This window comes from Styela clava, chromosome 1 (assembly GCF_964204865.1).
Source record: "Styela clava chromosome 1, kaStyClav1.hap1.2, whole genome shotgun sequence".
Lineage (NCBI taxonomy): Eukaryota > Metazoa > Chordata > Ascidiacea > Stolidobranchia > Styelidae > Styela > Styela clava.
Window position 1 is genome coordinate 10,620,693 of NC_135250.1, and position 243,793 is coordinate 10,864,485.

General features: G+C 35.0%; 19 protein-coding genes, 1 long non-coding RNA gene and 1 pseudogene across 33 annotated transcripts; 7 read left to right on the plus strand and 14 right to left on the minus strand.

Annotated features, from left to right (window-relative positions):
- Positions 1 to 7,843: 7,843 nt before the first annotated feature.
- LOC144431411 (uncharacterized) lies at positions 7,844 to 12,066 on the minus strand. The gene is made up of 5 exons (XM_078119533.1): positions 10,395 to 12,066; positions 9,372 to 9,569; positions 8,900 to 9,094; positions 8,551 to 8,703; positions 7,844 to 8,453 (listed from the first exon to the last, which is right to left on the minus strand). Exons 1-5 carry the CDS (start codon positions 11,878 to 11,880, stop codon positions 8,272 to 8,274), a joined length of 2,214 nt encoding a protein of 737 aa, XP_077975659.1. The 5' UTR covers positions 11,881 to 12,066; the 3' UTR covers positions 7,844 to 8,271.
- Positions 12,067 to 24,953: 12,887 nt separating this feature from the next.
- On the plus strand, positions 24,954 to 35,934 carry LOC120344179 (uncharacterized). The gene is made up of 15 exons (XM_039413291.2): positions 24,954 to 25,110; positions 26,061 to 26,183; positions 27,581 to 27,691; positions 28,000 to 28,116; positions 28,197 to 28,367; positions 28,874 to 29,044; positions 29,472 to 29,645; positions 29,750 to 29,920; positions 32,420 to 32,581; positions 33,429 to 33,602; positions 33,788 to 33,958; positions 34,541 to 34,747; positions 34,831 to 34,938; positions 35,427 to 35,534; positions 35,648 to 35,934. Exons 1-15 carry the CDS (start codon positions 25,029 to 25,031, stop codon positions 35,770 to 35,772), a joined length of 2,175 nt encoding a protein of 724 aa, XP_039269225.2. The 5' UTR covers positions 24,954 to 25,028; the 3' UTR covers positions 35,773 to 35,934.
- Positions 35,935 to 40,869: 4,935 nt separating this feature from the next.
- Positions 40,870 to 44,805, minus strand: LOC120348425 (uncharacterized). The gene has a single exon (XM_039418540.2). The coding sequence runs from the start codon at positions 43,729 to 43,731 to the stop codon at positions 42,277 to 42,279; it is 1,455 nt and encodes a 484-aa protein (XP_039274474.2). The 5' UTR covers positions 43,732 to 44,805; the 3' UTR covers positions 40,870 to 42,276.
- Positions 44,806 to 80,900: 36,095 nt separating this feature from the next.
- Positions 80,901 to 86,297, minus strand: LOC120342058 (putative 4-coumarate--CoA ligase 2). The gene is made up of 12 exons (XM_078114964.1): positions 86,043 to 86,297; positions 85,641 to 85,851; positions 84,985 to 85,091; positions 84,316 to 84,391; positions 84,110 to 84,245; positions 83,610 to 83,775; positions 83,127 to 83,295; positions 82,500 to 82,597; positions 82,195 to 82,266; positions 81,698 to 81,850; positions 81,251 to 81,413; positions 80,901 to 81,178 (listed from the first exon to the last, which is right to left on the minus strand). Exons 1-12 carry the CDS (start codon positions 86,142 to 86,144, stop codon positions 81,063 to 81,065), a joined length of 1,569 nt encoding a protein of 522 aa, XP_077971090.1. The 5' UTR covers positions 86,145 to 86,297; the 3' UTR covers positions 80,901 to 81,062.
- Positions 86,298 to 89,641: 3,344 nt separating this feature from the next.
- On the plus strand, positions 89,642 to 94,620 carry LOC120341982 (uncharacterized). Of its 2 annotated transcripts, XM_039410616.2 has the most exons (11): positions 89,642 to 89,887; positions 90,646 to 90,752; positions 91,082 to 91,157; positions 91,228 to 91,360; positions 91,558 to 91,723; positions 91,921 to 92,089; positions 92,268 to 92,365; positions 92,673 to 92,744; positions 92,986 to 93,138; positions 93,400 to 93,562; positions 93,636 to 94,620. In XM_039410616.2, exons 2-11 carry the CDS (start codon positions 90,651 to 90,653, stop codon positions 93,761 to 93,763), a joined length of 1,260 nt encoding a protein of 419 aa, XP_039266550.2. In that variant the 5' UTR covers positions 89,642 to 89,887; positions 90,646 to 90,650; the 3' UTR covers positions 93,764 to 94,620. The 2 variants fall into 2 exon arrangements, with proteins under 2 accessions (XP_039266550.2, XP_077970292.1); XM_078114166.1 differs by having other exon boundaries at positions 89,644 to 89,887; positions 90,646 to 91,157; positions 91,485 to 91,723.
- Positions 94,621 to 95,092: 472 nt separating this feature from the next.
- Positions 95,093 to 101,494, plus strand: LOC120342076 (putative 4-coumarate--CoA ligase 1). Of its 3 annotated transcripts, none has more exons than XM_039410760.2 (12): positions 95,093 to 95,317; positions 95,724 to 95,934; positions 98,120 to 98,226; positions 98,467 to 98,542; positions 98,606 to 98,741; positions 98,854 to 99,025; positions 99,126 to 99,294; positions 99,674 to 99,771; positions 100,016 to 100,087; positions 100,228 to 100,380; positions 100,645 to 100,807; positions 100,880 to 101,494. In XM_039410760.2, exons 1-12 carry the CDS (start codon positions 95,216 to 95,218, stop codon positions 100,993 to 100,995), a joined length of 1,575 nt encoding a protein of 524 aa, XP_039266694.2. In that variant the 5' UTR covers positions 95,093 to 95,215; the 3' UTR covers positions 100,996 to 101,494. The 3 variants fall into 3 exon arrangements, with proteins under 3 accessions (XP_039266694.2, XP_039266686.2, XP_077970638.1); XM_039410752.2 differs by having other exon boundaries at positions 98,609 to 98,741; XM_078114512.1 differs by having other exon boundaries at positions 98,467 to 98,741.
- Positions 101,495 to 102,864: 1,370 nt separating this feature from the next.
- LOC120341999 (uncharacterized) lies at positions 102,865 to 106,509 on the minus strand. 2 transcript variants are annotated; one of them, XM_078119620.1, is made up of 9 exons: positions 106,429 to 106,509; positions 106,224 to 106,359; positions 105,846 to 106,011; positions 105,495 to 105,663; positions 105,266 to 105,363; positions 104,578 to 104,649; positions 103,612 to 103,764; positions 103,132 to 103,294; positions 102,865 to 103,057 (listed from the first exon to the last, which is right to left on the minus strand). In XM_078119620.1, the coding sequence occupies exons 2-9, from the start codon at positions 106,280 to 106,282 to the stop codon at positions 102,942 to 102,944; spliced, it is 996 nt and encodes a 331-aa protein (XP_077975746.1). In that variant the 5' UTR covers positions 106,283 to 106,359; positions 106,429 to 106,509; the 3' UTR covers positions 102,865 to 102,941. The 2 variants fall into 2 exon arrangements, with proteins under 2 accessions (XP_077975746.1, XP_077975771.1); XM_078119645.1 differs by lacking the exon at positions 104,578 to 104,649.
- Positions 106,510 to 109,446: 2,937 nt separating this feature from the next.
- Positions 109,447 to 112,153, minus strand: LOC144431606 (luciferin 4-monooxygenase-like). Of its 2 annotated transcripts, XM_078119647.1 has the most exons (5): positions 111,701 to 111,738; positions 111,381 to 111,452; positions 110,885 to 111,037; positions 109,900 to 110,062; positions 109,447 to 109,828 (listed from the first exon to the last, which is right to left on the minus strand). In XM_078119647.1, the coding sequence occupies exons 3-5, from the start codon at positions 111,032 to 111,034 to the stop codon at positions 109,710 to 109,712; spliced, it is 432 nt and encodes a 143-aa protein (XP_077975773.1). In that variant the 5' UTR covers positions 111,035 to 111,037; positions 111,381 to 111,452; positions 111,701 to 111,738; the 3' UTR covers positions 109,447 to 109,709. The 2 variants fall into 2 exon arrangements, with proteins under 2 accessions (XP_077975773.1, XP_077975776.1); XM_078119650.1 differs by lacking the exons at positions 109,447 to 109,828; positions 109,900 to 110,062 and adding an exon at positions 111,883 to 112,153 and having other exon boundaries at positions 110,907 to 111,037; positions 111,701 to 111,798.
- Positions 112,154 to 113,254: 1,101 nt separating this feature from the next.
- On the minus strand, positions 113,255 to 115,070 carry LOC144425654 (uncharacterized). The gene is made up of 2 exons (XM_078115096.1): positions 114,948 to 115,070; positions 113,255 to 113,644 (listed from the first exon to the last, which is right to left on the minus strand). The coding sequence occupies exons 1-2, from the start codon at positions 115,047 to 115,049 to the stop codon at positions 113,255 to 113,257; spliced, it is 492 nt and encodes a 163-aa protein (XP_077971222.1). The 5' UTR covers positions 115,050 to 115,070.
- A 2,091-nt stretch (positions 115,071 to 117,161) lies between these two features.
- Positions 117,162 to 122,554, minus strand: LOC120341961 (uncharacterized). The gene is made up of 10 exons (XM_078115116.1): positions 122,453 to 122,554; positions 120,592 to 120,802; positions 120,360 to 120,466; positions 119,867 to 119,942; positions 119,662 to 119,797; positions 119,203 to 119,368; positions 118,280 to 118,448; positions 117,875 to 117,972; positions 117,517 to 117,588; positions 117,162 to 117,344 (listed from the first exon to the last, which is right to left on the minus strand). Exons 1-10 carry the CDS (start codon positions 122,552 to 122,554, stop codon positions 117,162 to 117,164), a joined length of 1,320 nt encoding a protein of 439 aa, XP_077971242.1.
- Positions 122,555 to 125,230: 2,676 nt separating this feature from the next.
- On the plus strand, positions 125,231 to 130,942 carry LOC120342017 (uncharacterized). Of its 3 annotated transcripts, none has more exons than XM_078119670.1 (12): positions 125,231 to 125,488; positions 126,505 to 126,715; positions 126,951 to 127,057; positions 127,409 to 127,484; positions 127,559 to 127,691; positions 127,975 to 128,140; positions 128,329 to 128,497; positions 128,809 to 128,906; positions 129,156 to 129,227; positions 129,530 to 129,682; positions 130,137 to 130,302; positions 130,376 to 130,942. In XM_078119670.1, the coding sequence occupies exons 1-12, from the start codon at positions 125,387 to 125,389 to the stop codon at positions 130,489 to 130,491; spliced, it is 1,569 nt and encodes a 522-aa protein (XP_077975796.1). In that variant the 5' UTR covers positions 125,231 to 125,386; the 3' UTR covers positions 130,492 to 130,942. The 3 variants fall into 3 exon arrangements, with proteins under 3 accessions (XP_077975796.1, XP_077975820.1, XP_077975781.1); XM_078119694.1 differs by having other exon boundaries at positions 127,562 to 127,691; XM_078119655.1 differs by having other exon boundaries at positions 125,232 to 125,488; positions 127,556 to 127,691; positions 130,376 to 130,941.
- Positions 130,943 to 131,074: 132 nt separating this feature from the next.
- LOC144431931 (uncharacterized) lies at positions 131,075 to 133,475 on the minus strand. The gene is made up of 2 exons (XR_013480282.1): positions 131,970 to 133,475; positions 131,075 to 131,861 (listed from the first exon to the last, which is right to left on the minus strand). It is a non-coding gene; the product is annotated as an uncharacterized LOC144431931 (long non-coding RNA).
- A 3,839-nt stretch (positions 133,476 to 137,314) lies between these two features.
- On the plus strand, positions 137,315 to 157,427 carry LOC120339886 (lysine-specific demethylase 4C-like). The gene is made up of 21 exons (XM_039408121.2): positions 137,315 to 137,545; positions 140,659 to 140,772; positions 141,415 to 141,591; positions 142,546 to 142,739; positions 143,180 to 143,333; positions 143,966 to 144,163; positions 144,701 to 144,846; positions 145,773 to 145,874; positions 146,621 to 146,906; positions 147,434 to 147,881; positions 148,427 to 148,552; positions 149,110 to 149,367; positions 149,670 to 149,896; positions 151,166 to 151,325; positions 151,935 to 152,065; positions 152,304 to 152,471; positions 153,095 to 153,292; positions 154,032 to 154,208; positions 154,529 to 154,645; positions 155,061 to 155,153; positions 155,564 to 157,427. Exons 1-21 carry the CDS (start codon positions 137,417 to 137,419, stop codon positions 155,780 to 155,782), a joined length of 3,822 nt encoding a protein of 1,273 aa, XP_039264055.2. The 5' UTR covers positions 137,315 to 137,416; the 3' UTR covers positions 155,783 to 157,427.
- An 858-nt stretch (positions 157,428 to 158,285) lies between these two features.
- On the minus strand, positions 158,286 to 178,552 carry LOC120348477 (uncharacterized). Its single transcript, XM_039418601.2, has 14 exons — positions 177,608 to 178,552; positions 177,108 to 177,197; positions 164,843 to 164,908; positions 164,363 to 164,467; positions 163,929 to 164,045; positions 163,254 to 163,391; positions 163,063 to 163,167; positions 162,403 to 162,675; positions 161,806 to 161,990; positions 160,912 to 161,397; positions 160,488 to 160,719; positions 159,511 to 160,032; positions 159,090 to 159,247; positions 158,286 to 158,718 (listed from the first exon to the last, which is right to left on the minus strand). Exons 1-14 carry the CDS (start codon positions 177,654 to 177,656, stop codon positions 158,539 to 158,541), a joined length of 2,706 nt encoding a protein of 901 aa, XP_039274535.2. The 5' UTR covers positions 177,657 to 178,552; the 3' UTR covers positions 158,286 to 158,538.
- A 1,775-nt stretch (positions 178,553 to 180,327) lies between these two features.
- On the minus strand, positions 180,328 to 187,997 carry LOC120344406 (uncharacterized). Of its 3 annotated transcripts, none has more exons than XM_039413624.2 (6): positions 187,539 to 187,997; positions 183,423 to 183,589; positions 183,068 to 183,109; positions 182,430 to 182,490; positions 182,211 to 182,344; positions 180,328 to 180,775 (listed from the first exon to the last, which is right to left on the minus strand). In XM_039413624.2, exons 2-6 carry the CDS (start codon positions 183,585 to 183,587, stop codon positions 180,578 to 180,580), a joined length of 600 nt encoding a protein of 199 aa, XP_039269558.2. In that variant the 5' UTR covers positions 183,588 to 183,589; positions 187,539 to 187,997; the 3' UTR covers positions 180,328 to 180,577. The 3 variants fall into 3 exon arrangements, with proteins under 3 accessions (XP_039269558.2, XP_039269567.2, XP_039269574.2); XM_039413633.2 differs by lacking the exon at positions 187,539 to 187,997 and adding an exon at positions 184,359 to 184,898; XM_039413640.2 differs by lacking the exon at positions 187,539 to 187,997 and adding an exon at positions 184,177 to 184,309.
- Positions 187,998 to 193,790: 5,793 nt separating this feature from the next.
- Positions 193,791 to 196,426, minus strand: LOC120325416 (creatine kinase B-type-like; annotated as a pseudogene).
- Positions 196,427 to 201,241: 4,815 nt separating this feature from the next.
- Positions 201,242 to 210,450, minus strand: LOC120345607 (uncharacterized). Of its 3 annotated transcripts, none has more exons than XM_039415139.2 (5): positions 209,775 to 210,450; positions 209,058 to 209,196; positions 208,265 to 208,376; positions 202,974 to 203,094; positions 201,242 to 201,849 (listed from the first exon to the last, which is right to left on the minus strand). In XM_039415139.2, exons 3-5 carry the CDS (start codon positions 208,324 to 208,326, stop codon positions 201,625 to 201,627), a joined length of 408 nt encoding a protein of 135 aa, XP_039271073.2. In that variant the 5' UTR covers positions 208,327 to 208,376; positions 209,058 to 209,196; positions 209,775 to 210,450; the 3' UTR covers positions 201,242 to 201,624. The 3 variants fall into 3 exon arrangements, 2 of the variants coding, with proteins under 2 accessions (XP_039271073.2, XP_077970345.1); XM_078114219.1 differs by lacking the exon at positions 209,775 to 210,450 and adding an exon at positions 209,276 to 209,592; XR_013477226.1 differs by lacking the exon at positions 202,974 to 203,094 and having other exon boundaries at positions 209,775 to 210,448.
- A 1,971-nt stretch (positions 210,451 to 212,421) lies between these two features.
- LOC120337868 (protein O-mannosyl-transferase TMTC3-like) lies at positions 212,422 to 218,726 on the plus strand. Of its 3 annotated transcripts, none has more exons than XM_039405771.2 (3): positions 212,422 to 212,743; positions 213,599 to 213,807; positions 214,656 to 218,726. In XM_039405771.2, exons 1-3 carry the CDS (start codon positions 212,725 to 212,727, stop codon positions 217,422 to 217,424), a joined length of 2,997 nt encoding a protein of 998 aa, XP_039261705.2. In that variant the 5' UTR covers positions 212,422 to 212,724; the 3' UTR covers positions 217,425 to 218,726. The 3 variants fall into 3 exon arrangements, with proteins under 3 accessions (XP_039261705.2, XP_077976091.1, XP_039261713.2); XM_078119965.1 differs by lacking the exon at positions 212,422 to 212,743 and adding an exon at positions 212,804 to 213,009; XM_039405779.2 differs by lacking the exon at positions 212,422 to 212,743 and adding an exon at positions 213,177 to 213,335.
- On the plus strand, positions 218,721 to 222,858 carry LOC120337893 (delta-aminolevulinic acid dehydratase-like). The gene is made up of 6 exons (XM_039405799.2): positions 218,721 to 218,855; positions 219,713 to 219,865; positions 220,461 to 220,619; positions 220,903 to 221,076; positions 221,799 to 221,975; positions 222,473 to 222,858. The coding sequence occupies exons 1-6, from the start codon at positions 218,738 to 218,740 to the stop codon at positions 222,727 to 222,729; spliced, it is 1,038 nt and encodes a 345-aa protein (XP_039261733.2). The 5' UTR covers positions 218,721 to 218,737; the 3' UTR covers positions 222,730 to 222,858.
- A 453-nt stretch (positions 222,859 to 223,311) lies between these two features.
- Positions 223,312 to 232,229, minus strand: LOC120337883 (chromatin assembly factor 1 subunit B-like). Its single transcript, XM_039405787.2, has 11 exons — positions 231,996 to 232,229; positions 231,621 to 231,747; positions 231,061 to 231,175; positions 230,072 to 230,272; positions 229,296 to 229,475; positions 228,674 to 228,755; positions 227,189 to 227,327; positions 226,192 to 226,330; positions 224,876 to 225,290; positions 224,442 to 224,497; positions 223,312 to 224,076 (listed from the first exon to the last, which is right to left on the minus strand). The coding sequence occupies exons 1-11, from the start codon at positions 232,119 to 232,121 to the stop codon at positions 223,788 to 223,790; spliced, it is 1,869 nt and encodes a 622-aa protein (XP_039261721.2). The 5' UTR covers positions 232,122 to 232,229; the 3' UTR covers positions 223,312 to 223,787.
- A 3,506-nt stretch (positions 232,230 to 235,735) lies between these two features.
- On the minus strand, positions 235,736 to 239,488 carry LOC120344798 (parkin coregulated gene protein-like). The gene is made up of 6 exons (XM_039414110.2): positions 239,427 to 239,488; positions 238,742 to 238,832; positions 238,059 to 238,193; positions 237,514 to 237,685; positions 236,846 to 236,995; positions 235,736 to 236,404 (listed from the first exon to the last, which is right to left on the minus strand). The coding sequence occupies exons 2-6, from the start codon at positions 238,802 to 238,804 to the stop codon at positions 236,244 to 236,246; spliced, it is 681 nt and encodes a 226-aa protein (XP_039270044.1). The 5' UTR covers positions 238,805 to 238,832; positions 239,427 to 239,488; the 3' UTR covers positions 235,736 to 236,243.
- Between the last annotated feature and the right edge of the window lie 4,305 nt (positions 239,489 to 243,793).

Below are 243,793 nucleotides of genomic sequence, written 5' to 3' on the forward strand. Positions count from 1 at the left end.
GATAGTACAACTCAATTTTGAAATGCAAGTGTCATTGATAGAAAATTATTTGCTACGTTGTGATAATTGTTTGATTTTCTGAAGAATTCACTAATCCTATCAGTGACTCTACTTGACTAAATACCAGTAATTATCAATATGAAGCTTAATCGAGCAAACTGACTTTTTTAGAAGTGTACATTGAATTGGTAGCCCGCAGCTTAATCTGTAACCAGAAAGTAGGCCTCGGCCTCGAAAAGGTTGGTGACCCCTGGACTAAATCAACTGATGGGTCTAAATCAGCATAGTGTAAACCAGTGGTTCTCAAACTTTTTTAGTCCCAGAGCCGCATTTCAAACCTCAAAGTTATGAAGAGCCGCACACAAACAACGCAAGGTAAAATAGCAACAAACCTTAAGCGCGTATTTAAAATACCAAGTCATCGTAACAACAACACACGTAACAACTGGGGATGGGCAAAATATTCGAATAATAAAATATTCGAATGGCATTTTACCATTTGAATATCCGGTACCGCGTGACCTGCGGCGCTCTGCTTGGACACCTAACTCGCGCGTCTCTAACTCAACCGTGAATTGTGTGAGATTTCCCAACGGCGCTCGCTATCAGAAAAAAACGTCAAATTTGAAAAGTCGTTGTCTTTGCGTTATGGTGTCATATGCCTATGGTTGCACTTAACGTATCGTTTCAATTCCATATTTTGCAAAAAAATGTACCGACGTTCCGTAAATTTAGAAACGTCGAACCAGATTAGGTATTTAAAATAAATTTCCCAGATTTTAAACTCCGCATGATTGGTGACATGTCTTTAGCCATTTCTTGCATTACCGAACATAAAGTTAATTAAAATTAAATGTTAAAATGACTTTCCGGCGTTTCATTGTGAAAAAGGCGATTTTAGGTCGTTAGAAAACTCTAGTTATATAAATAGCATGGATTTAAAAATGACAAAAAGTTTTTTCAAAAGCTGGTATGAGTTACTTGTGTGAGGAACACTCATGAAGTTGTAACCAGATAAGAAATGTCATGCCCTACTCCCTTTAAAGCACTTTGTATTAGCTATTTAGTGATCCCTTCCATCCTTGGCCAAGTAATGTTTCGAATATGTAAACATTTTACTCGACCATGAATGGCCGTTGAGCCAAGAGTAGAACGTAAAATCAATCGTGAATTTCGTTGTAATAATGCACACTGACTCGTTTACGAATTGTTGCGTCTATTATCATCGAAAATGATTACAATTGTTAAATTTTGAAGCATTTGGGCAGTAATAATTAAGGAATGACACAATCGAAATCATTAAGGAAGTCGCTATTTTAAATCAACATTCAGGGTTCACGCAATCGTAAATTTGCTAGGTTTATCTATCTAATACTAAAATAACACGAACACCATGGAAAAGCATGAGAAACTCAAGTATCATTTCAATAAATATCTGCATCTCGGTTATCGTTCACTTTAAACAGGCACGGTTAATTTACAAGCGGTGAATTGGAAGACCAAATCCAAGGCAGAGGATTAAACTTAGAATAAAATTGATTTGGTTTTGAAATTATCCTTTAATGTATTCAACAGCTGTCTCTGATGTGAACGCAAGGGTATACTAGAAATATGAAAACTTCGATATTCGGCGACCGCTTATTTCTGCGAAAAACGAGGACGGGCGGGAATATAGAATACCAACTTTAGGATATCGCCACCGAAACGATCGCGGTGACAAAGGCAATCAGCGATTATGATGAAATTAACCATCAACCAGTAAAAACAAAACGCTTTATTGCCGAATTTTCAATGTTTCTATCAATTTCCAAATAGAGTATCGACCTCCAACGTTCTGGATTTTTGTTATGTATAAAAAAAAATTATTCATTATTCGAATATTCGGTAAAAATATTCAAATTATTTGCTTCGAAAAAAGATTCGATTTTGCCCACCCTAGACTAACAGCCATTTAACTTGGCTTTGATTCCTAATAAGTTTGTCAAAGCGGGTCGTAATCGTGAAGGATGCAAGGTGCAATAGCTGCTTGAGATGATTGCCAGATATTTCGGGACTATTTTCGATTACTGGAACAGAATTAAAATGCTCTAGAAATTAAAATAATCATTGAGTTATTTGATTTATACATAATATTCGAAAATGCGACAAAAACCCAAAATCCACGAAAGCAAGCCAATGATTACAGCCATTTCTAAAATCTTTCCAAGTGAAAAGTGTCCGAGCGGCCGCGAAAACGATTACTGTTGCGTCACTATTGCATCTTGTAGATTAGTCAACGCTACACAAATAAACACGGGGGAATCCATTCGACTAATAACTAATAGACTTTCGCATTTTAATTTCAAGTCAATGATTAGTTTATATTGAAAAATTTCCTTAGAAAGTAATTAATTTTTAAAGCATTAACAAGAGCCGCAGGAAAGGTTGTTGAGAGCCGCATGCGGCTCTCAAACCCTAGTTTGAGAATCACTGGTGTAAACTATGCAAGTCCACCATTGTGCCAAGCGTTTCAAATGTGACAAATCATAAGGGTTTGTACTTTGTAAAATTGTTGATTTTTTGTGTCTTGACTAAGCTTTTTTGGATCACTGAGATTTGGCAACACAGCTGGTACATCCCGTTTTTAAAGCGCAGCATTTCTCTCTATAACAGCGTTTCCCAACCTTTTTTGGCGCAGACTATTTTCACACCGACGAAAACCTTTGCGGACTCAAGGTTCGTTTATTGAAACCGTACTCTCTGCGGAGAAGTAATAAAACCAAACACAAAAGAATTTTAACGGATTTCAAATTAGAAAATTCGCCGCAATTATGCGTTCGTTAAGATCCGACTTCTTTAGTGTATAAATGTACTTCTTTAAAATGTCACGGCGATCTACGAACATAATAATGTGATGATATTTTGCCCGATTATACTTAGTTTTGATACATATTTTCTGCGATGTTGCGATATTGTTATCGCCGTTAGAAAAATCCTACATATAACTGCTATAAATTTCCAAAAAGTACAACTTGATTTAGTGCTTATTAAAAATATATTTAAAGTATATTAGTAAATCGAAAATACATATTCATCGCTTTGCTTTATTATTAATTTAATTGTGATCATTTTAATCTGCGGTTGTGTTGAAGAAATAAAATCAATACCACTCAGAAAATATCATGACAATCCGTGGACACAAAAATGCGTGGTAAAGTGCCCGATTATATATTTTTTTTAATTGGTATTTTTGTGAATTTGACAAATCTGAGCTGTTTGTACAACACTTACGGCGCTCCAGTACTGTACCTACCAATGTGGAGGCAGTAAGGCAAATAATCCTAATGGAAATGCCCTGTTACGTATAGCCTACTACGGTATAGCACCCGAAATTTTGCGATTTGCAATGTCTAAAAAAGCGTTTTTAAACGGTCGCGGACCATCATAAAACAAAACTTATGGTGTTCTCCGTTTCATTTTCAGTATTTTGTATTGCCGCTTTTCAATTTAGAAAATTTGGGTTGCCATCAGAAAAAAAAAATATTCCTCGTTGTTCGAACTCGATACTCACTTAGGTATCTATCTATCCACACACCATCTCGTGTTTTCGTCGGAAATCGCAAGTGAGTTGTGAATCCAATTGTTTGATTAAGAGACGCGAGATTGACCTGTCGCGTCACCTGTTACCAAACTTTCGAATAGTAAATTGCTATTCTAATAGTTGAATATTCGAATATACCCAGCCCTACTCAGTAACCAGTAATTATTGGCTCGATTAATGTTATGTGAATAAACTTGCTTTTTATGTTTTATGTAAATTCTAACGCAAATCGTAACTTGGCTGATAGTTAAGTTTCGCACGTTTGCGACCCGCAGTGAATTTATGTCTCGTTGCGGACTCGTTCAAACGCTCCGCGGACTCATTTGAGACCGCGGACTCGGGTTGGGAAACACTGCTCTATAGTGTCGATAGGCAGTAATCGTTACTGATAATCCTATAACCAGAATCTCCTTTTATCTTATACCCTTCAACGTAATCATTCAATAATTCCAGCCCTTTTCCAATGTCATATTTAGTGCTTCGCTTCCGGCTTTAATTTCATCAATTACACCACATAATTTCATCAATCTAAACCACAACTTCATTTCCATGCGTTATCAATAAACTGATAGAATTAAAATCGCTTGATTTAGATCCTGGCCTACTCGCCAATTTGCCAGCAGTATGAATTCATGATTAAATATGCTCGCCAAGAATGAAAAAACAAAAGATTTCGTCAGAAAATCAACGGAGTTAAATAAAAAAATAACGGAATCTAGTATAGTTATTCACCAGTTCATTAATTTGACCTCTACTACTATTTCGTACGTCGAAAAAACTTTTTGGCTTTTCCAATGCTTGCATTATTAGAACCTACATTTTGCGTTTGGCTGTTCTAGGTTTTATTATCATTGATGTCATCTACACTCGCAAACTTGATCAGTTTACGTTAGCTTCATCCGGACTGTCTGCTGTTCTAGTGACAGATTTTGCGGAAACATAATCATTGTCTCGATCAGACGAATGAAAACATTGTTAAAATCAAGAATGAATTATCAATAAAACCGTATGTAATTTACCTTGTCAACGTCAGCCTCTGTGTGTTGTTGACACTCCGGGTGAAAAACTATCTAGTCATTCTAGTGGATTTCCCTTCTTGGAATATGGTTCTATAACCTAATTTAACTGAATGGGTTGTTTAATAAAATACATATATAACTTGATACTAGAACAAGAGAGCTACGCCGAAATATATGGACACGTCTGTTCGCAGTGCAGTACGGTGTACCGTACCGTCAGATCACAGTCTACAAATATATTCACACCAAGCGGAGCAGTACAGTAGGACACAAAATTGCGTACGATGTCCGCAGAACGTTTAATGACGACATAGCAAACAAAAACAAATCTCACAGAGCTAACAGAAATATTTAAAATGAATAAAAGTAATAGCCTTCTGGGGAAAAAATTTATCTTCAACCACTGAGAATTTCGAAGCAATTGGTCCAGTATTCGAAGAGAAAAGCGTTTTTTTAATATTTCCACTAGGTGTGTTATTCTGTGTCAAATAACAACAAGAACAAGAACAACATAATATTGAAACGATCGTTATGCCCACTACGTGTCCAAAAAGCAACCTCCAGACTACAAGAATCGTTGTACTAGACTAGCTGTGGGCAATAACTGGTGCTGTCACCTACCTAACTAAGAATACGGAGTGATATTGTGTGATTCAATGTGTGGGTAACGCCGGAAACGCTTAAAAAGCGCGATCCCAAATACAGAAATAGACCATTCAACCTTTGACTTTATTGCAAAAATGGACAACCGTGGTCGGCTTACCATAGGTCGCGTTTTAGTCGGGACAGTCCCGGTTTTGACAAGCTGTCCCGGCGTCCCGCCCGGTAGACTTAAATGTCCCTGTCATGCAGCATTTTGGCAATAACTGGTGCTGTCACCTAACTAAGAATACGGAGTGATATCGTGTGATTCAATGTGCGGGTAACGCCAGAAACACTTAAAGAGCCCGATCCCAAATACAGAAATAGACCATTTAACCTTCGATTTTATTGCAGTAATGCATATCCCTGGGAGGCAGTGTTCTCTCTAGGAAAATATTACACTGCGCAATTGTTTGTTTTACTGCGCATGACTGTTTTAAGGCTGAGCAGAGTCCTAAATGATTTACAAACTATGTGAAATATTACAATAATATATTATTAGAATGCAAACAAAGTATACATAAAACTCAGATTCCAAAGAAATCAAGGTACTTAGACGTAACAGACACGCGTATGACATCACAATGAACAATTTCGTAACAGACACGTGTGTGACATCACAATGAACAGAGCCAAGCAAATTACACGTGGAATACGTAACGGGCATTCAAGCTAGGCGTTAGAAAATACGAGTCGGGGCCTTCGCTATGAAAACATGATATCGTACTGCGCAAATGGTCTGCTGGCACTGCGCAATGGCGCACCTTAGAGGAAACCTTGGCGGTAGGCTTACCATACGTTCCGGTTCAGACGAGATAGTCCCGGCGTCCCGCCCGGTAGACTTAAATGTCCCGGTCATGTAGCATTTTGGCAATAACTGGTGCTGTCACCAAATTAAAAATACGGAGTGATATTGTGATTCAATGTGCGGGTAACGCCAGAAACACTAAAAGCCCGATCACAAATACAGAAATAGACCATTCAACCTTTGTTGCAGTAATGAACATCAGTGGGTCAGTTTATTTATATTTGGGACTCTTGTGTTATAAAGCATGGGAATAATACATGCAATTTATTATTAGTATCAAATTTGAATAAGAACTCAGTTCATTCAACCAAATATGAATCCACTGCGCTTATAAAATTAAATGAATTATTGCAAGACTGGCACCGCCACTGAAAATAGACAAAGAGAAAGATAATTAAAATGAGGGATCTTTTCTTACACTAGCCTCTCGGTAGGTATTTGTGTTTCGGGCGCTTGTTCTTCAGCTGCAATAGAATGAGATTTCATTTTTAAGTTTACGTTTCAAGTCGGATCGAAATATTATTCCCAAGAAAGGGTGCTGGTGTTGTGAATTTATGTGCTAACAGACTACTGGGTTCAGTTCGAAATACACACGTACGTGCGGAATAACGCATGTGTTTTTTCCTACTGAGCATGTTTTCCTTCCTAAGCACGTTTTGCTTCTAAACCAGATCATTTTGAAAGTTATCGGGTCGTTTACATTTTGTTTAGGAAAAACAGGTTAAAAGGGAGCCAGGGCATTATTGGCACTGGTACTGTACCGCTATTGTACACCCAGCCTATCTAATCTGTGCTCAACAGAGAGGCACGGCTAAGTATACTGTACTGCAGTACTGGCATCTATAGTAATACCAGACAGCACAACTCGTATATTTCTCTTCAAGCAAATGGTTAACAAATGCTGAGTCCACTTTTAAGGAGAGGACATTCTTCGCATTGAGCTTAGAATATTATCATATACTGTACTGCAGTACTGGCATCTATAGTAATATCAAACAGCACAACTCGTATTTCTCTTTTCAGCAAATGGTTGACAACTGCTAAGTCCACTTTTAAAGAGAGGACATTCTTCGCATTGACATTAGAATAAAATCATTATCATATACAGTAGCCTTCATTCTGAGTCGAAGCTACGACTCTTCCTGTTGAATCGACATATAGCATTCTGCTCTGACCCAGCCTATGCTCTAGTATTTTGACAAAAATGGTTACTATAGTACATTAGATGATAAGATGTTTTTTTAACAATGAAGTTACAATATATAGTTAGTAGCCTGCACATATATGCCGGTTTGTTGACTATAAAATAACAAATTAACAATTGCAGGATGATATTGCAATATGCCGACAAAATGCTACTCGGAATTCTACAGTGTGAAAATATTTAGAAATGAGTTGAAGATACTTAGAAGCAAACTCTTAAATTAAGTATCGTGACGTTCAGGTCGAACGACTTAAGATAGTTTTCAGATATATTTGTTCCATCATGCAGGAAAATCCTTTGATTCAATGCTTTTTATATAAAAAAAACATCAAGACAAGTGACACTGCCCGTTGAACAACAGGAGTTCGCGTTGGAAGTTGCTCCAAAACAATACAAACGTAGGCGTGAAAAATATATTAATACAAACACAAAGACCAAACTTCAACATTCATAAAACATTATAAAGATACATCTCTCCGGTTGGCGAAAATCATTCCTGGCTGTAATCCTACTTAATTTAAAATAAAACCATATCACAGTGCGACCAGTTGTGAACCTTCTCATAGTGTTTAAAAGCGTGTAATACTAACTCTATAGCTTGATATCAAATAGCTGCCTGACAACGCAAATAAATAAGTGTTTGACGTTAATAACGCAAAATAACAAAAATAGTAAAATGCGAAACATTTCCTTTGGTATTCATGGCAACCATAAAATCTGGATGGGTGCAACATTGCTAGAATAGCACTAGCAATTTGTTTCTTCTGCATTCATTACGCGCCCATAAATATGGAGCTGTGACTGTTGGGTCAGATTTTCTTTCAGTCGGTGTAGTTTACGTGGCTGATAGTTGGTGGGTGCGAAGAATAAAGACTTTGTTAGAAAGCTGTGGGCACGGTTATTTAAAAAAAACTTTATTGAAATTGAATGAGTGCCATTTGTTTATTGGGCCGTGGGGTAATAAGTAGAGTGTCTGATATATTTGTTGGCTATCCGCTTATTCTTGGTCTCTAATCTTTCACACGATTGGCTTGACGAACTGATATACTAGTCGTTGAGAGACTTCAGTTTTTTTAATGATGCCCTTCTTGTAGTATTGTCGTATTGACCTGCTTAGTTTATCATAATTCATAGCTGGGCGATTTTTTCGAATTCCCCACAGTCTTGCAACTTCTACAGAATCCTCTATTTTAAATATTCCTATAAATGAGAAATATATATTATGAAATATAACATCTATGAATGTTTTTGATGTACGCTACAATGCCACATATTTTACATTCATATATCAACGTACCATTCTGTTTGTCCATCCAACGAATATACTGTCCATACAGATGCGGCTGAAGCAACAGTTCTTTGAGGAATTGCCATAAATGGATACCGGCTGTGTGATTTGGTGTCATTGTTGTCACAGAATTTTCATCCAGTTCAACTCGACCTTCATTAACTAAAACAGATTCCATACTTAGACACGATGCTTTGGAATGGTTGAATTCAAACTAGAAAACTATAGAATTAGTATACAAATAAAATAAAAAAAATGAGGGACGTTTGATTCGGGTTCTTGGGGATTTAATAATGGGGGTTAGCTGAGGAGTCCAAATCGTCTTAGTCATTTTTCACAAGATATAAAAATTTCTCACCGTATCCGGCATAGTTCGCGAAAACGCTTGGTTCCTTTTTAGTTGAAGATTTTTCCTCACGGGCATATTCGAATGGGTGCTGAGTCGAGTTTTTCGAATTTGTACGGTTTTCACCTTCCTCAGATTTACAGATGTCTTTTGTGGTTTCAAAATTGATGAAAAATGACTCGTTGTCTCTTGTGGTGGTCTCTACGACTATAACAAAAATAGTTCATTGTTATACCGAGTCAAGATGAACAAAACATATTGCGCAGTTGTAATTGTAACATATAATAGTTATAGCCTTTTGTCGCAATTATGTTAACTATTCGATTGTTAGTTGTTTGATATATATATAGCTTATTCTGAATAACTGATAAATTGATCAAGTCTTCGAGTGGCAAATATTTGATATGATTATCTATGTATCAGTCTCAATATTTTTTGGCGCAATGATGAATTATGGAATATACGCTTGACCAAAAATCCAAACCTGTTTTCCAAATTTCCAGATGAGCATGTAGGAAATCCCCACATTTTGGTGCGATTGATCGCATTTGCTCTTCACTCATCTTACAAAGTTGACTTCCTTTGATTCGAAACAATGAAGAATCCAAAAACGGAAGACTGTATTGACTGATCGTCCAAACAACCCACTTTTCCACCTGGTCTTCTGACCAAAGTTGGGGATCTGTTAAAACAACACTCGCAATGTTTTTGCTATATTGTGGATTAACTTTACGAGTGGATTGGGTGTGAAATGAATGTTTGCAATATATGTGCTTACATACAACCACTTCCAAGCCCATTACTATTTTATGATTAACGATATTGTTTGTATTGGCATGCTGAGTGGCACACATCGTGGGAAACGGCAAGCTTTATCCGAACGGAAAATACAATTGAAACTCTTGAATTTTAATACTCATTCTAATTGAAACATTCAGATAGTGTTTTATTTTAGATATGTTCAAATTATAAATATTTTTTTTGTTTGATGACGAATTCATTTCATTGTATGCTGATCTTGAATATAAGGTGAATAAAATATAAAACAATACTAAGCGAGCTGATCTGGATACTTCGTAAATCAGAATAACTACAGAAATAAATTTGACAAAAAACATGCCAGTGCGGATTTGTAAAAAAGCAAATTTCACGTACACTTATTTCGCGTACACCACTGTATCAATAAGAGACACGCGTTTATCATCATTTGCGATTAAAAATAGCTAAATGTAAAAACAGCTGCGTGTCAATGTTTTCAAGTTTTGGAATGATGCGATGTTCAAACCCTTTACAAGCCTTTACAATTTTTGCAAAAAAAGAACAGAATGTGACGGATGTCGTCCACATCGCAATCCATATTATAAGATGTACACTACCAGAAGGAGGTGGAAAATCTTGCACATGTTATCTATTCGCCAGAAAAGTTTGTATTATAATTACATGATTCATTCAATGCTGTCTCTCAGTGTCTGAGGTTAGGCGACAAAAAACAAATTCTATTACGTACCTGGACTCAATTCCAGTGATTTGCAGGCAACTTCAACATCTTTGACAACTTCGTTCAATATAATGCCTTTCATTTCTTCCATACATGGACCGACCAAATTTTCAATTTCAAGGCAAGATATTGGCTCATCGGAAAAATAATCCCCATTTTGTTTTTCCGCTACTGTCAATGAGTTAAAGACACTTAAGTTTTCTCCAGCAGATGAGTATGAACTACTCTGTAGATTATGGGGAATGTCGGAGTGTCTGTTATCACCTTGATTAGCTGATGAATAAATAAGCATACCGTTATGTGCGGAACTTGAAATGGCCGAAGACACAATATTTGAGACTTCGGATACGCCTGACGTGAAATAAATATCTGATCCAATCGAAGATCGAGTTGTTGATTCATGTTCTGATGAGATATGGTAATTTTCTGCTACAGGATAAAAGCCATGTAGACTGTCAATTTGATAAGGATTCTCAATTTTCACTCCCGCATTGAAACTAGAATCCGATTTACAGTGATTTGGTTGTAAGCTGTCAATACTGTTTGCATCTAAGTTAGTCGGTAACCTCTGACATAATTGCACTCTGGAGTTAAATATCTGTTTGTCATGAAATATAGAGTCAGAAATTTTCCGATTTTCGGTTCTGAATAGTGAAGAATGCTTTTCATTCAAGGGAATACTACCGTACGCGGTAGTCTGGTCACAGTGTCTGTTTTCTGGGCGTTCAACTTTCACAGGAGCGAGTGGTTCTTGGCTGTATTCGGGTGAGTATTCCTCAAAATAAGAATATGAATCAGTGCAATCCATACCAGATGTCTCGATCCCATTGCAGTTTGAAACCCATTTCCCTGCTCTATTTGTGTGCTTTGTTCTACTGACGGTTAGATCAGTAAAAACAGGGGAATCGTGATCACTCTCATCGTGACTATATGTCTCGGTATCAATACATAACGATGCTAAGGAATCATTGGAACTGTTTCTGTTGTGGAAAAAATTGCTTCGTTCGTCATCATCGCTTATGCTCATCGGGATAACTTCTCCAAGTGTCCTAGAAATGCATGTTTGATCGCGAGTAAAACAGTTTATATCAGGAAGGGATTTTTGTTGAGATAATAATATATCTCTACTTTTGCGTGGAATGCTTGGTAACCCGTTGTTTATAAGTTCATTCGAATTTCTGCGACTATTACCTTGCCCGGGGTTTGCTGTTTCAAAAACATTTTCAGGTATATCTTCCTGTTCTCCGATATTTGTAATATGGTTTACGGAATACGGTGATTTCATACCATATCTACACAAGTTCGTTGGAGAAGAAAGATCGGTTGGATATGCATCGGTCAGCATCGCAACCATAGAAGGCACAAACGTATTAACTTCTGCCGGAGGTGACCGTGCCATATCGCTGCAGGAGATGTGGTCGAATGCCGGAATGGATTTCCCCTCCGTGCATATCGCCATACTTGCTAAACTATTTGGAGAATCAAATAAAATCATTCGTAAAAGCTTCGTAATAATCTCTAAAGAATATATATATAAAACAGAAATAAAGTTTTAATACGATTGAAAGTACTATGTCTTTAAATAAATAAAACGTTTCTCTTGATCTAAGTTTACGATCCTTCCGATACACTTTCATTCTTTATCTTCACACCTGCACAGTTACGGTATTTAACTGGTTTGAATTTTTGAAATTACACTTTTAGCATTAGTATCGGATATCATAAGTCATTTTTTCGCATTTTCAGTTATTCCTAGCGATTAATGGGAAACGAATCGTCGTAGAGATATCAATGGACCCTTTTGCGTTGTTGAGAAGCACAAAACCAACAGAAACATATAATACCTGACAAGTGTGATTCATGATTTAAATTCAAAACGACTTTAAAAATGGCGACAAAGTACAAACCAGCTTCCGACGCAGTCTCCGAAGGTTCCAATTGTTATTTTAGACGAATTTCCCACAACACAGAAGTATTTGGGGAACATTAGACACAACACGAGATAGAAATGAATTGTCACAAAACGCGCTTTCTCTCTACTGATGATAATAGAACAATAAGGTCAAATGTCGTAATACAACGCACATTCTTTCACAACTTCCCAAATTTTGAATTCTGTTTTGAATAAAATCCAAATAGCTTCTTTAAATAAAAGTCGTTTGTCTCTTACTTACCCCTATTGTATTTAAATCAAACGTAAATTTGTTTCTGTCGAGTCATAACTTTATGAAGATTAAAAAAAAGAATGCATGTTCATTGTACAAATAGTAACCGAAACAAAACGTGTGTATTAACCTTAAAATTCTAAACGAAAGTAGTTGAAATATACATTAAAATATAAATCATTTTGTCTATCAACAGATATATTGTTCGATTTTGGGTGCCAAACTCAAACAAAAAGATAAATGATTTCAACTTTATAGACGCTCGATATGATGCAGTGAGCTTACAACTGATTTAGATTGTGGTTTGCAAAATAGGAATAGTCCTAGCAAAGGTTTTGCTAAGAAGATGCGGCAACCAGTTACATTTTTATGAGGTTCGATCATTGATACTAACAAAATTTTCAAGAAATGTATTGCAGTGTAGTCGGATGCAGAAATTTTATCTTGTTAGGGGATTATTATTTCAGAAGTAACAACATAAATATTTCTATATTAAAACTCACATTCATAATAAAAACGTTTTCACAATTATTACAAACAAGTTGAATTGATTTTAAATTTTACGGCGTTTGTTAAAATATTTTTTACAAATATTTCAAGTTTAAAAGATAATCCACGTGTACCTCAAATTATGAAATATTTTTATTATTACTGTATATCTTCGCATTGATATGCATATTCTGCAATTTTAGGAAAACTACCTTTATGGCTGTCTGGCGCCACTACATTTAATCTTATTTCATGTATTCCAATCTGATTGATTGTTGTACACTTCTTGTCCAAGGAAGTCTGACTTTGGCTTGATTGTTTAAAATTTTTCAAAAACGAAAAACTAATTACTTCACTCCAAAACTGAATTGCTTAACTTGAAAAGATTTCAGTTTGTGCTTTTTCGAAGCGTTGAACTCCATCAGTCAATAGTTCACAACAAGTCCAGACTTGGTAAAATGTAAGCAAGTTTAAACAAATGATCGAATTAAATGACATACATCATTGTCTACCACATGATAAGCGATAACGAATATGCATTCATAAAGGTTTTAATCCATTACTGCCTTTTGTGGAGTTTTTATTATTTCTAATGTTAGTTTAACAAACTGTTGCATGGTACGTTTTATTCGTTAGTGTGATTTTAGAAAACCAAATACAAACATGGATCGAACAAATCACAAAAACCTGAATCTTTTCTCCGCGAAACTTGCAGACATCAGAGAAAAATCTTCCGATGCTATCTTCTCCTGTTTTGGATACACATTACCTGTGAACTTCTAGTTTGAACTTTTTTACCCGTATTTTAGCGATAAAAATTACACAAAGGCAGCAATATTTGGCAAGGGAAGAATCTAGACGTTTAGGACAAACATCTCGAATTGTACAATGACGCACAAAAAGTGATAGATCGGCGTCTCTTTACACATTGAATTGTATGGTTTATCCAGATTTCCAAACATCTATCCCCAAAGTTAAGCAATTTACTGTAAGTTACTGAACTTGATAAAACGGCGGTAGCCTGAGCAAATTGTGGCTTCTATTATTATATGTCCCTAAATTAAACATGACAAACTTGTAATGTTTTCGGTTTAGGACGTGCCGATAACGTTTTTTTGCTTTGTGCGACAGGTAAGGTCATTAACCCAAAATTCGATCTCACGTTTATTGCGACACAACGTCAAAGTTTGAAAATATATTTTGCAATATAGCCTATCGAGCATAGGTAATTGAATAATCTGACGTTCAAAGACGCGGCATATCTGTGGCTAAGGCTAAAGAGAAGTAATATGTAGTGCGTCATTATGTCAAATCAAAAGGGCACGTCGATAATATATTTGCCTACCTTTTGTACCATTAATCGATGCGTAACTAAACTGGCTACTTTAAGCCCTGGGCAAACAATCTGTGATTACATTGAATTAAATGGATATGTGACATAGTCCATAAAATGGCCACACATTCATCACTTATGCCAATATTTCACCCATTTAAATAGTAAAAATAGTTGTAATAAGAACGGATCTATAGTAATTCTGATTGAAATAAAGCAATCATATCTTGATACAGTTTGCTTCAATGTATCGTATTTTTCATTACTATTGTATTTTTGCGTGACTTCGCCGTGGAATAAGTTATTTGATGACGACACCAAATTTTGAAACATTTTCTAAAAAATGGATTGCTTTATATGATATCAAAAAGCAAAAAGACACCAATTAGACACTCAGGAAGAGTGATACCTATTGTCTAAATTTTATATTCACAAATACAAATTAATCCCGATGTGATTTGTACAAATACTAATAAATTCTCATCAAAATATATTAATTTTTGGTGTTTGTTTTCTTGGCAATATTCATCCCACTATTGTACATTCTATGTGAATATTTGGATTATGGTTTTTTGAGTTATAGTTTCATTCGTTCCGTGCTATATTTGATAATTGGACCCAAAATCTCGTGCACGGTCGAGGGAACAGGGTGAGATAGAAACGTTGCATGAAATTTTCTTGGGTGTAAACTAATTGAAGTATAAATATCCGTAAAGTCTCCTGTAATATTGACAAGCGAATATAATTGAGGCCAATGTAATTTATATCATACCTTTATTGAATGTAGTGACCAAAATTCTGTATATACCGTAAGACACATTCCTAGAATTTTATTGCACAATGAAGAAAGCTAGAGGTAGCTGCTCCAACTCCGAAATAAAAGTCTTACCGAATAGCAACTTTCCATTTCCCTCGCTGAATCACCTTGAGTATGTCACGTGATATGTCCAATAAAGGCTCAACAGTTTAATTATAAACAATTCGACACAAATTGACCTACTGTCTATAAACTGATGACAAGCGGCATCTGTCAAGCCAGGGAATTAAAAACTATCGTCATATCGACAAAAAGACAAAGCTGGAGTGCGCTTCCAAACGACAAGTATCATCGCTTCTAAGCATCCTCATAATAAAGAGGAGAGATATGATAGAACTGTTGCGCCATTGCTATAAACTCCTACCCGCTAACCTCAAGGGTACTTGCGTGGTTGTTGCTGCACGGAGTTATATTTTTCGAGCATACCGTTCTCTTCAACAATAACTTGACTACATACACACAAGTATCATAACAGTGTAGCATAACCTCAACTCTATTTATTGATTGCAGAAACGATTTTAGACGTTCAAGGATCAACACAAGCCTACTCTGAAACAAAAATGCGCCAACTTTACTCAATATTTTTCGAACCATTCATGTTGGTATTGGCGCGGACTTGTGATGAAACAAATCAGATGTTATTTATTAATATGCCACACTTGGCGATGAATATGAATAATACATCATATTTAATATGTTCTAATTACTCTTTTCCTCTATTAATTAACCGCATTTTTAGACAGTATTGCACTTTGTCGGAGTAATTGAACATTAAACCAAACGAAGACTAGGTGCGACAGTGACAGAAATTGTACTTTAATTCAAAAAAAAAAAAAAATTTCATAATTTTAAAATTTCAACTTGTTGGTTTAATTTTTATTCGAGAAACTGTTGCGCTGCTGTTCTGGGGATACTTTCTCCTACGTTGGCAACTAATTTTCTGTGGTGTGTAAGTGACATAACGAGTGCCTGAATTTTATCCAAGGGTCGAGATAGAGAATATTTAGAAGTACCTTATCATCATTGATGAAAATCGATTGAGGGCTTCCGGCCGTTTCTACAAATCTGCATTTTTGATACTCCGTTTCTACAAAACCCAACTGATGGAAGTGACTGTCCTGTCATCGGTGTTGTATTTGCCAAGAGCCAAACATGAAGGCTTCTATAAAAATTCATCAACTTCCACACGACGAACAGGGCGAAATTTCATAACAGCTATACTCACCATCACAAAATGAGGTCTTTATAGAAAAATAATTTTCAATGCTAATTTCAGAACATCCATGCTGAATAATTACAAGAAACGGTACAACTTAAACTCAAATATTGAATGCAAGTTCGCACAATTACCATTGTAAGTCTTCAAACTTTGGTCACTAGTTTGAAAGTAATCCCAAATAAACTGTGCACGCATAAATATCAAGTGTTGTTCGTTCGATAGATTGGTTTATTAAGGGGAACAAAACACTTCATGTGTGAAAAACAACCATTTTACTTATTTCCTGTCACGTTTTATTCTACGTATAAAATAAATGTAATTCACCGGAATTTTACTTGACTCACTCGAGGACGCGTTTTTTTTTAAATATATAACCAATGTAAACCCGTCAGTTTTCAATATAAATAATATAATAAATTATATTTGGTAAAGTGTTTTATCAGCTTTACAATAGTATAACTGTGGATGACATTTTTAATAAATCAAATCAGTATTGAAAAGATTTTTGGGCACAAAGTGTACATATGGATAGTTTTGTTCAATTGACGTTGTTAGGAATTTCAAATTTTTAGTACTGCCAGACAAAAGAATTCTCTACAAAGCTATTATTTTAAATTAAAGTTTCTTTGAATCTTATGGGACGTGATATTTCAAAAATTTTGTAGTGTTTTTTAAGTGAACGGCAACATTTTTTATTCGACCCTTGACATCTGTGACGTATAATTAAATGCACTACTCTCTTCTTATTTGTTGTGGATGTGCTGAAAATGTTTTTTCTTATCAAGAAGTATGATTAAGACTTGGAAATTTAATGCGATATGATTAAATTTTCAAGATAACTCTTACTGTTTTGTTTCGCTGAACACCATCCAATCACCTTTTAAAAAGGACCCCACCCAAGGAAAAGTAAGAAAAGGAAAGTAATATAAAATAATTCGCACGCCTGCAGACAGGTGTGTGGCCTTCTATACACTCTTAACCCCATTCGTGTTGTTTTATTGATAATTTCATAAAATAAACATTTAAATGGTCGTATTTGTTTTGGAATTATATTAAAATTAATAGACCTTTTTGAGTTTCTTTTTTAAACCAAATAATGATGATTCAACCCCAATTGTGCAAACAATATAAAGTCTGCTAGTTAATAAAATGTTGCGCAACCTAACCATAATGATTCAATAATTATCAGGCCGAATTCGAATTATATATATGTATGCATTTTCATATATTTTATAAACGTAGTTCCTTGTATGAATATAATTTTTTTTTATAAACTATATTTTCTTAATAGTAAGTGAACAAAATCGCATCTTCAACTGAGTTTTAGTACAATATAAATTTTCTGTTTCTGAATATTTGAAAGACAGAATCGAATGTAAACATTTATAATCGACGAAACACAATATGCGAAGTACAATAATATTAAAAGAAGTCCAATAAGTTTATACAGAGTTCATTGTCCGTTACCTATAGCTAAAAAGTAGAATATTTGTTAAATATATGGACATTTCCAGTTTCAAATTGCACTTTTGAGATCACTCTATTACTAAAAGGATAGCAAGTCTAGCGGGCAACGCCAACTAGGAAAAAGTTTGGTCCCAGCAAACCTATTTGATTTTGGCGAGTCGATTTCACCAAATTACCGACAGTGTCGTTCATTTGAACAATGTTAATATCAGTTCCGACAAAAATTGTAACAATTGGATAAAAGACCTCAATGGAAACCAAACCAAAAATAGCATTTTTTGTCAGATAGTAATGGACACAGACAGTATTCGAATAAAAGGCAGAAGTACCACGGTAGCTAATCCTTTCTAATAAGCTATTTCCATGACCATGCTGACGTTGGTTTGTCGAAAGTTGAGGTTTTTCGCGGAATGTCGTGCGTAACGTGGTATTACCACTTGAAAGATACTTAATTTCCATGATTCCGAATGCGTCATTTCATTCCCGCTCAATAGAGAGCGTAAGTGGGGTTATATGTCTCTGATTCACGCAATTGACGCCCCGTGTGGGTCGTGTTTGTTTTATCTTAATCTGTGACAAAATACGATAAATTAACAAATAATTTCATGTAATAGTATACGATTGACCATTTTCATATTAAAGTTTTTGTTTATATCGTATGGTGTCGACTATAATGTTGGAGTTAGCATTGTATGTGGAACCATAATACAAACTGCAAACGACCCGGTTCGTTTTCAAAATGTGCCAACACTTTAACTGCCAATAAAATTTCTGATAATTTTTACTTTAAAGAAGACCATTGTTATAATAACCCTAGACGGACGGCTACCTATATGTATGAAACTTTTCTAGAAGAGGATCAAAAATAGCATCAAAACAAATTGGAGCGTTTATTGTAAACGAGTTTATTTAATGCCATACAGTACTGAAAACACAAGTTACACTAGTCAATTGCTCATAGAAGGCATGAAAGGGATTATTTATTGGAATAAATATTCTCACGGCGAGGACAACAATGTACTCAAAAAAGTTGGGTTTATACATTACGTAGTTATTGAACGCAGGATTTGTTTGTGGCTCATATGAGATATATCGCAATTTTTCAAATCGGGAAAATTATGAGGTTCAAGGGATTCAAATTCAAGGGATACAATAAAACGACTCGAACTTCGACGTTGTCTGAAACTGTAGTTTACGTGGGCAATTGCTTTGGCTTGCGGGCCACATCGTTTTATTTGCATAATCAATTTGGTGTAAAAGACTTATTGCGTCTGGCGAGATTGTATGCCATCATAAGCCTTGCTTCAGTTGCTCCACTTCGAATAGATAATTATTTCTTAATATTGAATCTATTGCTAGAGGCTTTTGCGGGCCTCACGAAATTTGTCACGGGCTACATAATTGAATAAACAAGATACTTCAGTATGGATATTGACCCGATCAGTCTTATTCTATAAATTGATTTTTTCTGGTGTTTCATACATTGAAATCCCAAACAAATCTCAGAAACGATGTTTTCGAACAGGTCGGAATTGTTCTCGGGCAGTTGAATAGCCTACTCAGATATTCCGCTCTGAGAGTAGGCATTAGTCTCCAACCGGCGAGTATAGCGGACGCCAATACTTTACGACGCTTTACAATACTTTACTTTCGAGGATTTATCTGCAAGTTACGCACCGTTTCAAATGGAACCAGTCAATATTGTTATGTCCAATTGATCCCTATTAAAAATGTTTCCCATCATGTTTACACACTGGTACCGATATGAATATGTCGGAAGCATCTCGGAACAAACTGTGTCAAACTTTCCATTGAATTTTCTCCACTTGAATACTTTTTTTTTCTTCAAAGTGAATATGCCATTCGTTTATATAAGGTCTTTTGTTACCCCGTGATCTAATTTATTGAGGTAAATTGTTAATTTAAAGACCTTCATTTGCTGTCCTATGCGAGCCAGACCACAGCGCCGAGTAATTTTGTTTCGCTATCTTGTTTTCAACGTTTGTATGCAAAGCTAATAGAATGAATGAAACTCCGGGGGAACACACAGTACCATTGGCGAATCTACTCTTAACGTTTTCTCGAAAATGAAATGTTTCAAAGTAATTTTCTCCTTGTTGCCATGGAAAAGATAAAATTTCAAGCCATCAATTGACAAAACTTATCTTATTCAAATATTGTTGTCTGAATGTGTTTGGCCAAACATATATAAAATTTTGTCTGTTGATTTAATCTTCAATAATACACAATGGCTGACAGAAGAGTTACCAATCTGGAAGAATTTGTCCGATTTATATTGGCCAAGTAAGATCCATACCCGGTTAAACAAGGTGTTAGACAGAGCTATCAAAACATACATCATATTACAGTAGCGACAAGCCGCCGTGAGGTCTAACCGACATCATAAGATGTTTACCCGATGTTTTAGAACTTTTCTATTCGCTGCTTGAACTGATATTTGAGATAGAATTCATCGATTTGTCATAAAATATGTTTGGCACCAGCAAATATAACTAAGGATCAAAAGTTATTATCAAATAAATGAAAGAACAAATGAAAGCAACAACAATGAGAACGGTTATTTCCATAAAATTAGTTAAATAGGTCGATGGATTGGCACTTACATCTCTAATCCTTTAAATATAAATATGGATGCTGAATTATACTGATATTATTCTATTTAAATTTAGAATCTATACCAAAATATCAAGTTGTTTCCCTATATCCCGCCTAAATATTTTTTTCAAATTGAAGTAAGCGGAACTTCAGATAAATTAAATCAAATTTTGTGTTTGATGCTAGGCCACTGTTTTTACGAATTTACTTTGCTGTATTTTGCGCTATTGAAATACACAAAAATTGGGGAGCAGACCTCGTATTTTATTGATCAAGGCCTAAAAATAACAGAACGGCAGTACTTTAAAAAGGCGTAGACTTAAGAAATGTGTTGTTATGGGTTTTATTCTTCGGGGGAAACAACAAAACCTTCAAACAACGATATTTCAATGTTTTTGTTTCCGCTAAAAATGCGTTTTCATGGGACCGTCCTGCTAGAAAATAAGAAATGATATCGCGTTTAATAAGTGCTAGGATAATACAAAACTTATCTTTAAGATGAAATAAATTATTAGGTATCAAAAAGTGAACAACAGCAGGTTGCCACTTCAATAGATATTGTATGAAGTGTTTGATACCCGAGATTCATGAACTCACCACGTTACCTATGATACAGCCACCTCAGACTTTGTGTCATTTGTGAAGCCAGAAAATTAATTCTGGAACTGCCTTTGACGGAGCTGTTGAGTAAAACGGCTGTTATAGATTTTGTCTTGTCTACAAAGAGAACATAAACTGTTTATTTATTGGAACAAAGTGTAAACATGGATCGTTTTGATATTATGTTGTTGTTTTTTTTGTTATTGCTTTTCTCATTAACTACTGGACCAGCTGTTTTGAAATTTTTAGTGGTTTTAAAGATTGTATTTTCCGTTCGGAGGCTATTACTTCAATTAATTTAAAACCACTTTTAAATTTTGAGTGATGACCTCTTTAAAATTCATAAAAATTATTTGTAGCGGTTCTGCGACCTATCTCGTGCTAGGCGAAAGTTTTTTGACCTTCCGTACAGTATACTAGGTAAAGTACTGAATAAGGGAAAGTGGTAGACTACTGCTTCTCTTTGTCTTCCGTGTCCATATATTTGAGCATCGCTCTCTTCTTTTTGGTCGTTGATCATTTAGCTTATTTGCCAGTTTCGTATGCTCAGCTTTGGCTTTCGTGTTCATATAATTAAGTATAGCTCTCTCGTTTTTTGTTGATATTTCAGCTTATTTGCGAGTATAAAAAACATGTTTTGAATAGCATTTTTTATATAAACAATATTTATTAAAACACATTGATAAAAACAACAAGAGAGCTATGCTCAAATATATGGACACTTAGAATAAAACGAAATATATTATCATATTATCCCTACGCCTGCACGAAGCTGAACTGTGAAACAGCTACATGACTATGGTAACTGACTTACTAATATTTGGGTACAAATAACGGTACAGGGACTGTCATAGCTCTTCCATGTCCTGTGGTAATGATCTATTCTTCTCCATCCAATTTCAACGTGAATTGAAATACCAAGTGATCCGAGTCACTTCTCCATTACGGTATGCGGTACGGTAACTTACCAGTGCCTGATATTCGTTCGCGGAGCGGTTCTTCCTTGTCCTATAAGAACTCAATTCATTTCCTTCTATCAAATAAAAAAATAAGGTAGGCTACAAAATTTATGGTGTTTACATCAGAACTGTAACGAAAAGATGAGAGCGTAATTCACAGAGGTACGACACCGTACGGTACCTTACCAGTACCTGTTGCTGTACTGCAGGCCTGATATTCGATCGTGGAACGGTTGGTCTCTGGCATATCAAAACTCAATTCAACTTATCAAAATTAACCAATACGGTAGGCTAGACCTGCTAGAAAACCTACATTTGACATTACTGCCTAGGTAAGATCGCGAAAGGAATAAGTCAATTCCACTGTGGTACGGTAACTGAGCAGTACCATACCTGCAGGCTTGATCACGCAACCGCTTGAAATAAGTTTCAAAACACTGTTCCCATGAGTAAATTTTGAATGAAATATCAGATCTCATAGGATTCATAGAAAATTTAGAAATAAATAAAAGTAATAGCCTTCTGGAAAAAAAATCAAACTTTAACCACTGAAAATTTCAAAGCAATTGGTCCAGTATTCGAAGAGAAAAGCGATTTGATAATGATGGTGACGAAGAAGAACAATAACAATAACCTAATATTGAAACGATCGTTATGTCGACTAAAGTGTCCAATAAACGGATATCCAATATACTTGTATGCAAAAGTACTTTGAATGCATATCATAAAATTTGTATGAATGGAGCAGTCGTTGTTGTGAAAGAATCGCTTTTCTCTTTAACTACTTGACTAATGCGTTGAAATTTTCATAGTTAAAGATTGTATTATTCGCTAGTAGGCTATTACTCTTATTTATTTAAAAAATTTCTGTGGGCTCTATGCGATTCGTTTTTTGTGTGCGATGACGTCATCAAAATTAGATAATTGCGCACCTTGTGGCGGTACTGGTCAGTCGAAGCCGTGAAGACTGAAGTACGGCTCCTCTACTGCAGCAGATTGCATACACGTACTATTTCATGTTCATATATTTCAGATTTTTTTATTTAGTATTGGACTAATCGTTTTCAAATTGTAGTTGTAAAAAATGATGTGCCTCCCAGAACTCTTTTTGGCGCGATATATGGCAACAATTGGCGGGACCAAAAACTTGGATCCATGTTGCAGTCATTATCGAGTTGGTCAAGAAGCAGTCCATCAAGCGAGTAGTTGCCTCATGCATAATTACAGTACAAGATTAGAGCCTCACGATTGATGTCGTATTTGAGCTAATTTCAACGACACATGTTTCTCACTGAACTCGATATTGCTATGACTTAATCATAGGTATTAACTTTGGACACAGGGATTTTTTCGCCCTGGAGTAATACACGATTTTATATCCATGCTTTATATAATGTATATAATAATTACATGAATGAAATTATATTTTTATAAAGTTTTCATAACACGGAAAGCTGAATCATGGTTTCACTTTCGATCATTCCGTAAAATTCATTTTCTTGTTTTGTACTTTTTAATATATGTGCGTCAGATTACCTAAATTCGATTGGATTTCATTATCAAAAATCATTCCAATACTCGTATATTAAAAGTAACAATCTGATGTTTATTTAACAGGTACTTTTATCTGAAACAAAATCAGAAACTTTTTATTTATACGTAATGATGATAAAACTTGCCGACGAAGCGTGATTTGGTATTAAAAAAGTAAATCGAATTAAAATATCTGATCCAAAAAGATTCACAACATAATAATTCCAAGAATTTTAATTAGATTATTATTATTTGAAAACAAAGGAATGAGTCAGTTTTTTAGTAAGAATGAAAGAATTCAATGCAAGCTTTACAAATAATATATCTTCTATAATCATGGACAATTGCTATTGCTTGTCTGATTATTAGCCTATTTGAATATATATATTATTGTTTGTTTTCCGTATATAAAATAGTACTCATAGCATTACTCGACAAAAATAATTTTAAGCCATATTGAGAGTGAATCGAAACAAATATTCATCTTTGTCACTTCACGAAAATTCAATAAACCGCCCGGGGGTGAAAAATACACAGCACTCTTATCTCGCTTGAACTGTTTTTTATTAACTTTTGAACTATAGAGTATTTTATAGTTCAAAACAACGTAGCGTAGATGAGTACTAATCCGTAAAAGATAGAGCTGATTGGCCAGAGAGAAAGCAAACTAAAATGTATTTATTAATATGCTTTTAAAAATATGCAGCAATTGATAGTTGACAAAAAGCATATGCATTTCATACAACACTAGAAGCCTAGTGTCAAAAATGTACTTTATCCCTGTTTAAAATTGGCAGAAAACTATTTAACAGTATATTTTAGAACCTCCGGAAAAATCCAAAAAGAAACTGTCCTGTGAAGCGAATTTACTACCGATTACCATTATTATTATATAATCAAATTGAAGCATGCTGTATTTTACTTGTAAACAGAGAGCTATAAGACCGCTTAACACGAGTCATTACTGCATAGACGGTGATTCAAAAAAGCCTTAGGCAAGATGATTGAACTTGCCTATTATTATCTAAATTAAACTATTTTCTGGGTGGGTGAAGGACAAATCAGCGCACATAGCCAGATTTTAAAAGCCTGTAATTCCCCCCCCCCCCCCCCCCTCACCTAAGGGCTTGTTCCGGTTGTATCGATATCTTATTGCAATCTGTGAATTTGTGGTAGTTCCTGTCTTTTCATGAAATAATTGAAAAAAAATTCTAATCACGATCTTTGTGGTTTACATTTTTGCACTAATGTATAGTCACGCGGGGTTTTCGATAGTTATATTTTAATTGAATACTCGAATAATATAAATACATCGCAAGAGTGAGCCATGCCAGAATAAGACAGTATTGCACCTAATCTCTACATTGAAGAGACGTGTGAATTAATTATATTTTAACCAATCAACTTGATTTGATATACAGGGCGGCTTTCTCATCGATGCTATAATGAAGTCAATTATCTTAGTTTTCTGCATTTTCATCGGCTTTTCTGCCCAGTATGTCTCCGCTCAGTGGGTCTTTGGAGCAAGTAAGTAAATTATATTGTTTAGATTTTCGAAGTGAGATCATTAATTTCCATCCTGAACCGTACTTTCAAAAAAACATGTTGAAGTCTCAAGACTTAAATTTGAAGTTGCTGATGCAACAGAATATTTATTTAATATATATATGTGGAAGCTATTGTATAATTAGTATATATTGCTCAAATATGGCTCAGGGTTCGTCGAACTGGACAACAGTAGAAGTTATAGTCCAGCTAAATTTGCAAGTACATGCAATTGAGGGATCCATGTTAGGATTGAATTTGGAATCTACAAAAACTAAAATTTCAATTTAAAAATTAATCATTGAGCCCGAAGCAAAAGAGTCGAAAAAAGTTAATAGTAAACATCAAATTATATTCAAACAAATACAAAAATCTATCCACGTGAGAGTTGTTGTTTCTAAATGTTTCCACTAAAACCTGCTCGGCGCCCACTCATTTAGCCCCAAGCAAAGTGCACACAATACGTTTATAAAAATTTTTTTAAGGATCTTTAGATATCATCAAAATTATATCGTTGAAATAACCAAAGTCATAGACTTGTTAATGAAAAATTAGATAATTGGAAATAATGTAAGAAACGTTTTGAATTGATCGTTCATTTCAGAACAACTTATTGTTGCTCACCCCAGACTCGCTTCTGGTGGCAGATTTTTCGTACATAAGAAGTGTAATATATATTATCATAATCTTTATGACAACGAAAAATAGACAGTCGTAAATATTACTCAATAGTGGTATTTAGTCATACTTTGATTTTACTCTCAAAGAAAGTACGATCTGAAGGTATATCAAACGTGGACGTACACCATATTCATACATTTGGATGATGAAATACAATATATATTACTTGCATTGTTATTGAATTTGTAGGCCTATATAAAGACATCGTAAACGTGTGATAACTCATTTCTATGTCAATTATTTTATTTTAGGAACCTGCCTTTTAAATTGCAATGATAGAGGAAGAGCCTTCGGGTCTATTCTCAGTACCTGCAGTTGTCACGAGTCATGCGAAGCAGAAGGAAGGTGCTGCAATGACTACTGGACCTACTGCTGTAAGCTTCTTTAAAATATCACGCGTTTGCCTACCAATGTCATCAATGATATTATTACTAAATCAGGATAAGTGGGTAGGGCTGGGAATGGTTAACCGATTTTAGATGGTTAACGGTTACGATTTATTTTAACCGTTAACTGACATCTCAGGTACAAATCATCTTTATAATGTACAATTCTTTCAAACATGATTACGTCATCGCAAATTTATATCATGTGGCGTTTAATTCAAAAGAATATCGCTGACTATATTGGTGAGTACCTAATAAATGTGAAAAATAATTGAAGTACCAAGATTGCTGATTATGAAAATTTAACAATAATTAATAAGTTTTCGGTCGAAATATATTGTTCACGACTTTATTTCAAAATCGTATATTCAATGTCAACCAACAAGTGCGTAGTTGATGCGTTTTTCTTCATATATCCTAAGTACAATTCGCACATCAAACACTGAAAATTTGTCACATAAATGACATTTAATAACGGAATCGGGTTTTACTAAAATACTTCCATATGCCCTACCCACGCTACATATATCTTGCAGCAGAGCGATCCCGGAACTATCTCGATTCGTGAATAATTTCGAGCGATACCGGGATAAGTCTCGCGAAATTGCTTTGTAACCATTGTGACGTAACAAGCTAAAATTATAAATTATTATGTGAAACGTCACGCTGTAGTTCACCGGTTAATTTTACCCGGTTACGGTTAAAGTGTTTTTCCTAAAATTCCCATCCCTAGTATTGAGCTATGCAAAGAGCATGTTCTTGTTATAGCCCGTTATTGAAAGTCATGTGGGACATTCAAGTTGCTTAAGCATGAGTTTATAGGAGTTGTCCCGCATCGAAGCAACAGAACGTGTATTGTATAGGCTTATAGGTATTAAACATGTAGGATAGATGTAATCTGTATGCGTCAATGAATTTTCTGTATCAACAACGATTTTTTATATAGAATTCGTTTCATCAAAATCAAGTTGGGATCGATTTTTTAACATTTATTTAATAACAGATCATGTAATCAGGTCTATCGGACTCATGTTTTATAATAAGCTCTTTACTTGATTCCTGATAACATCTTTGCAATATCGGCTGTTTCACGATATATATTACAAAATTCGTGTCTGAAAATATCTCAAGGTTGAAATTAAATTTATTGGTTTTGAAAGAATTTGACTTTTTACTTCCGTTCTCGAGTGGGTGTCCTGTTGTAATTGTTATAAATGTTAACCCAACTTAAATGTACGTCTGTATACCGCTTGTGTCCGCAGTCTTGACCAAAACTTCAATAAAAGCATAATGCCCTTTTTTTCAAATTAATCACAATATGAGTCTAATTTTCAATTTTTGTATTATAGCTCATTTGGTAATAGATGAAAATTAATTTATTACAGCGAAATCGTGTTACACTAGATGTGGCGATGGATATCACCCATTGCAGCAGTGTCAGTGTTACGACAATTGTACAGCTGATCACTGTTGCGAAGACTATAAACAAATTTGCGGTAAGCGTTGTTGTTTGGTGATTAAATGACATAATTTTATAATCTCACCTATGGTACCTTTCTAGTCGGTAGAATAACAAAAAGTGCCTATTTCAGCAAGTTGAGCAATGCGGTTTGTAGTTAAAGCCACACCGCAAACTAAAGTCTCTAATTTATGATTGTTATGTCAAACGTCGGAAAAATTATGTTCTTTCTCGACTTTAAACAATAATACTGTAACGGACTGCAACAGTACAGTACTGGGCTCTCTGTCATCTCATCCTTAATCTAGGTTCCAATTGTTTATAAATATGACATTTCTAATTTAGTCCAAAACATAATACCTACCTTCACGACCAAAGCTACAACCATGAAGCCAACGGAAGCACCTTCTACTGTATCGACCACTCCACGGCCAAAAGAAAAGGGTTACAGTTATCTAACGGGTAGGATATACATCATTCGATTTCATATATTATAAAAAGATATAATGTCTGAGGCTTACATTTTGTTTTCTTTTTTCTAGATCGTATGATTGAATGTGAAAAGGGTGTGCCATTCACACCATGCCCTATCAACCCGTGTGAACGGTCTTGTGCCAAGCATCCAGACTCTCTCTGTCTGATTACAGAATGTGGATCATGTGAAGCAAAACACTTTGATTTATACGGAAATGAAGTAAACTGCTATGATCCAGGTAATATATGAAATGGGGAATTTGGTGGTCGAAAGAGGCAGTTATAAAGTCAGATGAGTTCTTTTCGAAACAATCTTTTGAGATATTGATTTAAATTAATTGTGCCAAATTGTGAGAGAAACGAAATTGTGAGCATTCACTATATTCACAAAAGATCACGAAATAGACCACTTGATTTTTTCTTAAAGGTGGTGTGTCAGAAAATGTGTGTTTTTGTTTTAACCTCTTCATGAAAATCGAGAGTACAATTAGTATATTCAACCTTGACTCGAATGAACCAATTTATAAATACAGTACATTTTGAATAAATTAAACATATAAATAACACAATGTTCCCAAAAAGCCAATCAAGATAATTTGAGCTTCGTGAGAGGTTTTTCCTTCTTCGTTCTTATTATGATGGTTCTGGACAAAAAGAAAATTATTCACTATTATGCAAGCAGCTGCTTTTTTGGTAAGGTCCTTCTCCGAGCATACCCAATAAATATTGATTCATTTTTTTGCAGAATATCATTGTCCAAATGGGCAACCAATATTTGATTGCGGAGACTTAGATTTGTGCTCGGGTACCACTTGCCCCGGATTTCCTCGTGCTGTCTGTGTTCCTAATAAGTGTGGTGGATGCTATTATGACTTTGTGGACGGAAAAGGAAACCCAGTAAATTGTGAAATAGAATGTAAGTGTAAAGCTAAGAGTGTTCAAGTATTGTTACTGATGATTTAAACTACAATTTACCACTAACTAAAAGCGTGATAACATTTGTACTAATGATGGTCATACCCAACCTTCTATTCAATATTTTTTTGTTGAAAGTTATGGTTTCTGCATAACAAAGTATATCTCGTATACATGAATTATTATCCAGTATATCCATACCTTCAAATATTTTTAGATCAAGGTGATAGGATTACTTATTAACTTCAGCACGAATAGAATACCAAATTTTACAAAAAAAAAATTTGTAATCGGTTTTTCCCCAAAACTTATATCAAATGTTATCAAATGTATTTTGTTTTTTATATTTTTACTTTAATAATTAATTAAGCGCTTCATTTCGGGCTAAAATTGTCTTGTATACAAAAGATTAATTGTACAAATAACAGTACCGCAACGAAAATGTAAAAACGGATTGGAAGAAATGGAATGCGACCCACTGCCATGTAGCGGAAAAGTCTGCGCTGCCGATATCACCGCTACCTGTCGCAACGTTGTGTGTGGAGAATGCAAAGCTGAATTTTATGACATGTTCGAACGTATTGTTGACTGCAACGCAACAGGTGAGATAGTACTGTTTTGTCAAATGTTTTGCAATAGATTAAGTACAAAATAGAATTATGAATTTAACGCCCTTTTCAACGATTTTTCAATCTGTTTCCTGTAGCATCGTCTATTTGTCCTGACACGTGTTACCGAAATCCATGCAGAGGAGCCGTTTGTCAGGCACATCCGAAAGCAAAGTGTTCACCACGTAAAACATTAAGATGTGGAGCCTGTGAACCATCTTTTTATCTTGACGGAAAGCGACTGAAGGACATTGATTGTGTCATACCAGGTGAGGCCGAAATTCATACAGAGCAGTCCAATAGTATGAAAACATAATATAGCTCCTTCGAGTAGAACATTGCTGCTACACAGGGACGCGTCTTGGGGGGCACGTCTATGGTAATCAGAGGCGTAGCTTAGGGGGGGCAGTGGGGTACATATGCCCCCGGGCGCCAAGGTACAGGGGCGCCAAAATGGGGCTGGCAAAAATTTCACAACAAAGGTAAAAAACGGTCACAAGCAAGATCGTACCGGCGGCAGACATCTAATCTTAGTACATGGCAAACTGCACACTTGGTCAGACCACTTACGACTGCCGACGTCATCACGCACATATCACGGTCAGATTTCCATCGTAATTACATGGCCAAAAAAATCTGGCCGGAAAACAAAGCAAAATTTGATTTGGTAACGTTAGGTAACAAAATGCACCGGGTTAATTACGTGGTTCTGTATCGTTAAGTTCTTGCCTGCGCACTCGGATGTAAGTTGATATTAGTTCTGTGCTGGAGACAAATAGAAACGGAATTTGGTTGAATGATGTTAATACATGTTTTGAGTAATACGTGGTTTTGTATTTTGTTGTCAAAGTACCGTACTTTGCGGCAGAGTTACATAAAATATATTATACTGTGCTAAAAGACCTCAATGCCGTTTTCGACAATTCGTCGAGATTGCACAGATTTTGCAAATCTCTACCACACGGACATCAATGGCCACGAACTTTTCACCGAAATTGGAGATTGCAGAATGCTGCTCAGTAACAGAACTGTAGATCAACCAGAAACTCCTTTGGCTCTTCTTGGTTTTATTGTGTCTTTTGGAGACGACGTTTTATTCAATCTGCGAATTTCTCTACGAATTTTGTTAACAATATCAGTATCAATTGCAAGCTGTGAACGGTCTTTCAGCAGATTGAAACTTATTTTGTCGTATTCGCGTGCATCAGTGGGACAGGATCGTCTCCGTGATCTTGCACTTCTAAGTGTTGAAAGAGAAACATTGGAAAAAAACAGATTTTGATGACGTGTGTTTACGACAGTGAAATTAAAAAAATGAATTTATTTTAGACTATGTAGATCATCTTTGACAGTAACTGAGTGGGACATATGCTCTATTTTGTATAGCTTTGCTTCTCCTCTAAATAAAATGTTCCATTAAAATTTGAATTTACATATACATATATTTTTGAATAAATAATAAAATATATAAATACATATAAATTTGAATTCACATATCGTCACGCTAATAACCGAATAGCGTAAGTCATTTTGGGCGGTTTTGAATTTTTCATAAAATAGGTATTTATGTAATGCTGCGCACCTGTCTGTTAACTCAGATTTTATTTTAAGAATTCCGAAACCCATAAAAATAGAAATTTTGTATGATAAGCAAATTTGTTCAATTGTTCCGTCATAATGAATTATCATTGTTAACGCAGGACTATTGTGACGTCACAAAGGCAAAATAACCTAGGCGAAGGATTTTCGAGTTTTTGCATCTCAGATTCTAGCTTAGCGCTAATAATTTTCAATTTATACTACTGTATAGGAAGGCGTGCACTTGTGATATTTACTGTCTGAGTCCAATTCACCTTGGTTGACTTTTATATAAGAGTACATTACTGTTTTATCTTTATATTTAACTTTAGTCTTATTTCGGTGATGTGCAGAGCGTGTTATATTGATGAAATATATATTTTTAAACATAAAAAATAATGTAATTGAAACAGATTAGCTATTTTGGGGATTTTGGATTGTTTGGTTTTCAGGACTGGTACATATAGACAAGTTGCAAAATTGCGTATGTCCTCTAGCCATAGACACATTTTTGCCTAAATCACAGTGTGCCTTTATGACGTCACATGACTGCGTCATACAAATTAACTTAAATCCGGCTACGATCAAAAAGTTGAACTATGGCAAATTAAAGACTCTCAATGGCATAGCATAGCAATATCATTAGGAAGTTTTTCTCAAAACAGCTAAAAATGACTTAGGCAATTCGGTTATTAGCGTGACAAAATATAATTTTTTTTACATATACAATTAAATGCAATAGAAAACATGATTAAACGTGGGGGCCGGGGCGCCAATTTTATATTTTGCCCCGGGCGCAAAATATGCTGGCTACGCCTCTGATGGTAATAGAGGCAGACCCCGCAATAAGGGTGAATTTGGTAATTACATAATAATAATACAAACATTTCACTCTTACTTGGCCTTTAATTTATTTATTGTCATGTATAACAAGCTACAAGTTTTTCATTTCCTAAATAATTTTGGAAGTTAGGTATAAAGGGCATCGCCAGCAGCAGAAAAATTTGACTCGCCCATGCTGACACAAATTGACTTGTACTGCCTTGAGTGCTTGGCCGAGTTCAAATGTGTTTTTTATTAACGATTTAAAAGTTGCTAGCATATTTTAATAGGAAACTACAATTAAATAATCATATCGTATCTGTTTTGTATAAAAGTTTTATACCTAAATAATTTTCTTCCATTTGTAGATCAATGTATAGACAAAACGCCGTGTGACAGGGATCCATGTCTTATGCACACTTGTCCGGGAAAAGACATGATCTGTATAGCAAATTATTGTGACGGGTGTAATCCCTTGTTCTTCGATAAGGAGGGAGAGCGAATCCACCAGGAAGATTGCTACGATATTTGTAAATATGGTTTTTGTCGAAATATAGTTGACCTTCAACAAGTGTTTATATTTAGTGCAAATATTATATAAACAAGCGGGCTATGCTCAAATATATGGTCACGTAGAGTCACGTCATTTTGATGACGTTATAGCAACAACAAAAAAGGAATGGCCTTCTGGAGAAAATTTTTATCTTTAACCATGAAAATTTCAAAGCAATTGGTCCAGTATTCGAAGAGAAAAGCGATTTCTTCAAAACGTGTTGACGGAGAAAAATAATAACAATACCAACAAAATTTTGAAACGATTGTTATGTCCACTACGTGTCCAATAATATATTATGAAAACTTAGAAATGCTTGTTCGTGGGACGATAAAGCATAGTATAAACAGAATGTGTCATTTTGTTTGTCACGATTTAACAACAACAATAATCTCTACCAAGCATTGAATATTAATAATATGCGAATACGAAGGACTGTGGCGTCAGAAAGCAAAGTAGTAAAATGGCGTGTTTTTATGGAGCCGGAGTCATATTTTCAAACACTCCGGAATCACGAGTCAGAATTTCATACTGCTCTAGGTGATAATTGTACAAAAACTCGAAAAGGGAAAGTTATTCGCACGCTCCTACTAGCCTTCTGAGAAGCGTTTCATACGCTGAGGTTTTTGTTACTAAAATTTGATTTTCTCGGAAGTTTAAAGCTGGGGTCGAATTTTGTATTAACTGATGGTAGAGCTAAAATTTTTCTACTTGGAGTCAATATTTTTGAATCCGGAGTCGGTGGTAAATTTCCACCGACTCTCCAGCCTTGCAAATAACATTGTGATGAATAATATATTTGCACTTTTTCTAATATTCTCCAGCTTCTCTGAATTTGAGGAAATGTCCCGATGGCAAAGCACCACAGGTATGCCCCATTGATCTTTGTGTCGGTCAGAAATGTGGTGACCGGTATTCAGCTGTGTGCCGACCTGATGAATGCAATAACTGCGAGTTGATGTTTTTTGACGAAGAGGATAATTTACTTGATTGCAAAGGTAATGTTTCGGCAATAAACGAGAGAGTAAATAGATGCGACACCGAGATAAGTCGAAACCGCAAATGTCAGACAAGAGCAGCATAGATAACAAGACAAGTGAAATTATAAACAGAAACGAGACAGACAGACGTGTTTCCCTTTATCTCCTACAATCTACGAATAACAATTATTAATTTTGTTTAGAGGAAAAAATTACATGCAAGGATGGGCGTGAGCCTCTGAATTGTGACTTCACCGTATGCGAATCGGTTGAGTGCCCAGGCCATGACTTTGCTGAATGTATTCCAGATCAATGCGATGAGTGCAAAGTACGGTTTTATGGTGAAAATATGGAAGAACTTGAGTGCGTTGAAGGTAAATATCCTCAAGCTCAAGTATAATCATCACTCTATAAATAGTTAATAATGCTGGTGTTCCAAACTAAAATCTTTTCTGCATACCAATATTAGTTGTGACTAATATATACATTTAGTTGAACCAATTCTGGAATATATGGACACGGGAGTCCAATGACTGTGGTAGCACAGCAGTAACATACTCTACCTTCTCACAAAACGGGTATCGGAGCATTCAAATCACGCCCCATCACCAGCCAGTAATTCACCTAGGTACCGGTAAGGCGTGAGATGAACACAGGGTTTTTCGAAAATGGCGGACTAGACTGGCATAATACCACGAAGGTCAAATGTCAAAACAGTGTTACCATGAATTGAAATGAAACAGCCACATTCAGGTGAAATATCGAGAACTTATTAGGCCTTATAAATATTTTGTGAAACGATTAATAGCCTTTTGAAGATTTCTTCCATCTTCAAGTAAGGAAAATTTGGCGACGCGATCCATAGGACCATTTCGTGTCCAATACGAAAAAGGGAAGCATATTGTTGATAAGTTGATAACTATAAATTATTAAAAATCAATCTATAATCATTATAGAAGTGACTACTACTGCTGAAACAAAGCCCACACCAAGTCCTTGTCCTAACGGACAACCACGTAAGGAATGCAGCAGTCAATTATGCAAAACTACGAGTTGCGAATCAGACCCAGAAGCTATTTGCAAGATGAATCCATGTAACGATTGTGAACTCTTGTTTTTCGACTCCAGAGGAAGACGCATAAGTTGCGATCCTAAATTGGCGGGTAAGATGGTTATTTTTTATGTTAATATTAGATTCGGGCATTTTGAATGTTAAAATATTTAAACAAGCTTGTGCAATTTACAGGTACGTGTGAAGGAGAATGTGGCAACGTTCATAATAAAACTAGACCTTGCCATTGTGATTATGGATGCAAAGAAAGAGGAGATTGCTGCGCTGATTTCAAGCAAATGTGTAAGATTGCTGGATAGATTTTATTCTATTTCTGATTTTTGAAATTTGTAATTTAATTCTTATTTCATTTAAAAAATACTACGTGATATTTTGTTCGTATAAACGGAATTTGACAACAAACTTTAAAGTAGTTTGCAATATAGGCGGCCTGGCGAGTTACAAAGTCACAACAACGAGATATTCCAGACACAATTTAAATGCTTTAATATGTCAGTATCACACTGTATCGCATAGTACAGTATAATGGCATCAGTAATCTGCCATTAGCCATAATATAGCATAAAAATCAATCCAAAGATGGCAACTCAAAGAAATATGTATTCATAAAAATAGTTCAAATTATCTTGCACATCCCGAAGACGGAAGCATCCAAAACAACAAAGCAATTTAGATCATTGATTATACTAGACATAATCCACCAAGCCATTCGGATTTATTCGTTCGCCATATATCAAGCCTATTTGCAATCAATCAATTTATGTTATCAGGTGAGACATGTGAAGGCAGATGTGGCGTATACAAATCGTTTGCTACATGCCAATGCACCGCTGATTGCAGGAAAAACGGGGATTGCTGCCACGATTTCGGTGATAAGTGTGAGTAATCATGAAGCCCAATATGAACTCGGTGTTTTTTGTTTGCACACGTGCTCTAAATACTCTGTGGTAATTTTACAAGCAATTAATACATGTTTATTTGAATTACTTAGGTTTGACAAGATCATGCAAAGGGATATGTAATTCGCAATGGAACTTGCTGGAACTGTGCCAATGCCATCCACGATGCGTTCGAAACAGAAATTGCTGTATGGATTACGCCAAGGAATGTGCGTAATTTGCCAAAATCCATCGGAATATATTCTGTTGTATATATGTTTGATTTCTGTTGCCAAGTTAATCACTTTCATTTGTTGAATTGAAAATAAAGTACATTGCTTTTAATGATCACTTCATCAAATTCACTTTGTGTACGATGGTAAATAAATGGATAAGAATGCATTGTTGTGATGATAAGCGCATTTGGCTCAAGGAAACATACCCATCGGTCTCTGTAAAAATATAAACTAAATAGTCACCCTATATGTTTCTTCCCAATGCTTGGAGAAGCAAGCATTATTGTGTGCTGTCCAAACGTCACACTTATATATCTAACGTGCCCGAGTAGCCAGAATTGTGTTCATTAGGACTTCCATTGAAAGAAGATATGCTATGGAACTGAAGCGTTTGTGTTTTAAACAAAAACATGACGTTTGGCGAGAGATTTATTGTACGCCATTTGAGGTCGTATTGGAGTAAGAAGTAAACTAGAATTTTGTTAAAGGAATCAAGCTCATTCTTTTAGTCTTCCAATGCTAATCGATGCTAATTTTTGTTCATTTAAAACTTGATGTTCTGAATTGATTTTATAACAGTTGGAGAAAAATATGTTGGGAAATAAATTAGGATTGCGCCATCAGATATTCTGTATCGAAATATTTAACCTATCATTCGCTTTATTAGGAAAGTTGCAACATTACCTACAAGTAATGATATAGTTTCGGAATATTATGGAAAGTGTGAGTTAATTTTAAATAGATACAATATTTCAAATATTTGTTTTTGTGACAAAAAATGAAAAACTGACGCTTAAGCGCTAAAAAATGAATCCTGGTTGTTCTTCCAAATTAAAATGAGTTTGTTGAATACTTTTAACAGATATGTCGAATGTTATTCCCGACCATTTCATGACAACCTTTATTCGTTGATTGGACAAGTACCAAATGCTTCTGGATATATGAATTATTATACCAACCGATCTACAAATTTATAGGAGTTTTTTTTTATGTTTTTGATGAGTTAATTTCAATAACGACTGGTATGACGCTGATTTGAGTAAATCGTGATCGACCATGCTCTGCGGGGGATCATTGATTAAATTTGCTCCACTGACATTTGACAAAAAAACACAAAATAAACATTTTGCATGCCGTGCCCATAGCTTCTTTTAATCTTAGCGTCATCTCTGCATAATCTGTACAGGTGTTTTAGGTGATTAGTATATAAGTATGTAATATAATAATTCGCCTAAAATAAATACATGGCAACAATGGATTATTTAGTATGTGATAATTTTATCATTTATGTATTGGAAGGTTACATCATTCTCTGAGTTGCAATCGATGGCGCAGTTGGATTTATGAGCAATTTTCTCTCTTCAGAGAATAAACGTTCTGAAACATAAATCGTTTTTACTAAACTGTTGCCTGTTGCTTTGCTGCAACTATTGCTCGAATGTTATTCAAGTTTCCGTTGTTGAAACAAAATCACGTATCTCCTCTAATTTAAAAAGAAGCATCATATATATCTTTATTTTCCTTTTTTTCAACTGGGCTTCCCGTTCTTTTAAATTGCGCAAACGACCGTTTATCAAGTTTCATTGTTTTTTTTGTCATCGAATGACGTGTTGTCAAAATAGTTATGGGTTGTTCTCTTTATCACAGTTAAATATTTGTGATGCTGAGACTGAGAATAAATTAAATCAAAACAACAATACTAAATATCACAAAATCAAATGTACCATTGTCTCAGATAGCTAATACAACACAGACAATATAATGAGATTCAGATTTGTGTCCAATAATTTCAACCGTTCCCCGTCCTTCGGAAACTTAGTAGCCTGAGAATATAATTTCCACATTTTAAATATTCAATAGTGTGATATTGATAACCTTCAATTTTGAACAAAGACAATCGCAATCTACTATGTCCTACGACAATCTAATATGTTCATTTTTAATTAGTGATCAACAAGTAGAAATCCCAAATTTACTTTCGTAGAAAATGAAAAAACATAAAATATCGGATATTCGACGTGAATGCAACATTTTTTTGTAGCACTAGGCACCTGTGATATTTTTTGTTAAAAAATGCCGGCTTCTATATTGCTATATATATTTACATTATACACCTTGGTAATTAAATAAACCTATTTGTGTGAAGCTTTCATGCGATGCACACCAGATGTAGAATAAAAAATTCTTGTCAATTTTTATCAGAATCATTTTCGATTGCCTATTAGTATAAAACTTGGCCAAAGAATGATATCTATCTCGTAATGTATCGCCTAACAAAGATTAATAAATTTTACTCAAGTTTTGAAAGTGGGCCAGAAGAAATAGAAATATCTGGCCAATCAAAATGGATAATTTAGTAGAAATTTACATGTAACAAAAACGACTTTACGCCAGTGGTTCTCAAACTTCTTGATATTGAGACGCCCTCGGAAAAATATGATCAAGTTGGTAAATTATGCCTGAAGAGAACTGCCGCGGTGTCAATATTGAATACTTCGAATCAACGCGTATAAGAAGTGCAGAACGTCGCTCAACAACGCTCGATATGCCCATGTTCAGGGAAGGATTAGAAATGAATGACATGCATAACACATGCGTGTGTGTGATGTCATAATTGGAACAGCAATAAATGACCCGTGACGTCAGTGAGGTTACGTATAGATAAGGTTGATCGTTACAAGAATTAATATATTGTCATCTCCCCTCCAGTGTGATTCAAACGAGAATTTTGACTCTACGCACCGCAGGTACAGTTCCACAAAAAAAGAAAAGTTATGCGACGCCCTAGCAAAATTGAAACGACGCACTTGGGCGTCGCGACGCCCACTTTGAGAACCCCGGCTTTACGCAATATAATTTCCGTTTTTTAATTAGAACTAGACAGTTTATAAATACGTTCATAGTAGTTCTTCATTTTTGTTTTAAGCTTTTCGTGGGCACGAAGTATCATCTAACATTCGTAGCAAATTACACATGGAATACAATGGAACAATGTTCCAATACAACTGTTGTTTTTCATTGCAATATAATAAGGGCAAGGGAAGTGCAAAGCAATAAATAGGATGATCAAATAACAGTTACGGCAATTTATTGTTTGCATATCACTATGAATTCCTCCAATCCGAGTAATAACTGTATTCACGTAATGAACCCTTTATTTAGTGCCGTATTGGACTAGAAATAATCTCGGTTTGTACACTCATTGTGAATCAGGTTTCTCACTTACAAATACTTTTATTTAGCTCGAAAAACTTTTTCGTACAATATTAACTGAATCATTAACTGTCAAAGTGACATAAATGAAGAGAATGGTGTTAAAATTGTAAACAAAATTTTTAGGGTAACCAGGTTCTTTAAACATGTGCGATACAACATTCTGGTGTTTATGACAAATACCAGCAAGCAACAACTATGAAATAACATTTTTACTTCATTACCTATTAATGTAATATTTTTAAACTCATGTGTATAACGCTAGATGGAAGTCGTAGTCAACACCATTCAAACGTCACTGCACTTTTTTACACACAGAGATCCACTGACACTAGTACACTCTGGCCGAACCCTAATATTTTAACGCACACTTGAATCGAATTGGTCTAACTTCAAAACAAATTTTGCGCTCATTTATATAATATTGTGATTACTAAATGCCGAATTCAATCACTTGATAAAATATTGATGACTCGATGATACTTCGAAAAGACGAATCATCGCAGATACTCAGAAGTTAGGATGATTCGTTTATTTTGCTAATGCGGGGCGGTGTGTTCATTTTATATTTTGTAACACATTCACTATTTTTGAAATTATCGATTAAAAATTTTCGACGATGATTTCGTGTAGAGACGTGTTGATGCATAAATCCGTATATAGAAGACTAATTTGTGCGCTAATAGGCGCGTAGCTGTCAATACGTCAAGCCTCACTACATGAAATGACTTCATGAAATGAGATTAAATTATTTACCGCACACTTGGCTTCATCTCTCGCTCTGTTTGCTTTTTAAATCTCGCTACAAACACATCCGCTTTCGCTTTGTCTTTTGTCCGATTTTGTTTATTCTTTAAGCTTTGTTTTGATCCATTGCATACAAGAAAGCTATAAAAAATAACCAGTCGTATGCACATTTCAGGATGATTCAATTTGTACTTATTTTCTTTGTATAGTTTAAACGTGATTTCAGTGCGTTGAAGAGTTGAGCATATTTTTGAACATCATTTGAATGTGACAATTTCAAGTCAAAATTTAAAACAAAATGAATGACCACATTTATTTATAAAAACTGATTAATTTACCAATTTTTTAATATTAATTTTTCGTGCAAGAAATCGTTTTCTCTTTTCTATATGTTCTCGAATCTATGCACTGTCATTTTAGTTGATGGAGTGACCCCGAATCAACGAATAATGGCACAGCGGGACACTAGCGCAGCGCAGCAACCTCGGCGCTGGTGAAACCGCGAACGCCTGAAAGCTTAAGTACTATTTCTCAGCCACCCACGGTTTATCCGTCAAAATATCTCTAAGCGATTTTTTATTTAAACACAATTTCCTTTTTGATCGTTGCCCGCTACTCATTCACAATAAATATAATACTAAAATCGGAGTTGACGTCGAAAATATTTTGAGACATATTGTCAGAAGAAATGGCGCCAGGAAAAATACCAGATGATCCCTTTTTCAATTATATCATACCAAGCGGTGTCACTTTAACATGAGATACTATAAATAATATTTTGACTAGAGAAGTAACATTGTTCTTGAATAAGTCCTTTATCACACATAGAATTCCAAGTTGCTTCGGTTGTCACAACATTTAAACTACACAAATTCCGCATTTAATGTTACTACTCGAATATACCCATATGCGAATGTCTTAAACTTGAGTGTCAAATATGAATCCATTGAGGCATTTTGTAAAAAATAAAGCACGAGTTTGAAATCAAGTATTTTTTTATATTTTTCTCTTTTTGCTTTTGAAAATATTCTTAATACAGATTTGTTTAAGATTACGGTGATTTGGAACAATTACATTTCGTGTAAGCTTCAAATTGTATGGGAGCCTACTTCTAGTCCAATCCTAACTACTGAATTATTTTTCGTTTATTTTCAAATTATTTAAGAGGCCAAAATATTGACTCTGATCATTTGACTAATCTGGAAAGATTATGACTCAAGTAATTAAAAATTTGTCGAAAAAATGTTTGACTTATACATCTGTATTTGAACAATGTTTAGTTCAACAAACGTTTCCACAAAAAATCCCCATAAACAAATTCCGCCTATATTGTGAAACATTATATAAATCTAAATAATTAAAAAAAATGGCCGTGTTGCCAAGAGGGTTATAGGCTTCAGTTTAGTCGGCCCTGAGTTTCTTTATAAAATGTTTGTTCTATATCAAGTTTTTGCGTCATCGACTCTCATGTCTGAATATATTTGATGGACATCTCTCATCTCGGATGTACAAACTCTAACGACCAAAGTTTTAATAAAAAAGTCCATTGCACACGAAAATATGAAAAATAGAGACGTTTGGCGAGCACAACATCAAATTAAGAATAAATCAAATGCACTATTTGTGTCCGCTAAAAGAGTATGAATATAAAACACAATGCAATAAATGGTTTCACAGACACCTATTTCTTTATTGAATTTAGTAAAAATAACCAATTATTAAGTAATAAGTTCATTTGATGCCACAGTCGAAATTTGACAAAACAATTTTTAGATTTCAGCTTATTTTTAGACAGGTTTATAAACTTTGATCGGTTTTTGTTTTCATTTCTGAGTTTTAGTTATGTTTAAACACAAATAAGTTAATAAATACAAATTGATCAGATTAAATTTAAAGGTAGATTGAACATTCTTGAACAATAAATGAATTTGAAGGAATCGACTCATTTTCAAAAGCCAGCTTGTATAAACGAGCAAACACATTTTATGCGTACTTTTTATCGCATTTTCATGTATTAAAATCGAGTATGAAAATCGCGAACCCCGGTTTCTCTTATTCTCGCAAACCTGAACTATTATCTATCGAAAAAGAAATACATTTTACCCAAGTTATTGAAGGTTTTATATTTTGTAAATAAAACAAAACAAAATTTAGAATTAAATGGTAAACAAATATAAGAAAGATTGCAACAAAATAAAAATAAAATTGGCAGCACCAACGTTACAATATGCATCGGCCGGCAGCGGTAAAGTATTGAATATATATAACATTATCCTCCGAATATGGTACTAAGCTATTCAAAATTTGTTACTGTTACATACGGCAGGCTAAAATAGCCCGAGACGCGTTCAATGATCACGGTTGTACACAGAAACAAATTAAACAGACGATTTTACAACACGATTTACAGTTCTTTTATTGGGATCTGGAGACATTTTCACTCGGACGTTTGCTGGAATTGCGCCTATGATACCATCCGCCATTCGCCATGAGAAACATCATTCCCTGGTAAGGTCGGATTTCCGACCTGTTTTGAAGATTAATCTTCACTGTTCGAATGATTTGAGTCTCTCATTGTGAAGTCTCTTTTCCTTCTGTCTACGGTTACAAAACCATATTCGCACCACTTCTTTCTCTAGGGAAAGTTCTCTGGCGATCATGATTATTTCAGGTGTAGTTGGTTTCTGCTTCATGTTGAAGTGTTTCTCTAGAGCTGCTTTGACAACCGCTTCAATACTGGTACGCTTCTTTCGTTTTCTTGTTCCGCCCGATTCCGACTCTATTTGGTCCGGATCACAGTTAGCAGACGTACGATCGTGGTCAGTATCCTGAAGCCATTTTGTCAGCAAAGGTTTCAGTTTGCACATATTTTTGAAACTAAGCTGAAGTGCCTCGAAACGGCATATCGTAGTCTGACTGAATACGTAACCGTACATTGAACCAAGTGCGAGTCCTACATCCGATTGTGTAAAACCGAGTTTTACTCTGCGATGTTTGAACACTTTTGAAAATGATTTCATCTCTTCCATTGATATGTTGCTGATCGAGTCGTCGTTGTGGCTCATTTGAAAAAGCTTTTCGTCAGGTGATCCGTCTGGATTGCCTAGGTGTGTGATCGAACCAATTTCTGATGGGCTTTGGGCTGCTTGATAGTATTCCTGCTCGGTTTTCACCAACGGTGACTGATAGTTGTTAGTGGTTGAACTTGAATGAAACAATGAGGGAGAATAATGAGACAACGGCGAAACAGTGTGACCCGGCTGTAAATTTTGGTAAGTGCTATACGGAGTAGAATAGCTAGGATAAGCTGATGTTGGAATGGAGATCGGGGGTAATGTACTCGGTGTATGGAACGCTGAAACTGGTTGTTGGCGTGGATGATACTCGGTTACTGTACATTCAGAAGGATATGAGGTACGTGTGTGCATATTTGCGTACGGTACTGCGGCAGCAATCGTTGTATTGATATCCCTTGCTTCATATTGATTCTGTGGTGACGAGGAATTGAGGTATGATGAATATGCCGTTGTCGCCGGTTTATCCTCAGCTGGTGGGTTTTGTATAGGATTGTAGTATCCTCTTTGGTATTGTGTTGGGAAAACTGGATAAGGACTGTATCGAGAATCGACATAATTACCACGAGTATACGGGTCGAAAATATAGTTCGATGTTGAGTGAACTAACGGCGATATTGCAGGGTTGTGTGCTGAAAACGGGTTGCCAGTTTTAGTGTAATCGTAATCGGGCGTGTTTCCAACAGAAAGCCGCTCTTCTTGCTCTTTCTCTTGATTTGAAAACTTCATTACAGCATTGTCTTTCTGATGTTCTGGTGAATGACATTCGCTACCATCATCTTCACTGGATAATTTCTGATTTCGCGAAACGTCGTTGAGATCGGTAGAAGAATACATATATTGACTCGGTTGACACTCACTGCTCATGTTTGCATGATATTGTGGCATTCTATATGTCGATTCGAATCCTTGGAGTTGGGCCAACATTTGAAAACTGTTTGCTGGTGACGAATTATTTTATAAATAGTATACCTGTTATAAACAGATTTCGAATCATAAACATGATTGTATAGCAATTACTTTTAGCTTATAAGCACCAATACCCACACAAATATTTCGCTGACATTTTTTCCACAAGGATAAGCTATGTATAGTTTTTAACGCGCCCGATCGCTGTAGTGTTTGTACCGCTAACTAAAAGTTTACTCAACTCAAACAAGCATAAATATATTTCGAGCATCCCCAAATTTAGGCAATCCAACTTGAACAATTTTATTAAAAAAATGTTTATGTGACATTTTGGATAACAATTTTTCATGGTTTTTACTCTCATTTACCAGAGTCAGTTATAAAAAAATAACTATAGAAATGCATTTCTAAACATTCAAAATTTTAAATGTAAAAAAATTAAAATTTTACTTATTATGAATTTTTTACATATGCATTTTGCATTCCAAGTTCATGCCCTATTTCACGACTACGCGACTTACTATTGTTCTAATATTTTTACAGCATGGTCTTAAGCGCTCTGTTTCAATTGTTTATGAAATTTAATGTTAAGATACCAAACCAAAGATAAATTGCCGTGTTAATTAAGTTTCATTGGTTGCGGTACAAATTTGGAGACAAACTGAAACTGAGTAATTAGAAATTTGCAAAAACCAAAAAGAATTTCCTCGATCTAGTCATCCATTGCGTGAGGATGAAAATAATAAGAACAATATACATTTTATTATAAAAACTATTATCTCCTGTTCATCATTAGCTACCAATCACAATGCCGCTATTTCTCAACTGACAAACATGATGAAGAGACAGCGCATGACTTGTTATCCCGATGCCCTTTCACTTTTTCCCCCAAATTGGATTCTCATCGCATCATTAATCTCCATTGTTCGTCTCAGCGAGAGATATCTTTTCATTCGCTCATCAAGAGCGGGGCTTTTCGCTTCCCTGCTTTCTGAAACCCATGAGGTTGTTGTTTCAATTCGTGCCGTAGCCCATCTAACGCACAAATGCATCGTGGATTCCACGCGGGATGCGGGTCGATTTTAACACCTGTGTTCATGCATACTACACGTGATGCTTACACTTTTTGCGTTATTACCTCTTTGTGGGAGAATACATTCGCCGCTACTCTTTTGTCTTTTACTGTGTAATTCCTTGCATTACAACTAACCTTGTTCTCATTAAGAAAAAGGTTGTTTATTGTTGATTTTTTTCTCTCTAATTAATAACTAATTATGCAAGAGTGGTTATGTGTTACAGGAAATAAACAAAACCATAATGAAAGAAAATAACTAACCAAAACGCATCTTGTAACGATACAAAATAAAGCCATAAAAGAATACAAATTAATTATGTCTTGTTCCATATTAATTTACCACGCTGTCGATAGTAATACAGACATCGAAAGTCATAAACATTATGAGTCTTTCGTGGTGAGATTGATGAAAGGATTCATATATATATATATACTTACATGAATTACAGTGTTAAATTTTAAGTTTCAAGTAAATATTTGATTAATTCAAGACAGAAATTCATTCAGTTTGTTGGTATGCAGTAACCGTTTGACACACACCTTTCATCATTGGAACTATTTTTATATTTAATGCTTTAAATGTGTCTCAAATACGTGCAAAATCTTTTTATCGAGTTTTTTGTGAATAGTTTTCATTAGTGGTATTAGAGATGCATAGTAGGTTACTTGACTAACCTATAAATAAAAGTTCATTCTTCAAGTTTCAATACAATTTCTTCTAAAGCGTAATAATTAATAGACTATACTCAGTGGCCGAATGAATAATGTGTATCTTTCATGACTGTCACTGAAACGCGATGATGAATATTTTGTTGTCTAAAATGGACATCACGCAGAGCGTAGATGTGATATCATCATCGGTTCCGTCACCAGTGAAAGCCGGTCATTTGCTATGGTGTTCAAAAATTAGATACAATGAATCGGTTATCAAAAACTTAAAATCGTGCGCCCGAAAATTCTATTCCAATACCTACAGTTTTAATGTCCCTTTTAACAAAATTTTTATGTAAAGCTAAAATAAAGCATGGTTTATTATTATCATACACACATTAGAAATGACATTGGATGGTGAGTAAATGAATATTTTCGTGGATGTGGTTTCGGATAGTAGCCGTGATTACACAGGTCCATTGGCCCGAAGAATCAGTTTGTCCTAGAATGCTATTTTATGGAAACTATTTCGCAATAAATGCAGTATAAACGTTATGACAGTGCATATGAATCAGTCACGCTTTCTAAAAAGCTCACATTGAAAAAGCATTTGAATGTAATTTTTCCACGAAACCGTTTTTTCTCTTCCATCGGTCTGCAAGACGAAATTGCTATTACACCAAAACAGCAATAACGCGGTTTGCGTGAGCAGATCCTACAAGCCGACCTGAACAGAACGACGTTTTCGAGCGCCTGCTGTGGGGTCCAAAAATTCAAAATCAAAAATTGTTTGAATGAATCAACAGTGAAGGCCTTCGACAGATTTAAATGCGCTCTTACATCATGTGACTGCTGAAAAGCAACGACTGGTATGGAAATGTGGTGGTGACTTTGTAGAGACATATTTAAATTATATACGTAGCGTAACTTTTTATTAACAAGAATATTAGTCGGTGACTGAAATAATTTTAGGCCCCCGGAGAAGCTTGGAAGTCTTTGACAGCCTGTAACTGGCTGTTGCTGCACCCAGTTAGCCAATATTTGTCAATGCAATCATGACGAAAACATGTATATCACAGGCAATTTACACGGACTCGGGCAAAATGATGAATTTGCTTCCTTTGTTTCAGATAATGGGTGTTAAATAAGGGTTAGTTGTAACAATTTTGATTTATAAACTCTCAGATGGCAAAGAAGCGAATCCGCTGACGACAGATACGCGGTTCTCCGTTATTTGACTACTCAGATGGTCATCACTCACGTGATTGTAGTCACTTACGTGATGCTTGATTGATTCACATGTTTTGCCTGAACGGAGTTGTCACACATATATACTTTGTGCTATATATATAATCTTGAGATAGTGAACGTGGTTTAGTTGTTAAAATTACTGCAATTTATCATCGAGAGCCTAAGCAAATATAAAAGTTGTCAAACAAGCATTATCTTTCTGGTTGATTTAAGACGTCGTCAACCAAAAGATAACAATAACTTGTAGTGGCTAATAATACTCTTTTTGAAGTGGTCTAACGGAAAAAAATGACCTAATTGGAAGTATTTGAAGCGAAACGATGTTAGCTCATGTTTCTGTTTTATCTGAAGTTGTCGCGTGGCAATGACGGATGATTTGCTGCCAAGTCAATCGGATTATTTTTACATTATTTAGACCAAATATGCGATAAAATGTATTTGACAATACGTAGTCTGGACATCAAATCAAATGTGGTAAGCTACTTCATTTTATTCTTCGCAATGGCTGAATCAACTGCATATAATAATTTTTTACAATGTGATCTTGAAGTTCAAAAACTTCGGCGCGCCGAGTACTGATAAAATTATTTCACTTGAGTAGGCTGTAAGCATTTGCTTTCGATATAACTAATATTCTGACTCCTTCTCAATTATCCCATAGAACAGCTCCAACTTTACGATGTAAAACCAAAAACATGCAGTTTGGGCTTGGTTCCTTGAGTATTACCTTTTTGGGTCAAAACATATTTGTGAACGTATACCTTCGGCAGCGTTCAATTTTCGACCTTACACTATAGGGCTGGCAATCGAGTCGAATAATAAGTATTCTAATCGGTTCAGACAAAAATTTCGAATCCCCGCTAGCCTTGTTTTTTTTGTCCGCCAAAGGTCGAGGTGAATCCCTTATTTTTTTTGCCATTCGGAAATATTACTCTTATCTAACGAGTTATTGATGCAGTATATTTCTTAATTTTGTATGTGTGAAAACTCAGCGAACTGATGGAGCGATGTTATTCAGTAATTTATGTGTCTGGAGGAACCATTACAGTGAAAAATCACATATAATTACATATCTTTCAAGTACTCGAGATTTGATTCGGAAACAAATTCGATTCGTTCTGAAATCATCAGGTATTTGAAATGCCCAACCCTGGTTTGATGCCATCAACATTTTATAATATCATGCCAACCTTCAAAAATTATTTATATATATATATATATTTATTTATCTAACAAAATAAACAGAAGCAAGTAGGCCAAACAAAAACAGAATGAAATAACAATCAGCGTGCTACTTCAACGTGGCAAGATTGCGTCAAGTTTCGCTGGATTGAAAAATGCGGATAATGTACATTTTGCGAAGTCTCCAATAAATTTCCATAATACTTAGAGTTATAGATAACTGAATGTTTTGAGTATTCCAGATGAAATATGGTGCCGAAGTGTGAAGGTGTTTTTCATGTCTTGAGGCAGTAATATTCCAGGTAAAGGCTGTTAAATCAATCTAAATTTTATAAATATATTGAACTGTTAGTTTGTAATAGCACTGACAGAATGGATAAATATAAAACTGAATTGCAATGGGATTGAATAGGGGCCGAAATTTATCAGTCTTGTATTCAATATTTTACGATACGATTAACACATTTACCCCGGAGAGTGGTAAGCCGATAAGGGTTAATCACATGGCAAACTACAGCTTCTCGTAGGTTATCATAGTCAATGTCGGATATGGGATCAGTTAGCCCTCTATTTGTTTCAGATGCGTGATGGGGGAAGGTAGTAGAGGAAGCCGCCACGCCACTGAGTAAGTAAAATTGCTCAATTATTTGTTTCAATCAAAAATAAATATAATATACCCTACCCAAAGTTTAAAACCCAAACATGATTAAATCCACCGACAGTGCGCTTTGATTACCTCTCCTCACCACCATGAAACCGACCGATACTAAGGAGATGCTAACAGGACAAAAGTAACCTAACGGTATACTAACTATTGCAGAAATCGGAAAAGTATACCCTCGTGACATTGGTGTATTCTGCTGACTTTGATAGGTTGATTCCATGATTGTCGAGAATCTATAAGAATTATAAAAACAGTATTTAAATAAAAATTGAGATCATAATGACACCAGAGAAAAATTGAATACGTGAAACCGTGTCTTACTTTTTCTAGTGCTTTTAACCACGTCGTTTTTGAAATCGTGTAAGAGATTGGAAATATCTTCTGGTGAGACTCCAGGAAAGGTCATGGATATAACTCTAATAGCTTAACGTTTTAAATCAATATTTTCAGCAGGGACTTGAGTTTTATTGTCATTGAATTCGGTTTTCGGTTGGTAATATTTCTCTTTGGAGTCACCAGGCGAAAAATGCTCCTCATAAGATTTTGCATAGTTTTCTTCTGGCGAAATAGTACATGTTTTAATCATTGGCGACAATGATGGAATTCTAATTGTATTGGTAACATTTTCATCACTAATATATATTGTATATATAACGTCCACATATATATGCTTACTCGATTATCATTTCACATAAACTGGTAGATACCCTCGGCAACACTTCAATTTTATAGTAACGTTTTCGACGCCATTTTTATAACTTAAGATAAGACAAAATATGTATGAAATTACCATTGTATAGATTTACCTACTTTACTAACCTGGTTATAACGCATGAACAGCTGATAACATTGTTTTAAATGCATAATTATTGGAAATTCGTCAACTATAAAGTTGTTTGCATTAGTGCACTCACTTCACAAAGTTATCTTCTGTAAAAACTTGCAATTCATAATTTATTTCCTGTGAAAAGCAATCAATCCAAATCTATTGTGTTTACGATTTTAAAACCAACTCTTTAATTTTGAAAGTCTCAAGATAGTTTATTTTTGTTAAATCTTTGTTCTTTGTATGGTATGTAGTCACGTAGCAGCTCTTAATGTTTGGAGAAACACGTCATATACAAATAAATATAAACAACATTAAATATAAATGAACAATACACCAGAACAGCATGGTTTCAAGGATTGGCACACTCATTATTTCTTACAACAACTCTTTTTTAATATAATCTCAGTTCGGTTATTAGGCGCCAAATCTTTGGCTTGAAGTTGAGATCAAAAGCATTATTTCTTGGATTTAGTGGAAGCAATAATTTAAAAAAAATTGTTACTCAGTTAAATAATACGTCTTCATATCAAACAAACCAAAAGTAAGAAATGTCCATTGCATTTAAATTTCGATATATATAATGTGATATGAACAAGTTGAATAAGATACTCGGAGATTCCTGATGATTCAGCACCACATCAGTACAATTTTATTTGCCCCAATGCAAGATCAATAGAAATCCTTTATATAACATATTTCGTTCTTTCAATAACTTCAACTTTCGATAGCAAGTTTGCAATTCCATAGAAATATCGGAACAACATCCTAGCTAGAATGAAGAGTAACAAACAATGATACACGGAGAATAGTGAAAATGGGCAATGGTGAATTTAAAACGTTAGCAAATCCTTCAGATAAAATGACTTCGAAAATACACGTAAAGAGAGATCACGTCATTCAGATGTATGTCAAAGACAAATAAACCTCTTACATCTGTCATTTATATATATTGAAGAATAAAATCCTCATATACTTAGATAACCAGGAAATACTCAACCACGAATATCATTAGATACTACTGACGAAAACAATGGGTTTAGCTGGAATGGTTACAGAAGAGAGTTCTTTGATGCATTTGAATTTGTTATTCATTGTGATTTCTTACTGTGAAATGTATTTGTTAGTCAAACCTGGAGTAGTGATACTCAAACTTTTTGAGCGCGACCCAAATATGAAGACGCAGTTCTTACAATTCGAAGCGGCTCCTGCTACGAACGAAACGCGGCGTTTCTCAGTTTTATGGCGCTATTACCGGTATATCACAAAGTCATGTACCAGATTTTAGTTTATCATGCGAAATTATATCTACTTAAACCTGAAACCTAACCCCAAATCCATCAAAAGAAAATGTTCTAACTTACCCAAAGCGTGTCACCATCAGGGGCAGTCCAGCCTGCATGCCTTGATTTGTGGCAGCACAAGTTTACCCGCCATTGGTTTTCAATTTGCTGCCGTGGTACCCGCCTCACGCCATTTCTTTGTGGCAACACATTTTTACCCGCCATTGGTTTTCAATTTGCTACCAAATTTTCATGATATAAACAAGTCACAGACAATCAGTTATAGTACACGATACAGTACTATATGAAACAATGATTTATTAGTAAACGTTGAAATTTTTTTTTCAATTACCAAGGATAACAGTTTGCAGGCCCACAAGCCAATGCACAATCGGTACATTCAGTGACGTAGGCATTTGAAACTAATTCGTTGCTTACCAGGATATCTGCTTCATAAGCCCTAACAGGGAACCAACGTATGAGAAACATATGACTGCTGTAGCGCGTCATCGACTCTGTCTAGTAAAGTTGACCTGTGGGACAATCATCCGTGATCATGAATTCCGACAAATAAAACTCTCGGAACACTGGTCATAATGTCTTAATTCATTTTTAAATGAAGCCAAATGTAATGCGTATGCTACAATAATTCAATTGTGATAGAATTGAAAAAAAATCGTTTGGACAGATTTGAATTATCTCGTCAATTTCCATTTTTTGACCATCCGCGATAAGAATTTGTGAAAATCATGACACTGCATAATGCTATGGAATGGAATTTTTACTGACTCATCCATTGCTTGTTCTGATCCCGGAACACCATAAAAGTAACTAATACCAAAAACATCCGAAGAACAATATTGAAACTATGAAAAGGGCATCACAACAATGAGATAGAGATTCTTTGAAAACAAAACAATATATATATATAATGCATCAACAGTAGGCCGTGATCTATTTCCAAAATCAACGCAATGGAGGAAGGAAGCGCCACTCAGCAACTACAACTTAAATTCAACAATGTCAGCTGCTCCTTCGATGCATCATTTACGGGCAATCACACAGAATACCAAAACGATTTATTAAGCTCAGATATATTCGCAGCACTTGCCTTGACTTATATGGCGGTGTGTCAAATTTTTGTTTTAATATCTGAAAAGCTGTACAAATTTGAAGAAGTCATACGGACTAAAAAGGACTATTTCAAGCCGAAGAATCTGCATACTCTAATGAGCATTTTCGTCGTTATATTAGGATGTATTGGTGTCATTAAAATAATAATTGGTTTTGTGACATATTCCATTGTAGACCCCGTACTTTATGCCTCTAATGGACTTTTAATTGGATTGTCTTTTGTTGTAGTAAATTTCATACTATGGTTGCGTCAAGTCTCATTTCATACTAATCCAAAACTGAAGCACATGTCAAATACCTGTTAACGATATATAAGTTATTTCCAATTTTTTTTTTATCCCATTGTGTGCTCTCTTCCTAGCAATAGCCGCAGGAAAAGCGACCATAGGCGGAGGTATCACGGAACCAGAATGTATCCCTACCTGGATTATAGCGATACTAGCTTTATATGTAATTGAAACTCAAATAGTTGTAATGCTTTTGTTTGCCATCCCTATTCTACGACATAAATGCAGAAAGAAAAACGACTTTAATCGTAATAATGAGTCAGGTCTGATGCAGACGCTAAAACGAGCTTCGATCATGACCCCTGTCTCAGTTTTGACCAATGTTATTGCATCCGTTGTATTACACACAACGGGATCATCGGCTTTGTATGTTTGGAATATGGCCCTTGATTTATTATGCGTTATCATCTGTTTTAAAAACTGGAAGAAAAGAATTGCACCGTTTTGGAAAAGATGTGAAATGAAAAATACAATTATAAATGAACCTATTGAAACTTCGTCTCCCCGTGAACGAAGTAGTAACACTACAGAACTTTGATAATTGTTTGTATTGAAAAATATATGTGTTGCAGCAATCATCTTTAGAATGAGGAACTTTTTTCATATTTTTTACATCTGTAATTGATTGTACATTTTATCCTATGTTTTAGGTTTATGTTCTATGTTTATATTGATTTAAGAACTAATTTAGGATGTAAATGTTTTTTTCGTTATGACCTGAAAATTTAATTTCTACTGCAACTGTGGAAAAACTGAAAATATTTTAAGCAAATAAAAAACTAAAATTAATTTTCACCAACAACAAATAAATTAATAAAATGTAAATGATCCAGCTCGAAATTAAACAAGCACCATTCAAAAAAAGATTGCTTTTGTAAAAAAAAAATTCTAAATTTTGGTGACCGCATTATATACATGAATTATTATATGTTTCAAATGCGGTCCAATGTGATTTGAAATTTAAATCATTGATTTGCATATACTGTGATCTCTCAAAAAATTGTATATAATTCTTTCAATATTTTGCATTTTTGTATAATATATTCATTTGTATATGTTATCTGAAAATAAAAAATTACATAAAAGAATTATTGACTATATGCTACTCTTAGAAAAGCTTATGAACATTTCACGGAAGCGTTTAAACTGTAGTATATATATACGAATGATGTAGAAAGTATGAATTAAAAATGGATGTACAATGCTTACAATAAATAATATAACTGTCAGTACAATATTTTAGCCAGAACAAATCGGGATAAAAAAATTATGTCAAACTTTATGTCAAAACTGATGTATTATGATGGTCTTGTGTTGTACACGATTCACCAATAGTCAAGGCAGGCTAAAACATAGAGTCCATAAGAGCCTTGATATTCAGTCTGAACTATCATTCAGTTTCAATCCGTTTTCAAATTTTTACCAGGGTTGAGCAAGGTGTTTGGACAAGGGGCCAAAATGTTGCCATCTAGACAGGCAGGAAATGTAAATGTGACGTAAAAAGTTACATTTTATAAACAGAAGGCGTGAGAGAATAGCAGAGATGTGTAAGCTATGAACAAAAAAGGACGTTAGAGTTATAATTGTATTCTCATCTAACTGCTTATAAAGAATAATTCTATTCAATCGAGTACACAATACATCGACCTATAGCGGGGTTTGAATGAAGATTGGCGAAGTCCGTCCGGTAATGCAAAAGTAAGCACACGCGGGATTCAATGAATGTTGTGCAGATGTTTATTTAATTCTATGAAAACGAAGTAATTTTGTCTCGGGTGAACGAAATTATTTGCCAAGCGCTCATGAGACACGAAGGGGACATATATATAATTTGCTAAATTGCTGTTCGTCTTGTTGTGTCTTGAAGCTTTGAAAAATCACTCTCTTATTATTGTTTTCATAATATAAAGAATAAAGTCGTTGTGACATCAAAGTTATTCACATATTATTCACAGAGCAATATAAGTAAGATCTAGGAATATATAATAAAGTTTTCCCATAACCAGTGTTCAAGTCGATTTCAAATTTTCAGTGCTGAAGATGGAGATTTTGCTATTTTTATTTTGTTTCATGGCAACACTTCCTTTTCCATCAAGTGTGATCCCCTCCGTCATGATTTTCCAGTTACCAGTACCCACCTGCACGTGCCAAGTATAGAAATGAGTTTTTGGGAGAACGCCATTGAAAACAGATTCATTTCATCACAAGTTAGACTTCTTCATGTAGTTATTTGAACTCCGTTTCCATATGGTTCAGCATTGCTTTTTTGTTTTCTTCATGTCGTCTACAGCCCTTAAGCCACCGGTTCTCAGTCAGTGGGCCATGGCCCACAGAAACTTTTCCAGCTGGGCCACAAACATATTAAAATTTTCTAGAGGTATTGAAAAATGAGTTAAACTTTGATCGTAGTGACAATGAATGATGATGCTGTTTTTGCTACAGAGTGGTAATTCTCATAAAACTATTAAAGTGGAACTGTATATCTTTACGAAACTAATATTTGTTTTTCTTGTAGTTCTTTCTCTTACATGAATAAGTTATTGGGCCAGAGATATTTTTGTGCAATAAAAGTGGGCCACGAGAGAAAAAAGGTTGAGAACCACTGCCCTCAGCACTTTGACGTCCTCTATGTGTCTTTCAAAATATAAACCACACAATATTTTATCCATCGAAAAGCGTCGAAAATAATCATAAGGAGAAAAATGACTCTTGCGTACATTTATTAGTTTTCTTCGTATTTTTTTACTACAATGTTTTTGTCTCAAAATTTATCTGGCATATATTATCGGCTTTTATATTTCATCATAAACCAAAAAAATAATATCCATTTCATTTTGTGTACATTTATTTCACATCACAATTGTCTCCGGATTCAAATCAAATTCTGACCAGTTCTCAAAACTAATCTTGTATAACGTTTCATGTACATCGGTACCGGTAACTGCTAACACCGAGAAAAACGTGACGAAGATGATCGCGCTTGATGGAATAAAAAGTGTTCCCACAAAATAAAACATCATAATCTTGAGTAAAATATTTGGTACCACATGACTCAGACTTGAATTGATAAAGCAATAGCCTTCCGGCGATAACATCTATCTTCGAGTATTGAAAATTTAAAATTGGTTAGTCCACCGGTTGCGGAAAAACCTTCGATGATTTATGAATAACACATGACAATTAATATCTCCCACCCCAGACAAGATTAGCTTCGTTTGCACCGAATTAATTGAAAACCTGCAAGCTCACACTTTATAGCCCACGTGTACATACTTTTGCTATACTGGAAAGACTATGTATTCAATCAAACCCGCTAATGGTCGATATTTTGCGTATACGCAATATTGTGTTGGCAAATGTTCAGATATACATGTATATATATTGTAAATTGCATATTCGAATGAATTTATTCTTTATATCAGTTAGATGAGAATACGATTGAATCCTTAAAATATGTGTGCTGAATATTCATGAGTAACTAACGAGCCTTCTAAGAAAGAGATGTATCAGCATTGGCACTATCTGTCATTTTATCCATATCTGTTTCGGCTAAAAATACACCGATATTTTATTTTGGCAAAAAATGATCTAGAATGTTCTAAAAGATAAATACGTATACAGATGTTTCATGACAACTGAAATGTTTTTGGCCGAGGAGGGTTAATATTCGCAAAATGCATTGCCTCGTTATCGCTGAGCCAATGCCCGATCCACACTCACAACCCTTTGCATGGGATTTAGTTGCAAAGGATTTACCATGTAATTAATTTGAGTATTTTAATAAACTTCTAGTGGCGAGTTCAGTGACACAAATTTTATGTATATGATTATTTCCTATGTTCAGGAATATCTGTTCTTCAGGTTGAAATAATGTTCACTGTAAATATAGTTCGCTTATAACTATTTTATTCCCTCCGTCTCGTACACTCAAGATGATAATTATATATTATCGGTATCGAAAATATCGTTTTTTTATATAACGACGTATGGGTATCAGATCGGTATCGGAGAAAAAGTTGATATCGGTACATCACTAATCTGAATGACCCACTACTTGCGCATGTGGTTCGGACGCGTGACAGGAAATGACGTGGTCAATATACTCTATTGTCGTTCTCGCCTAGAAACTGATTTCAAACGAGAAAATTCATTGTGAATTGACCTTTTTCTCGGGGATTTTAGATCATTTGATGTATATGTTCACTCAGTGCGTCAATGGTATTGAATTCCACTCTACCGATCCATTTTCAGTACATATTTGCTACAACTTTCGTATTTTATACAGTATAAACACTTCTGAAAATCGCTTAGAAGTTTTTTTAAATGTTGCATTTAGTCACTAATTTTTGTTATCTGATTTTAACAAATTACTAAAGATTGAGAATTGTTATTGCTGATAAAAAGAAATTATTACCTATCATATACAATAATGCAAAAGTTTGATATAATAAAATACGATTTCTTGAGATATCACTGTAAGCAAAGCCATGAATGAATTTCAAACCGCATTGCACCGGATTGGAACAAAGAATATCTAATTTACGATCAGTATATAAATCAGCCACCGAAATTCAAATGAACAAACTGCTTTGCAAAATGTACTTTTTTTTGAATGCTGCTCATTCAGTTCTGAACTGGCCCATTAAAATTTCTATAATCTATCTAATAAATTTCTTAAAATATCTTTATTGTATCTTAGAAAAGTTCCAGCATAAATTAAATCCTCAGTCCATGACAAAAAGAACATGTGTATGATAAATTAGTATTTACATCGATATAAATTACAAGTGTGAAAAAATATTGAAAGTTTCTATTATTTTATTACTATACGACATCTGATAATTTTTCAATACACGCAATCATGAAAGTTCTGAAGTGTTATTACTTTGTTCTATACAAGATGAAGGTGTAGTGCTAGCTTGTTCCAGTTCGCAACATTTGCATCTTTCCCAAAACGGTGCGATTCTTTTCTTCCAGTTTTTAAAACAAATGATAAGACAGAATAGATCGAGGGCCATGTTCCAAACATACACACCCCCGAATCCAGTCGTGTATAATACAACAAATGCTATTATATTGGTTGCAACTGAGATAGGGGCCACAATCGAAGCTCGTATTAGCGTATCCATTATAACTGACATACTATTTTGATTAGCGTCGTTATTCTTTCTACATTTATATTTGAGAAGAGGAATCGCAAACAAAATCAGTACAATGAATTGAGTTTCACCGACATATATAGCTGATACTAACACAATCCACGGAGGGATACATTCTGGCGTTGTGATGCCTTTGCTTATTGCTTCATACCCAGCAACTATTCCTAACACCAGACCCCCAACTATGATAATAACAATTTGAAAAGAATTCATATAGTATAAGCAGGCAGACGAAAGGTGCTTCAATAGTGGATGAGTATGGAATGAGACTTGACGTAACCATAGTATGATATTACCGACAACAAAAGACAATCCAATAACAAGCCCAGTAGCGGTATAAAGCAAGGGATTTATTGTATAATATGACACAAATGTTAATATCATTTTGATGACACCAATACATGCCAATGTGACGATAAAATAGCTCATAAGAGTATGCAGATTCTTCGGCTTGAAATAGTCCATTTTTGTCCGTATATTTTCTTGAAATTTGTACAACTTTTCAGATATAAGGATATAAATTTGACACGCTGCCATATACGTCAGAACAATCGCTGCAAAAACGTCTGAACATATTTCATATATTTCACGTCCAGCAGGACCATCCGTTATTGAATCGAAAGCGCAGCTGACATTGTTAAATTTAAGTTGTAGTTGTTGAGTAGCGTTTACTTCCTCCATTGCGTTGATTTTTGAAATAGATCACAGTCTACTGATGGTGCATTATATATATTATTTTGTTTTCGACAAAATCATATCTCATTGTGAGAAGCCAGTTTCACTTTACATTGTTAATAGGAGTCCATTCGACAGATACAATGGCATCAATTTTTGATGACATAAATGTCAATGAAATGGGAAAACACTACCATTGTAGTATTATGCAGTGTCAGAGTGCATATGGCAGCCTGCATTGTTAGTATATAATAAAACATAAAATACTTTCTAAAATATTATCTTCAATTTATATATTACAAATATTGTTACATACATACCAAGTATAAAATACGATGGCATGATGTTTATACAAACAAGATTGACCGACCAGTAGTTTTTTCATCCATGTTCTAAAATACTCGTAGTAATTTCTTCTTTCACTCGTCAACTCAGGCCATCTCCATGACGACTTTAAAATCAAATTTTTGCTATTGATTAACGTTGAAATCCCGTATTCGTGACAAAAAGCAAACGGCATTCCTTAATCATTTCGATTTCGGACAGAGCCAATCTGTTCCTGGTTTTCTCCGCAAAAAGAAATCCAAACTTAAAGACTAAAACCTTGTCGCGGTGAGTTAGCTTAAAGTTGTCTGTCTGTCTGTCTGCCTCCCGAGCATAGGTATCGTAACTTCGCAGAGAGATTGCTCGGCTGGTGAGTAGGCGAAAATAAAGGTCATGGACTCATGGTTGATTGGTGTGTAGCGTTATTCATATTCGTTTAAGTCATAACTAATTTTGTTAAAAGATGCGCTAATTTTATGATAATCATAAGTATAGAACTGGCACTGACTAGGTATGACCGGTTAGCTGCTAGCTAGTAGTCCCGTTGTAGCGAGAATCATTTGGTATGTAAAATCGTATCCGGACTGATATGAGACATTCTAATAAAGACGTAGAGGACGCAATTGGCGCAACATTCTGGCGACATACTGACATGCTGCTCAGATGCGTTGTGTTTGCTGTTTGGTGATGTTTTCTAGTCGTAGGGTTTGTGTTTAGATTCAAGAGGTGTCATTACTTATCGATCTCGATCAGTAAGTATGTTGATAGGTATTTGTCTGTTTGTCTGTTAGACACTTTCGAATGTTACGCGATATCTCACGAAAGCGAGGTTGAATCTGCTCCAAATTTCGCATATACATTCAGCTTATTGACTTTTGATGAAATATGTGGAACAATTAGCGAGTTATTAATTAAATAGTTTTGGGACGCGCGGTGTCGCTATTGAGTCAGAGCGATTGAACACGCAGAAGATCGATAAATCGGCGGTCTCCGATCGCTATCTAATTAGGACCTTGTGCGTTTTGTGTCACCATTCTGCGGACCGGTAGTTACTATTCCGGAAACCGGCAATGTGCCGCGGACCGGTGGTTGTCCAATCGATGTCAAGTTTTCAGTGCTTAAAGATGTAAGATGTCGGAAGAAGGCAATTACCAAATCACATTGACTGAGTCCTGGGGTACCAATCATGTCCCTCAAGATTTTGATTTCATTTTCATTCATGGGAACACTACTTTTTGCATCAAGTATGATCTTCTCACGTTTTTTCTACGTGTAACCAGTTACAGGACCAATGTACACGGGGCAAGTCTAAGAAATGAGTTTTTTTTCTTCAGGAGAACGGCCTTGGAAACAGGTTTATTTCATTCTAACTTAGGCTCCTCCATGTATTATTTGACCCCCGTTTTCACATAGTCGAGCATTGCTCAATTGTTTTCTTCTTCTGTAGCGAATGTAACTATCAATTTTATTGTTATTTTAACCCCATTGTACTATTAGCATGTTGATTACATGAAAATAGCTCATTTTTGCAATTTCCCTGATGATGATATATCGTAGCAAAACATTTGTGCACTGCTTTTCTGTACCGAGCTGTCAATGACTCTTTTCGACTTCCGTTTGAGAGTTGAAAATAAATGTTTTCATACTTTTGTGGCATTGCTAATTTGGATTTCAACTGTAAAACTAGTACTAGGTTTAATCCCACATATACATGTATATCAGGGTGATCCAAGGTTGCGGGGTTGGAGGGCCGTAATAAACTTTTGAGGAAGTCTCGCGGGCCGCAGTCGCAGAAAACCTAAAAACGACCAAAACGAGTTTACTCACTTGAAATATAATAAAGAATGGGAGATTACCGTATTTATTCAGTTTTCAAGGAAACTATATAAAGCCTTTAGAATAGATCTTTCAAAATTGCTTCCCGAGTAATATCGTGGTATTTTCCGTATCTATTTCCGTATTTGGTTTTGTAATGTCGCTTAAAATTATATTCTTTCGTGACAGGTATTACTTGACGTGGTTGAACGTTGTTGTGGGTCAGGAAATACGTTTTCTCTCAGTTTACCTCGATCACCCTTTTTCCACACTCATTGTATGATGACTTGTTATATTTAAGAAATCACTTGTATATTTCTTGTAGCGTGGGCAGGCCTAGTGCTAACGTCAAAGAACATCCAAGTCCGTCTAAGTTGGGACTCCGGAACCTGACATAAAAAAAAATGAATCTTAGTGTATGGAATAATAAAAAATTGCTGTCACGTAGTTAAAAGACAAATACTCCTTCATATTCAAACAATTCAAAGACAGGAAATGCCGCCGCATTTGAAGTTCGATAAAGACATGTATGTGATATGGACAAGCTAAGTATGACAGCCGGGGATTCCTGCTTATTCATCAACTCCTCAGTACAAAAATGTCTTGTCCAAACACAATGTTAATGAAAATAGTTTACATAATTTGTTTCGGTATTTCAATAACTTTCATTTTCAATAGCAAGTCTGCAATTTGATTGAAATATAAGGGCAACATTCTAGTCAGAACAAAGCATCTTTTATATAAAATGAAATGGAAAATATGAAAAGAGATTACGTCATTCAGCTGTATGTATATTCACAAATAAGCCTCTTTCATCCGATATTCATAACGGAGCATATAATACCCCAATATTCAGAAACCAGGAAATAAGAGCAATTCTATAGTTCCTCAAATAAAAGAACTTAGCTAAAACGGTCACAGACCAAAGGTTTCTGATGCTTTCAGTTTAGTCATTCTTTATGCTCTCTAACAAAAAATGTATTTGATGGTTGATGCATTGATTTCATTGAAATTTTGCACGATTGGTCCATGATTTTATATTGAAATTATACAGTAACTACAGAAATCTTTTTATAATAGTTCGAATATGATCGAAAAGGCTGAAAAACAAACAAATAATAGCGGAATTTTGAAAACTGACGTATGCAAACTACGGCCGCGGGTCAAATGCGGCGGCTCGTTGGATGATTCTATCTGGCCCGCCTGATGCAGTCATAAATTTCTGTTTTCATCCGATTCTGCATGCGCTACAATGCTACATAGTTGTTATTATCGAAATCTGTATGGTGCAATAGACTGGTTAGTTTAAGATCGTATACTCTGTGTAAGTTGGATTTTAGGTTGCCACAAACTTCCCATTGCGGGGACGAACAGGAAGTACAACCAAGTCCGTCTGGGTTTGGATTTCGGCACCTAGCTAAAAAAAGAAATGGATCGCGCGCTAAGTCAGCTCTGTGTTTTGTCATTGCTGTCGCATGGCCCACGTTTCGAAATACTTTTACTGAAATAAAGGCACGAACGTCTTTCAAAATAAGGAGTTGCTTGACGTGCGAAGTTGAGATGAAAAGTGCGACACATCTCATCGGCTGGGTCCTGTCTGCATAAGACAATGCATTCTCCTCGTACCGATCACAGTACGTAATTCCCGTATAGGCACCGTCTCGACGTTTATAGATACAACACTGAAATACCGTGATACTAACAAACATCATTCCCGACATCGGGACTACGAAACGGGTTTAAATCTCGGGCCACATGCGGCCCGAGTGCCAGGTTTGGACCACCCTGATCTAGAATGTTATAAAAGATAGGTTAGTTTATATATGTTGATAACTGAGATATTTTTGGCCGTGGATGGATCATATTCGCACTGCCTGCTGGTTAACGCGTAGCCAACGTCCGACCCACCATCGCAGGTAAAAAAGGGTATTATTATGTTACAATGACCTTTCATTACAATTTTGAACTTCTTACTCTTCATAAATTCAAGTTATTACCAAATATCTCTACTTCTAACCCCAGTTTTATGAATTAAGCAGATTTTGCCCTGCTTTTCGACATGTTTAGCTATTCCAAACTTTCTCAGGTAATTATTTGGTTTTTGCGAGACTAACTACTTATACTTCTTTTATGCTTTTGTGTCGGTGGATCGGTATGCATATAATGCAAGGATGCTGTAGCAAGAGTAAAGATAACAATCCTAAGTGAGTCAAGAGTCTTGCTGCAGACTAACACAAATATATTTCTGTGACGTTTCGTCTGACCAAGGTCAGACTTTTTCAGACATAGCCTACATAGTTCAACTATAACAAGGAAAGCAGTTACATGCATATTCTACAATCAGTGTAATCACACCGGTATGTCTGAAGAAGTCTGACCTTGGTCAAACGAAACGTTATAGAAACATATTTGTGTTAGTGTGCAGCAAGACTCTTGAATCACGTAGGATTATCTCAGCTAACTTGGGTATTTTCGCAACCCAAATTTCATCACAGAGGGTATTATCTACTAAACTGCGAGTTCATTCTCCTTCTTTACTTCCCACTTCGGATGCGTGAGTGTTCGATGAATTTATTATGGTGTATGGTATTAATGCAATTTCAATGGAATGCAATTTAATAAATGCAATGAAAAGTTATAGTCAATCAACATTAAACATTTGAGTTTGGTGGCGTCATGGCTCAATTGGTGATTAAAATAAAGAAATGTTCTTATTCTAAAACCCAGTGTATAGTGCAAGAATAATTTAGAGCATGGATAAATAAGAAAAAGAACTAGCTGGTCCTCAATCTCGTTTTTTATAAACATAGTGCCATCGAATATTAGATTTGATAATAATATTTGCATATATATATATATGTATATTTTTGAATTGAAGCTGATATACAAAAAAGTATTTTATATTGTTTCTTCTATATCCTGACATCTTTATTTTATTTTGAAGTAGCCATGAAAACCTTGGCACTGCGTAATACCTTATAAGGGAAAAGTTTTCCATTTTTTGGTTCGTTACTGACTCGTCCACTGCCTGGTCTAATCCCGGAACAACATAAAAAATAGCTGAATTGAGAGAACCATTTATGTCATCAAAGATCGAGGGCATTGCGTCAGTTGAATGAAGTTCAAATACAACCAAAAAAACAGTATTGAAACTAAGTAGAGTAAAAACAATAACTAAAAACAACATCTCACAATGAAATGTAGATTCTTTAAAAATAAAATAATATACATATCGTGCGCCAACAGTAGACCATGTTCTTTATCGAAAGGATACGCAATGGAGGAAGTAAACGCCACTCAACAACTACAACTTGAATCCAACAATGTCAACTGCTCCTTTAATGCATCCACGAGTAATCAAGCGGGGCACGGAATAGATGAATTGTGTTCAGATATTTTCGCAGCAATTGCTCTGACTTATATGACGGCTTGTCAAATTTATGTTCTCATATCTGAAAAGTTTTACAAATTCAAAGAAAGAATACTGACAAAAAAGGACTATTTCTTGCCGGAGAATCTGCTTACTCTACTGAGCTACTTTATCGTTATATTGGGATGTATTGGTGTCATCAAAATAATAGTTACATTTGTGTCATATTCTACAATAAATCCTATAATTTATGCTGCTAACGGATTTTTTATTGGATTATCTTTTGTTGTCGTCAATATCATACTATGGTTACGCCAAGTCTCATTCCATAATATTCCATTTCTGAAGCACCGTTCGTCAGCCTGCTTATACTATATGAGTTCTTTTCAAATAGTTGTTATCATATTTGTTGGTCTGGTGTTAGGAATAGTTGCAGGATATGAATCTATAAGCAAAACCATCACGACGCCAGAATGTATCCCATCTTGGATTAATGTAGCATTAGCTATATATGTAGGTGAAACTCAATTCTTTGTACTGATTTTGTTTGCGATTCCTGTACTCGGATATAAATGTAGAAGGAAAACCGACTTCGATAATAACAATATGGCAGTTCTAATGGAATTGCTGATACGAGCTTCGATTGCGGCCCTTATCTCAGTTGTAACCAATATCATAGCATTTGTTGTATTATACACGACTGCATTCGGGGGGGTGTATGTTTGGAATATGGTCCTTGATCTATTTTGTCTCATCATTTGTTTTAAAAACTGGAAGAAAAGAATCGCACCGTTTTGGAATAGTTGCAAATAATGTGAAATGAATCAAATTAACGATAAATTTTCATCTTCGATAGACCAAAGTAATAATACTTCACTTTGATGATTGCGTGCATTTTAAATGACTAAATTTCGCAAAAATCCTTTTTCTTAAATCAGAAACTTTTAATATTTTTACAGCTGTAATCTATTGTACGCTTTTTCTATATATTTTGTTTATGTTCTATGTTTATATTGATGTAGGAACTGATTTATCATGCACATGAACCAAAAATTAGATCCGTACTACAACTTTTTTAGCAAAAAAAACTAAATCTATTTTAAGATAATTGAAAACTGAAGATTATTTGGATTTTGGAGTCACATATATGCCAACAACAAACTTTTTATATTTTATATCTCATACAATTTTAAAAACAGTTTTCATTTTCCAAGTTTGGGTGACAGCTTTGTATTTTAAACGTGAATAAGATATCAAATGTTCCAATCCGGTCCAATTTGGTTTGAAATTTATTCATGCTGGATTAGCTTACAGTGATAAAAATCGTATATTACTATTTCAAACTTTTGTGCATTATTGTATATTTGTATTGTAGTTGATAATTGTTTCTATCGAAAAAATTTTTTTTGAATGTTTTAGTGATTTGCTAAAATCAGATCAAAGAATTAGTGACTCTACTGCATTACAAAAATCTCAAGGCGATTTTCAAAAGTGTTTATACTGTAGCAAATACGGAAGTCGTAGCAAATAGAGATTGAAGATGAATAGATAGAGTAGACTTTAATACCATTGAAACACTGAGTGAAAACTAACAGTATATAGTCCAAAATCCCCGAGATAAAGGTCAATTCACAATCTATTTCCTCGTATGAAATCACGTTTCCAGGCAAGAACGACAATAGAATTTCCTGTCACGCGGCCCGAACTACATGTCCAAGGAGTTGGTCATTCATAATAGTGATGTAATGCTAATATGATACCGATACGCCCATATGTAAAAAAAAACTGACATTTTCGATGCCGATAATATATAATTAACACCTTGAGTGTACGAGATGGATAGGACGAAATCAGTGGCGGCGCGTGGTCATTTTGACAACCGGGGCAAGCTACTGCGGGACCAAGTCACCCCCATCTACGGGGACAGGATGAGCGCTGTAAGTTCTCCCATCATTTTATGAGTATAAAAACCATTCCATCGGTAACAACCAATCGGCAAAAACGACAATTTTTAACGATAAGAAAGTGTCTTTAAAACCGGTCAAAGTCAAGGGATTAATACATAAACCTCTTTCAAAAGGAAAGGCAAAATTTACCCAGATAAATACAATGACATATTAACAGAAACTTCGGGAAAGCAGACAAAACCTAAAATAAGGTTTAAAACGTTACTATGAAGAAAGGAAATGTAATGCAAAGGTAACGACATGCGTCGCTCACTCATAGATATATATGCTGCTAGACTTCTACTGCTTGAACATATACGCAACACGCCGCGGTTTCTTGGAAGCAAAATGCTCAATAACGCGCTGATTAAAGTCATGCATCCCAGAAATAACGTCTCTGTGAATGGATAAAACAGCCAAGGAATTTAATCTATCTTGCTTCATTGTGTTTCTGAGATACGTTTTAATACGCTTCAGCGCGCTGAATGTTCGCTCTGCGTCGGCGGAAGAAATAGCCGTCGTCAAAATGATGTCCAGAAATTTTGCAGACGCCGCAAAGGTAGTTACTAGAGTGTTATCTATGAGGAACCCATAGAGCGCGCAAGTTGATGTGATGTTCAAAAAAGTTTGATTGGTGTATATACATCGCAATTCATTTTCCGATTTACCCACGTTTATCATGGGGTAAAATTTGGAGACAGTAGCCAACAAATGGATGGGAAATTGACGTGCAAATTTTGAAAAATTTTTGGGGTTTATCAAAGAGAACGCGGCAAGGTGTTCAGTGCGCAGACGATCGCCTATTTGATTCACCAGAATGTCACAGCATTCCTTTGCAGACAAAATCAAACGATGCGTTGTTTGCCCGCGGCGTAAAGAAGCCCTCCATGTGTCGTCGTATTTTATTGTTTCCCGGATACGAGATACAGCATCGCAGAAGTCTGAAATACACGACTGCACAGACGCTCCATCCATTAACCTTGACTGCAATGCGCCGTATAATACATCCACGTGATAGAATATTGTGGAGAAAAAAGCGGGAAAAAATGAAAACTCACCATCTTCTAGCAGACGCTTTAGACCTGCCGCCTCCCTCACAGAGCGTTCGTTCCAAACCGGAAAGCTCTGAATGCCATTGAAACACTCAATGAGCTCAGACCTAATTTCGGACACGCCCTGCACCACGCGTGATTGGAAGTTCCAACGTGTTGGTGCACAAGCTGGGAGACGGCGGCTACATATCTGGCGAAGGAGGTCAGAGCGCTTCGGCGAAACGGAAAAAAATGAAGAAAACCCCGAAACATTTGCAAAATATATACGGACGAGAGGGGTATCAAGACACATATTTTTAATAACGTGGTTAAATTGGTGTGCATAACAATGTAAAAAATGCGCATGGGAAAAATCTTCTTTTATATAAACTTGAACACCATGTTTCGACCCACTCATGACTGCCGCGCCGTCATAAGTTTGAGCTATCAATTTTGACTTCGCGTTGTAAAGCTGTAGCACTTCTTTCAGTACAGCCGATATCCCGCAAGCCGTGCGATCAACGATTGGTACAAAGCTGTGAAATCTCTCGGTAGGTTTACCATCTTTCACAAACCGAAAAATCACAGCCAGTTGGGAAACGCACGTGATGTCAGTTGTCTCGTCAGACTGAATCGAAAGGAACTGGCAATTCTCAATTTCCAGAGCCAAATGTTGTAAATAAATTTTATACATTGAGTCGAGCAAATCATTTTGGATATCCTTAGATGTCCCTTTCGAAACAGTTGCGGCATCAAGATGATCTCTCAATACTGTATCTAGGGATGCGGTGTATTCCACCATATCCAAAAATACCCCTCAATTAGAAGAGCCAGCCCGTTCATCGTGCCCACGGAGGGACAGCTCGTGACAACCAATGAACTTCAAAACATCTATCAATCGACCGAGAACATGGCGGTTTTTCTCGACGTTTTGGTTGTGCCGACGAATAGAAACCGCGCGTCCTTCATCCAACTGTGCTGCAATATTAACAATTCCGAATGTTCGGTATTTTACTGCATTGTCCAGATGCTCCATAGAAGATTGATGATCCCTGGCACGCTCGGAAAGATGTTTAAGATCTCTTAAACCAAATTTACACCAACGTGAGTCACGGGCGGTAGCAAAAAGTAGGCAATAAAAACAAAAAAGTGCATTTTTGTTCTCGCTGTAACACAACCATTCGTGTTTTTTATACCAAATTTCTGCGTAGAATGTACGCCGACGCTTTCCTCTGTCATGGGATTATTCCAGTGAACAATTTTTTGGTTGATAAGGCCCAAGACGTTGTACCTCTAATTTTTGTTCATCCTTATTCATTATGAGGTCTAAGGCTAAGAAATGCGAAGCCGGAAAGAAGTGAGGAGCTCAAAAGGAATGTGGAAAATCGAAAGCAAATGAACTAAAGGTCTAACTGATTCAAATAGCGAAACAAGCGACAAAAACGAAGGCGAGGAAACTATCAACTCTTCAAGCAACCAACGAACGAGAAGGAATGCGTGAATATGTCAACATGTTGTTGTAAGAAACGTCGGCATTGTGTCGTCATAATTTCGGGGCTAGCCCCGATCGGCCCCGATGATTTAGTAAAAGAAACAGAAAACAAACGAGACAAACGCGGCGAGTGGAAGATAAAAGAGAGAATACGATATACAATGAGCAACCGGGGCAAAATCGGCGTCGCCCCGTCGACGTTCGGCGAAGGCTTTTCGAGCGAAAAATGAACCATGTCGGGAGAATATGGCTAGTGTAGACAGTCTGTGCAACCGATATTGAGGTATTTTTCGAATATTTTTTATTATACCGAAAAAACAACCGGGGCATTGCCCCGGTTGGCCCTATTGACGCGCCGCCACTGGACGAAATAGTTTTATGCAAACTATATTTACGGTCAACCAAAAAAACGGATTTCCCAGAACTAAAGAAATTAATATTCAGATGCATAAAATCTGCGTCACTAGTCTCACTGCCCAATGGTTTATTAAAATAGCCTACTCGGGTTAATTGCATGCTAATTCTTTGTTACTTTGTACGTATGCAAAGGTGGGCCTCAACACTTTCATCAAACAGATTATATAAATTTTTGCACAAAGAATCGCGGTGTTCGATTGAAAAGCTCATAGCTTGATGACTACTATAGGCGGTGAAATACATAATTGTTCACTTATCCTGTTAATAAACCAATACACAGAGTTCGTACGCAGGATTTTTTGACAAGAAGGGTAAAATCTGCTTAATCTATGAAATTGAGGTTATGAGTAGGTATATTTGGTAACGGGGCCTGTTGTGTGACATCAATATTATTCACAAATCATTCATCATGATTCATCAAAGATTTTTCCGCAACCGGTAGTCCAATTAAACTTCAAATTTTCAGTATTGTTTTTCCTTCGCGTTACCAGTTACCGGTGCCGTTGTTTAAGTGACGTTATGCAAGATTAGTTTTGAGTACCTAATCAAAATGACATTTGAATCGGGAGAAAGGTGAAATAATAAATGTACAGATAATAAAAAAAATTTCTACATCCCAGTATCTCAAATTTCTCCTTACGGAGCCCCAGGCATTATTAAAATTTGTTAACGACTTCAATTGAACCGCAATTTGAATATTTTTTTCAATACAAAGCAGCAAATGCATCCAAGTCACTAAATGAAGTAATTTTACTTTATTCGGGAACCTTTATCGGTGAGTAACAATGTTTTTTTTTTTTTCAAAACTTATCTTGGGGCTCCTTATATAATAGCCAACATTTTCACGAGCGCCATCACACCAAAAGTTTGAGAATTCCTTTTCTACTGACTGATAGTTTTGTTTTAGTCTGATGGATATATTTTTGTGTGGCTTATTATGTAATATACAAGCCGATGTGTTATTCAAGATTATGAGGATTCGCCATATGCACATCGGTACCGGTAACTGGTAAGACGGGGGATAAAACGTGACGGAGGGATCACACTTGAAATGGAATAAATAGTTTTTCCATTAATTAAATAAAATAAAAATCAGCAAAATTTGTATTGAAAATTTAAAATTGATTAGTTTGCCGGTCGCAGGAAAAACCTCATCATACTTATATTGGCTTGATAGTTGAATGATTTGTGTGAGTTTTGATGCCACAAAAACCGTATTCTTTATATTATAAGAATAATAACGAAACAGCGAATTTTTACAGCATCAAGAGTCAAGACAACAAGTTCAACATAAAAAAAAAATTAGCAAAAGGATACATATGTCCACTTTATGTTTAATAGGCGGTTGACAATTAATGCTGTTGATCCCAGACAAAATTACCTTGTTTTCACCGACTTAAATGAACATCTGCACAGCATACATCGTAGCCCGCGTAGTCTTACATTTGCATTACTACATTTGCATTAACGACCATTTTATCCATATCGGCACAATGTATAACTGTTACGTGCAAACTTCATCTATTCACATTTTGAAAAAAACACGTGAGCTACTTGGTCCCAAAAATTGGTGTGTCAGATAAGCTGCAAAAATTCATTGACAGTAACCAATAATTCTAACCGGTTCGCTGATCTCATAAAATTCCGTGAGACGGCTCTATAGAACCGGTGCGAACCGGGTAAATCCCACCACTGCCTGGTACGCATACTGGTGTCCGCCATCTTGGTTCACATACTACAGGATTACCAAAAAATTTTGCATCTGAATCGCAAATATTCATTTTTCATGTATTGGGATATACGTATTCAAGCTGAAATAATGTTCACTGTAAATATATATTTCGCTGAAAACTATTTTTTCCAGCTTGTCCCGTACACCAAGTTGTTAATTACAAATTACCGGTTTCAGAAATATCGGCGTTTTCGCGCATCGGAGAAAAAAGTGATATCGGTACATAACTAATCTGAATGAACAACTCTTTGGGCATGTATTTCGGCCCGCGTAACACGAAATCACGTGATGAATATATATTCTATTGTCGTTCTCGCCTGGGAAACTGATTTCATACAAGGAAATTGATTGTGAATTGACCTTTTTCTCGGGGATTTCAAATCATTTGATGTCAGTTTTCACTCATTGTTTCAATGGCATTGAATTCCACTCTACCCATTCATTTTCAATTCATACTTGCTACAACTTTCGTATTTATTACAGTATAAACCCTTCTGCAAATAGCTTATAAGATTTATCGAAAGCAACATAGTCTCTATTGAAATATATTATCAATCATGCAAAATTTGAAAAACGAAAATAAAAACAACTGCTTGAAAAATCATTGTACGCAGAGCCATGAATTGAATTTTAAACCATATTTGACCGGATGGAAAACATGGAATATCCAATTCAAGTTCAGAACGGTCACCAAAATTTGAAAAAATAAAAGTTTGTCTTACACTGGTCTGAAGTCTATTTAATCTGAAGTTTTTTATTTGCTTAAAGTATCTTGATTTTTTCGTAGAATATTCGTAGTACAAATCAAATTTCCAGATCATGACGAAAAACTATGTGAGCATAGTATAGAGCATAAATATAAGACATAAAAAAAGGTTTATCGATATAAGAGTGCAATTATCAAAGTTCTGAAGTGTTACTGCTCTGTTCTCGGGGAGACAAAGTTTCGAGTGGTTTATCTATATTAGTATTTTTCATTTTACAACTTTTGCATCTTTTCCAAAACGGTGCGATTCTTTTCTTCCAGTTTTTAAAACAAATGATAACGCATAACAAATCAAGTGCCATATTCCAAACGTACAAAGCCGGTGATCTCGTTGTATATAACACAACGGATGCTATAATATTGGTCAGAATTGAGATGGACGCCATAACCGAAGCTCGTTTTAGCGTCTTCATCAGATCTGACGTATCATTATGATTAAAGTCGTTTTTCTTTCTGCATTTATGTCGCAGAATAGGGATGGCAAATAAAAGCATTACACAGATTTGAGTTTCACTTACATATATAGCTAGTATCACTACAACCCAAGACGGGATGCATTCTGGCGTCGTGATACCTATATCTAGGGCCGGAATTCCTGCAGCTATTGCTAATAACAGAGGGCAAATTAGGATAGAAAAAAACTGAAAATGACTTATACAGCGTAAGGAGATATGTGACAGATGCTTCAATTTTGGATTAGTATGAAATGAGACTTGACGCAACCACAGTATGATATTGACGAAAAGAAAAGAGAATCCAACAAAAAATCCATTAAGGGCATAAAGGATGGGATTTATAACGGAATATGACACAAATCCAAGTATCATTTTAATGACACCAATACATCCTAATATAACGATAAAAATGCTCATTAGAGTATGCAGATTCTTCGGCTTGAAAATATCAACTTTTGTACGTATAACTTCTTCAAATTTGTACAGCTTTTCAGATATAAGAACATAAATTTGACACGCCGCCATATATGTCAGAGCAATCGCTGCAAATATATCTGAGCATAATACATCGTTTCCGTATCCCATGAGATCGCCCGTGAATGATGCATTGAAGGAGCAGTTGACATTGATGAATTTAAGTTGCAGTTGCTGCGTGGCGTTAACTTCGTCCATTGCGTTGCCTTCGGATATGGAACACACTCCAATGTTTGTGCACTTTATATATTATTTTGTTTTCGAAAATAATATAACTCATTGTGCGATGTCATTCACTTTACATAGTTTCAATACTTTTTTTATGTGGAATCCAGTCGACTGATGCGATGTCATCGATCTTTGATGACATAAATGTTTTTTTTTTCAATTCATCTATTTGTATGGTGTTACGGGATAAGAACAGCCACTGGATGAGTCAGAAACAATTCAATAAAATGGGAAAACACTTCCATTGTATAGTATTATGCAATGTCATAGTTTTTTCGACTTTATAATAATCTTTATATTAGCTTCAAAGCATGAATGAATATACATAATGCAAATACAGGTTGACCAAAAAAAATAGATACAGATACTCATAAATTTGTCAATTACATATGCAAAAATCGATTTATATCTTCCCTACAAATTGTAGCTAATTTGACAAAATTGTTTTAATGTTTTCATATAGAGGTAAATCCAATAAGTTATCATGAAATATCTTTGTTTTCTCTCAATTTTCCTCAAAGTCGCGTTCCTAAAGTTTTGAAATTTTGATTGTCAAAAATTCTACATACGACTACAGAGTATGTAATTGACAATGTACTTTGATATTAGCAAACCATATTCAAGCTCCCTTCCTTTTTAGAGTTCACAATTTCGACTTTGGCCTGCAAAAGAGTTCAGAATCCATAATTTTACTCCACCCCCTTTGGATTCTTTTTTGATAGTGTTTATAATCAGATTCCGCTATTCTTTGTTTGTTTTCAGTTGGTATTTTCAGCTTTATTGTATTTGAGTAATATTAAAAATGATTTTTAAAAGTTACTGTATGATTTCAATATCGACAATTTTTGCAAAATTAGAATTTCAATGAAATCTGTCCGACCCAATTTTAGGAACTTAACTTCGATATATATGAGTCAATTGTTATTTTAAGCATTACTCCGGGATCAACCATAAAATACATTTTATTGTGAGAAATCACAAAGAATGACAAAACCGAAAGCATCGGAAATCTTTGGTCTGTGACCGTTTAAAGCTAGGTTCTTTTATCTGAAGTATATATAGAACTGCTCTTATTTCCTGAGTGCTGAATATTGGGGGATTATATGCTCCATTATGAATGTCGGTTGAAAGAGGCTTATTTGTGTTTATACATACAGCTGAATGACGTGATCTCTCTTTATATTTTCCATTTTATTTTATATGAAAGATTTGCTAACTTTTTAAACTCGTCATTGCCAACTGCACAAACATCCGTACATTTAAGTTTGGAATTATTCTTTTGTCCACTTTATTCTAGCGTTAAAACGTTAAACTGGTATTTCTATCGAATTGCTGACTTGCTTTTGAAAATGAAAGTTACTGAAATACCGAAAGCTATTATATAAAATTCTATTTGCATTGCGTTGAGCTAAGAAATTTTTGTACTGAAATGTTGATGAATAAGCGAAAATCCCCGAGTATCATATTTAACTTGGCCATCCTATGCATGTCTTTATTGAACTTTGAATATGGGATCATTTCCTGTCTTAGAATTGTTTGAATATGAAAGCGTATTAGTTAAATACGTGACAGATTTTTTCACCTACTCCTTACACTAAAATTGGGTCCGGAATTTGTAAGTAGAGACTAAAAAAAGTGCTTTAATTGAATTGAAATCCAATCCTTCTTTATTCATCTTCAACACGTATTCCACCTTTTCAATACCAAATTCACTAAGCTAAAAATATGTGATTAACCTAAAACCGAACTTAAACTCCTTTTTTGAGGTTCTGAACCACAATGGCCAGAACAGCGCTGCATCAAGTGATTGAAATACTTTGCTTCTACTATAGTGATACTAATAAGGCGATATTTATCATAAAGGGTTTAGGTCAAGACGGTGCCTATATTAGAATGACGTCCTGTGATCAGTACAAGGAGGATGGATTGTCTTGTGCAGAAAGCACCATGGCGATGAGATGAGCTCGCCTCAAGTAACTCCTCATTTCAAGAGACGTTTTGTGCCTTTATTTTAGAAAAAATACTCTTCTATTTTCGAGAGTTGGCCATGTAACAGCAGTGCTGACTCAGCGCCGCGTGAACATTATTTTTTAATCTGGGTGCGGAGTCCCAACTTAGACGGACTTGGTTGTTCTTTGACGATAGCACTACGCCTGCCCACGCTACAAGAAATATACAAGTAATTTCTGAAATATAACAAGTCATCATACAATGAGTGTGGAAAAAAGAATGATCGAGGTAAACTGAGGGGAAGAGTATTTCCTTACCCACAACAACTTTCAACCACAGTCTGGTGTGTTTTCAAGTAATATCTGTCACGAAAGAATATATTTTCAAGCGACATTACAAAACCAAACACGAGAAAAAATACGGAAAATACCACGATATTACTCGGGAAACAATTTTAAAGTATCTAAACTCAGTTTACTTGGGGACCGCTGGGGCAGAGTCTGAATCAGTCCGGGTCGCATCAGGTTATCCACAATAAAAGCTTAGCAACTCGTTTAAATTGTATTCATTGTGCACTGCAACTTTCTCTCTGCAGATAAAACATGTCGGGATGCTCCTATGCTCAACAAAGAAATATTGCATTTTCCCCTTTTTTTTTTAAATTGACTGTGCTCATCACCACCCTTTCTTTTTACTGAAACTTCACTTTCAACGACACGTTTAGGGATGTGCGAAATTATAAAATTCCATATTGTAATAACTGTTGCGCTGATGTTTCAATCAAGCATTCAGCAGTGATGTTTCGCCACATGGGAAACATGGTTACAATGTATAATGATAAAACTAAGCGTTAGTGATTGTGACGTCAAAAATCATGAAAAAATGTTTTTAAATTATTTCAGGCGGTCCCGCGATCGAATATCAGGCCTACAGGTATGGTACTAGTAGGTTACCGCACCGCATATTCCTTTCAGGGGATAGATGATAAAATATTTTGTTTTGCCATACGTGACTATATCTTATATTATGGAGTTTCCCTTTTTCAACCACGGAACACTTACACTTTTTATATCACCTCGTGAAACACCAAAAAATGAAAGGGTTAAATTGATAAATAAAAACGGTGTAATGTAGCGGTTCCCAATGGTTTCGCCGTGGCGAGTTGCAAATGCGCGACAAACTTTCAGCATTTCGAAGTAAAACCAGGTAGAGAACGGTTGACTATTTGCCTTTATTCTTTAGAATTACTTGTTTGTCTTTAACAAAACCAAAAGAAGTACTGTAAATTTGATAATGAAATTAACAGTCAAAAAGCTAAACCGACGGTTAACGAAAATGCCACTACCCTAACTTAGTTAGTCCACTTTACGCCGACGGTGACGCGATTTCAAACGATCAGTTGGGCAACAACTTCATGATTCTCAGATCGCCATGGCGACCAATTTAGATGTATTTTTGATTCCATTTCCACCCAACACTCGGAAGATACTCGCGGAACATTAGTGTTCAGCGGAACACAGTTTGGGAAGCGCTGTTATATTGAAAGCAATAATCATGTTAACTGAGCTAAGACTTGCGGGCCGCACTAACATCAAACTTTAATACCAAGGCGGGTGCCACAAACTATCATCCTGCGGGCCGCAATTGGTAAACTCATAAACCGCAATAAAACTCATTTCTTGGACTTGCGTCATGCACATAGGTCCTGTAATTGGTAACACGTAGGAAACACGCGAGGGGATCACACTTGATGGAATAAGAAGTGTTCCCACGAATGAAAAAAAAACATCAAAATCTTGAGTGACATATTTGGTACCCCAGAACTCAGTCAATGTGATTTGGTAATTGCCTTCTTGCGACATCTTACATCTTAAGCACTGAAAACTTGACATCGATTAAATCACCAGTTGCAGAAAACTTCATCATACCTATATTGGCTTCATGATTTGTGAATAATATTGATGTCACAAAAACTTTGTTCTTTATATTATGAAAATAATAACAGAAGAGAGATTTTTCACAGCTTCAAGACAACAACAAACCCAACATAAAGAACAACAATTTGACAAAAGAATACGTATGTCCTGTTAGTGTCTAATAGGCGCTTGGCAATTAATTTCGTTTACCCCAGACAAAATTACTTCGTTTCCACCGAATCAAATAAACATCTGTACAGCATCCATCCCGTCCGTCCCGTACAATCAAGTTGTTAATTACATATTCACGTAATCGGAAATATCAATTTTTGAAAATATCGTTACTGTTATCGGCGTTTTCTCGTTGGGATCAGTATCAGCGAAAGAATGATGTTAATACATCACTAATTTTAATGACCCAATTTTAATGTCGTGTAGTTCGGGCTGCGTGGCAGGAAATCACGTGATTAATACATTCTATTGCTGTTCTCGCCCGGGAACGTGTTTTCATACGAGGACATAGATTGTGAATAAACTACTTTCTTTGAGATTTTAGATCATTTGATGTTAGTTTTCACTCAGTGCTTCAATGGTATTGAATTCCCCTTTACTGATCCATTTTCAGTACATATTTGCTACAACTTTTCGTATTTTCTACAGTATAAACACTTCTGAAAATCGCTCAGAAGATTTTCTTAAATGCAGCATTCACTAATTTTTTTATTTGATTTTAACAAATTTTAAGAACAAGAAATAAGAACAAACAAGGTTAAGAATTCTGTTCTATTTACATTTTAATAATCTATTTGTTACTTTACAGAAGCTTATTTCAGGTATTAAAAGTGTGTTATTTTTTGGCTTATGTTCCTCAGAAGTCTTTATTTTTATTAGAAAAGTTGCAGCATAAATTATATCTTAAGTTCATGACGAAAAAAACATGTGCATGATAAATTAGTATTTACATCAATATAAACAGAACACACAATACGGAAAAAACGTACAGTGAATCACAGGTGTAAAAAATAATAAAAAGTTTCTCATATAAAAACATGATTCCTACAACATCTAATCATTTTCAATGCACGCAATCATATAAGTTCTGAAGTGGTATTACTTTGTCCCATAGAAGATGAATATTTATCGCTATAGTTTATTTCATTTCGCAACATTTGCATTTTTTCCAAAACGGTGCGATTCTCTTCTTACAGTTTTTAAAACAAATGATAAGACAGAATAAATCAAGGGCCATGTTCCAAACATACAAAACCCCGAATCCAGTCTTGTATAATACAACCAATGCTATTATATTGTTCGCAACTGAGATAGAGGCCACAATCGAAGCTCGTATTAGCGTTTTCTGTATAACTGGCATAAGTTCCCCATAAGCATCGTTTTTATTCGTACATTTAAATCTGAGAACGGGAATCGCAAACAAAATCAGTTCAACGATGCGGGATTCACCTACATATATAGCTAATACTACTAAAATCCAAAAAGGGATACATTCTGACGTTGTGATGCCTTTGCTTATTGCTTCATATCCAGCAACTATTCCTAACACCAGACCCCCAACTATGATAATAACAATTTGAAAATAACACATATAGTATAACCCGACAGATGAAAGTTGCTTCAATTGTGGATTAGTATGTAATGAGACTTGACGCAACCATAGTATGATATCGACCACAACAAAAGAAAGTCCAATAAAAAATCCATTAGCGGCATAAATTAGGGGGTTTATTGTATAATATGACACAAATGTAACTAGCATTTTGATGACACCAATACATCCTAATATAACAATAAAGTAGCTCATTAGAGTATGCAGATTATCCGGCATAAAATAGTCCATTTTTTCCCGTATAGGATGTACAAATTTGTACAACTTTTCAGATATGAGAACATAAATTTGACACGCAGTCATATACGTCAGAGCAATCGCTGCAACGATATCTGAGCATAATACATCGTTTCCGAATTCTGTGTGATTGCTCGTGAATGATGCATCAAAGGAGCAGCTGACATTGTTGAATTTAAGTTGTAGTTGCTGAGTGGCGCTTCCTTCCTCCATTGCGTTGCTTTTGGAAATATATCACGGTCTACTGTTGGTGCATTATATATAATATATATATATATTTCAAAGGATCTATAGCTCATTGTGCGATGTCAGTTTTACTCTACGTAGTTTCAAAACTGTTCTTTTGGATGTATTATTAGAGGAAGATCGGGCCCAAAAATTCCAGCCCGACTCAGACCCTTGGGTATTAAACCCGACCCGACCCGAGCCCGACTAATTAACTGGATTTGCAGGCCCGAGCTCGAAGCAAACCCGAAATTTTATATTTTATTTGGAAGTTCATTGAATTGTCATTGCAAGATTTTAGTACAGTATGTGTCGTGTTGATGAGGCAACTTCTGCTTTTTGCAGACCACGTGGTCTGTCTCTCGTGGCCAAAAATCGGCCGAAACGCCTCATTTAAAAAAAAAGTCAGCGATAGAGAAAGTCGACCCGACACGAACGTAATGATTGACATTTCAGGCCCGACGCGGCCCGAATTTCTCGTCGGGTCGGGTTCGGGATCCAGGTCTTAGCTCTAATTTGGAGTCCATTCGACTGACGCAATACCATCGATCTTTTTATACCTTATATTTTTATGCTGTTCCGTAATCATTTACCGGATGGATGAGTCGGTTACAATTTCATAAAAGGCAAAAAAAAAACTATCAATTGTATAGTATTATGCAGTGTCATAGTTTTCTCAACTTTATAATAGGCGTTCTTAAAATTTCGAATTCAACCATTATTACTACTGGCAACTATTGTCAAAAATTGACTTTTACATCCGACTCCAGAGTATGTAATTGGCAATTTACTTTGGTATTAGCAAACCATATCCCAGCTCCCTTCCGTATAGAGTTCACAATTCCAACTTTGACCTGCAAAAGAGTTCGGAATCCATAATTTTACTGTACCGTAGAGTCAGAAAGGCATTTATGAAACCAACTCCAGAACATATTCCCTTGGCCCTGGTTCCCAACTGCTGCGACTTTACAAAATGATCTCTTCAAGGAGTAAAAGCATTGGAAACTTTCGAACTTCACCAATCTGGGAGAAATCGCAAAAAAAATCCTGATTTCTTTCATCAACCACATTTACTCAACTATGAAACATTGGGGTAAACGGAAGAGATAAGCCCTCCCAACATATGAAAAGTTCCAAAAGATTGTCAAGTTTGAATTAATTATACTATTTTGAACAAAGTGTTTAAATACTCAGACCATACATTTGCAAGATCGAAGCCAACCAGACATGATTTAAAATATTAATGACATGTTTACCCTAAAGTTTCTCCTGGTATAGTACTTTTCAATAACAACGAAATTAAATCAAATTTGAAATATAAAATTGCATAGGAATTTTTGTTTCAAATAGAACGAATGTTACAGTGTGTTTCATTGTTACAAACCTATTGTCTCTTCATTAGATTATTTTTTGATTGTGTTCATATTCAAATTCCTCTAATATTTGTTTGTTTTCAGCTTCATCATATTCGAGCAGGAAAAAAGATTTCTGAAAGTCACTGTATGATCTATCGACCGATATTGATTCGATTCATCGAATATCGACCATTTGTGCAAAATTAGAATTTCAATGAAATTGACCAATTTTAATACCTTCGATATAAATGAGTCAATTCCATATTTCAAACATTACTCCGGGATCAACCATTATATATATTTGATTGTGAGAAAGCACAAAGAATGAGAAAACCGATAGCTTCATAGAACTTTGGTCTGTGAGCGTTTCAGCTAGGTTTTTTCATCTGAAGTATCTATAGAATTGCTCATATTTCCTGGTTTCTGAATGTAATATGTAGAATAGACTTATTTGTCTCAATACATACAGTTGAATGGCGTAATATTTTTTTCATATTTTTTCCATTTTCTTTTATATGACGGATTTGCTAACGTTTTAAATTCGTTATTGCCAACTGCACAAACATCCGTACATTTAAGTTTGGAATTATTCTTTTGTCCACTTTATTCTAGCTAAAACGTTACACTGATATTTCTATCGAATTTCTGACTTGCTTTTGAAAATGAAAGTTATTGAAATACCGAAGGATATTATATAAAATTGTTTCTATTAACATTGTGTTGGACCAGGAAATTTTTGTACTGAATTGTTGGTGTATCAGCAGAGTATTATATTATTCAACTTGTCCATATTACGTACGTGTCTTTATGGCACTTTGAATGCGAGCCCATTTCCTGTCTTTGAATTGTTTGAATGTGAGTATTTTAAATTTGTGAGTAGGAACCCTGGTTTAGTGCAGTTTAATTTAAAAACAAAATCTACACACTGTCAAATCTGTTCACCAAACCTCTTGTGAATATAAGAAAGGTGACTGGGATAAGTTTACAAAACTTATTCGTGATGATACTATATGCCACGAACTTGTATACTTTCGCTACTGTTTGAATTCTACGCATCGGGAATTACAGTCGGTATTATCAATTGAATCACACTCTGCACCATCACATTTGTCGGAATGTGCTGCGGTGTTAGCGGAACGAAATAGAACTTCCCCCACTGCTTCCCGAAAAAAAAAAAAAATTTTGAAGTCGACAAAAAGATTTGATAATGGCAAAAAGAGATATGCAAATCCGACAAAAACCCATTGCGGCTCTGAAATTCAATCCCCGAGATTTTTTAAAGAATCTCTGTAATGGCTCTCCGTAATGGCTCCAAAATTATACACTCATCGCATTTGTTTGCCAAATTGTTTTTAAATGAGTGCGGTTTTGAAACGCACAGATAAAAATGTGAACGATGCTTCAACAACATCTGATAATGTTTTTCCAGCAGCTCATTGGCTGCTTTCGGCCCAGGCAGTATACCCAGATATTATATTTTTTAATTCTACGCGATGTTGTCAAAATTATTAATCGATGTCTTTCTGAATCCACTTTTTTTCACATTGCTTAGAATTAGCTACCATTGTTTCCACTCTTAAAAATAGCGGTGATCGATCGATCTTGGCAAAAATTGCCCTATTAGTCTCTTTACATTGTTTACAACTATAAGCAAAGTATTTGACTCCTACGCGGAGAAATTGCATTTAATTATATTGTTATTATTATATTCCGGCCATAATTTGTATTATTTTGCATTGTTGAATTTTTTCCTAACAATAAATTGGATGCTTAGAAAATATGCAGACGCAAACACTTCAATAATTCTATTGCGTAGTCAATTTCTTCAACGCTATGCGATCAATTTTTCCCAGCTTTGATTTCGGTATTTTGTCGACAAATTGGATGCCACCTCTTAACTGTTTGTAGTCGACAAGTTCTCCTGTGAGTAGAAAAATAATTTAAAATTTGTTGTTATTTGAAATAGTGAAAACCATGTTTTACATTTTCGTACTTTTAATAAGCTCAAGAAGTTCATCAGAGTTGACGGATGGAAGTTTTCGTACAACTAAAGCTTTTGGTATTTCTCCACAAAGTTGATCAGGAATTCCAACCACTCCAACATCTTTAACGCCAGGATGTCTCAAGAGAATATTTTCTATTTCAGCTGGCGGTACCTAGACAGGATACATTAAAATAAATTATATAAGTAAGTTGCATCTATAGAAGAAGAATAAATGTATTTTTGCTTGAATTTCAGTATATAGCCTGACTCATAGCTGAAGTATTCTCAAATATATATTGATCATTCGTCATCATAGATGCTCGTTTAGGCTAGGCCACGGAATCATCTAATTTAAACAATTGAGTTTGTCGTGAATCGAGTGTAACAATCGACTTACACTAATCTTTCCTTTCCTCATATCAAAATCCAAATTCTAAAAAATAATCCGTGCCATACCTGATAGTTTTTATACTTGATAACTTCCTTGAGACGACCAACTACATATAGCATATTGTTTTTAATATGTCCGATATCACCGGTGTGTAAAAATCCGTCTTTGTTTATTGTTTGTTCTGTAGCTTCTCTATTTCTGTAATATCCTTTAGTCATCTAGAAAAAAATCAGATTAGCCCACTCGGAATTCAATATCAGTTTCTTTCACTTAAAAAAACATGTATGAAGTGCGTAGTTGTTCTTTAGCGATGCATCGGTAAGCAATGCGTTGTTCATGTTATGTATATAGGGAATTACGACTGCGAGCTGATATCACATTTCAAAACCTGACTGTAGACTCAACATTTCGAGAATTACAAGAAAGACCTTAATTATTTATGGTTTTATTAGTTTTCTGTATTTTAATAGACGCCCATGTTTACTGCTCTGAGTCGTGTTCGAATCAGAGAGATTGACATTGCCTTGAGTAAATTCTTATATATAAAAGTTTCAGTACGTACCTGTGGGCCTTTCACTAAAATTTCACCTTCTTCACCAGACTTCAATTCTTTTCCGGTATTTGAATCAACAATCTGCAAAAAATGGTGAAGTTGAGAAGTTTTCTGTTCGTGGTACATTATGCGTTACTTGTTACCTGCTCTCGTGTTCATGATTTCTATTTCATAGTTGATTGCGTCTGAAGGATTTTGTCTTTTTACGTCATTTTTAAAACTATTTCAATTTCATGTGAGTTCATGATTTAGCTATGAATTGAGCCTTATCCCACACTTTATATTGCGACAAAACATTGAAAAAAAGATCTTACCATCATCTCAACATTGACACTGATCGAACCGACCGCATCGGCGAACGATTGCACATTGTTGTTTGCTGATATAGGAGTAAACTCCGTCATTCCGTAACCTAAACACGTTTGCAAGAATAAGCCAACCGTCTTCGTAAATATATATATATGTTCGAAGGCATGCGAATATTGTAGGTAAGTTTTTTTTTTCTATACGAGGCATACAAGATATGCACAAATTGTGTCATGATTATTGAATGGATAATCTCGTACTCATAATTGCACCTGGATGCTAATTGGTGGGACAAAAGGCACTCCCGTAGTGTGTGTACCAGGTTAGGGTTGGGCCATAATTTCATTCTAATTTTCCTTATTTTAGTTCTATCACGAGTTCGGAGACTGTTAGCTAAATGAATATATCCTCTGCTCATATAGGTTTCAGTCCCTTTACACAACTTGATGTAAAATAGGTGAACGAAATTAGTTACTTACGTGTTGGTACACACACTTCTGGAGCGCCGAATAAAAATATTGTGCGGCCGATCATAAACAAAAGAATTATATAATTTTCTGCCACACATTCAAAATGAGCATTGCTTTCGTTATATATATTCTTTATATATATATGTATAGTTTTTGACAACAAACTTGGAATCATGTTAAGGTTGAATCGCTCTCTAACAGCTTTCATTATCGATGTTGGAATTGATGAACCACCAGTAACCGATGTTTTCCAAGATGACACATCATATTTCTCGTGTAATTCTGTTTGTGACATTTCCATCATGACTGACGGCACCATAATGTAATGATTCACCTGGACAGATATAGTTTCTTGAAAGATATAAATGCAAATCAAACGCGAGGGCAACTAGAGTGAATTACTTGTGAGTAGCTACATTGTAGAAAATTGGAATCCATTTGCTGTCGTTAGCGAATTTCAAAACTCGTGCTTTTTCGGATATTAAGTTTTGCTGTTGTTATACTGATATCTATTAAATGGAAAACATAAACAACCCTGCTATAATGTTTGTAACCTACTTTATGTTACAACAGTGTTTGCTGGTGAAAAATAACATTAACGTAGATCAATAAAAATGGCGATGTTTTTGGAACAGAATTTTATCATACCTGGTATTTTTGTATTGCAGCTAGCATCTTTTCAATATCAAATCCACGATCCATAATAACTGTTAACCCTCCTTGTAAAGCCATCAGGACAAATACAAAACCGCTGACGTGAAACATTGGTCTTTCACTGTATAACGTTTCTCCTCGCTTGTAGCCGAAATGATACCTCCGAATCAACACAAAATTAGGCAGACACACGTATCCCTACCTCGTGTGCCTGGTATTTTATCTTATTACAATGAATCATCTCGCTTGCATGGCACAATTTAAAATCGCTGACTCGATGACAGGTAAAATGTTTCTCATTAAATACCAAAAAGAGTACAGTATTTTTTTTCTTATGGTACAATCATCTCAGTTAAAATCATTCTGAATGCATTTCTATGATCTAGTCTAGTTGTAACGATCTTAATATTTGATCAACGATTGCTCTTATGTGTGTGTTCTTGTGAGCCTTGCTTGAGCATTTGTTTAGGAAAACCAAGGTATATTCCTCTTACCAGTTACATAGTATTGATGCAATCATACTGTAATGAGTATGCATTACACATTTTGGCATTCCAGTAGTTCCACTAGAATATGGTAAGATGGCCAAATCCTCTTTTGCTGATACTTCAAAATTACAGACCAATGCTTCTGAAAGAATACATTCTGATAATAAATGACATGACATAAAACATTTTTATTGAGAAATTCAATTGCTTACCCTGATGTTTTTCAATTGCTGCAATGCCTTCATCCCATGTTTCAAATTCATCACTTTTTCCAATAATGATGATTTTCTAAAATACAATTTATTGGCTCCATGAAATGTGTCATTTCTAATTGATTGAAATGAGTGAATTTATATACAAGAGACGAAAATGATGGTGACGGAAATACACGGGATGTATGTATATGGTACGAGTGTATAGAAAGAAAGCTAATGACTTATCTAAAATAAATTAATAAAAATGTTGATTGATTGGCACCTATCAGCTTCTTTGAATGCGTATGTATAATGTATGCGTTAGTTTCGTCATTTATTACTTATCGATTTTAATCGGTAAGTATGTTGATAGGTATTTGTCTGTCTGTTTGTTTGCCTGTTTGTTTGTCTGTTAGATGCACGCGATATCTCACGAAAGCGAGATTGAATCTGCTCCAGATTTTGCATGTGCATTCATCATATGTCGTACCAGAAGCCTATTAATTTTGGATTATGTCGTATAATTAGCGAGTTATTAATTATTTAGTGATGGGACACAAGGTGTCACTATGGAGTAAGTGCGCTGTTTTGGGGGATCCCCTAACTTTCGATCGATAAGTCTTCGGTCTCTGACCAATATTCTCGTTTTGTTATTATTGAGTTTATAAACTAAATGCGTTTTCTAACTGGAATGGTTCCGAATTGTTCGACAACTCTCTTCACGACATCAATAGTTTCATCAGACGCGATGAGCATCTTTGGTTCCGTGATATTGAAGATATGCTTCATTTCTCCTAGAAATCAGAGAAAAATGCTTTATTACGATTTTGTTAGGAAACTTAGATTGTTAAAAGTGATTGCTTTTTTATTACAGATATATTAGAGTTAGACGCTAAAATAACAAGAGAGCGATGTTCAAACATATGAACACAAAAGACAAAACGAGTAGTACGGGAATGCAACAAGTCACTGTGTAGGCTACCGGTACATCAATCCTCACGACTAACGCGAAAGCCGCCACAAGGTGCGCCATTTTCGAATACGTCATTGCACACCAAAAACGAATTTCATGGAGCCCATAATAAATGAATAAAAGTAAGTCTTTTAACAAAAGATACAATCTTTGACCACTGAAAATACCCAATCAATTAGTACAGTAGGTATTGAAAAAATCGATTTTGTCAAACAATAAGAAGAGAATACCAATAAGAACAACAACACGATAACGAAACGATTCATATGTACATTTCGTGTCCAATAAATACTAAAACATAGATTAAATGTATCGGAATGTATTATGAGCACGATCGGGCTACATATTCGGTATTTAACTTATACTTTACCTTCTTTATATGAAGGATTACATGGTGATATAACTGCTCCACAAGATATCACTCCCATCATTGCTATTACATATTCCAAGCAATTAGGAACTATTAGACCAACGACATCTCCCTTATTTATCCCTTGCTTTTGAATGAATCTGCCACACGATTGTATTTGATTGTACAGCTGTCTGAAGGTAAGTTGTTTACCTTCGATGGTGTTTTCAATCTGTTGGAAATGAGAAATATTTTTTCTGTCATATTTATTTTAAATAAACATATATTTCCGGGGAGCGCATGATAATTACGGTATACACAAGAAAATGCTTAATGTGTGAACAAAATTGTTCTGTTTTGCACAAGGTATTACACAGGTTTACCACCTGTAAAGAATAGCTATAAATAATAATTCATACTTACCAGAGCAATTTCGTCCCCATATTCTTTTATACGCGACAGAAAGAAATCGCTAAAAGACACTTCTGGTATATCTAAACCTTCACCCAGTGATTTTACAGGCATTTTGGATTACTATCCGACTTCTGCGCTGAACTGGTTATACAAATTTCTATTAATGGTCCAAGGTCATTAAAAATGGTAACTAATTTAATAGATCAAATCGTGTATACATACTAAAGCGTAGCCATCAATTTTGCAAAAATTATGACTTAGATTAAAGCTATGAATAAAATATACATTTGCTAAATTTATTGCTAATAAAATTCATTTGCTAAGTTATTCGTAAAATCGAACCGGAAAGTTTGATACAAAATCAATTTGGCTAACCCCGGCTTACTACAAATATACCTCTGTCCTGCACATCGATATTCATTCACTCAATAAAGTTATGCGCAATGTGACTGCAATTTTATTTTTAATAAGACATACTTCATTACGTTATTGTCATACCAGGTGAATTTCCTATATTTTGTGTGCTTTATTTTTTGAAGCATTTCAAGTCCCTTTAAAACTTTATAACATCAATTTCCATATAATTCTTTCCTCCCTACGAGAGAAATCTGAATACATTTATTACGATCATACACTTTATAAAATGCCCCAAACGGTTTATCACACGCATTTATCGACTGAAACAGCGAGTAAACAAAAATGTTATTTACTATTCGTTTTACAGGTCTAAATATGCGTAGCGGTAAAAAGGACTTATGTGTTCACCTCTGTTCTATTTGTGATCCCATTTGTTACGTAGAAACCACGGTGATGAGAAGGTTTTGTATTATTGAAATGTTATCCTCGTTTTCTCTAACATTCTATAAATTTTCTCTACCTTTCTGCGGAAAAATAAGTTAGGGTTGCAAACATACGTTTGTGGGCATGCATAAGTTATTATGCAAACATACTAAACAAATAGACTAGCCAACAGTGGTAGGTACTTATGAGACATGGACCATGTTGTTTTTCATAGAAATGAAACATTATTGTTAAGGCAATACAGTATCACTTGATTTAAAATGTTATGTTGTTATAGACATACCCCTTAGTCATTTTAAACTTTTTTTGGTGCTCCCGAAGTATGCGAACCAAGATGGCGGACATCGGAACGTAACATGGGTAACAGGTTAGGGTTAGGCGATGATTTTTTTCCAATTTTCCTTATTTTAGTCCTATTATCAGTTCGAAGACTAGCCAAGAGCCTCCCGTAGTATTTATATCTAAAATTATGGCCTAACCCTAACCTAGTACACATATTACATCCCGATGTCCGCCATCTTGGTTCGCATACTTCGGGAGCCCCGACAACTCTAGCCTTTGAGCGTCACTTATGGAGAAAAATAAGGAAACATGATTTATACTTAGTAACTGCCTGACTTCGCTACACAAAAAGCTCGTAGGTTAAAATAGTTTGATGTCGATTTCGTATTCAGATGAAAGTAGCAAATTGTGAATTTGTAATGTCAAATTTATTTCATTTCACAAATATTTTATATATTGGTTACAGAGAAGACGAATGGATTGAATTTGTTTATTACATTTATTCAAATACTAATTTACGTGCTCATGTTATCATATAAATGCCGCATAGCAAAACGTAAAGTTGGAATAGCTACAAACAAAAAGGAGAATATTGTAGAAAGTTCATATCACATGAGTTCACTTCGCATTGGATTGAGATGATACAGACAACCCCTTGTGCATCCTGCATCGAAAAGTTCCATCTTATAGTAGTATGAACCACTTCGAGATATACCGCAATATGCCTATAATTGTAAACGATTTTTTTCTCCAGCTAATGAACTATAAGCATTGATACAAAGGTTATATCTTTGGAGAGATTGGAAGTATAGATAAATATGCAAATTTTAGAAGATCTTATATTTAAAGAGGAAACTCATAAAGAATGTGACTAATTAACTTTTATGAAAAAGGAATTTTTTTCACACTTGGATACTCAGCAAATCTCATTCGGAAGCTATTTAAACCTTTAAGGGTAAACAATTGATTCAAAATTTCGTTTTCTATTTTGTTTGAACAGCACTAATGATCTCAATAACTTCATTAAAATGAGAACAAGAGGGACATTCGAAAATTGAATTTCGTATTTTTATTGTATCTTGTAAAATTATATATTATATTATTACCACGATAAAATATATATACCTCATTTTCTTGGTGAAAAAATTCATTTGGTTGAATTTAAAAAATATGCCCGACAAGTATATAGGCTACATTGTACACAACTTTGGCCGCGAGGTCGCAATCTTGTAAATGCAGATAGCAAAAATGTAACAAAAAGTAGGCTGTATCTCGCAGGACTTATTATTATACAATTTTACTTAGATCAACAATGTTTGAAGTAAATGCTCAAATTCCCGTGGTTCTTGTAACATGGATGTTTGAAAAAGCGCGTTATTCGGGGCTTATATTTATGCAGACCCTCTTTTTGGAAGTTTTGCAAAACAACATCCGTGGCCAAGTGAGATAAGGGAAAGGAGCAGCCACCCAGGACAGCACGTTGTAGTGGAAGCAGATCCAAGCTGTAGAGTGCACGTTATTGCACATGTTTTTGTCGATGTGTTTTTATACACCTAAAAGCTGACATTACGTGGATAGTGTTGTGTGATTGATTAGCATCGAGAAGGAATGCCTGACAAGCAAAGGGAAAGAAGCTGTCGTTCATAAAATTTGTTGTCAACAAAGGAGCGATTAGACACCACAATGAGTGAGTTGCTTTTTGTTAATAAATGAGTTTGATTTTATACACGTGAGTTTGTTGCTTAGTTTGATGATTTAATTATTACTAATACAAAATTTCACTCTTACTTGACCTTTGACTTCTTCATTCTTACGTATAACAACATTTATAATTTGTTCATCCCCGAATAATTTTTGAATTCAAGGGGCATAATTATCAGAAACTAGCCCTGGGAAGCAATAATGTTTGACAGTGGATAAGGGGTGAGCATTTCATGCAAAACCTCCCAAAAATGACATTTAAATATTCGGATGCATGCAGCAGGAATTGAATTTTTATTGCAAAGATTATCTACTACCTTTTTAATTAAATTTACTCTGTTTATTTAGGTGTAAATGATGATTTATTATACGAACATAAAGTTATTGCTTAAGCAAGCTAGATTGAATAGGATTTGAAGAATGTCCTGACGCTAAAAACAATAATAGAACTATAAAAATATGTAAAAGTAATAGTTATGTAGCAAATAGTAACCGTTTTACAGAATTATGTCAAATGAAGCCCTTTTGTACCCGAGGTTGGTACGTTTAAAAACGGACCCTACTGAATATAAGCACGTGAGAATATATCAGAAATACCAGACTGCTGATTGGCTATTTGAAAAATAGACGGAATCGTGGTTGACTTTCTGCGATTGCTTATATAGCTGTTTCAATCGTGTGCTGCTCATATATATATATAACTGCAACGAATATCGTTGCCGAGGTAAATGTATTGTGTGTGCTGTTTGGGCCAATGAGTGTTCAGCTGCGAAATACGTTTCAACTCTAGCCGACTGTAGGCATAACTCACACTATTGATAGGCTTTCTGGATTTCAAAGAAGCCGTGTTGTAACATACGGTCAGCAAATAGAGATAATAAACAATAACCTGTTTTCTCGTAACAGCCAGGTGTATTTGTAAGATTTCATTAGATCATTGTCTAACTACAACTAGAAATAAGATCAAAATGCCGGTAAAATCTCCTCATGGAATGTTAGATATTCCAGAAGAAAATTTGAGCGATTTCTTTTTGTCGTGTATAAAAGAATATGGCGACGATATTGCAATGGTAAGTATCAAGTTTTATTCGTAAATGTTTGATAAACTTTCAAATATCTCGCTAAATAGTTTTAACGTTTACCAAAGTATACAGCATTCCAATGAGAAGTTAAAACCTTGCAATTTCATTGGGCTATGTGCGTGAACTAGCAGAATTTTCAACTTTTGCAAAACGTGTTGTACAATGGTTTAAAGGTGCTTATCTCAACACAAAATAGATAATATTGGCCTTAAAGTTTACCAACCTTTTTTAGTTGACGGACAATTTTTTCATGCCAATTTTTCATGCAGTCCAATAAGACATAGTGATGCAAAATTACTTTGTTATATATCCATTTACTTCAAGTCAAATATTTACCTACAGATGCCAGCGTGGTTAAGTTGCTTGCGGGTCAAATCATGCTCTAATGCGCAAGTATGTCGTCGCTATTTGCATTGTAGCATGTAAAGAAACGGTAAATGTGCTACAAGCGATGCCTCTTGTTGACCACCAAAACACTTGATAATCCACTCCTACTTATTTTAATTTGTGTCAAGGAATTGTTAAAAACATGGACATAAATCCTCATCATAGCGTTATCGTTATTGCTGTTATTGCAAGGTTGCAAAAGATCGATGAGCCTCATAACCACGTTCCACATTATGGGACGCGAAAAAAAACTGCTTCAATATACAAATACACGTGGCCTGGTATAATCACGAAGAAACACTTTACCCATTTGAGTCTTGAAACAAAATCTTAATAAAGCGTTTGTCTCTAATTTACAGGAGAAATGCAACACATCTTCAAAATCACGGAACCGAAGATACTTATTGTATCTGACAAAACTATCAATGTCGTAAAGAGAGTTGTCGAACAAACCAAAAGCATTCAAGTCAGATAAGCCTATTAATTCTAAAACTAATAGTAGTATTCTAGGTATGAATAAAAACCACCAACCTTCGTGTGTTTGATTATGAACACTCTACGAAAAGGAATTATATACCAGAGAAAACATGTCGATTCGTCCTCCATTTTTAATTGTTACTTTAGGGATATTTATTTTGTAAGGACCACCATTTTACAATTTGTTTAGTCTATATGCAAATGCATTATAGTCAATAATGGATGAAAGTAACTCATTATAAATGTTTAAGTATAGTTATAATCTTCTTTTCTCTTATTTTTAATCGAAAATGAATCTATTTCTTTTTTTTATTTTAGAAAATCATTGTCATTGGAAAGAGTTATGAATTTGAAACGTTGGATAAGGGTATTGCCGCAAATGAAAAAGAGCAAGGTAAGTCATTCAATATTCGACATAAAAAAATTTATCCTTTTCATTTACTAAATGTTTCATCTTTTATTAGCATTGGTCCGTAATTTTGAAGTATCAGCAAAAGATGATTTGGCCATTTTACCATATTCAAGTGGAACTACTGGAATGCCGAAATGTGTAATGCACACCCATTACAGTATGATTGCAACGTTATTATCTAGCTGGTAAGAGAAAAGAAATCTATTTACCCGAAAAGATTGATAAAATTATTATTCTCCGATATTATAGTTCTGAAAAAAGAAGGCCTTTTTTATAATCTTACTAGATTAATTTTTTAAACATTATCAGGAATGGTACTGGTTTGGTTGCGATGGGGTTCTGGTTTATTAGGGTCCAAGATTGATTATGCGTTGTTTCCAAGGAATCATCTCGGCTTCAAACGAGGAGAAACGCTCTACAATGAAAGGCCAATGTTCCATGTCGGCGGGTACATGTTTGTTTTGATTTCTCTGCAGGGAGGGTTGAGAGTTATTATGGATCGTGATTTTGATGTTGAAAAGACGCTAATTGCGATACAAAATTACCAGGTATGACAAAAGTCAGTTCCAATATCATCGATAATTTCTTTAATACATTTTTGGTCACAACTTCAACTCTTTTAGTACATTCTACGCTACTGACGATTCTCTTGACTTCGTAAAGTAACATTGAAAGAGAATAAATACTGCAAAAGTTATCCAAGCATGATTGCACTTCAGCCTTTCATAAAACCATATCAATCTAGGTGAATCATCTCATGATGGTACCGCCAATCATGCTGGAAATGTCTCAAACAGATTTACACAAAAAGTATGATACGTCATCATGGAGATCAGCTTTGACCGGTGGAGCGTCAATTCCAACTTTGATTATGAAAAATGTTAAGGAACGGTTCAGCATTCAAATGCTTCCAGGTTTGTTGACAAAAACTGTAGCCAGAGTTTGGGTGAGGAATTATCTATTTGATTGATCACGGCACAATTTATCGTGTTTGTTAATTAACATTTTTTATTGAGAATCTCACTCAAATATATACACGAACTCACAAAATAAAAAGGGAGCAAACTTATTTTAACGGACCATAATATTTAGGTTACGGAATGACGGAATTTAGCCCTATAGCAGTGAACGGCAATATACAATCGTTCGTAGATGCTGTCGGATCAATCAGCGTCAATGTTGAAATGATGGTAAGATTTTATTTTTAATGTTTTATTGATATTTTGGGATATATTTCAACTCATAGCTAAATCATAATCTTATATGATATTGAAAGAATCGTGCAAATGTGTTGAAAATATAAATTACATTTGTCCCAAATCAAATATACATTAGAAAATAATATGTAGAACACGTAAGTCCAGATAAGCCGACAACACAAGTTAATGAGAAAATGCAGGTTTTAGATAACACGCTGTCATAATGAGATAAGAGGTGAAAGTCAACACTGCACATCAAAACCACACTTTTTATTCATTTTCATGTTAATTTTTGCAGATTGTTGATCCAAATACCGGAACAGAAATGAAATCCGGCAAAAATGGTGAAATTTTAGTCAAAGGCCCGCAGGTACGTCCTGAAAATTTTATGAGAATTTGCTCAATAGCAATCCCAAGCGCACTCATTGAAAAGAGAAGTGAACTTGACGGAAAGTTCAAATACAATCATGGCATGGTATAAAGCTGAGCATGAAACCATACAAGAAGATACATAACGTGAACAATTTATTGCTCGCCAATGTCACATCGCTGTCACACCGGCTTTAGCATTTTCTATTGGATTCCAAAAGAGCTAATCTAATTTTTTCTAGATGACTAAAGGATATTACAGAAATAGAGAAGCAACAGAACAAACGATAAATAAGGATGTATTTCTCCACACCGGTGATGTTGGGCATATTAAAAACGATATGCTGTACGTAGTTGGTCGTCTCAAAGAAGTTATCAAGTATAAAACCTTTCAGGTAAAGCACTTATATTTCAACATGAACTCAAGCTTTTCATATTTTGATTTTATCTTGAATAGGTAGGATATAGAGCAATTCAAAACAGTGAATTTCATAACAGGATTTCATTTAGCCAATAAGATTTGTCATCAGATCCAAGCTGTAGAATTCGCGTTATTGCATGCGAGTTTTATCTCCCGAGTTATTTTTGAACTTAGGTATATATGATTATCTTATGTATGTATAGTTATGTATTTTACTCTATTATATCATGTTTAGGTAACACCAGCCGAAATTGAGAATGTTCTCTTGAGACATCCAGGCGTTAGAGATGCTGGAGTGGTTGGAATTCCTGATCAGCTTTGTGGAGAATTACCGAAAGCTTTGGTTGTACGAAAACTCCCGTCCGTCAATTCTGATGAACTTCTCGCGCTCATTAAAAGTAAGGAAATATGAAAGAAGTAATCCATATTCTTCTATTTCAATTAACAATAAAATTATTGCTGTAATTACAGGAGAACTTGTCGACTACAAACAGTTAAGAGGTGGCATCCAATTTGTTGACAAAATACCGAAATCAAAACTGGGAAAAATTGATCGCTTAGAGTTGAAGAGAATGACTACAAATCACGAAGGAGTATAAATTGTAGCCCAAATGTAATAAAGGAAAATATAATCGAATGCGTCTTTCCCATCCGGTAGTGTTAAAATAAATCAACTAATAGCATTACAAGAAGATTTTACATCTTACTTGAATTATTCACGTTCCATAATACATGTGAATAAATATCAGTGATATACTGGGATATTACGTCACCATTTGCGGAAATGAACCATAGTATCAGCTTATGATAAATAGTTCCTGTTCCTATATGAGAATAAAACTCTAGATTGCAAATATATGATACAAATAATATTGTAATACTGACAACATCACCTGTTTTATAACAATACGTAGCTTCAAGGGTGAATAGAAATTTCATCTATATCCGGGAAGGTAATAAGAATATAGATTTATGCATCAAACGACAAATATTGGCATGGTTTAGCGCCTATATAAATGGAAAATATTTTATTTTATATTCAGTCCAGTTATAGCAGAATAGAACGCATCTAATATTTGCATGTTCAACATTCTGTCCATTTCAAGTTTCGACTAACATTTATTCAAAAGTATGCAAGTCGCCCAAATGTTTCAAATCTTTGAATACTTGCACACCAACCTATTTCAATTCAAACACTTGTATATTTTTGCATAGTTTTTGCAATATAAATTCAATATGTGCCAAATTCTCTTAGTTGAAAGAATGATATATCATAAAAAAAAATGGAAAGACATGTAATATTGTATATAGTTAACAAACATGAGAGATATTTATGAAATTCATACCGAACTTGTTATTTCGATATACGACGATATATCTTAGTCATGTACCGAAAGCATCTGTTTTATTTAATATTCATATATGTATGCATATATCATTTTCTTGGTTTGATAAAATGAAATAAACTCTCTCTAACTCACTCTCTCGTTGATTTCAGTTTGAATTACAAATGCATCTAGTGAATTTCAAAATGATAACAGAAGTCATTCTGAGGTCGTGGCTTTGTTACTATTGGTTACAATTTATAAAAAAAAACATGGGAATAAATGATTCGGTTACTTCCTGGAAAATTGATTTATTAGTCAAGTTTCCATTAATAGATTCGCAAAAGAAATAGTGATGACCTCTTCTTATTTACTCGATGTTACTGCCCCTGAATGCTCCTGGTAAACGACTTCTTATGTACACATGCGTGGATTGATTTACAAAATGAATAGTAAATAACATCCTTGTTTACTTACTGTTAATGCGATGAAAATGTAATGGTAGAAGGTTTGAATAACAGTTTTTCTGATAATTGTGGTTAATAATCAAGTTTGGAATTGGCGATTTCGTTCAAAATAAATTTTATTACCTAGGATCCCACCTCTTATTTTTGACTGAGGTTATTTTATTTTAGATCACTTCAGCAATCGACTTATTGATTTTTAGGGCTTTGAATAGGGATTTTATAAAAATCGGTTCGCCAGAAACCTCGGATATCAATCAAAATGCCTGTAAAATCGCTTCTTGAAGCTTTAAAGTACCCAGAAGTAGCTTTTGACGAGTTCTTCATGTCGCGCATAAAAGAATATGGCGACGAAGTTGCTTTGGTAAGTATCAATTATCCTAATCAGTTATTTCAAAAAGGTGGGTATTGTGTATAATGCTATGCATATACAATTGCAGACAAATTTCATTGTATTATTAATCTTGCAACGATAACGCAGAGTGGGTAATACGCTGCGATTAGTGAAGACTTGCGTGCCCCTGAAATATTATGCCTCGTTCTTTAGTCCATGCAGTCGTTGGTCTGGTCATAACAATTCAATGCTAAATACGACAAGATGTTGTTACAAGTAACTTCTCGATTATCGTGCTTTTGATTCATTTTTTTTAATATTGTCATTTGCCACTTATCGGAATTGAAAACGCTCGGTTTTATCGTAAAATTGGCATTGCATGACTTCTATATGGGGAAAGCAGTTTTTGAATAAGCTTTTTTATTGTTTTGTCTAGATTGAAAACACCAACGAAGGCAAACAATTAACTTTCCGGCAGCTTTACAAGCAGATACAATTGTGTGGCAGATTTATTCAGAAGCAAGGAATAAATAAGGGGGATGTCGTTGGTCTAATAATTCCTAATTGCTTGGAATATGTAGTGGCACTGGTGGGAGTGATATCTTGTGGAGCAGTTGTATCACCATGTAATCCTTTATATAAGGAAGGTAAATATAAAGAAATTTACTAAATTTTTCTACAATGATAATTTAACAAAGAAGAGTTGTCAATATTTGAGTCAATATGATGAAAATATTATAATATTTTAAAACTATAACAATTATTCTAATATTACTTTGAGTTGGGGTTACGCGAGACTAACTTCCTATCTTTCCTCTATGCCTTTGTGTTAGTGGATCCACATGAGTATTTTGCAAAGATGCTGTGGCAGTAATAAACATGACTATTAACTGACCGACTATCACTATAATATATTGGTTGTATACTGCTTGTCTGCGAAAGTCTGAAACCAATAAATACATTTGTGATAGTGTGTAGCAGCACTCTCGAATTTCGTAGTATCTTCTTATATTAGACGTAGATTGGATATATTTTTTGCGTAGCTTTTTCTATTTAAGTGAAAAGTCTTTTTTGTCATGCTTCCCCCGAGTTAGTTTATTATTTTTACTGTTTAATTTATTTTTTCAAAATGCCTCCAAATGCGAATCTTCAAACAAATAAATTTCTATATTATATATAACAAAACGTAAGTTGAAAAACAAACAAAAATTAAACAATTAACGAGAAAACTACTAGGCAGGAAGGAGTTTCAAAGACTTACGGCGTCAAAAAACTTTTACCAACAAAATTTCGTTGTCAAGTATCAACGTCAAAATTATAAGAATAGAAATGAGAACTATCAAATTCAGTGAAACGATTATCAAATGTTTGGCAGAATGAGAGCAGTTCAAAGTTATTCTTCCATTGCTGAGTTTCACAACGATGCTTTGAAATGTTAAAAGGGGTGAGGACGCTACTTCGGGATTCCATGTCAATGATTCGTACAGTTGATGTAAACATAACGAAATCCGGAATTCCCCTTTTGAGCGCTTATAATGCTTAGGGATGGGCCGGGATTCGGATCCGGACTCGGATTCGAGTCGAATCCAGGCATTTTTTGGACTCGGATTCGATTTCGAGTCCACGTCGTTTTTACCGAGTCCATAATCAATTCTGTTTTTACTAATTTACGCCTATGTTTGTACTTTTACCTCTTTAAATCCCACTACATACCTTAACTAGTAAAATTCAAAGTTAGCTCTGTAACAATATCCCTCGTGTGCATTATAAACACTCCTAATAAAACGACGACAGATATCCAGATAATATAACGCAAGTTAAAAACTATTGATCGCTTATGACAATGATGTTGCGCCAGTCGCCTTCAAACTATCTATTCTTTTCGGTATACATGTGGTACACAATAAAATATGTGTTAGCGCAATATTTTTGAGTTTTAGATTCGCGTAAAAATGAAACATGCCCTGAATCAACCCAATGGGGAATCTCATCAATACCTCTTTTAAATCGGGTTTACTACGTGCAATCCTTTCGCTAAAAAGGCAATGGAAAGCATGGAGAGTTTTAGAACGTTTAGGTGAACTGTTAAATTGCAAGCGGATGTACCACAATGTATTGACGACGAGTGGCATTTCTCTACCATATGCGCACGTGACATAGTAAATTCACGGCTAGAAATATCTGGAATTATGGGAAAGCATTGTAGTCAAAAGATTTTTTATTTTTCATATTAACATGTAAGAATATCTGAATAGCCGACCAGAATTGACGCAAGGTGGTGGGCTGGAAATCCAGTTCACAGCCAAGGCGCACATTGGCCCACGTTTACGTTTGTATCATGGCCGCCAAAAAGAGAAAAAGATATTATTAAAATGATTCAACAGCTATCTGCGGAACCATCAGGCAAAAAATATGAGCTACGACGTATATTTGTGAGCGCACGATGCTTTTCTATTATGACGTCACGGACTCGGCAGATTCGATTCGAGTCCTTGACCTATTACTCGGATTCGTCGAATCTCTGTAATGCCGGACTCGTCCCATCCCTAATAATGCTCCATACGTTGTGGTATTATATGAAATTGTATATAGAGATATGAATAAAATTTGTGCCATCAGAAAATATAAGTAAACTACAAGTGAAAGGAAGCGAATGATGAAAACAATGATGAATATTAAATACTGAATAAAATCTGAGCCTTGTTGATCAAAAGAAATATTAAAATAAGTAAAGTTAAGGTTAAAAGATTTAAGAAGAATGACGCTAATATTGCAAGCCAAACTCTGTCGAATGTGTTCTTGACATTTTTATCAGTGTCATTTGGTCTGCAGGAGAAATGCATCGCATTTTTAACATCACGGAACCGAAAATGCTTATCGTATCTGACAAGATAATCAATTTGGTGAAACGAGTTGTCGAACATAATCCAAACGTTCAGGTCAGTTCAAGACACTAACTTTGTCACACGAGAGAGCTGGTATGGCATCAGACAATATTTCCATTTGGAAGTAATTATTTCTTACGCCTTCTCTATATTTTATTTAATATTTTGCTGTCACTCACTATTACACCTTACGAATTCTTATTAATTTGAATAAAATGATCCTTGTACTTGTTTCCTCTCGTTTCCTCCTTATTACTTCTCTGAACTAACTCTAAATATTAATCTGTATTGTAGAAAATCATAGTCATGGGGGAAAGTGATGAATTTGAAACTTGGGATAAAGTTATGGCTGTAAATGAGGAACAACTAGGTAAGAAAGTCATTGTTTATTGCAAAAATAATTGCTTTTTTCCAATTATTCATGTGTATTTAGTAGACTTGGACCGTAATTTCAAGATAATACCAAAAGAAGATTTGGCAATCTTACCATATTCAGGTGGAACAACAGGAATGCCGAAATGTGTAATGCATACTCATTTCAGTCTGATTGCAGCGTTATTGTCATCCTGGTAAGAAAAAATAATATATTATATTTATGAATCAGTAAAGTTATTCAAAAGATATCTTTGGTGATAAATGATAACAAACTAAAATGCTGTGTTAGATGCGTGAATATTTTAGGTATCGGCAAGGTTTCGGCTACAAAAGGGGAGATACATTTTACAACGAAAGACCAATGTTCCATAATGGCGGGTTTCTTTTGGTTCTAAGAGCTCTGCAGGGTGGGTTGAGAGTTGTAATGGACCGAGACTTTGATGTTGAACGAGTGTTTGTTACGATACAAAAATATAAGGTAAGTTTTTTTGTTATTGTTTTTATTATGCAGCTTCGGTCCGAATATTTACACACGTTGCCACAGATTCGTAATTTTATAACGTTATATTTAACAACAGGTGAATCACTTTTTAATGATACCGCCAATCTTGTTGGAAATGTCCCAAACAGAGTTACACAAAAAATATGATACGTCATCATGGAAATCATCATTGACAACTGCTGCATCGATCCCGGCATCAATTGTGAAAGTTGTTAAGGAACGGTTTAAAATAAATATAGTTCCAGGTTGGGTATCTAAATCTATCATAGCGTATGATAAGATGATTTCTTATTACTAAGATATAAAATTTACTATTGAATATCGGAGCCATTTTCAATGCATACTAAAATATTATTTACCACCACCTACACATTCCTCCTTGCCGTTGACAGTACATTGTTTCCAAAATCCAGTCACAGTCTGGAATAGTTCTATATATTTAAGGTCATGTATTAACAAATGCAAATCTGAAACATTCATTCTTCAAAAGTTGACCGGATGGCCGTTGTACATTGTTTCTTTATAAAACATGATATATATATAATATGAAACCAAACTGAGTAAGTTGTACTGCAGACGTCTTACTTTTAAAGCAAGTGAACCTATTTATCTGATTGTGTTTAGGTTACGGAATGACGGAATGTGCTCCAATATCTTTCAACTTCCAAGCTGAAACATTCCCTGAATCAGTAGGTTCCATCTGGGTCAATGTTGAAGTAATGGTAAGTTTCGTGGGAATACAAAAGGTGTTGATATTTGACGCATAACTATGTGATGAACACTTGTCTGAGAGTGGAATGGTCGAAAGAGGGAACATAAAGCGAAACGAGAAATCATTCCAAACACAATTAAATTGAGAAAAAAGTCTCAGAAATAGATTTTTAAAACAAAAGTGATCTAGTGAATTCATCTTATAACATCATCACACAAAAACAATTTTTTTTAATATCATTGTTTGTTTTAAAGATTGTTGATCAAAATACTGGTAAGGAACTGAAATCTGGCGAAACTGGAGAAATTTTGGTCAAAGCCCCGCAGGTGTGTTTGGAATCTCATTTATTCCGCCCTTTCACAGTCTATAAGTATTTCTATAAGTATTCATTATTACTGTTGTACTTGAAAAAACTTACTAGGCCTACTTGATTCAGAGAGGGAGATTGGCTTATTTCGTTTTCTAGATGACTAAAGGATATTATAGAAATAAAGAAGCTACAGAACAAACGATAAACAAAGACGGATTTCTACACACCGGTGATATTGGACTTATTAAAAATGATATGCTATATGTGGTTGGGCGTCTCAAGGAGGTTATCAAGTATAAAACTTTTCAGGTGAACCATCAATGTTTTTCCAAAGTTGGATTCAATTAGAAAGAGTTAGAAAATAGGTTACCCATATGATTAACAGGAGGTTTAGTTTTTCGATACGTGTTTGACCCAGTTAAAGCAAAAACATGTAACAAGAAATTGCCAGTCATATTTACGAGAATACAGCTATGAACAGGCTATAATAAAATTTATAAAAAATGAAAAATTGATTGAATAAAACCAATGTTATCTATTTATGTCATTTACTTATAGTTATATAATTTTCAGGTGCCGCCTGCCGAAATTGAAAATATTCTTTTGGGACATCCTGGTGTTGGTGATGCTGGAGTGGTTGGAATTCCTGATCAGCTTTGTGGAGAATTACCAAAAGCGTTGGTTGTACGAAAACTACCATCTGTCAACTCTGATGAACTTCTTGAGCTTGTTAAAGGTACGAAATCATAAAAAAATTACTCCAGTTTCGACATTTGAGATAACAATAAAATTATTTTCCTAATTACAGGAGAACTTGTCGACTACAAACAGTTAAGAGGTGGCATCCAATTTGTTGACAAAATACCGAAATCAAAAGTGGGAAAAATTGATCGCATAAAGTTGAAGAAAATGGCTACTCAGTAGTTAAAGAAATTGGCAACCAATCACAAAGAAATACAAATTGTAGTCGAAGTATAATAATAGAAAACATAATTACCTGCTCGAAAACCCAGTGTTGAAATAAATCAACAAATAGCATTAAAAACATATCCTGAGTCTTTAGTGAAAATATGCCACTTTAGCGAATGTGGAATATGCCTATGGATTTTAATGTTATTTCACCGCTTCGTATCAATAGCTTGTTGAATTCAATGAAAATAGGTCATTTTAGCAATTTCTCTGATGGTGATTTATTGTAGCAAAGATTTTATGCTGAGCCTTCTTTGTATCGATCAATCTGTGTCATGTTTCCGGCCTCCATTCGAGAGTTTTGAGAAATATAGGTTTCTCAGGATTTTGCATTATTACTGATTTGGACTTCAACCGTGTAACTGATATTGAGGCTTAAGTTTATCTTTCAATATGTCTGTTTGTATTCAATTCAATCGTACAACTTCACAATATACGAACATTGGCATTACAATCTATTGTGTGCTTATCGACCTCTGATGTAGTCAATTGGAGTTTACTCCGCTAACGTGCGTCTATAAAAAGTAGTGGGGTAAAGGTACGCAGATATAGGAACATTCTTACCATACCACACATTCAGTGAAATATTTGGTTAAAGGACAAAAAAAATTCAATTGTTGCGTCAATCTTGTGTTATTTCTGAATAACCATTACTATGAAGATAAACAACGAAGTTTCTGCTCGTGGAAACCAATGAGCATATATACTCATTGTGGAAACATACCTCGTCCCAATGGCAAAAATCGGCCAAGCGGAAAAAAGATATAGACTCAAATCTTAATGTAAGTAATAAGACAATACCGTCCTGGCCACGAAAAATCAAATAATATTACAAATTCAATTGAGTGAACGTTTCGACTTCTCAGGAATCATGTCGCTGAGTTTATAGATAGATTTGTAATTGATATATATATATATATATATATATATGTTTCCAGTGCACTTGCGAACGCTGTGGACATCTTTCGCGGACTCGTTAAAGGTGTGTGGAACCCCGGTCGCGAAGCACTGGGCTAAACGTAATTATTTCTAATGTTCTAGCTTAAAACAAAAGGACGTTTTCCCGGCCCTTGGCCTCAAAAAATATATACTTCCTATACTTCATCATTGCAAAAAGTTAATGTTTATTTTGTCAGTAGATCGGCGAGTTTACGCATATGCGACTCAACGGGAAAAAATTTTTATGGAAGAACTTTTGCAAGCAAGTGCTTTTGTGTATAGTGTTTTTGTGTCTTCCTGTACATTATAGCGTGTGGAACAATAACACAATACAATATTTAACCAACTAAATTTTCTTTCTTCAAATCAATGAGGCATATACATATTTTATTGCAATAATATTATGCAAATATCTATTGAAAGTCAATACAGCATCATGTGGGTTCAAAAACCGAACCATGGGACTAACGGCAATGCTAAACTTTTTAAGTTACGTCCGCCCGACAAAAAATATTCAGCCGGTGAACCCCTAATATTTTATAACGGACCCATAATTTTTTAACGACCAACACTGATAATTTTGCGCAGTTAACTAACATTGATTAATACTACTGTAATCGAATCAATTTATAATATTATTAATAAAAAGAAATTCTACAACGAAGAAATATATTAATTACAAACTTCAAATCTACGTTTTCAAAGAGACAACTTCAATACCAATGCGCCCACTTCCTGAAATGTCTGATTCCGGAAACCATGTCATATGCACGCGTCATAAGCATTCCAACGTCTCGTTTTATTATGTGAATTTTTTTCAAATGTTAATCCATCCCCCCCAAAATATGTCAAACTTAACAGAAAAAGAGCTCCCGGACGGAATGGTACATTTGATTATATTTTTATTATAACATTTCGGCCACAATTTGCATTCTTTTGTATTTAGTAATCAATTTCTTCAACTATAGCATAGCCAATTTCTTCAACTCTATGCGATCAATTTTTCCTAACTTTGATTTCGGTATTTTGTCAACAAATTGAATACCACCTCTTAATTGTTTGTAGTCGGCGAGTTCTCCTAAAATAAGGGAATACTTTTTTACTGCTGTTTGAAATAGTGAAAACATGAGTAATTTTTCTATATTTTCCTACTTTTAATAAGCTGGAGAAGTTCATCAGCATCGACGGATGGAAGTTTTCGTACAACCAACGCTTTTGGTAATTCTCCACAAAGTTGATCAGGAATTCCAACCACTCCAGCATCCCTAACACCAGGATGTTTCAGAAGAATATTTTCTATTTCGGCAGGTGGTACCTAAACATGATGAAATAAAGGAAGATACATAACTAAGACGTAATTTTGTAGGTATATCATGTGTAAGCCTAGTTTTGTTTAAATTCTTGTATAGTCTCCCGTCTAACTCGTAGCTGATGTATTCTCGAAATATATTTGATATAGGTCATAGGACATTTATCATCTTATGTTTTCGTAGACAGGGTCACAGAATCATCTAGAAACATATGCCTTTGCTGCCTATCGGGTTTAGCAGCCGACAGTAAATTTGAACAGTGGAGTAATTTCCCCCTTTTCTGTAACGGAATCGAATTCTGAAATAATAATCGGCGTTTCACCTGGAAAGTTTTATACTTTATAATTTCCTTGAGGCGACCAACTACATATAGCATATTATTTTTAATATGACCGATATCGCCGGTGTGAAGAAATCCGTCTTCATTTATTGCTTGTTCAGTAGCTTCTCTATTTCGGTAATATCCTTTAGTCATCTGAAAAAAAAAATCAGTATCTCTATCTGAATCCACTGATCACTTTTCGTTACTCTAAATCAGGGTGGTCCAAGGTTGTGGGCTCCGCGGGCCACAAAATTATTTTGGCACTGGTCGCGGGCCACAATAGTACCAAGGATAGGTAAACAGTGCAGTACAAAACAAGCACTCTTATTGTGTAAACACATAGTTATCAGGCATTGCCAAACTAATATAATGGAATCCGCATTGGATTTTTAGTTTTCTATTATGCCTATATTGTTAGCATTTATCCCCAACCAAAACGATAGAAATCCAGGTAACAATTTAAACTGCCCATCACATCAATCAACTTCGCTAGTTGCTTCAGTTAGTCATCATACTAGTCAATTCAGTCACAGTGGTGATATAACAACAATATGTCAAACGATTTTACTGATTTATTTTATGAGAAGCAATTTAAAATACGATATTTTGATTACTCTTCGAATGCGGCGCGGGCCACAGATAATGGAGCGGCGGGCCACATGCGGCCCGTGGGCCTGGGTTTGGACCACCCTGCTCTAAATGAAAACGCTGAAACCATTGTGGTGATAGCGATAGTTATTTTTGTAGCTACTTCATTAGTAATCAATATATCGTTCACGCTTCGTGTCATCTTGTATAGCTTATCATCAATCAGGTTCATAAAAAGACACAACTGTACTTATTTAAAACAACTTCAAAACATCTTCTCATATTTCAGTTTTCAGCGGTCTTCTTGATTTCAGTCAAATTCAAATGAGTGCGTGCAGTGTTGCCGCAAACATATTTCATAAAATTTTCAGAATATACCTGCGGGCCTTTAACTAAAATTTCACCATCTTCGCCTGACTTCAATTCTTTCCCGGTATTTGGATTAGCTATCTGTAAACAATTGCATTTAAAAGTACTGTGCTGGCTTTCACGCAGAGGCGACTTTACCAATAGGCCAATAAGTCTCGAATATATTATTCTTTTCTGGGGTCATGTCATTTTATTACAGCTTTGAGTTTCTGAAGAGGTTTTTAAAATTAGCTTACTGTCAAATCTACTAGCGTACGCATTTAGCCTGTAACTAAAATTTTGTATTCACACAATTCACAATTAGTTATGTTAATCTTCGTTACGTCATGCCACATTTAACATAAACCCGAAAAGCCTGTTAGGAGGTAAAAATGATTTTTTTGTGATGTCGAAGATAAAGGGCCGTCACTAGCGGCATAGTCCAGGCCTATGGCCTCTCATCTTAAATCAGGCTCTGCTTTCATGCCTCGAATCCTAACCAAAACGATTTTTTCGAAACAAAATGCATTTTTTGCGTAAAATTATGTGTAATATATATTTATATGTTCTTAACATTACTTTCTATTTCACATCTGAGTGTATCAGAAGTAATTTCTCTTTTTCCGAGCCATTTTTCTATTTTTTTTGACCTCAGACAAGTGAAATTTTAACTATAACTACACTTCAATTACAACAAAATATTAAAATAATTTTTTACCATAATCTCAACATTGACGTTTATTGAACCGACGGCATCTTTGAATGATTTTACATTGTTGTTCAATGACATAGTGCTAAACTCCGTCATTCCGTAACCTATATATGATTTGTAAAATGAGTCCAGTGCCATTAACAGACTAGATATGCACACCTTGTGGGTTTATTAGTAGAATGGATAATTACGTGCCTAAATCTCTGGTTATATATACTAGTTTTTTTCGACAAACCTGGAACTATTTTAATGCTGAACCGTTCAGAAACAGCTTTCATTATCGAAGTTGGGATTGCCGCTCCACCGGTCAAAGATGTTTTCCATGATGACGTATCATACTTGTTGTGCAAATCTGTTTGAGACATTTCCAGCATGATTGGCGGTACCATCATGAGATGATTCACCTAGATTGATATGGTTTTATAAAAAGTGCAACTTTAGCCCTATTAATTACTTTTCAATGTTACTTTACTTGGTTAAGAGAATCATCAGTAGCGGTAGAGCAACATCTACTCAAAGAGTTGAAGTTATGACCAAAACTCTATCAAAGAAATTATTGATGCTTTGGAATAAACTTTTTTCATACCTGGTAATTTTGTATCGCAACTAGCGTCTTTTCGACATCAAATTCTTGATCCATAATAACTGTTAACCCACCCTGCAAAGCTAGCATAACAAACATATACCCGCCGACATGAAACATTGGGCTTTCATTGTAGAACGTTTCTCTCCGCTTGTAGCCTAAATGATACCTTTAAAATGCCAAATAATCGATTAAATTCCTACCCCAGAGAAGAATATCTTTATAATAACTCAATCTACAATGATGCGCTGTTCGTTTCGCATAAACTATCTGTTAGGGCACTAACATGCTTCACGTGAATTTATGTACTTGAGCTTTTGTTCAAGCATGTAACTTTAATTTCATCAATATTTTAGACAGAATATATTTATTATCTCTTACCAGATAGATAATAACGTTGCAATAATACTGTAATGGGTGTGCATTACACATTTCGGCATTCCAGTAGTTCCACTTGAATATGGTAAGATGGCCAAATCCTCTTTTGCTGATACTTTAAAATTACGGATCGATGCTTCTAAATATTACACATTCCGTTAATTAATTACATAATATGAATTTTATATAGGGAAATCGCATCTCTTACCTTGCTCTTTTTCATTTGTGACAATAACGTCATCCCACGTTTCAAATTTTTCAAATCACTTTTTCCAATGACAATGATTTTCTGAAACACAAATGTTTAGGTTCATTTGAAGCGCAAACTGGAAACTAGAGGAAAGAAAACTATAACAAAACTTTGATGCATTTGAAATGAGTTTGAATGAACTAATTGAGTTCTGAACAATTGTTTTTGTATATTATATATATCCTCTTCCTGGAGTCTTATAAGTAGTATTATCAAACACGCGGAGTTTGGTGATTTTTACGAATATTTTATACTACTAATGGACTTTAGTTATAGAATTAACGGGCTTTTCTAACTCGAATGCTTCTGGATTGTTCGACAACTCTCTTCACGACATCGATCGTTCTGTCAGATACAATAAGAATCTTTGGTTCCGTGATTTTGAAGATATGAAGCATTTCTCCTGCAAATCAGAGGCAGATGCTTTATTTGAGATTTGGTTTGGAGATTCAAATGTGTAGAGGTGCTTATTTTATGACATGTGTATTCGCTCATACGAAATTATGTTGTAAACGCACTCCATTATCACAATATCTGGTGAGATAGATGTATACATCCAAATACATTGTATTATACATGACACAAAATTTCCAGAATATACCTGATATTCAGCTAATCTTTTCGCATTTAATTTATCATTTACCTTCTTTATACGAAGGATTACATGGTGATATAACTGCTCCACAAGATATCACTCCCATCATCGCTATTATGTATTCCAAGCAATTAGGAACTATTAGACTCACGACATCTCCTTTATCCACCCCTTGCATTTGGAAAAATCTGCCACACGATTGTATTTGCTTGTACAGCTGTCTGAAAGTGAGTTGTTTACCTTCGATGGTGTTGTCAATCTGTTTGAGGAATTGATAAACAAAATGACTCGAATCGTATAAATCCGGTTACGGGTCACATTCGTTCTTACAAAATGAAAATACACGTCGGTAAAGCCTGTATTTAGTGCTCAGACAAATTGCTTTGCAGAGATAGTTAATCGGAATGTTTTCTCATTCAGAAGTAACAGATTTAGCAATGTTAGTCAGCTTTATGTGCTTTGTATATTGAAGCAGTTTTTTTCGCGTCTCTGAATGTGGAACGCGGTTAAAAGGCTCATCGGTTTTTTGCAACTCTGCAATAACATTGCACGATAACGCAATGATGACGAATTAGGTCCATGCTAATTGCTTGACACAAATTAAAATAAAGAGGAATGGATTATCAAGTGTTTTGGTGGTCAACGCGAGGCATCGCTTGTGGCACATTTACCGTTTCTTTGAATGCAACAGTGCAAATAGCGACGACCTACTTGCACATTAGAGCATGATTTGACCCATAAGCAACTTAACCACGCTGGCATCTGTAGATAAATCTTTGACTTGAAGTAAATGTATATATAACAAAGCAATTTTGCTATATCCTATTGGAACGCATGAAAAATTGGCATCAAAACCGTCAAAGAAAAAAGGTTGGTAAACGGTCGCAAACTTCAATGTCAATATTACCTATTTTATGTTGAGATAGCCGCCTCTAACCATTGTACAACATGTTTTGCAAAAGTTGAAAATTCTGCAAGTTCACGCACACAGCCCAATGAAATTGTAAAATTTTAACGTTAAAACTATTTAGTCTGAAAATTAAATATACCAGTTTATCAAACATTTATGAATAAAAACCGATGCTTACCATTGCAATTTCGTCACCGTATTCTTTTATATGCGACAAAAAGAAATCGCTCAAAGATACTTGTGGAATATCTAAAATTCCATACGGTGATTTCACAGGCATTTTGAATCCTTCCTGCTTCAGATCCGTATGTAGCGCAGACTACAATTTAACGAAATCTTACATATATATACACTCTACAGTTTCGAGGAAAAATATCATGTTATTCTTATTTCTATATTGATTTGCGTAAATCTTTTGCCAACCAATTCTGCCAAGCTAAAAAAAAAAGCTTTTCTCTCATCAACCATTAGACCGCAAGGCTTAGCTCACGATTGTTCAGAAACGTATTTATCCGAAAAATATTCAATATTTCACATAATATGCTATACGCAACGGCCAAAAATTGTAAAAAAAATGTTTTGCAGACAAGTACTTTTATGTCTAGTACAGTGACAAACGAAGTGTCCTGTACAATATAGCCTTCTTTTTGATACAATTCTGTAGAATATGAGATTGCGACCATAGGTGTGGCCAAATAACACAATATCGCCTACTTTTCGGCATATTTTCCAAATTTAGCTAACTGCATATTCTTCCTTCGGATTAATGAGGTTTAGATATTTCATTGTAATAATATTATGCATAGGCCTGTATCTATTGAAAGTCAAAACAGCATTATGTGGGTTCAGAAACCGAACCATGGGATGTCGAAGAACGGTGATTCTAAACATTTTAAGTTACGAACATACGCCTTTCACAAAATTATTCTGCCGGCGGACCCCTAATATTTTTTAACGAACTCATAATTTTTACTGATCAACACTGCTAATTATGCACAATTATACTAACATTGAATAATACTGCTGTAATCGAATCAATTTATAAAACAACCGAAAAATATAATTATACTTTAAAAAAATGTGTTAATTAGCAACTTCGAATCTGCGTTTTCGAAGAGACAACTGAGTACCAATGCGCCTACTTCCTGAAACCGCGTCACATGTACGCGTCATATGCATTCCAGCGCCCCGTTTTGTGACATTGTTTCAAATCTTAATCCATCACCCCAAAATAGGACCGAACTTCAGGTTAAATGCTTACTTATCTGCTATTGAAACTCAATAACTTAACGGTAGTGACTGGCAGCAAGTTGTAGCCTGGTCTATCCCAGCTTCGACGGGCGTTATTTTAGTTGCCGTAATTAAACTAAAACTAATTAAACTAAAACTTTCCATGACTAAATAACGAACACGGGCAAGACCCCCATCTGATTGTATCAAGCCTGATTCACTGTCAATATATATATATATATAAGAGAATTACATTTACATATTGCTGGAAGTGATATTTAATGCATTGGTCCGTTTCAGAGTATCAGAAAAAGAGAATTTTGCTATCGACCAATGCATAGCACCGTAAATAAATACTAATACATAGCACCATATGAGTGAAATGCAATATTTGCTTTTAATGCTATTGTAGAATCATTTCAACACTCGCGGACTGAAGAGTACATTTAATTATGTTGTATTATAATATCCCAGCTACAATTTGTATTCCTTCACAATTTGTAGTCAATTCCTTGTAGCCAATATTTTTAACTCTGTGCGATCAATTTTTCCCATCTTTGATTTTGGTATTTTGTCAACAAATTGGATGCCCCCTCTTAACTGTTTGTAGTCGACAAGTTCTCCTGTAGAAATGGAAATAATTTTAGTGCTCTTTGAAGTAGTGGAAACGAAACTGATTTTTGTATTCCCATACTTTTAATAAGCTCAAGAAGTTCATCAGAATCGACGGATGGAAGTTTTCGTACAACTAAAGCTTTTGGTAATTCTCCACAAAGTTGATCAGGAATTCCAACCACTCCAGCATCCCTAACACCAGGATGCCTTAAAAGAATATTTTCTATTTCGGCTGGTGGCACCTAAACATGATACAATAGAGTGAATAGGTAATTATTTAGTATTCTCGGAGATATATTTGGTTTTGGACATTAATCATCATAGACTCTCGTTTAGATTATGGGTCAAAGGAGTAAATATAAGAGTTTTTGGCCGATCGGGTTTATCTACCGAGTTTTAATCTCGAAGTTAACCAAATTTTAGGGCTCCCGAAGTATGCGAACAAAGATGACGGACATCGGAATGTAATATGTGTACTAGGTTATGGTTAGGCCATAATTTTAGGTATAAATACTACGGGAGGCTCTTGGCTAGTCTTCGAACTGATAATAGGACTAAAATAAGGAAAATTGGAAAGAAATTATTGCCTAACCCTAACTTGTTACCCATGTTACGTTCCGATGTCCGCCATCTTGGTTCGCATACTTCGGGAGCACCCAAATTTTTTTGTTTTTGGACACGTAGTGTACATATGGATCGTTTTGTTATATTGTGAAAAAATCACTTTTCTCATTACCTACTGGACCAATCGCTTTAAATTTTCCAATGATTAAACATTATCTTTTTCGCTAGAAGGTTATTACTTTTATTTATTTCGAAATTCTTGGGGTGTCTATAGGATTCGTTTTTTTGTATGCGATGACGCCATCAAATTTAATAATTACACCTCCTGTGTCGATTCCGCAGTTACTCTTTCGCGTAAGTTGTTTTTAGTGATCAGCTGTGGTACGTTACCGGTAGACCACTGTGACAGATTACATAACTACATCGTGTCCATGTATTTGGACATCGCTCTCTTGTCTTGCAAAAGAATCCAAATGGGACAAAAATGATTGGCGTTTTACCTGGAAGGTTTTATACTTTATGACTTCTTTTAGACGACCGACTACGTATACCATATCGTTCTTAATATGTCCGATATCACCGGTGTGGAGAAATCCGTCTTTATTTATTGTTTGTTCTGTAGCTTCTCTATTTCTGTAATATCCTTTCATTATCTATAATAAAAGTAAATCAGTATCTTTTTTTAATCTCAAGAGCATTCTTAACGACTTGATTGCTCATTTTTGTGACTTCTGAATCACTAAGAACTATATAGTCCACGATATGATTCTTCCAATATGAATTATCATCTTCATGTCAAGACATAATTGTACCTATTTTAAACAAATTAAAAATTATATTACGATACTTAACAGAAAGACCGTAGCTATTTATTGTATTAGTGTATTTTTGTATTTCAGTAATTGTCCATGTTTATGCAGTCAAGTCAACTATACTTTTAAATCAGTGTGCGTGACGTTGTCTTGAGCAAAATCTCATAGAATTTTCAAAATGTACCTATGGGCCTTTGACTAAGATTTCACCATCTTCTCCGGATTTCAATTCTTTTCCTGTGATTGGATTATCTATCTGTAAAAAATTGTCACGAAAAAACAGGTTGAATGTGCTGTGCTGGGTTTCAGGTCTCGTTTCCGATCTACAAAGAATTTTCAAAAACAGTGCATTTTTATAAATTATGCGAGTTATGTCCGAAGTAATTTCTCATTTCGAGTGATTCATATAATTATTTTAATCTTAAATGAGTCAAGATTTAGCTATGAATTTAAAATTATCACTACATTTCAATTGCAACAAAACATTCCAAATTAAGATCTTACCATCATCTCAACATTGACGTTCATTGCACCGACCGAATCCGCAAACGATTGTACATTGTCGTTCACTGACACAGGTGTAAATTCCGTCATTCCGTAACCTAAATCATTAAAGTACGAAAATTACAGATTTAGAATTAGAAGTTTTATTAAGAGTGAATTTCTACAAAAATTTTCCCACGCACTTGGAACCATTTTAATGTCGTACCGCTCGGAAACAGCTTTCATTATCAAAGTTGAGATTGACGCACCACCGGTCATCGAGGTTTTCCATGATGACGTATCATATTTCTTGTGTAAACCTGTTTGGGACATTTCCAACATGATTGGTGGCACCATAATCAAATGATTCACCTGGATAGATATTGCTTTATAAAAGGCTGATATTCAAACATGGCTGAACAACATGAATAGTTTCTGAACCAAAAAGTAATTTTTCCAAATTGGGAATAACACACTGTAGATAGCGAGTTTCAAAACGTTTGCTCTCTCTTGTGAGCGAGGTTCCAGTCGTTTCTATACTGTTAAATTAAGAGTTTCATTAATTATATTCCAATGTAACTTCACTTGGTAAGAAGAATCGTCAATAGCGGTAAATTGGTATATATATTATACTACAGTATTAAAACTGGCGATCCCTTTGTAACTGTCTTTTGTCATACCTGGTAATTTTGTATTGCAATTAGCGTCCTTTCAACATCAAATTCACGATCCATAATAACTGTACACCCTCCTTGCAAAGCTACCAGATCAAAAAGATACCCGCCTACATGAAACATTGGTCTTTCATTGTAGAGCGTTTGACCTCGCTTGAAGCCGGAATGATACCTTGAAAATTTGACATAATTGATTATAACCATAGGAAGCTAGAACTCTAATGGCTAATGAATGAGTTCTGTTTGCAGATAATATAAAAAACTAAAAGAGCCTAATTACCAAAAACGATCATAAAGGAGGCTTCATTAGATCTTTGTTTATTTTGAATGCGTTCTTTCTAAGATTTAGAAGGGTGGTTTTAGTTTCACGCGAACTTTGCAATGTCTGTATTAGTTATCAACATTTTAGACAGAAATACATTTTAATTCTTTTACCAGCGAGATAATAACGTTGCAATCAAGCTGTAATGGGTGTGCATTACACATTTCGGCAATCCAGTAGTTCCACTTGAATAAGGCAAAACGGCTAAATCCTCTTTAGGTGATATTTCGAAATTACGGACCACTGCTTCTAAATGATTACAAATTCTCTTAATGATATAAATAAAATCATTTTCATGATGAATATTTCATTCATTACCTCGCTCTGTCTCATTTGCTACAATACCTTCATCCCACGTTTCAAATTCATCACTTTTCCCAATGACAATTATTTTCTGAAACGCAAATGTTTAGGTTCGCTTCAGCGCCAGACGAAAATCAGAAATATATTTGACTACGATTCGCTTGGTGGTTTCTTATCATTAATAATATTTAATACTACTATTAGTATCAGAATTCTTATCTGACCTGTACGCTTTTTGAATGTTCAACAACCCTCTTCACGACATCGATAGTTCTATCAGATACGATAAGCATCTTTGGTTCCGAGATCTTGAAGATATGTTGCATTTCTCCTATAAATCAAACACAAACGCTTTATTAAGTTATTGGTTAGGGACTTAAACGTGTAAAAGTGATTTCTCATATCTTTTGTAAACGGAAAATCAGCTAAACATTTGTATTCTTTCCATAATTTCCATTCTTTATTTGAAGGATTACATGGTGATATAACTGCTACACAAGATATCACTCCCATCATTGCTACAATGTATTCCAAGCAATTGGGAACAATTAGACCCACGACATCTCCTTTATTTATCCCTTGCTTTTGAATTAACCTGCCACACGATTGTATTTGATTATACAGTTGTCTGAAAGTGAGTTGTTTACCTTCGATGGTGTTGTCAATCTGTTTGGGGAATTAAGTGATTCGAATTAAAAAAATCCGGTTATAGGTCATTTTCTATATCTTGTAAAACACGTGTTCCGCTGCGTCGGCAAAGTAACAAGATGGTAACGAGAAGAATGGCAATGAATAATTTCAAACTTTGGTTTTATATCTTGGTGAATTGACTTTAAAATTATATACGAATAACTGCTAATGTGTAAGATTCAAGTAGCCTATTATTTGAACATATTAAATATTATTATAGAAAAATATTACCAAATAGAAAATTAAGTTGTCGATAAATGATTTCCACTCTATGTCGAACTGCATCCTGACTGACCTATGACATATTTTTTCTTGACCTCATTCCTGATGCATTTGAAATCAGTACCAATCATAAATTATTGTTTAATATAAGTTACTTTTCTCTTGTCATTTTCAGAACTTTTAATTGCGACAGACGTGGCTCAAACATTTCACAAGCTCAAACTTAGCAATAGTGCATATTTACTAAATTGCACAACTTTGCACAATGTTTGCTCATGTTTCGTTCAATGTTTGCTTATTCGAGGATAGTAAAATATATGTTGCTAACAGTGTGTGCTTTCCAGAAGATTTGACCATGTATCTCCAAATTATAGCAAACAATGAAATATATTGATGGAGCATTCCATCCATATATGTATCTACCGAGTTCAAATCATCTGTCAAATAATCTTTTAGGATGAAGATGATATTTAGTAAGTATACTCAATATAAGGTCATTTCATACGTAATGGAAACTATCCCATGAGAATGTACGACAATTTTCCCAACATTGCTTGACATGAATTAAATAAATACGGCTATCGAGTGTTTTGGGCTACAGAAGGAAGGCACTGTTGCAGTGTAAATAACTCAAACCTATTGAATTTTAACCCTAAACAACAAAGCCCGCATTGGTAAATTTTTGAGATAGATTATATATATATCTTGATTTAAGAATCTAAAGATGTACGATTTTGCATCAATATGTTTTAGTAAGCTTCATAAAAACAATGACATCGAAAGTTGGCAGTGAGCTAAAACGGTCGAAATACACTAGCTTAATGAAAGGTGCAATGTTACCTATTGTATTCAGAGAAATCAGCCTTGAATCATTGTACAAGAAGTTCTGCAAATGTTGAAAATTTATCGACATAGCTCAACGAATTAGTAAAACTTCAAATATACATTCAAATGTTTTATTTCCTAGTTGGTTCAAAACGTACGTAGAACTATTTAGTCTAATATTTAAAATGACGAGGGTTTTGAGAAACATTCATTAATAAAAACCAATACTTACCATTGCAATTTCCTCACCGTATTCTTTTATACGAGACAAGAAGAAATCGCTCACAGGTACTTCAGGTATATCTAAAATTCCATGAGGTGATTTTACCGGCATTTTGTTTGAAGTTCAGTCGGCAATTAGCGTAAAATAAGATCTAATTACAAAAAACAATAAATACAGAATGCTCATCAATAACTTGAAAAGTTTTACCCACAGTAAATCAGCGTCCAAACATATTCTGCAGTTGAATACTCATTCGCCAAAGTAGCTATACATTCACTTCGGACACGAAAGTACTTCAATATGATTTTCTTTATCTTTTCTACTTTGTAATGCACGTCGCGGTTGAAACAGCTGAGTGAGCAAGCAAAAGAACTGGCCCACGATTCCAAGTTTATTTATTGGGCACGAAATGTACAGATGGATTGTTTTGTTACTGTTTTTTTTCATTTTCTTTTCATTCTTCGGTACTGAAGATTGAATTTTTTGGTAGAGGGCTATTACTTTTATTTATTTCTGTGAGCTGTATGGGATTCGTTTTATTGTGTGCTATGACGTCATTGAAATTTGCCACCTTGTGGCGATTCCGCGAACACATATCAGCGGATTTTGTGTTCAGCTCTCAGCTGTCGTCGGTGTATCCCGTGCTTGTAGAAAAGTGAGAATGGAAAATTTTTTATGAGAAATAGTAGAGTGCGGTACCTGATCTGGTAATAAAGTGACTCGGATCAGTTGGTATTTCAATTCACGTTGGAACTAATCACCGTCACAGGCTCTGAAGACTATGACAGTCCCTGTGCCGTTACCCGTACCCCGATGCGAGCATGCAGGTAAGGTTAATTTACCTCATATGATTTCAAGAAGTTTTTTTATGGGGAATGGTAGAATGCGGTACCGTATTTGGCAATACCTGTGGCTTGATTCAGTTGGTTTTCTCAATTCGCGTTGAAACTGAATCATGAAGAATGGATCATCAAAGGACCTGAAAAAGCTATGACAGTCCCTGTGCCGTTACCCGCACCCCGATTGAGGTAATGGTAAGTTGCCGCATATGATTTTAAGAAGTTTTCGATGGGAAAGTGTAGAATGCGGTAGGTTTCCTGATCCGGTAATATAGAAGTGATTCGGATTACTTGGTATTTCAATTCACGTTGAAACTCAATTATAAAGAATGGATCATTGTCATCAAAGTACCCTCCTCTCACAGTTTCTCGAGAAACTAACATTCGCCAATATTTCTAAACACGCCGAGGCGCTCGTAAAATAACGATGCCAGGATTTTGCTCATTAGCAGTTTGACCTGTATTTAGCAGGGATTAATGTTGAAATAGTCTTGCTTTGGTGTTTGCCTACTTCACGGAAAACTATAGAGACGACACAACCTAGCGAACTGCAACGGTGAACAATATTCATAGAAGTTAACCCTTTATGCCTATTTTAATGGGACCAGTAACTAACTCGCCGGAAGACACCTATCAGTGTACACGCGGACTCGTACCCATAATATATCTCAGTATTGATTAATATATTAATATAATTCAGCGGTACCGTGCCCTGCCCGGGCGTCTGGCGGAATCCATAGCGACATTTCAAGTGGAATGCAGGATTGGCTTTTATTGCTATTATTTGATTATTTTAATACTCTCAGACAGGAAAGGTGCATTTAATTATATTTTGACTACAATTGCATTTCTTCGTGATTGGTAACCAATTTTTTCAACTAATGAGTAGCCAATTTTTTCAACTCCATGCGATCAATTTTGCCCAGCTTTGATTTCGGTATTTTGTCAACAAATTGAATGCCTCCTCTTAACTGTTTGTAGTCGACAAGTTCCCCTGTAATTAGAAAAATGATTTTATATTTGCTTGAAATAAGGTAAACTGAACTCATTTTTATATTTTCGTACTTTTAATAAGCTCAATAAGTTCATCAGAATTGACGACGTACAACTAACGCTTTTGGTAATTCTCCACAAAGTTGATCAGGAATTCCAACCACTCCAGCATCACTAACGCCAGGATGTCTCAAAAGAATATTTTCAATTTCAGCAGGTGTCACCTGAACATGATACGGTAGAATAATAAACATAATTAAGTAGCATTGGAGTAGAGTAGACATAACATATATGTAATTTTTGCTTAGATTCGAGTATGTCCTGACTCATAGCTGATGCGTTTTTGGAAATATATTTGCTTTAACTCATTTATCATCACAGTTTCTCTTTCTTAATCTGACCAAAATATTGGGTGCTCTACCTGAAACGTTTTATACTTTATAACTTCCTTGAGACGACCAACTACGTAGACCATATTGTTTTGAATATGCCCTATATCACCGGTGTGAAGAAATCCGTTTTTATTTATTGTTTGTTCTGTAGCTTCTCTATTTCTGTAATATCCCTTAGTCATCTAAAAAAAAAAAAACGAAATTAGCATCTCTATCGAAGCTTGACAGAAAAATCATAACTATTTACGTTCTCAGTAGCAGCCCGTGTCTTTGATTTCAGTCAAATTCATTTTGCTTTCAAGTAATTGCGCGTTGCGTTTCGAGCAAAATCAATAGTTTTAGAACGTAGCCTACCTGGGGGCCTTTGACTAAAATTTCACCATCTTCACCAGATTTCAATTCCATTCCGGTGTTTGAATCAACTATCTGTAAAATGAAATGAAAAATTAAGTGTTGTTTTGATGTGCTGCACCGACTTTCAAGTCTCTTCACCACAGCGAATTTTCAAATACTAGAGTGCATAGTTGTATAAAATTATGAGTTATCTCATATCGACTTACGTGTTTTGAATGTTACTTTCTATTTCATATCTGATTGGGTCCGAACAGTTTTTCTTTTCAGGTCATTTTCATAATTATTTTAATCTCAGATGAGTTCATGATTTAGCAATGACTTGAGCCCATCACTACATATATACAATTTAAGAACTTACCATCATCTCAACGTTGCTGCAGATTGAACCGTCGGAATCCGCAAACGCTTGGACATTGTCGTTTATTGACATGGGGGTAAATTCTGTCATTCCGTAACCTAAACATGGTTCGTTAAATAAGTAACTCAATTTGTACTGTACATGTTTTTTTTTTTGTAACAAGGTTGTTGTAATGTGTCAGTAAGAGATAAGATATATTTATTTCATACAACGCATTTATACCTTTTTGCCCCGAACATAGCTCTCCGCAACCTTCCACTGTTAGGTAAGATGCTACTATGGATTGACTACCCAATTTATTACACTCTGGTTAACGTTATATGCACAAATGTGTCGCGTTCAGTCAAATGGATGATTTCGCACTTGACACTCAGACTCAGTCTAAAACCGTTTTTGACAACATACCTGGAAACATATTAATGTTGAATCGTTCGGAAACGGCTTTCATTATCGAAGTTGGAATTGACGCACCACCGGTCAACGAAGTTTTCCATGATGATGTATCATACTTCTTGTTTAAATCTGTTTGAGACATTTCCAACATGATTGGGGGCACCATAATGAAATGATTCACCTAAATGAATATTTGAAATGTAAGGCTGCAATGCACATGTGCTTCAACGACTTGAATAGTTTCTATTCCAAAGCTGAATTGTTAAAATTGGGATTCACAAAACTCAAATAGTCGAGAGTCGGTAGTCCCGAAGTATGTGAACCACGATGGCGGACACCGGAACGTAGTATGTGTAATTGATTAGGGTTAAGCCATAATTTTATTCCAAGTTTATTTATTTTGGTTCTATTACGAGTTCGGGGACTAGCCAAGTGACTCCTGGTATTTATATTCGGGAGTACCCGAGAGTCCATTCGTTACTAGGCAGACAAATTAAAAGCACTATTATTAATCCTATTCAAATGTTACTTTACTTAGTTAGGAGAGTCGCCAGTGGGGGCGGCCATTTCGATTCACCACCATCTTGTTTTTGTTTGTACGCCAAATTTCGAGATGAAACCTTCATTTCTTTTATTATAGCTATATTTTAAAAATATAATTCTGACATATGGCTCTTTTCTTCCTAGTGAGTTATCGATCAAATTTGCTTGAATTGTGCTTTGCAATATTGTCTGTGAACACTCAGCGAACTGTCTGAGTGATAGATTCCATATTTTCATTAATTTATGTGTCTGATCTGGAGGACCCAATGCAATAAAAACTCACGTAACATTCCATATTTTCCAAATATTTTAAGATTCAATTAAAAAAAAATGATACTTTGATTCGATTTTGAAATCATCAGCGATCTTTTTGCAACTGATTTTTGTCATACCTGGTAATTTTGTATCGCAGCTAAGGTCCTCTCAACATCAAATTCACGATCCATAACAACTCTTAACCCTCCCTGCAGAGACATCAAAACAAACAAATACCCGCCGGCATGAAACATTGGTCTTTCATTGTAAAACGTTTCTCCTTTTTTGTAATCATTATTATACCTTGAAAAAAAACATAAACATTAGAACTCTAGAAAGTTAGAATCATATCCCAGTCAACCCTTCAGATGACGTTAAAAAAAAGATTCAAAAAAATTCAAGAACGATTATACAGAATGTTTTATTTCCCCAAAACAACTCTCAGATCTCTGAGAGTTTTGAATAAGTTTCTCCTAAGATTTCGTTATTGACTCAACGCATTCTTGTTTCGCGTGAATTCACCAATTTCTGTACTTGATCAAAGATTGCTTTTAGGTCATCACTATTTTAAACAGAATATAATTCATTTATCTTACCAGCAAGATAATAACGTTGCAACCATACTGTAATGTGTATGCATTACACATTTCGGCATTCCAGTAGTTCCGCTTGAATATGGTAAGATGGCCAAATCATCTTTTGCTGATATTTCAAAATTAAGGACCAATGCTTCTAAAAGAATACACAATCTGTTAATGCATTACATAAAACCTTTTTTACGTTTGATATTGAATTTCTTACCTTGCTCTTTTTCATTTGCGGCAATACCCTCATCCCACGTTTCAAATTCATCACTTTTCCCGATGACAATGATTTTCTAAAATACAAATATGGAGGTTCGTTTTGAGGCTAGCGTCGACTGTAAATTGGAGAAAAAAATATGAATTGTACTGCAACATTTTCAATGAGTTACTTTCATTTTTCGTTGATTATAATTAATTTTGTTGGAAATGTACACAAATCAAAAATGCGGTCATTATAACACTCAGAGAGAATACACAACGTGTTTGTTTGTTAGATAGGAAGGAGTGTATGGACATCAATGAGGTAGGTATCTGGTAAATGGCTGAATATAATGAAAATAAAGAACGAACTAAACATTCTGAACACTCGTTTTGGTCTTTGTTTTATATGTTTTTCGTACAGTGTTCAAGTAATATATTCAAACTCACGGAGCTTGGTGGTTTCATATATATTACTACCATTAGTTCTAGAATTTATAGGCTTATCTGACTCGAATGCTTTTGGATTGTTCAACAACTTTTTTCACGACATCGATAGTTTTGTCAGATACAATAAGTATCTTCGGTTCCGTGATTTTGAAGATGTGTTGCATTTCTCCTATAAATTAGAGGGACAAGCTTTATTGAGATAATATTTGTGGACTCAAACATGTAAAAGTGATTTCTCATATGTATTGTAAACGGGAAATCAGCTCGACATTCTGGTTTCCATTTATTATTCACCTTCTTTATACGAAGGATTACATGGTGATATGACTGCTCCACAAGATATCACTCCCATCATTGCTATTACGTATTCCAAGCAATTGGGAACTATTAGACCAACGACATCTCCCTTATGTATCCCTTGCTTCTGAATGAATCTGCCACATGATTGTATTTGCTTGTACAGCTGTCTGAAAGTAAGTTGTTTGCCTTCGACGGTGTTGTCAATCTGTTTGAGAAATTAAACAAAGTGACTCGAATCTTATAAATCCGGTTACAGGTCTTTTTTCATCCTAATAAAACACATGTTTCGCTACGGCGCAAAATAACAAAATGGTATCTAGAAAATATGGACAGGAGAATTGACGTTTAAAGTGTTTTGATTGGGAATCACTGCTAGATCAGTCATTTAGCACGCAAGTGTGCCCTTCGACATTTTTATTCTTTGGTAGTAGTGAACTCATTATAATATGACCAACCCGTTAAAACTCATCATTGCACAGTTTCAAAACAAATCTTAATGAAATATTGTAAGGTACTGTATACATATGCATCTTTTATTTGTATTTCTCCTCGCCACAGATCAATCTTACCATGTGATTCGGAATGTGAGTATAGTACATTATATATGAATATTTGAATAAGTGTGATGTGGAGTATGGAGTATCTGCAATTAAGCAATCGCTGGCAAGCCATGTTTATTTGCATGTAAACGGCTTGTTGATAAACATTTGATACATGATTTTTAAATTATTGAAAAAAAGGATTCATTCACCGATTTTCCTGTACTTCCGATCCCAAAATCCGGTTAATCAACTAGAAAATAGATCAGATTACACACCAAAGCAAAGCGGTCCGACAAATTAAATTACAAAAATACTGGCAACAAAGGGGCCAAGGCGATGGTGAAGTGTCTATATCAGAATCAATGGCGGACCACCACATAGTCAAACCAAGAAAACCTAATTTTTGACCTTTCACACAATAAGAATTTAGCGAATATTCAACTCTTTACGCTAAATTATATTGCGTTTCATCAGGTTCGAAAACTAATGTAAAGAGTACTTTCGTTCACATTAATACGGAATAAAATGTGTTAAATAATTCGGTGACAAAGCTTCTTTAGTGCTTAGTTTAAATTGTAACCTTTGAGCGTTCAAGGGTAACAGAACATGCAATGTTACACAGCCAAGCAACAACAGTTTGCCTTTTATAATTTTTGAACGCAGTTAAGAATGGTCATCGATCTTTTGTAGTCGTGCAACTTGATGATGACAATGCATGGTCATGTTTTCAACAATTGCTTGACAGTAATTGAAATGAATAGGCGCGGATTATCATTCATCTTTTTCTGCGCGTGCAACAGTGCAAACACCGAAAAACTTCTTGCGCAGTAGAGCGAATTTGACCCATCAACAAGTAGACTTAGCCCACATCGGTAGATTAAAGTTTTATTAAAATATAAAGTATCCACGTGTTTAAAGCAGTTTGGTCAGGACCTCATTTCACAAAGCATTTGACATCAACATGTTTTAGCGAGTCACTTGAATAATAAGCCTTCGAAAGGCCGTAAACTTAAAATCTAGCTGCTTTTGGTGCAATATTGCCTATTTTATGTAGAGAAATCCGTCCTGAACCATAGAAGAAGTTGTTTTGCAAAATTTTAAACATCTGCTAGTTAACGCTCGTAGTTCCATGGGAGCACATGGAAACGTTGTACTTTCAAAGTTCAATATTCCACCAAAAGCAGCTAGATTTTAAGTTTACGGTCTTTTGAAGCCTTATTATTCAAGTGACTCGCTAAAACATGTAAAACTTACTAGCTCAATATTTTAAATTGAGGTTTAAACAAATATTCATTAAAAAGTACGATACTTACCATTGCAGTTTCATCACCGTATTCTTTTATACGGGACAAAAAGAAATCACTCAAAGGTACTTCTGGGATATCTAAAATTCCATGAGGTGATTTTACCGGCATTTTGATTCGTATCAATTCCTATAGAGGTAGACTATGTTCTAACGAAATACACTTAACTGCTTTGAGAAAAAAGATTACTGTTTATCATCTTGATCCGCTTAGCGAATATTACACAGCAAGTTTGTCGACAACTTAAAAAGTTCCACCCAATAAACGAATGAATAGGCCTACTCATGCTAATACATTCACTTCGGCAACGAGAGTTCGTTTTTAGTTATCTTTATTGTAACGCACGACACACAGCCCACGGTGGACTAGCGATTAATAAACGAATAAATAAATTCTCACGATCCCAAGTAGCAATTCATTCACTTAGGCAACGAGAGTTCGTTATCTTTATAACGCACGGCTGAAACGGCTGAGTAAGCAGATAGAGAAAGTCGAACGCGAACTTCTTTTGGAAAAAGCTGATCAGCAATCTGAGAAAGTTTTTCCACATACTCACACATACACATACAGTAGATAGAGATCAAAAGATGTTCAAAATCCAAAATTACAGTGACATATCTCCAGTCCGAGTCTCAGCAAAATCCAGATCCACGTCAAGTTGAATCACTGCTGCTTATATTTACAAGTCGAGTCCGAGTTCATGAACAATAATAAAATGGATGAATGAATTGTCAATATTCTTCTATAATTTATACTAATGCGCCATAATTGTTGATAATGCGTTGAAAATGTCGTGTCCCACTCGAGTTATCGTTATCGATGAAATTTGCTTTTTTTTTGGGTGTGAACACTCAGCGAACAATCTGAGTGGCAGATTCCATGTTTTCAGTAATTTATGTGTCTGATATAGAGGACCCATTGCAATGAAAAGTCACATAAAATTACATAGCTGCCAAGTATTAGCGATTCGATTCAAAAAAATATTTGATTCGATTATGAAATCATCAGCGATCTTTTTGCAACTGACTTTTGTCATACCCGGTAATTTTGTATCGCAGCTAAGGTCCTTTCAACGGTTCCTGTACATTTGAACCCACGACAATTGCACCTGCATCCTATTGCACGTAAGGCATTTATTTGAACCTATACTGACCCTAACACATGGGTTTAGCACCCGCATATAGATTGACCCCACGGATATACACATGGGTTCAAATGTACGGTCTACCCTTTCAACATCACATTAACGATCCATAACAACTCTTAACCCTCCCTGCAGAGACATCAAAACAAAAAAAAACGTTTCTCCTGTTTGTAATCAACATTATACCTTGAAAATAACACATAAACATTAGAACTCTAGAAAGTTAAAATCATAACCCAGGCAAATGAATTCTCTTCCTGATAACGTTTAAAAAAAGATCCTAATTATCAAAATCGACTCTACAGACGACTTCATCCTCCTAAAACAATTCTCAGATCTCTGTGAATTTCGAATAAGTTCTTCTTAAGATTGCGTTGTTGACTCGTCGTATTCCAGATTCGCGTGAATTAATCAATTTCTGTACTTGATCAAGAATTGCGCTTTTATTGAAGCTTTTAGGACTTAGGTCATCAATATTTTTATAAATATAAAAAATATATTTCATTTCTCTTACCAGCAAGATAATAACGCTGCAATCATACTGTAAAGACTGGTATAGAACATATAATCTATTTAGCGAGCTTGTTTTTTAGTAACAATTTTTGTCAATGTGTCATTTTTGCAATGAAATTGAACTACAGCATCACCATTTTACGTCAACGAGTGTTTCTTATTCCATATTTTTGTAGGAAAAGCACTGTTGTTATACATATACACGTCTCACATTTTAAAATTAATTTAAAATGTATTGCCCGATTTTACATCGTGTTTTTGTTTTATTGTGTTCTTTTGACTGTTTTTGGTGGACGGGCACGTACTTGCACGTTTTAACTTTTTTTTTTAAGTTATGCCCGCCCTCCAGGTCCTCTGTATTTTGTTTGTCCATTTGTTGTTGTTTTGTTTCTTTCAGAGTGACCGAAATAAAATTGATTGATTGATTGACTACTACTACCAGGGCAAAATAAAATATAAATTCCCCGATAATCATATGCGGTACGGTAACTTACCATACCTTCAAAAAAATTTGAAGCAAGAATTTGCAGAATCGAAACGGACCGCTAGTCATCACGCGGACTAAAAACCGTGTTCCCAAGGATAAAAATAATACAGCGAAATTTTGAATTAAATATCAGATCTCACAAAATTTATACGAAATTTAGAAATAAATGAAAGTAATAGCCTTCTAAAGAAAATTTCATCTTTTTCTTCCTCGACTCGACGACACGGACAAATCTCAGAGATAACTCGACTACACAGAATACCAATGACGGAACTACTGGTACTATTTTTGTGTAGATTTATGTAAGCGTCTGAAAATATACAGAATCGAGTTCATCAAAAAATAATTTTTGTGATAACCCACCTTCAAGTGGCGGCTGACACCCCCAATACCATAGAATATAATAAGCACCTTTATTCACACTTCTTCGACCATATTTTAGCCGTCCGTAAAATGCTGGAGTGAACTTTATTATCACATCACAAAATAGGCCAAACAAATGAGAATAGTTTGTGAAAGAAAGAAAAGCGCGTTCTCTTCATCATCTGTTTCAGTCGTGCGTCGTGCGCAATAATAAAGATAACTAATAACGAACTCTCGTTGCAGAAATGAATGTATTGCTACTTGGCGAATGGGTATTTCTACGTTAAAATGTTAGTCGACTGTGAGTGAAACTTTATACGTTAACGATAGACCTGCGTTCGAAAAGAAAGTGTGTAATATTTAAGCCTATAAAGATGATAAATATTAATGTCTTTTCCAAAGCAGTTAATTGTATTAATTGTATACTTCAATCGAAATGCCAGTAAAATCACCTCATGGGGTTTTGGATATCCCAGAAGTACCTTTTAGTGATTTCTTCTTGTCACGCATAAAAGAATACGGCGACGAAATTGCAATGGTAAGTATCGAATTTTAATCATTGATGTTAGCCAAAACCTCTAATTTCAACTATTAGTCTAAAATTTAAATAGTTTCAAGTACTTTTTGTACTAATGAGAAACTACTGCATTACCACGTGTAGTTGAAATTCCACTAACCCATGGCGGCGCTACGTGTGTGAACTAGCTGAATTTACAAATTCTGCAAAACATTTTGCGCAATGCGTCACAGAAGGATAACTTTACATACATCAGATAATACTGCACCTTAAACTAAGGTTTTCCGACACTTATCAGTTTACGACCAATTTTTGATGTCACTTTTTACAAGCTAGCTATGATATATTGCTTTGAAATAAGTTCAGAATTAGTTTCCGGGCATATTATATTTTTCACGATTTTATTGTAAGAGGGTTGTCATTCAACCAGTCCGCTTTCTGAATATATTAGCATATCGACATTTTGGGTAGTAGTGACGAACGCTTTGAATTAATATCCCCGGGCGTGTTATATACACGATCTGATGGTGCACTCGTTTAACCTTGTATGGAACTCATAGCTAGTATCTTCTGATCGCAGTTGATGCTGTTTTATGATATCTCGAAGGAGAAGTTGCATATCGAACTCTGAAAGTTTCATTTAATTTAATAACGGAATCGTTTCTTACAAAAATACTTCCATATGTCCGAAGTACGCTGCATATCTCTTGCAGTGGATCAATCTTGAAACTATCTCAATCCGTGAACGATTTCGGGCGATACCAAAATAAATCAGGGTTATCACGCGAAATAATTTTGAAAACATTGCGACGTACGTAACTTGCTTAAATTATAACTTATTAGGTAAAATCTCATGTTACGGTTAACCGGTTAATTTTACCCGGTTAACGGTTAAAGTGTTTTCCCTGAAACTCCCAGACCTACTTGACACCATTTTGTTAAATTGCCGCCGAAGCAAAACATGTGTTTTACATGATGGAAAATGACCTGTATCGGATTTATAGGATTCGTGTCACTTTGTTTAATTTTTTAAACAGATTGACAACACCGTTGAAGGTAAACAACTTACTTTCAGACAGCTGTACAAGCAAATACAATTATGTGGCCGATTTATCCAAAAGCAAGGGATAAATAAGGGAGATGTCGTGGGTCTAATACTTCCTAATTGCTTGGAATATGTAATAGCAATGGTGGGAGTGATATCTTGTGGAGCAGTTATATCACCATGTAATCCTTCATATAAAGAAGGTAAATAATGAATAGATTAACAAAATGTTTAACAAAGTTTTCATTTACAATACAATCTGATTCTGACATTTTCGTATTAAATTTGTCAAATTATTGGGATCATGATGTCTTAGTCTCTGATTTAGTTTCAAACGAGAAATTACAGGCGTCCGGTATATATTGAAAACATTGAAGAACTTTCACACATTTGAGATCCCGAACAAAATCTCAATATTGCGTTTATCTCTGCTTGTAGGAGAAATGCAGCATAACTTCAAAATCACGGAACCAAAGATGCTCATTATATCTGATGAAACAATCGATGTCGTGAAGAGAATTGTCGAACAAACAAATACCATCAGAGTCAGATAGGCATATCAAATTCTAAAACTAATGGTTGTATTACATATTAATGAAATATTACTAAACTCTACAAAAAATAATATAATTATTACGGACGAAAATAAGTGTTCAGAAGGTTTAATTTAAGTTTTTTTTATTTTTATTATAGTTAAACGTCATTGATAGAATACCTGCCTTACATACTCGTACATAACATATTGTGTGTCTTGTGTATATTTTTAACCAAATGGATTATAGTCGATTAAAAAATGAAAGTAAGTCATTAGAAGTGTTGAAATAAATTATTATTTTGTTTTCTATAATTTCCATTTGGCTCTGGCTCGAAAACGACCGTATGTGTTTGCATTTTAGAAAATCATTGTCATTGGGAAAAGTGATGACTTTGAAACGTGGGATGAAGGCATTTTAGCAATTGAAAAGGAGCAAGGTGAGAAATTTAAAATTATTCACCGTGGAATGATTTCATGCTATTTATTACCAGATTATGTATTCTTTTAGAAGCAGTGGTCCGTAATTTCGAAATATCACCAAAAGAGGATTTGGCCATTTTGCCTTATTCAAGTGGAACTACAGGAATGCCAAAATGTGTAATGCACACCCATTACAGTATGATTGCAACGTTATTATCTAGCTGGTGAGAGAAATTAAATGCAATTTGTTGAGAATGTTGATAATCTGAGACTTGAAAGTTTCAATAGAAACATAATCGTTGATCAGATATTGATAAATTCGCGCGGAGTAAGAATATGATTCAACAACTAAATCTTAAAAAAAAACGAGTTATAATTAAGAGAGATCTGATAAGAATAAAGCCTTTTTGTAATTATTTTTTATTAATAAGGCCCTTTTTCAATTATATTTCCCTGGGTAGGGTACTAGGGTTGTAGCTTTCTAATTTGTTATGTGGTATTTCCAAGGTATCATTTCGGCCACAAGCGAGGAGAAACGATTTACAATGAAAGACCGATGTTTCATGTCAATGGATATGTGCTTGTTTCAGTAGCTTTGCAGGGAGGGTGTAAAGTTATTATGGACCGTGAATTCGATGTTGAAAGGACCCTGGTTGCTATGCAAAATTACCGGGTATGACAAAGCACAATTCCTAAAAGATCGCTCGTTATAACTTTTGTCGATTAACTCGCCAACTACATCGTGTGTATTCCAATTTTAGCAATGCAAATTTGGAAGTAATTACTACCCTTTGGTACAAAAAAGTATTCTAGCTGTTAAAGCACTTGTGTGTTTAAGCCGTTTTTCAAATATCAATTAAGGTGAATCATTTCATTATGGTGCCGCCAATCATGCTGGAAATGTCCCAAACAGATTTGCACAAGAGGTATGATACGTCATCATGGAAAACCTCGTTGACCGGTGGTGCGTCAATTTCAACTTCAATAATGAAAGATGTTGCCGAACGGTTCAACATTAAAATGGTTCCAGGTATGTTGACAAATACTTATACAGCAAGAGTTTTAGGATGAAGCTATCCATTTAGCTCACGACACAATTTTTGCACACGGTCTCAACCAGGGTGTAATAAATTTGGTGGGTAATGCCGATCCGTAGTTCCAAACTATAGTAGATTCTTACTTGGCAGTGGTAAATTGTGAAGAGCCTTGTTGAGGGCAAAATATATATAAATGCGCCGAATAGAGTAAATATATCTTGTTAATGATACATAATAAAAATCTCACTGCAAAAATCTTATTGTGTACAAAGGCAGTCAACTTTTTTACCGGACCGTGTTTTAGGTTATGCAATGACGGAATTTATCCCTATTTCAATAAACAACAATGTACACTCGTTCGCTGGTGCGGTCGGTTCAATCAGCGTCAATATTGAGATGATGGTAAGATCTTAAATTGTAATTTTTTGCAGTGATAAGACTTAGTTCATTGCTATATCCTGAATTGAAATAGTTAAGAAAATGAGCTAGAAAAAAAAAAACTACAGACCAAATCAGATTTGAAATAGAAAGTAACACTTAGAACACGTAAGTAGATACTGATGGTAAAACTTTATTTCATACAATTACTCATTCTTTTTTGAAAATTCGCCACAGCACATCAAAACATTTTTTTTAATTGTTATACTGCAGATTGCTGATCCAAATACCGGAATAGAATTGAAATCCGGAGAAGATGGTGAAATTTTAGTCAAAGGCCCACAGGTACGTTCTAACAATTCTTTAACACATAAAAACACATACTGAAATCATCTGTTATGTTCTTCTTATTAAGCCTAGTTGCGAAGCTAAGTTGATTTGAATAAGTACAATTAGGACCCGGTATGACGATAATTGATGATAAACAATACGGGAATATACATAACGTGAAGAATATATTACTAATGCAGTACAACTTATTCAAAACAACTTGAAATGATATTTCTATTCTTTAGTTTAGGGTAAATGGAAACTGACTTTGGATTTACGAGAAAGATGCTTATTTACCTTTTACCTCATTTACTCAGATGACTAAAGGATATTACAGAAATCTCGAAGCTACAGAACAAACAATAAACAAAGACGGATTTCTTCACACCGGTGATATCGGACATATTAAAAATAATATGGTGTACGTAGTGGGTCGTATCAAGGAAATTATAAAGTATAAAACTTTTCAGGTAGAGCATCATTTGTTTTTGTCAAATTTGCGTTCTATCTCAAGAAAATAAAATAATTTTCAGATTAACATTTAGTAGCTAAACCCGATCGGCAGCAATGCATCTTTGTGGTATAATACTGTATTATGGCTCGCGTTGTTTCATACGTGACCTTGGTTTTATGTCTCGCTCTTCTTTTTTTTAATGCTTACCGTAAGTCGATGACTGTGTGTCTTCTGTAATACATTTTGATTATCTACAAACATCGTCTATTTTCCGAGTTCACGACACAGCAATCTTGTTTATATATACGCTTTCGGCTAAACGAGAATCTATGATGGTAAATGTCTTACCGAATATATTTTCGAGTATGCATCAGCTATGATGCCATACTGGAATTTGAACAAAAATACATGTGCTCATCCTACTCGAATGCAACCCAATTATGTCTTTTACTCTATTGTATCATGTTTAGGTGCCACCAGCCGAAATTGAAAATATTCTTCTAAAACATCCCGGCGTTAGGGATGCTGGAGTGGTTGGAATTCCTGATCAGCTTTGTGGAGAATTACCAAAAGCTTTGGTTGTACGAAAACAACTTCCATCTGTCAGTTCTGATGAACTTCTTGAGCTTATTAAAAGTACGGAAATATAAAAACTAGACTCGTTACCACTATTTTGAATATTATACAAAATTATTTCTTATACATACAGGAGAACTTGTCGACTACAAACAGTTAAGAGGTGGCATCCAATTTGTTGACAAAATACCGAAATCAAAACTGGGAAAAATTGATCGCATAGAGTTGAAGAAGTTGGCTACTCATTAGTTGAAGAAATTGGATAACAAACACAAAGAAATACAAATAATTGTACCCAAAACATAATAATAGTGTAATTAAATGGACCTTTCCCATCCTGGTGTGTTAAAAAATCAACTAACATTAAAAGCGAAGGGTCCAGTTGCAAACTTCGTTACTATTTAACGTGTTAGTAAAGCATTCGCCAAATATTGTAAATAGTCGTTAGATTCTTTTTCGCCGAATCAGAGGTTTCGTAAAGTGCCTACTTTGACATTCGCCATTCAATATGTGCTTGTTCAGCCCTGGCGTCTGACGATTGCAAGTGATACGACTGAGTCATCAGACAGCGTTTTTCTTCAAGTGTTTACGAGGTTTTTCTAGAATCGCAATAAGAGATTTCGCTATTGCATTTTTGAAAGACGCAGTTGCGTGCTTGTAGACCTTGCTTTTCACGAAAATGAGCTGGGCAACATACTGTTGTTCTATAGCATAAATGGTTGTTAGATGTATGTGATGTTACCGTATATTGCTATTTCGTAGATTGTCTCTGACTTGCAAGTCACCCGTTCACTCTTCAGCTTCAACGCCCACGTGAATGAAGATGCGTTAAAAATCTCTATATGTTTTTATTTGTAAATTTCCACAACACACAGAATATAAATCTTATAACATTTATCCAGACTAGCTTAGAATGGTTTACAATTTACATCGTCTTCTCTCTATCGAAAGATATCGGAGTCGTATTTATACGTTGATCATAAATCCAATTAAATGCTGTAAACGTGAGCTCGTGATTCACGTTATAAACAGAAATTCCTATTATCTCAATAAGGGTAATTAGGTACATCGTACGGATGGGAACTTAGAGATAATTATTTCAATCAGTGCCAAAGGTCTTGAGAATATAAATTTTAATTTGATAATGACTGGGTGGAACCTGTTATGTTCTTAAAACTGGTGTAATTTAATTCCTACGAAAGTCTTTGTTCGAATTTTGGGAAAAATTAACTTTGTTTTGATGATTTCAACATGAAATGGGGTACATTTGAGGGTTAGTTGCTATATTATCTCCCCATCTTACTAACTGGAAGTTTAAAGATTTGGCACCCTCTAATAAATTGAAAATATATAGAAAAATACAATACACAATGCTAAAATGAATGATATATATAGGTCAAAAAATATTTAAATGTATATGATCTATAATGAGACACGACATTGAAATGAAGAAGAGTTTATAGAAAGGGTAAAGATTGTAAAGTAGAATTACAGAAGGATGGCGTATTTTTATTTGAAAAATTTTGATTTGGACGGTTAAAACATATTTTCAATTTAATGTATTTCGCTAAGTTAAAATACTTATACTCGCTTTATCGCATTGTTACGATTTAGTAGACCTAGTTGGTCAATATATGCTTGTCCCATGTCGGGAAGAAAAAACGCGTTGCGACCTAGTTGGTCAATATATGCTTGTCCCATGTCGGGAAGAAAAAACGCGTTGCGACCTAGTTGGTCAATATATGCTTGTCCCATGTCGGGAAGAAAAAACGCGTTGCGACCTAGTTGGTCTATATATTTGTCCCATGTCGGGAAGAAAAAACGCATTTTTAAGTTTATGCCATCTCAGAGCTTTTTTGAAAAAATAACGCTTTTGGATACAATTTTTGTTTAACGAGCTTATTATTTCACCGTTCTATATGACGGCTTTGTAAATAATTAAAAGTATGACTCGCTCGAATCTACTTTTAGAAAGCATTTTAATCCTAATGAAATCTATTTATCGAAAAAGGAATGCTAACCGCAAATTTTCAATAATATAAATCTCTTGAAAGGTATTTGAAATTAGAATATTCAAAGTTTTACTTTTAATTAATTTATAAAAATTGAAAACCGAATGAAACGCCATGTATATATAAGAAGAAAAAGAAGTACTTTACCTTAGTAATAGTGGAAGAATGAAAAATATCTGTCTCATTGAGGAGAAAAACCTGCAAATCATGAAACAAATTGTAGGATGACATGCTCCTGATCTGTATATCCATTATATATGCGCGAAAATATCTCTATTGTTTGGAATAGAGCGCGTAATTTACCGTAAAACAGTACATATAGTTCATTGTTTTCAACAGTTCGTTTTTTGATTAGGTTTTTCACCTCGAACATATATCATTTTCTAAAAGAGTTCATTTCGATCGATGTTCAATACAGTCCATATTCATGATTTTAACGTTTCCAGAGTCCGTTACCATAGTTCAACTGTTTTCAATTGAAATTATTGTCTTTTCATAATGTTTTTGATTATTTCGGCTTGTCAGCAATTTGCTACTTCAATCGTTGTTCCGGCAATTTGAATCTCCCCGACGTTCGTAAGTTGGTCGAATTTGATTTTCGCACGTTTTGTAGAGACGGTTTCTCGGCACTTGTTGAAAGCTTCTGCTTGGTCAGCTTTTTGGTTGATTCCGTCAAATTGTTGCTTGTCCTGGTTGTTGTCCGTTGATCTGACTCCACATCAGAAGATTAATTCAAGTCGGCTTTGTCACCATTTATAGCATATATATTGAGAAAACTCTGTTTGATTTTATTCTCAGATTTCCACGACACACAGAATATAAATCTTATAACATTTATCCAGACTAGCTTAGAATGGTTTACAATTTACATCGTCTTCTCTCTATCGAAAGATATCGGAGTCGTATTTATACGTTGATCATAAATCCAATTAAATGCTGTAAACGTGAGCTCGTGATTCACGTTATAAACAGAAATTCCTATTATCTCAATAAGGGTAATTAGGTACATCGTACGGATGGGAACTTAGAGATAATTATTTCAATCAGTGCCAAAGGTCTTGAGAATATAAATTTTAATTTGATAATGACTGGGTGGAACCTGTTATGTTCTTAAAACTGGTGTAATTTAATTCCTACGAAAGTCTTTGTTCGAATTTTGGGAAAAATTAACTTTGTTTTGATGATTTCAACATGAAATGGGGTACATTTGAGGGTTAGTTGCTATAGTTCTACTGTTGCAATTTAAATACTGTATATATATATATTGTACAAGGCAACTTGCCAAACGCAAGGTCACGCGTACTCTCTAAGCGTAGTTACGGAAACCACTATGCCAAGAGTCACTGACCGTCTAAATAAAGTAAACTCTAAATCATTATAGTGTAGGATTGGTTGTTAAAATACCGATTGTCGCGAAACTGGAAGATGGGTTAACACGAATTTTTTTTTTTTTTTGATGAATTTAATTCGGTTTAAACTGCCTAATTAAGTTGAGTATTATATATATATATATATATTTTGTACCGTTGGTCGTTTTCTCCTTGACGAAACAACTAGATAGAGATCGGAGACCGCCGACTTATCGACCTTCCACGTGTTCCCTTCGCCCTGACACAATAGCGACACGGTGTGCCGTCACTAATTAGTTATTAACTTCCTAATTATATATATGACATATTTCATCCAAAATCAATAGACTGCCGGTCCGAGATATGATGAATGCACATGCAAAATTTGGAGCCGGCTTTCGTGAGATATCGCGTGACATACGAAAGTGAAACAAACAAATACCTATCAATATACTTACCGATCGAGATCGATAAGTAATAAATCTGTCTCTCTGTTACAACACAGTCCAGCTGCCACAAATCAGCACTTTAATTACGAAAACTAAAAGCCCGAGTGCCTCGAATCTAAAAAAAAGTGTAGAGTTAAACTCGTCATTTCGACTCATTTGTTGAATGATGTTGGAGTATGATTAAAAAAAAGATAAGATTCTCGCTTCAATCCTGTGTTTTTCTAGAATAAGAGAAACAAAGTCGGCCCTTGCATATTAGTGTATGCCCATACAGGCGCTTGTTTGGAATAGAATGCCTGGATAACAAAGCCACCCTTTTGGTTTTGACATAAATGAATTACAAATGATGAAAACTTAGAATCGCCTGGTGGAATGTCATAGATTAGAAAATGATGAGAATAAATAAAAATCTGATTTAGTGAACTGTGTTAGGTATTGTCGTTTCGCGCAGGGGAGCAGTTTACGTGGACTTACGTGTTATCGCATGTGAAATATTACTTCGTTTGCCGTTTTAGTATTTCAATTAGACGTTGTCCCTCCGTTTCCACCCCTTTGGCGTTTTTTTTCTGTTACGAGTAGTTTTGTCTGTTTCTTTTGCCACGGACCTTTAAAATTGACAGCTTACTGTATTCTTAATGTTTCCATATTAAACTTGTTTTTAAATACTCTCCTTCGTGTTTCCCTACAAGGGACTGTAAGGGCAGGAAATGCTAATCCGCGCGGTGGTGTGGCCCATCGTGCTAAGCGTTAGGAATACGCTCGCCAGTCGCCACCGCACCTCTGATTACTCTACGTGTGTTCGCAGGTTCGAATCCCATGCGAGGGTAGTTTTGTGCGAGAGGATTGCTGAACTCCTCGCCGCCGTAGGGTGTTTCACGTAAACGCTGATCGGTTACGGCCTCCTCCGCCGTCAAGCCCATGCTTCCGAAAAAATAAAATGACTAACTAATCCCATACCCGACGTGGACTGGTAACCCAACGAGAGGCCGTGGTTTGTCATATGGTTACGCCGTCTTATCGGCTTTTCTCTCCCCACGAGATAAATATGTAGCCTGAATTCTATTCTATAAATGTTATACATTGTCTCTGGCTAATCATTTACCGGTACCGGTACTCATCTCACAATAAACTTAAAAATGTTTGAAAAGCTATTATGATGCCCTGACCAAATAAAAATCTTATTGTGGTGTCAGATGATGTGAAATTTATGATATAAATGCTTGTCCCTCAAATATTTCTCATTCAAATCACTCAAACATGGATCTGGGGTTTTGTGACGTCATCATATATTCTGACGCAAAGCTCTACTCTGGAGGGAGAGAGAGAATTTATTATTCCGTCAACCAAAAAGTCTGGATGTCTAAACAGAGCCATTATATATGGCTCTGATCTAATATTGCAAATTTTGTGAATTTGACCCACAAAAATTTAGATTCTCCCTAAAAAAATTAGGTCTCCTTTAATTACAGAAACCGACCCTAAATTATCGGAACGGTGAAGAATTTTTACCTAAACTTACCGGAACGGACCTATGGATATCTTTCAAAGGACATTTTATAGCCCTCTAGCGATTTTCAAGTTGAAACAACGAACTTTGGGGGGCAGTGGTAAAAAATAATTTCCTGAACAGGGTGGAAATCCATCTAAACCTACCGGAACAGACCAGTAGCTATCTTGAAAAGGTTATTTTATACACTTCTATGCCATTTCAGTTAAATCAACGATTATGGGGGGAACAGTGGCCATAATAACTTTTTCGTGGTGCGTCACCTACTGGATTTTTTTTATCAGTTTTAACGAAATGAATGAAAAAATTGATAATCCTTAGTTCTCCTTATGTTGCTAGCTTAGAATTTTTTTCGTAGATAAGGTAACGTAGTCACAAATCTAAATAACAACAAATAAAAATTTATTTCTAGCAATCTTTCGATTGCTATCTCTCTTGCGTTCTTGATCATTTATATAACAATGCGGTAAAATTGCGGTAAACCCCAATCAATAACATTCCATTCGATGACAGTACCGATTTTCGTTGATTAATCGGAGAGAATGCAAAATATCTTTTTAGTACGTTTAATTTTTCTTTTTTCAATTTACCAAAATATTTGTCAGGAGCAATAAAAAAACGAGAATATCGGTCGGAGACCGAATACTTATCGATCAAAACTGCGGTTTCGATTCGTGACTCTATAGTGACACATCACTAATTAATTAATAACTTGCTAAATATATGACATAATTTATCCAAAATCAATAGGCTTCTGATAAGATGAATGCACATGCAAAATTTGGAGCAGATTCAACCTCGCCTTCTTGAGATATCGCGTTCATCTAACAGACTTACAAACAGACATACAGACAAATACCTATCAACATACTTGCCGATCTTAAGATCGGTAAGTAATGACTGAACTCCGTTGTCAGACAGTAATTGCCTGCTCCAATAAGCGAATGTGCTTGGACTTTGGGAACGTGGTTCATGCTTTCTGTGTTGTTATTCGTCCAGTGTGCGCTAAGATGACCACTGTGAAGTGACTCACATGCCTTCTTCTAGTCCTGTGCAGTGGATGCTGATTCTTTGTTACGCAAAAAAATCTTTCTTTATCAATGGTAAAACCCGTCTTACCAAATAATCCCTCAATGATGGGTTTTCTACTTCGTGTAGGCTACTATCTGAGAGGTCTTTTCTACAAATGATTCTTCATTTTCTGTGGTTACTGTTCTTAATCGTTTCCAACGACTAACATACCGATCGTTTCCTTTCACTCGTATTGAGTCCCACTTTATTCTTCGTGAATTACTCGACATTATTTTTCAAATCGACATCATTTTTCAAAGTTTTCCCCAAAGTTCGCTGTTTTTCAACTTGAAAATCGCCAGAGGTAATAATAATGTCGTTTTAAAAATATTTTTGGTCTGTTCCGGTAGGTTTGAGTGAAAATTCTTCCCCGTTCCCCCGGTACGTTACGATAATTAAAGCAACTGAAAAATTACCACAACTCCATTTTTTAGAAAAAGAAAATCGTCATTGGTAAAAATACTTTAATGTAGGCCACGACAGAGTCCTGGTGTTGACGTTTTAGGGAAGGATTTACGGTACGGTACCGGTATTTATCCTGGGAAAAGGGAAGTCGATAGGACGGCTTGACCATATGACGAACCACGGCTGCCATATACCAGTATACGTTACCTACTACTGTCAGACTACGACCAATAGACCTACACGCCTACCAGTACCGGTGCCATATCAGTTTCATTTTTCAGTCATTTCAGCATTAGAAAATGTCTTATTATAAATAGTCCATGTGGATATATACCCATTTTTTCTTGGTGTGCAAATAAAAAGCTTGGAAAATACTGCAAGATGTTCCGTAAACCAAACTCAGAATGTCAAATCATGGTGTTCCACCCAACGATGGAAGAATTCTCTGATTTTTCTCGCTATATTCAGTACATGGAATCACAAGGAGCTCACAGAGGAGGAGTTGCAAAGGTAATTACTGTTTTACTTAACAACTTTCGAATATGTCAATCCTGACCCTCACCTGACTGCATCATCTAAAACAGTGCTGTAATAAGGCATTTCAAACTATACAAACTGTCATCCAAGACATGCAGACGATCACCCAAAATCGAGCAAGCTATTTCTCGTAGCAACGATCCCGATATGAGAGAGATCGCTGCCACTAGTGAATTCTTTATCGTCGGCGCAGATGCCATTTCGGGTTATCGTAGGTATACTCTGGCAAGCTCTATGACGTGGTTGTGATGTCTTAGTTACATAATTTTTGGGTGGCGTATTCACGTAGGGATTAGAATTGACATGTGCAAAAATTGTTATGCCGCGCCCAATTGGAGTACTTGAGGTACGAAACTACACAAGACCAAAGAAATTCATGTCCCCATCTTTGCATCTGTTACATATTTTAGTATTTGCTAGTATTGCCTCAATATACATCATGGTGTATTCTATATTTTTGCTTATTAAATCACGTTTCGTTTCTTTGATAAACAGTAATTTTTGTATTTTAAAAACATATTTTGAATATCATAGATTTTATTATTATACTAATAATGTTGTTTCATAAATTGTTTAATGTTATGATCAAATACTTGAGTATGAAATACTCAGTGGGGTCAGTGTAGATTTATTTATAACACATAAAATAATAATAAATACACACTGACCTTACTATATAGATCAGGGTTTTTCGAAATTTTCGTGTTCTGGAGCCCGCGAAGAGGTTGACAAATTTTTTAAAGAGCCCCACAATAAATTAATAAAAATAAAAACAAAAAAACACATTGTTACTTACCGATTAATAATCCTGAGTGAACTAAAATTACTGTGTTTGATGACTCAAATGTATTTGCTGGTTTGCTGATTTAAAAAAAATATTTAGTATTTCAATAAGTAAACGAATAGCTCGCGAAGCCACTAGGTTTCTCTTATGGAGCCCACGGAGCACTTTGAGAACCTCTGATGTAGGGTATGATAGGACAAGGTCTGTTTTTAGGACTTTAGCCCCGTTGTCCTCAAAGTAGACAAAAACATAAGATATTGCTTAATCGAATTTCCTTTTTTTTCCCTTTTACAAAATTTAACTTTTTATTTGTGGATGGTAAATTATACTGATTGAAAGTGATCATATGTCATGATTTCCTGTCAAATAAATCTAATCAGATTATTCAATGTATTCAAGAAAAATAATCGATTTGCACATCCCTGCTCTCATGTCTTGATGATGGTGTATGTGTGTGCCTCCTCCTGTAAGATTTGTTTGATTTCCTGATCAGGATTTTTACTTTTGGTTTTGCCAAGCAACGCTAGTGATACAGTTGAATGGATCTTACTTACTTTTAGGGCTATTTGGGTATCATGAACTGAATAGGCTACATACTGTGATTCCTCACACCCATTGGTATGTGCTATATACTCAAAGCTTTGAGTAAAGACGGGCATTAATTCTAAAGTGTTTTCATTCATTTACTAAAAGACATCTGAGGCAAAAAATTAGAAATATTAAAATATCATGTATGTATGTGTATTAGGTATAATAGGCATCGATTTTTTTTTGCTGCAGGCTTGCAACAGTTTGGTCTTTAACTGTTCAAAGCAAAGCTGCTCTGATTAATTAGACATACCGTAATTGCAATTCCGATGACTTTTGGTAACCAGATATAAAGATAACTTTTGTTCAGCATTCTGTCATTAGTGAATAATTAGTCATAAAACAATAGAAATTATTATAACTTCAATCGACTAATAACAGTAATGATAGGAGGTCAAAGGGACCATAAGATCACCATACATTTTTGAAGGTTTATTACATTAATAGCGTTCCAGAAGTAACTACCAAGATTAGCTCATTGACAATCCCCACAAATATTTCAAATTGCTTTGCTTTGAGTAATGGAAGCTGGTTTAGAAGGGTTGTATCAAGTTATGATACAGTATAAAACAAGAATGAAATAGGAATAGCCATTTTTGAGTATAGTATAATTGTTGACGCAGGACCCGTGATTTTTTTATTAACTAGGTGCCCATAGAGAGATATAATATAACTATAAGTACTTGAAATGAAATGGTATAAAATTTCCACACAACTACAGTGCATAATAATTACCGATATTTGTTTCCCAAGCATCCATCATTTAGAAACTATTAATGGGTGATGAATTTCCTTCTGTTTCATGATAGTCTTTCATTTTCTTCTTGATCACTTTTAATAAAAGGTATAAAATTTTCACACAACTGCAGTGCCAGTGTGTGATACCAGTAAATAACGATATTTGTTTCCAGAGCATCCATCATTAAGAAACCTCCCTTCTTCAATAAATGATTATTTGCCTTGATCCTATTCTTTGATAGTCTATTATTTTCTCAACTGAATCCCTCTTGATACATTTTTCATTCAAATATGACAGAAGTATATCACATGAAAATATCCCAAGTTTAGATACAGCACTATTTCAAACGTGAAATTCTTTGTTTTATTCAGCTTCATATAACTAAGCCTCTTTGAGTCTTTATACTTTTATATACCCTGGTTAAAAATACTCATCAAAACCTGTTTGCACGAGATGTTAATTTGTATACCTGAATTATAAAGAACCTACCTAAAATTTACACATGCTTCTGGCCCATTTTATACCCAGAGCCACAATGTTTATACAGTGAAAGATTACAAACTTTCAAATATTAAGGTAAATGTTTTATAGGAGTTGAATAAATAAATTGTGTGACATCACAAACTTACAAATACTCTATGTTTGGGCTTGTTTTCATGCCTTATCATATGGCAATGTTTGGCAGTTGCTCAAAGGGAGTAAGTGTAAAAACTTTACAAAATACTGACTTATACTGTCCAGAATTGTATAAATTAAAGATAGAGGGGTATATATTTGTGCAAATGTATTCTGGAGTATAAATATTGCAAATTATAGCCTAACCATAATCAAAGCTTTCTCCTCTATGACTCAAAGTCTGAAGATAGCTAAATCTCAACATGAGTTTTGTGTTCAATAGTTTACTCTTTATTGGTTTTGTTCAAGTTAACTATGCATAGATTCTCTGCAACCTTGTCAAAATGATAATTTTTTCAGGTTATACCACCCAAAGAATGGAGCCCATGTAAGTCATATGACAACATCGACAATTTAGTGATTCCTGCACCAATTTCACAGGTTGTAACTGGCCAAAAGGGGCTGTATACTCAGGTGTGTCAAATTTTGTTGATATTCTAATAACCCACACCACCTGAAGACTGTTATAGGCACCAGTATACACTGCAAGTGGATTTAAATTGTGTTTGAAATTAAAATTAGTGGTGTTACTTTGTAACTTGATGTGACTGGTGGGTTATTGAAGCCGTGATGGATTAGAAATATCAGATGGGAGAACAATAACTAATTTTAAATTCAAATTGCTTTAATTCAATTTCCACTCCACTTGAAATTTTTGAAAATTATCTGTAATTTTAATCGGAATATTCTGGTAAAATATGAATTTGTGGCATCGTCTGAAATTTATCTCATACAGGGAATATTTTTTAATCTAAAATAACTAAAAACTTCAATCTAAAATTTTGTTGTAAAAATTGTTGTGCAGGTTGTTTATGAAGTCACAAAAGTGCAAAGAGAATATATCGATATCATATATTATAGTTTGTTGGCCAGCACAGGTGTAATAAATGAAGTGAATACTTGAATAAACACTGATTAAAATAAACAAACCTGGTTGAGATATATTAATAATTGACTTCATACCAAAATTGAAATTGTAATGGGACTTTATATGAACATCCTGTATACCTTCATTTTCTGTGATTTTATATCAAAACATTTTTTTTACACATTCAGTATAATATCCAACAAAAACCTCTGGCTGTAAAAGAATTGCGTAGACTGACGAACACTGACAAATATTCTCCACCGTTTCATGAGAGCTACGAAGACTTAGAGAGAACATATTGGAAAAATATAACGTTCAATCCTGCTATCTATGGAGCTGATATTAGTGGTTCTCTATATGACAAGGTAGCATGATGTGTTGATCAATACTTGTATTTGATGAAATAAATAATTTTTTATAAATTTCCAATTTTAATATGGAGCCATGGAAAATATATTTGGCAATTCAACTAATCAAAAAGTATATTTCCCTTAATCTTAGCAAACTTCATTGGTAGGACTTGGCGTATTAGCATTTTAGTGACTTTTATCAAGCATGCTCAAAACAGTTAATTTGAAACAAAAAATAAATTTTATTGTCCGAGATATATTTTTGGGTGACAGTAGTTTTAATCAAAATTCCTATGGGATTTGGATTTGTAATATATTTATGTGATGGCTACCATTACTAGGTTAAATAAATTTCAATCTTGTCGTCAACTGTCTTAACAAGGTGATGAATAGTTTGGCAAGTGTGAAAATTTACATGAAGCGTTGTTCGCTGATTAGAGTTCCAGTGGTAATAGGTGCATCTAGCTGTATGTATATCAGGCATATTTGCTGGGCACAATGTTATTGTTATCACCCAGTTTGATTAATCAATGTTCGTGCATTTAAGTAGTCTGGATAAGACCCGATACACTGTGTCACTGGACTTGCGCCTCAATGCGCACTGCGCAGCCTGGTTCAAATGCCATGACCATTACCTCACCCTGAATGTAATAAGTTGGGTATTCAATTCTTGTTCTTACAGCAAAGTAGTTCCTCACATACAATGGCTGCTTGTATAGGGCTTTGTTCACATAGAAACAGGAAATTTATAAAAATTTGCATATAGGCCAACCCTACAAATCTCATTGTAAGAACTTAGCATGGTTAGAGTTGTAGCTGTTGGAATTATGTTAACATAATGTCATCTCGTTTGAGAGTTATATGTATATATTAGGTTTTTTTCAGTATTTTCTGTTTTTTACACAAAGCATTTCTTTTATGGCATTTGATTTGAGGCATATTTCTTTACCAAGATCCCTATTTTTATAGGATGTAGATGTTTGGAATGTGGCAAGACTGGACACAATACTAGATATGGTAGAAAACGACACTGGAGTAAAAATTGAAGGAGTGAACACTGCTTATTTATACTTTGGGATGTGGAAGACTTCCTTTGCATGGCACACTGAAGATATGGATTTATATAGTATAAACTATGTCCACTTCGGAGCACCAAAAACATGGTAAATATGAGTTTTGACTTTTTGTATGTCCAAGTCAAGTGTTTGATAATAGTATACATACTCATGCTTCTTTGTCTTCGGTTTAATTTTTCTTGATTTAGGATTTAAGATAGCTTTTGTGCAAGTGTCCTGGATTACTGGAGAGCATTGGTATGGTCGTACACAAACAGAGGTTTAAGCATTAAATAAATTTTCTTTATTTTTGTGAAAGTATTAAGATATTTATGTGCTCTATATTTTTGGATCACTCTGTATTCAGAATATACCTACAATTAATTGTTTTTTAATTGGTCATCTTCGATGGAATTGACAAATATTTTTGATCTTCTTTTTTTACATTCAAATTTTTATGTGATGATAACTGTTTTGGTATTGTTCTTTTCACATTTGTTCATGATGCTCAAGTTGTTGTTACATTACCATTGTTCTTGATTCCCCAGGTATTCTATTCCTCCTGAACATGGGAAGCGTCTGGAGCGTTTAGCAAATGGTTTCTTTCCAAATAGTGCTTCAACATGTCCTGCATTTCTACGGCATAAAATGACTTTGATTTCACCATCAGTGCTGAAAAGATATGGAATACCATTCAATAAAGTAATGATGAGTGTTTTTTCTTATGATTTTAAAATTAGTTTAAGTACAGTTGAAAATATTTCAAAGAAATTGCAAAAATAGGAGGCTACTTGTAAAAATATTTTTTAATTTCACCAAATTTCATAAATCTGTAGCAGTTATTGGTATGTAGACTATTATCGAAGATGGCATTTTGTCAAGAAATGTGTATTTTGAATTATTTTGGATATGATTTTGAATTATGGGGGTTATATTATATGGGTTTTGTTGATGGCGTAGTGGTTAGCGATGGATTTAACGTTTTTTTCATCACAAATAAGAGAAATTGGGTTCAAACTTCATTTTTACCACCTTGAGAAGAATATAATATTTTGGGTAAGCAATGCTGAAGTAGAAAGATAACTTTTATAGCAATGACTGCTTGTACAAAGCCTTGCAATGAAGAATTGAAAATACTATAGAAAAATATTGTCAAAGAGAAATTGACTAGATAACTCAAACATGCGACAACAAATGTCCTCTCATTGTGTATGATGGAAATAGATAACTTGTTGGAAGCATTTTGTAAGCATGGACTTGGATTTGTCTAGCTTACTTATCATGCTGGAATCAGAGTAAAACATATCTAACTTACAATCCTGTTCTTTTGACAGATAACGCAAGAAGCAGGTGAATTTATGATTACTTTTCCGTATGGTTATCATTCTGGATTTAATCATGGTTTCAACTGTGCGGAATCCACCAATTTTGCGTCAGAAAGATGGATCGATTATGGGCTCGCTGCAGAAAAATGTCGATGTCAGAAAGACATGGTCTATATTAATATGGATCTCTTCATCAGAAATTTTCAGGTTCTTTCATTTTTGAAACATTCTCAGCTTAAATAAAAAAATTAATTGATTGGTTGCCTATAATCAATTAGAAAAGTGCATAATAGACCGTAAAATGAATTAGTTCTGAATTTAAGACGTTTCATCATAAAATTGAAATTTTTGAAATAGAAATATTTAAGTTCGGTAAGTATTGTCAACAGACAATACAAAAGACATGTACATGCATTAGTTATAGTCAAAAGTCGTATTTTTATCTACGCTGAGACTGACTCTGTTGTTCTGAGTTTTTGTGGATGGAGGATGAGAGTCGTTGTTGTGTGTAGTCTTTCCAAAAGGATCTAAATTGTGAAAATTTCTCCCAGCTCAATTCAGTTTAAAAATGCCTTATAAAAAAAACTCTCTAGTTTTATTACACTGAAAAGTGTATAATATTGTGTGCATGTGCAATCATTGTATTGCATTGCATCGTATTGATTCAGAATCTTGTTCAAATCCAAATTTATCTTTTTATGTATTTATTTGAGCATTTACTATTTTTGTTTTCTCTCTTATCAGCCTGAGAAATATGAACTCTGGAAAGAAAATAAGTATGAAGCAAAGTTATCTTATCAAGATATTCCTGATCTGCCTGATTTCTCTAAGAAACCTGTTCATTGGAGGGTGAAAATGAAAGAAATAAAACTTGAAAATGAAAAACAAAAGTAATTCGTAACTAGAATTCTGTCTGTTTTTTCTGGCTGAATATACAATTACCTATGTTTCTGATACTGGCTGGCTTGGGTCAATGCAAACGTTAGACACATGCCGGCCATTGCTTGTCTGATTCATCCACACCGGAATCACAGGTTTAAAAAGAGAAAAAATTGCTTGTCTTTAGTTTAAGTTTTAATACAGCAGCAATTTGGCCACTGCTTTCTCTTTCATCCAGTTCCGACCGCCTGAAATATTTGTCAGCTTGGATATTTACAACCAGCCCATTTGAGAGTTTGTGGTTTGTCTTATACCTAAATTACAGCCCTTTCTCTCAAGATGGGATTTTGTCTCGAGTATTTACTAATATTGTATGTGTGACGATATTTCTGTTGATTTTATTTATATTATTCTGTATTAAATTCTAATTTGTTTTCACTCATATTTCAAAAATTTTTATATAAATTTTATATAATTTTTAGATATTTACAACCTGACCATTTGAGAGTTTGTGGTTTGTCTTATACTTAAACTACAGCCCTTTTTTTCAAGATGGGATTTTGTCTCGAGTATTTACTAATATTGTATGTGTGACGATATTTCTGTTGATTTTATTTATATTATTCTGTATTAAATTCTAATTTGTTTTCACTCATATTTCAATAATTTTTATATAAATTTTATATAATTTTTAGATATTTACAACCTGACCATTTGAGAGTTTGTGGTTTGTCTTATACTTAAACTACAGCCCTTTTTTTCAAGATGGGATTTTGTCTCGAGTATTTACTAATATTGTATGTGTGACGATATTTCTGTTAATTTTATTTATATTATTCTGTACTAAATTCTAATTTGTTTTCCCTCATATTTAAATAATTTTTCAATACAAATCGTCAAAATGATCAATCTGATAAATATTTTTTCAACTTTTCAGAAAGCTGAAAACTTCATCCACCACTTCAACGAAAGTTGATCAGTTATCTGCAAAGAAGACTCCTCAAAAAATTCCTAACAAATCTCCAGCTAAGATAAAACAGTGAGTATAGAAATGCTACACATTGCAATTGAGATATTTCAGAAGTAGGCCTACTGCTCTGTGCATCCCCAATTTCGTTTAAGGTAATATTTGATCGATGGTTGGCTGTTTAGCTGTAGGAATGGCTCCTATTACCATTTGAATGACCTCACTCGCATAGGTCCATTTGGCTGCTGCCATATTAACAGACATCAGGTTTGATTTTTAGGGCAACTACTCAACTATACAAGATGTGTTCTTCCAATCAAGATTTTCATGGGTTCCAATTATCTCTAGTCTTAATGAAAAACGGTGATAGATGTGTCTCTGTAAATTTTGTTACATTATGCTATTGTCTAGAAAACTGTCTCATTTCATTGACTGTATTGTCTCCACTGTCAAAGATGAATATCTGTGTTTAAATGATTTGACAATATACTCTTAAATTTTTTTTTTATTTTTTTTTTAAATTTCATTCATAACTTATAATACATTCGAGGCAATCTTTACAAAACCTGACTTTTCTCATTAGAAGCATAAGATTTGAATAGAAAAGTCAGTATTTCAGTTTAGATTCAGATTTAGTGATGTTTTGATTTATATGTGCTTACTATATATATTTGAGGTATTCTATTTAGATCGAGTATCATAGTATTGTATCGACATCCTTGGCAAGGATTATCTTCGAATATAACCCATAACAGTGAAAAGATTTTATGTAGAATGCTCCATCTTGCTTCATCATTTGCTTTAATTTTTTTGTCAAGGTCACCATCTGGATTATCAAAACTGCCTTGCTTCGTTAAACTGGAAAAAGACTTCACTATTTGTGATTCACAACACATTACAAATTCTTCAAAAAAATCAACGATCAAGAGATCATTATCGGAAGTATCATCAACGAGTAGCAGCGGATTTTGTCTCCAGAATATTTCGCAAACTAAGAGGCTGCAAGGTAGCAGTGGATGTCTCAACAACAAACCATCAAGTACTAATGTGTACCAGTTGAATATGGGATCCGTATTTGCAGGGTTTATCCCTACCACAGATCAGGTATGTGCAGTACTTTTTAATCTTAGATATTACTTTCTTCTCCATTTTTGAATGTTGAATGGAGTAATCATATTGAGCTTATTTTCTGTAAATAATGGGAGTACAATACTACAAAATTTGAATTTAGAAATATCGTAATACTTTTTTTTAAACAACTTTCAATCAGCTTTTTTTATGTTGGTTATCAGTGACCTTTGCTCAACTTCTCCATCTGTTGATGCTGAAGCCAGTTTTTTTTCCAACCCAATCCTTGTCTCAATCACATTCTTCCAGGTCCAGCTATCTTTTTTCACTTAGACCAGCGTTTCTCAGCTGGCGAAATTCTTCTCTAGTGAGGAATTTTATTGTTTTAATGTAAATATTACTTTGTGTTTGGTGTTGTTCCACTGGTGTTGTTCCACTGGTTAGTTTTTTATTATCATTGTAATACATCTCGTACATCATAATCTTGCTCTATTCAACTTGGGGAGGAATGTATCGAACCACTAACTTAAAATATATTTACAAATTTTAATATTTTTAATTAGAACACTGTTTCACTCGACAATGAAGATCACTCAAGTATATCATCACAGTTTCTGACTCTCTCAGACAGAATTAAGATGGGAAGAAGAAAACCTAACAACAACGAAACAAAATCTTCACAACTAAGTAACGAAACAACAAATATTAAAATAAAACCGAAGCAAACAGAACAATCTAAAACAAACGAAAATACAATCTCACCACCAAATTCTGATCACGACATGTACACGAAGCGTTTGACAATCAATAAATCGTCAGTTTGGGCTGGAAGACCATCAACTTCCAAGCAACGATCAAAATCTTATCCCCCGTTACCGGTAAAAATGTGTTTCGTAAATAAAGAGAAACAACTAGAAGCAGGTTCAGAGCAAAATTCTGTACTGAATCAATCGCCGGAGAGAGTGAATACATTTACTGCACCGTCTTTGAATAAAAAAGTTGATACGCAAAGTGAGTAATTGTAAAAGTGCTTTGCCATTGTATTTTCAAGTTCAGTTAAATCTGAAAAATCCATCATATAATATATTGAACTTATTATCGTTTTGTTATGTTGACATCTATAATACAGCTAATGTATAAAAATTTATAGTAAAACTATTATAGACAATATACTCGAATGGATTTAACCAATTTCCTCCACCTTACCTTACTTAAATAGCCAAGTAGTTGCCTCGGAGACTTGTTTTGAGCAGGAATACATCCTAGAATTGCGTTAAAAGGGTTCTGAAAAGGTTTACAATGAATGGGTGTGACAAGCATTAGACTCAAGTTAAAATCAGGACCAAATCCCATGCCCACCAGCCAGGCACCTCCCAAGGTGTAATAAATTAAGCAGACAGTGCCGGACCGGAAGATTCCAACCGTACTAAACTATCTTACTTTCTTTTCTAGTAGGGCTGCCTCTGCAGAACCTTGTTCAGGAAAAAGACGTATAAATATGTATAGGAAAAAATCTTCGGCTAGTTTTTTCATGTGTGGGTGAACATTTTTTTTAGAAACTATGTCCTCTGCTTCTACTGCAAAGCATGAACTCCCTCAATTAACTTCAATTAATACAAAAACAAAACTAACACCTGAGAAAAAGGAAACAAAACTTGAAACACCGTCGAGTAATTCCTCAGGTATATAATTATGTTGTTTGTTGGTTGCGCATGACCATTCGTTCAAAAATGATTGAGGATGATCTTGCAATAGATTTTTTATTTTCCCTTATTTATTATTATTTTTTTAATTTGTTTGAACTACGTCATGCTATTACTGAAATTTAGAAATATATTAATCAGATCTCTTTGTGTAAAATTGGACTAAAGTCATCATTTTACTGTAAAAACAGCTCATTTTATCATAGAACAGTGGTATTGAACATCTAATTCTAAAGTCTTTCCTAATATTCAATTTTCAAAAAATATTGTCTTGAATATTCTTTGGACATCTTTGGTTTTGTGTGCAAGGATCTGCCTGATTATGCTAGTGTTGCAGGTTTAAAATGTCGAGTGTTGACCCTATGCCCATCTCATTCAGGGTGTATTAACTTGGGCTAACAATGCTGAAGACATATTCATCTTTTATATATTAACTTTATGTAACAAGAGAATTCTTATACAGAGTATTGGTTGGAGTGAAGCTGTGACAATAATAACTCTTAGAAATATAAAATAAATTGTTATTTTGAATTCAGTTGAATCAGATTTAAGCGGGAGTGAAGAATCAGCTGCAAATTTTTTATTACTCATGAAACACTCGCAACAGTCGAATTCATCTACTAATTCGAAACAATCGCAAAATATGAAAGAGAAAGTAAAGGAATCGCCAAGCAAAGCAAAACAATCACCTTTTTCTGCTACTCGACCGCCGTTAAAAAGACGACATCCCGTCAGTAAGAAAGGACCGTCTAAAAAATCAAGTCCCACGGTTTTTCTCAAGAATACAAGTGCTGGTAAGTTTGAATTACTAATCTTATTGAAGGTATTCATTTTTACAAATATGAGAATAACTTTTATCCAAGCAAAATATATTAAAATTTACAATCATCTATGATAGGATTACACATTCAATTTGAGGACACTTATCATATGGGGAACGACAACCTCTCATCCGATCGGAGTATATGATAAGTTTATCATTTCATTACTTCCTGAGGTGGAATGTGGCTTATGGAGAAAGCTGCAGCAGTGAGAAATTCAACGCTATTCCTAAATTTTAAAATAACTTTTCTCTTTTTTTGAATTTTATAAACAGATTCCGAGTCAAGCGAAGATGATTTAGACAGCGGTACAACAAAACAGAAGCGATCAAGGGGTCGGCCTTCTAAATCTGAAATGAAATCACTAAGAAACAGTGATGGATATCCTAATTTATGGCCGAGACGGAAAGCGAGTTTTAAAACAGAACGACAATATAATGCGACTGTTGCCAAACTACCACCTTATTGCGCCGTGTGCACTTTGTTTTGCCCATATTATAAGGTACTTCCACTTATATCTTATGATCTGGGTTTGTCGGTCCTGTAAGAATAGAAACACATTGTAGCCTATTAATTAATACTCATTGACAAATCGTTCATTACTAGAGTTACCAATATGGTGCAGTCACTCTAAACCAGGGATCTGCAACCTTTTGTCTCTTGCTGGCCAAAATTAAGGGCTGCAAATCTTGGCGGGCCGCACATTTTTTATTAAGAAAGTTAAAAACCGAACAAGTGACTAATGAATCACGTTTTTTACACATATCACAAGTTGAAATTTTAGACTTTATTAAATAGCGAGCCACAACCTGTCAACTCAAGTCGTCTTACTTGGCTAAAAAATTTACAGATGACATTTATGTGACACTGTTGCAGTACGCTCGATAGCTTTTCAACCTCAGGTGACACACTGAATGAAGCCAAGATTAGAACATTTTCTAAATGAGCGTCACCAATCCTAGTTCTCCGCTTGTTCTTTGTAATGTTAAACTATGGTTAAAATTCGCAGTTGCCGTTTTATGGCTAACTTTCAGTGGAGCATCGCGAGCCAGATTATTCCACCAGCCTGCGGGCCCTTGGTTGCCAACCTCTGCTCTAAACCATTTATAGGAACAGTCGAGTATGTCCCATTTCCCTAGTATTTTTTTATACACTTTTCACTCTGAACAAGGCTCTGCACAGACGAGGACCAATATGTAAAAAGCTGCCCCTATACTGGAAGGCCGAAATCTTTGCATTTCGGCATTATCTACCCAATTTATTACACTGTGGGTAAAGTGGTGGTGAGATTTGAACCCAAGATTTTACCCTGTGATGCCATCATGAATAGGTATAAATGTGTTTCTCAGACTTTTTTTTGCCCCGGAACACCTATGCTTTTTATCTCGCCTAGCGGGACACCAAGAAATTAGAAAGTTAAATTGGTAATAAAAAATTGTGTGTTGAATCAACTTGCACAACCGACTTACCATGACATTTTTTTTATTGCGTCTTCCAGTTTTAAGCCAACAATCCATTGGGAAGGGTGGTTGTCAAAAAATTTAGCCTATGGTAGAATTGAAAAGTTTCCTGTTGATTTGACAATTAAAAACTTGGGCCGACAGTGAACAATATTGGACGGTTGACGAAAAATAATGAGTCTGACAGGTCAACGATTTCTAGATAGTCATTGAAATCTATTGTCCGGTGGCAAGCATATGGATTTGAAAGTTTGTCTAACTCTGTATGAAATCTCAGTATAAACTTCTTTTATTTGTTTTCTATTGGACAGAAATGTTTGATCGGTGATCAAAAAACTCCAACCTTCTCAGAATTATTGGAAAAATCAGCCTCAAAACCTCAAGAAACAAGAACAAAACCACTTATTCCAGAAATTAATTTTGCGACAAGTGTGAATAACCCAGCCCCTCTTGCTACTTGTCAGCTATTAGGTAAATAAATCACTTTGTTCATAATCATGTTTTTTGTTAAACGCTACTTCTGTGATGCTCATCGCACAGATGGGGTACAAAATGACACACAAATTGCAGAACTTTAAGAAAAAATTTAAAATTTTGGCCGCACGCCATGAGGGTATATTTTGATATTTTTATGAAGTTAACTACTACTTTTTATGAGGTTAACTACTGGTAAAGGGACTGCTGACAAGTATTCTAATAAAATTCCTATAAACGGTGTGTAATACAGTTCACCAAATATCATCTATCATTTTCAGAATAAAATCTGTTATTGAAAAGTATCAAATAATTATGTATATCATAGTGCGGCTAAATGAAATTATGATTCCCACTCTAATATCAAAAAAATAGACTGGCTGATCTTTGACCCCACATTCCTGGTTGAAATTTTATATTAGAATTGCTGGCTGTATATATATGTATATATATATATATATCTAACAGGGGATTTGCATAAAATGGTCATTTTGTAAAGCCAGCAAATGCCTTTATATTCGAAACCGCTAATTACCCACTTTTGTCCCTATTTTGTATATCTCCGCTTTCTGTAGAGTTGACAATAAAGCTTGTGCTTCTTTCTAGATTCTGAGGGCAAAAGCAGTCTTATTCAATGTCAAGTCTGCATGGTACAAGTGCATGCTTCGTGTTATGGAATTGTGAAACCTGAAAAACCATGGACGTGCGATAGGTGTTCTTTTAAAGCATGGATTGCTGTAAGTAATTGGATTTAGAGTACCATGGTCATTGTAACCCTAGTATATTTAAATTCTTAAAAAGCGTACAAGTTTTATTATCGGTACATAATACTATTGTGCTCTGGTCCAAGCCTTTTGGTAATCGTTAAGTTTACAATTTGACATTCGACCTGGTGCCCAAATGAAAGACTCACAAATTGAGACTCATCAAAATGAGAAATGAATCTTCACTTATTTCATGTTCACACTTCTTTAGCAATGTTCTCTATGTTGTATGAGAGGTGGTGCCCTCAAACCTGTTAACGATGGGTTGCAGTGGGCCCACATATTATGTGCTGTGTCGATACCAGAAGTGTCATTTGATGATATACCTTTAAGAAACGGAATCAATATAAGAAATTTAAGTCCTGCTCGGCAAAAACTGGTGAGTGTTGTAATTTTTGGTTTTTAACTATCTTTTTTCCTATATACAGGCCAACCAGGGTTTTTTCAGGAATCTGCGCAGTCCTCAGTCGAATTCGCTGTGTTTAAATTTACCTGGCTATAGGGCCAACTTCAGACAATAGGCAGCTGTCGTACAACAACTCGGCACTTCATGCTAGTTATATTGGGTCAAATTTTTGGAAAACCCTGATACTTCATTTGGTATTATCGCAGTCATCCTTTTCAGGATTAATGCTGTCAAAATATTAATGTTTCAAAATATAACTTTAGTTTTTCAACAACAAAGTATCATGCTTGCATTTCATTATATTCGTATTTAGGAATTTTGGATATGTGACTCGATCGCTAAGCAAATTTACTGGTAAACACTGTAATGGCAAGACCATATAGCATTTTGGGGTTAGTCTATGCCATGTCTATTTTTAATTTCTTTTATATGAAATCGAATTCAAGTAATTTTGTTAACCATCTCTCTTGTAAGCTATGAATAAATTTATTATTCTGTTTTCTAAAAACTTCACAAAATAAAACGAAATATTTAGTAACCGGTAGTTCGAAACTTTTTGAGTTTTTTTTTATTTAGAAATGGCATTTGTTTTTCAGAAATGTACATACTGCAAAAGAGCTAAAAAGAACTTGCAATCTCTAGGAACTTGTATCCAATGTTGTGCGGGGGTGTGTGCCATATCGTTTCACCCAACATGCGCTCACGCTGCTGGAGTTAAAATGGAGACCGGCGATTGGCCTCTTCCTGTGTTTGTGTATTGTCACAGGCATGCCCTGCAGAAAGAGAGAGCCATGGTATGTATTGAAACTTTCAGATGTTTCCATAAAGACAAATAGTCAATTTGAATCCAAATCTATCTCAATATAATATCTCACATGTAATTTGGATCTTACATCACAATAATGTTTACCATATCCAAGATGATTGTCTGAGTATAGATAAATCTTTGGCTCACCATCCAGGAGTTCACAAATGCTATTCCCACTGGCGATGTTCGTTTATGAAGAAGTTTTCATAACTGGTTAACTATTATGCAAATTTTACTGTTAATCATAGACTTGGGTATAATGTGATAACTACGACATCTTATCTTTTTCCCTTTCTCCTGTTTTTATTTTTTATCAACTAGACTTGCTCAAATTTTATGGTCCGCGACCCACTCTCAAGGACTACTAGCCTATGGCCCACTGCTGTTCTATAAAAAATATTAAGTTTTGCTTTTATTAACACTTTTCTATCAGGTATTTTATGCGTCATGTCAATAAAAAAAATTTGAAAAAAAGTAAAAGAATTATTCCTTTACAGTCAAAGAATAAAAATCATGGTCAGTTTGCTTCAATAAATGTGGTCATCATGAATGGTACTTGGTGAAGACCTTTTCTTGCGGTCCTAGAAAACCGAGACCCAGTTTAAGAAATCCTGAACCATACTTCATGCCAAAATTTGCACAAAAGATGTAGCAAACCTAATAGACACTGCTCTCATATTGCTTCTATCTTGAGAATACTCATGATTTTTTATTAATATGTGCAGGATGTCAAATCTGGCAAGAATCTACCTGACGTTGCAATAGGACAAACTGTGTTTGGAAAACATCGAAACGGTAGATATTATCCATGCATCATACGAAGTGAAACATCGCAAAATTTTCATCATGTCATCTTCTCAGACAATTCATGGAGTGACAACCTTTATCAAGAGGATATCATTGTAAGATTTATATTTTTTTGGCTTTTTTTTTTTCTTTTAAAAAAAAGCCTTAGTAACAATTATCTCTGTGTTATTTATATCCAGTTTACTATCTCCTACAAACGATAACTCTGTATTGTCCAACACTCATTATTTTGGAGGTTGCAATTGCATACTTGTTATGACTGTGCTGTATAGGAGGAGGTCTTTTGCGATAAATACAAGTAGCAGAAAATGCAAGAATTTTTATATTTTTTATCATCTATGCCGTTTTTATATGGCCATGAACTAAATTATTCAACGCCTCCAATGTTAATTTTATATTTTTTTCTTTATTTTAGAGTCATACTTTTGAGACAACATTTCCTAGAGAAGGTGATAAATTGTCTGTTAAATGGACTGATGGAAAAATATACGAAGCCAGCTATGTACAATGTAAAAAACATCAGGTCTTAATGGTAAGGATCGTTTGCTGTCACTATTGTGTCGTTTCCTTGTTCACTATGATATAAAATAGGGCATTGGTATTCAATTAGTTTGCTCCACCATTATATTCTTGAATGAAGGGTGCTCTAAAAAATCGAAACCAATGTCATTTGGAACATATTTTAGAGAACATAACTTTTGTTAAAAGCGTCTTAGATTACTGAAATTTCCGGGTACAATCATACGCAAACTAAAGTTCAAGTGTTGAATAGGTGAAAGTATTTGAATAAATGATGGATTATATTTTTTTTATATCGATTTCACAACGTCGATGTAAAATTTGGCAAGAATTAATACTGGCCAAATAAGCACATTTTAGGGAAAAAATAGTTTTCATTTTGAGTTACATTCGGACTAATTTTCAAGTCGTACCTTTTTTTTGTAAAGGTTGAATTTGAAGATGCATCCTTTCTTTCAATAAAACGGGAAGACATGTATACAACTATGGATGAAATGCCTAGAAGAATTAAACGAAAATTGGTGAGTTTATTGCTGTTGTTGAATAAATGATTTGAGAGACTACAATGGTAACCTATGGGTACTCCCGTAGTACATAATTTTATTCTGATTTTCCTTTTTTCTATTGCGAGTTGGGGGACTGTCTGTGCTGGTCATATGAATATTACACTCTGCCGATATGATCTGTCCCTTTACACAACTTGGTGTAAAGTATGCGAATAAAATTAGCTACCTCCATATTGGTACACATACCTCTGGAGTGCCAACCTATGGTGTGGTAACCTATTCCAGTGAAATATATAGCAATAGCATATTTGTATGAAGTATGCATTACGTAAATTCACCATTGAAACTAATGGTTGATCTAGTAATCAGTCTTCATCAGGTGTATTATACTTTATTTTAAGACTTCGTAATATTCTTTATTACAGTCAAACGCAACTCTCATGGCAAAATCGGACTATCTGGAGTCGCCTAAAAAGTTAAACTCAGGCTCGTTTGTAAGTCAAAGAGCTGCTTTCAATGAAAAAAGGAAAAAGATGGCAAATGCAGCTACAGAAATCAAAACCACCAATGCTGATGAATCTCACAAAATAGAGCTGATGAAAAATAATGACACTGTGCCAACAAATGCTTGTACCAAAGGTTAAATGAGTTTTTATCAGGTGTTCCCTACATGGATTCAGTCTCAGGGTCTCAATAGGATACAACAGGGGTGTGCAACCTTTGTTACAGGTGGGCCGAATAAAAAAAACTGGGTGAAACCGTGGGCCGCAACTTTATTTATCAGACTCTCTAGTGCAAGAGTGGGCGAAATTTTTTAGTATAAGAGCCGCATGCAACTAGTCAGAAATACGCTAGAGCCGCATAATTTTTGAAATCAATAATATTAATACCGTGAACTGAAAAGAACTTTACACCAACTTATAATAACAATATTGCAAAGTATTCATTGCGAGGCTATATCAGAAGTAGTTGAAACCGCCAACGCAGCAACAAATATTTGATTGTAAGATTTGGCGTTTGACTGATTTGAATTAAATTCCACGCTACGATTTTCATACTAAAACGGTTTGCGGTTTAACCACCGTTGCTTTAGTAGTTACATGCACAAAAAAGATTTGGCGTTTGACTGATTTAAATTAAATTCCACGCTACGATTTTCATACTAAAACGGTTTGCGGTTTAACCACCGTTGCTTTAGTAGTTACATGCACAAAAATTTTGGTATTTATCTAATGTGTTGTTTGCTTTGCACAAGCTAGCCGTTAGGGCTTTGTAACCCCATAGGCATGGACAAAAAAAAATTGGTCTCAGGTATAGTATAGGCTTGGAATTACTCCCACGTACCAGAATAAACTAAGTTAAAAACTCATTTCGCGGGCTGCCGGATTTGGCCCGCGGGCCGCAGGTTGCACACCCGAGGGGTACAGCATTGCACTTGTAATTCTAAATTTTATTTCATTATCATATTGTACTGTGTAGCTTTCCTAAAAATCAGTCTTGCTGAAAGCCCAATAGCTGCTTGTGGAGGAAGCGAAATGACGATTGGTTATATTTACCCATCGCTACTACTGAGCTACCATGGGATCAGTCATAAAGTTGGCTTACGACTTTATAAAACTTCAATATAACATACTTAAAAAGGAATTACCCTATATTATTGAACTGTAGTAGTGTACCTGGTGTAGCATTACTATGGGGATGAATGAAGATAACATATGTTTTGAAGGGTGTCTGCTGTTCTTAATAAGAGTTTGGCACTCTCTAAATTGTTTAACGCTAAAGATTTATAATAATGATGAATCTCAACTTTGAGACTACGCTTATATGATAATTTTTTGATTTAATCTTATGTGATGAATTTCGTTTTTATTTGTAGTCTATACTGAATATTTTTGACGGCATATATATTAGAATTTCTTTTTCATTCTCATATTATAATTTTTATTTCATTGTTGTTTGTCTTAATCAATCTGCTGTTATGAATTTTCGCACGTTTCTTTACTAATTTAGCCTGTCACATAATGAATTAATTCAAAATGGTCAACTAAAAATGAAAATATCTACCCTGTTTGCAGTTACCAAGGCTGTTTTTAACAGTTGGGACTTTTTATACTCTCGGCACAGTCAACTGAATAGAATTGTGTCTGCAGTGCAAATTCTTTTCATTGTCATTTCATATTTGTTCTTGTTTGCATGTATTGTCTAGAAATTAAGCATCGTTTTTGTTGATTCGTCATTGCAGATGTTATTGTCCTTGGTATTCAAATAAAGCCAGTTTAAAGAATGCTATTGGTATAATAGGTGCTTTATTGCTTCAATTCAACACACTCTCACCATTTGGTAACGGCTACTGTTAAGATAAGGCTTGGTCGACTTGTTAAAAGCTAGGGCTACATCAGAAAAATACCCATTTTTCAAGATCAGTGTTATATCCCTTATGATATACGGTAGGCTACAAATTCAACATCTTCAAATCAAATCAAAATCAACATCTTCAAATCAAATCAAAATCTTCAAATCAATGCTATTCATAGAACTGACATTTTTGATGACCTAAAATCTCTTTCGAAAACATCATTTTAACTCTTAATTCACTATAATAGATTTTATTTCATTCATGAAATGGGTAATACCATGTCACGAGGCATTGGAGGTTTTAAGCAATGAAACATATATTTAAAAAATAGAATAATAATTCACTGATTGTAAAACAAGATAATATGAGACGCATTTGTGTGTTTGCACAGCACGTGACTTTTGGGCATTTGCTGACGAAATTTAACGTGCGCTACCAACCTATATTTCCCCCAATTTATCATAGCTTTCTGTTTAGTTGTTACTTAACGATTTTAATCGGTAAGTATGTTGATAGGTATTTGTCTGTCTGTCTGTTAGATGCGAAAAGCGAGATTGAATCTGCTCCAGATTTTGCATGTGCATTCATCATATGTCGTACCATAAGCCTATTGATTTTGGATAAATTATGTAGTATAATTAGAGAGTCATTAATTAATTAGTGATGGGACACAAGGTGTCACTATGGAGTAAGAGCGCTGTTTTGGGGGATCCCCTAGCTTTCGATCGATAAGTCTCTGACCGATATTCTCGTTCGTTTTTTGATAATGTATTTACATAAGAATGATTAATTCTGAACTTTTTAAACACATATTTTTAAGTCCAGAGCTCTTTAATAAACTTGAAAATATTACCTATCAAAGAATTAAAAACGCCTTTTTGGTATCATTAATATACATTGTATTTCACCTTGAAGTCACCATAACACAAAATTTTGTAAACATAAAACATAACAAATTGTAGGTTTTCTAAGTCGTAAATTACAGCTGTTAAAAAAATGGAAATGAGGAATATATTTTAGTATTAATTAATTCAAGGTAAGATTTTAAACATTTGATTCTTGTTTAGAATATAATGAACTGGGTTCTACTGTTGAACTTTCCTTTGTAGGACTTGGCGTTTTTTGTCCCAAGCTCTTCGTTCTAATCCAGGTTTCGCCTGTTGATAGTGATCTAGAAAATTTTCTGTTACAAGATGGACTGTATGATTGGGGAAATCGCAATACCTGGAATGCAAAAGAGGCAATTTATAATAGTTGACGGCGTTAAGATGAAAACATTACGTTTGACGACAGCGACTGCTTAAGCTTTGACACTAACAAAGAAGTGTAGAAACTTTCTATAACGGAATGTAAGCACCTAATATGCAAAATAAAAGCATTGAAAGAGCTAAATTGTAGGGGAATATGGGGACCCATAGAACTCGAGTGAATTCGAAAATAAACCTGAAAGTATTAGCCTTCTATCAGCTTCAACCATCTCGAAAGCAGTAAGAATCTATAGACTACCGTGTCTTCAAAAAATCACTATTATGGCGAAGTGGTGGCATTCAATTTTGGGAAGTGAAATTGTATTCTAGTCTACAAATCATGCTTACCTGTAGGGAATTCATTCTTCTGTTCCAATAACGAACAATGGCATCTCTTGTTTCCGACGTCACAAAGCAGTATATTATGAAAAGAAAAACTCCCTGAAGTCCATTGAGTAACACATTTACATACATAAACATTGTAGAAGCCGTTCTATTTTCCACACCTAGAAAATCAAATAGAAGTTGTAGTGTCTCGAAATCATCAACAATTAGATATGTATTGTTCAATGTAATAATTTTTAATTTTCAAAGCTTGACATAAATTTTTTGATAATCATGAAATATTAAAATCACCGTGAGTCAGCTGATTAATCTGTAAATGTTGCAAAGATATATATAAAGAAATAGGCTGGAGTTCACAGTTGTCGCAAAGAAATTTAGTAGAAACTCGTAAAAAATTTTCGTATTATCATACCTATTATCTTACCTACCAGATATCCAGTAACCCATGGTACGCCTAAGACTGGCAGAAATAAAGCATAAAATTTGAGAGATGAACGGATGCTAGATTCTTCAACTTTGGAATCAGGCGTTCTCTCTCTTCCCTGACTTTCCCCAGAAGGACGAAGATTATCAGTAGCTGAAGTCATTCGACAAATAATGCATGTCATTCTTATTACTATAAGAATATTAATTAATAAAATTGCTGATATTGGTATTATAACAGAACCCATTAACGCTGTGGTTTGGAGCCAACAAGAGTTATATTTTCGAACGATGTTTGTTGAGAGCTTATTTCTGGTTTTATATTCATTGTATGTTGGATTCGGATCCATATACTTTTCGTTCATAAATCCAACTCCGGCTGAAATTAGAACAATAACGGCCGGAAGCCCCCAACTGAGAAGATGTCTACCAATCTCGATATGCCGTCCAAATTCACTATAGCGCAGAACGTAATTTGTAGTCTTAAATGAGATCGTTATACCTTCCATCAACATCCACATTCCTAAAAGTAAATACATCATTGTTATTTTTTATATTATTTATTATTACGCTATAATTATATATATATATATAGATACAGTATATGGACCGTTTGTGCTCCCTATTATTAAGTCTCGTAGCTGGGAAGTATGGAAATAAATGTAATATACAAACCTATGTGAGAAAATTTTTATTAGTATTAGCAACCAGAATGCGTTTCATAGAAATTTGATTCTTGACGATAAATCAGCTGTCGCTCCTCGCAAGAAACCTTAGAATTCAAACGCCATCCAGATGATTGTTTTCATAATATAAATTTCCATAAATTCTAAATGAGTGTCAGTGGAGGAATAAGTTTTCGAAATGCCTGCAATTCAAACGCGTTGAAAAGCTATAGGGTTGGAAAATGCAGATGGTCGTTTCTGCGTGCACCAACCTGTCTTTTAAATAATTTAAATAATACTAATTTATACTAACCGGAGGAGAGCAAAAAATAATGTGTTAATACAGCCACGAATTCACAGGCTATGTCGTTTTGAATTGCAATATCATGAAATAGACTCATAAGATGTAAACAAAGAAGTGATGCTGATAAACAAATTTGTACAGTTGCTCTGTCTCCTCGAAGATGCTTACGAACCCTATGTATTATAATGCAAACAACCAACAGTGCAAGCACCGAAATCGTTTGGGTTATGTACGAACAAACCTATAAAAATATAAAGAAAAGTATTATGGTAGATTAAAAATCTAAATATAGAATAGCAAAGCCAAATCAAAACAGTTTATACCCAATGTTCTTGGGTCTTGAGCTCTTTTCGTACCTCGTCTCTATATTGCTTAATAGACTACTATTTGCTATAATTAAAAGGCGTTTGATAGGAAGTTAGAATCATCTTACCTTCACACCATTAGGGATTTCAACTATAGTTAGCGACATTAGAGCTGCGAACATTGTTGTGTGATTGCACTCACAAGTGATTTTCGATCCTATGTTGTACTGCACAAGCTGACATCCTTGCTTCGACATTTTCTGAGTTGTGATATTGTAGAAAACGCATTCATAATGGACTTGCTCTAAAATTTTTTTGGGATCATGAAACTCCGGCTGCGTTAAACTGTCTTCTGACACATTGATAGAAAATATGACGTCAATATTAAGTTTATTGTGATTGGTTGGTTCGTACGCCGTAATCGACAAGAGCGGGCTTCCGTCTGAAAGAAACGATGTCGTCTTCTTCGGGCCGGTACTTGCCGGTGGCACAGGTAGTAAAGTGTTGTATGCCGATAGTGGGGTATTCAGCTGAGCAACTGAAACGTCTGCTATTTTAACTTGTTGAGCTTGTCCAATTGTATGTACTTCGCTTTTGCTGAGCTTTGCAACACTCTGTGGTAATGATTAGTTAGAATTACAAGACAGGTAAATGTCACTGTTAGACTACTTACAGAGTTACTTGCAACCAGAACTCTGAGAGGGGAAAAATTGGCAAATAGGGTTCAAATATACGAAACTATTTTGCTTCTTCGGATGTCAAGGAACTGTTTTCATGTTGGACATTTAAAACAAAATGAGAAGTATGTTTTCACAAGGCTAGGAAGTGAGTATATAAACTCTTAAGCATTTCTTCCGCTCCTAGAGTTCCTCTTAACTTATTTCCATATAGACTTTATTATTTATTTCCCCCTTACACTCAATGGTTATTATAATTTACAATATTGTATTAAATCACACAAAGTATCATATTGAGTTAAGCATATTTCCAAATAATAGTTTTCAAGTTGTATTTCGACTTACTTTATTACTACCTTTCGTTGTGGAGAGATTTGGTAAAACCACAATTTCAACGCCACTCCGTGCAAAAGTTTTAACCGATGAAGCTGATATAACCAAAGATTTCATCGATTCCTCTATAATTAATGTTTTTGAGGTAAGGTCGCTGTCATTTCGGTGAGACATTACCAGAATTCGCTCGATGTCTCCTGTTAATTAGAATGATGTATAATAGTCTCGTAATACAAAATTACTCTAAGTCTAGCATCATGCAATACATGGCAGAACTTCATGTGACTTATACACAATATTGATTCCACTCAGTGTTGCCAATGCACGGATGTCTCCAAAATGTCGCGTACCACTTGTCCCACGTGGACCACTTGTCTCACGTGTACCACTTGACACGACATTTTGGATACACCGCCAATGCACTACAATATCTGTCTATCGGGCTATAATTTTGGTACCACGGCTTGTGCGCTTGATTTCAGTTAACGTATATAAAATCCATAAAGTATCTCCATCATTTGATGTATATGGAGCCTTCAACTTATTATTATATTAGGCTTATAGTTCTCTTTTAGAAAAGATTGCTAGTATTTATTTTTAGTTAGCTACCTTTTCCGCTATTCGTAATTATAGGAATCCGAGTGTTCTCCTTGTCGGTAGAAGTCATTGACGCATCCGTAGCAAGCGGGATCGTCGTTGTGATGTCCAGATTTGTCGTGACGTCCCTTTTTGTGCTTTCAGTTTTGAAAAAGGTCGAAGTGGTGACACCAATCTGTCTATTTGCAGTAGTATCACGGGGAGTTGCGACAAAAACATTCTCCGAGCTCATTCTCGTCGTGGAGAGGAGAGGCATGCTGGTATCAGGTACATTTTTCTCAGTTACTGAAAATAAAACTTTTTGTAAAATAGTTTATATATTAATTTTTAGGCGCTCCGGAAGTATTCGTACCAAGCTGACGCACAACCTGAACAACCCTAACCTGGTACAATACTATGTTCAGGTTGTGCGCCATCTTGGTACAAATTGCAATTACGCTGCGATTGTCATGGTGAACTAAATGTAGATTGTGTTGTAATTAATTAGTTTGATTATTACTTCGATGTCAAGTTTTGATTAATTTATCATGGACATAAAGACGTGAACAATCAGCATTCCCACTTAACGCTCCCACTTTTACTTAATGCTTTGGACGAAAACGAAGTGGTAGTTGCTTCACATAAGTTTGCTGTGGACTCTCTCATTTTCCCCCTTGAACACCGCTTGCTTACCCGTATTATGACAAACAAATAGAGAATCCGTTGAATAATCTATGTCCTTGCAAGTTGCAAACTTCCCTTGTATTCTGCATTTCACATCATTTGTTCCGCATGATACTGAAAAAAAACTAGCAATATGGCATGACTGTGCTAATGTAAAAGCGCAATACATACAAAGTGAATAATGCCTTTTCTTCACCTACCAAATAGACCCCGAAACGCCGTGTTGTCAGACAGTAATTCCAAATAACTTCTCAGCGTAGTCCATAACGGTAACCCGCCAACAGTACAATTTCTATTAGAAAATGTGTAATTCTGTTCGTCTCGGGAAAACGTGAATTCTACAATAAAGTATTTTTTTTAAATTATTCGTAACAAAAAGTAATGCCATCTACAATATAGACTCATTGATGTTCTTATCGGTTGAAAACAGAATTCATTTTTTTATTTCAATATATATATATACAGAAAACGATTATAATTTAATTATATTTGAGCAAAGCCTATGGACGACACTCCACTGGCAAACATATTACCATAATATTGACAGATATTCAACCACATGTAAGATTGAACTGCTTTCTAAGTTGGTTATGTGGGTTAAATCGATCGTTTGCTGTATAGCACGGCAAAATTTACAAGTCATTGAAATACGTAATCCCTGTTCTGCAGGCATAATTTGAGGAAGCATCTGTCTAGGACACAACTGTTCTAGCTCTATCGCAAGCGAGATTGCATTAGAAGTGTCGTGGTGTTAAATGCAAAGAAGATAAATTTGTAGGCTACTTTATTTCTGATTTTTATATGCTCAACAAGACGTGACAGAAAAATGGCTGATGATAGGAGAATTGATTCAACTATTAACTATGCCTACTTACCTGCACACAAGCTGGGAGTAATGGTCGAATTTCCTCGCATCTGTCCTGATTCTTTGTTTACCTTTGTGACACTTCTGTTTTCTTTATCTGTGCAGGCTTCAATTTTGTACTCACATTCTTAAAAACAAATAAACGTCTAGCTGTTGTATATATATATATATACTATTGTTTCCTCTACGATCTGGGCTTTTGCATTCTTCTAAGTTTCCCAACATATTTATGACCCATTTTGCGGAGACTTGTAGGCGGGGTTTTGTTCAAATCTTCCTGCCGACCAACACTGTTCTGTCTGTAGCCAAAGATCAAAATTGTCGAAAATGGCATGCCAAATAATTCAGCAATTACTAACATAGGAAAATATAATACAAGTGGAAAATATATCAAAATATACAGTCGGTACATAATACACAATAACTTATGTAGACCTAGCTAACCTTCAAACTCCACTGTAAATTCTTCATCTGGAAGGGAATTTGCAGTTTGAAGCAAATATTGCACCGAAATATTCTCCATTGTATCGTTTGCGTTAACGTAAAAATCTAAAAAGCATAGATTGATTTTAACTTGATTTACTCAATAGTGTGTGATAAGTGAATGCGAAACTAAAAAAGTTGAAAAGCAATACATCTAAACATGCCTTATACAATTTAACATGGATTCTGCAAAAAGAAGGTTTTCCGCCAGACTCGTCTTCAAATTTTAACCAAGTGTATATGCTACTACCGGTCGAACAAAAAACAGCATGAAATCCTGCGGCTGGGTCGTCTGCACGATCAGTTATCAGGCTCTAATTCAGCATATGATTCAGCAATTCAACATATGGTAGTTCGTTTTAACAGCGAATGCATTTAAATTTTAAAAATATTCCAACCTATATAACCTAGAAAACGAATATTGATTCAATCAAAACTTACCCGTTACATTGCCTGTACTGCAACTGATTGTTGGAACATTTAGATTGCTCGGGCAATCATCTGAGGCTAAAATGAATATTATACAATTATTATAAAAGATTAAAGGTACTGAGCGAAATCGTGTAAGTACGAAATCAATTAGTGGTAATAGAAAATTTTTTTTATAACAAAACGCTGATTAAAATAACGACCCTTGTTACTTATCGATCTTAAGATCGGTTAGTATGTTGACAGGTATTTGTGTGTTTGTCTGTTAGACACTCTCGTATGTTACTCGATATCACACGAAAGCGAAGTTGAATCTCCTCCAAATTTTGCATGTGCATTCATCATATCTCGGACCAAAAGCCTATTGATTTTGGATGGATTATGTCGTATAACTAGCGAGTTATTAATTAATTAGTGATGGGACACAAAGTGTCACTATGGAGTAAAAGCGCTGTTTTTGGGGGTCCTTAACTCTCGATCGATAAGTCTTCGGTCTCTGACCGATATTCTCGTTTGTGAAGTTAATAATATGAATTGTTCAGGCCCTAGTAACTATTTGAATAATAGAGGAACGAGATAGCGATCGGATACCGCCGACTTATCGATATTCCGCATGTTCAATATTTTACTCGTAAATTTTGACGGAGTACGATTTCACATGACTTATTCTCGCAAATTGTGTTTTATTGGTTGGCCACATTCTGAATAATTTATCCTGCTGAAACACAGCAATTTATTTCACCGAAAATATTAAACTAGGTGGTTAGATAATTGGTTGTTATAAATACTGCATCGTGATCCGAATAATACGTGTCCACAATATCAACAACAATGCTGTTATCCGTACAATTTCTATTAAAATACATGTGATCAGCAGAGAGCAGAGACCCATAATCTGTGGTCGCGTCATTGGTGGGAATATATAGTTCCCATGATTGAAGATGATCGATTATGGAAGATATTATCATTAAAATTTCCCGAGATGATTGTTGGATCTCCTTGTGCTATGAAGGTTATTATTTCAGACAATATGTTAAGAAATTCCAACTGCGGAAAACTCGGTGGTCTGTAAATTAACAACAAAGTGAATTCTGTATTCGTGGAAGTTTTCAGTCGAATCATTTTATGCTCAAGCACGTTCGAAGATGTTTTTATTTCAACGGGATTCAGCTTTCGCGAAGCACAGACTAATAATCCATGCTTTCCACCATGATTTTGTTCACTGGGTACGTCTTCTCTGATGGAAACGTAGTCAAATTTGTTGGTGAATTTGTCTATGTTGTGGCGTTCGGTCAAATATGTTTCTGTGAAACAGCAAATATCAGCATGACGGAAAATTCCACTCTCTGTATGAGAAACTAAATCGTCCATCTTCTTTAAAAAGTACCTTATGTTTATATGACCTAACGTTAACCAATTTGATTTATTTAAATCTGTCAATCTAGGTTGACGTTGGTGTGCTTTGGACATTGCACGCATGTTATTCATCACTTCAGAACTACATCTGATAGTACAGGGATTAAAATCAGTCAGATACAAATTTTCCAACTTTCTGACCCGGGACAAAGCGACATTAACCTGCCCACAGCCAAATTTCTTTCCCTTTGTGCTGACGACAATCTTATTTAAAGTAATACCTTGACATTTGTGAATCGTGACGGCCCAACCAAGCGTCAACGGAAACTGGTATCGGGAAACTTGTGCTTCTTGCCATATGCCTTTTCGAATTTGGCTTCCCTACGTGTTATCGGCACGAGGCGCGGGTGCTGCCTTTTCCATCTACTCTTAGCCATAGCTTTCCGTCCAACATTATCGTTGTCAAACGTAATCAAAATGCTGATTACAAACTTTTTGCAATATATTGTACGGTACCCATTACTCCATTCACCAAACCGTCACTCGTGTCTATATTATAAAGCAACATGACCCTACACCCAACAGCAATTTCCAAGACGGTGCGCAACCCGCCGGTTTTGTATCTTTTTAACTTTAAACCAGATGCATGCAAACTAATTAGAGACAAAACTTCCCCTTTGTCATCTATGGCCGGTATTGAATCAACTTATTCAGTTTGAATAAATTCCAGTTATCTACGTCGTTGTTGTAAGCAAAAACATGAAATGCTTCCTCGGGAAAGTTGAGATCAGAATGATGAATCTCCCTTGTGCGCAGTGCAGTGTATCTATGTCGGCTCGTGTTCGATTTCCCAATCGAATCCGACACAACAATTCTGCAAAATTTCTATCGTTTTTTGGCGCATAATTTCATCTAATTCGTGTAAGTGGAAATTATCATTCCAAAGAGAATGACCTAAGCGCATAGTTTCATCAGAAACAGGACAAAATATTTGAGGCAGACAGACCGGAGGCAATTGAAACAAATCACCGACGGCTAAAATGGAGACGTTTTCAAATGGAGCCACATTCCCCTTGATCACTTGCAGGCGTTTGTGAATGTTTAAAAGCATGTCTGAACTTACCATGGAGATTTCGTCGATAATTAATACACGTAATCTGCCAAGATGAGATCGCAAAGTATTCAGTTTTCCGAAGGATATGCCGTCGTGTCTACTGCTAACTTTCCTATTCGTTAACAGTAGTGCAGAATGTATAGTTATACCATCTATGTTGAATGCAGCAACGCCTGTTGGAGCACAAAGGAGGCAAGTTACATCATTCGTATCGACAGTTCTTGAAAGAGCGAAATATCTTCTTGTATCGTGCTGAATCAATTTTATCACATGTGATTTCCCTACTTCACCAGGACCGATTAAGAAAATTCTATATGGTTCAACCGAACCGTTTTCTTTAATTGCAATAAGGGCATCCTTGCACCACTTCCTGTGATGGAATACTATAGCCCTTCGCTTATCATTCAAGCAGCGTATCATATTACAATATTCAGATGTAGACAATACATTTCTGTTCTTTTCGATTTCGTATCTCGCACCTATGTCACTTTTGGGAACGGCAACACGTTTAACACTTTCAATGATTGCTGAGTTGGCAGCAAGATCCTCTCTTATCATGGTGGTGTAAGGCAGTGGTCGGCAACCTTTTTCAAGTGACGGACCGGTAAAGCATGACCAAACTTTTGGCGGACCACCTTTATACAAACGAACTAAGCCTATGCAATACATTATACGCATTAGGGAATTTATGTTGACAATGAATATATTAAAAACGACGGCGATGCTATTTAATGCAATATATATCTGTATTTGTTTGATGGCCATTAACCATTCCCATATTCCGAGATATGGTCGACATTGACACACGTAACGTTTTTCTTACATCCAACCTATTTCGTTTTTGTAAGTATCAATATTGAAAACCAGGCCTTACATTAATAATAAGATTTCGGGAAAGTTAACAATGCCTGTATCATTTTGTTTGGGAGATCATATTCGGACTGATGAGAGACATTCTTCTACGGGCGTAGAAAAAACAATCGACCCAGCATTATTGCGACATACTGACATGACAATTGTTTATGAAGTCAGACATGCTGCTCAATAGTGTTGTGCAGTGGTCGGCAAACTTCCTATACATGCGGGCCAACCGGTTTTGGAATGCGCATGGAAGAAAAATATTTTTCCGTTTAAGCACTATAGAATGCTCGACCCTCGTCGCAACAAGCGCCGTACAGCAGCACTTGTCACCACATAAATCCGTGTAGAGACAATAATAAATTTGAGATCAATTTTTGTTTCATGTATTAAATGTCGGGTCGTTCAAGGGCCCCAACAAATTAGCTCGCGGGCGCATTTGGCCTGCAGTTTGCCGACCCCTGGTGTTGTGTTTGTCTGGTTTACTGTTGGGTGCTGTTTTTTAGTCGTCGGGTTTGTGGTTATATTGTAGAGGTTTGATTACGGCCTTGTCCGTTTTTGTGTCACCTCTCTGCGGACCGGCAGTAACGGTGGACCGTTCACTGAATTTTTGTAAATAGCTGAACCAACTAACTCCACATTGTTGCAATACCGTGATTCCACAGCAGACAATTTGTCTTGTATTTCCAAATAATAAGATGAATAAGTTGGATGGTCCGCCAGCAGGTCGCGCTCCTCTGAACGCCACGGGAGGTATAACATCAATTTGGCACGGCAAAAATTGTTGAAATCAGTTTCATTGTTCTGTTTTCGAAAACGAATTATACATTCTCTTCTTCTTTTACTCATTTTCCCAAGGCCGCGTCTCAGTACAATGTGCTGGGGTAAATCACGATGAGGATCTTGATTCCCGTTATCGTCGTGCAACCAATCTTGTACGCTGTCATCGACGTGTTTGTCATTTTTTTCGATAACTCACAGCATAGTTTGCAACGAAAGTTGCTAAACACACATTGTCCAAGCTACTCGGCCTTGCCGAGTATCGGTCAATTTTTTTGAAATATGTCACTATCTTCGTCTTCCAGTTTCTCCAGTTATATATTCTGCAACAGGATCAGTGTTTATGTAAATAACAGACAGCTCTACTCATTTTTTTCATTGGAATGGATAAGATACGATAACATGCTTTCTGTGCACTTAGTTCTCGTTTATTTGAAACGACACAACTTATTCGCCTAAGCATATTTTTTATATCAAGATTCTTATATTCTTTACATACATGTTTTAATAGCAACCCCATTCCCTGTTCACTTTTCATCATATACGATGCGACATACATGACACATGCATAAGGATCAACAACATACTTGATATCCATATTGGCTTGCCAGGCCCTTAATATTACGGGGTTTTATGCGATGATGAAGCACTCCGCCGGCTTTCTGGCTAGGATAACATTGTTGCTTTTTTGTGACATACACAGTGCCTGCCGATATTGTTGATTATTATCAATATCGATATTTTGTAGTAAATCGTCCATACTTACATCCGAACTGGTGTCTCGGTACGACGACGATAGCGTATCACGGACTTTTTTTAAAACAATTTTAGACTGGGTCATTATTTCACTCTCATCCTCCTCGACTTCTTTTGCAATTATTACTTTTTCACTCGGTGGTTTTGGGTAATTAAATCTACATCCACCACTTTTCTTGCAATAGGAAGAATGACTGTGTGTCTGTAAATCCTGCACGAGGGCTTTCAATGGGAGGTCGTCAACAGGAAATGAACAGGTAACGTGCTTGTTAATGAACGCGCACACCTCTTCATCAGTTTGAATGCCCAACTTTGGGGCCTTGTCAACCCAAAGCAACATATGGGCATGAGGGGAACCTCTGACTTGAAATTCTATCCGAATCACAAAATCAATAATATGACCCAATGGCTGTGTCGGGGACAATAGTACATCTTTGTACAAGCATTCTAAACGATAGTGAAAGTGTCTAGCTGCAGTAACTGGGTTGGACCTTAACCACATAGACCTCTGCTCAAAGGAAAGATTAGCTACGTCATCATCCGTTAAAATGGACCCGTACTGTCTAGCAATGGATGAAATTAAGTCTGGCCATCGCATGTCTGCGGCACTTAGTGTGAAGAAAAATGTAGGAATTCTAATCTGACGAATCATAGCCAGTACATCATAAAATACGCCTTGGAAATGAGCGGGCGAACTTCGAATATTCCCCAGTATTTTGAAAGCTTTATCAGTTTTAATCATATTATTTATATTATCTGAATTTCGAATAAACCCAGCAGTTATCTCGTTATTTCCGCATTTGTGATTTACTCCACGAAACACGAAGTGGTTGACGTCACCCTGTATCTGTTTGCTTTCAATTGCATACTGGGCGGATAATAAGTATTCGATATTTCGTGCGAATCTTCCGTCAGCATCTAAAAGTCTTTGATTGAAATACTTACGCGGTGTGATTGGGACAACACGATCAGTACTGAAACCATTATTTCCATACGGATATAATGATGGATATGCTAGTTGTTCAAATTTATCATCGGCCAATAATGGAATCGGTTTTTCATCTTCAGCAGGAGCTATACTGATGATTTTATTACTGATGTCATCATTGACAACCGTTGATTCGTACTGTAAACCTCGGACACTGGTTGTTTGTTCCAAATCAATCTCATCTTCTTTATTTTCGATTACTGCGCTGTTTATTTCGGGGGAATTACTTTTTGTAACCTTACATCTTTGAATTTTGTGACTGATATTCATAAGTTCCATTTTTGAATACCTGTCTGTGTTCAAATCTGAATCTTGAGATTTAGGTTCAAATACAACGTAGTGCTGTTGTCCAATTAGACCTAAATGAACATCTCCGTTAGTCTTGTGCACAACAATTTTCAGTGCGAACATATCGGTGATAGCTTGCAATGCTATATGCTCGCCCCACTGTGAACCATTTTCCAACTTATTCAAGTAATTTTGCCACATTAGATTATGACGAGACACCGGATTATTAACTTGGGAAATGTGATAATCGTAATCTGACGGATGCCCCATGTCAGAGCAATAAAGTTCTTCATATCCGACATTGGAACATACAAAATCTCTATAAGCATCTGCGTGTTCAAGCATATATTTTGATAGTTCACGTCGTATTTCGACTGGGGTTTGCAGCGATATGCCAAGACGTACTAACATTTTTTACTTTCATTCCCTGCGTTTGCGATGTGTTCCATAAATTGCGAATCAAAACGCCACCCGTACAGGTCCGCGAATACGGAACATTTATTTTTATGTTTACTTTCTTGTAAGCAGTTTTATTGAGTTTCACTACACTAACTTTGTACTGTAAACGGTGGCATGAAGTGCAGGGGAATCTGCGCTACTGGAAATATGGTGATGAAATTTCTGGATATAAGTAAAGTGTGTGTTATTTTCTCCATGTTGACGAACATCCGTGGCGCGTTTTCTTATTCGATTTAGACGAGCCGTTTTTTCCTGTATAGTTTCCTTCGTTCGGACCTCGGCTGTCCGTTTTTTGTCTTTTTTGTTTTGTTGGAGACGGCCAGATTTTTCCGGAGCCGTTTCGCGCGCACGAACCTCGGCTGTCCGTTTTTTGTCTTGTTGGAGGCGGACAGATCTTTCCGGAGCCGTTTCGCGCGCACGAACCTCGGCCGTCCGTTTTTTGTATTGTTTGAGACGGCCAAATTTTTCCGGAGCCGTTTCGCGCGCACGAACCTCGGCTGTCCGTTTTTTGTCTTGTTTGAGACGGCCAAATTTTTCCGGAGCCGTTTCGCGCGCACGAACCACGGCTGTCCGTTTTTTGTCTTGTTTGAGACGGCCAGATTTTTTCTGGAGCCGTTTCGCGCGCACGAACCTCGGCTGTCCGTTTTTTGTCTTGTTCTCGACGATATATTTTTTTCTGTGTGGTCTCCCATTTTCGCACCTCCGCCATATGTTTTTTAGCATTATCAAGTCGACATAAGGTCCCCATCTCAGTTTCATTTAGGTGTTTTTGCCGTGATTTGTTTACAATACCAGATAGCATTTCTCCGGAAACCAGTGATATCGTGTCACCATTGCGAGCACCCGCAAGCCACTGTGACAGAGAACATTCCGAAACAGCACTATCACCATCCTTGTCATTAAAAGATGTGAAACGATCGTTTCGATCAGTTTTCAGCCAATAGCCAATTTACCACCGAAAATGTAGGAATGTTACGAAACGCGCTTTTTCGCGCCAAAAAATGTACGCACCACGTCTGCTAAGTACCGTTAGGCCGTGTCAGAATACCGCTCGTAAAAACGACTACGGACTGCCTGCTGTTGTTTGGAATTCCATGAAATTTTGGCATACCTTAGATAAAATACGCAACTATGATTCGGTATTTGAATTTTTTCATTAGCGCATAAATTTCCCAACATTCGGGGCTTTTGAAAATTACGCTAAAGTCATACGTACTGCAAATTAATGATATTGTCTATGGACACCAATAAAATATATATGGACGCATGTATGTCATTCCTAACTTGCTACTTACCAATTTTTATGAAGTTTGTTCAATCAGAACATCGTTAATTATTACCCGCAACGAGGCACTGTCAAACTAATATGCACAACTCCAGGGTTGATTTGCGACGATCTTCCGACGGCCTCAAAGATCGTTGCCAGAATAAAATCCTAAAATAATCCCAATTTTTCTTAGATGTGACGCACATCGAAAGATTAGTGATTGCTTTGTGTTCTTTTTTCATCTTCATTAAAGTTCTTATTAAAAAAGGTCAATTCGCATACGTTTACGAAACGGTACAAATTAATTCAAGGCAGGGGAAGTGTGATCTTAGCACGCATCTGTCAACGCGCATCAGTTATCGATTGAACGGCGACATTTTCCCTCGCAGCGATTTCTCTCGTTTAGCGTTTCACTAAGCGGGGTAAATATCTTACGAGTTAAGGAATATTGAATGATAATTAATCGTTCAATAAGGTCGGATATGAAAAACGCTAAATCAGTTAATTGCCGCGTGGGCGGGAACTTGCGTAGTGGGAAAGTCGTTGCTGACCAGAGGTTATGTAAAGTTCAGAGACTTTCTCGTACATAATTAATTGGAAGCAGCTAATTTCGTTAAAAAGAATTTGTAAACTTTTTTAGATTAGATTTTTCTATTCACAATACCCTTTTGTTCCTATTTTTTCGATTACCTTCAAAAATAGCCGAGATACATTCTGTTGTTTATCGGTCTGACATTCTTGCGGTCACAGTTTTTGAGTCGGCGCAATACAATCCTTATGGAAAAAATTTGCCTATCGGGCGGTACTTAAATGCCGATATCTCCGTTAATTTTTGACCGTTTTTCGCAAACTTGGTATTGTTTTCTTATTTTCTCATAGATCTATCCACTGGTGCAGTTTTTATTCAAATCGGATGAACTTTAATTTTTTTGTAACATACCTAGAAAATGGCTAACGCCAACTATCCTATATTTTGTGTCAATACAACGGCGCTAACGGCAGTTGCGACGGCTATTCAACCACAGTCTAGCGATATTTTGGTGAAGAATTAGATTTGGTTTCAGCCAATAGCCTATTTGCCACCGAAAAGGGCGAACGTCGACTATCCTATAGCTCTATAGTTTGTGTCAAATGCAAAGATAGTATACGACGGGTGGTTCCGATTGTATCCGAATTGGCTATATACAACGATTCAAGATCAGTGATGTCGAAGCGGCGTGTAAATACCTAAACGCTCAACATCGCAGACAGAACAGTGTTACGCACACACACACACAATCGTACGAAAAGGGGGATCCCCCAAAACAGAAACTGCGGTTTCGATCGCATCGCAGACAGGGCATTGTTACGCATACAATAGGTGTCGATTTATTCTCTCTGAACCTCTAGCAACAACGCGTGTCCCATCACTAATTAATTAATAACTCGCTAATTATACGACATAATTTGCCCAAAATCAATAGGCTTCTGGTCCGAGATATGATAAATGGACATGCAAAATCTGGAGCGAATTCAATCTCGCTTTCGTGAGATATCGCGTGCATCTAACAGACATACAGACAAATACCTATCAACATACTTACCGATTAAAATCGATGAGTAACGATTAAAATCGATAAGTAATAATAAAGTGGCATCCAGGCAGCAGAATGTGATTTCTGGATCAGCTATGTGGTGATGCTTGGGTGGAACGTTACGTGAAGGCTTGTTTTGTTTAATATTTTTTAAATATATTTTAACGTGAACGAGAACGTGCTGTGATTTGTGTGTAAACAAAAGAATGAGCCAGTGATGGTGCATATAGGGACGGACACAAAATTATATTCAGCGACAAACAAAGGCGACATCAACGCAAAGAGGAAAGGCGAGATAAAAATAGAAGAAATAGTTGCTGCTGTAAGAAAACAATAAGACTGACCGACTTGTGTAACGATGGGAAGTTGGAAATGCCTATTGCTCAACGCTGGGGGAAATATAGACACCCTCGCAGTTGTAAAAGTCCTCGGAGCACCAGATGCAACATCAATACCAACAGGACAGTTGTGAACAATTAAGACTATCGCACTATGCTGGTTTGGTTATGCTAGGAATAATACAAGCCCTGGGAAGCATACAATAAGTGGTACACTCCTCGGCGTGCTAAACCGACGAAAGGCAAGCAATGTTAACTAGAGATGTACCGATACCACTTTTGTCGCCGATACCGATCCGACACCCGCTAAAAACGCCGATACCGATACTACAATAAAGCCGATATTCCGATACCGATACTATGTAATTGTGACTTAATTAGGTGTGCTGTGTAAGGCAGGCGGGTTAAAACAATGGTTTTTGAACGTTGTTCATAGTACACATTATTTCAGATCGAAAAAAAAGATATATTACATAATATGAAATTAATGTTTGGTATACATATGCTTTAACTGATTAAGATACATTGTACAGTAACGCTAGTAATCTCGGTGTTTAATTAGAAAACTCATAAGCCGGGATGTCCAATTTGAATTTAATGTTAATATCGCGACCTTCGAATATCGTTATTCGTGTTTAAAAGAATATCGAATATCACCCACACATTCTAGCGGCGCCGTCCTACGTTCGAATTAAATAAATAACAAATATTTTATTTCGTGGCTAATCGAAATCGTCGACGCAATAAGTCGAAGCCAACATGAAAGAATATCAATCAGCACCGACCAAAAGAAGGCCTACCTATAACCGTCGAGGATGTTTTTCCACTTTACTATTTTATATTATTATAAAATTGCCATCATATATTTTGAGACAGTCTAGGGCTAGGCGGTCATGTCAATATATCTATAAAGATATTGTGTAGTTAAACAAAAATAAAATTAATACATGCGTAGAGGGATAATTGTGTCGGAATTTAGTTTATCGATGTCGACAGACTAAATGACACTCGTACTTGACGACAATCAGTCAGAATTTATACCCGTGCCAAAAGTCCATGTGCCATTAATAAGGACCCCAATTCCACTGTGTGCTTTTTGTTATGTGCTGTGTTGATACATTTTATTATAATTACTATGTAATATTAGGGATGTCAATATAAAAAGTTGACAGCGAAAATAGCCAAATTAGTCGAGCTAGTTTGGCTGATAAATAGCTAAAAACACGTGCATCCTATTCTCTCGCGGGGGTGGGGACATGTATGGCTCATAGCTCACGATCTCTCCAGACAAAAAATAAATTCAAAAGTAGTATTCCAACTTATCTTTTAAAACATTCTGTATCATATCAAAAAGATAAATATATCGGAAATATCGGCCTTATTCTAACCGATGCCGATACCGAAAAAATGGCCGATATTGCCGATACCCGATACCGATACATCGGTACATCTCTAATGTTAACCAAACCTGACTTGGCTACAACATGCCAACAAAAGTTTAATTCAACCTGAACGATACACGGCAGCACAAGCATTGTGTTAATAGGAGGCAGGAGTTTGCCAAACTTAATTGTAAACATGACCGCAAAACTAGCGCTTGGCGCGCGGAGTCAAGCTGAGAATGAAAATTGTGTTATGGCAATCAAGAGCTCAGAGTATTGGAAAATGCCACCGTCGAGAGTAACAGCAAAACGGTCGTCCTCCGTGCCAGCAAAATTCGACACTTTCTGATAACTTAATGCTCAACTTCACGAGGACGACTAAGAACATATGCTCTTATTAGAGAAGGAAGAGAAACCCCAACGGATGTTTCTCCTACCTGGGAAAATGTTTCCTATGGTTTACCATTGCAAAACTTGTAAAGTGCATTAAAGTTTTGCTAGTTGGTTTACTTGTTGCATAACCATCATAACCTGCCATTTCGAATGAACTGATAATTAAATTTAATCACCAGTATAACCCAGCTGTTTGTGGACTATTTTTAGATTACTGCAACTAAACACTTGTACAGTATAATGTCATTGAGATATTCGATTTCTATATAAAATTTGGTAACACAACTAAAAATTCACAAATAGCTATAGCAAACTAACGAAAACGAGTGGACATTTGGATAATGTGTTTAAATTTGTTTGAGTGAAAAAATTTCCAAGCGCCCACTTATTTTCCAATTGTAACGCCATCTTTGACTTCTTGCCTGGCCAATGTTTTGTAATAAATAAACAATGAAGCCGATGTTCCGGGAAACACTCATGAAACAAGTGACCTAATATTACCTTTCGTGCAGGTGACGCATGGTAGAAATAAATAGTCGATTGAGCTTGTCTTGGTAATGCAGCTCGATTATTTATATGCAACAGCCAGAACAATAATGCATCAATCAATTTATTATGAATATTAAGAGTTAAGAAAACCGAATATGCCTTTACCGCCAATAAAGTGAGCTGTACGCTGTGGATTGCTGTGACAGCACTGTTTTAGGACAATAATCAAAAGTACCTGTTTTTGGTGAGTAGATGTCTGGTGATTTAATTTCAATCGGGTTTTCCCAAATGTTCCAAAGACATATGGATGTCTTTAAATTGCAAACTGCAAAACATTACAAGTTATAATTAGATATATGATTGAACTTTGTATATTGTACTGTAGTGTAGAAGGTTAATAAATATGATAAGCTTGTTCTTTACGTTTATATTTCAAAAGATAATAAATATTTTGTCACTTAGTCAAGTAGTAGTAATTTTCAAAATTCCCTAATTTTTTTAAAAATATTTTTAATCTTTTTATTCAATAAAATTAGATGGATCTACGCCATTTTTATTAACTCAGTTTGTGATATTTTAAATCCTACCTTATAGCTTGTTTTAATGACGGACATAATACCGTAACTTTCATTGCATCCTAGCCAGAATAAAAACCGTTCGGAAGATCACAGTGAACACTGCGTTGATCCTTTTTTGTTTCTCCAGATATAAAAATGTAAACAATAAAATATTTACCTATGAAAAGTATTGAAATCCATTGATAAGCAGTTGATAGCTTCACCATGTCAATACCTATTTATCAAGAGTATATTCACGTATCCAATGCAGATTTTTATGGTTTCTAGTGTTTCTAAATATTATTCTCTGAACTATTGCATTTAAAATTTTGAATAAATTCTGTAGAGTTTGATTCTGTAGAGTTCTGAGATATTTCCACAGATATTGTTCAAAATATAAATAATAACCAGGTTACGTTAAATTGCTAGGTTGCTACATTTTAATGGATGCATGTACGAAACTGCAGCATTGTTGCAGAGAGTTATTGATAAAATTACGATAAGAAAAATAGTTTTTGCCTCACTAAAACCTCATGTCCTCTATTTCTTATCACACTGAATCTACTCCATTATAAACCGCATTATATTATAACAACAGAACGATGAAAAAGTAAAACGATGTACATTCATCTTTTGTAAAAAGTTATGAAAATATTAGAAATATTTATCGTAATTTCACTGACATCAAACAGTGAACAATGAACGGAATATGTGGCCCCATATATGGAACATGCATGATTCACTAAAATAACTTCTTTTTACCTCTTCAAATTACTGCTTATTTCCAATAAACTCTGTCTTCGGTTTTGTAAGTCTTATTGATATGACACATTTTGTTGTTTTTATATGTTAAAATTTGATACCAAAAGTCATACACGAACCAGATATATTATGACCCTGGGAATTTGTATCGTCCATACTACCAACCTAACACAGGCATGTTTCATTCGTCGACGAATGCCCATAAGCAAAAGTGTTTGACATCATTTCATCACGGAAAACGATGATTTCATCAATATTGCAAATGTACGTGTGTATCTCGTATTTTTTTACCGACTGTGGGAATCACAGTAGAACAAAGTCACCCGTAAGTGATTTCACTAGCTTATGTAATGTGTTCATGTACTTACAAAATACTGGCTTTTTAATATAGTAATGTGGCGCAGAATGAATAGTCGTTCTGAACTTTCAACCTTTATTTCTTTTAAAATATAATATTCGTAATCAAATTCGGCAATATATATATCATTAATATTTACATCTATAAATTAAACTTTATCGTTTCAAAATCCATGGCTTGCGAGCTATTGTATTTTGATCATAACGGTTTAATCATAATAATATATAGTCGCATTTAATCATAATTCTTTTTAAATATCGAATGCTTACAATACATTTAGTCGCTGCTCCATTTACAATGTAAAGTAACTGCTGTTAACTGACCCGTTTGTAAATTTCCAATAAATGCGTATTGCAAGGATTCCAATGGTAAATATATCGTATTTGGGATTTGTTCACTGAGATGCAAAGGAAAATTCCCACTTTTGCAGCACTTTTAAGCTCGAACCATAACGCCACCCCCAATGCACCGGGGAGTAATTTTTAGGAACGTTATTGTGGTCGATTACCTTTGAACCTGAAACCTGGAATTTGCAAATATTGCAATTGTCATGATGTAAGAATCGTAGGGTTCCAGGTTTACATTCAATAAGTTGCTCATTTAAGTATCTTGGTCAGAAAGTATTTATTTGTTAGTCCACATTCTAGTATTGGAAACAGTTAACTCTTGCCTCATATACTGCTGTTCGCGTTCAGTGAAAACTACCAGTGGCTGATTTAAAATATTATGTCAACTAAATTCGGAATTTTATTAAGCTATATCTACAATATGTATATATATATATATATATATATAAAAGACCAGTGTGATGATGCTAATAAGTGAGAAGTGCAAAACCTATTTAGCAATGGAATTTTCTCAATAGCATGTTGTTATTAAACAAGTTTTTTTTTTTGCGCCAGTTTTGTCATCGTTCTGAATATATGGTATTTTGCTTCAAATAAGAATATGACGACTCGCGCAAAAAACATAGCTTACTGTTTGATAATACACAAACAGCAACGACAAGATATATGCATAAACCAACCGATTTCGCAGTTACGAAATGCCCGACTATGTTCCATAGATCGAAAAATGCTGCCGAGCGGATAAATAATGGACAATACAACCTCAAATTGTCTTATATTGTTTGTCAGAGAAATTAAGGATATTTCAATAAAAAAAATGAAGAATTAAAAATAATATTATTTAAGAAGACCCCAAGTTGGCAAATTTTTGGGGCATAAAAACCTTGAAAAAAAACTCGGGAAGTGCGTTTGGTGGAATTTGTGACAAACATAGTGTAATCTAATCCCAACGACGTTCAACAATTCTTTTGCTCAGAGGAACTTGACATGACCAAATACATCGCAACAAAATCTGGTCTATATCTCATATACTAAAACCCTCTATCAGTCTATCCTCTTTCCCGCTACTTTTAATTTTTCCGTGACCTTTTGCTGCAACACGTCAAGTCAACGAGAAACAAATGAGCAATGCTCAAATTTATGAACACTAATATCAAATGACTAACCGCGTTACATCAGTAGTGTGTGTGTCCTACGCACTAGTTCATTTCGGCAATTGGAATTGTCGGTAAATTATTCGGATAGTATCTCTCTTGCAGAAGTTAAACTGCACTCACACTAGTCAAGTGAACGCAAAGTTCCTTAAAAAGATTGTAGGCTTCTGGGGTGGGTCTAGAAATCAATGCTTTATGATACCGATGCAATAGCTAAATTGCATTTCACTAAATTTAAACTAAGCTGGATGCTCCTAATGCAAACAAAGACATGTAGTCAATATAAATGGGAATGTAATATAAAAAATAACACTGGAGAAGTTTATCTTTTATGATTTCAAAAACAAAAAATGATTTTCCATCGTATACGATCAAAAGTCCTTAAACTGTAGATTCAGACCTCTCCGCAGGAACAGTTTGGTGTAGAGAAGACTATATGGTTATCGGAATCGGCCATCTGAATGGTTTTCCTTGTAGAGAGCATATTATGGGCTGCCATTTCACAGCAGATTTGATATCAAGAGAAACTACCCAATATGTGTACTGGTACAATGCTGTTTATCACAATCCAGTAAATGTTCCAATGACTTTTCGTATTCTTGAGCCCAGTCTGGATTCCGTTTTAGATTCTTCGCTACATAAATACTGTCCAAAAAGCTTTTAGCGCAAGCTAAACAAAACGACTTCGGCGTTGAAGGGACGCTTGTTGACCGTGAAACGCAGACCTGAAAAAAACGCTTGATTATTCGTTTAATTATACAAATGTAAAAGGATTTGAAACGAGTGTAATCTTTTCGAAGCTTTAAAGTCTTACTAAACTTTTTGGTAACACGCTTGCATGACAGACGAATGCATAAATATTCGTCTCAGCAAATTGACTAATCAAAGTGCGTATAAACAATTTAATGAACAACTGTTGAATACCAAAAAACTTTGATTTCCAATCGAAATAACCTAATGTGCAATCGACAGTATATCTGGAGAATTTGAATAACTGCATATGGACACTTTCGCAACAATTTTGCGATAAGCCATCCAAATTATATAGTCAAATATGTGTAGTGTTTCGTAGCTTTGACTGCGTCGCTACGTCAACGTGACGTTGCCAACAACGTATTTTACATACCGTAAATTACGCAATTGCAACAGAGCGTATCGATATTCGCAAACATGTAAAGTCGACATTTTATTATTCAAATGGGTATGTAATTTAGTTAATTAACCCCATACTGCGCATTCGAGACCTATGGCTTTGAAATCAATACCCAAAACAAGCCCCATAAATTTGTTGCAGCACGTGCAAGATAAGAACCAGGTCGTGCTCTATTGACTGATAACAGAACACGTTCTCATGTTGCGTGAACTGGCAGGATAGCTACTCTCGTTCAAACTTTGTTCCGTGAAGGATAAAGATTGCCGACGCTCATTTGAATAAAATCTTGGATCATATGATGTAGGCTGGTACATACGGTAAGGGCACGAGCGAAGTGGTGCCAACCTAACTCAAGTTATAGTCGTCACTAATTCAAGTTTATCTTCACTAGGCGACTTACTTCCGGCTGAAAACGTGATCAAAAGCTGTTCCGTAATTGTTATCATACGCACTTTGCCTCGCAATATGTCTCGACTGTGCGAAACAACATCTTCGCGACGCTAGTCATTTATTTCCATTTGCGTAATACATAGTCACAAATGACTTACAAGCAGACAAAAAAATAGTCGAAATAAATTTCGCTATTTCCAAAATTTTATATTTCAAAAGGTAACATTTTATGCGGATACAGAACAAATTGTGCCTTCAATACGCTACCCGTTATTGTAAAAAGGTATAGACGTTCGAATACCCAATATTTATGATTATTTCATTTTCCTATAGATACGGCGACGAGAACCTACTATTTAAGACACAGCATTCCTTCACACGAATCGAAGCTAATAAAAATAACTTTATCAACGAATTCTGAAATTTATATTGGAATTTCAATAAGAAAAAATGACATTTCACGCTCCAGTCTAGTAGTCTCCACGTGACGCTATCTACCTTAACAATTGTTTGTTAATTTCACCTCATATTTTTGCGCGTGGGTTCGTATTGCAATGACTGAGGACTATTACAACCAAAAATCACATGAAATTTTTCGTCAATTCATGATTACATACCTGCGCGTCCCTCTTTTCCTCTTCAAAGGATATTGTAATACGTTTAAGTTTGTTTAAATAAATATCTCGTTGTCGTCGATCTTCAGTTATGATGCATCTAACAAATCCTCTGAGTCGTATTAAAATTGAGTTACCTATACGAATTGAAAGAAAAGATAATCGTTATTTATTCAGACAGAAAAATCTCTCTTCACGAAATGATCTAATGTTTTAACATACCTATTTCCAGCATATTCAAAAACACGCTTTCTCTGGAATTCGGTGATAATTTTATAGGAACCTGTAAAATCAAATAAATAATAATTCCCTCCAAAAAAAAATGTATGTGTTTCACGTGTTTTTTGTTCAAATTTCAAATGTAGTTGAAATTCGGTGGGATGATATAGCTTAATCTATCGTGAATTACATCCAAGTGATTAGGCTATTTTTGTCGTTGTTGTTGTTATACAATTAGGAGGTCGCATATAGCAATAATATTATTTCGGCACTTAACATTAAATAAGTTGGTTATTGCTGGGTTGCTGTTAGTATCAACGTCACGATACGGAACTACATACACAAATGCGCAAAGTATAAAGGGCTGTTCTGTTTCGAATGTTGAAGTTCTTTACATACTAAGTAGACAAAGGTGACAAGATCGGCGATAAATTACGAACAAAAAAATTGGTTACTTTCTGGGAAGGCAGTTACATTATTAAAACCCAAACATAACATAAGTTATCGTTTTCTTATTTTGTAATAATTATTATTGCCGTCGTAATTTATATAGAATCAAATCGTCATCGTTAGTTTATGGTGTTTTCTATACGATGCAGGAAATCTATTGAATTAGGAAAACTTATTATATATATAATTACCGTAATGTTATCACATATGCGGAAAGTCGCTGGGTGAGTGTCCTGTAACAAAAGAAAAATACTGTTTTATAATTCATTGATTTGGGGTTTAAACCCAAATTTGTCCGGTAAATTGATATTGTAGGATAGAAACTCTTCTACGATGGCCGAAATTGTAGCATTTTTCGAAGTGCAATGCCAAATTTCTCTTGCCAAAATATAATTTTAGTTCTGGAATTCTGCTGAAAATTGACAAAATTATGCATTCTTACTATTTATTCCTGATGTATATTATTAAAAAAATATTCGTTTATGTTTTGAAATACAACGAAATTCACAATTTTTCTTACCTATTACCAAAATAAATGTTACTTACCTTATATGTGCTCAACTCGTCAAAAAATCTATCAACATCTCTCATTTTGGAAGATGTAAGTTTTCGTGATCTTGACTGATGACAGGATGCCTCACAAATTTGAAGAAAACAACAGTGATAGACAATCACAGTGATAATTATTGCAGAATGAAAGAAATCTTGCATGCCTAAATATAATAAATAAAATTTCAATCTACCGTTGCAAAACCGCATGGTTCACACGCATCGTTTTTTGCCATGTGACATGTTCATAAGAGAGCACGTCAATCACATAGCCAAAGGCGTAATGTAATAAATTGTGTAGTAAATGTCGAAGCGGGAAGATTCTAGTCACTCGGAACATATCTGCACCAGACTAAAAGTAGATGCTAGTACAAATGAATTTTCTGAGTGGAGGTGTACAAACACAGTAGAAATAAATTGATGCTAGCTAATGCATAAACAACATAACACGGCATGAAAAACTATATAAATGACAGGGGTACCTCATTACAATACCTCATCCCAAAATAGTACATTTGCCTCACTAAGACAAATATTAGATTTTTCAAAGTCATGAGAACCGAATTTCCATTTGGCAAGTTCGTATGTTATAATCAAAAAAACTTTATATGCAACAGCGTCGACATTTATACATGTCATCGTGAATACCTTTACATTTATGACACTTTTTGAGTAGAATTATTATGCAAGTTCGTCAATAATTCAAAAAAGTCATTTTTATTTTTAGAACTTATCCACTAATTGCACATACCCTTCCGTTATTTATCGTTCTTTCGTTTAGTCATACTAAAAAATAAGTCTCGTATGTATACAAATAACTGTAATGTATTAGTGATCAATTGTAATAATATTTCTCATAATCTGCTCATGCCTATTATTGCAAGAAATCTGAATGCACAGTTTTCTGCGGCCGATGTTATCTGTCCTACGTACCTTATCATACGTACAGATTTTCAAAATTACCCTTACAAAAATATCCAATCTGGAAAAGTATATTCAACCACAATGATGTGTATATTCCACAAACACGTGTTAAGAACCATAATTCTTACGAACTCATTCAATTGCGCTAAGAGTATAAACGTGAAACGATGACTGATCTTCCTTATCATACCACACTGTATCTATTATAATCTACTTTCTCTCGTATACCCTTTACCCAACTTACTTTTAAATAAAACGCACGCGAGAAAAAAGTTAGTCTTACTTAATACAGCGGACGGAGATTGCAGACACTGCAATTCAAAGTATTGGAATTTCTGTCATCACGTCGGTAAATTAGTTGCGACAACAGTATTACTGTTGCACAATTTCCTGTGTAACTGAACTCCCTGGTAGTAACATAATTTTTACTACATATTTAACACATATTCAAATCTTTGTGGTCTGGATTTCAAAAGAAATTTTAAATACTCGTAACACCCTAAAATTTACATCCAATCGGCATTTGCTTCATCGGCGACAATACATATTACATAACAGTAAATATTACTTCCGTAATGACTGCGCAGACAACAATTGCGGTCTATAACACTGCGTGTAAAACCGAAAATGCCACAAACTAAATATGAGCCAATATATATATATACGAAGGTTCAAAAATAGCCCGAAGTCATTCTATTTTTTCCTAGAGTCCGCATTACCGCATAAATTTGGTGTCTATGTTTAAATCTATATATCATTGAAAATAAAACTTAAGCAATATCTATATCACAGTTGATAAAAATGCTATGCAGCAATTATCATAATTTTACCTCCCAACTTGACAATAATCACCATTTGAGATGATCGTTTGAAAGATGTTCAATGCGAGTAATTAGCCGATTTTTTTCAGATATAAATATGTGATTTACCGCAAACGACTAGCCATTGAATGCATCGACACGGTGGAATTTGAAGACAGAAATTCCAGCACGAACGTTATAAACGTAGTTTGTCTTTGTGTTTATTGTTATTTTTATTGACAAAAAATGAAAAATATTAATATCGGAGTTTATTGGTTTCCGATGTTTTCAATGTAATTTTTCATCTATTGGGATTTTTTGCAAAAAGACATTATAATGTTATTGCAGAATCCATGGCTTCAAATAAATTTACAGGTTTGTGATGTCTTCGGGTTGGGACCTCGTTTAGTCTCTAAAATGAACTGGCTAACCAACTATAAATCACGCTATGCCATAAATTTCAATGTGTGTTATAAAATGGATATATCGTTAATATGATGTTGATTTTCTTATTAAACGGTACCAGCGTATTTCGGAAGAACAATGTGCCGGAAACAAAACAGCAATATTCATAGAAACAATTACAAAACAAGAATTTATTAATGGAAACAATCTACAGAAGGCAATGGTGCCCCACATATTATGCTCGCTCTATCTGTGGTTCTTGCATGACAAATAAAAAGTTTTGAATGAAATGAAAGGTGGGAGACAAGAGCTAGTTTTTCAGAATTTCAAACGTTTCATGCGGAACTATTTTTTATTTGAGTTTGAAGCATTGCAAAATTGAAATAATCCTGAAATTTGCAAAATGAGCCCCTTCGGCGGGCCGAAAATGATTTTTGACATCGTGATCAGCGCCATTTTGTATCATGGCACTAGCACGTGTCCCGTGGCACACATATGCACAGTACAAAAAGAAATAGTGCACATTCTCTTTCTGTAGCACAGCTACAAGGCATTGTCTTACATTCTAACCAACAATGCAAAAACAAGTCAGATTTCAAAATATTTTGAAATAATTGGTTAATATTATCAATGTATATTTGCCCGCGGGACGATTCTATTAAAAATAAATTGCGTGATTATCTAAATAAACATTACGATTATAATGTGTAAATGCATAGTTTTGAGCTAAACATTGCTTTTATCTCACGTATATTTATTTATTATGTTCATTTTAAATTTTATTCATCGCCACGTGTCCTGAGACAACCTTAATATATTATCTGATTTCATAGTGAAATCAGACATTTCATCGTTCTGACAATAAACAATTTTGTCTGAAAAAATTGAAATATCATAAATCATAGTTGCGTGGGCCGACTGTATTTTCCATTTGAGTAGTTTTCAGTTCCCAAACCAAAATTTCAACAATTTATTTTAGGCAAGAATGAGTCAGTATAATAACTTCAAAAATAAAAATGCACCAGGTGCTTATTTTTTATATGTTTTAGTCATTATCCACAAAGTTTCGGGTCAAAAATGATATCAGCGTTTAATTGATTAAAATTATAAACATTTAGTTTGGGTCAGAGTTTATTATTATTCTGTTGTCGGTCTAGTTACTCTAGTATGATTACCATGCCTCATAATACCGTTCGTTCGACGATAATGCATTGGAGTAAATGCTGCAACTTGGCACGATTGCTTGGTGGCATTGATTCATGCTACTTGATATTGCATGTTCGAATAATCAATATTTACTGTCGGCATTCGTGATATAGATGTAGAGATATATCGTTTCAACATGCAGGTATCTGGTGCGAATAATTCGCTAAGTAAGTCCTGTCATGTCTTTAGTATATTCCTCACAGAAAACGACTCAAAAATTAACCTACTACGTCTGGGAAACACATGCTTTCCGATTGCATTACACTCATCAAAGAATTTTCTACTCTAGTTCTAAACCGCTCATGGATTAGTTTTAAAAGTGTTTTAGTTCGAAGTAGTCACAACATGGTGGCTCTCTATTGATTTTTAAATACCTTTCCAACTTGGTACGAACTGAAGAAATTGGATTTAATTGAGCTGATGTTTTCAACACCTTACGTTAGAGAACCTTTAGAACACGTATTCAATATTGACGAGCAAATGAAGTTAATATGCCCAGTCCCGATTTGAATGATCTTCTTCGTAAAGGGTAATGGGGCCATATTAAATAGCAGATTTGGTTTTGGGATTTGACTGCCACACAATAGCACAATTTTGCCAAGAATTTGCTAATTGCATCATCTGCCAGGAATTTGCTAATTGCATCATTTGTTAAGGAGATAATTTGAACATTTCTAACCCTGGGTACGGCAAAAAAGTTAACAACATTTTTGCCCGTCATGCTAAAAAATATTTTTTTCCCAAAAAAAATTTAAGCATAATACGTGAAATAACTCACCTGCAATTTAATTTGTATCAACTGCTTTGCAGACAAATTGAATGCACTTTTCCGTATTAAAATAAGTCCTTCTAAGTCAAGTATAAAAGTTGGTCGACCAGGGTGCAGTTGAATGTGAAACCAAGTGAGATCGATACTTGTAACAAGTGACGTTGTAGTATAATGCTGACTACTATTTATACGATTGTGTCCTTATGGCGTTGGCGGAAAAGAATGAAACGTAAGAAAAAATATTATTTGTTTAAATTACTCTTCAATACTATTACACAATAAGTGTTGAATCAATGCGTCATTTGGCGCCAAAATCGAAAATACAATCGATAGTTACTCCTAACCTCCAAGCAATGCGCTGCGGTAAATACCCTTTCTCATTACTAGGGGAAAATAGGTCAACAGTGACTGATAGACAGTTGCAAAGCGAGTGAAGCGTGCTTTCTAGTATCTTAATCGAAGACGATTCTGTATTATTTTACGTTAGTAGGACCCGGAAGCCATTTGCAAGTGCATCACTAAATTCATTGACAGCACAAAATATTCAAATCGTTACGCTGAATTTGCATCACCGCTATATCTCTACATCCCGATACCAAAATCAAATATCAACAATTTAGGCCAAGGAACAAACTATCTTACCAGCGATTGCTAAAGATGGCGTACTGTCGTCCCGATTTTAAATATAACAAAGAAAGCTCGTTATTTAACGATTATTTTTACCCAAAAGCACGTTGATTCAATAAATTCCCGTTATTGGTTAAATTTCCCTTTTTGTCAAATATTCCCCTCAAATAAACTAGTCATACGTAAAGGTCATGAAACAATATTGTAATTCAACTTTCGATTTCGAAATATTTTTTACAAAAGGACAAAATCCACCGTGTAACTAATGTTAAGGGGGAGAAAGTTGTATTCTACATTCAAATTCACATATGTTTCGTACTGTCAACTTATTTGAATTGTTTTACTGTTAGTCACCATCTATACCTTTTTATTTCAATTTGCGTAATTTTCCCTGAAAAAATACTAAGATCTACTTGACCGGCGATCGCGGTTGGGCACACGATTATTTCCAAACTAACGTTTAATCTGGTCGTAGAAAGGTAATAATTTACGTCAAATGTAGAATGTACGTCAGAATCGTGACATCAAAAACGTACGTTTGGCAAAGATGCAAGGAAAGAATTAGCTCCATAGGAATGACCTTTCGCATTTTAAAAACTAGTAATAACTGTTTTCTCCGCTTTTGCTTTAAATTTAAAGTTATGAGAGTAAAGTTCAAATTTTTTTTATAAATGCTGTCATGAGTTTACATCTTGCTGTCACGCATGCAGGCGTTGGCGAGGGCACGAGTGTTTGTACACAACACATATCCCCGGGTGATGCACGAAATTAAATTAATTAATCAAACTCTCAGTCCAGTCTTGTATTATGACTGGTTTGAACTGGCTCAAATGGTTTAGAAAATAGGTGAAAAAACAAATTTGAAATAAGTATTACAGATTTCGAATCAAAAATTGTATTGGATATTGATTGCCACATTTGAGTATTTTTGTTAATTATTATGATCCAAAATAATTTATGTACGCCCGACGAGAACAACTTCGGAATAAAAATTGTTTTTCAATGCAACAAAATTTTCTGCATATCCGTAACTAATATGCGAGGGTACTGTATATAGTCATATCTCCGTTATCACCTAAAATCTACATTAAAGTACTGAAAAGCGTGAAAAATATGTGTCGTACTTTCTTAATTAATAATTATAAATTCATTTATTTATATTTATTCGTTTATAATTAAACGCTGTCATGTAGAGCGTCTCTACGATTGCCTAATATTAGTTTAATCCTACTAAACCCTTATTGAAAAATAAAGCTTAAATGATAAGTTTCAATATTGTGTTACAGCCCACCCACCACACAATCCAAAATGAAAGTTATTTATCAAAAGGAAATTGCAGTTCGGAACAAGGTTAGAAAACCAAATGTGAATCATTCATTTATGTAGGCGTTAAGGGTTCGTTTATGTGGGTAATTGACAATAGAAACACATTACCATTGTACTGTATATAATATATACATAGGATCAAAGACACTTCCACAAGTAAATTCGCATTGGCCAATAGTAACTGATGTCTCAAATGTAAACTTAAATCACACGACAGTTAATTAGGAAGTAGTGTGGGTCAAGTAGTATTTTACTGATAGTTCAGTGCTTTAATGATGCAGCAATCACAAAATAAGCTCAAATTTAAACGTGATTTCATCGTTACAAAATTGTGCCAATTGATCAGAAATGATTAAAAAATATTTTCACAGTTTCTACAAAATAAATAATGTCTCAATTTATCATTCACTAAACATTTGTTTTTCCCTTTGATATTGTTTTTTTTTTATGAAAGTTACGGAAGAAAGCGTATTTGTGCTGTATTACTGAGGTATAGTTGTCGATAAAATTTCCATAAAACCAAGAAGAAAAGAAAAATTTGAAGTATGTTTCAGATTTCCAATCGCGTGCATAATGTAGTTTTATACAGGTGCAATTGCTTTAAACATTTAAAATAGAAACCGAATATGTTTGCACAAAACTTTTCCACGATTGATCGGATTAGGAAAGTTTTTGTCAATATAACTTGACAGTTACAATTTTAATCAAAACAGCAGAGAATAAATAGTAATAAACAAGATTGACATACGCTACATTCCTTCGTTTTTACGCCTACGCCAAAGGTTTTCGTATTTTATGGAAGTTCAGCAAAGTAAATGTCAAATAATTCAAATGTTTGACGAGTGGGTTCGAAAACCCATATTCCGATTCACTATTCAGAAATTTATATTTTAAATAACTTTACCTATACCATGTAAAGTTGCGGACACATACGGCAATAATTTTCAATGCAAATTCAATATATTATACGTCGGAAGTTTGGAATGTTTGCAACATTAAAATGAATGAACTAATTCTTACAAATTTTTCAAACCCGACATGTATTTTTCAACACGATAGGCACAAATTAAATAATGAATAAAAATCGAAATAACAGTTTATTGTAAATGGAGGTTACTCCAGTATAGAGTAGGGATGGCCAACATATTTTCGACTGACATCCATAAAATCTTCGCAATACAATGCGGTTAACTGATCGATAATAAATTCGCACATAAAAATGAACGAGTACTAACAATTCTTGGATTGCATTTATCAAAATTACCATCAAAATATTTGTTCTGACGTTATTACTACTATTGAGAACAAAATATATAGCACTCCAGAGTAGACAAAATCGTTATGGTGATGAAGAGGCAAAGTGATATATAGCTTGTAAAATTATTCGTCGCTCAATCATCTCACTCAGTATGTTCGTCTTTAAATCTTGACAGCTATAAACTTGTATTTGTTACGTGTTATTGAGCTCCGACAGGCTTGTTTCAAGACATATCGTCTTTTCAGAATACAGCGATCGCTGCGTGAATCATAGGTGAAGCCCCCAGGTATAGAGTATAGACAAAATAGAGCAGTGAGAAACATTGAATTGATGAAAAGGCGCAAATTCTAAGTTCTGGGTTTTACTAGACAGTGAGCAAACAGAAATATTACTATGTATTATACTATATATATATATATTTATTTATTCCGACAGGCGTGACCGCCTCCGTCACACTTGCCCGCATTGCTGCTCAGATAACCTATTGCTATGCCTCATAAACCGGCAGTTCCAATTTGCATAAATCAACTTATGTCTGTCTGCATAATCTGTTCATGTTTGTAGAATTTAAGCAGACCAATGCAATAAAAGGAATATTGGGAAATACGAATATGATGACAAAAAAAGAGATAGTTTTACATAGGCAATTTCTCCCACTGTCGCCGTACACAAATAACTTCAGATGCTTCCAAACTTTAAATGGCAATTTCAAGTTCGTTTTTATTGCAACGAGACATATTTCTTTATTTTTATAGCAAGGACAAAAATTTTTAAGTGACAAATAATGTCTCACTAGCTAAATTTGACCGCAGACGGCCCTGAAAGACGTCTCATTGCAGGACCGCATACTTCCACGATTCCAAGATTGTCCTGATATTTAGACAGACACATGAAACATACAAGCATTATTCGTCTGCGGAAAGTCGACGTCTGCGAAACAGCCTTGAAAATAGGGTTATCTCATCCTGCATTCTGGGTTCGTTGTGTTGTGCATAATATATATTAGTATCACCAACCTCTTCAATCCTACAATAATACATGCTTGATCTCATTTAGTGATTGTGCCATGATTGTTTTATTTGATCGTCATTTGGTTTTCGATAAGACGTTTTAGCTTGTACGTTAGTATATATATTAGTATTTGGTGAACAAATGCACGTCGCCACTCGATATTACTGAAATTTGCCATGCTGATATATACAGAATCGGTATAAGCAAAGGACTTACGTTTCATTATTTTTGGTTGATGGTAATATTTTATAAATTATTTTAAATACAAGAAAAATGTATCTTACTGACTTCTAAACTCATGTTTGAATAGTCGGATAATACAGCAAGTTCAATTAAGTTCAAGTTCTTTGATTGTACGTCCAAAGTTTACTTTCGTTAATCCCAGACCGTGACCTGTTTCAGATAACAACAAAAACACTTTACCGGTTCTTCGTGACGGAGTTAGCTTGACCTGATTTTCACAAGTGTTACAACAGTATGATGCATTTTTGTAAATCAAATTTCAACCATTTCTGAGTCCAGCCATTAATATACCTTGGGGAATACCAGAACAAGTTACTCATTTTAGCTTGATTTTGTGAATTTTTTACCTTAAAAGCTCAGACAAGAAATGAGTAGAATATACACGTTTGGTACAAGATTGCGAGTGTCGCAATGACAAACTTTAATAACGATTAAAATAACTTATAATATTTGTAATGATGACATATTTCACGGTATTCCTGCCTCCAACATTTAGGAAAATATTATTGCCGGTGGGAATTCTCAATATTCAGAGTTGATGTAATTTTTCAATCCAATACGTCACGATGTGTAATGAATTCTTATAAGATAGCATCAGAATTATTATGACGAGAAAGAGATTCACTATATAATATTATTCTTTTTTTTTCGAAATTCTCCCGAAAAATTTGGTTATATTCTATTTTCGCACTCTATGAAGGCGTATGTATCGTCATGAAGGTATGAATTTAGGTAGACTCATAAAAATTTGCTACGTATTCATTATCGTTATAATGATGAATATAATACTAATGATGCACAGGATTACCATAAAGTTAATTCGATATCGCATGAACATAACTATTGTTTGCATCGTAAGATAAAAATCCCACATTTTATCCTCCACCACTAAATCATTAAGCGCCGAACGATATAAACCAGATCACGTAAAAACTATTCCCAGCGTATGTCAGCTGTTTGTTGGGAGCCTTGTTGAGAGAGGGGTTATTATCTAATTGTTTCAACTTGATGACCAAATGACTAATAGACTCGAATTAACCTATAGGGTGAAATACACTTTTAGCATTATAAGAATTAAGTGGCATTTTATGAGATCAAATAATGAAATACAATTTTGCAGATGGGGAATTGCAAATAGACAAAACAGTAAGAAATCAGCGTTTTTTTGAAATGACAATGAACTGTATAAAACAGGGAATTCTTCTTCTCGAAGCAGTTATAATTGGAATTGATAATTCCAGAACATGACAAAAGTTATCAGACTGCGAACTGGTCAAATAATAGGTGGATCTCGAACATTTACGGTCCACATACAATGCGCTCGTATTGGTATTTGTGGCTTTCATCGGCTAACCAGTACACTTTTATTAGGTATTTCCGTCAGTGTGATTCACAAAGCATTAGGAAAAATGCAACACCAGACCGCAGCTGTATTGAAAAATGTGATGTTTCCACTTGTCGTAGAATCAACATCATTGTCAATTCTGTTAAGAAACTGATACCGCAAACACAGTAACTATGTGTTTAATAGTCGCTCACGTCACGATAGATATTAAACAAAAAGGATTAGAAAATTCATTTATATTTGTAAATTGGTGCTAGCTTTTTGTACACAGTAAAAAATACATTTAAATGTAAGTTCCAGTTTGTTAGTTGAATGGCTATACGCAAAAAGGGCTATTTGCCTGCCGTACAAACAACAGATTTTCTTTTAGAACAGCTAACATCGGTATAAAATTTTATACAACATTTGTTCTTGTTATTATTCGGGAAATCCTGTATGTCATATTGTTGAATCCGCGTAAAAATACATGTATTAACAACTTAACTATTCGTCACACTTGCTCCATATATAGATGATCTGTCTTAATTTGGAAACACGCTAATATTGTTTGAGACGTAACATTTGATAAATAAAACGTAATTTTCTGAAATATAATGCAGCTTTGCCCGAAATACATGTCAGTTCGTGCATCAAAATACTACTACAATAGCATAGGTCGAGCAAACAATAATTCACAATATAGGTGGGAAAATGGGTTAAACTGTAAAACATCGGCGTCGGCGAATAGATGGCCATGGTTTGCCACTAAAATAAATTTTGTGGAACTCTCTTTTTTAAAGAATTATATGAATTAGGACTTATATAAAATATTATGACGTATAAAATTCATAGTATTTTTGATTTGACCTAAAGACGGAAAATAATCCATGTTATTGCTGGTTCAAGCAAATAATTAGATATATTGCTATTGAATCACGCGAAGTAATTCGCTCTCGGCGCTAAGTAAAACTAAATAATCTGCCTGCCAGAATTTTCATTCACATTCAATATTGTTTACAGTGTTTTGCGTGCCCGTAAGATGCCTGTGTGGAAGACGGTTAGATGAACGTTCAGTTTGAAAATTTTTGTGAATTTAATCTGACGCAAACATTTGCAGGAGATCGAATCTATAAATTCTGTACACGTTATAATACCGCCACCTGCTCCCAATACATGTCTTAAACTCAAACTGTAGCACGATATTAAAAAAAGGAAAATATCTTGACAAAAATTCATTTTGCATAGTTTGTTAACATTTTCCTACAAAGCAATTAGTCATTGCGTAAATACATTCAATTTTTATATTGACTTTGGTGTTTTTTAAATCGGGGTGGTGCTATAAATTTACATATAAACTTATACTGTCCAAATATGAAGCTGGAACTGTATTTTCATTACATTCGCTGCAAATATTTAAATTTAGTGTATTTTGCAACTTATTATTACTGTGCAAAGGCCATTATTAAGAAAGGTTACACAATTGATGAAGATTATGTGTCATAATGTCGTATGATAAAAGGTAGTGAATGTGAACTAATTTTATTTTTATTACTCAATTCTATTATAATATATACAAACGCAGATAGCATCAATTCTTACAATGACAGAACACAAATATATATATATACTGTATATCAATTGGGGTTATTCCTGTTTGAGTTGCTGAATATCCTCTTCGATACTTTGACCTTGTTCAAACTTCTTTCCACATTCGATCATAAAGCCGACTCCATCCACAACCATTTGTACAAGTTCCACTTCAGAAAATCCGAGACTACCAGGATTCGAAATATCAAAAGTACCTCTTTCAGCTACAGTGTCAACGCCGCCTGTACCACGCTTTTGGAAACGTAGTATCTCGAGAACTTCGGTTGTTGAGAAAACAGTGGAATCTTCAAGTGAACTCCTGTGCCCAAATTACTTGGACAAGTAAGAATGAAACCGAGATGTTTTTTTCACATGTATTCGTGTCCAAGATCTTTCATATGTTTTTCAATCTCTAAGTATATATTGATGAACGATATCGTAAGCCAACTTACATCTCCTAGTCCTCGACATCATCGAGTAAAGACTTCTTTCATGTTTCCACCTTTCTGCATTAAAATCACTCTGGGATGATCTTCCTCAATCTCCCAGACAGGAAAGTGCGTACATTTGTTTAATTTTAATTTTGAGTTTATAGAAAAGTGCACTATTTACCATATTCCTCTTTCATCAGGCCAATCGCATGCTATTCCGTCGGAGAGTAACAATGGAGAAACAGGTTTATCAAAAAGAAAAAGATTATAAATTACCTAATTGCTCTTGATCTTCATTTGTCATCTTCGCAAGAAGATAATAGTTTTTAGTTCGAGTTTTACAAGATCTAAAATTGGATAAACATCGCTTTCATTGACTGCATATTTGAAAATTTAATTCACAGTAGGACATGGATTTTACCTTTACAAGATACTTCTTCCACTTTTCTTCTTTCTGCACGACTCAATGTGAAGGATGACATATTCCTCTGATACTTCTTCCAGTTCGTACACGAGATGAAATAAAATGAAGAGTATTGACGTACTTTGAAAAGTCAAACAATAATCAGTAATGAGTGTTTTACCTGGATAATCGACTCCAGTTTGGATTACATTATTGATACCGAATCCGTTCGAAGTTTGACGAGATCTCATTGTCTTGTAAATAACTGCAGTCAAGCATTTTTCCATGTGATTATTATGCTTTGATAAATCAGGAAACTCCTATTCTGCTGTGTACTTAGTAGTGTTTGTGTTCGGCATTTTACTTCAATGTTGTTGGCGAGCTGAGAACGATTGATCGCTGGAACCATGTACGCCAGTTTTCCGGCTTGCCCGAGATCGTTGATCATCCGACAGGAAAATCCTCGTGTCAGAAGCAATCAACTTTATGCTCCCATATATCACGGACCACTGACAATAAGTATTTAATAAGTTTTATACCGCATGAAAATCGGTCATTGGGCCGGCCATTCTAATTTTATCGGCAAATATGTGTAATATTCCGTAGCAGATTGCGTCGCTACGTCAACTTGAAGTTAACAACAACGTATTGCTTCGTCTCGTTTTAGTTATGCACCATTTTACCTACTTTACGCAAATGCAACAGACAATATTTATATTCGCAAGTACGCTACGCAGACATATTATTATTTAAATATCCGTGTGATATAATTAATTAACCCGATGTTACGCATTCAAGGCACATGCTTTTGGAATTGATTGTCAGCGCAAGCCCCATAAATTTGTTGCATCACGTACAAGATATGAACCAGATCGGACCATGTTCTCCGCTACTGTCATTCGAACCTTCATTATCTGAAGGATAAAGTTTGCCTACTAAATCTTCGTGTGAGACCGAAATATGTGGAATATATATGTAGTGTGTTTCTGGCCCCAGCATTTGATTTGATGATCAAGCAACTACTCACTTTTTGTTGATATATATCTGCATAAATATTGGTGAGCACCACAGCCATTTTCGTGAGAAATTTTTTGTTTGTTTAAACATTACAGTATTCATTTTGCGCATTCCGTTTCTCAAAGTTGACAAGATAAACAGAGTTAAAATTGTATCGAAACTTTGAGACTTACTTCCGGCTGAGAACGTGATCACAAGCTATTCCGTATTTGTTATCTTAGGCACTTTGCCACGCAATAGGCTATGTCTCGACTGTGCGTAACAACATCTTCGCGACGCAAGTCATTTGATACTCATTTGCATAACTACGTAATCAGTACGTCCTGGCCGCTTATCGAACTCGATCATTCGAGAGGAGAATGCATAATTGCATATTTCATTAACGCATCATGCAAATGTTTTTTCAACTTGGCTGAAAGGGCAAACAAAATACGCAAGAACGTGTCGCTGCAGGAAGCCTTGTCATAAACGGTAACAAACATAATCACGTTCCTAAATGCTGACTAACCGAATGTCATACCAAGCAGAATCGCCACTCTTTCTTACTGCAATTTTCATACTACCGATGTTTTTGTTGTATATGAGATCAAATAAAATTTACTGCCACCAGTTTGAAAAATAATATTGCTTGTATATATTACTGATTTTAGATTGTGAGTGACACAGTTGGTTATGATTTGCATAAACGGGCCTATGAACTTCTCCATTGTTGGCTTTCGTTTGGTAAAAAACGGGCTGCTCAGCTTAGATCAGGCCTGCACAAATCAAAACAAAGTACCGCAATAAAAAAAAAAAATAGTTCACAGACCAAAAGATATCGTGAATACAGTATGATATAAATAAAGGTTAGCGAACCTTTTTTATTCAACGGGTCAAAAATGATATTTTTATGTTTGAGCAGAAACTGTGTGGGTCATAGATATTTAAACAAACGTCCGCATCAATGAGAAACTTGCTGTTGCATCTTCTTCTCAATCCTTCGTTGGTATTTTGCGTTTTGAACTTTACACATGTGGCACTTATATATACCGGGATTGAGGCGATATCATGTACTGGGTCTATGTAATTCATGTGTGACAACACGGTCTCGCCTACATATAATTTATCGAAAATTGTTTATAATGTTATGGCAAATCTTCTCATGGTCTCTTAGAAGTTTGGAAGGGAATTCTATTCTGAGGTAATTAGGAGAAACAGGGAAGTGTTCAATAGAATTACGTAAAATACTATATAATTATTAATAGAAATAAAAAAAATCTGACGTATTCTTGTTTGCTCTTGTGGAAATATAGTATAACATTAAAATTACAAAGGTATTAAAATAATTTCCAATTAAAAACCTCTTTCATACTGTTACTATCTAATCCAGAGTTCAATCTTTTTGGACGAAGGGCCACATTCAGTTTACGAATCATTGCGCGGGCCATTTGACATGGTAGTTATGTTCTAGTTTTCACTACCCGACTACAAATCAATGAAAAAACAAACAAAGCACCTACATCATAAAAAGAATGGAAATACGAAGATACAGTAAAGTCAAAAGTTTCAACCACACATAGATTTTTCAATGGGAATTATGGCACTGTGTTTATCCAATAAGTTTGTCAATAGTAGGTGCAGTGGACGATGTAGCAATGCGGAGCGGATTTTTCACGTGGCTGTCAGAAATTAGTATCTCATGGGGGATTTTACATGGTTCATCCATGAAAAAACTGCTCCTAGAAATAAATGCTGTCAAATATTGAGGTCATAAAACTGCTTCTTCAAGCTTCACAGAAAAAAAAACAGGAAAACAGATTGAAATACATGGCAGACGATAAAAATAAATTCAAACATGTCACACTAGCAAAAGTAGCAATAACGACCACAAATGCACATAAAAAATGCTTTCGATAGATAGGTGGTGCTTCTCGCGCGTTTGAACGACAATTTTTTTATTAGAGGTTTCAATAATGGCTCAGATTTGTGAAAGACATTTGGTTTCGAATCATACCGCGCGGGCCACTCGGAAACCTTCGGCGGGCCACGGGTTGGACGACCCTGATCTAATCTAAATCAATACTTTTTTACGACAATTTAAATTATTGATTGTGTGAAGGTGATAGTACCGCAGTTTCTCTGCGTATAAAATTTGAAATTCCTTTTATTCTACACGTTAAACCGGTTAGTTATTACTTTAATTGTATAACAAAGTGTTACAAATGTTCAATATTACCCTTCCCTTCGGTTTATTTATTGACCGTTATTTTCAATTTCATTCTGAGAAAAGTCGTCTCGAAATGGTTTATATGCACGGTATGGACGGGTTAACTTTTTGCGTTCCACAAAAACCTATTTAGTCAACGCATGGCCTGAAAGTTAAAATTTATTATGCTGTATTTCACATTTCACAAGCCAATGAAGCAGATAATCACTAAAGAAAAAATGACGGAATAGGAACAACGAAACCATTGCTAACGAAGATGTTCTCAAGTTTATAGGACACGGAGGAGAGTTACCCACAGAATAAATCCTCGAAGTTTTGAACCGACATGCACACATGCGACGCCTCAGTTAATCGAATGATTTTATGCAATTATAGCCTACCATTCGATATTTCAATATTTGCAAACGTTCATTACAATATCAAATATATAATTTGAGCTAAAGATACAAGTTTTCATTAGCGCAACGGTTCCCAAACTATGGGTCGCGACCCACCAGTGGGTCGCAAAAGAAATCTTAGTGGGTCGTGAAAAGATGTAGAAAGCTTTGATTAATTATACTGGTTATTAGGATCGGTGGCGACTCGAATACGTAAATCTTCAAAAAAAGAAACTAAATCGAATTTAAATTCTAATTTGTGAAAGTTTCCTTTTCACGATTTCAAAAGAACAATTTTCTACACTAAGAATGACCATGTGGTTTTTTTACGCATAGCAGTTTTGTACAATGTACAGAACTTCTTACCGTGTTTCCCCGAAATTTAGTTAGGATTTAGAGTTATTTCCTTTTAAAGAATATGATTTTTTGTTTTGAAAGAGGTCTTCCGTGTTCATTTATCAAATATAAAATCACATTGTTGAAAATCACGAGATTTTTTAATAAACATTATATAAAAACCGACATCCATTGATTTTATTTGTATGGTATTTCCCGGAGCGTATATATAATATATACCACTATTTCCTATACAAAAATCAAGTTGCAAATATCATAATTGTGATTGTGACATCACACAATCTTGAATAGTGGTGTGATCTTCACCTTACCTCAGGTCATTGAACCTTTCCTCTCCCACACATTTTAAATTTATTTTAAGGGTAGGGTTTAAGTAAAATCATTTTTAAAATTTAAATTAGGTCTCATTTTCAGGCCGGGTCTTATTTTCGAGGAAACACGGTAGTTTTGCGATGATTAGCCATTGCTGTGTTCTGTGTTATGTCATAAAAAGTTAAATGGGTCGCCATTAGCTGTGGTAATAAATAGTGCGTCGCAACTCTAAAAAGTTTGGGAACCACTGCATTAGCGTATTGATGATGCAGCCGAGTCACTTTTAGACAATTAAAAGAGCGACAGAAAAATAACCAACGCAAAATATTGAAAATATGTGCACTGCGAAGTGCGAACTATTAATATTTTTGAGCTGATAGACATTTTCATAGTTATACAGTATTTAAATTCGAATTCATATAATTTTATCCCGAACTCTTCTTTGTATAGCGGATTTTTCTGGATGTCTTGCTTAGAGGAGGAAATTTGTACTAACAGGGAATGAGATGTATGACCTCAGTGACAGCAAAGGTAATTTAAATATTTCACCATTTTTACGTTTTGTGAATGTGAAGATTAATAAAAGCAGAAGATACGCGCATACTATTTGTACACAACAGTTTGGTAAGCTACAGTGCTTTTATACTTTTTTTTTAATTTTGAAATCGATGCTATGATAAAAATGAATACTTGCGAACAGTATTCCCTTTAAGAAAATTTTACACTGAACAAATGTTTGTTCTACCGTGCATGAATATTTTAAGGCTGAGCAGAGTCTTAAATGATTTACAAATTATGTGAAATATTGCAATAATATAATCAGAATGCACTGACATTGTAGGCTTAAAATAGCCCGCTCCAGAAGATTTCAGACAGACAATTCAGACAAATCAAGGTACTTTGACGTAACAGACACGTATGTGACATCACAATGCGCAGTGGCAAGCAAACTACATATGAAACGTGGACGGGCATTGTAGCTAGGCGTTAGGAAATATAAGTCGAAGCCACGATTTGGAAGCATGTTGCAAGTGCGCGATAATGAAATTTCAACTGCGCAAGTGGTCTGCTGTCACTGCGCAATAGCGAAGTTGCGCAACTTAGAGGGAACCTTGCTAGCAAATACACCGATAGTATATTGAAAATTTCACATTTGATTTGAAACAACATTAATTTCCAAAATTTTGTGGTTCAAGTACACAAACATCATTATGCAATCATGGAGCAAATGCAACTGAACGGTATTAGGTAAATTTTCCATTTCAAACTATCGAGCCATCAGCAAATACTCTTTTTCCATACTCGGAATCTATGTTTCGCTCATATTGTGAGTCTGAGAACTGCAGATTGCGCTGAATAATCACATACTTGTTATGTGAAAACGTGGCTGAGGTATATTTTCGCATTAGCGTCGGGGGCTTTGAACAAAAGATCCCATCTTCACCCGTGAATATTTGCACCTGCATACATTAGCACCTACAGTCATGCTCGCTCGCGAATAACTGTGTTTCAGACAACCTTGGCTTTATCCACATTTATTGAGAAATAAATTTTGCACAAAATCCCCAAATTCGATGATTTAAGCTAAGCCAACACTTGAATTAACAATTTGGAAATTATATTTTTTTGTAAATATACAACACCGCCTTCATGACATCGCCGGTTTCTTTGCTCTTAGCTCGGTAAAACACCATATCTTTAACTTCAATCTCAACCAACTGCCCGGATCGTACGAGCTTCTCCACAACATTATTCAATTTAATAATGAATTCTTTGTTTGCGTCTGTTTTTCGGGTGTTGAAAATCAAAATACCTCCATGTTTCAAGCAACGGGTAATATTCTAAAATGAGTGAACAACTGTGTTTATTTCAAATGCAAGTTTATGTTAGCTAGGATTGGAGTTGCCCTCACCAATAAATTACTACAAATAAAATCTTAAATATTCGATATTTTTTCAAGCATGCATATGGATCGTCACGCTAATAACCGAATTGCGTAAGTCATTTTTAGAAGTTTTGAGAAAAACGTAAAAAACTTCCTAATGATATTGTTATGCCATTGAAAGTCAATAATTTGCCATGGTTCAGTTTTTTGATCGTAGCCGGATTTAAGTTAATTTGTATGACGTAGTTAAGTGACGTAATAATAGCGCACTGTGACTTAAGCAAAAATGTGTCTATGACTTAGGGACATACGCAATTTTGCAACTTTACTATATGCACCAGTCCTGAAAACTAAACATTCTAAAAACGAATGTAATTCTCAGGATCTACAATGTCTAATCTCCAAAATAGCTAATCAGTTTCAATTACATTATTTTTTATGTTCAAAAATTTATATTTTATCAATATCACGTTCTGCACACCCACCGAAATAGGACTAAGATTAAATATGAAGAATAAAACAGCATTGCACCCAATATAAAAGCCAACCAAGGTGAATTGGACTCTGGCAGTGAATATCACAAGTGCACGCCTTCCTATACTGTAGTATAAATTCAAATTAATACGCGCTAGCTAGAATCCGAGATGCAAAAACTCGAAAATACTTCGCCGAGGTTATTTTGCCTTTGTGACGTCACAATAGTCATGCGGTAACAATGATAATTCATTATGACGGCATTACATAAATACCTATTTTATATAAAAAAAAATCAAAATCGCCAAAAATGACCTACGCAATTCGGTTATTAGCGTGACGATATACAACTTATCTACATCAAACTCAAAACAACAAAAAAACAGTTTTCGATATTGCTATATGAAACTCTGATTTGCACAGAAAAATCAGTCATATTTAAATGTAAGGATTTGAAATATATCGACAGTAGAATTTTAAATATTAAATATATCAGATAAATATCAATAAAAAGTGTAGTTTAGGTAGAATATGTGCGCTTCGTGATGGGCAATCTCCCTAGCGACAAGAATTTGTGACATTATTTTAATACAATTAATACTTTACTGGAATACATCCTTCCTCCAAGTGATTTGCCCCAAAGGCCCCACCGCAAGTAACAGTATCATATGCCCCTTGTTCAACTGAAATCAAAGTGTCCGGTGATATTTTGAAGCAAATATGTTTTCTGTATTAAATTTGTGACAAATTAACTAAATAAAATTGATTGAACACGATTGATTCGATATGAGGGTGATGGACACGGTGACTTCGCAGTTAAATTGATACACTTAGCTGTGTGTGTTGACATCACAGATTGTACATATTTGGGTTCCAATCCAGTGTCCACCACCTCACAAGAAGAGAAATGTATTGGGTTGGCAAAGCTAAACAGGAAATAAATCACACCTCCCCAAAAATATTAGCTTTTGGCAAAGTATCCTGTTTGGGGCGGAAGGCGCAAATTACCGTCGCTTATACAACAAGAGAGCGATGCTCAAATATATGGACACAGAGTAGTACGCGCATACAGTCTTTCACAATATCCTACCGGTATCCGCAGTGTTCACGGCTTCGCTCGACCAGGGCATCGAAATCGCCAATAACAGCGATATGTTGTATTGTGATGACGCCATCGCCACAAAAACGAATCTGTTAGCGCCCTCAGAATTTTTTTGAAATAATAAAAAGTATTAGTTTTCTGGCGAAAAATCAATCTTCTAAGCACTGAAAACTTCAAAGCAATGGGGTTCCAGTAATTACAGAGAAAAGCGACTTTCAAAAAATGACAGAAAGTAGAATTTTAACAAGACCATAAATACAAAATGATGATCCATATGTCCACTCCGTGTCCAAAAAACGGCATATGTTCACATCTGTTATAACTTACAATGGCTTTACTTTCATTTATATTAACTCAGTGGTTCTCGGACTGTGGTACGCGAACCACTAGTAGTACCAGCTTTGAATTATTACAACAATTTTGAGTTGGCTAAAATATGACGCCGACTTGTTCTCTTCTGTGTATATTCGCTGAACAGCAATTCCATAAATGTCACGGAGTGACATTTCACACATTTAACCAATTCTACTATATCAAGGTCTTGGTGGTTTGCTATTTTTAGAATGCCAATTGGTAGCAGTAACACTGATGTATTTACCATAATTCACTTTTCACTTTCAACCAAATATTTTTCAAACGACGAGACCAAACAAGTGATGTCACGGAGTGACAAAAAGTTGAATCAACCAAATTTCGTCAAAAGCTTCATGACATATCAATTTTAATAATTTGTCTCTGTATTCTAGAGATATTAATCTCTACATTTATGCAAAATTTATTGTACAACAAACATTTTTCAGGAAGCAGCCCAATTATACGGCCCAACTAGTCGCATGTCATTCCGTGACGTCACGGAGTGACAAAAATTCCTTATCATTAAAATGGTATTAAGAATGTTGAACAATTAGTTGTATTAGGTCAAAATTGGTTATTTGTTTGAAATTACAAAACATTTAAGCAAGAAATTGGGAAAACATGATATATTTTTGTCGTTCTGCTTGTGTCTCCCTCATATTATTAATATGCTAAACGAGTGCACTAACTTTAATAATCTATATAGTTAAGTGAAAAGCTATGTTGCACAGACAACATGAAACAAACATGACTATTCCACTCCTATATATCTGGAATCTTATTGCAGTGACTTGAAAAAGAATGGGCAATTCAAAATACAGAATCTGGAGGATCTGTTAATGCAATTCAGTTTAAGAATCTTTGCACCATGCGACGATTTTTGTTATTTGGATATCTAATTTATTATTATTAATTTAAGAAAAGCATTTTCTTTTGCGTTGAAGTCTCTCTTGTTAGGTACTTGCATCTGCTTGCAAAGCACACATAGAAGCAGTAGGCCCCAAACACAGTATTCTTAGTCTGCATATTCAGAACAAGAAGACAGTGATAAATCATAAATATGTCCCTGCGAAAACTCGTTATTGCATCATTTTTGCTTTTTCCAGCTTTATGATATAGCTGGCACGTAAAAATAATTATTGTTGACAATGAATGATGCACTGGCGTTTTCTAATTGGAAGTATCTTCAATTTTTGACAAACATATCATATTTTTTTTACATTTCACGATATTTTTAGCATCCTATGAGTTAACCCGATAAATGGATATAAACCAAAATCCAGATGTCGATGTTAAAACTTGAGATTTAATATTGTTTGTGAATTATTTGAATTCACATACGTCTTTTACAAAAATGTCGAATTATATTGCAAAACAATGCATTTTGCCATATTTATTCTGCCATTCCAACAGATTACATATTTTTTCAATTGCAGTCTACAATAAGTTCGTTTATATTGTTCAAAACCGGCACATTTTAGGTCAAATATTTTGGTCATCGATAGTTTTAAAAAAGTTGCCATTGCCATTCAATCAGATCATTCAAGTTTCATTGTGGGTAAGATCCAAAGTAAGTAGAGGGCAAAACGAAAGAATTTGCAGTTCAAACCCAATATTCGCGTACAGAAAAATATTATTTTCAAAAAATGGCATACTTATGTCACTCCATGACGTCACGGAGTGACGAGATCTCTTGAAGTGCTGCGAAAGAACAACAAGCAACTATCAACTGCCAAATTGGTAAATTATTGGGCCCTACCCCCAAAGTGACGTCTCAGTTTTTGAGGCAAATAGTTATTGAAATATATCAGATAATTAAAATGAAGTTGAAAAATTGTCACGTAGTGACGCGTCACGGAGTGACAACACAAGGCAAATTCTCATAAGCTCTGTTTAGCCAGTGTTGCCAATAGTGCACAGTGCAATATTTGGTGACCGTACATTTGAACCCATGTACATTTGAACCCATGCGTATATCCACGGGTTCAATCCATATGCGGGTGCTAAAACCCATGGGTTAGGGTTAGTATGGGTTTAACTATCCGTGAAACAAAAAAAATCCATAGGTGCAATAGCATACAGGTGCAATTGTCATGGGTTCAAATGTACGTGGGTTCAAATGTAATGGAACCGCAATATTTATATTAAGCACAGATATCAGAGGTAAAACCTAACACATACTTTGGTTGAACAAATACATTTTAAGGTAACATAAATAGCATGAGAGTTTATGTTACAAAACTGAAGAAAATTAGGCAGAAAATCATCAATTATTCCACTGAAGAAAAAACAATTATTTTGAGCCGTAAATGTACCTTCTCGTGCGATTTTGAAAACTTCAAGATATGTCCTACACTTCCTGCAGTTTAATATTTCAATTAGGCAAGATATAATTTTTACCAAATTTTCAACTAATTTATGGAATTGCTGTGAACGGGTTTATAGCACTACCAGTCCTTGTCTTTGCGGATCGCCCTCGCCCGCTACTGCCCACCTAAAACGAAACGAGGCCTGCAGGTTTTCGCTGGATTTGTGTGTTAAGATACGTACAATGCATGGTGACCGTACATTTGAACCAACGTACATTTGAACCCATGTGTATATCCGCGGGTTCAATCTATATGCGGGTGCTAAAACCCATGGGTTAGGTTTGGTATGGGTTCAAATATTCGTATAACAAAAAAAAATCCATAGGTGCAATAACATGCAGGTGCAATTGCCATGGGTTCAAATGTACGTGGGTTCAAATGTAATGGAACCACAATGCATATGTCTTGAGAAATCGGCAACGAAGGGGCCGGAGCGTTCGACTCGTGGTGAGATAACCTGATAGCGTCTTGATACATCATACAGATGTTACTATTGCTACCTGATGTATGTGTTGGCCGATGGGCATAATCTTAAACTTTAATGCTAATTAATTTCGAGACTAAGTAGGCAGTTCGTGCTAGCAGCTAGCCCCGATCAAAGCGGATGAGTTTGACGAATTTACTGGTGGCGATAATTGGAGTTTTTCAACTCAGACGGTAGACCACGCCCATTCTCTCGCACGCAATTAACACGTTGTTACTTTATATCAGCGTTTCCCAAACTGTGTTCCGCGAGCATCTTCGAAGTCAGTAGCGTAGCCAGGGGGTGGTTTTGCGGGTCGAACCCCAGTTAGTCCGCTTTAGACCGACGGTATCGAACGGCCAGTTGGGCGACAACTTTGCGTTCCATAGGAACACTTTGAACAGGAGCGTAGCCAAAAATTTTGAAAGGGGGGGGGGGGGTTCTGAAATTTTTATTTGCCAAATTAGATCGGACAGCTAGCGGGTCCCATCGAACGCTGGAATACGCGTGTTTTTATTAGATTTTTATTTTTTCATTTTCTTTACATTTCAAAAGTGGCATTTTCGTTAGCCGCCGACCTAGATTTTTGTTTTGGCTGTTAAGTTCATGATCAAGCATTTCCAGCAATCCTTTTGGTTTTGCTAAGGCAAACAAGTAAGGCTGAAGAATGAAGGATAAAAGTCAACACTTCTTTCGCCATCTATGCATGGTTTTACTTTAAAATGTTGAAAAAATTCCTCATTTTTGCTATACTCTATTTAGTAAATAAATGAGCTGCATATCTGCAGCTCGCGAAATTGCGGCAAGTACTTCTATCTCTATTAGACGTAACATTAGAGGCAAACACTACGTAATGGGAAGTAAACGACAGAGAATGGTAAACTGAAGGAATTGATTCATATAAACAGCATTCTGTTAGTTTTCGAGGCGCATTTGGCAACTCGCCACGAGAACCCATTGGAAACCGCTAAATTACACCGTTTTCTTTATCAATTTTACCCTTTCATTTTTTGGTGTTCCGCGAGTCGAGATAAAAAGTGTAAGTGTTCAGTGGCCGAAAAAGTTTGGGAAACGCTGCTTTATATAATTAACATGTTGAAACTTTGGGTATGATAATAATGGATGTACCGCCACATTATAAGATACTCCCGAAGCGCTTTCGATGTGGCATCGTTCGGCGGTACGCGACCTGAGTAAAAAACACAGAAGTGGTACGTATACATAGTTGAGAACCACTGTATCAAGATAATTTGTAATCAAAACAATTTATGTCGATATTAAGTCAGTTGTGGGCTACTAATATGTAGCTGATCTGATTCAATAAGTGAATTTGAAATGCTGCATACGAGTTTAGTTTAACAATAAGATTCCCGAGAATGTCCCACGAATATGCAGTTAAATTTCGTCGTTTTACTACAAAGAAGAATTAAAAGTTATGTTAATAGGAAAATAAATAAAAGACTCATTTTAGCCATAATATCATGTTTTTATATATCCACGATAATTGACACTAATACAACTCCAGATGTGACATGCAGTAATGATCATATTATCTAACTCTACCCTACAAAAAAGTCCATAAATAGAAATCGACACAAAAAAATAGTACCTGTATATTCCTTTTAGCTCGGCTTTTTTCAACATGTCTTCATTTAATTCAATTGCGTCCATAACACCTTTGTATCCACGGGATAACAATGCCTCAGCAACCAAGCCAGTGCCTAAAAACGATTATTTGATGTTTACGGTTTGCATAAAATTCCCATAATACAGCAGTTATTGAGCGGTGTCTCCAAAATGTCGGGCCCCACGTGTTCCACTTGTCCCACGTGTTCCACTTGTCCCACGTGTTCCACTTGTCCCACTTGTCGCACGTGTTCCATTTGTCTCACTTGTACCACGTGTCTCGTCTCCCAATCCTCCGGGACACGTGGTACAAGTGGGACACGACATTTTGGAGACACCCGTTATTGAGTATGCTCGAATCGAATAATTATTGGTGTTTGAAAGGTTTCTTGGACTGAACTATAGGATGACATAACTTGACATCTCGCGGCGGTGCCAACACATACTTAGGCATAATCAATTTTTAGGTGTGGTGACGTCATCACACGCAAAAAAAAACGAATTTTCCATGGAGCCCACAAAATGTTTTGAAATAAACATAAGTAGCCTAACATCGACAACGAAAAATTGAACTGAAAAATTCGAAGCAATTGTACAGTAATTGAAAGGAATAGCGATTTTTTTTTTATAGCAATAGGAACAGTAGTTCTAACAGCAACAACATAATACCAAAACGATCCATTCTTTGTGTCCAAAAAAGGCAATTGAAGTAGTCCATGTACAAAAATACATCCCTTTTATTTCAAATTCAACAGAAATAGTAACAAGCCACTAACCCGCCGCTTAATCCAGCAAGAGAGCTGTTTCGGTATTTTTTAAATACTTTATCGAGTTTTCAGCAACTTCATCTCCAGCCACAGATCCTAGTACCCAAGTAAGATCTTCGTCGTATTTATCTGCCCATTTTGAGTAAGCCTAAAAAGAAATGCCAAATGCATCGATTATTGAAAGTTACAATAATCTATTTATTTCCACTTAGCAAATTCCTACAAACCTTTGAAAACGCTTGAAAGAACTAAGAAATAAGTTGCGTTGCTACGATCGACTACGTAAATTGTAAGATTTATGTTGGTACAGTAAGCACCGTTCAAATATCAGCTGACCCGAAACACGAAACAGTTCAAGGAAATATAATCGGGAAGATATCTAAATGTTGTGGGATTTACATAGATGTAGAGGAGAGAAATGTTTTGTCATAATAATTTCTATGTCTGACACATGAGTACACTGATAGATAACAGAGAAGAAGTATCAGAGAACTGATTTTGACGTTGAAAGCCTTTTTTGTTGAGAGAAGATATGAAAGTCCGAAAGAACAGAGTTTGTTATAATAGTATATATCAAGTAAACAGTATAAACAATGCATGTTTTGTACAAAACCCCCGCTAAAAACACTCCCTACGCTGGCAATTCAAACCATTCCCAACTCTAACTGGATAATTACTAATTCGTTATTTTAAAACGTGGCAGGGGTGTTTTCCCGAATGCACTACCTCATTTGCTTCTTCTGGCGTATTGGCGTACATAGCCATGTTAACCGTGCTCCACGCTTCGGTGACGTCCATATTGCGATAATGGTTTAATGATATATATACTAATAAAATATTTCAATAGATTTTTTTACACAATACTAACTAAGTAATTTTAGTCTATATAGTTGAACGGCGATGTTAGCCATTTCCTTCTGTGATATTATCAGAACTGCATCGGCATGTGGCTCACGTTTTTGGTGTGTTGCAAATACAAATCCACTCAGCATTTGTACTCCTGTCATCCGACTATCTGTACATATGTTTTATTTATGCACATTATGTTCTATCTACTAAACTAGTCCACTTATTTTTGCATTTAAAAAATGTCGTGTGGCAATATATATATATAACTAACAGTTCAATATAATTTATTAGAGGCGTCAGTTTTATATCATTTTTGTGTGTTCATTCTATGAGTTCAATCTGACGCTGTTGAAATATGTAAGAACTCAAAAACCTCATTCCCATACATAATTTCAAATTTCGTATTGGCAACACAACTATACCATCTGCCTAATTAATAAAAGTTACTCCACTCAAACGTTTTACACTACCACGAATGTTTAATTGAAGACGATGTTCTGACATATTCTCGAATCTGAATTTCTTAAAAAAGTAATTTAATCGTATGTTATCGATTCTGAACTATTTTAAATTGGACGTAAGACAATTTTTAGACAAAAAATATGTTTTTTTATATATCCCCTCTTGTTAGAAATGAATCTTTTCCTTGCAATGCCCTTGGGTCACTTTGTATGTAGCTTTCTCAAATAGCCCACATGTGTAGCAAATTGAAATTACTTGATTGAATATATATTTAAAGTTAGCTTCAGAGAACTACGTTACTATTTAACTTTAAAACAAAAATTTGAGTAAATTTAGCCTTGCGAACGCGGACAGTGTCGTTTTTAAAGCTACGAACGGAAATACGTTAGTCGTTAACACAAGTCGAAATTGGTTCACAAGTTTCCGATAATTAATATGCAGTCATGAGATTTCCTATGCGTTGAGTCCGCTTCTGTGCAAACTCGACTGACTCTGTGTATACCATTGAGGTTTAAAAAACATACTCCCAGCCACTACACATCATCGTCAGGGCCGGAAGCACTAAAGACTTTGGTGCCCCATGAGTGTCATTTAAAATATAAACACATTTAACCACACAATATGTTATCTATCAAAATGAAAATTCATTTCTACCGGCCTAATGTTGAAGTATGAGTCGTTTGACTAACTCCGAATTATTTCATTAAATACTGGGGCAATCTCGAAAATTCGTCTACGAAAATTTGGAGGCGCAGTTCTTACCACTTTATGGCAGCTCTTGCCATGGTTTTATAGCGCTCTTCAGTATTCTGTATTAAAGGTATATTCGCAAATGAATGTACCAGGTTATAATTGATCATGCGGAATTATATCTACTTAAACCCTAACCCCAAATCTATCAAAACTGTAACCATAAGTAAACGTTCCAACTTACCCAATATTTGTCACCACAAGGGACATCCCTGTCTTTACGGCCCACCTGCCGCGGTTACGGCAGCAAAATTTTACCTGCCATTGGTTTTCAATTTGCTGCCGCGGTAAGGGCAGCTCGTCATTGGTTAGTGGCAGCTAAGAAGTCAGTCGCCATAGGTTTGGCCATTGAGGTGTATATAACCTTATATACACCTCAATCGGTTTGGCCCATTGAGGTTGGCCGTACGGCCATGGGTTTGCGGCAGCTGCAGACGCCACAGAATACTTTAAACCAGTGATTCTCAAACTAGGGTTTGAGAGCCGCATGCGGCTCTCACCAACCTTTGCTGCTGCTCTTGTTAATGTTTTAAAAATTAATTACTTTCAAAGAAAATTTTTCATTGAAAACTAATCATTGACTTGAAATTAAAATGCGGAAGTCTATTAGTCAGTCGAATGGATTCCCCGTGTTTATACGCGTAGCGTTGACTAAACTACAAGATGCAACAGTAAGCGTTTTCGCGGCTACTCGGACACTTTTCACTTGGAAAGATTTTAGACATGGTTGTAATCATTGGCTTGCTTTTGTGGATTTTCAGTTTTTGTCGCATTCCCGAATATTATGTATAAATCAAATAACTCAATGATTGTTTTAGTATTTAGTTTACCCTTGCGTTCACATCAGCGACAGCTGTTGAATACATTAAGGGCTCCAAAACCAAATTAATTTTATTTTGAGTTTTATCCTCTGCCTTCGATTTGATCTTCCTTATCACCGCTTGTAAATTAACCGTAATTGTTTAAAGTGAACGGTAACCGAGATGCAGATATTTATTAAAATGATAATTAGGTTTCTCGTGCTTTTCTATGGTGTTCGTGTTATTTTAGTATTGGATAGATAAACCTAGCAAATTTACGATTGCGTGAATCCTGAATGTTGATTTAAAATAGAGATTAAATAATTTGGCAATAAAGGCATTTCTGGGGCTTTGTGCCTAATAGAAGGTCAGACGCTAATTATAACTAATTTCTTCAAGTTTTAACGTTTTTGTTTCAACAAAACAACGCCCCGATGGTTATTATAGCTAAAATACCTGAGTAATGCTCAATTTTCTTTACGTAATTTGCAAATTTAGCACTACACTTAATGATTTTGATTATGTCATGCCTTAAGGCTTAATTATTACTGCCCAAATACTTCAAAATTTAACAATTGTAATCATTTTCGATGATAATAGACGCAACAATTCTGTGAACGAGTCAGTGTGCATTGTTACAACGAAATTCACAATTGATTTTACGTTCTACTCTTGGCTCAACGGCCATGCATGGTCGAGTGAAATGTTTACATATTCGAAACCTTACTTGACCAAGGATGGAGGGATCACTAAAGAGCTCAACAAAGTGACTGGAAGGGAGGAGGGCATGACATTTCTTAAATGGTCACAACTTAATGAGTGTTTTTCATACAAGTAACTCATACCAGCTTCTGGAAAAACTTTTGGTCATTTTTAAATCCATGCTATTTAAATAACTAGAGTTTTTTAACGTCCTAAAATCGCCTTTTTCACAATGAAACGCCGAAAAGTCATTTTAACATTTAATCTTAATCAACTTTATGTTCGGTAATGTAAGAAATGGCTAATGACATGTCACCAAGCATGCGGAGTTTAAAATCTGGGAAGTTTATTTTAAATACCTAATCTGGTTTGACGTTTCTAAATTTACGGAACGGACGGTAAGTATTTTTTTTGCAAAATATGGAATTGAAACGACACGTTAAGTGCAAAGTTAGCATATAACACCATAACCCAGAGACAACGACTTTTCAAATTTGTCGTTTTTTTCCCGATAGCGACCGCCATTGGGGAATCTCGCACAATTAACAATTGAGTTGGAGACGCGTGAGTTCGATGTCCAAGCAGAAAGGCGCAGGTCATGTGGTACCGGATATTCGAATAGTAAAATGCCATTCGAATATTTTATTATTGAATATTTTGCCCAGCCCTAGTTGTTACGTGTGCTGTTGTTACGATGTCTTGGTATTTTAAATACGCACTTGAGGTTTGTTGCTATTTTACCTTGCGTTGTTTGTGTGCGGCTCTTCATAACTTTGAGCTTTGAAATGCGGCTCTGGGACTAAAAAAGTTTGAGAACCACTGCTTTAAACTGCACTTGGCATTGTAATACACTCCTTGAATGCCTGTTTAGCTGTTTATGTGTTTCTATTCAGCATTGTTCAGTTGTTCATTAATTCTGTAAATGGTAGAATTCCCAGAGTCATTACATATTTCAGTCATCATCTGATTCTCATTTTATTTTTCAAGTTCTGAAGTTTGTGGAAATGTCAACTATTAGGGCACTTTCTGTTGAACTTGGAATAATTTTTACATCAGTGATCTTATACTTCAACACAACTTTTTGTGGATTTGTGTTTGATGACTTCTCTGCAGTTTTGAATAATAAGGATCTGGACGTAAACGCAACATGGTCAAATTTGCTATGGAATGATTATTGGGGGACGCCCATGCACCTGGTAAGAGAGAGAGAGATTTATTTTTTCGTCAACCAAAAATAACAGTCATCGTAATAATAAAGACTATTTATAAGACTTTTATAAAAATTAAATACTATTATATTATAAACTATTATAAATAAGACTATTTATGTATAGTAATTTATTATAATTTTCTCTCTTGTGCTATTGTCGGAAAAACCAAAATGATCTACTCAGCTGCAGCTGTATCCATAATTGTCAACTTTTATACCCATCCTTGACATAGACTGGTAACGGACGAGAGACCATAGTTCCCCATATGATTAAGCCATCTTATCACAGTACATCAGTATCCTAATTCTCCCTCTCCCACGACAAAAATGTAAATATATTCTATAGCAGTATAGTACAATTTGACCTCAGCCTTTAACTTTACTGAAAAGACAATAAAGTGAAGGGAATCAGCACCATCATTTTACATTGAAATAGGATAATTCTGATCGGTCTTGCCTCAATGATTCCCAATAGTCTTATAGGTCTAGTGGAGTATTCGGAATTAGGCCTATGTAGACGAGTGAGATTTGCACTCAATTCCAAGTGCTTAGCCAATTTGGCCACAACTCTCAAGTGGACAAAAATGTTGATCCCAGTTCCTGACTTCACACCGAAAGAAAACACCAACTTCGAGCTTTGAGAAACAAATTTTAATAACAAAACTTCAGTGTATATGAGCTTTTTCACTATCTGGATAAATATGATTAAAATCCTAATTCTGGAATTTTGCTTCTCGACTGTTCGAAATATGTTCAAATTGTATTGAAGAATTTGAAAAGAAAAGCTATGTTTCTATACAATTGATTTGAATATATTCATTTTGTATTTGACAGGAGCGAAGTCATAAATCATACCGACCGTTGACAGTTTTAACATTCAAGCTGAACAATTTGATGTTTGGTCTTGAAGCCTCATCATTTCATGTAGTCAACATTGTTCTTCATATTTCTGTCTGCGTTCTTTACTACTGGATGTGCTATGTCACATGTGAGAAATGCTCAAAACATGACTTTGCAATAAAGTTTGAGCAAAGGACCAAATTGGAAAAGAATCAAACAAATGTCATTCTTAATTCAAATAATTCGAAAAAAAGTGAAAAATGGCAATCTGTGGCATATGTTGCAACTGCGTTATTTACTGTGCATCCTGTTCACACAGAAGCAGCTGCTGGTATAGTTGGTCGTGCTGAACTTTTATCTGCTGTATTTATGTTGTTGACATTTTTATATTTTGCCAAATTTAAACCTCTGTATTTCTTATTAGCATTGTTATTTTTTATTTGTGCTATTGCAAGCAAGGAACAAGGAATCACTGTACTTGCAATATGCATCGTTTATGATTTTTTTGTTGCTCATAAGTTATCACCATTAGAATTTTTGTCACTGCGAAAAACGAGTACAATCTATGTAGGCTTGAGATCTGCAATATTCTGCTTCGTTGCCTGTGTAATTTTATATTGGAGAGTTTCGATTATGGGAGATTCACTACCTTCATTCGTCAAGTTTGATAATCCAGCTGCTCTAAGTGAAACGCCTACACGGCAACTGACTTATAACTACTTATTAGCTATAAACGCATGGATACTGGTAAATCCGAGTGATCTTCTATGTGACTGGTCAATGGGTACAGTTCCTTTGGTCAATGACTGGACTGATGTGAGAAATATTTTAACAGCAATTTTTTGGTTGTTATTATTGAGTCTTTCATGGATTGCGGTTTCAAAAAAAGATTCAAATTCAAAGATGATTTTAATGGGTTTATCTTTTATAGTGTTCCCATTTCTACCAGCTTCAAATTTATTTTTTCCTGTTGGTTTTGTCGTAGCCGAGCGAATATTATATTTACCTTCAATGGGATATTGTTTAATCATGGCCGTTGGTTTCGTGAAATTGCAAAATAACAGCAAAAACAAATTATTCATTTATTATGCATTTGCTATACTTTGTGTCTGTTTTGCTACAAAGACTATTTTGCGTAATTTACAATGGCAATCAGATTATACTTTATTCCAAAGTGGTCTTCAAGTTACTAAGAATAACGCAAAGATATGGAACAATGTTGGACATAGTATCGAGATAAAGCAGCCAGAGATGGCTTTATTATATTTCACTGAGGCTGCTAAAATACAACCAGATGATATTGGTTCACACATGAATGTAGGAAGAATAAAAAAACGTTTAGGGCTCTATGAAGATGCCGAAAAGGCTTACAGAAAAGCTAAAGATCAACTACCAAAACACGTTCCTGGTAAAATGATAACAGCAAAAATAGCACCTGATGATTTGCAACTTTTTGTCCATCTTGGGAACTTAATAAAAATGAACAAATCACGATGGGAAGAGGCTGACGCCCTATATAAAGAAGCTTTATCAATGCGAAACGATTTTGCTGATGGATATATCAATAGGGGAGAAATTCTAATGTTAATGGAGAGATATAATGAAGCAGTGGATTGTTATAAAAATGCTTTGAAATACACTCACCATAAAGATGATATGTATTTCAATTTGGGGGTAATTCATTCTCAAATGGGAAACATAACTGGTGCAATTGAGTATTACACATATGCGATTCAAGTGAATCCATATCATATAAAAGCATTGTACAATTCTGCTGTCATATTTGAGGAAACCGGTAACAAGGATCTGATCAATAGAGCCAAGATCAGAGTTGAAAGAATACTGGAAATAGAACCGGAAAATTACCTTGCGTTGTCTTTACTTGGATCAATATACCTTGATTATGGAGATGAGGAAACAGCAACAAATTTTTGGCAAAAAGTTCTTACGATACATCCCGATGACAAATCTGCATTATATAATATGGCTTTCATGTTTTCAAAAAAAGATGACACAGAAGAATGTGTAAGATACATTGAAACATTGCTTACATATCATCCCACACATATCAAAGGCTTAACACTTTATGGTCAGACACTTTTGAACAAGAAAAAGAACACAAAAGCAGCAGCAGAGGCATTTCATCGCATTATTGAAGCTGATCCTAAAAATATTCAAGCTCGACATAACTATTGTGTTTGTATTTTGGAAGAAGGACGACTTCGTGATGCAGAGAAGTGTATGCATGATGTTTATTTATTGGCACCAGAAGCAAAATATGTGGCAGATAATCTGGCGATCATTAGAAAACATATTGCGGAAAGAGAACATATGAATATAGAAAAAGTGTCTGACTTTACTACTGATAATAAAAATCCATCATTATCGAATCAAAATCAACCAAAATCCAACGACGAAGATAGTAATCGGTCATCTGAAGAGGAAGAATTCATTTTTGTAGAACCTAAAATTGTAAAAAGTAAAATGACAACGTTGGGCAAAGCACATCAAATTTTAACGAACACTAAAAATGCTGCGAAACTTGTTAATGGTAAAGAAAACGAAGACAAATCTATTCACCTTGACAATGCTTTAAGGAAGGCACATGATGCAGTGAAACAACTAAATGAAATGAATAATGAACTTGATAATAAAAAGGAGCAACAATGTTCAAAACCTTCAGATAAAAATAACGAAGAAATTAATAATTTAAAAGAAAAAGCTTTAAATTATCTTGATGAGCTAGAGGCTGAGTTATTTTAGCACGGCGATGCTGTTAAATACTAATTGTCATTTTACTTGTTATTTTTGTTGAATGATAAATTGGATAGACAGTTACAATCTAGTCGGCATATTCCTATAATGTATGCTTTACAAATGAGTTCAATTTAAATATGTAAAGCTCCTCCTAGGCCTCCATTTATTCTGTTTTGAGGACTTTTAGCAAATTTTGCCTGAAATCAGTTATTTTTGTCATATTCGTTGAAAAAAGTGACTATTGCTTTCTCCAATGCTTTCCAGATGAATAGATGGACATGGTGGGGTACTCCTGTAGTATGTGTACCAGGTTTGGGTTGGGCCATAATTTTTTTCTGATTTTCCTTATTTTAGTTCAATTACAAGTTCGGGGACTGTCTGTTTTAGTCTTCACACAACTTGATGTAAAGTAGGCAAACAAAATTAGTTATCTCCATATTGGTACACATAGTTTTGGAGCGCCCATAATTGTATTACAATTTTGTTTTGACATTTTCATCATTATGCTAACGCTACTAAAATACCAGTACTCGAACATTGACAAAATAGGAAAACATTGGGAAATGGAAAAATAAGTTATCTCAGTAATGTCACAAATGAAAATTACTGTTCCTAGTTCGTCTAATCCGCCTATGTACATCTCCACTTGATATAGGGATAGTCAATACCGTAAGAAAAAGTTATTTACTAGTTTTAAATAGGAGCTCGTTTTCAAATGAATATGTTAGGTAACTCCAGAGAGAAAGGAAAATGTAAATTGTATTCTATTATTTCTTTAAATAATACTGCCGATTCCGAAAATCTTCCAGTACTTTCTTTCATATTCCTTTTCTGGGGCTCCCGAAGTATGCGAACCAAGATGGCGGACATCGGAATGTAATATGTGTACTAGGTTAGGGTTAGGCCATAATTTTAACTATAAATACTACGGGAGGCTCTTGGCTAGTCTTCGAACTGATAATAGGACTAAAATAAGGAAAATTGGAAAAAAATTATCGCCTAACCCTAACCTGTTACCCATGTTACGTTCTGATGTCCGCCATCTTGGTTCGCATACTCCGGGAGCGCCCCTTTTCTTTTATAATTTCACAAGATAGCCCGAATGAAATTCATTATTTCTTATTTATAGTATAAAATAACCCCTGAAAGGATTTTGTGTTATACGCCCTACCCATTTTTTGCAAGAGGTTTAAAATATCATTGCTCTGGTAGAAAATCATACTCCGGAATTATTAATTTTGCTATGCCTGCAATCATGTGACAAAGTTCTGTTATTTTTCATACTTTATATTGCACTGGTATTTCTAGCTAGCATAAGTATGGCATCAACAAATAGTGAAAATTGTTACAATCCATCACCAAAGAACTGCTTCCATAGTGGGATTCATCACCCTACATTGAGATCATGGCAGTCTGGAAACACAAACATAACATCAGGTTTGTTTCATTGGGTTTCTTTCATTTCTTTGATTGAGTGAGTGTATACGTACTACGATAATACTTTCAACAACACCTTTCAATCTAAAATCTGTACATTTTAAACCTTAACGTTTTGTTTTCTCTCCCGATTCTATTATCAGTTTTATTTATTACTTATCGATTTTGATTGGTAAGTATGTTGATAGGTATTTGTCTGTCTGTCTGTTAGATGCACGCGATATCTCACGAAAGCAAGATTGAATCTGCTCCAGCTTTTGCATGTGCATTCATCATATGTCGGACCAGAAGCCTATCGATTTTGGATGAATTATGTCGTATAATTAGCGAGTTATTAATTAATTAGTGATGGGACACAAGGTGTTATATGGAGTAAGAGCGCTGTTTTGGGGATCCCCTAACTTTCGATCGATAAGTCTTCGGTCTCTGACCAATTTTCTCGTTTTTTTTTATCAATTATTTTATCTACTATTATGCTGATTATGGAGTCCAAATCAGCTTATACTTATTATAATGAATTGCTTATTTGTTACCAAGATATAGAGAATAATTATAAGACCCAGTTCTAAGGGGCATAATCGAAACCCATTGTTGGGTTCATCTTCACCTCCAGTGACGTGGTCAACTTTCCTATGCCGTATCTAGAGTGGCAGGTCCATAAGAGACCATTGTATGTTACTTTTAGTAAGATCATATATATGCGAAACCATATCGACCAACTTACTCAACTCTGCAAATAAATAAAATAGGATCACTATCACCTAAAATAATGATTGTGATAAAAAATTGGAAATGACACGTTTTATTTATCAAATAATTGTATATTCAATTTTTTGGAAGAGTATTTTTAATCACAGAGAACCTTATGTTTCCTGTCTTTATTACGGATACTGATGACAATGCGTATGAACCAATTAAATCTTTGCCAAATCAAGCAAGATACGGAGTTAAAAAGTTATGTGAATATCTGAAGCCTTTGGTTGATGGAGAAAATTGTTTACCTCTTAAATGTAAGTACTTCTATCTTTTTTGAAACTTTAATTTTCGAAGTTTATATTTAGCTTCCTTTCAATGTCTTTTAAGATCACTTGGGGATGATTGTGTAGTGCCTTGTTTGAGCAGAAGGCTTATAGATACATTGCATACAAAAATTGTGAAATTGTGTCACTGTTCATATGCACCTTGTTTATGTTGTGTATCGATCTGTATTGATGATGTTGAGTATGTTCCTTATATACGAACAGAACAGATAGTACTTTGAAATTACCCTCTCACACTTGCTCTGTTCTATCTGGACCACTCATTCTTGTTCCCATTATTGCTAGAGTATTTTTGCTACTGTGTGGTAATTCTCATACTAACTATTAAAGTGAAAGTTTCTAATTTTTTGTTCTTCTAATATTTCTTCCCTTGCACGAAAAAAAAAATGAATGGGCCAGAGAAGTTTTGTGCAACAAAAACAGATCGTGAAAAAAAGGTTGAGGACCACTAAACTATACACCATTATTTGCTTACTTTGTCTTATTAAAATAACCGTGTCCTATCTTATCCATTCTGGTTCTGTTGGCGTTAGGGACTATTATATATTGCTCTAATCAATTTTAGCCGTCCTGATTTTTGGAGTTCCAACAAAATGTACGAAAGACTTTCGCGGCGGAGCTGCTGATGATCAAAATGGTCCTGTCATAAGAGGAATAAAGATGTTACGCAAAGAATTTCCAAATCTTGTCATTGCAGTAGATGTTTGCATCTGTGCTTATACAGGTACATGTTCAATGTAATTTGGGTTTGCAACACTGTTGGTCTGATTCTTCAGGTGTTGTTCAAGTGTGGTGAAATGAAAGGCACGACAGAGGAAGCTCTATGTAGATATGCCCTTTACTAATGCAAAAATATGTTTTTTGTATTGGAAGTTCTAGGCCAAGTTTCTTTTATTATGTTGAGTGTCTTGCGACCTATGCATGCTCTCTGCTAATACTGAAATGCTACATTGAAATGACTAAAACAGGCTTTGGCCTACTACTCTATTATTGTATAACTCATTTAGATCATGGACATTGTGGAATATTGAGAGAAGATGGGACAATCAATAACACCGAAAGTATAAAGAGATTGGCTGAAATATCCAAATCATATGCTGAAGCAGGAGCTCATATTGTTGCACCAAGTGATATGATGGATGGTCGCATTGGAGCAATCAAAAACATTTTGGCAGAGTCAGGTATGAGTCTGATAACCTTCTTGTATTGATAGCAAAAATTGTTGTTGTCTAGTGTAATTCAGTTTATATTGCTGGATTTATGTTTCCCCATACCCTTGTGTTAACTTCTGCCAGCCTCTGCTTAGTACCCTGATTTAGAACATCAAGTGTGCTAGGTTGGTTCGGATTTACATAATTTCTGAATGGTTTACCAAATGGTAGTACAATAGTGTGAGTTCTTCCACCATATGCCTAAATGCAGCGGTATACATACATCATGCTAAATACTAGCTTAGGGTAGTTATAACTTTTACGATAAAGGGCTGAAATGAAATGTGTTTGGGGTGCGACAGCTAAGCTTATGTCACTAATATACTATTACATATCAACAATGAACAAGCTCTTACTGGAAACAAGGAAAACTGCTGCATTTAAGTGACATAGTAGATCCCATGTTCTGGTAGCACCCACCAATCTACTTAAGCATATGTACCCAACCATTACCAAAGTGATTTATCATAAGACTATGCCATCTTAACAGGGTTACGTGAGTTACGTCACCTCTAATTAGACATGCAAATCGTATTGTATATGGTGATCATCTGCATCTGAAGCTTTCTTGAATAACCATCCTAGGTTTCTTGTGAAGTTTAAAATAAATTATCTTTTATTGAAGTGCTATCCCGTTATGTACGGTAAATATTAAAAAACTAATCAACATAATTATATCATTGTACATTCAGGTTTGGACTCCAGAACTTCAGTTATGAGCTATAGTGCCAAATTTGCATCAAGTTTTTATGGGCCATTCAGAGATGCAGCACAGTCTGCACCCAAGTTTGGTGACAGAAAATGCTATCAACTACCTCCAGGATCTAAAGGTCTTGGATTGCGAGCAGCAGAAAGAGATGTAGCAGAAGGTATAATTTTTTAAATATTGAGATTGTGTATACAAAATTGTATACCAACTCAATGATAGGTTCTAGAGCTACGATTAACGAAGTACTGCCCTTTCCATTGAAGAAACAATTCGAATGCAAAATAGTGAAGTTCTGACCGCCAGTTTTCGAAAAGTCTGATCTTGACCAACTTGAAGTAGTCATGACTTTTTGATTTCGTGAAAATTTTGCTATGAATGTAATCAAACCCCTCACCTCTTTTATTAAACTCGCTACACTTGAATATCATTTGGTTTCGCCAATATTTTTTTAGCAATATTTATAGGTTATATAATTAATGTAAAACTACCTAACTGTGGCACAGGTGTTCCTTATTGGGTGTCCAATTCCAAAAAGGTTGAAAACCACTGACCTATAGCATGTCCTGAAATCACCTTATATCTTCCCCACTTCTAGCTCATGTGTTGAATTAAAGAATGTCTTATAATTAATGTAAAATTTGTTCAAATGTTTTTCAGGGGCTGATATATTGATGGTGAAACCGGGCATGCCTTACTTAGATATCATATCTGATATAAAAAGAATTCATCCAGGACATCCGTTGGCTGTTTATCATGTGTCAGGAGAATATGCATCGCTGTGGCACGCTGCTGAGGCCGGAGCATACGTTTTAATAACTGCTGTTATGGAATGTTTAACATGCTTTCGAAGGGCTGGAACTGATATAATTATCACATACTATACACCGATGGTGTTAAAATGGCTTGCTGAATGAAGCAAGTTTTTTAAACAGTTTTTCTTATGATGCCAAATAAGTATAATTCAGTAAATTTAATTTAAGTTCAGTTAATAACTTCTTACTGTGCAATATTATTCAAAATCAAAATAAGTTTGCAAGAAAATCGATAGTATGGCAGTTAGGCAGGTACACAGTGCTCTCGCGTTTCCTTCAATAAGACAAATAACTGCTGTTAGGTGTTGCGCTTTGTGCATTACAAGATGTGATATATTCTCCAGCGAGCTGACTGTACATTCAATCTTTAATAAACAGGCAGATTGCTTGTTTACCCAGCTTTTGTGAATACATAAAAAAAAAAGGAAAACAGGAATTCACATTGATAGATATACGCTAGTTAGCAAAGGGGGGATTAACAGTTTTTACTTCATATATTTATTATTCAATTGTTAACAGCTTTTTACCTAAATTTATATCTGCTTGAAATCAGTGACTAAATAAATGTGGAGTAAAAAAAAGCTTTGTGTTAGCAGCATTTAAACTATGTAGTAGTATTATCACATCATCAAGGGTATGTATGCTGCAGCTGATGATACCAGATCCTAATAATTTGAACTGCAGTTTCATCATCACAAATTTATTGAGTAGAAAGAGTAGATAGAAAGAAATGTTGCAATTGAACCAGAAACAATACACAGCATCGAAAACTCTACAAAATGTCTTAGCAAGGAACTAAGAGGTGATCAACGGTCAGCAGGTGCGCTAAATCTAATTTCAAACATAAATAAAACCAAAACATCGGAAAATTGCTTGATAAAGACCTAAAATCTGGCTTTTATCTTTGTATTATAATAACTTTAATATTATTGGGCGACAGACTTTGAAAATATATTCTGAAATGATGGACATTCAGACACGGTTTCAATTGCATGTACAGAAACAGGTATCTGTGGAAACGCATTGAGTTATTCATCAATTTTAAACTGTCTTTGCTTTATGTTTAATCCAAGATTCGGTATGATTTATATCGACGATCCATTTCTTAGCATACAGAAACAGACGAGGTCCCGACTATTCCATTCATTTGTTTTCAAGGATCAGTTGTTAACTTGCGTCAACTGAATTCTGCGAGGTTGCTTTTTCTTTGTCTCGCTGGGTTTAGATGTAGGTGTATCTCTACTGGAAGCAAATTTTGGTGTATTAAATGCAGGTGATGTATGATTGATTTTGTTGTTCAAAGGTTTCTTTGGTGTAATCTTTGAATTAGTATCAGTTTCAGTGCTTTGTATTGTAGTAAGCTGTATTCGACGCGGGTTTGGTTTGTCACTTGAAGTCGTCTTTTGGGTCTTCGAGCTTTCTGAAGATGGCAATTGGTCTAGCTGGGAGCTAAAGAACATCAGATGTTTATTGATGTCATTAGAGACTCATTTGATTGAGGAAAGCATGTACAGTTCTCAGTTAGTATGACAATCTCAACTATTTTTTCGGTAATTACTGGAAAATCCAAAGAGATAGTCGGAAGAAAATGTCATCAGTAAGCGTTCAGCTACCTCTTTACTCATAGCAATCACTAATACCCTAAATTTATCGTTACTAGATGCCCACACTTTTACAAACACACTGCACAAAAAACAATACTAAGGCATCAACTGAGGATCACATGTGAACAGATTATTAACAGCAAATTCAAGAAACTGAACGCAAAGAACATTCTACAGCCAAATAAACTAAACGATAAAAATTTAGCTCACGTTTTAGTGCATGGTGATTCCAACGTTACTAGTTGAACTCTTCTAGATTTCTTTTCCTAAATAACAATCAGCAATACTTTTAAATATTATTCAATACATTTTATTCACAGATTTTTTTGAACTTGACCACTTAAGCATAAGGAAATACCAGCGGTCAGTCAGAATTATCACAAAACCAAAATGAAAGATGCCACACAAGAACCATGACGTATTTTATTTCCAACATTCCATTCGTTAGGAAGAGGGAATGAGGATGTTGGTACATAAAAGTTTGAGAACCACTGCACTAGACTACAAAAAGGCCACAAGCACTGATATGACACTGATACTTAATTTAGCAAGCATTTTTATTTTAACAGTTAATTTGTTCTCATTCCTATTGAAGAAGAATCACGAGAAATGACAGCTTCAATAAAACATGCTAAAGAACTAACCTGAGAAAGACTTGGCTGTGAAGATGACAAATTGCAATTCAATTCCTGTTTATTTTCATTATCAATCTTGCATTTTTGTGTTGCACAAATGTTTTTCCCACTCGATTGCTGTTCAATGGCTGAATCAGATTTCTGTACATTTGAATTTTCGATAGTCTTCGGTGTTCCCGACGTAATATCCCTCTCTGCAGAATCTAACGAACTGCTATCATCATTTATAATAATAGGTTCAGAAATTTTAATTGAGTTTTCTGTAGTTTCTGTTTCGAGACCGTTGCATAATACTTCAGAGCTTTCAGTTTTATCTGCGGTCACTGCTTCACTATATATTTTACCAATTTCTTCATTACTGAATTGTATTATTGTGCAGAAGCCATCTCGAGATGAAACTAAAAGTTGTTGACCATCTGATGACCTGAGAAAATATTTCAGTGAACAATGAAATATAGCTATAGAGACAGGTACAAGGCTTAGTGGTTGGCATATCAGACTGAGGTTTTCTTTAGATTCAGATATTCATTTCCGTCGTGCATGGTATATTGTACAAATAAACATAAAAAATAAGTCAAAATAACAGAAATACATATTTCAACTGCAATAAGGGGGCCGCGAATGAACTTCAATTTAAAGTTATCGTGTTAGCGACCTCAAAATTGCCGTATTCAGCATCGGATGATGTCAAACAACCAGTATTTGAACGTGTTTTTATGAAAGAACTCAGTTTGGAAAATAATCGAATTGAGAGAGGCAGTCAGGAGAGAATTATTGAAATAGAAAATATACATGAAAACGAGAGATTCGATCGGGGAAAAATGTTTATATTGTCAGGTTATCATTGGCGCGTCATGCTTCTGACTAACACGACACTACTTTGCAGAGATAAATGAAGGCATATTTAGAGCAACCACAATAGGAACAATTTTATGGTCTTCCGCTCCGCACAAGCACCCACCGCTAGATAATGAGCTACTAGAGCTAGAAATGACTTGAATGTTTCCCGTTCAGCATTGTCTATCCATTTCATTACACCTGCCGTAATGAGGTGAGCATAGGATTTAAACCAAAATTTTAATCAACAATGCCATCACAGTTAAGTCTACTGCTTTAACCTATGTAGCCACAAGATAGGAACAACACTTATTTGGCAGCAGTAGCCATATTTTCAAACTCATTGGCATCAGGTCAGTGGTCAGATCGGATATAAATTTACTCAAGACCCCACATCCCTGGTTAAGAACACACTTGCCATCCATGTCATTCTCAGGTTTGATTCCAGTGTTTCATTGCAATAATTCCTAGATAAAATCCATACTAACCATGATATATCTGTAATAGCAGCGTAATGAATATTTCCTATTAAAGCAAACGGTTCTAGATGTTGTGTATCATACAATAATAAAGTATCAGTAGCAGCAACAGCAAATACTAATCTGTACGGAAGATCAATTGATGAATCTAAAAACAAAATTAACAGATTTAATAAAATTGATTAATCCACTTAGGCACTTATTCCTAATACATTCTGTAATTAGACAAGTAACATACATACAGCGTTACATCGGTAGTCGAACGTCTCGATACTCAAACAGTTCGGTAGCTGACCGAAAAATTCTAGTCATCAGTGCTGTGGTACTCGAACAACCAAGCGTGCCGCGAGTGAGATGACATCACCCAAACTACGTACCTCTGCTGCTTCTTTACCATTCAATAAGAGAGCGAATCCCAAATATACTGACACCAGGGCCAAAACAATGTAGTACAGTTACTATGTAATCTTCATGACTCCACAAAAACGAGACTGCCACATGGTGTGCAATTTTGATGATGTCATCGCACACAAAATAATAATTCCTGTAGATCCCACAGCTCAAATGTGGAGTAGAGTTTTTTGTATTTACTTGTTTATTTATGTATTACACATTCAAACGACATTGTGGTTTAGGTACACGGTAATTAACATTGTTTCTTATGGCAAAATAAGTTTCGGTACTCGAACAAATCGGTAGTCGCACACCAATCCTGAGTGAATTATGTTCGACTACAGAGGTATCACTGTATATCAATGCAAATTGATCCCTTTCTCAGTTTACATAAATGCATATCTTCTCAAACGATAAACTGATATTGGAGTCAAGAAAATGAATTACCTGAGTACTGACGAATAGTTTCAATATTTATGACAATTTCTGTTCCAAATAAAGACATGTGACACCAATTTCAAATAGTTATCAGCCCTCAGTCGTTGCCAGAAATATTACATACTCCACAAATATTAAATTTTCAGATGTTTTTAGATACAAAGTAAAAACTCACTCGTGTCATTATCTTCCATCTCCCTCAAATGAAACTTTACTGGACAACATCTTATCACTGTTACTGGTTGTTTGAAACCAGGCAACACAGCTGATGGTTTTGATAAACATCCTCTGGTAAATATATATGCTGTGTTTATCTGAAACACAGCAACAATTATTTAATGATAATTTTACCACATTTAGCGATAGAAGAATGTATTTTTTTTGCAGTTTTTGCATGTTTATGCAACTACTAAAAACAACATACACCAAAAAATTAAAGTAAATCGGGGCAGGTAGAGTTGAGTATTGTTTACGGGGTGATCAGACCAAGTGTAGACGAATGTTAATTAAAATATCTACAATATAAATGTAAGAGAGAAAAAAATGAATTATATTATTTATCTTTATACTGCTATTTTCAGTAAAATAAGTTTTTTCCTCTTCTACATTTATATTGTAGGTTTTTTTAATGAACATCTGTCCACACTTGGTCTGATCCCCTGTATAATTGAATTTGGCTTGGATGAGAAGTTGATAAAACTCCCGACTCCAGAAAATTTCGACTCTTTTCCAGTATCAGTTACAAATTTTTAATTTGATTATCACAATTGGAATTAAAAATCACGATTTCAGGTCCATAATCAATAAAAATATGCCAAACTGAAATTACAGTTCCGCTAAATACAAGGATTTTACATAGTAAATACATACCGTATTTCCCGGCTAATAAGTCGCTTTTTTAGACCCAATTTTGGGGGGCCCTCTTATTGGGCAATCATTTTATTTTTATTATTTTATTTTTTTGCGATCCGCTTATTTTTCGCAGGAGTCTTCTCAAACATGATTTGTGTTAACCTTATATTTGGTTTGATATATTTTATTATGTTTTTATGTAGCCAAAGGGTCTGCCAATCATGATATTTAATTCACTTTGTACTGGCTGGTGTCATGAAGCACTTCCTATTTAAGCCCACTGTTATCTGTGCTTTATTAAGAGAAACGCGGCCAACAAAGTGATTTATGACCCTCCCCGTTTTGCCGATTCAACGGAAAATGAAACAGACAGGAAAACACAGTTGTTAACTAACCCATGTTCAAGATGATTGCCGCTTTTTAACTTAAAATTAACGCTTTAATGTTAAGAATAGCTAATAATTCTGTGGGTATGATTCTCCAAATAACCTTGATCTGGTTCTAACAATATAAAATTTATTAGCGCATATTAGTGTTTAACTGACAAGCAGAGGAGCAATTTTTCTACCCCGTCACATTGGAGGGCTATATGGAAAAAACCCTTATTTTTAGTGCTAAAAATACACATCATCTTATTTGCCGGGTAGACTTATTAGCCGGGAAATACGGTAATTAAAAATTGGACATTGACAAAAATCAACCTGGAATAGACATTAAATTGTCTATGTTTACTGTGCATAGGGAGTTTGATATAATTTTCAAATGCCCTCTTGGTTTTCCCTATTCCACTCCATAATAGATTGAATACCTGTTCAACTGAATCACCCTGTTTCTTGTTTAAACATCCAGATGGAACAATCAGTAAATTTCCATCACAGGTAAAATCCAATCTAAAAATAAAATATACATTATTTTGTGACTTAAACAAAAAAAATTCGAAGCATATAAAACAGAGATGTTTACAAAAATACATTTGTTTCCAGTAGAGGATTACAGACAACCAATCAACTTCAAAACCCCATCCGTCATATCCCTTTCCTTTTAATTAATGGAGAAATGGGAATTCTCTGCACTAAATGAAAGCGAAAAATGAGATTGATTTTGAAATCAGCGGTACTCAATTATCTATATTCCTTTAACAGTACGATGGAAGACCCCGTATATCCTAAATCAAGTAATTAGAGAAGATCATCCTTTCAATCTTATTCGTCAAGTTTGCAATTACTGTGTCAAATAATTTTCAACTTCCTTCATTATCAAATCCATGCATCTGAACTGATTAAATATTCCCATGCGACATGAATTGGTAACCTGACGAGAGGCCATGGTTCACTAAAAGATTAACCTGTCTAATCCACTTTCCTCTCTCTCAGAATAAATAGGAAAAATCCTATCCAATTTAAGCAATGTCAACAAAGTAAATAGGCTACCTTCTTCTGACAACAGTTTCATCATGAAACATACGCTGAGGTTTTACGGCAGAAACATCATTTTCATCATCATTATCAACTTGACTGTTGTCAGCAGTGTCATCCGCCATTTCAGGATAAACCATTTTGGATACATTGTGAAGAATTCGGCGTGTTCGTGTGTTGTATACTCTCATAGACCTTAGAATAGAAAGTTGCATGTTACGTGAAAACCATATTTTTGCACTTCATTCAAGGGTGGCTGAAGAGTATAATCTATTATTGTGTTTGTGAACATATTGTAAAATAATATTTTTGGATCCAGAATATCGAATACGTATATTCTGAATTTGGTCATTTTTTCAGCACATAACACATGTACAAGTCAATGCATATTCATTAAGAAATAATGAATTGATCGGTTTTGCATTTTTTACAGTTTTTAAAAATAAAATGAACGTCTTTTTTTTCACACTGTAAGACTTCGATTGATCAAATCATTCAAAATGATAATAATTCTAAATTATACCAAATTCATGAATATAAATAATTTTAAATCCACTTGAAGATTTGATTCATTATGGGCATTCAAGTGTCAAACGAATATGGAGTGCATAGGAGGTATAAATGCCAATAGGTTCCAGCGACCCTCTTTATCATATGACCATATGCCGCAGGATTCGAACCCACATCGCCTACACATAAAACGATCAGAGGTAAGGACTCTAAGGAGACGATCAGTGAAATTCAGCATAATTTCAAAGTAAGTAATTTACACAGAAATGTGTTTTACATACCTATCACAGCTGAGAGCAACAGCATATTTATCCAATGGGTCCCAAGCGACTCCGTGTATAAAATGTTTAGCTTCAGTCAAAATACTTAGTTTTGATCCCTTGGCAACATCCCACATAATTGCAGTGTGATCAATAGACCCAGATATGATAAAATCCCCATCATTTGACCAACTTAAATCATTGATGTCTTCAACATGTCCTCTATGAAAAATAGACAGATGTTAAATATTGAGACAACCAAATATGTTGGGTAATTGAATTTCATTGACACAGAGCATATATAGATAGATTGGTTGTGAGCTTTCATTTGTTTATCTTCTTCAAGACAAATAAAATTTTAATTCCAAATTTTTTTTCCACTATAATCGTTGTACTGATCATATAGACTAGATCAGTGCTTCCCAAACTGGGAGAAATGACCCATGAAGGAAGGATTTTAACAATATTAAGGAATATTCAGATGTCCACATCTTAGCATTTCTTTTCTTATGACGATGATCTGAGATGCTGTCAGTCATCTACATTACCTAGGTTCAATATCGCAGAAACGATGCGACCCTCCTTTCTGAGATTAAATCAGAATGTTGTTCCTGTTTTTATGGATTCTTACACTGCTGTTATTGTTGCTATTAAATTGCACGCTGGAAATTTTATTTTGATGAAGGGATTAAATGACGTTTTGGTGATTCAATTTAAGTGTAAAGATAATATGAACAAAGTCTCAAGTCCCCCACTATTTACTGGATTAATGCACTATCACAAGTATATATAACTTTGATAAGCCAGGCAGCTTGGCATTTGAGTGGTCACCGACAACTTGGCTCAAAGATTTCTTTTTTACTTCTGAGTAATTGTAAATGAACTTGCTTTGAGCAAACTTTTAAAGAAAAAAAACTACCATAATTATATTTTGAAGGAGGCATATTGTTATATACGTTATTTATAATTTTAACAGAGTGATGCAACACAAGAATTAAACTCTAGCATACCGGAGCATTTTAAAAGCATTCCATGTTTCTATATTTTTTCCTATATCAGCATCATCATCGAATATATTTGGCGGTTCATTTTTATCACTGAGTCGCCAGAGAATAATTGTTCCGTCTAAAGATAGAAGATAAAAATAAGAGAATCGCATGTCATATATTTTGAATTGTATTTGGGTCAGTTTCGAAGAATCATAATTAGAATCGTCAGTTAAAACTTAATACCTCAAATGCCTCTGACAAAGTGAAACTCAACACACGCATGAACACGAATTTCATTTGATTTTTGAGCAAGTCTTCGTGACCTTGCATTACTATTATATTTCTGAAAAAACTCCATAGTCAGATCAGTTTATTATTTCCAGCCAGTAAATTAAAAAACGATATAAATACAAAATTATATGAAAATGTTGATGACATAATTTTAAAAGAAAATAGGGAGCAGTGGTGAACTAAAGCTGGTATCGAGCAGCAACCCAGAAAGTTTAGATGAAAAAATGATTCGATTGCAAAGATCCTTCAATTGGAAATGATGAATGAAATGAAATCCTAGCATGACTTACCATCACCTCCAGAAGCAAGTACGCTTCCCGACTTCGAAAATCTAACAATATTTACTGCTTTTTCATGTCGAGTAAGATTTGAAAGAAATGTCACACAAGTTTTGAGCTCTGGTTTAAGTTCCCATATCTGAAAACATTCAAGGCAAAAAATGTATCATGCAATTTGGTATTTTTCAAGTATAAAGCAAAATTTGGACATGTTTTAGATTTACTGTGCTATGCTAGATCATTAGATATGCATGAATTTTAAAATGAGAAAGCACTTACGAAGATTAAAAACGATGTAAAATCAATGTTATTTGAAAGATATTATTATTATAAGATATATTATTGTATGTTAATTCCCATACACCATAAGTTGACAAAAAATCATACCCTGACATTTGAATCAATACCAGCAGTTGCTACACGAAGTGGTTGATCTTTTTGCTTAGGTTGAATATCAACGGAATATATAGCTTCCTTTGCATGCCATGATATTTCTGGCGTAGTAACTTTCATTCTGACTATGTAATTTCGAAGTTAGATTCCATTTGTTGAAATACATTTATAACCTACATCATAAATCATTAACAAGTATATAATGATAATGCTGCATAGAAATCAGGAAATATAAACAAAAATTACAGAATTATACAGTTATGGGTATACACATATGACAGTACTTGCAGTATGACATAAAACAGCACAACATAGAAAATTCCTTCACAAAAACTAAGTCGGCCAGTACTAGCCTACTTACTACTCCTGTACTTCCAATCATGGATCAAGATACCTCAAAATACAGAACAAATAGACATAAAATAAATAGGTTGTCTGGTTGTCCTTTTTTTTTATAGTTCTACGTTGTGGATTCATAACAGTTTTGTAAAAATAAATAAATGATGAAAAAATAATAAACATAGTTACATATAATAAACAAATATATTCATAAATATCATCCAGTATTACCCAGCAATTCATAATACAGTAATATTCCATTGTTGATTCCCGATAAATTTTCCCATGTTTATCAGCAAATATACATTAATTTACATGTTTTTCAATTATTGATAGCAGAAAAAGAAAAATTTATACAATTAGTCATAGATTCTTGCAAATTATGTCAAGTTCTTTTATAAAACTAGGTTTATGTCTAAATTGTTCTATATTTCTCCTTGCTGAAAGGGATTTTCTAATTCTTGTTACGACATTTTTAACACTTGGAAAATATAATTTTCAAAAATAACTGCATTACATTCCAACCATATTTTTGCATTACGTTCAACTAATGACAAATGTGAAAGACACTGATTATTTAGTTCTAGTAAAACACACGTTTTATAAATATTTTTTAACAATTGTTTATTTTTAATACAACAGAAAAAACATAATCATACACATTTTGTGTAAAAGCAAGTTGTTCCTGATACTGTGATATTTACTGGAACAACAGTACTGATAGTTCAGGCAGTTGGACAAACTCTTGAACTCTTGGATAAATAAGATAAAGTTAGAAAATGAAGTAGAATTAATTGGCGTAATTTTTTTTTTATCACTATCCTTGCCCATATTACATCAGGATGTGACTGTGTCAGTGTGTGAGGCATATGGCAGAATTGGTAGAGTTCAAATGGCAGAAGCAGAGAGATTGAAAAAATTTAAAAATAATTTTGCCAAAACATTGTGACATTATATCTATGTATTTTTCTTAATTTTATTCCCGTCACTGAATAGGACCACCAATGTCCCCAAAAAAAAATGAGACCAACACTGTACTGCTGTAACAGGATCATATGATTAATATAGCCCAACATGAATGAATAAAGCAGACATGACCAATGAATACTCAGATTCCTAGATACCGTAATGCTGTACTGGGACACCAGGATACAGGGATAGGACGGACCCAAATACTGTAATAGGAACGCTGGCTGGCTGGGCGTTCCTTTAGTATGATTTACGGAATTAGGGATCAAAAGCAATTTGCCTTAATATTTCATCCCACACAAACTGCTTCAAACCACAATTAAACTTTTCCCTAACTGCGTGAGGATCCGCGAAAAAATTCACTCCACTATTATCAAAGAAAAGCGTTCATAACAATCAGCTGTGAAAACGTACTGCCGAAACTTCCCGCCCTTGTATGGACCTTTCCCCGGGCATCGACTTCCTTGTTTACTTCGTGACATTGGCCAATCAGCAAATTGCAAAAAGTGACGTAACAAAGCTACCTTTTCGCATCCGCTCAGACACTTTTCTCACTCAGACAGATTTTCAAGCGTGGTCGTAAACATTACCTCGTTTTCGCATTTTTGAACTCTATTCGTTAGTTTTCAGTTGTGTTTTGGAAACTTAAATGTAAATCAGATATGTCAATGGTCACCCTGTCTTCCTAGGAGTTTTAATTTAATTGCAGTAATAAAAATTAGTGTAGAAATAGCTGTGATAGACTAGGCTAAAACTCTTCAACGGTAATTTTAAAAAACAGATTGTTGTATGCGATGAATCATAATGATGGTTTGAAACACATACCCCATTTTACAAGCGCCAACTCGCAAAAGAACTCTTAGATAGCCCCGAAAATTTTGCAATGGTGAAGTATAGGATGAATTTTTCGGGGGTCAAAGGTCGGGGAAAGGTCCATACTCACAGCGCTGTTCCACATCATTGCGCCTTTTATAGTATAAATAAATATGATACAGTAATATGAAAGAAGTGTATTTAGGTTATTTATCACAATATCAATTACATAACACACTTATTAAAAACGAGGAATGGATACGAATAATATACTTTGGATAAGAACAATAGGATTCACATATTTATGTCGGGAACGAGGAAAGCCGATAAGACGGCTTAATTATATGGCAAAACCAAACTCGGTATGTTAGTTACTGGGCAAAATGCTGCGAACCCACCGGTATGTTAGTCGTTGGAACCCACGCAGGATATAACGCTTAGCGAACAAATTGACAAATAAAATCATCATCTTCATTCTTTGGAGTAAACGAGTCTACATTAAAAAAGGGATTGGAAAATAGTAAAAGATACCCCGGTTTTACTCCGAAAAAGCCTCTGAACAATCCCTGGTGACTGGACGATATGCCGTGGTTCGTCATATGATTAAGTCGGCTTATCACTTTCCCTTTACACGAATTAAAAGTGGAGATTCTAATAGTACTATTGATGCCTCCACACAGCTGATTAAACCTATAACTGCAACGGTTGGTGACCGTACATTTGAACCCATGTGTATATCCGCGGGTTCAATTCATATTCGGGTGCTAAACCCCCATGGGTTAGGGTTAGTATGGGTTCAAATATCCGTAAAACAAAAAAAATTCCATAGGTGCAATAGTATGTAGGTCCAATTGCCGTGGGTTCAAATGTAATGGAACCGCAACTGTTTATAACTTCAAATTTATGGCGCGAAGGAGAGTAAAACTGTGCCACGCTTTCTGCCCGTTCCCAACCGCTGGTCCGCGAGCTTTTTTGTCGGTCCCCAAAAAATTTCGTTGTTTTTGTGCAGGCGCAACCGCTTCACCGACGTTGCGTTGTTACCCTATTTATCTTCCGCCGATATATTGCATGCTAAGCACTCACACTTTTCGCTTTCCTATTTATTATTTAAAGTGTCAAAACCTAAATACCAGACGCGTTTTAAACCACAAGGCCCCATGAGTAGTATCGTGCACCAAAAAAAGAATTCTCAAAACAAAATATTAAGAAGCTGTAATCCCAATGTCTTATGCAATGTAGACCAAGGATCGAAGAACTTTGGAACAGATAAACAATATTACTTGTTTCAAAAGTTATGCTACCATTGAATGCGGATTTGGTTTCACATTTGAATCAATTCTAATTGACCTTCATCGAGCATCACAAGTGAGCCAGCGGTAAAGGGAATCACCCTGCGATGGCGAGGAGTCTTCATGCACGTAATTAACCACACGTGGGATTCTAACCGGCGAACCCGTGCATGCTAATCACAGTTGGGATAACATGCCCATTACTAACTCTAAGCAGGATGTGCCAACTGCCTTGCATTTTGTTTCGAATCTTAGTACAAACTGCTCACTCGACTGTACCTTGATTGATAAATTGTGACACACAACAAAACGAATAAAGAAAAGTAACTTTGTGAGGTGAAAAATGCCTGTTTATTGAGCACAATATTATTGAATTGTACATGCAAATACGTACAAAAATTTAAAAGAACTACTTATAATTCAAGGCATTTTTTTTTCTGAAAAGAAGTGATCTACAACACTATTCGTAACATTTTTTAGTCAAATATTTTTTTTTGCCAGGCATTAGCAATACTCGACTAGTGCTTGAGAAACACCATCCATTGATGATAATACTGGACTGAACATAAGGAAGTAAATATTTTTTCACCCTCAAAACGGAAATTTTGACAAACAATGCAGCATAGATAGATGGAGGGAATGCATTTATTTGGGTATCGAGTCTATGACCTTCTATCAATTTAAACACAGCAATAGCAATACCTTTTTGAGTGTTGAATACAGAAAATGTTATATAGATAATACGGGATCAAGTAGAAAATGTCTAAAAAACGTACAACAACATGAAAGTAATAAAAGCATTTCAAAAGAAAAGAAAAAAATTTGGTGAAACTCAGTTGAGCATGCATGACTCGTATGTAGGAACCATGTATTTGATGTTAATGAAAGCATCTTCGCCACCATGTCTCTCAAACGCTTCCAATGTCTCCTGGATGAGATCTCCAATGTTTTCTCTCTTCTGTTGGCTGTAGTCAATTCCATCACCGGAGTTACCTAGAATTTAATGACAATATTGAGCTAACTACCAGTACATAAAATAGTGCAATCTTGGATTCATGCTTCAAGATTTCTTGCAACAAGGCCTAAGCTCGAAGTAACCTGAAATGAATACAGCTCAAGAGATAACAATAACTTCAATACTAGAAGAAAAAGTTTCATATTATAACAAACAGTACTCGAGTAATTTCAGATAAATAAGTGAAGTTTTTGTAAAAATTTAAAAATATGTCTCTCTAGATTACTCACAAAAATGTCATCAACGTTATGTGTTTCACTAAAATCATTATTTATCACCAATGATGCAGCAAGGGATTTTCCTTGAAATGCTTGCTGTGTTATATTTCAACAAAACAAAACTGGTAACAAAACTAAGAATATTACATTCTTTTACAAAAAATTACTCAATTTTAAAAATCTAAGACTCAACGGACTTACGATTCTTGTTCTTAAAAATATTCAAAATGGGAAGGATTTGTCTGTAATAGGGCACAAGAGCTTCTCCAACCATATCACCCGATACAACCAGATGCTGAAGAACTTTGAGTGTCGTGCATATGACTGGGCGATTCCTTGTATTTAAAGCATCTAAAAGAAAGAATAATATAAAATGGATAGTTCAAAGCAAAATAAGATGTCAAAGTGAAAATATGAAATAAGATTGCCAAATTGCGATGCGAAAATAGAACTGCAGACAAAAGCTGAAATCAAACAATCATCTAATACCCACTGTCTTGTTTGAATAAGTTAAGGAAACAAATAAAATTTGTTTGATTAGAAATAGACAAATATCACAATTCACAATTTCACAGCCATTCAATATTTTCAAAATAAATATTTTTTTGTAATTTTCGGATATTGTTAAACCTTTTCTATCAGTTTTGTCCACCAGCGAAAGTAACAATTACAAGTCAGATCGAGCCATTTATAGCTGACATAGATGACATTTGACACAACCTAACCAGAGTCATTTGAACTCCCCAATATTGATAATAAATATACCTTAATTGAAATGTTCAAGACTGAAAACTAACTTTAATCATTATCAAACATGATTGTAATATTCAAGTTTTTATTGAAGCCAAAAACCAGTAAAATGTGCTTACTCTTAATTGGAATGATAAGTTGTGGAATGACTGGTAGAATCTTTGATCCTCCATGTTCAAGCATGTCATGAACTCCTTGTCGAGCAAAAAATTCATATGGATGAGAGGTTTCACAGAGTCCATCAAAAAATAAGGGAAGGTAGTGATGATAATCCAGTTTTTCTATCTCCACCTAAAACAAGATTTAATTTGTAATTACCGGTATATTTATTTAACTAGTTATAATATGAAGTCGAAAAAGATAAAAAATTAGCACAACGTTCATAAACAACCCAATTTCTGCTTTGCAGTACCTCTATATTCATTAGAATTGTGCATTGATTTCAGTATTAGATTTTTGATGAAATTTTACTTTTACAATAAGACATCTTATTATTGACACACAATCCGATTTTCAATTGATATGAACAAGGAAGCCATGATGAAAGGCCCCACGGCAGGGGACCATTTTTGAAAAATAAACATTCATAAACCATATTCGACAGGACTGGCTTTGAAAATAGGTTGAATAGAAATGAGAGGTAATATTGCAAAAACCAGCGTACTTTCCAAGCAATCCTGTTTCCTTTTGTATCATGCTCAAGTGCAATAGGAAAATCACCACGTTCGTAAAATTTCCTGAAAGCTGTTGGTCTTGCTGGTCTTTGTCTAAAAGCTCCAGCTGGTTGTGGACCAACCACCTAGAGGTAATATAATAAAATAAAAGTAAGTTCAATTAAAATAAGTAACAAAAATCATTTACTAATACTAATTTTTCAAAACATAGCAAAAATAATAAATAAATAAAATGGGACGCAAGAAATCAAGTTCTCAACACAGATAGATATATACAAAAGAGAATATCTTAAACTGAACTGTTTGCATATTATATAAATTGTTATGTTTGGTTAAATATGATGGAATAGCAATTTGAAATATTTGTTCTGCATAGTTTCAAGTGAATTTCATTACACACTACACATAATATTATGGGCAAAGTAATAGTCTATCTATGTAACCACAGTCTATTTGGCCTATATCCAGAGTAAAGTTTGCAAATACCGATAATATGAGCAAAAATTTTAATCGCCCATGTACTTTATGAATTTATTAGCTTGGTGGTCCAAATTATAAAAATGCACAAAACATAATACGTTATGAATAAATTAAAGCATCGTTGAAAAACGGTAATGTGCTACTCTAACAATTTCATAAGTTTTTGAATTCGCTGTAAGAAACATGACTTTACCTTTGAATTTTTCATGTAAGCTTTCAATGTGAATCCTGTTGTTTCCATTGGTGCTAGAGACATTGTTACTGAATAACGATGAATTATGTCGCTAAATACAGTAGCGAAGATTAGAACAATGCAGCTAGACGATGAAGTAAAGACCCTAAAGGCTTTTTGTTGTTGTTTTTGTTTACACAATGTGTGACTAATATTGTAAGAAATATTATATATCCAATAATGTATCTAAAATAATCTGTAATATAAGAATGGTATGTGTAATTGCGGAATATCAATAAGATATTAACAGGACTACAACTTAACTTATGAACTTGCTTTGTTTAGTTGCAGATCACTTGTTTCTGAATATGCTTGAACACCAAATAAACAGGAGTTATTTAAATATCATACACCACTTGTACTCCCAAACTTAGGTGGCTATTGTGAGTTTAACTAAGTTATGTTTTAATTATTTTGTTACCATTCATATATCAGAGTAGTTATCGCACGGAAACAATACTGCAATAGGGAGTCGAGATAAACTCATACTTATACTAATATCTGAATATTGCACATCAATTTATTCCCATATAAGCTAATTCGAACTAAAGCGCTGAACAACAACATTGCTATCCTTTATGAGGTTATTATACTGCAGTATACAAGTAGGTATACAAAGTTGTAAAGTTATAATATTCATTATTACCGCACTGACGTATAACCAGCAACCCGGGAAAGATCAGCCGACGCAGAAATAAGATCTGAAAGGAAGCACGAAATAACAAAGAGAGTTCGCTCGTTGCCTGGCAACCGCTATGACCACGGTTTCGAGTTGCCTCCTAGTGGAAGAGAAGATTTTAGAGCAGTGATTTTGTCAAAGCATAATCATATACTACTACGGTCAAAGAAGGATTGGATTATCCGGATAGCGGGTAACCGGATAACCATAAGTGATTTTGCTATCTGATATCCGGATATTATTGTGACGGTTAACCGGATAATAGAGCAGTATAAATAATGCAGCGTATGCGCATTGGCGATTTTTATATTTTTTATTAAGTGGTGACGTATGTTAGTCGTTGGTGGTGACTGACATCTCCCAGAGCATATAATAACAACTTTTTCCACACTAATCTGCCTTTGTTTTAGGCTTAGCTATCCGTAGATTGCGGGAGTGAACTTCACTATAACATCACAAAACACGCAAAACAAATGTGATTATTGCGCTTATGGACCTTTCCCCGACCTTTCCCTCGAAAAATTCTTCCTACACTTTACCATTGCAAAATGTTCGGGGCTATTTTAAGAGTGCTTTTGCGAGTTTCTGTAAAATTGGGTATGTGTTTCAAATCATCATTATGATTCATTGCATACAACAATCTGTTTTTTAAAAGTACCGGTAAAGAATTTTAAACTAGTATATCACAGCTATTTCTTCAGTAATTTTTTATTACTGCAATTAAATTAAAACTCCTAGGAAGATAGAGTGATCATTGAATTATCTGATCTATATATAAGTTCCGAAACACAACTATAAACTAACGAATAGAGGTCAAAATCGCGAAAACCAGATAATGTTTACGACCACGCTTGAAAATCTGTATGAGTGAGAAAAATGTCTGAGCGGATGCAAGAAGGGAGCATTGTTACGTCATTTTCTGCATTTTGCTGATTGGCCAATGTCACGAAGTAAACAAGGAAGTCGATGCTCGGGGAAAGGTCCATTAGCAGAGCTCATTCGCTTTGTTTATAAAGTTAGACTGGAACTGGAGGTACAGTTTAAGCAAGAATAATTTAAACAAATTCAGTTGAAAAGCATTGGTAGGGTGGGTGTGAGTTTGTTGATTTTTCGTCGGGTGTGGCTTTTAGTTGTTCCGTGAAGAAACGCATTTCATCATGAAGTAAACCAGTTTGAATTTCGAGGACTTATTTCACAATACTTCTGTCTAATCTGTGTAGCATTTCAAAATTTTGGGTACACGACCAAATGTTATGTGCTTGTTTTCAACTTTGGTATATATATATTTTTCAAATTTCCATGTATCAACCGAATCAATGGACCTTTCCCCGACCTTTGACCCCCCGATAATTCTTCCTATACTTTACCATTGCAAAATTTTCGGGGCTATTTTAAGAGTGCTTTTGCGAGTTGGCGCCTGTAAAATGGGGTATGTGTTACAAAACATCATTATGATTCATCGCATACAACAATCTTTTTTTTAAAAGTACCGGTAAAGAATTTCAGGCTAGTCTATCCAATGACATTAAATTAATTGTTTAATGTCATTGGTCTATCACAGCTATTTCTACACTCATTTTTATTACTGCAATCAAATTAAAACTCCTAGGAAGACAGAGTGATCATTGAATTATCTGATTTATATTTAAGTTTCCAAAACACAACTGAAAACTAACGAATAGAGTTCAAAAACGCGAAAACGAAGTAATGTTTACAACCACACTTGAAAATCTGTCTGAGTGAAAAAAGTGTCTGAGCGGATGCGAAAAGGGGGCATTGTTACGTCACTTTTTGCATCTTGCTGATTGGCCAATGTCACGAAGTAAACAAGGAAAACGATGCTCGGGGAAAGGTCCATAGATGTACCAGCCGAAATAAATCTATTCTATCTAAGCTAAGTCAGGTGTACGTTAAACTAATTGAACTTAAAAGCCTAAAGAAATGGTCATCGTGACTCTGCGACACCAAAATTTAGTACGAGTCAAAATTTAAAGAAAATATGCTCTAGATCTAGACACAAAAAAAACTTCCAAAAAATTTAACAATAAAAAAAGGAATAATATGAATATTCACATAGGATTTGAATATGAGATATAACTTAGAAGTCGAGGGAAAGACAATTAGGACACAGTATTTAAAAAAATATTTTATTTTATTATTCAGCTGTACTTCTGTACGATTACAGAGCCCAATTTTTTATTTATTGACACATGCAACATCAAAATGCACAATCATTTTTATTCGAGAAAAATAATACATATGTACGTATTTACAATAGAACTGTGTGGTGGTTTTTAGTCAATTCGCCGCAAAAACCTTGTGAAATCGGTTCTCTGAAATAAGCAGTAACTATCCGGTTAACCGGATGGTTTAAATACGAAATACCCGGATATATCCGTTATCCGGATAATATAAATTATACTTTATAGGTATCCGAACTAACCCTAGGTCAAATTAGTTGAAAATTGTTATAATTTATTTTAACGAACCCACATTTGTCCCCATATTGATTGGTTAATCGGGATATTCCTAAGCGTTACAAGTTAATGAAACCGTCTTATTGGCTTCCCTGTCCTAATGAATTGAACTTACATTATATTTAGCATGCAAAATTAAAAATCCCAGCATATATTTACGCCGGAATCCTAGAAAGAGTATTGACATGACTGAAAAACACTAATGAAATTCAAGTTTGCTTTGGCCTTCAACTTTGTCAGCTATAGAATTATCACATTTTTCATCGAGCCAAAATTTTCCCATCTAATCTATAATGACTAAATTAGTTCATCTGAAATAGTGGGTAAACTGAAAGCGTGTTCTGCAATTGGATCCGATTGGGGTTGATCGTATGGTTTCAACTGTGTTGTATATGTTTTATTTTACAATTGATAAACCTGTCGTTTCAAAACTGTGATTACTGGATGAGGTTCAACATTGTATCGAATATGTGTCGCCGAAATGTAATAATTCACATAACAGGGCAAAATAATGTCGTTGATTCGATCAATCTTGGGCATAATTTCCTAATAAACAATTTTCAGCGATTCAATATTTAAATTTACTGATAATATTTATACATAACGAGCTAACATGCCAGCTACGCAACATTATTTCACATATATATTATTCGAATTTCAAGCAACTCAATTTCCGTCGCGAAAGAATTTTTAGAAAAATTCGCTTTTATCATTTCCCTTTTAATTATAATATTGTACAAAAAATAAATGCTTAAACGTGTGCGTCGGCACGTATTGAAACAAAGGCGACTTTTCCCAGCGGAAAGTACTACTTCACGTCTAATAAGTTTCGCATTTTGTTTGATATTTTCAGCGTTCCCTTTCAGAAGTATTTTGAACACACAGGTAAAAAAATATGTTGAGACCTCACTTGTACTTTTCATACCCCAAACTGTTATACCTGTATCACACATTCATAGTACGAAACAAACTCGAATTCAGTATATTTCAGAAAATAAATAGGGTATACGAGAGAAATGAATATAAAGCGAAAGAAACATAATTGTGTTGCCGGAATAGAAAATAATATATAAAGTGACATGATGTGAATAAACAAAAAACTTGGTGTGATTGATTATATAACTGTAAAAAGTAGGATATAAAATCCTTTAAGCAAGCAAAATTAAGTATATACAATAGTGCTAAGTACACAAGACAGGTATATGATCAGTCATGTAAGCGTCACATTGGATTAAAATAATTTTGTATTGCCGCACATGATGGTGCCTTTGCTTGCGTGGGAATAGAGCAGCTTTGAATATACGATACCGGTAGGTAAACATGCGTGACTGGCACAAAGTTTACGACTGACGCCATAGGAGATATCCCACCTTGTTGGGACGCAAACGCCGTATCTGGATGCCACACTGGAAAGCTGGGAGGTGCTGGGATGTCGCTAGGAATAGGATACCCTCCTATTTTTTCTCCAAAAAACTCAAACTGTGTCGATCTTCCATAATACCGAACTATGTCATGCTTTCCACGGTACGACGCCGTTTCCTCTGTCACATGTCCCGACTTCCTAGGCTTGAAAACCGCACGCTTTATTTTTAAAGCATGCCCACGTAGAAAAAATGCTCTCTTTTTGGAAGAAATGTCTAGGACGGCCTGGGCCGCGCCCACATCTTGGAAAGTAACGAAACCGTAGTTTTTATTCTCGTCTTCAGACATGACATTGCAGCTAATCACTTTTCCGTAGTGGCTGAAAACATTGATCAGCTCCTTGGACGAGGTCCCGGGAGGGAACCCTCCTACGAATAGCCGATTGCAAACAATATGAGATCTATTATCCAAAGGCTGAGGAACATACCTTTCTGT

Coding starts and splice junctions, on each gene's coding strand:
- LOC144431411 (XM_078119533.1), bottom strand. CDS start 11,880: ATGATTTTATTTGATTCTCCAAATAGTTTAGCAAGTATGGCGATATGC. Junction 9,570..10,394: donor ATCACTGGAATTGAGTCCAG/GTACGTAATAGA, acceptor TTGTTTTAACAG/ATCCCCAACTTTGGTCAGAA. Junction 8,454..8,550: donor TTGGATGGACAAACAGAATG/GTACGTTGATAT, acceptor TCTCATTTATAG/GAATATTTAAAATAGAGGAT.
- LOC120344179 (XM_039413291.2), top strand. CDS start 25,029: ATGAAGTCAATTATCTTAGTTTTCTGCATTTTCATCGGCTTTTCTGCC. Junction 25,111..26,060: donor TCAGTGGGTCTTTGGAGCAA/GTAAGTAAATTA, acceptor ATTTTATTTTAG/GAACCTGCCTTTTAAATTGC. Junction 27,692..27,999: donor AGACTATAAACAAATTTGCG/GTAAGCGTTGTT, acceptor TTTCTAATTTAG/TCCAAAACATAATACCTACC.
- LOC120348425 (XM_039418540.2), bottom strand. CDS start 43,731: ATGTTGGCCCAACTCCAAGGATTCGAATCGACATATAGAATGCCACAA.
- LOC120342058 (XM_078114964.1), bottom strand. CDS start 86,144: ATGCCTGTAAAATCACTGGGTGAAGGTTTAGATATACCAGAAGTGTCT. Junction 81,414..81,697: donor TCAAGTATAAAAACTATCAG/GTATGGCACGGA, acceptor TATCCTGTCTAG/GTACCGCCAGCTGAAATAGA. Junction 81,179..81,250: donor ACTTCTTGAGCTTATTAAAA/GTACGAAAATGT, acceptor TTCTACTCACAG/GAGAACTTGTCGACTACAAA.
- LOC120341982 (XM_039410616.2), top strand. CDS start 90,651: ATGCAACACATCTTCAAAATCACGGAACCGAAGATACTTATTGTATCT. Junction 91,158..91,227: donor CGCAAATGAAAAAGAGCAAG/GTAAGTCATTCA, acceptor ATCTTTTATTAG/CATTGGTCCGTAATTTTGAA. Junction 92,090..92,267: donor CAGCATTCAAATGCTTCCAG/GTTTGTTGACAA, acceptor CATAATATTTAG/GTTACGGAATGACGGAATTT.
- LOC120342076 (XM_078114512.1), top strand. CDS start 95,216: ATGCCTGTAAAATCGCTTCTTGAAGCTTTAAAGTACCCAGAAGTAGCT. Junction 99,772..100,015: donor GGGTCAATGTTGAAGTAATG/GTAAGTTTCGTG, acceptor TTTGTTTTAAAG/ATTGTTGATCAAAATACTGG. Junction 100,381..100,644: donor TCAAGTATAAAACTTTTCAG/GTGAACCATCAA, acceptor TATAATTTTCAG/GTGCCGCCTGCCGAAATTGA.
- LOC120341999 (XM_078119620.1), bottom strand. CDS start 106,282: ATGCCGAAATGTGTAATGCACACCCATTACAGTATTATTGCAACGTTA. Junction 105,364..105,494: donor CAGCATTAAAATAGTTCCAG/GTTTGTCGAAAA, acceptor AATCATATATAG/GTTACGGAATGACGGAGTTT. Junction 103,295..103,611: donor TAAAGTATAAAACTTTCCAG/GTGAAACGCCGA, acceptor CATCATGTTTAG/GTACCACCTGCCGAAATAGA.
- LOC144431606 (XM_078119647.1), bottom strand. CDS start 111,034: ATGAAAGGATATTACAGAAATAGAGAAGCTACAGAACAAACAATAAAT. Junction 110,063..110,884: donor TAAAGTATAAAACCTTCCAG/GTAAAACGCCAA, acceptor TATCATGTTTAG/GTGCCACCAGCCGAAATAGA. Junction 109,829..109,899: donor ACTTCTTGAGCTTATTAAAA/GTATGGGAATAC, acceptor CCATTTCTACAG/GAGAACTTGTCGACTACAAA.
- LOC144425654 (XM_078115096.1), bottom strand. CDS start 115,049: ATGCCGGTAAAATCACCTCATGGAATTTTAGATATACCTGAAGTACCT. Junction 113,645..114,947: donor ACGGTGAGGAAATTGCAATG/GTAAGTATTGGT, acceptor TTCCCCAAACAG/ATTGACAACACCATCGAAGG.
- LOC120341961 (XM_078115116.1), bottom strand. CDS start 122,554: ATGCCGGTAAAATCACCTCATGGAATTTTAGATATCCCAGAAGTACCT. Junction 120,467..120,591: donor TAATCCTTCGTATAAAGAAG/GTGAATAATAAA, acceptor TCTAATTTATAG/GAGAAATGCAACACATCTTC. Junction 119,798..119,866: donor CGCAAATGAAAAAGAGCAAG/GTAAGAAATTCA, acceptor GTATTCTTTTAG/AAGCATTGGTCCTTAATTTT.
- LOC120342017 (XM_078119655.1), top strand. CDS start 125,387: ATGCCAGTAAAATCACCTCATGGGGTTTTGGATATCCCAGAAGTACCT. Junction 127,692..127,974: donor GCAACGTTATTATCTAGCTG/GTGAGAGAAATT, acceptor GGTATTTCCAAG/GTATCATTTCGGCCACAAGC. Junction 129,683..130,136: donor TAAAGTATAAAACTTTTCAG/GTAGAGCATCAT, acceptor TATCATGTTTAG/GTGCCACCAGCCGAAATTGA.
- LOC120339886 (XM_039408121.2), top strand. CDS start 137,417: ATGTTCCGTAAACCAAACTCAGAATGTCAAATCATGGTGTTCCACCCA. Junction 144,164..144,700: donor TCTTCATCAGAAATTTTCAG/GTTCTTTCATTT, acceptor CTCTCTTATCAG/CCTGAGAAATATGAACTCTG. Junction 146,907..147,433: donor TTATCCCTACCACAGATCAG/GTATGTGCAGTA, acceptor ATTTTTAATTAG/AACACTGTTTCACTCGACAA.
- LOC120348477 (XM_039418601.2), bottom strand. CDS start 177,656: ATGGTGAAGCTATCAACTGCTTATCAATGGATTTCAATACTTTTCATA. Junction 164,468..164,842: donor CAGTACAGGCAATGTAACGG/GTAAGTTTTGAT, acceptor TATGCTTTTTAG/ATTTTTACGTTAACGCAAAC. Junction 159,248..159,510: donor GGTTACTGGATATCTGGTAG/GTAAGATAATAG, acceptor TTGATTTTCTAG/GTGTGGAAAATAGAACGGCT.
- LOC120344406 (XM_039413624.2), bottom strand. CDS start 183,587: ATGCAAGATTTCTTTCATTCTGCAATAATTATCACTGTGATTGTCTAT. Junction 183,110..183,422: donor ACGAGTTGAGCACATATAAG/GTAAGTAACATT, acceptor CTTTTGTTACAG/GACACTCACCCAGCGACTTT. Junction 180,776..182,210: donor AGGAAAAGAGGGACGCGCAG/GTATGTAATCAT, acceptor CGTTTTTTTCAG/GTCTGCGTTTCACGGTCAAC.
- LOC120345607 (XM_039415139.2), bottom strand. CDS start 208,326: ATGGACGCAATTGAATTAAATGAAGACATGTTGAAAAAAGCCGAGCTA. Junction 203,095..208,264: donor GAGCTAAAAGGAATATACAG/GTACTATTTTTT, acceptor AATTTAATACAG/AAAACATATTTGCTTCAAAA. Junction 201,850..202,973: donor TGGAGGAAGGATGTATTCCA/GTAAAGTATTAA, acceptor CACTCATTTTAG/AATATTACCCGTTGCTTGAA.
- LOC120337868 (XM_039405771.2), top strand. Junction 213,808..214,655: donor GGGGGACGCCCATGCACCTG/GTAAGAGAGAGA, acceptor TGTATTTGACAG/GAGCGAAGTCATAAATCATA.
- LOC120337893 (XM_039405799.2), top strand. CDS start 218,738: ATGGCATCAACAAATAGTGAAAATTGTTACAATCCATCACCAAAGAAC. Junction 219,866..220,460: donor AAATTGTTTACCTCTTAAAT/GTAAGTACTTCT, acceptor AATCAATTTTAG/CCGTCCTGATTTTTGGAGTT. Junction 220,620..220,902: donor TTGCATCTGTGCTTATACAG/GTACATGTTCAA, acceptor TAACTCATTTAG/ATCATGGACATTGTGGAATA.
- LOC120337883 (XM_039405787.2), bottom strand. CDS start 232,121: ATGAAAGTTACTACGCCAGAAATATCATGGCATGCAAAGGAAGCTATA. Junction 226,331..227,188: donor GATGGAAGATAATGACACGA/GTGAGTTTTTAC, acceptor TTTTGTTTTTAG/ATTCATCAATTGATCTTCCG. Junction 225,291..226,191: donor GCTATTACAGATATATCATG/GTTAGTATGGAT, acceptor ATATTTTCTCAG/GTCATCAGATGGTCAACAAC.
- LOC120344798 (XM_039414110.2), bottom strand. CDS start 238,804: ATGTCTCTAGCACCAATGGAAACAACAGGATTCACATTGAAAGCTTAC. Junction 237,686..238,058: donor GAAACAGGATTGCTTGGAAA/GTACGCTGGTTT, acceptor ATCTTGTTTTAG/GTGGAGATAGAAAAACTGGA. Junction 236,405..236,845: donor TATTTTTAAGAACAAGAATC/GTAAGTCCGTTG, acceptor ATTAAATTCTAG/GTAACTCCGGTGATGGAATT.